This window comes from Siphateles boraxobius, unplaced genomic scaffold (assembly GCF_051911475.1).
Source record: "Siphateles boraxobius isolate OS27281-9 unplaced genomic scaffold, OSU_SipBor_1 65, whole genome shotgun sequence".
Taxonomy (NCBI): domain Eukaryota; kingdom Metazoa; phylum Chordata; class Actinopteri; order Cypriniformes; family Leuciscidae; genus Siphateles; species Siphateles boraxobius.
Genome location: NW_027509192.1, coordinates 20,210,486 through 20,494,283, shown reverse-complemented (window position 1 = coordinate 20,494,283; position 283,798 = coordinate 20,210,486). Strand labels below are relative to the sequence as shown.

Genomic DNA, 283,798 nt, shown 5'->3' with positions numbered 1-283,798 from the left:
GTACCAGTCAGGCGTGAGTCTGGGTGTGAACACAAGGAGAAAGATGATAACGACAGATGCCTCCAAAATAGGTTGGGGGGCCCTTTACGAGGGCAGGCCTGTCTCCGGCTTTTGGTCAAACCCGGAGAAGCGCCTACACATAAACTGTCTGGAAATGAAAGCGGTCGCTTTGGCTCTCAGAGCCCTGCTCCCACAGCTGAGAAACGAACACGTCTTGGTCCGAACGGACAACATGACGGTAGTATCGTACATAAATCGCCAGGGTGGACTCAGGTCGAGCTCCATGCATTCAATGGCCAGGAGACTCATTTTATGGTCCCAGCACAACTTGCGCTCGCTGAGAGCAGCGCATGTGCCAGGTGCCCTGAACCAGGGGGCGGACATGCTATCCAGAGACAAAATTCTCCCAGGAGAATGGGCTCTCAACCCGCTGACGATTCACTGGTTATGGAAAACCTTTGGCAAAGCGGAGATCGACCTCTTCGCCTCCAAGGAGAACGCGCATTGCCCTCTTTTCTTCACGAAAAGCATGGATGCGCTCGCCCAGAGCTGGCCGAGCCGTCCCTTATATGCCTTTCCCCCGATCGCGATGCTACCGCAGGTCATCAGTCGGGTCAGAGAGGAGAAAAACGCAGTGCTGCTGATAGCCCCACTCTGGAAGAACCAAACATGGTTTCCAGATCTGATGCAAATGCAATCTGCACCACGGCCGATTCCACTGAGGCCAGACCTCCTCAGTCAGGCCAACGGGATGATATTTCATCCCCGCCCCGATCTGTGGGCCCTTCATGCATGGCCCCTCAACGGGTTCCCAGGATCCTCACGAGCGGAGCACTAAAAACCATCGCTGAGGCGCGGGCGCCCTCCACGAGACGCTTATATGCCCAGAAATGGAAAGTGTTCAGTGTCTGGTGTAATGCCAAGGGCCTGAACCCTGAAACATGCGAGATTACGAACGTACTCGCTTTTCTACAAGGGCTTCTGGAGGCGGGCCGCGCCCCCTCCACGCTCAAAGTATATGTGGCGGCCATCACAGCATCACACGACCCTGTAATGGAACGTCCATTGGGAAGAAACGACCTAATTATTCGTTTCCTAAGAGGGCGCTAGGAGGATGAACCCTTCACGCCCCCCCTCAGTGCCGATCTGGGACCTAGCTACTGTGCTAGACGCTCTTAAAGGGCCTCCGTTCGAACCACTCCGAACCGTGCACCTTAAACAGCTCTCGCTCAAGACTGCGCTCTTGCTGGCACTCGCCTCGGTCAAGAGAGTGGGCGACCTGCACGCGCTTTCGACAAGCGCTGCCTGCCTAGAATTCGGACCTAACGACTGCAGGGTCGTCCTTAGACCGAAACATGGGTATATTCCTAAAGTGCTCACCACTCCCTTCAGAGCACAGGTTATCTCCCTAACTGCGCTATCGTCCCCAGCAGACGAACACGACGCTAATCTACTCTGCCCCGTTAGGGCTCTCAGAGTGTATTTGGAGCGTTCTGCCCTATTCAGACAGACAGAACAACTGTTTGTATGCTTTGGCGGCCGTACGAAAGGTTCCGCCGTTTCAAAGCAGAGAATCTCTCACTGGATAGTTGAAGCTATAGCGCTGGCTTATGAAGCTAAGGGACTTCAATGCCCCTGGGGAGTCAAAGCACACTCCACCAGGAGTGTGGCTTCTTCCTGGGCATGGTCGAGCGGGATACCGATCGAGGATATTTGTGCGGCGGCAGGCTGGGCCTCACCGTCCACATTTATCAGGTTCTACAACCTACAGGTCCCGACACTGCATTCCAATGTACTATCAGCATGATGCTAGTTGAACTACGAGTTCGTATCTAGATTATGTATGTGCTTGTGTCACACTGAGCGCCTTCTAGCCGCTCTGTATTCTTTCCCACATATAAAGCTCGCCTCTGCCGGCTAGTTGGATGATAACTTTGCTTTTTTAGCTCAGGCACCTGCCTCTGGCTATCATAAGGCGAAGTTCAGCACGCACGGCGTTTTGCATGGTGTTCCCATAGCGTAAGCTACTTACGCAATAGGAGAGACCTCTCGAAAGGGAACGACTCGGTTACTAACGTAACCTCGGTTCCCTGAGAGGAGGGAACGAGTATTGCGTAAGCTGCCGTGCTTGTGCTTGGTTAGTTCGCTTCAGTCGTTTTAACCTAAAGAACTCTCATGACGGGGCGCCCAATATATAGCTCTTGGCCACGCCCATCTTGGCGGGCTCTGACGCGCGCGGGCGCGAAGCGCGCTCATTGGTCGCGCAATCAGAGTCGCCCCGTCATTGGTTCGAGCAAGTTGCCGCAGCACAGCCAATGACCGAGCTGCCTTCGTTCATTGCTGTCAGCTGTGCAGCTGCAATGCGTTTTACATAAAGACTTCAATATTCTCGAGAAAAGGAGTTTTCCCATAGCGTAAGCTACTTACGCAATACTCGTTCCCTCCTCTCAGGGAACCGAGGTTACGTTAGTAACCGAGTCGTTTCCCACGTGAACCGTCAGGGCGGCGTCAGATCCAGGAACCTCTGCGATCTGACACAGCGCCTCCTCACGTGGCCTCAGCATCACCTGCGCTCGCTGAGAGCTGCACATGTGCCAGGCCACCTGAACGACAGCCCAGACAATATATCCAGGGACAACGTTCCCCCAGGGGAATGGTGCCTGCACCCCCAAACAGTCCCGAAATGATGGCGCCTATTCGGCATAGCGGAAGTTGACCTATTTGCGTCAAAAGACAACGGTCACTGCCCAATGTTCTTTTCGAAGAACGAGGACGCGCTGGCCCAAGTCTGGCCCAGCCGCCCTCTGTATGCCTTCCCTCCGATCTCTCTGCTACCGCAGGTAATCAAGAGAATCAGGGAAACGCGCCACTCGGTGCTGCTCATAGCCCCGCGCTGGGAGAATCAGATTTGGTTCCCGCAGCTGACGCGGCTGTCACTAACAGCCCCGTGGCCGATTCCGGTGAGAACGGATCTCCTCTCGCAAGCTCGCGGCTCGATCTGGCATCCCCATCCAGAGCGCTGGTCTCTGCACGCATGGGTAATCAACGGGTACCCGCTGCCCTGCCAGAAGGAGTGATGAACACGATCACGCAGTCTAGAGCTCCCTCTACTAGAAAGCTTTACAGCTTTCTAAATGCGTAAAGCGTGTCTAAATGGTCTGTGTTCTCCAAATGGTGCACCGACAAAAACCTGGACCCACGGACGTGTGGGGTCTCGCGGCTGCTCAGTTTCCTACAAGAGCTGTTGGATAAGGGGAGGTCCCCATCCACACTCAAAGTCTATGTGGCGGCCGTTGCAGCGTTCGCTGAGTTGACGGAGCAGCTTTTCGTTTCGTTTGGTGGGCGCACCAAGGGTTTGGCCACCTCGAAACAAAGCCTATCCAGATGGATTGTGGACGCTATAGCAGCCGCTTACGCGTCGACAGGTCTGCAATGCCCCCTGGGCGTCAGGGCTCATTCCACCAGAGGCATGGCCTCTTCGTGGGCATGGCCCAGCGAAATTTCTATTCACAACATATGTGTGGCGCGGGCTGGGCCTCCCAGTCCACCTTTGTCAGGTTTTATAACCTAGAAGTTCCCGCTCTGTAGGCAAAACTTCTGTCAGTTTAAGTGAGATGTACGTTCTGTCCAGATATGTTCGTCCGCAGGCTAATCTCACGTATACTAGCTCTTCTGGTTGAGCTGCACTATGGGGTATGTGCTATATGCTTATGCAGACCGGCGACGCCGCTCTGTATTCCCTATGAGTGCTTATGTACAAGTGCTGGCCCGCGTTGCTGGCCACCTTATTTCCCACATATTTGGGTTCCCCGGAAAGCCCTGGGACTCATTGTGGATGCTTGGCTCGCAAGGCGTTGACAAAGGGTTCCCGTAGAACCGTAGAACCTCGCGTAAGAGAACGTATCGGTTACCTAACGTAACCTCGGTTCTCTCTAGAAGAGGGAACCAGCCAGTATTGCGTAACCTGCCGTGCTCGCGCCACGAGCGTCTTTCACTTCAGTCGATGAAAACCAGAAAATACAGCCTATGAGCCCTGCTTATATACGCTAAGCCACGCACTACTGCAGTTCCCGCAGGGCAGCCTATCAGCACGCTAGGCAGCCTGCTCTAGGGGTGCTTCTCAATATCCCTCCTCGTCTCCTCGCTCCTTTGTCCTCCATCCTATGACCCGGAAACCAATCAAGCACAGCCATCTTGAAGGACATCTCAATTCTCTAATTGCAGCGCGAGGAGTCGAGGAACGAGGAGTGAGGAGGCTTTCAGAGGAGTCATGAGCAAGGATACACAGGTGTATCCTATGCGGAACTGTTCCATTGACTAAACGTGACGCACGTATACATTCTCCTCCCCCTTCACATCGGTCACAATTTTTTTAAATTATAGTTTACCTATGCAGTTTATATAAACCACACATCTCACATATTTCAACAGGGTATCTTGCTTTATTATTATTCATTATGAATTTCTTAAATAAACAAACTTCAACAACATAAGGGCAGATGCTTTGAGCGCTACTGATGACGCTGTGAAGTGACGCTCGAATGATCAAGTATTCCAATTTATAAAAAAAGCTTTCATTCGATTCCTCCATCCTCATTTTCTTTCCTTGCGTCCTTCCCTCACAACCTACAGGGGGAGGAGCTGAGGCTCTAGGAAAGTAAGCGAGGAAAGGAAACGAGGATGCACAAATAAGAAATGTAACCAAACACAAATTAAACTATAAAGCTTTCTTAAAATTGTCATTTTCGAAGAATAACAAAAAACATCTTTGGATGAAACACGATCAAATTCCAGTTTAGAAAATCCACCAATTTACAACATGTTTTTTCTGCACTTACCAGATTTAGTTTTGAAGGTTGTATTTGTAACAGATTCTAAAACATCTGAAGCACTTTTTTTTAAATGTAAGGTAGGGCAGGTATGCATTTTTATTTATTTATACTAGTTATATGTATTGACATTTATTTATGTTTAGACCACTTCTATTATTGTTTGTATCAGGATGTTTCAACCTCTATAACAAAAAGTGTTTATCAAAAAATTTTCCTTGCCCTACCTTTGACAAAATGTGTGGCTCTGGGGTCATATAATGGTACATGGACTTTTACAAGTTGATTGTAGCCTACTGAAATGTGTGTTGGCAGTGTCTGTACACAACCATCAAATAATTTAAAAAATCCATCCAGTGTTTTTTTTTTTAATCTCCTTATATGTTTTCGCCTGTCTCAAATCGAGTCGTCTTGGCCGTGTGACGTCACCCGATCTGACCCCCCCTCCCACTAATGTTGACATCAGCGTTTCCAACCACACAGATCCTCGAGATCCTCCCTGAGCGAGTCCGCCATTGTTGATACGCTGGAGCAGAATGGCGTCTAAGCGATTGTGGTGTTCTGTTCTTGGGTGTAATAAGGAACACAGCAGTCATTTTAATGTTCCTAAATTCGAACCGCTGAAGACACAGTGGCTGAATTTTGTTTTCGAAGGGAATATTCCCAACGATCAACATCAATGGTTTCATGTTTGCGCGAATCATTTCTCACCAGACTGCTTTATAAACGAGGGTCAGTATAAAGCTGGTTTTGCTAAGAAGCTGCTCCTGAAAAAAAAATCTGTACCAACTATTCGTGTTCCTGCTGCATCTCCAGAAGAAGTGAGTGTAAAGTTGTATTAACCTTTATATTAATCTTTGCAAATCGATTGCACGCTTCACGATGAATGCGGCTAATGTTTACACTCAGGGTACATTACGTCATGTTTACTATGTACGACGTTCTCAATATAATTCATAATCCCACGTTTATAATGAACAACGCGTTATGGTTATTGTGTTATTAAAAACTGTGTTCGCAGGTGTTAAAGTTTACGTGGTAACACTACACTAAGCTTACTTTTGTAGATGGTTTCTAACGGTGTCTGTTACTGATTAAGAAGTAAAGTTAATGTAAAAAAAAAAAGTTATAACTGCATGAAGATGACTAGTAACACAATACCTGCAAAATACTGTTTACATCCTGCAAATGCATATGATTCAAGACTATAAATACTCTAATTGATGTTTTTCAATATTACTCCGGAATAAAATGTTATCTGATCACTTATTTGCTTTTGTATAGGCAAGCACATCTGAAGAATTGGACATAGTGCAACATGTGGACAGCCAAAAGAAAATGTGCACAGTTGGCACCCAGTACTCAATGAAAACTTTACGTCCGCACTACAAAAGCACAGGTCTGCTTATATAGTGTGAAGTTTTGTGGTATTATCAGTAATATTTATTGCTATTTTTTGTTTTGTTTACATTTTATATTACTCCACGGTATTAAAATGTCAACTATTATGTAACAGGCACACAGACAACTATGTTATACCCAGATATTGGTGTTGGCCAGTCAATAGCACTGTTATCATCAACACTAAAAAAGAGGCCAAATAAGAGATCTCGCTTGGAGCTAGATGAGGAAGAGGAGTACCCTTCTGGAGCCAGCTCAAGTATGAATGTGGAAGAGCCTATGGATTCCACATATGATCCAGCTGACTCTGTCACAACTTTGAGTGAGCCAACAGATGTGATGTAAGTGACAAGACTATTTTTTTGTTAAATATTGCAATCAGTTCGATTGTATTCTTTATTTTTTGATATGTTTAAGTAACTCTTTATTATTCTAATAGATTTGAGTCTTCAAAGCCACTTCACAAGACAGCGACTTACATTGTTTATGAAAACTGCCTCCTGCAGCTCTTTGAGCAGTGCCCTGTGTGTCAACATATTACCAATGTACAGAGAAAAGTATTTGGGACATTCCTCTCTGTGCAACAACGCTGCCCACACTGTGACTTCTTCAGAAAATGGAATAGTCAGCCAATTATACAAAGCACTCCGGCAGGGAACCTCCAGCTTTCTGTTGCAGTGTATGCCAATGGTGCCTCTTTCTTCAAAGTTAAAAAGGTAGGTTGGTGAGGATTTTACTGTCTAGCCTATAATTTACTATTGGAAGTAATATCACTAAGATCAATCCTGAACAAAAATCAATGAACATACTGTCCCTGAAGTCATGCTAAATGAAGGAATCCTCTTTTCTGACCTTAGATATTCCAGGCAATGAAACTGAAAATGATCCACTACACCACCTTTCTAATTCATGCCCGGAGGTACATACAGCCTGCAATTGTACATAGCTGGAAGACCGCACAGGATGGCATGTTGCAGCAGCTCAGACAGCAGCAGAACATTGTCCTGGGTGGAGACATGAGGGCAGATTCACCAGGTACTAAATGCTGAACAACTGTCTCAGTTTACATATTACTGTGAAAGCAAAACATACAGAGTAATAATAATAAATACCGAATGTAATACAAAGTAAACATTAATTTTCTACGTAAAGGTCATTCAGCCAAGTTTGGAAGTTACTCACTGATGGACCTAAGGACCTGCACTATTATTGATTTGCAACTAGTTCAGGTGAGTCTAACATTGCATTGCATCTTGCATAAGTCTGTAATGTAACAGAGTTAATATACAGAAAAAAAGGCACAGGGATTTTGTACTGTGTAGCTATTTGCTAGCATAACAGGCATTGTTGACTATTGTCATGTATGCCCTTTATTTTGTAAACAGAGTAATGAAGTTGGAGGGAGCAACAACATGGAGAAAGAGGGTCTGAGGAGGAGCCTTGATCTCTTGAGGGCACATGGTGTGTCTTTAGACAGCATTGTTACAGACCGGCACCCTCAAATACAAAAACACCTGCGGGAGGCCAACGTCACACAGTATTATGATGTATATCACATTGAAAAAGGTATTAGCTGCTGTCTGAGTATGTGTTGTTTATGTGCCTAATGACTGTCATAGTCTCACAGACTGGTTATTTTTTAACAGATCAGTAAAATTTTATTACAAAACCATACCTTTGACCAGAACTTCCTTTTTATTATATTGTGTTCAATAAACACATTGTATCTTTCTGCATGGCTGAATTAAAGTTTGTTTGTTTATATTATTAGGAGTATCAAAGAAACTGCTGAAGATTGCTCAGAACAAAGACAGAGAAAAACTGCAGAAGTGGTATCGCAGTATAAAAAACCACATATATTGGACAGCGGCTTCTTCTTCATCGGGGACAGAGCGAGTGGCAAAGTGGACATCAATTCTTAATCATATCCAAGACATGCACACACATGATGATCCCGTTTTCCCACAGTGTTTGCATCCGCAAAGAAATACAACGGACAAGAGCAAGTGGCTGAGAGCAGGTGTGTTTACCCTATTAGCAGTGTCAATATAAATCGTGTGTCTATGTGCATACGACAGACGTATTTTTTTTTCTCTTAAATTAATTTTTTTTATTTACTTGTTTTTAAATATAAAGTTTAATAAAGTCCACTTTCCCACCAGGATCAACTGCCTTTTCTCGATTAGAGAAGATCCTCAGAAACAAGAGAATTCTGAAGGATGTTGAAAAACTGAGCCCTCACCATCAGACCTCATCACTGGAGGCGTTCCACAGCGTAATTCTGTGCTTTGCGCCAAAGAATGTTGTCTTTTCTTTCCTGGGAATGTTATGCAGGTAACTCAATATAATTGGGAAAGGAGTGTATACACATTTTCAAACACGCAAGTGTGTCCTAAGTAATGTTTAACCATTATTTATTCTCTATAGACTCTACCTGGCAGCCCTACATTTTAATGAGAATGCTGGGCGTCCCCAAGCCAAGACAGCAGCTGGAGAGACACTATTTAAGGTGGTTTTCCCAAAATACAAGAAAGGACAATGCTCTGCAAAGCCAGTGAAAGTAGAACCAACATTCCGTAAGTGTAACAACTTTTATTTAAATGCAAAATAGTCGTTGTATGTACAGACATAATATCAGAAGCTGAAGATAAATTTTTTACACATTTTTTAATTTTTTTTAAACAAGACACCTTATAGACAATTTTATATACAAATCCATGTAGCCACAACACTAAGTGAGCAACACAACTTCAGAGTAAAATGAAAATAAAAACTTTTTTTTTTTTTACTTGTACAGAGTACGTGGACAACCTGTTGGAACTTATCTTTGAGAACATTGTTGTGGACCCAACCCCTTATATGGATGATATCCTGAAGATCTCCATACCTGAGGATCTCACGTCCCAGTTTGACAAACCAGACAAACAGGAAGTGATAGACAGCTACGTGTCTAGGTTTAATCAAGGGCAGGTCTGAACCCTACATATTGTCCATGAGCATTAGGGAACACCACGCAGGAGGGCAGCACAACCCTCATCCTCCAGCCCAGAATGCCCCAACACCAGCTGACAAAACCTCTGTATGCTAAAAACCTGTAACGGCTGAGAAAATTAAACCATTTTTTGCTGTGAAAAATAATGTTATATAATGCCATAATTTCCTTTATTTATTGCTGTTTGTTTTTTGACAATTATTTTTGCTGTTACTGCATTTTTTTTTTTTTTTTTTTTAACTTATTACATACCTCTGTGGAATTCAGTAAAACAGTATTTCTGTCAATAAATGTTAGTACAAACAGTTTTGTGTCTTCATTATTTGGTATTTCATGCTGAATGGTATGTTATATGGTTATTAAAAATTGCCCTACAGTTGATCAGTTACCCATAGTGAACTTTATGCTTTGCACTGCAGTCGCTTATGTTATGATAGAAAATTATGACTGAAATGAATCAAAACACAACTTACCCTTCCATTACCCCTAAACCTAAATGCCCATAGTCTGCTCGGTAGATGTTTAATGCATTCTGAAGCGATAACAGATTTAAACAAGCAGGTTCCAGGCCTGGATGATCAACCACACATTGAGGTGCTGTACATTGCTGCTGTAATCTTCTTAAAACCTACAAATTATGAATATGGTAACTGCCCTTAGATTTTTACAAGATGATTGCATTACAATTACATATTAGCAATCCAATTTAGGAAAAGTACTGTATCTGTGTTATCTACCTGCAGCATATTCTCAGCCTCTGAAGGCATTTGCCCACAAAATCCACAAAGACACGTGGAACAAGAATATCAATCTAGTTACAACACTATAGATGTACTTGAACTAATTTCTAGGTGTCCTTTAAAGGGTTAGTTCACCCAAAAATGAAAATGATGTCATTAATGACTCACCCTCATGTCGCTCCAAGCCCGTAAGACCTCCGTTCATCTTCAGAACACAGTTTAAGATATTTTAGATTTAGTCCGAGAGCTTTCTGTCCCTCCATTGAAAATGTATGAACGGTATACTGTCCTTGTCCAGAAAGGAAATAAAGACATCATCAAAGTAGTCCATGTGACATCAGTGGGTTAGTTAGAATGTTTTGAAGCATCGGAAATACATTTTGGTCCAAAAATAACCAAAACTACGACTTTATTCAGCATTGTGTTGTCCATGTGTGTTGTGTCAAAACCGTCAAAACGCCCCACAGAACAGAAGAGCTGGGTGAGTAAAGCTCATTATCATTTAAAGACATGTATTTAAATGGCGTGCTGAAAACAGAGGTGTGTTTGACCAGGTAAAATGAGTTTTACAATACTAAATGAGAATTTTTAATTAAGGTATATTACAAACTTTTAATTTAGGCCCTAAAGAATCATATTAACTTGTATAAAAATGGCATTATGTGACCCCATTAAAAGAGACTCCAGGTCGCTGACTCGTGGCTTCAAGTGCTATTCAGGTGAGTGAAAGGAGGGTGAAGGAATGAGATGAAATGGAAAGTACTAATCACCTTTTAGTTGTTGAAACCATGAAAAGATTATATATATATATATACACACACACACATAGATACATAAATACACATATATATAACGTTATATATAAATAATTCACGCATCTGAGAGAAAGAGGTGGAGATTTAACATCATATGCAGCTTTTCACTATTTAAACAGCATCAAACAAGAGCTCTTTCTAAGGATAGAGTGGGTGGCTCTTAAAAGAGCCTTTGTGGTAGCTGAAATCTTTAGATGCCGCTTTACTTGGAGCTGGTGTATTTGGTGACGGCCTTTGTGCCCTCGGACACGGCGTGTTTGGCCAGCTCTCCGGGCAGCAGCAGACGCACGGCGGTCTGGATCTCTCTAGAAGTGATGGTGGAGCGCTTGTTGTAGTGCGCGAGGCGAGACGACTCACCGGCGATGCGCTCGAAGATGTCGTTGACGAAGGAGTTCATGATGCCCATCGCCTTGGAGGAGATACCGGTGTCAGGATGAACCTGCTTCAGCACTTTGTAGACATAGATGGCGTAACTCTCCTTCCTAGACTTTCTGCGCTTTTTTCCTCCCTTACTGACGGTCTTGGTGACGGCCTTCTTGGATCCCTTTTTGGGCGCGGACTTTGCTGGTTCAGGCATGACGATGCGTGATCAAAAATCTGACGAAACAATGTAAGAGCCAGTGCGACACAGAGGCATTTATTCGCTCCTTATGCTAATTTTCAAAGAGATTCGAGAATCTGCTGATTGCCTGTTTCATAGGCCGAACCCATAAACTCGTATTTCATTGGACAACTCGGAGAATCACGAGAGGAACAAATGCCAATCACGAGCGGTTAAATGATAGCCCCTCCTACCACCAAATGTTTGAGTGACACCCAACAGGACACGGTTTCCTTTGTTCATTTCCCGCTATTTATTTTATTTTTAATAACATTTTGAACCAAAAATAAATATTATGCATGATCGTGTAATCTAAAAAAAACTCCTTTTTGAATGTAAGTAATAATAGCAACGATAAGATCCCTTTTAAAATAGCTTTTTATACCAGGCCTTGTGGCTCACATTAATGGGGTCGCAGCAGCACGAATTACTTAACCAGCAACATATTTCTGCTTCAAATACTGTGCGTAGTTTTTATTAAATGTATAGATTTCTTTTCATTTAAGTAATGCCATCTTTTTTCTTTTCCCCATTCTTGTTTGTATCACTGTCTAACTTTTGTTTTGTGTTATGATGTTTTTGTGTTATGTTGTTTCACTCTGTAAACTGAATGTTTAAAAAAGCATTTATTTAAAAAAAAATACTGTGCGTAGTTAACAGTGAATGGTGGTTTCAGACATTATTTTATTAAAGTACATTTGTCAGTGCCGCACTTGTACTGACTCTAATTCTGCCTGACAGAAAGAAAAGCTCGTACTGAAGGCAGAAAGGTTTGATCAATCAGATGAAAGGGGCTTGTCAGCGTGTGCAAAATAAAATATTTTAATAAAATGTCTTGTTTGGGCAGACTGTTTGAAGTTGAAAAGAAGCTTTACCTGTAAATATGAATATATTTCTAGCTCTGTTGAAACTATCCACAACTTTGGAATCTGAGTCCGCAGTTTACATTATCAATCAATTGCGCTTGATAGTTTTGTTAATTTCAATAGTTGTCTTTTTATATATAATTTGCCATTGTGTAATTCTCACCCAATACAACTGATATCACAGCATTCAAGTAAAAAAAGTTATACAAACATTAAAATAGTTAAAAATAAGCAAATATTAATTATTTGTATGTAAAAAAGTGGTTAAGTACTTTAAATTAGAATTAAATTTAATTCTGATAGTATGGTCACTGATGATTTAGAGAACGGTGACCCAGAGTTTTAGTGTAATGCATTAACTCAACTTTCTACTCATATTGAGTTAAACTAGAAATTATCTCGTTCAGTGCAGTTTTGGTGGCTCTTAAAAGAGCCGTTGTGGGTTGACGCAGACGCGGGTTTAAGCGCGCTCTCCGCGGATGCGGCGGGCCAGCTGAATATCTTTGGGCATGATGGTGACCCTTTTGGCGTGGATGGCGCAGAGGTTGGTGTCCTCGAACAAACCAACCAAATAAGCCTCGCTGGACTCCTGCAGGGCCATGACAGCGGAGCTCTGGAAGCGCAGATCCGTTTTGAAGTCCTGAGCGATTTCTCTCACCAGCCGCTGGAAGGGCAGTTTGCGGATCAGCAGCTCGGTGGACTTCTGATAGCGGCGGATCTCCCGCAGAGCCACGGTCCCGGGCCGGTAGCGGTGAGGCTTCTTGACGCCGCCGGTGGCCGGAGCGCTCTTACGGGCAGCTTTAGTAGCGAGCTGCTTCCTCGGGGCTTTACCACCGGTGGATTTACGAGCGGTTTGTTTGGTTCTTGCCATTGCTGCGGGATTCTTTTCTCTGTCGTGCTTGTGCTGGAAATGCTCCTATGTGTTATTATACACCCGCTTTTAAAGCATTGTACCACCACGAGGTCATAGTGTCGCGATGATGCAGACCTTGTGATTGGCTAATACGTGACGGCTGCGCATGAGTACCAGCCAATGACTGCGCGTTTCCTCTTTTTCAAACAAGTGGAAGGTTTCCCGCTCGAGCTGCTTTGTTCTGTTGAATACTTTATGAAACACTGTATATGACACCTCCCTGGTCTTTATACGCACAATGTTGTATTTGTTCTGAAATGCTCTCCTTAATTCTCAGTGGTTGTGCAGATCTCGGATTAGAATAAAATCACATTACAGTTTGTATAAAAGCACTGCAGCGAGACACACTTGCTAGGTCTATCCCGTAAAATAGGGGATCATTCCGTAGACCAGCCCTACTACTAAAGGGCAAACTATCCAGAGGTAACTGATCAATTTCTGTTACCATGAAGACGAGAAGTATATTGCTTTTTACTTTGGATAATTTAGTAAAATATTGAATACATTATCAGAGCTTGGTAGACCAACTATATTTTAATATTAAGGAAGATGGGTTGAGTGACATGCACATAGGGCAGGGGTGTCGAATTCAATCCTCAGTAAGGATTGTGAATAAAATCAGGGGGAGGATATATTTTAGAGGATTGTTCATTTATGATTAGGGGATCATCATGTGCTTATAACAAACACGCACACATACGACTGTAACATTACCTGTAATCGTCGATGACGCAGAAAAAACATATTTTTTAGATTTTATGGGTAATTTCCTCCCTTAACCAAAAGTCTTTATTATGGAGCTTTTAAATATTAACAAGGGAAAACACTCTCTATCAGATCAAGTGGGTGGCTCTTAAAAGAGCCTTTTGGTAAAAATAAAACTTGAGTCCATTTATTTAGATTTGGAGGGTTTCTCGGTCTTCTTGGGCAGCAGCACGGCCTGGATGTTGGGCAGCACGCCGCCCTGAGCGATGGTCACTCGGCCCAAAAGTTTGTTGAGCTCCTCGTCGTTGCGCACCGCCAGCTGCAGGTGACGGGGGATGATGCGGGTCTTCTTGTTGTCCCGAGCGGCGTTTCCAGCCAACTCCAGGATCTCAGCGGTCAGATACTCGAACACAGCCGCCAGATAAACAGGAGCTCCGGCACCGACGCGCTCGCCATAGTTTCCTTTGCGGAGAAGCCTGTGAACACGGCCGACGGGGAACTGAAGTCCTGCCCTGGAGGAGCGAGTCTTAGCCTTCGCTCTGGCTTTACCACCGGTTTTACCTCTTCCACTCATTTTTTTATTTTTAAATCAGCTACAACAAACTTCACCGTCGGAAGGAAGTAATAGAATGACATACAGGCGTTTCCACATACTGGCTTTAAACGAGAGTGACAGTCGCCGATTGGTTTAGAGTCTGTACAGATGTAAACCAATCACCGACCTTCTCTCCCCCTTCAAGCGGGAATATTGTGCACTGTTTGCTAAAGTATGTGTGAGTGTGACTGATAAGAAGACAGAAGAGTTTGAACAAGTTGAACATGGTATAGGGAAATCATTATATGCGGATGATGGGGCCCTCTGGATTAGGGGTAGAACTCTAGACCAGTGGTTCTCAAAGTGGGGGCTCCGTGAACGATAGCCAGGGGGTCCGCGAAATAATTTATAACAGCCTACCGTTTTTCCATGACTATAAGTCATGTTTTCTTTATCATCTGAAAACTTGCTATTTATTCCAAAGTGACTTATCGGCCTAATGCATTTAATGTCAAATAATAAAAAAGTATGCTTTTAAAGGTTTCTATAGATAGATAATCTATCTATATTTCTTATGCCTGTGCGTCAAGTATTCGCTGTGTTTTGGTCGTTTTTTGGGCACGCGCGCCATAAGGAGACAGAGACGGCAGAACCGGCATCCTGTTGTTTTTTTTATTTTTAAAAGGCATGACATTTTGTAGTCATTTTTAATGTACACACAAATAAAAAATTGACCTTTTGCCGTTTTGAATGATGTACTCTTATCTGTATGACCATAAATAAGAGTATTCCTTTGTTTCCACTGCATAGGAAACAATCCAAGTGTTCGCGCCGGCGTCTCGCGTGCGCGAACAATAGGCTATGTCAATTCTAGCACTGCTAATTTTACATCAAAACCTATTCATTATCAAAATAAAATACTCACCGAACTTATAAAAAGTTCTGCTTAATTTAATTTGTCTGTTGTGCACTATGAAGGCAGTGACGGTCAATCATTATACCGTCGACTTGCTGTTGTTCCAATCTCATTTCTCCACATGTGAAGATGCTGATACGTGCAGGTCTGGACCTCTGTAATTTTTTTAATGTGTAGCCTAATATATAATGAAAGTTTTGAAATAATTGCCTAATATAAACTCTAATTTGGCGCTGCAAGGATATTAAACTTCGCGATGATAAACTGACCTTCTCATCTGAGCGGTTTCAGCAGACTACCAGCGCTCGTCAATGTCAAAATGCGCATTTCCGCATGACGCTTCAGTTATTCGGTCATAAAGTGTGAGATAAGATGTAGGCTAAACAAGATCTAGACACGTGTGAAATTAATGTGGGAAAAAATAAATACTCTGAACCCCAAGTGAATTTACACAAACTGAGAAAGTCAAAAAGCATTACTTTGTTCCCCGCTCTCCCAGCTACAGGTCAAGAGAAGCATACTGTGCCCAGGATGAAATTAACATTATTTTGTTTTAGCTAATTACAGTGGATATAAGCTCAATTTAACAACACAAGCACCTATTAAACATAATTTGCCATTATTACTGTATAGGCCTACTATGTGTGTACCTCGAATGTGTTCAAATATTGGAATTTAACATATTTGCAAAATAATCCTTGAAACATTTCTCATTTAAGGCCATTCCTGTTTGGAATATGTGATTGTGTTTTGATATGATGTGAACAATAATCTTATACATTCTGCATTTCCATTTTGTATGTGGATCATTCATTGTAAAATTTAAACAATTTTTTGTTTAAAAATTGGGGGGGGGGGGGGGGGGGGATCTGGACCCCCTAGCAAGATGACTTTTGGCACCTCAGTACACTATTTAGAAAACCCTGCATACGACCCTGGGTGAAGACTATTTGTGTCAAAACATTTCATTAAGCGCTCCCACATTAACTTTGGGCTCAGTCACTGTTATAAATATTAGGGGGTCCTTGGAAATATTTTTCCCCCGTAAGGGGTCCCTGGCTCCAAAATGTTTGAGAACCCCTGCTCTAGACTAATGCAAAAGAAAATGTAGGCAGCAGTTAAGACAGTAGAACAATGGTCAGATAATTGGGGTTTCAGGTTATCTACAATCAAATCTCAGATAATCTTGTTTCTCTAAGCGACATAAACAAATTTCATTGAAATGGTGTGGTAAAGAACTTGAGCAAGTTAGAGTGATTTGATGAAAAGCTTACATGGAGACAACACAGATAAAATGAAAACAAAATGCAAGAAAATTCAAAATATATTGCGTTGCTTGTCAGGACGAGATTGGGGAGCAACTAGGTCTTCATTGCGATATATATACTGGGCTCTTATGAGATCAACTTTTGATTATGGTTGTATTGCTTATATGGCGGCAGCTGAAACTAATCTTAAAAAACTTAAAAAAGTAACTAAGTAACTAATCTTAGTTACTAATCTTAAAAAACTTTAAAAAAATATAGAACAAGCACAAGCCCTAAGAATATGTTGTGGGGCTTTTAAAACATCTCCAGTTGCGGCAATTCAGGTTGAAATGGGAGAGATGCCGTTGAGTATTAGATGCTATATTGGGTAAACCTGCAAGGACATAATGAATCCCATCCTGCAAAGTCTATGAATGTAAATCTAATTTTAGGAGTTTTGGATGGGTTGTGAATGAAAAAGCAAGGAAAATATGTTTGAATAGAATACAATATTGTCCTACTGTCCCATATTCAAATATCCCTCCTTGGATGTTTATAATGCCAATGATTGATTTACAAATACATGAGGAAATAAAAGATTATTCAAAACAAATACCTGTCTGGCTTGTTATACAAAGATATTTAGAAAGTAATTTTCTTAATGAAATAATGATATTCACAGATGGTTCAAAGAACCCTAAAAATGGACATACAGTTACTGCAGTGTACATCCCACAAAAAGGGAAATGCATTAAAAAAGAACAACAGATAATCTTTCAGTTTATACAGTAGAACTGTTAGCCATTATATTGGGATTACAGTGGGTAGAGGAATATAATCAAAAAAATGTTTTAGTTGCATCTGATGGTTTGTCTGCACTTACAAGCATAAAGTCAGGGAAATCATGCAGGCCGGATATGCTAATTGAAATATATCAAATAATATACAGATTACATAATAAATAGAATACATAATAAAGGTTTGAGTGTATGATTTTTTTGGGTTCCTGCACATGTTGGTGTGAAAGGAAATGAAGAAATGGATATGTTGGCTAAACAATCCCTTAAATCACCAACAGTAGATTTGCAGATTGCATTAAGTAAAACTGAGGCTAAAGCAATCATAAAAGATCAAACTCAAAAAATATGGCAGGAATTTTGGGATATTAATGATACAGGAAGACATTTGTATGGTATTCAAGGCTCTGTTGGCATAAAAAGGGAGATGATTAAAAATCAAAGTGAAGAAAGGGTTATTACTCGTCTCAGAATAGGACATACAGTGCTCAACAAGACACTTCATCTATTATATAAATGGAATATGTATATATTGCAATCAATCAGAATCTGTCCAACATGTGATGATGGATTGTTTTGTATATGAAAAGGAAAGGAAGGAATTTAAAGAAGTACTTTAAAAATTAAAACTAAACTACACTTTAAAAAACATCCTTGGAACAGCATTGAGGGAAATACATATACAGTTAATGACATTTTTGAAAGAAACAGGTCTGATGGAGCAAGTATAAAGGTTATCCCTCTGGGGTCCTTCGGCCCAAATGGACCCGAAGGTCCTGAGTGTGATTTTGAAATGAAGGACCCCAGAGGGTTAAATAAGTACAAAAATGGATATTGTACACTGTTCTTACCAAAAGTAATGCACCTTACACACACACACACACACACACACACACACACACACACACACACACACACACACACACACACACACACACACACACACACACGGTATATTCTGTGCACATTGACCATCTGATACAGTATTATGTTCCTATTGCAATATTGGAGTTTTATCACTCTCTATATTGTTGGATGTGGGGTTGTTTGTATTGTATTATCACAATTCCCCAGCATAGTGTTGTCAAGTCACCATAATGCTTTTAACAATAAAGATTGTTTCAAAGCAGCTTTACAGTGATAATAGGAAATTAAAGTAACAGAGATTGTTTTGGCTTTACACATGTGAGCTTGAAGCACACGATCATCCGGAGACTCCAAGTCTCTCTGTGACTCTCAGGTCTGGCCAGATGATCTGACTGTTTTTCATTAATCACAATGATAAATATATACACCTGATCACACAAGTGTTAATGTTTTAACTTGTTAAACACGTTTCCATAAGCTGATGTACATATCACATAAATAAAATGTAAATCGTCACATTTGTTTCCCCTTATTCGTCATTCATATTTCAGTTTTCGTCTTGGATAAAAGTGTCTGCTAAATTAATAAATGTTAATAATAAAGCACGTCACACATTGTTGTCTTGATTTAACCACTATAAAATGCTTTTTCATAAAATATGATTCTATTCGTAATTTCGTATTCATCACACTGTATGTTTGATTTGCACAGATGTTGGGGTTTTGGTCAGAGTATACTAGCTACTCTTAAAGGCGACAAAGGAATTCTTGGAGAAATTTGATTAAATATCAAGTATTACCCCTTTTTCAATATACAAACTAAATAAGACCCTTGGGCATCAACTTTACTTTGGAAGCATTAAAGGGATTTTTACAGAAAATTTACGGTTATTTTTAATTTGCAAAAAGTAACAGCTGTAAAGTCAACTGATTCAATCATGCAGTCAATTAATGTGTGTGTTTATGTGCTTATAACAACAAGCCACGTAAAAAACCACAAAAAAAAAACAATGTGTGTAGCTCATCCCAGTCACCTGTAGTGTAAATAATACACTTTTAGTTCTGGGTGCATATAATAAAACAGTATGTGATTGCAAAATAAACTAATGTCAAAAGAATAATGTTTTATTGTTTATACTTTGCAAATGTCAGTGGAAGTAAGGATATTTAGAGATGTATCATAAAGGAAGGAGATGATTGTCTGTACTAAAATTTATATTGTTTACATAATATATGAAATCGTAGTTTCATTGTTTTTCTGTGTCAATGTTATTTGTCTCTATTTATTCATCCACTCACTCTTTCGAGATTTAATATATTCGATAAACGCTGATAGCTGCTGTACACTTTGAATTTCTGCTGGAACGACGCGCATCAAATGACGTTGCAGCTCCGCCTTCATGTGTTTCAACAAGGTCCTGTAAGCGATTTTAAACTATCTTCTAGCACGTTTAACAAGCATTCAGTTTTCCAGCTGCTTAAGAGCTTCTTGGTTGTAATAATGTCTGGAAGAGGCAAAGGCGGCAAAGGACTCGGGAAAGGAGGCGCTAAGCGTCATCGTAAAGTTTTGCGCGATAACATCCAGGGAATCACCAAACCCGCCATTCGTCGTTTGGCTCGCCGCGGCGGCGTCAAGCGCATCTCCGGTTTGATCTACGAGGAGACCCGCGGAGTGTTGAAGGTGTTTCTGGAGAACGTGATCCGCGATGCCGTCACCTACACCGAGCACGCCAAGAGAAAGACCGTCACCGCCATGGATGTTGTGTACGCGCTGAAGAGACAGGGACGCACCCTGTACGGCTTCGGGGGATAAACCACTGAAATCAAGAGAAAATACTCAAACCCAACGGCTCTTTTAAGAGCCACCCACATCTTGAAAAAGGAGCATTTTTAAGTCGTTTATTCTGTCCACTATTAATAGCCACAATCCGGCAGGGCTTCTTCCCAGTATGGAGGTCAAAAGTATTGGATTGCGGTTATTAAGTTATTGCGGAGCATGTTTTTCCAGACTATTCCTCTGAATTAGCTTTATACAATATAGTCATGAGTTTCTGAGAACCTAAACGAGTAACGTTAGGGTGTCACACGTTTAGTGATTCTTTTGCGATTGTCAAAAACGACTGAATCCAAGGTGCACTTTTTCATTTCACTAAAAGCTAGTGATGGCGAGATGAAGCTTCATAAAGCATTGAAGCGTTCCATCCACTCATGTGCAGAAGCTTTATGGTGCTTCATTTGCTCTATTGTGCCATCAAGTGGACAATAAATGTAAAACGTGCAGTGTGATTATAATGACATCGCATGGTTCCATCGCAAAAAAAATAAGCTTGAATAGATCGCTAACAAACTCGCAAAGTCCCAGGTCCACAAAATGTGAGGGGGAATCCATTGCATTTTGCTGGCCCTTAAATTTCAAATAGACCACCGAACCACTTCCTGAAGCAGTCACGTGGTACAGGCGTATGGAACGCGATCGGGGCCAATAGTCTTTAAACGAAACGCGTGAAATTTGACCGCGTCAACGAGATATATCCAGCTGCAGACCCGCAGCACCACCAGTTTCAGAACCCTTGTGCCAGAACCCCAGCGCCAGAACCGGAAGTGAGGGAGGGGCGGAATTATTTACAATGACACAAGCATGGTTATTTTTGCAAGTATTTAAAAATATTAAAAAATTGTTGCACCTTTTAAATAATATTTAGGGTATGTTTTTATTACACAGTGAGTCACTGCTCGTTGTATGAACTATAACTGGTATGTGACAAATAAAGAGCAAGACAGTGCTCGTGTTGTTTGAAGACGTGAGAGTGCGCGCGCGCGGCCGGGGCTCTCTCTCTCTGCTCGTTAAGCGCCCTGTCATGCGCAGCAGTCATTCTATTCCGCCAAAAAGCGGACGATCTGACGGGTTTTAGAAGATTTAATACAACCTGAAACTAAAAAACAGACCCGACCTCTATTTGAGACCGGACTTATATTTACCCAGACCTGCAGCCACACCAGGCGTGTAAAGAGACAATCGTCTATTTGGGACTCGGCTATTATTTGAAGTACGGTACATTTTTATGGTTTCTTTTAAAACAATGCCGGATTTTCTCTCTCTTTTTAGATTTTTGACATTATTTTACATAAAGAAAAATGCATGCTGCACATGTTCTTGTGAAATAAAGTATATTTTATATAAAATGACCACAAGTTTCAAGCATTATTTTCACGATCAGGAAGTAACTCTCATAATACAATAAAACGGATAACTATATAGAATTATATTACACAAAATCAATGTTTTAAATGCTTATTGTACTATACCTTAATGTATCATTATAATAGGTATAAAGTATGACATTTCGTGTGTAATAATGACGTTTCGTGTCTAAGCAAATTACGCTCCAAAACGTTAGGTGGCGTTACTCGGTTTAGAACGTAAGCTCCGCCCCTCACTTCCGGTCCTGGCGCTGGTGTTAGAATGTAAGCTCCGCCCCTTACTTCCGGTTCTGGCGCTGGGGTTCTGAAACTGGTGGTGCTGCGGGTCTGCAGCTGGATACTATTGGCGTCAACACGCACTGTTTGTTCGCGTTAACGCGTCAAAAAGCACAGTAGCCAATGAAATTGCTGTATTTGAGACTATATTTGCATATGTGACCCGATGGTACGTGTGTCTCTGATTGGTATATACGTATACAAACATCAGAAGTCATGTTTATTCATGAAGGATGTCGTAATGGTACCCGTATGCAAACATCATACGTTATAATTGTGCATGAGGGATAATGCATTGGTACGTTGTGTGATGTCAGCCTTATGTCATGATTTTTCATGCCCTTTTAAGTTGTTCTATATTCTTTCTTTTTAACATGAATTTGAATGTTAAGTGTAACAAAATGCTTTCTCTGTATTCAGGTTTGACTGTAATAATAATGCAAAAACGTGTACACTTCAAATCAAAATTTATTTATTTTTTATAAACTTCGACAAAAAGTAGGCCTATTATTTGAGAATAAAAAAAAAAATACATTCAAATCCAGAGCTTAAAAGTAAGTAATTTTGTCCAAAAACTAATTAACAAGCCTTGCCAGAGAGCTATACTGGCATCTAGTGGTAACACCGTGAAATTACAGGTTTTATTTTATTTTCTCTCAACAGATGGCGCCTATCTGATTTATGGCGCCTATCTGATTTAAACAATTTAATTTAAAAGGCCTAGTTTCTATATTAATCTGAAATACTGCACTAATTAAAAAACATTTTTTTTAAATTAGAAAACAAATTTTTTGGTATTATTTTTAATGGGAAAAATGTACCATAATTATTGCATAAATATTAATTATTTTTTTTTAAGTTGGCTGCCAAAAATATCAATATTGGGAGTTGTCACTACAGAAAATATGTATTTATTAGTTTGTTCAATATTAAAATAGTATAACATAAACCTATTTTAGTTAATACTTTGATGTATACGTTACAATTCAACCTTTACAGTGGACCTGCCTATGTTCTCAACCGCTAGAATCTGATTTTTCATAGTCAGCTCTGGATGTTTTAATTGAGGTTATACAATATAAACACATGTTCAGTTTCCATAGAAGACAAGTTGATTTTGGTGTAAGGTCTTGAATGAAATAAAGAACATCATTTTTATTTGCATTTACAGAGATACTGTATCTACTTGATCAAAGATATCTTCCTGAGATTCAGACATATCTTAACCTCTATAGAGTAGGAATAAACATGTTTATATTTATCTGAGACCACAATTGTTACATTTGTAAAATCAATTTGTCTGATATAAATGGTCAGTAGCCTAGGCTATGGACTTTTTTAATTCATAGTATATTTGATTTGTAGCCTATATGCATACAAAAGCAGATAGGGCTGCAGTTTTCGCTGCATTTGAATGTGTTAAAGCGTATTTCCATGAAATATGAGACATTGTCTGTTCCTAAAACTTCCGTTTTAATGGGAGATAGAGAAAAATTATGTGGAATATCTCGTGCTTTTCCGAATTAGCCGTCAATGCCCGGTTTGTTAGCCTAATAGCCTCTGCTATATTTAACTTTTAATAATACACAGCACATAACTTTCTAAATCAGCCAATAATCAAATGTGGACTAGTTAGAGGATACAATAGAAGCATAAGAAGTTAAACTAAGGTAAGAAAAACACAAACGTGTTACAACGTGTTTTCACACGTAAACAACATGTTGGGAAGACCATCGGTTACTCGCACTTCCGACCGGTCGCCATGGTAACGCGTTAACAATACGTAAGCACATGTAGGAACGTGTTAAAGATGATTTTATGAAAATTATCAATCATTTCGTTTTGCCTCATTGTTTATATGTGGTAGACATGAAAATAAACGAACCTTAATTACAAAGTAAAGTATTCAGCTGATTAGCACTGCTATATTATATCTAAATGTAATATTAGAACTCTTATACAAATGTTTTAAATAAACCTTTCACTTTAACATTTATGATGTCTATTTGTGAAAGATCATGATAATTTAGTAGGCTAATTTTATTAAGACTGAGATTATGCTTGATTAGATTAACTTTTTATTAAAACTTGTATGCATGTTTTTAATCTATATTACAGTTTTCCTGAATTGCTGAAACACTTCTTGGAACCATCATTCACTTTTTCAAAACCTTAAACACAAAAACAAATTTTCAAACTACATTCAGAGAACATCTGACTCTTCTTTCAAAATAAAAAAAAAAAATTACTCAAAACCATTGTATCTGTGCTCAAAATCAAACAGTGCTTTCGGATCATGCACACAAGAGTCAATAAAAAAAAATATATATTTGCATTATTATTACAGTCAAACCTGAATACAGAGAAAGCGTTTTGTTACACGTAACATTCAAATTCAATAAATAAATAAATAAACAGCAAATCTTTTATCACAGCTTAATCCATCTGGATCTGATCTCATTTTAACCTCTTATTTCAGTCTCCTGACTCAATGATGCTGTGTGGTAATAGCCCTACCAGTTCATTAGCGTATAATTGTGAATTTTTTTAATATTTGTTGGAAAAGTAAATTCATTATTTTAATTATGCTATATAAAACTTCTAGTAACAACATTTCATATTACAGTAAAGTGTAGTAGCTTTTACATTTCTGGAATATCCTATTATTGGAGCAGGAGGTGCTACTACAATCCACAGGTGACCCCCAAAACTCCAACACAGAAACTCTTATTCTCAACACAACATTGTTTACAAACAAACAAACAAACAAACAAACAAACAAACAAACACAAACAATAAAGATGCATAAATAGGTCTTAAGTTCATAACATTTATTATCTATTATTAAATATTTTAAACTGTAGATTCACAGGCCACAACAGTTTCAAATATAAATGTATACATGTATAAAATATATATATATATATATATATATATATATATATATATATATATATATATATATATATATATATATATATATATATATTATATACATTTCCAAAGATATAAATCTAATATTTATATTTATGAAAACCTTCTGGATCTGTTTTTTGTACATTGTACATTGATTGAGCAATAAAATTAACAATAAAAACTAGTTAAAATGATTATATTGGTCAAATTAAGACGTTTGAATGTCTGTATATAGGCTAGCCTACAGTATTTCTGCTCTTTGAAAGTAAAACACATAGCCTTACATGCACAGGAAAAATGTTTTAGTGTTGTTTTAGGGGTACAATATTTATATGTATTGCCTTTCATGTCCATTTATAGTCTTTACACATCAGCTTGGATACTTGCATGGTTAAAAAAATGCTAATTTCAAGACGTTGACGTCACGTCAGGTCGTCACGTGGGTCACCCGCTCGGTAAGACGCTCAAAAGTACAAGACGTTCGGATCGACATTCGGTCGGTCGATCGTATGGCGCTCGAAATGTTCCATTCGGCGACGAGACTGACAAGCACGACAGATAACACACGTGTATACGTGCGTGTGAGTCTCCATTTGTTTTATATGGAGACGTACACGCAAATATCACGTCACGTAGACACGTCAATAACGTGTAGCTGTTGATCTATGCAGACGTCACGGCGGCGTCACGTTAGAAGTTAACGTGTCGATTACGCCATATACTCAAATGACACAAAGCGAGCGCCATACATCGGTCGTTCGGATGTTTGATTTTGTCACGGAGTAAGCGCCATACCATACAGGCGGCTCGCGAGGCTTCAAACGTCACCACATACGTCACTGACACAAGCCTCGATACGCGCTTCACAGAATCCCGGATTACTCGACACACGCTTCGAAGCCTCGATACGGGAGGACACATCACTACTAAAAGCGACTTTCTTAACTTTCCGCTAAAATATTTACTCAAATGCTACTCAAACCAGCAACATCTGTCATCTAAATCAGATTGTAGGCTTCTTTACTTTTTGGTGATTATGTAAAATTAAACCAGAATTAATGATTCAAACTGCTGTGTCAGAGGATAGGTAACGTTATATGTTATAAAGTGTTTACGTTTCTTCTCATCATGCAAGCACGTACATGTTATCACGAGAAAACCATTGAAAGATTTTTTTTTTTTACAGACGCCTGTAGGCTAGCTACTTTGCCGAATAATGCTGTATTAACCATTTGTGTTAAATAATGGTCTGTAAATCTACGGAGAGGTTTGGAAAATTGAGTCCGGAAAAGTGGAATTTTGAAATGGAAAGTAGGAATCCTGCTCCGCGATCCATTTTACCCTAAAGTTAACTGGTTCTAAACACACCGCGAGACATAAAGGGGTTCTTGCAAAAAATCCGGGACTCAAACTGAATCCCGAGGGACTTTATTTGTGTAGTGTAGTGAGACTGATGTCTGATACACGAATTTGTATTTAATATTTATTGTCACCTCATGAGCAGGAATCAGACAAAGAGGCGCTTGCGTGGTGGAGTTATAAGAAACTCCCTCTGAAATGAGCTTTCAATAAATAACCAGTTCACCACTCTAAAATATTGTCGTTGTTGTTGTTTTTTATTGACTTGTTATAAGTAGGCTACATAAACGCATGAATTCAGAGACTTCTTCTATTCAATCAGTTGACTGTAAAACTGTAACTTTTTGCACACAAAAATAACCGTTTCTGTAAATTTCCCTCACTCATAAAATTTCTTTTTATGACTCCAAACTGAGGTTGATGTCGAAGGGTCTTGTTTAGATCGCATTGGGTAATGCTAGATATTTAATAAAATTTCTCCAGGAATTCTGTTGCTGCTTTTAAAATGAGGCAAGTTGGTGAAACTTTGTGGGTAAAAACAAATCCACATCTTTAACAAAACGTGAATGGGAGAGATAATGCTCCTGACTTGTGGGAAGGGTCTTCTTCCTCTTCTTCATGTTTTAATGGCAATTAACTCCTTATGAGCATTATCACCGCCTACTGTATGACAAATTAACATGGTTGATGAGTCCGAAATTTAACCCGTGATTAAAGGGTTAGTTCACCCAAAAATGAAAATTCGGTCAGTATTTACACTCCCTCATGTTGTTCCTTCCCCGTAAGACCTCCGTTCCTCTTCGGAACACGAATTAAGATATTTTTGATTAAATCTGAGAGCTGGATCACTCCTCTATAAGCTTCTTAAGGGACTGAAACTTGCCAGCTCTGAAAAGTTATTAAAGACATGTTAAAATGACGAAAACACTTATTGTGCGCAAAAACAAACAAAAATAACGACTTTATTTCAACTATTCATTTCTGAACTATCCTTCTCTGTGGGCCTCTAGTCAGTTAACGTATAGCTATCCCTTTAATGCTCAAAGTATTCCATCCCACACATATTATATTCTAGACCTTAGACCCATGTCATAAAGGAATTTAATTATTGCTCTGTATAGCTGTCTGTCCTTTCCTAAAATATACTCTTTCTTAATTCTATACTCCCCTTTCTTAAAGTGAATAAATAATGTATCACAATATATTATATTTATAAAAAGCACATGACATACACTTTCAAATACATCACACACATCGCATAATCCATTTTCATGTAAACTGCCAGTGTTTATTTCAATCGTGTGTGTCTAGACAGCAATACTTCTTATTTTCTATTTTCTCTCTATAGCGATGTATCCTCCCTACTGTGTAATACTATAACACCATCCCTGTGTCATTGTCCCATCTAGTTTGCCACTTATTCATGAAATTTTTCTTTAAAATCGATGTTGCCTCTTTTTTCCTATAGGTAGCCTACTTTAACATCCACCTCTCTCGTCTAGTGCTTCTTCTTTCTTAATTTTTTTAAAAATTTTTATTGCTTAAGTTTATCAGCAACTTCATTACCAGATACCCAAAATGTGCTGGTGGTACTGTTGTGGCCAATCTGAAGGTCTCTGGCTCTGGTCTGCAGTTCTCAAAATCTTCTAAAAATAAGTCTTCAAAAGCTTTCAGAGTCGAAGTTCCAGGTCACAGAAGAAGTAACTTTATTGAGAAATTCAACAAAGTGAGATGTTTAGCTGATTCATCTGATTTTAGTGGACAACAGGGTCTTTTACCTTTTTCTTATCATTAGGTAGTCAATTAGTGAGTTGCTTCGTTATCTTTTTCTTGTTGCTCCTCCCTGGCAGTCCGCCACGATTAGAAACACCTGCACCAATATTCGATTTTTATTGGTGGCGCCGTATGAGGTATACAGTTTTTTTTTAATTCACATATTTATTTTTGGTACTCTTCCGGACCCACATGGTTACAAACTTCCGAATATATGGGTTTTTAGGTACTTTTCCATCTCTACATGGCCTATGGCCTAGTTTCTATCAGCATTACAGCATTCAGACTTGCACATGAGACAGGAGATTCTCCAACAGTATACACCACTATTCCAGCCTCTTTCTATCAGTGTAATGATAAATATACTTCCAATAATAAATCTGCTTTGTCAGATATCTATCTATCTATAAATTACAGGAACGTCTGTCTGTGTGTGTTTGTCTGTCTGTCTGTCTGTCTGTCTGTCTGTCTGTCTGTCTGTCTGTCTGTCTGTCTGTCTGTCTGTCTGTCTGTTAATCGCATATCTCTCGAACCGTTTGTCAGATGGATCTCAAGCTTGACGGGTGTCTTGCTACGGGCGCAAGTACAGTGCCGTGTTTGACGTTGTTTGGATTAGAAATGCAAAAGATATCGTCAAATATATCAGTAAAAGAAGCACACAATGAAGTTGTGGTTTAAAAATAAACATTCTGACATTGGAGAGGGTTGTGGTTTAAAAATTGTGGTTTAAAAATAAACCTCTGTCAGCTAAACATTAGATGATGTTTAGAAGGGTTGTGGTTTAAAAAGGATTGGGGTTCTGAATCTTATATTTTATTCACGGCCATCATTTGTAGTAGCCTATTCACAACCTTGCTCAAGCGTAGCGTTTTCTCAGAGTTCACTTTGTAGCTGCTCCCTGAATCGTCACGCTTATTCATTTGTGGGTGTTAACTGAATCTGTAAGTCAGCTACGCTGTTTACTTCTGAATATTATATTTTATTCTGGTGCGCTTAACGTTATCGTTTTCTCAGAATTTAGGCTCCTGTGTAATAGTATTCGGCAACTCAAACATACCAAACCAACAATTACTAAAAACAGATTTTGCACAGGCATATCTGTTATTCGCATATCTCTCGAACCGTTAGTCCAATGGATTTCAAACTTGACAGGTGTCTTGCTACGGGCACGAGTAAGTGCAGTGCAGAGTTTGACGTTGTTTGGATTAGAAATGCAAAAGATACAGTTAAATATACCGGTAACATTGGCTTTTGCGGCTCTATGGCCACTCTGGCTCACACTGCACACTGAGTGGCCACTCCCCAAAATAAACATTCCGACATTAGAGGGTTGGGGTTTAAAAATATCTGAATATAATATTTTATTCACGGCCATCATTTGTTGTACGCCTATTCGCAAACTGTTTGCTCAAGCGTAGCGTTTTCTCAGAGTTCACTGTGTAGCTGCTCCAGCCAAGGTCTGAATCGTCACGCTTATTCATTTGTGGATGTTAACTGAATCTTTAAGCCAGCTACACTGTTTAATTCTGAATATTATATTTTATTCTGGTGCGCTTAACGTTATCGTTTTCTCAGAGTTTAGGCACCTGTGTAATAGTAGCCTAGGCTATTCAGCAAGTTGCGGCAGGCGCGGCTGGCCAATAGAGGGCGCTAGGGCGCCGCCCTATGAGCCACATACATAAATGAATACATGTAAATACATAAATAAATAATATATACAAATTGTCAATATTTGTGTGTTTGAGATATTAAATGGACCCAGTATATGTGAAAAAATATGATAGAAATTCAAAATGTCTGTTTTTTCTACATGTCCCCTCCAGCTCTGTGCACGTGATCAGCTCTGGGGCGCTGGAGAAATGCCCCAGAAAGGCGGGTCTCTGGAGCAGTTTAGCCAATATGCTCTATGCACGATCACTTCCGCGTTTTGTCTCTGCCTGCCCAGTTACATCCGGTGCTGCGTCAGAAGACGGTTTTGCATTAGGGGGAGATGATGGCAAATTACACTCGCTGTTTACAAAAACGTCCTGCGGTTAACGTGAATGATGTTAACAACACTGTGAGGCAGTTAGCTGTCACACATAAGAGTAAGAAAGAGAAGGGCTTTAAATTATATATTTCGACCAACATCGACAACTTTGAGGGTGAGTATTCTCTCATATCGTGCGAAATCCGACTAGCGAATCAGTTTCTAAAATCATTGTCTCCGTTTCTGAGAAAATGAATTTTATTAAAGTTTTGCCGCTATACACTTTGCGCTACGCGATAGTAAAGACGCTGGCTGAGATCAGCAGCGTTCGTGCATAGAGCGTATTGCTGATTTACGCCGCCTTCACACTGGCAGTTGAAATCAGCTCCGATCATAGACAGTAAAACAAATGGACACAGCGACCCCGTTGATTTCAACGGAGAGAGTTGAAGCCCAACATGGGCACTCACTTCCTGATAACCAAGCGTTCTGCGCAGGCTCAAACTGAGCTTGATGACGTAGATGTCACGTGAGCAACCTAACTGACAGTTGTAAATCTTCTAGTAGCTGTGCCAAGACTGCGGCTGCTGATGAGGCCGGAACCAGCACATCCAGTGCAAGTAGCCTTTGACTAGTTAATTTTAATTAACACTATTTTATATGTCCTCTATATTGACATGGCCTTTTTGAAGGATGTTGGTTTACTAATAGTCTTTTTGTGCACTTGAGCTTAACTGAGAGTTTGTAGACGTTAAAGGCTGTTGTGTCGACTTTGATTTATTGCAATATTGAGGTGTTCAGCTTTATTTTGATTTTAGAAATTAAACATGATTATTTCATCTTACAAATAATTTTTTTCTTTCACCTGCATGTCTTAAGTCACCTAGATGTCTGTCAGCTGTCGAGGACAACGTGCATCTTTTTTTTAGCCAAATTTTGTATGAGTAAAATACTAAAATAATGCATTATACTGATGGAGACTGTGGACTTAACTCTTAACTTTTCGCGCGAGGGAAAATATGCTAGCAACAAGTAAATTGAAGTAAAAGGGAAGATGAAAAGCCAACAAAAAGATATCACACTGAATTAACAAAATACCACCTATAACACAATACTTTGTCTTGAAAGATGATCAGAAGTTTCCAAGGTCAAAGTATCACAGCTCTCCAGAAATAAGGGCTTTGACTAGCAGGCGCAAGCAAGCTAAACTCGAACGGTCAATGACGCATCAGAGTAAAGAGTAAACTCACATTGATGTGTGTGTGTGTGTGCGTGTGTGTGTTTTGGAAATCAAATCGTTTAGTATTGAAAAAACATAATATAATGTTTATTAATATATTACAATACTATTAATAATTATAATAATTAATTTAATATAACATATTACGCTATATAATTACATTATGACATGATAAAAGAATTGGCTCAAATCGTCTTTAAAATAGCCTACTTAAGGATTGTAATCATTTGAGTAGCCTATCTGCAGTTCTAGTAATTTTAGTTAGTTAGTTTAGTTTATTTTGAACATGTTTATGTATATATCCATTAGATTTAAATATTTGGCTAGTACACACACAAACACATAATACAATCAAAAATAACAGATAAATAAATGCATGTAGGCTACAGCACAATCATCCAAAATTATTAAAAATGATTCAAATATAGGCACATATGTAAATAATTTTTTCCTTTCTTTTTTGTTTCCTTCTACATCAAACAGAATAATAGCCCATCCAAAAAATACTTCTTAGTATGAGCCCAGGAACCATACTATAAAATACTGTCCCCTCGAGTCATTTTCGTATACATTCAATATTACATGACCATATAATACTCTAATATATAAAGAATTGTGAGCTAGTTGTTAAATCATGTAGTTTTGGCTAATAAATCATGGTCACAAACACTTGAACAAAGCCGTTTTTCTTTATTTCACGTTATGTAGGCATTTTGTACATATGGCTTCCGAACGGGATCACATTCATCTTCAAGCGTAGATCTGTAAATAAATAAAGAAACAACGTTAACCGTGATAGACATTGAGATGTTTTTTTCCTTCTTCCATTTCCTGTATAATTTCCTGATAATTAATTTCCCTATCCCCCGTAGGTGTAGTAGTAGATAAATAATTTAAAGTTCGTGGATACATGTTACTTCATATGTATTCACTTGCCACATATATCGAATTATTTCCAATTCCTCAAAAACGTTGTTTAAATATTTTGTCGCGTTGCTTTTATGGACTCTGTCTATCTATGCCATGGGCTGACTTTAGACAGTAAAAGACTGCCTGCGAGACTGTGCGAGCTTCTCCTCCTGTCTATACGGTAATGTCTCTATTGTGCGACATAAAGTCGCGTGGTTATGACGCGATTTTTAGCCTATTTTTACAAGAATGGCTTCTACGGGGCCAACACGATAAGATACAAAGTAATGGAGCCTTTTATACATTGTCGTATTCCTTTAGAAATAAATAATGGACAAATGGAGTCTTTGGATGCCTCAGATGTAAAGTTATTCGCTGTCAAAGTGCCGCAAAATGATTGGGAGTCAATGGGATGCTAACAGCAGGTGATAGCCAGCTACAATAAGCCTTTTTCACACTTCCAGGTTTTGTGTTTCCGGTGCTGACCAACGCCGGGTAAACTTACTTCCGGTGACAACAACAATGGCCGAGTCCAAGAATAAGTGTTGCTGTAGCGTCCCTCAGTGCAGCAACTCTAAGCAAAAACAACCTTATTTAAGTTTTCACGGGTATACTTTGAACGAAGATCAAAAAAAGAAATCGCTCATCGCTATTAGACGGGACGAAGGGTCTACGTTTGTCATTCGGATGTCTGCAGTCAGCATTTTACCGCTGTCGACTACATTCCAGGAAGTTCGCGGCTGAAGGTTGGTGCCATTCCCAGTCGTTTCCATTGGAACAATTTCTATGTACTCATAGCCTGAAAAGGCTGTCAGCTTTTGAGAGATCTGCCGTTCGACTTGGCGCGGATGTACGTGTTCTGCAGCAGCAGGTGGTCTCAGAAGATGCACCCAACAAAAACAAAACAAAAAATGCATAATTAGTTGCTAACTGTATTATTTACATTTTTATAGGTACATTAGATGAGGCTCTGCAGTACATTGAAGAGCTGGAGGCTAGGCTGCAGAAAATGTCACTAGAGAAACAAACAATAATGAGGAGATTCTGTGTTTCTGATCACACAATCAAGTACTATACAAAGTTTCCCTCACAGGAAGTTTTCCAGGTGTTCTGGGAGTCTGTTTGTCCATCTGCCAGCAATCTTGTGTACTGGACTAAGGCACAGAGGATGGGACAGGAAGCATCCCCAAGGCCTGCACGGAAGATCCAGCTCATAGATGAACTGTTCATGTATTCCTGTCGGGTAGCTGCTGGACTGAGGGAACAAGTCATCGCTGACATTTTCGGGGTAAGCGTGGCCACGGTGAGTAGGGCCATTATCACCTGGGCTAACTACCTGTTCTTTGTGTTGGGTTCAGTACCCATTTGGATGTCCAGGCAACAAATATGCTCCTCCATGCCAAAGAAGTACAGTTTGTTCTGTCCAAACCTGCGAGTCATTCTTGATTGCACAGAAATCCGCTGTGAGAGCCCCACATCTCTGACACTCCACTCAGAGATTTTCTCCAGCTACAAGAGCACTACAACATTTAAAGGTCTGGTTGGAGTAGCTCCATGTGGTGCGATGACTTTCATCTCACAGCTTTACACAGGTTCAATCTCCGACAAAGAGATCACAAAGAAGTCCGGCATTTTGGACCTGCTTGAACCTGGAGATGAGGTCATGGCAGACAAGGGGTTCACAATCGAGGATATGCTCTCCAGTGTTGGTGCTAGATTGATCATTCCACCTTTCAAACGTGCTAAGCAGTTCAGCAAACAGGACTGTGAAAAAACACAAGCCATTGCACGCCTCAGAATTCTGGTGGAAAGGGTAATCCGAAGGATCAAGGAAAGCCACATTTGGGATTCTGTTGTGCCACTTACCTTGTCAGGAAGCATCAATCAGATCTGGCATAATTTCTGTTTTATGGTTAATTACCAGGGACCAATGTTTCTTGAGCAGTGAATGTATATATTAGATATTTAGACTGACAGTGTGATTGATTTTTACAATAGTAGTGATAGACTTTCAATATTTAACATCAAATATCTTGTTTTTACTTTTTTACTGTCACGATTCCTGTCTTATGTTTTCCTTGTCTTGTGTTGACTTTTGTTATTTCCTGTCCTGTACCATGTTTTGTAGTCCTTTGTAGTTTTTCTTGTTTATTAGTCTCTCCAGGTGTTTCTAATTAGCCCCGCCCCCTTGTTATCTTGTTTGCCTGTGTATTTAAACCCCTGTGCTTCAGTTGTGTTTTGTCGGTCGTTGTTTAATGTTGCTTGTAGTCTGAGTACCTTTTTTCCTAGTTCTGAGTTTACCCTGGATTACCTGTTTGTTGGATTATTAAAGTGCTTGCATTTGAATTCACTCTCTGCTTTGTCCTTGCTGCGACGTAACAGAACGACCGACCAAAAATGAATCCAGCAGCCAGTCTCTTTCGCCTCAGCCAAGGTGACCGCCCTATTGGGAAATATGTGGAGGAGTTTTGTGGACTTTGTGATGGGGTGGACGTTGATGATAATGTCTTGAAAGACATGTTCCGTTATGGCCTTACGGACCTCCTAGAGTACCTTATGCCGGACAACACCCCTCAATGGACGTTAGAGCAGTACATTGATATTGCCCTTCGGATAAGCTCTGCGCTTCACGCCAGCCAGGTCCGGCCAGAGACCGTCCGGCCAGAGACCGTCCAGCCAGAGACCTTCCAGCCAGAGCTTCACGTCAGCCGCGTCCAGCCAGAGCTTCACGTCAGCCGCGTCCAGCCAGAGCTTCACGTCAGCCGCGTCCAGCCAGAGCTTCACGTCAGCCGCGTCCAGCCAGAGCTTCACGTCAGCCGCGTCCAGCCAGAGCTTCACGTCAGCCGCGTCCAGCCAGAGCTTCACGTCAGCCGCGTCCAGCCAGAGCTTCACGTCAGCCGCGTCCAGCCAGAGCTTCACGTCAGCCGCGTCCAGCCAGAGCTTCACGTCAGCCGCGTCCAGCCAGAGCTTCACGTCAGCCGCGTCCAGCCAGAGCTTCACGTCAGCCACGTCAAGCCAGAGCCGAGGCCCTCTTCGCCGCTGGTCCGGCCCAGCTCAAGGCCCTCTTCGCCGCTGGTCCTTCCCAGCGCTCAGTCCTCTTCGCCGCTGGTCCTGCCCAGCTCAAGCCCCTCTTCGCCTCTGGTCCTGCCCAGCTCAAGCCCCTCTTCGCCACTGGTCCTGCCCAGCTCAAGCCCCTCTTCGCCGCTGGTCCTGCCCAGCGCTCAGTCCTCTTCGCCGCTGGTCCTGCCCAGCTCAAGGCCCTCTTCGCCGCTGGTCCTGCCCAGCTCAAGGCCCTCTTCGCCGCTGGTCCTGCCCAGCTCAAGACCCTCTTTGCCGCTGGCCCTGCCCAGCGCTCAGTCCTCTTCGCCGCTGGTCCTGCCCAGCTCAATGTCCTCTTCGCCGCTGGTCCTGCCCAGCTCAATGTCCTCTTCGCCGCTGGTCCTGCCCAGCTCAATGTCCTATTCGCCGCTGGTCCTGCCCAGCTCAATGTCCTCTTCGCCGCTGGTCCTGCCCAGCTCAAGACCCTATTCGCCGCTGGCCCTGCCCAGCTCAAGACCCTCTTCGCCGCTGGCCCTGCCCAGCGCTCAGTCTTCTTCGCCGCTGGTCCTGCCCAGCTCAAAGCCCTCTTCGCCGCTGGTCCTGCCCAGCGCTCAGTCCTCTTCGCCGCTGGTCCTGCCCAGCTCAAGGCCCTCTTCGCCCCTGGTCCTGCCCAGCTCAAAGCCCTCTTCGCCGCTGGTCCTGCCCAGCTCAAGACCCTCTTTGCCGCTGGCCCTGTCCAGCGCTCAGTCCTCTTCGCCGCTGGTCCTGCCCAGCTCAATGTCCTCTTCGCCGCTGGTCCTGCCCAGCTCAATGTCCTCTTCGCCGCTGGTCCTGCCCAGCTCAATGTCCTCTTCGCCGCTGGTCCTGCCCAGCGCTCAGCCCTCTTCGCCGCTGGCCCTGCCCAGCTCAAGACCATCTTCGCCGCTGGCCCTGCCCAGCGCTCAGTCTTCTTCGCCGCTGGTCCTGCCCAGCTCAAAGCCCTCTTCGCCGCTGGTCCTGCCCAGCGCTCAGTCTTCTTCGCCGCTGGTCCCGCCCAGCCCTGAGCTTTCTTCTACCGATCCAGAGACTGTTCAAGTCACGTCTGCCGATCCAGAGACTGTTCAAGTCACGTCTGCCGATCCAGAGACTGTTCAAGTCACGTCTGCCGATCCAGAGACTGTTCAAGTCACGTCTGCCGATCCAGAGACTGTTCAAGTCACGTCTGCCGATCCAGGGACTGTTCAAGTCACGTCTGCCGATCCAGGGACTGTTCAAGTCACGTCTGCCGATCCAGAGACTGTTCAAGTCACGTCTGCCGATCCAGAGACTTGTTCAAGTCACGCCTGCCGATCCAGAGACTGTCCTTGTGGCTGTTTCTGTTCTGGTGTCTGTTCCAGAACCGGAGCCAGTGTCTGTTCCCGAGCCCGTGTGTGTGTGGTCTGTTCCCGAGCCCGTGTGTGTGTGGTCTGTTCCCGAGCCCGAGTGTGTGTTGTCTGTTCCCGAGCCCGTGTGTGTGTGGTCTGTTCCCGAGCCCGTGTGTGTGTGGTCTGTTCCCGAGCCCGTGTGTGTGTGGTCTGTTCCCGAGCCCGAGTGTGTGTTGTCTGTTCCCGAGCCAGTGTGTGTGTTGTCTGTTCCCGAGCCAGTGTGTGTGTTGTCTGTTCCTGAGCCGGTGTCTGCTCCTGAGCCGGTGTCTGCTCCTGAGCCGGTGTCTGCTCCTGAGCCGGTGTCTGCTCCTGAGCCGGTGTCTGCTCCTGAGCCGGTGTCTGCTCCTGAGCCGGTGTCTGCTCCTGAGCCGGTGTCTGCTCCTGAGCCGGTGTCTGCTCCTGAGCCGGTGTCTGCTCCTGAGCCGGTGTCTGCTCCTGAGCCGGTGTCTGCTCCTGAGCCGGTGTCTGCTCCTGAGCCGGTGTCTGCTCCTGAGCCTGAGCCGGTGTCTGCTCCTGAGCCTGAGGCGGTGTCTGCTCCTGAGCCTGAGGCGGTGTCTGCTCCTGAGCCTGAGGCGGTGTCTGCTCCTGAGCCTGAGGCGGTGTCTGCTCCTGAGCCTGAGGCGGTGTCTGCTCCTGAGCCTGAGGCGGTGTCTGCTCCTGAGCCTGAGGCGGTGTCTGCTCCTGAGCCTGAGGCGGTGTCTGCTCCTGAGCCTGAGGCGGTGTCTGCTCCTGAGCCTGAGGCGGTGTCTGCTCCTGAGCCTGAGGCGGTGTCTGCTCCTGAGCCTGAGGCGGTGTCTGCTCCTGAGCCTGAGGCGGTGTCTGCTCCTGAGCCTGAGGCGGTGTCTGCTCCTGAGCCTGAGGCGGTGTCTGCTCCTGAGCCTGAGGCGGTGTCTGCTCCTGAGCCTGAGGCGGTGTCTGCTCCTGAGCCTGAGGCGGTGTCTGCTCCTGAGCCTGAGGCGGTGTCTGCTCCTGAGCCTGAGGCGGTGTCTGCTCCTGAGCCTGAGGCGGTGTCTGCTCCTGAGCCTGAGGCGGTGTCTGCTCCTGAGCCTGAGGCGGTGTCTGCTCCTGAGCCTGAGGCGGTGTCTGCTCCTGAGCCTGAGGCGGTGTCTGCTCCTGAGCCTGAGGCGGTGTCTGCTCCTGAGCCTGAGGCGGTGTCTGCTCCTGAGCCTGAGGCGGTGTCTGCTCCTGAGCCTGAGGCGGTGTCTGCTCCTGAGCCTGAGGCGGTGTCTGCTCCTGAGCCTGAGGCGGTGTCTGCTCCTGAGCCTGAGGCGGTGTCTGCTCCTGAGCCTGAGGCGGTGTCTGCTCCTGAGCCTGAGGCGGTGTCTGCTCCTGAGCCTGAGGCGGTGTCTGCTCCTGAGCCTGAGGCGGTGTCTGCTCCTGAGCCTGAGGCGGTGTCTGCTCCTGAGCCTGAGGCGGTGTCTGCTCCTGAGCCTGAGGCGGTGTCTGCTCCTGAGCCTGAGGCGGTGTCTGCTCCTGAGCCTGAGGCGGTGTCTGCTCCTGAGCCTGAGGCGGTGTCTGCTCCTGAGCCTGAGGCGGTGTCTGCTCCTGAGCCTGAGGCGGTGTCTGCTCCTGAGCCTGAGGCGGTGTCTGCTCCTGAGCCTGAGGCGGTGTCTGCTCCTGAGCCTGAGGCGGTGTCTGCTCCTGAGCCTGAGGCGGTGTCTGCTCCTGAGCCTGAGGCGGTGTCTGCTCCTAAGAAATTTTTTTTGAGGGGTAGTAGGTCCTCGCCGAAGGGTCTGCTCCGCCCTGGCCGCCCGATGGGTCGTCTGCTCCGCCCTGGCCGCCCGATGGGTCGTCTGCTCCGCCCTGGCCGCCCGATGGGTCGTCTGCTCCGCCCTGGCCGCCCGATGGGTCGTCTGCTCCGCCCTGGCCGCCCGATGGGTCGTCTGCTCCGCCCTGGCCGCCCGATGGGTCGTCTGCTCCGCCCTGGCCGCCCGATGGGTCGTCTGCTCCGCCCTGGCCGCCCGATGGGTCGTCTGCTCCGCCCTGGCCGCCCGATGGGTCGTCTGCTCCGCCCTGGCCGCCCGATGGGTCGTCTGCTCCGCCCTGGCCGCCTGCACATGCTCCACCCTGGCCTTCCGTCCTGCCGCAGTCTCCAGGTCCTCTTCCGCTCCATGGGCCTGGCCCTCCATCCCGCCCCCGGGTCCGCCTCTGCTCCACCTCCCTCCTGGACTGTTCATGAGGAGCGTCTGGAATCCGCTCCTTAAGTGGGGGGCTATGTGACGATTCCTGTCTTATGTTTTCCTTGTCTTGTGTTGACTTTTGTTATTTCCTGTCCTGTGCCATGTTTTGTAGTCCTTTGTAGTTTTTCTTGTTTATTAGTCTCTCCAGGTGTTTCTAATTAGCCCCGCCCCCTTGTTATCTTGTTTGCCTGTGTATATAAACCCTGTGCTTCAGTTGTGTTTTGTCGGTCGTTGTTTAATGTTGCTTGTAGTCTGAGTTCTGAGTACCTTTTTCCTAGTTCTGAGTTTACCCTGGATTACCTGTTTGTTGGATTATTAAAGTGCTTGCATTTGGATTCACTCTCTGCTTTGTCCTTGCTGCGACGTAACATTTACTTTGGATTGTAACATTTGATCAAATGTATTTTCATCATTTATACTGTTTCCTGAAAGTAATTTGACAGACACATTGAAATAGTTGACAACAAAATGCCTTTTTATGAATTCTTATTAAAAAACAAATGTCAACTCAATTCTGCTGTTCATTTTTATTTCACACAATATAAACACATAAACAATTATTAAATGTGTATGCATACATATAATCATGTATATTACACAAGATCAAATTCAAAATATAAACATGCATTCACCATTATGTAGCCTACATAAATGTGGATATACTGTATGTACAAGCATAAGAATGAATCCAAAAGGTCATGTACTATATGAACAGAAACGGTCCATTTATACCACTGAAAGATACACAGCCATGTAAACATTATAATAGTACATGTCTAGCTTGTCTTTCATTGATGCTATGAAGCCATCATCTCGCCAGATCCTTTGTATTGTGAAATCTGATTTTGTGTCAGTCACAAAGTCACACCACTGTAGACCAGTCACTCCAAGTTGACCTTGAACCTGCCAGTAGTACTTGTGGGTCTCTTTGAGTTTGGCTTGTCCTCTTTGTAGTTTCATAAATGGAACCTGGGCAATGTTATCAGCAGATGTGCTTTTACCTCCACTAGTCCAAATTGGAAAGTTTCAGATGGATCATGCACTCGTCTATCTGGACTGGCTCCTAGATGCGGTGCTTCTGGGTTGATAATAAAACCACATGGTAGGACACTAACACTGGCTGTCTCAGAATATTTTCTCAAAATATCTGGCTCAAGTTCGAGGCCACGTTTCATAGCACTTGTCTGCCTCGTGCCCGCTAATGACTTACCAGCTGAATCCCCAACTACATGACAAACCTCCCGGAACCTGCTAGCAGTAACCCTTGATTGCCGCATTTGTCCCCAAGCAGTACATTTTGACTGTAGTCTTGTGGCCTCTTCAATCTGACAAGCGGAACAATGGGTAACCTTTATAGACTCCAAATGAAGTGATTGATGGTGTGTGGGCATATATTTAAAATTACAGCCAAACTGATAGCCAAGCACAGGTAGTGGGGGGAAATTAACAACAGGAACATCTGCAGCTATAGGGGGCCATTGGTATGAAAGTGGACTTCCACGAGGTACAGGACCAAACTGTGAGGGGACCAACTCTACTTTTGACATGCCCTCTAGTATGTGTGCCAGCAAAGGCCGGGGATGGATCTGATTCAGTTTAGTACCAGAAGCCAAGACATCAGGATCTGGAAGGGGACCTAAAGAAATGAATACAAACTATTGTATTAATGTTGCAAGTGCTAGCGCCAGATAGTTGTTAACTTACCTTGATAATTGTGAATAAATTCCTCAACGAAGAATTTATAGCCCTTGCTCAGCCTCGCTTCTTTAACTGTTGAGTGCAGTCCAACAACTCTGTCAACATCCTCAAATCTGAGTCGTGGAAGTGTCGATAGAGAAGTTGTGAAATAATGCTCCATGTTCACTCTATATGAAAACACCGTAGGTTCAGCTGTGGCGGAAATCCGTTTACCCGACATGACGTAGTTTCCGGTTGCGTGTGAAAAAGGCGAATGGCGGCCCCCGAAGGCAGCTTCAACTTCCGGCTGATGGATTACCCCCTTGGCTCCGAAACGACCGGAAGTCATTCATTTCCTATGGAGATTCGCAGACCGCATGCGAATGGGTCCGAAAGGGTCCGACCGAGTGCGGTGCGAAGAAAATCGTGTCCGTTGGTCATCCGGATGCGTTCAATCAATCAATTCCAGCGGAAGTTAGCGTTGCTATGATGCTGATAAACAAACCTGAATTTAGCCGACCTGACATGTCATAGTTCTGAGCAACTCTCCTCACGCAGAAGCCTTCCTATTAAACACTAAAAATGCCTGGCTAGCTGGATGTGGTCATGCTAATGCCTTGTTTTGGTGATTACTTTTTAAAACAACAGTGACAGATCCACAATGGACAGTTACCGGAGTGAGGGAAGCAGCACCTGTCTGAGAAAGTAAACAGTTTGATCCAATGCAAATGGAAGTGTTTGTGCAATTAGTTTGTTTTTGTGTAAGAATGCCTCAGCCTTGTAACATGGCATTAAATAATTACTGACTTTTATCACAAAGCGCTGGTATCATGCAGTTTGTGTTCAAATGTGTTTGGGTGGTTATTAATAATAATAATTATTATTATTATTATTATTTGTATTTATATAGTGTCTTTCCAACACCCAAGGTCGCTTTACAAAGATATGTTGTGGTTCTCTTGGTGGTTCTCAGTGGTTCTCAAACTGTTGTACGTAACGTTACATACGTGAGGTGACACTAGGGGGTACGGGAACAAAATGCTGAATTTTGCCTTTCATTTAAGTCGACCTCACCTAAATAAGATTTAAACTGAGCAGTTTTTCTATCCGGTAAAATTCTGTAAATACATGAAATCCTCGTGCAGATTGCTGCCTTGACAAATCCCACTATACTGCCGTTCTAGACAATGTAGGTTACCTTTGTAAAATAAGAGATGTAGCACTTACTAGCATGCAGAACAAATATAGACACATGCTGTGCATGGAGATCGATATAAGATTCAAACTCTCTTCGATACAGAGTACAGACCCTGTGTGAGTTCCTGTGTATAATGTTGATCACATTATATGATGGTCCACACGATTGCAAATTTGACATTGATTTTATACAACAGTTCAACAAAAGAAATAATATTAAGTGATGTTCATTTAGGCTACAACACAGTTGTCAGTATTTTTTACAACAAAATAATAGCTCCAACGAAAGCCGCAGCAGAACTGCAGCACACAGATGTGTTTGTGAACAAATCTGCGGCTTTGAACGAATCATTAGAGTCAATGATTAATTATTAATTCATAAATACATCCACTTGCTTCGTTACTGAATGAATGACTCGATGACTCACCACCTATTGGCAGTTTTAATTTAACATTTAAAAGCATCACTTTGTTTTTACCATCATTGCGCATTTCTCTATTGATTTTTTTATTTATTTAAATCGATTTAAGGGGGCAAATATTGTCCCTTATTGAAAAAGGTGTGACTGAAGAGTGGGGGTACGAAGTAAGATGTTAAAAGCCTCATGGGGTACAACTCTAAAAAGATTGAGAACCACTGGGACTGGGTTAAGGAATAGAACAATCAACATCAAAGCACAATACACATACCAAGGGCATGAAAGTAGGCCTAATATACAGAATACATACAATGTAGTAGACGCGTCTGTGCTGCAGCCTTTTCTAACCAATGAAACACCTTCAAACCATATACAGCCAATTAGAGGAAGACATTCCAGCCACTTGAAATTACCATGAGCTTCAAATAAATATCCAGTGCAGTATCAGTTCCACTGGGAAAGCTATATAATCATGAATTGGAAAGAGTGAAGTGCTTAAAGTTTTCGGGGATATGGTTTGATGAGGGAATAACATGGGATGTACATATCCAGAAAGTAATTGAAAAATGTATGTCATCCGCGGCTATAACCGCCAACCGCGCATCTCTAGTGTTTGATGGGAAGTGATTGGGGAGCTGACAAAACAGTACTGAAGGCAATTTATTATGGATTAATTAGATCTGGGGCCGGTTGCATAAACATATCCATTACGTTAAGACAGTGTCTTAAGTTCTAGTATGACCCACTAGCAGTTAGTCAGGGGCAGTCAGTCTTACTTTTCGGTATTAAATTAGGCCAATCTACGTTTTTATGTACCTGATTTAAAAAAGCTATATGAACAGTCTAAAAGAAACAAGTTTGATGAACTTGTAAGACTAGTCTGAGAGGTTTATGCAACCGGCCACAGTATTAGATTATGGATGTGTGGTGTATGGATCGGCATCAAGCATATCTCTTAAAAAATTAAATACCATTCAGTTTCAGGCTTTGAGGTTATGTACAGGGACATTTAAAACAACTCCAACGGCAGCACTGCAGGTGGAAATGGGAGAAATGCCACTCGAGTTTAGACGAATATAGCTATCTCTGAATTATTGGGTTAATATAAAAAGCCATAATAATGAAGATCACCCAGCACAAATCACTTTAAAATCTTGTTGGGAAAAGGAGAAGAGGGAGACAAAAAGCTTTGGGTGGACAGTTATACAAAAAGCAAAAGAGTTAAAATTAACGGAATTAAAAATCAGTTCAACAGTACCATTACCAATAGTACCATCTTGGATATTACCAGAAGTAAAAGTAGATCTAGTATTATTAGGAAAGAAGAACAAAGACATGGAGTTAATTTTTGACTTGTGTACTGTACAGGAATAGATTGATAATTATTATAGTTATATTCAGATTTACACAGATGCATCAAAGGTTTAGATAATAGGGTAGGAGTAGCTTTTTTTGTTCCAGAGTTTCATATTTCAACAGCGAAGAGGATAATGTATCAGTATACACAGGAGAAATGTTAGCAATTCTGTTTGCAGTACAGTGGATAGAGTAAGACCATTGAGAACCTTTTGTTCAGATTCTGCATCATCATTAGTCAGTTTACAGAGCAGTCATTCAGATAGTACAGCCGATATATTGATAGAAATTCATCAAGCATTATATAGAATTAAAATGATGGGTATTACAGTTATATTTGTGTGGGTAACAGCACATATTGGAATTAAAGGAAACGAAAAGGCAGATAAGGTTGCAAAGGAGGCCACAAAAAGAGAAGACATCGATGTAGAAGTTAACATCAGATGGAAATGAAGAGCATTATTAAACAGAGTTTGAAGAAAAGGTGGCAAAAGCAATGGGAAGAAGAGAGAATAGGACAATGGTTTTACAAAATTCAGAGGAAAGTGGGGGAAATTAGATGTAGAGGAAAGAAAAGGAGAGATGAGACAATTATATCTAGACTTAGATTTGGACATACAGGACTAAACAGCACTTTATTTAAAATAGGTAAACATAACACCGGCAGATGTGAATACTGTGAACAACAAGAGACAATAGAACACGTCATGATACACTGTAAAAAATATGAGGGGAAAAGGAGGGAAATGATCCAAAATTTGAAAAAGGAAAGAGTACGGTTTGATTAAGTAGAAATTCTTAGGAAAAATTCTAAAGAAAAGTGTTATGGAATTGTTTTTCATTATTTTAGAATAATTAATATGATTGAGAGGATTTAGTTTTTTTTTCTTTGTAATAAAAGTCATTCAGTTCCACACTCCATACCAGTTGGTGACAGTAATGCACCATTTCATTGTGTGCCAACCGCCAAAAAACTCTAATAGAAGAAGAAGAAGATGATGATCCACTGGGAGCCGACTAACATTCCCGAAACATTGAAATCTGCCCTTAAAGAAGGTGCTCACCAAGACGGCAGACGAAAGAGGGAAGAAACATCTAAAATCCAGAAATAAAGAGAGTTTCCAAAATACAAAGTTGAAGGTTTTTTTTACTGTTCTCGTTTAGCGCCGGTCTGGCCACACCCACCGGCATGCGCGTTATTTACATGGTAATGGCCTGAATGTGGGAAACGCCCCCGATCAACAGGATAAAAGTGGCGGCAACCTTTGGTTGGCTTTGTTTACTTTTCCTCACGATGGCGCGTCACGCACACGAGGAAGCTCTTCGGATGATCATAGACAGTGAGGAAGAACTCACATGTTCCTCAGAGTCAGAAGATGAAGACGTTGATGACGAAGGCCTGCATTTTGAGGATCAGTTTGATCCATCGCAGGACACATTTTCTGAAGAGTAAGCCTTTTATGTTTATGTTAGTAATTAGAGTCGCATATAGCTGTTTCAGACTAATATGGCCAGACGGAAATCTACAAGATTGTAATATTCTGAGTGAAATGTGGACTTTTAGTACATCTAAATGTCTTACAAAACAAGCGTATACATGTTATACTCTAATGTGGAGAGAAAGAGAGAGAGAGAGAGAGATATTGGGTGCGAGAGAGACATTTAGCAACGGAGATTAACTGTGTTCTCCAACATCTGCTGAGGTGTAAATGTTTTGAATGTGAATAACAGAAGCGTGTCGATGCCCCATCAACAGCCAAAAAGGCGCGACCTTATATCCATTACTTATAAATGGACCCTTTTCACAGACTGATGACTAGTTTTAATGGTGATCACATTAACACTTTGCAGGATTTACGATGCTGATCACCATTAAGACTAGTCATCACAGTCTGTGTGATGAATAATTATATATATTTTTATTATTTTAATGCATGTTCATTTTGTAACTATATTTGATAATATCTTACCTTTGCATCAAATTACAAAGGAACTAGGGCGTTTCTAATACTGCGGCTGTGTGTGACCATGAAATTAACTTCGTTCTCTCTCATTGACTGCCTTTATCAAGTTCTCTCTCTATATATATTTTTTTACTATTTTGGAAAGTTGGAAAACACTATTGTGACACTTTTCTTTTGCTATTTGTTGCTGTTGCTAATATGCACTTAAGCATGCACTGGTTTGCCAGATTGGACAACATAAGCTAACAAATGTTTACTTATATTTGTGCTTGTACCTTTCCTTTTCTTAGGAATGTGGTTCCTTCTCGTGGACCTCGCACAGGACACAAACATCGTTCAGTTTTCAACGCTGTTGAAAATCTTAATGAGTAAGTGCACGTTTTCCCCGTCATTTTAAAAGTGACAAATTAATTTTGATTGCATACTGTGAAATAATACATACAAAGTAGCCTATATGTGCATGGATAAATGTGTAAATGGCTTTTTAATTAGACTGGGCAAAATATCAGTATAAGTAATTGATGATGGTGTTGTGATCCTGTTGTTAATATGCTCACTTTTTTTTCTCCCCCCACAGATGTGAGAATGACAGTGACCAGATTCCTGTTTTAAAGAGAGCCAAGTCTCTGGCATGGAGAGAAGAGACTGATGTCGATGTGGCTCCAAAGTCTCTGAGATTCCTGCCGGCTCGGGAACCTGGGCCGCAGTCGAGTCTTGCTGACTCTCACTCTCCTATGAGTCTTTTCAAACTGTTTTTCTCAGAGAGTGCCGTGTCAAATCTGTGCCACAACACAAACGCTCAGGCTGCCAGGGCGCTCGTAAAGGGTCGCAAATATAGTTGGACAGATGTCAGTGTTGGCGAGCTGTACCGCTACATTGGACTTGTTTTCTACATGGCCACGGTGAAGATGAGCTCCATCGCTGACTACTGGCGGCAGGACAGTCTTTTCTCTGTGCCTTTTCCCGCCACAGTCATGTCTAGGGACAGATACCGCACCATTTCATGGAATTTGCACATAAGTCACCCAGAGGCAGACAAGGAAAATGACAAAAAGAGAGGAACAGCTGAACATGACCAGCTCTTCAGGGTCAGACCCCTCATGGACACCATCCGCCTTGCGTGCAAAACCTTTTATCATCCCAGAAGAAATTTAGCTGTGAAGGAAAGACTGGTGGCATGCAGAGCAAATGCAGGAATGAGACGATTCATGAAAGCCGAGCCAGCAAAGCTGGGCTTCAAGTTTTTTGTCTTGGCGGACTCGTCGAATGGATATACTGTGGACCTCTCTGTGTACACGGGCCAGAACATCTTTCCCACAGGCCGTGGGATTTCTTATGATGCTGTGATGTCTCTTCTGGACAAGAAAGTTTTGGGCTCTGGCTACCATGTGTACATGGACGATTTCTTCACAAATCCAAAGCTCTTAACAGACTTGCTTGCTATGAAGTTTGGTGCTTGTGGGACTTACAGAGACTATAGGAAGGACTTCCCACGGAGCGCATCTAATTCACTGACCAAAAAGTCCAGCAGGGGATCCATCAGGTGGATTCGGGATGGGCCTCTTGTGTGTGTGAAGTGGATGGACAAACAAGAGGTGTCTGTTTGTTCCACCATCCATGGTGCCTATACAGGAGACCGTGTGCAACGACAAGTGAAAGCACAAGATACACGGAAGACAAAGTCTTTTCCATGTCCTGCGCCTGTGACCGCGTACAACCAGCACATGACCGGTGTTGACCCGTCCAACCAGCTGTTGCAGTACTACACTGCACAGCACAACACAATGAAGTGGTACAGAAAAGTCTTTCTACACTTCTTGGATGTTGCTGCCACCAATGCTTTCATATTGCACAAGGAGCTACAGGGCAACATGACGCACAAGGCGTTTATGGAAGAGCTTGTTGCAGAGCTCTGTGGTGTGTCCGAGAAGGCAGATGCAGAACAGTGTAATAATGACCATGTGCCGGTTCCAGGAGCTGAGCTGACCACCGATGTTAGAAATATTGCCACTGCTGGTCGCCGCATATGTGTGCACTGCAAAGCAGTGCGTGGCAAGAAGCAACAAACACCATGGAAATGCCAGGCATGTGATGTTCATTTGTGTCTTCAGTTAAACAGGAACTGTTTCCAGGAATGGCACAATGATTTGTGAGCGTGTTCAAACCTGGGTGCACAAAAATGTGCCTTCAATTACACACCCTTACTTTTTATATTAATTTGAGTAAATTGTACACTATTTTTGTAAATAAACTACATTAAAAATGTGTGGAGACTTTTTTTTATTATTATTTCATATTAATAGACCCTTTAGGGATCGGATCAAAATTTCCCCAGGTGCTGAATGCAGTACTTATGACCATTGGCACGGCCTTTCACACTGCTTTCATGAAACCACAAAATCAAAGTAGCATTATTATTGTAACACAATCTGGGCTGAATGCAGTGCAGTGAGCCATTTCCTTATGGTGTAAATATCTGAAATAAGCACAAATGTTAGGGCATGTCCAACATCTTCAGGACTCGAAGAACACCTTTAGATTCTATGGGGTTTCAAATATTAAATACGTGATGGGATATTTTAGACCTCCGTGAAATTTTGAGAAAAGAAATTTTCTTAAAAACTGTCGTTGCTTTTACCAGCATAATCCATTGAACATCTTCCCAATGTTTTTCTATGGCGTATTTACTGTCGATGTTACTGTAACCTGAGCACTGTGGCCTCATTGGAAATTTCCCTGCCAGTTTAAGCATCCTGTTCAAATGCTGTCAGTCACCCCAGTGTACATGAGTGTGAAAAGACAGAAAAAGGGTGGATTTAGAAATCGATCAATATTACAGGGAATGGGGTAATTTCTCAGGTAAACAGTAACAGAGTTGTACAAACTGGAAAACTGAGGAAGTACTTCATCCCCTTTATTAAGATTTCTTAAGTTGAACCACTTTTTTTCAGTACTGCACTGGTTTGTCTGCTTTGTAACCAGAGACCTTCCCATTGGATGATCTTAAATGTGGTAGCTTTTGCATCCATAAGGAGTTAATGTAATAGAGCCTGATTGCTGGAAGCTTTTAGTAGACCTGATTCAGAGCAGCAGCATCTTTGATTTTTAATGGGAATGAAATTGAGGCTGTGAGGGATAGACATTCATCTTTTCAGTGGGTTGTACTGTTTTAGAATAAAACATTTTTTTTATTGTTCTGCTGATGAAACACTGCAAAAAATGCCTGTCCAAGAAATTTAAGTAGACCAAAAAACTCTAAACATGAGCTGTGGAAAAGGGTGATAGGAGCTTTAGAGCTTTTACAGCTGATACGTCTATCCCTCACAGCCTCGCTTTCATATCTGTCCTGGTGCTGCTCTGAATAAGGTATAGGCTGGCTACACAAGAGAATTGGACTGAGAAGCACATATACTATAAATTACTCTAGAAATCCTGAATTCCATACATCCATTCTCCAAACTGCAGCCAGTGTCTCAGGCAAGAAGAGAGAAATACCCTGGACAGATGGCCAGTCCATCACAAACACACAGGCATACACATATTCACACTTAAGGACAATTGAATGTCTCCAATTTCGAAATTAACCATGAGGAAAACAGTCATATATACACTATACAATGAAGTCTAAGGACAACACATTTGCCACAATGAAAAAACAAAAACGGGTGAACAGAATAAATCAACAATACATTTCAGCTTTAGAATCATGAATATTTTTATTCTGGTGTTATTATTGTCGTGTGCATTGGGTTTCCAACAACAAGTCCAAGAATATTCATTTACAGCCACAATGTAATACCAATTTTAGCATTTTAATCAACTACATTTTTTTAAACCTTTTATCATGTCTTGGAGTATCACAATTGTATTGTGTGTTCTGTATCGTGATTTGTATCGAATCGTGACATGAAGGTAATCATTACACCCCTAGTAAACAGCATAAAAAAATATAGAGAAACATAAAACTAATTTAAAAATGTTGATTTTATATATTTAAAAACAATATAGAAGTTTATTTCAAAGTTTATTTCAAAATATGCATACCGTATACACAAATATTCAAGTGTTTTGAAAGTGTAAGGAAACCAACTTGATTGCATGATACACAGTGGTTCATGGGAGTGGCCGAGGTTAAAGAGCTCTTTTGGTGCATTTTGCTTTTGGCGACTTTGATTGATGGAATTTTCTGTACCTCATCATGGGTACTGTAGTTCTCTTACGAGAGGTTCTCTCGTACTGCGTAATATCTTACGCTAGGGTAAAACCTCTTTTCCACGAGATATTGAAGCCAAAAATTATCCTTAATTTTGAATTAATGTAAAACGCGTTGCAGCAGCAATGCAGACATAGGTGAGACGGCTTGCTTGCCTATTGGCTGCCCTGCGGCAACTGCAGCAACCTATCGAGAGAGGCCCCATGTAACTTCAGATCCAATGGGTGCGCTTCGTGCCCACTGCGTCACGTCCCGCCGAAACGGGCATGGTCTGGGCCTATAAATATAGCTCGATGGCTGATACAATCTGATTTTCATCTCTTCAACGAAGCTCAAGCATCGTTGGATCCAGAGTCAGAAGCCGAGCCGTCGAGAAAAAGCCTTCAGCGGGACGAGCCATTTGCATCTGAAGCCGCTGGCCTCGCCGCCTTCAGTCGCCGTACCGGCTCTGCTTTCCGGCGCCTATATCCTTTTCAAAACTCTGCTGAGTGTGTGTTCGCCGCTGCAACTCACACTCTCACAAAAAGAGCTAGTGTCTTTCTAAAGATGCCTTCCTGTGGCTCGTCCCGAGCCCCACTCAGCGACGGGGACCGCCATGTAATCTGTGTTTCCTGCCTGGGTGAAGACCATGCAGCTCTCGCGCTTGCCGATGGCGGCTGCCATCATTGCGAGCTTCTGCCCATGGCGACTCTGAGGACTCGCCTGGCATCTTTCGCCGAGCCTGCACTTCAACCAGCTGTAGTGCCGCGCCGCAAGAAGCGCTGCACACGGCGAGCTCCCGAGGCTTCTCCAGCCCGCGAAAGCTCGCCGGTTCGCCCGCCAGCTTCGCCATTTGCCGCCGGGTCCGCCATCGGGGTCGACGAGGCAGCTGTATCTGCTGAGGAGACCAGCTGCTCTATCCTGGCGTCGGACAGCGAGGACTGGGCGAGCTCTGTGGATCTCCCCTCCGCTGCCCGCGCGTCGCCGGGAAAGCGGGCCAGCATCGAGACTGAACTCATGCGTCTGCTCTCACAGGCCGTGGCGAGCTTCGGCCTCGAGTGGGAGGCGCCTGCGCAGCCTGCGCACAACAGACTGGACGGATGTTTCCTGAAAAACTTCACGAAGAAGTCGCAAAGTCCTGGAGCGCCCCGCTCTCCGCCAGAGTGCGCACCTCTGTCTCCCCAGCATTCTCCAAAGTGGACGGTGCTAAAGACAGAGGATACCTCTCTCTTCCCCCTTTGGAAGCAGCTGTAGGAGCCCACCTTTGCCCGCCCTCAGCTGGATGCCGAGCAAAGACAGCGCTGCCTTCTAAAGCTTGCCGCGCCACCTCCGCTATGCACGGTCGCGCTTACGCTGCCGCCAGGTAAGCTGTATCGCCACTACACTCCATGGCCATCTTGCAAATCTTCCAAGTCGAACTCCTCCGTAAAATAGACGTGGAAGGGGCGGAAGCTATCAGCGTGCCGGATCTGAGAAGCGCTACGGACCTCGCCCTCCGCGCCGCGAAATCCGCTCCACAGGCCATGGGGTGGACGATGGCCTCTCTCACCGTTGCTGAGAGACACTTGTGGCTGACGTTATCGGAGATGCCGGACTCGGAGCCCTCTGTGTTCCTCGACGCTCCCGTCTCCCCGACAGGTCTATTCGGATCTGCGGACAAAGATATCGCGGACAGATTCGCTGAGGTCCAGAAAATGTCACAGAAGCACTTCCTCCCGAAGCGCTCTAGCTCCGCAGCAGGCCGCCCAAAACAGCCGTCTGCTCGAAGCTCACAGCCACAGCCGCTTCACAGCGCCGCCGGGACCAGAGACCACGCTCTCGCTCTTCTAGCCACCGCCCCCCTCTGCGCGGACTCCAGCCAAGGATTGAAGTCAAGCCAGAGGCCTCAAAGCCTTCCTAGCACTGCTAGGAAAGCGGCGGTGTATAAGTCCCGCTGCGGCCGGACTCCCGCCGAAACTTCTCGCTCGTCCAGTTCCAGAAGATGTGACTGTTCCAGTGTATTTTGCAGCCAACAAGCTGGTAACACGACCCGCTTGCCTGCACACAAACGCCGTTTTTACGGCGACCCAGATACATCTCAGAAAGAGTGTAATTTCTGGTATTCCGGCCACAGCCGATGGTGTTATAAGTGTAATAAAAATGCCCGCGAATCAGTGTTTATTACTACACACAAGCACAGCCCGCAACAGTACAGGACTCGCACAAATAAAAACGACTCACGTTGATTGTGCATTAAACGTAGTGAATGTGCCCACAAACACTACAGTATACATGTCAGGTTTCTGTAAAAACGAAACCAACACACATTCAGTCAGCTCAGGCAGACGGTGTTTTGAGTGCAGTAAATGTGCCCGCTGTCACGCGCCCACATTCACTCACAGACATGTTAAAACCCACGGGTTTCACCCCGATCATTAAACTTAGAGAAATCGAGGCTCCCCGCCTCCCCGCTGCAAGCACAGTGTTCACTTTACAACACGCCGGGGCTGTGCGGCCGCCACTCAGTCGCGACCAGAGCCCAGATCTCATTTTACCCCTTGCCATTCACGCGAATGCGTGGGCAAAACTTTCCGGGGTATCAAAATGGGTGCTGCACACTATAGAGAGAGGCTACTCGCAGCAGTTCGCTCGACACCCCCGCTGTTACACGGCGCGGGTCGAGACTACTGTAAAAAGCGAAGTAGCACATCTACTTCGAGTCGAGATAGCGAAACTATTGAGCAAAGGGGCCATAGAGCCTTTATCTCAAGCTCAGAGCGAAGGGGGTCTATACAGCAGATATTTTCTGGTACCGAAAAAAGACGGGGGTCTCAGACCCATTCTAGATCTGAGACAGCTGAACAAAGTGCTTGTGAAACGCCAGTTCAAAATGCTCACGACCAGGAAAATCCTTGCGCAGATTTGCCAAGGAGACTGGTTTCTGTCAATAGATCTGAAAGACGCGTATTTCCAAATACAAATAGCGTCACGTCACAGGCGATTCTTGAGATTCGCTTTCGAGGGCTAGGCATTTCAATACACAGTCCTGCCGTTCGGCCTGGCCCTGGCACCCCGTACATTTACGAAGTGCATGGATGCGGCTCTCGCACCCCTGAAACTTCGGGGCATGCGAGTATTGAACTACTTGGACGATTGGCTGATTCTAGCTCGATCATGAGACCATGAAGTGTGTTGAAGCCATTTAAATGGAAATAATAATATTTTGAGTTTTTTGTAAAACCTGAGAAAACCTGTGTTAAAAATGGAATGTAGAAATTTGAATGTAAACATTTGACCAGTGATCTAGTATAATGTAATGTGATTGGTTGTTAGATTTAATATGAAAAGAAATAGAATCCTGCGAAGCCTGAGTTTTTGTTTTATTTTATGTTTTGAAATTCATAAATAAACAGTCAAACGAAGAACTTTGGATTCAAGACTTTTATTCGCTGACGTTTTGTGTTGAGTACAAAAGAACTTTGAAGTCCTAAGCTAGTGAGTCTGGTTGCTGCACTCACATAAAAGGCAAAAGACTGCTCGACATAGTCAAAATATCGAGTAAATTCAGAAGATTGCTCGACGAAGCCGAAATACGAGCCTCGTGAGACGATCGCAAAAGAAGGCAGACACTCGCATGAGGACGGCAAGCGAATCGACTGGGCTGAGCTGAGGTAATTTGTTAGCGGCAAATACAATAGACCAATACGGCCGAACAAAACTACGTCGCAGCTCAAGAATACAGAAAGAAAACCAGAGGTAGCCTAACCTAGAGTGTGAGTCGTCGGCTGTATGAAGTTTTCCCTGAAACAGGTCTGATATTTTCTTCTTGGCTCTATTAGCCTCCTGACGATGCTAATACTAACCATTGTCAAAAGTGACAGTAAGTGTTCACTTTATATTTCGTTCTGAAAGTCATAGAGCTTTATTTAAAGAAATCCTACACTACAGTGACTCTTTTTTACGAGTGTTTGTGAAGAGTAGAGGCTGTGGACAATACCAGAAATTGTGACAGTTTTGTGTGAAGATTTTAAAGTGACATGACATGGCAGATGAAAGCGCAGCTGCGTGTTTTGACCAAAAGAGGGCGCCAAAGCCCACAGAAAAGGCTGTAGAGGAGAAAATACAAAGGCTGAAAGGAGAACGCAAGGGAAAGTTGGCACAAATAACCAAACAGAAGAATGATTTAGCCAAATTGAAGGAAAATGAACACAATGTTAATTTCATTAAAGATGAAGAATTGCTAAAGTTTGAAAGATGCTTAAGACAGTATGGACGGATTAATGAAGAGTTGTGTGAGTTAATAGATGAAGATGATAAGAAAGCGGTTCAAGATGCTTATGAGAACAAATGGACGGAATTTAAGATGTTTATAGAAGACACAAACAAATGGATTGCAGATGTCTTAAAAGATGAGGAAGATGATATTAGGCCACAAGATAGTGTATCCAAAGCTAACTCCATGGTAAGCCACACTTCCAGTACTAATTCTGCAATGCTGAGAATTAAAGCTGAGGCGTGAAGCGCTGTTGGCAAGAGCTGCAGCAATGAAAAAGAGAGAAGCAATAGAACAAGAAGAAATTCGCTTGAGAATTAGAAAAGAGCAATTGGAGCTTGAAACTGAGCTTGCTGCTTCAGATGCCAAATTAAAGGTGTATGAAGAATTTGAAGATGCTCGTGAATATAATTATGATTTATTAGAGCCACCTTCAGGACCCAGATTTGAACCCCTGATACGAAGACAAGAAAAGTATAATGTAGACTATTATGTGCGTCGTGGAGCTGGTAAGCCATCCCTTTCATTCAGTCCAAAGCCAGCCACGCAAGCTGGTGCGTCAGATAGAAGAAAGTCATCGTTAAGGTTTGATGCTGTCAGCAGCACGCCACATCTTAATTATCATGATCACACTGATTCTTCTACAGATAGCCTGCACGAAGTACTACAGCGTCAAAACGAAGTCACAGAGATGCTCATTAAACAACAGAGTTTGTCTCAACTGCCTCAAAGAGACATATCCCCATTTACAGGAGATCCTCTGACTTACAGATCTTTCATAAGGGCATTCGAGCATGCTACCGACAGTAAAACAGACAGTCATCAAGACCGGCTGTACTACCTCGAACAGTTCACGAGTGGAGAGCCACTTGATCTTATTCGGAGCTGTGAGCACATGAGACCCGACAGAGCTTACAAAGAAGCCAGAGAACTGCTTGATCGTCACTATGGAGATGAGATGACCATCGCTACAGCTTATTTCAAGAAGGCTATGGAATGGCCTCAGATAAGGCCAGAGGACAGAAAAGGATTGAACGCTTTTGCTTTGTTCTTGGTTGGATGTGGTAACACAGTAAATGATGTAGACTACATGGATGAAATGAACAATCCTACCAACATGAAGTCCATTTTATCCAAACTTCCATTCAGACTGAAAGAAAGATGGAGAAGTTATGCTTATGACATTCAAGAAAGAACAAGAAAAAGAGGTTGCCAATGACCCACTGTTTGGAGATATCCTGGACTCCACTTCAAGTAATCAGATCAATTCAAAAAAGCAAACAAGCATTAGAAAAAGTGAGTCTAAAAGAAGTAGCTTTGCTGTAAATGTGTCTGCTACTGAAAATAATGTCAGTAAACGCCAACCTGAGAAGAAACCCTTTGCAGTCAAGTCAGCAAGTGTCTTTCAAAGTCCATGTCTTTACTGCCAGAAGAACCATGCACTGAATGCGTGCAACAAGATTCGAGAACAGCCTCTGAAAGAAAGGATTCAGTTCTTGAAAACGAATGGCCTTTGTTTTGGGTGTCTGACAGCAGGTCATATGTCCAAGGACTGTAAAAAAAGGGCCTCTTGTCCAGATTGTTCACTCAAGCACCCAGCTATCTTGCACATTGTTAGGGAGGATGCTACATTAAAGAACAACAGTGCAGAAGACAGCTCACAAAGCACAAGTGAAGTCACAAGTGCTCTCGTGTCTGCAGGGTGCAAAAAAGGTGGCCATACTGGGGCCGGGAACAGTGAGTGCATTCTTCCCATCGTACCTGTACAGGTAAAACATAAGAAAGACACAAAGATAATCAAGACCTATGCTTTTCTGGATCAAGGAAGTACAGCGACTTTCTGCACTGAAGACTTGGCGAAGAAGTTGAATATGCGAGGCAGAAAGACAGAGTTCCTGCTTCGCACTACAGCGCAAGAACAGAAAGTTAGTAGCTATGAACTTACAGATCTGGAGGTGTGTGGCTTAGAGGAGCAAGATTACATTCAGCTGCCCAATGTGTATACTCAGCCAGATATACCTGCAAAAAGGGCCAACATCCCACAGAAGAAAGATTTGGAAAAGTGGTCTTACCTGAGTCGAGTCCATCTCCCAAAACTAGAGGCAGAAGTTGGTCTGCTCATCGGTGTCAACGCGTACACAGCCATGGAGCCATGGGAGATCATTAATAGCCAGAACGACGGATCATACGCTGTGAAGACTGCTCTTGGTTGGGTTGTCAATGGGCCAATCAGCAGATGCCAAGAGAAGGAATCAGACGATGGCAAAAGACACAGTTTCCTTGAAAACCTTATTTCTGTGATAAGCGTTGAAGACATGCTGATGGAGTATTACAATGCAGATTTTCCAGAAAGAAGATGTGACGACAGACGAGAACAGTCTCAACATGACAAGCAGTTCATGAATACGGTGACAACATCGGCCCAGCTTGTGGATGATCACTTCTGCATCAAGTTGCCTTTGAAGGATGACAAGGTGAAGATGCCATGCAACCGTGGTATTGCTGAACAGAGGCTTAACTCTCTGAAGAGGAAGTTCAGTAGGAATATTGACTTCTTTCAAGAGTACAGGGCTTTTATGGACAACATACTGGAAAAAGGCTACGCAATAAAGATTCCAGAAGAACAATTGATTTGCAGTGATGGGAGAGTATGGTCATTCCACACCATGGGGTGTACCATCCAAAAAGAGGAAACTCCGAGTCGTCTTTGACTGTGCAGCAACATACCAAGGTGTGTCGCTAAATGACCAGTTGTTGCAAGGGCCTGATCTAACTAACACCCTCATCGGAGTGTTGCTGAGATTCAGACAGGAGCCTGTTGCCATGATGGCAGATATCGATTCCATGTTTTACCAGGTGTGGATTCCAGACACGGACGCAGATATGTTACGCTTTCTCTTGTGGTCAGGCGGTAATCTGGATGTGGAACCAGAAGAGTACAGAATGTGTGTGCATCTGTTCGGTGCTACATCATCCCCTAGTTGTGCGTCATATGCATTGAGAAGAACAGCGGAGGATGCAGCATCAAAGAGTACACCAGAAGCCACACAGACAGTCCTCAAGAACTTCTATGTGGATGACTGCTTGAAGTCGGTAGCCACAGAAGACAAAGCCGTTGCTCTTGTCAGGGAGCTGATGACGCTGTGCGGCAGTGGTGGTTTCCATTTGACCAAGTGGGTCAGCAACAGCCGAGCCCTGCTGGGCTCCATTCCTGACCACGAACGAGCGGCTGAAGTCAAAGATCTCGATTTGGAGCATAATGAGTTACCAGTGGAACGGGCATTAGGCATGCAGTGGTGCACAAGCTCTGACAGCTTCAGATTCAAAATACATCTGCCAGACAAGCCATGCACAAGACGGGGCATTTTATCTGTGGTCAGTTCGGTGTATGACCCAATGGGTTTTTTGGCACCACTCCTACTACCTGTCAAGCTCATTTTAAGAGATCTCTGCCAAGAGAAGAAAGGTTGGGACGAAGAGATCCACGAAAAGTCAGGCCAGACATGGATGAAGTGGCTGACAGACTTAGACAAGCTTTCAGAACTCAGTCTGAACAGATGTTTCAAACCCCCTGCATTTGGGCCTACAAATGTTGCTCAAATCCACAATTTCTCAGACGCTAGTCAAGATGGATATGGCGTTGTGTCGTATCTCTTGCTGACAAATGATCGGGGTGAGGAACATGTATCATTCTTGATGGGAAAGTCCAGAGTCGCTCCACTCAAACAGGTCACGATCCCGAGAATGGAGTTGACAGCAGCGACTGTTGCAGTCAAGATCGATCGGATGTTGAAAGAAGAACTTGAAGTTCCCCTAATTGAGTCGGTCTTCTGGACAGATAGTACAACAGTACTAAAGTAAATTGAAAACGATGCCCTTCGTTTCAAGACATTTGTGGCAAACCGTGTCTCTTTCATTAGAGAAGCGACTACATCTTCTCAGTGGAAGTATGTCAACACCTCACCAAACCCAGCTGATCAGGCTTCAAGAGGTTTGAAGATCCAGAGCTTCATGGAAAGTAAAAGCTGGTTTCAGGGGCCTAGTTTCCTGCAAAAAGAAGTTGAATGGCCGGAACAACCTGAACAGTGTACTTACTTGACTGAAGACGATGTTGAGGTGAAGACATCCGCTGTAGTGTCATGCACAAACTCAAACGAGTGCACAGATCCATTGAACCAGCTCGTTGAGTATTATTCCAGTTGGTATAAGCTGAAAAAGGCGACAGCCTGGATTTTGCACTTGAGGAGGATGTTGCGGCACCTGAGCGAGAAGAGAAAAGAGTTTGAGCAGAACATACAGGAGAATGAGAATGATCCAGATAAATGCAGATCTATAGTTGAACAGCAAATGGTGATGTGCAAGAAGAACCTGGAAAAAAGAATACTTACCGTGGAAGATCTATCCAGAGCTGAAATGGAACAGGTTAAATACAGTCAGAGACAAGCTTACACAGAGGAGATACAAGCCTTGCAGCCGGGAAGCTCCTGTGTGAAAAAGAACAGTTCTATCTTCAAACTGGATCCATACTTGCAAGATCATGTGTTGAGAGTAGGAGGACGTTTGAACAGATCGGCGATGCCTGAGGAGGCCAAGCATCCTGCCATCCTGCATAAACAGCACAGAATAGCTCACCTCATTCTCCACAACATCCATCAAGAGTGTGGACATGGAGGTAGGAACCACGTCTTAGCCATATTGCGACAACGGTATTGGATACCAAGAGCCAATGCAGCAGCAAGAAAAGTGATTTCAGAGTGCAACCTCTGCAGAAGACTGCATGCAAAGGCAGGAGAGCAGAAAATGTCAGATCTGCCTCAAGACCGTCTGCTCCCTGATAAACCACCCTTCACCAACACGGGTGTGGATTATTTTGGACCTTTCGAGGTCAGAAGAGGACGTGCAAAGGTTAAGCGTTGTGGTGTGCTCTTCACATGTTTAACTGTCAGGGCAGTGCATATAGAAGTAGCCCATTCTCTTGACACCGACTCATGTATTAATGCCATACGGCGTTTTCAAGCCAGAAGAGGCCAAGTGTCAACCATTCGTTCCGACAACGGCACAAACTTTGTCGGCGCTGAACGAGAGCTGCGTGAGGCATTGGCAGAGCTGGATCAGTCTCGTATCAATGAAGTCATGATGAGAAAGGGTGTGCAATGGATTTTCAACCCGCCTGCTGCATCCCACCATGGTGGTATCTGGGAGCGTCAAATCCGCACAGTGAGAAAAGTGCTGAGTTCTGTTGTGAAACAACAGCTCTCAGAAGATGAAGGACTACACACACTCCTAAGCGAAGTTGAAAGCGTCATCAATGGGAGACCCTTAACCACGAACACAGATCACCCCAATGACCTTGAGCCGCTGACACCGAATCATCTGCTCGCATTGAAAACACAGCCTAGTTTTCCACCTGGTGTGTTCGCTAAGGATGATGTCTACGCCCGCCGGCGCTGGAGACAAATACAATATATGGCGAATCTGTTCTGGCGAAGGTGGACTCACGAATACCTACCGCTTCTGCAAGAACGGCAAAAATGGCTCGGCCTAAAGAGAAGTTTCAAGGCTGGAGATGTCGTCCTCGTCGCAGATTCGTTCCTGCCAAGAAACTCCTGGGTGTTAGGCAGAATCATGAGGGTGATGCCCGACTCCAAAGGCGTTGTCCGAAGTGCTGAAGTTCGAACGAAGACCAGCATCATTCAAAGACCCATAACTAAACTTTGTTTATTGCAGGGAGAAGACTGAAGATAGAAGAGAAAGACTTGAATAACCTAAAAATACTTACCAGAGTAGATTGAATGTTGAATAGAAATTACCAGTTTGATTAGTCTGTGAAAAGTATTTAGTTGTTAATGCTTTCCAGTTAATGTTTACTTTAAATACTTAAAAGAAGATTTTTGCCAAAAGGAATTGAGAAAGTGTTACATTTAGGAGTATAAATGGCTTCAGTTTAAGTTTAAGTTGATAATTGATATGTAAAGGGCTAGTCAATTAGGGACCGGGATATGTTGAAGCCATTTAAATGGAAATAATAATATTATGAGTTTTTTTGTAAAACCTGAGAAAACCTGTGTTAAAAATGGAATGTAGAAATTTGAATGTAAACAGTTGACCAGTGATCTAGTATAATGTAATGTGATTGGTTGTTAGATTTAATATGAAAAGAAATAGAATCCTGCGAAGCAGCCAGAAGCCACTGGACTTTGGAGCAACACAGTCTTTTGACCTACACGGAACTACAGTTAATATGTAAGGAAAGTTAAGATCCTGAGTTTTTGTTTTATTTTATGTTTTGAAATTCATAATTAAACAGTCAAACGAAGAACTTTGGATTCAAGACTTTTATTCGCTGACGTTTTGTGTTGAGTACAAAAGAACTTTGAAGTCCTAAGCTAGTGAGTCTGGTTGCTGCACTCACAAAGTGATTGTCATTATTTGTTGTGGAGACAGTAACACAACTTCTTAATTTGTATAAGGAACAACATGTTAGTGGCTTATGGGCAAGACAAATCTATAGAAGTGTTGATATTGAACTAATATGTCTCAATCATAGTTTTAACTCCTGCAGGTAGTTAGACATGGCATAGGATAATAACCAAGACATGGTGGTGGCTAAAGATGAAGACAGCTTTTGTAGATTCAAGAGAAAGCCTGGATCACAAAGGTGAATTGTCAAATGTTATTGTAAGTGTAGCCCAGCTAGGGTTATTTATTATCTCCTAAGTGCATAATTCCTAATGTGTAAATATGTTTATGACATTCATGGGTTAAATTGGCATACATGCTATGTGGTTATATATTTCTATTGCATTTCACTTGTTCTAATGTTCTAGAGATTACGGAAAAAGTTTATGTGAGGGGTACTCATCAAAAACTTTTTGTTTGACCAACATGTATTTTTTTATTTGTGATTGATCATTGGTTTACTTGATCCCGCCCATGTGCAGGGATTGATAATTCTGATTTGTATAGGGAGGAAGAGGAAGGGATGAAGGAGGCAGATCGGAAAGTGAGGTAGCACTTTTATTTTCTGGTGATTGAGAGAAAGAAATATCAAAATAACAGCTGACTAAGTGGTTAAAGACGATATCTAGTGAATGTATAAAGTGTTAAAGAACGTTTCTTTAAATCGTTTCTTTTGTTATACTCTGACAAGGTGTATAAACAGACTTATAGGTTACTGCTGCTAGGCGCGCTGTAATCCCCTGTTCTTTTACGGCGAGTAAAAGACTTTCACGTGCGGCAGGACCTTATGTGTTGATCGTTCCGAGGAAGACGACTACAGTATGGAGGAACCAGATAGCGTTCTAAATCCCCTCGCGGTTTAGAATTCCTCTGGCAACGCAGGACGCATAATCAATCAGCGGACAGCTGTTGAGACGGCAGACGCATACGGAGTGTCTACCCAGATAGCCACTGGACGCTGTAACGGAACAGGGCCGCAACCGCAAAACGATAGAGCCGGGTCTGGCCCGCATCCGCCTCACGGACTCGTTCCTGAGTCCAAACGCACATATCGGGCCGAAGCCGTTTCTGGTCTGTTTTTAGGGGTTGTTGCGGATATGTGCCAGCGCCGATCCAGCACTGCCTGATCATCCCGTAACAGATGCGTAACGGGTGCGTGAAGCGATTCCGCCTACCGGAGCTGTGCCGGATGTGTTACGATTCTGCTTAAATCACCACTGGATTTTCCTTTTGCCTTATTTTCGGCATTTTTGGCAGTTAGGGTATAGTAACCTATGCTACCTAGGCATAGGCCTACATTTTTCACAGTCTGTGGAATGTCCATAAAAACATTTCCACTACAAGGCCTTGGCTATAAATAAAAAGCTTGACTTGACTTGATAAAGGCTAGTTGGAGCAATGCGTAGGCCTGTTGGCTATAGCTGAAATAAATCGTTTTAATAATTAAAACGCATAGTAAGCTTTTAAATCACTGCTTCACTATTGTACACCGGCGAAAGTATTCTGTACTGAGAAGAAACCTTACCTTTCTACTTACCGTCTGAGTCTGGAAGTATGCAGCATCGCTGGTGAAGTAAGCTTTTAAACCACTGTTTCACTATTGTGCCTCGACGAAAGTATCCTGTACTGAGAAGAATCCTTACCTTCCTACTTACCGTCTGAGTCCTGAAGGGAGCCGTATTATGGATGAAGTTGCCGTCAGGGCGAAACTGTGACAAGTAATCAGTATCTATCCGCAGCTGAAGAAGACCTGGAAGACACGGAGGTCTATTACGTCAATGCTCATTGATATATTGTGTTCAATAAAGATTGTTATTGCTTTGAAATTACCTCTGGTCTCGTCATCTATCTGTTGCGTGCCCGTGGTGTCGGCTCCTCACGGTGGTGTGCAAGTCAGGGGCGGCTGGTCATCCGGGCCCGCACCGGTGACAGTGGCAAGACCTAAAACCGCCAAGCTTAAAAAGGCAGCGCCCAAAAATAAGTAAAGGTCACTGTTTGTTACTCAACGGCTCTTTTAAGAGCCACCCACTTACTCTGAAGAAGAGCAAAACCTTGTTTATATTACTGATTTCTGTTAATTTCGAAAGCAGATAATAGATATGTGACTTGTAACCTCTTCGAATCATTCATTCTACTAAACAAACAATTCAAAACGCCGTTTAAAAAAACAAAACCTTAAGTAAACCATTATTTATATACAGTATAAGAGATGTATTGTAAAATTGCCAAAAAAAACAAGAGGGTTCAGACAGTGATCAGAAATGGCATGTTGTACAACACGGTACAGACAGAATGCTGTGGAATTGTGATAATACAATACAAACAACCCCACATCTAACAATATGGACAGTGATAAGATGCACAGAATATACAGTGTGTGTGTGTGTGTGTGTGTGTGTGTGTGTGTGTGAGTGAAAGGTGCAGCGCTTTTGGTAGGAACAGCCTACAATATCCATTCTTGTAATTATTTACATTTTATATAACAAGCATTTCAATGGTTTCATCTCTTATGTCTTATTAGTCACACTCACAAATACTTGTGCAAACAGTGCACAATAATTTCCGCTAGAAGGGGGAGAGAAGTTCATTGATTGGTTTAAATCTGTACAGACTCTGAACCAATCGGCGACTGTCACTCTCCTTTAAAGGCAGTATGTGGAAACGCACGTACTTCATTCCATTATTCCCTTTCGACGGTGAAGTTTGTTGTAGCTGATTTAAAAAAAAAAAATGAGTGGAAGAGGTAAAACCGGTGGTAAAGCCAGAGCGAAGGCTAAGACTCGCTCCTCTAGGGCAGGACTTCAGTTCCCCGTCGGTCGTGTTCACAGGCTTCTCCGCAAAGGAAACTACGGCGAGCGCGTCGGTGCCGGAGCTCCTGTTTATCTGGCGGCTGTGCTCGAGTATCTGACCGCTGAGATCCTGGAGTTGGCTGGAAACGCCGCTCGGGACAACAAGAAAACCCGTATCATTCCTCGTCACCTGCAGCTGGCGGTACGTAACGACGAGGAGCTCAACAAACTTTTGGGCCGAGTGACCATCGCTCAGGGCGGCGTGCTGCCCAACATCCAGGCCGTACTGCTGCCCAAGAAGACCGAGAAACCCTCGAAATCTAAATAAATGGATTCAATAGTTTTATTTTTACCAAAAGGCTCTTTTAAGAGCCACTCATTTGTTCTGACAGAGAGTGTTTTTCCTCTATTCATATTAAAAACCCCATAAAGGCGTTTGGTCAAGTTAGAAAATTACCCATCAAACCAGTAAAATACATGATGGCTCCAGGCAACGTTCATAGACTGTAAAGTCAACGTTACAGTCGTATGTGTGCGTGTTCGTTATAAGCACATGATGATATCCTAATGTGTGTTTGACACCCAACACAACTCCCTTAATATCAAAATAGTTGGTCTACCAAGCTCTGATAATGTATTGAATATTTTAATAAATTATCCAAAGTAAAAAGCAATATGCTTCACGGTAATAGAGATTGATCAGTTACCTCTGGGTCTTTTGCCCTTTAGTAGCAGGGCGGGTCTACGGAATGATTCCCTATTTGACACTATGACCTAGTGGCGGTATAATGGTTTAAAAGCGGGTGTATAACAGCAGCATTTCCAACACAAGCAGGACCGAGAAAAGAAGCCCGCAGCAATGGCAAGAACCAAACAAATCGCTCCTAAATCCACCGGTGGTAAAGCCCCGAGGAAGCAGCTCGCTACTAAAGCTGCCCGTAAGAGCGCCCCGGCCACCGGCGGCGTCAAGAAGCCTCACCGCTACCGGCCCGGGACCGTGGCTCTGCGGGAGATCCGCCGCTATCAGAAGTCCACCGAGCTGATGATCCGCAAACTGCCCTTCCAGCGGCTCGTGAGAGAAATCGCTCAGGATTTCAAGACGGACCTGCGCTTCCAGAGCTCCGCTGTCATGGCCCTGCAGGAGTCCAGCGAGGCTTATTTGGTCGGTCTGTTCGAGGACACCAATCTGTGCGCCATCCACGCCAAGAGGGTCACCATCATGCCCAAAGATATTCAGCTTGCCCGCCGCACCCACGTCTGCGTTAATCCAGAACGGCTCTTTTAAGAGCCGCTGGAAGGGCAGTTTGAACGAAATCATTTCCAGCTTCTCAACATGAGTAGAAAGTTGCGACCATGCGTTACAGTAACACTTTTTGAGTCACCGTTCTCTAAATCATCAGTTACCATTACTATACCCTAATTGTAACCCTACTTAAACATAAGGAGATATGAATTATTTGTATGTAAGAAAAGTCGTAATGAACTTGAATGTTTGTGTGCGTATATATATATAATTACATACATATATTTATGTGATATCAGTTGTATTGGGTGTGAATTACACAATGGCCTTTAGGGCAAATTATAAAAAAAAACTCATTGAAATTAACAACTATCATGCGCAATTGATTGACACTCAGATTCCAATGATGTTGTGGATAGTTTCAACGGGGCTAGAAATGTATCTTCATATTTACAGGTAAAGCTTCTTTTCATCTTCAAACAAAATTACAGCGGTTGTTTTTTTCCAACTCTTTTCTTCCAGCTAACTACTACTTAATAGTGGCATGGTCTTTTTTTGAAACTTTTGTCCAAGTTGAATGTCAAAGAAGAGATTACTCTTATACAGGTGCAAGTTCAGCTAAAACTAGACATAACGTTACAGTACAAACCACCGAGGCCTGAAATCATTAATATTCTGCAAATATCCGCATTGTCTAATAAAAAAGTACCATACTGTCCTTCTAGACTAGCACATTTCATTACCATTCAGTATCTCTGTAAATTATATGATGATATTATAACATCCTCTTCATCAAATGAAATAAATCTTATAAAACATGAAAGAAGTCGGACAGGCCTCGTTAGAATAGCTTTGGGTTAAATACATTGTTTTGTGCCTATATGGGGAGGCAGCAGAGCTGGAGCCGGCAGATATACGCCCCTGGCAGTTTTACGCGCCTGGCAGTTTTACGCGCCTGTTGTTCCTGATGCGTCCAGTAGGGGGATATACTGCGAAATAACATAATTAAATCGACTCTTACACATTAATAACCCGTCCATAGACAATTTTTTGTTGTTTTTTGTTAATTTAAATATAAACGTTACAGTGTAGATCTGCACGGAGTTAAATGTCTGTAGCTATTCAGTTGGGCTCCACTCTCTTCACTCAGCCTACAGAAGACTAGGCTATGTGTTTTTTTTAAATGAAAATTTAAAAATACACAGTTGGATCAACTAGGCCTATGTTATGAGAAGTATATATGACCTACTGCAGTTATAGGCCTATTCACCGTAGGTTTTTATATGGAAAACTGAGTGAAATATGTTGTTGTGAATGTATAGTTACATTTAGATATTATCCCAATTTAGCCCATTAGACATACAGTACTGTGTAATCATATGGATCCTTGATTAGCTGTAGTACAATTCTCTATTGGTCATCATACAGCTACAAAACAGTATCCTACACAGCATTTTATGAAGACAAACACAATTTATCCCTTTTCTAAAATTCCATGACACCCCTATGGTTTGCCCCTCTTCTTTAACTATTTTTTAACACTTTCACTGTCTGTGTGTGTGTGTGTGTGTGTGTGTGTGTGTGTGTGTGTGTGTGTGTGTGTGTGTGTGTGTGTGTGTGTGTGTGTGTGTGTGTGTGTGTGTGTGTGTGTGTGTGTGTGTGTGGATTGCATCATTTTGCTCCTGATCTTCAAATACAACAGCACAAGTGAAAAAAGTGTCACGCCACTTTGATTTCTTTTGGCCACCAATGATGGACTGTGCAGAGAAAATTGAAAATGACATTAAAATCACGTCCATGTATTTCTATTTTGTCTAGTTTATTTTGTAAGTCGTAAAAAAAGATGGGTGTTTATAAGTTTAGAGAGAGATTTTCATTTTCTTATAGCTAAAGCAAACACACACCTTTATGAGATGCAAGTTAAAAAGAATTTGGTAAAGACAGAGTATGATAAAACCCACATTAAGTGCACATACCCTACATTTTAGTCCCGACCAGTAAGCTATTTTAAGAAATGATGTTGGAAATAATCAAAATATTTGAGTGAGTGTGCAGTTCAACTCTTTACTTGAGATTTACATACATGTATACATATATGCCTATTATAAATGTGTCTTTTGTGTGTTCACCATAAAAAAAACAAGTTCATATATTTCCAATATCTACTGTAATGTTGCCCCAGAAACCATGTGGAGTATGTTTTAATGTAAGGAGTAAACAGGGTCTTACCAGAAGAGGCGATCTCACGCAAGCTAAAAACAGGCAACAAAAGTAAATTAAAAAGAAAATGAATTTTAAAGTGAGTAGAGAAGACTAGGGGCAACTAAACCTACACGTGGTTAGCTAAGTTTAAGCCAGATAGAACATAAACTTGACCGTCAAGAACTTTTTGTCTCTCAATCTCAAAATAAATTATAGACCCATCCATTGATATAGAAATGAATTGATATCCGCTACCTAGCTACCAAGCTTATCGTTTATAAATAATAAATGTTGCATCATTGCTAAACAACAATAACTTTAGCAGATTATTTAACACACAAATGACAGAATGTATAATTTTTTTGTCAGATTTTCATTCTAACGATAAAAATCTTGATTATACGGTATTATTACTTTGTCTTCTGGGCAAGATTCATCTTCATAAAGACAGAACCATTCAATGATCCTGATTTAAGAATATTCTCCTCTGATATAAAGTCCCTTTTTTCTTCTTTTAAGAAAATGTCAAAACCTTTAAACTCAAAGGTTTCTAAAATAAATAATATCATTGAGTCTTTTGTAAAGAACCTTTAATTTTTTATATTGACAAATTGTAAAATTGTATTGATTTGTGTAGCCTCAATCTCTTTTGATGTCCCCCTTGTTATTTTTTCTCTCTTTCTCACTGTTAATGTCTTGAATCCTTTCATTTGCAATACAAAATAAATACATTTATTAATAAATAAAAGAAAGAAGATTAACATAACTCAATTCGTGTCGCTGTAAGCCTCCCCCTATTGGACGCATCAGGAACAACAGGGGCGTATATCTGCCGGCTCCAGGTCTGTAGAGTTGTGACGTTCGCGAACAAACCGATTCTTTTGAACGGCTCATAAACATGAACGATGGGAGCCGAGTCGAGGCTGGAGGGGAGACGTTCTTTCTGTCGTTCTTTTTTTCCTATGCGTGTTTCACACAGGTGCACGCAAATTAGCTCCTCAGTTATAGGGGAAGGGGCGCACCCAGCGCACTAACAGCATGATGATAGTAGTTGTGCACGCGCGCGCATCCTTTACTTGAGTACTCCAGTGGGGGAAAAAAACCTACGTGCCTCTGTCATTGGGTAGGAGCGGAGCCAATGACTTGTTCATGTTATTGTATCTACCTATGGAATATAGTCCACACATGACAAATGAGGTAATAATCAATATTTCAGAATAATTCAAACTCAGATATTGGTGTGTGATATCTGAGTTAATTATTTGACTACAAATCTCACCTCATCATTCCTCCCAGTGATTATTTCCAGAATAAACTGAGATACCCCCAAGCTGGCTTATTAAAACTGACTAAATATTTAAAAAGAGCCAAAAGAGCCGTTTTTTTGAACGGCTCTTTAAGGAACGGATCGCCAAGATCCGCATCCCCTCAAAGAGCCATAAATCCCATCACTACAGGTCTGCAGCCCCTTACTCTTTTGTGCTAGAACTATATTGAGGGGAGGGGCGTTTTACGCCTTGTGACGCAGGATTGGTTTCTATCAGGTCCTGTAAGTAAATATAAGATGCCTCCTTGCAACACTGAACTCATTGACTATTTGTTGTCATTATTTGATTGCGGCTTGTTCAACATGTCTGGAAGAGGCAAAGGCGGTAAAGGACTCGGGAAAGGAGGAGCTAAACGCCATCGTAAAGTTTTGCGCGATAACATCCAGGGAATCACCAAACCCGCCATTCGTCGTCTGGCTCGCCGCGGCGGCGTCAAGCGCATCTCCGGTCTGATCTACGAGGAGACCCGCGGAGTGTTGAAGGTGTTTCTAGAGAACGTAATCCGCGATGCCGTCACCTACACTGAGCACGCCAAGAGAAAGACCGTCACCGCCATGGATGTTGTGTACGCGCTGAAGAGACAGGGACGCACCCTGTACGGCTTCGGGGGATAAACCACTGAAATTAAGAAAAACTACTCAAATCCAACGGCTCTTTTAAGAGCCACACACACTGTCACTGAAAGAGTCTTGCCACATCAACGTTAATAATTCATGCTGTCTTGAAAATAAACAATACACTCCTGAATAAATGACGGAAGAATGATAATTCAGCAAGGCTATTTTTAACTATTTTTTACTGAATTTAAGGTTCTATAAAATATTTTAACGCAGTTAAGTTGCATTAAAATCACACAAAAATTGGGACTCTGTTTGTGCTTCTGAAACTTTCTTTTCAGAAGCACATTTCTTAGAGATGCACCACCTATTGGAATTTAAAGTGATTTACAGAAACAAGAAAAAGTGACAATGGTGCAAATAAAAGTGAAATGTCGGTGGTAAAAGGGCTTTGAGAGACTTTCTGGTATAAAAAGCTATTTTCTAAGGGATTTTATCGTTGCTATTATTACTTACCTTCAAAAGGGATGCATAATATTGTTTTTTTGTTGAACATTTTATTAAAACGAAAATAAACAGCGGGAAATGAAAAAAGGAAACCGTGTCCTGTTGGGTGTCACTCAAACATTTGGCGGTAGGAGGGGCTATCATTTAACCGCTCGTGATTGGCACTTGTTCCTCTCTTGATTCTTTGAGTTGTCCAATGAAATAGGAGTTTATGGGTTCGGCCTATGAAAAAATGCAATCAGCAGATTCTCGAATCTCTTTGAAAATTAGCATAAGGAGCGAATAAATGCCTCTGTGTCGCGCTGGCTCTTACATTGAATCGTCAGAATTTTGATCACGCATTGTCATGCCTGAACCAGCAAAGTCCGCGCCCAAAAAGGGATCCAAGAAGGCCGTCACCAAGACCGCCGGTAAGGGAGGAAAGAAGCGTAGAAAGTCTAGGAAGGAGAGCTACGCCATCTATGTTTACAAAGTGCTGAAGCAGGTTCATCCTGACACCGGTATCTCCTCCAAGGCGATGGGCATCATGAACTCCTTCGTCAACGACATCTTCGAGCGCATCGCCGGTGAGTCGTCTCGCCTCGCGCACTACAACAAGCGCTCCACCATCACCTCTAGAGAGATCCAGACCGCCGTGCGTCTGCTGCTGCCCGGAGAGCTGGCCAAACACGCCGTGTCCGAGGGCACAAAGGCCGTCACCAAATACACCAGCTCCAAGTAAACCGGCATCTAAAGATTTCAGCTACCACAAAGGCTCTTTTAAGAGCCACCCACTCGATCCATAGAAAGAGCTCCTGTGTGATGCTGTTTTACATGGTGAAAAATGGCATATTCTGATGCTAGATCTCCACCTCTTTCTCTCAGATACATGACTTAATATTGTTATTTTTGTAATTTGAAGGTCTTCATGGTTTCAACAGCTAAGAGATGATTAGTACTCTTTATTTCATCTCACTCCTTCACTATGCTAAGTGCAGAAAAAACGTGTTATATATTGGTGGGTTTTCTAAACGTAATTTGCACTGTGTTTCATCCAAAGATGGTTTTCGTTATTCATCGAAAATTACAAGTTTAAGAAAGCTTGATAGTTTTTCGTGTTAGGTTATTGAGGTAAGAGTTATTTAATGAAAGAATTTAAGAGTTAATGCATTCATTCTCCAGTGTTATATTTGAAAAAGACCATCAAGGTAAATTTATATGGCTTTCGAATGATGTGGATGAAAAAAAAAATGATTTCAGTGTTGGAAAAATTACTACGTTTAAATAAACGTATGTGAAATCTCAAATTTTCTTAATTTTTAAATTATGTACTGTTCTCCAATTAAAGCACTCTAAAACTTAACCCTTGTGCAACGTTCAAAACACTTTACCTAATTTGGTGTCCCGGTTTAAAAATGTCTGGCCTTTTAAAATTGCTTTTAAGTCTCATTTATCTCTAAATATTGGATTCAGTCTTTTTGTCAGCTCATTTTCTTTCATTTATCACAGGTCTTGTATTTCTTTTGTTGGATCTGACTGATCGCAGGCCCCATTAAATTGAATTCATGCACCTCCATTTTTGACTGAAAAAACATTATTTTAAAGTATAATTTAGGCAGAATCTATAAAGTTATAAAATATTCTATACAATTTATTAAAAATGACCGGCCTACATAAAAATGCTTCTCAAATTGCTATATTATCACCAAACATTTGTCAACTTGATTTCTTTCATTCAGCAAAGGTTTTTTTTATTTCTTTTTGGATCTAACTGCTTTTAGGCCTCTTTTTCTACAGATATTAATTTCATCCTATATATTCTGAAGTGCATCAAACATCCATCTAACATTATCACACACAGTAGGTTTTAGTCCACTGTGCTTATATTAACACAGACAGAGGTTAAGTAAGTCGCTTTGGATAAAAGTGTCTGCTAAATGTCAGTACAGTTAAAAAAGCATCATAACAGCTGATTCACATACAGTGACAATAAGTTATTCCTATTGTCCTTCAGTCATCATTGTCGGACAGGTCAGTTGGCATTAGTCTTTAAGAAACTGACAATGATAAATCCAAAGATTGAGTTTTATTATTAGACTTCATTTAAAAAAAAAACACCCTTTTGGCAAGTAAATTTCACTAAAAACTTGATGCCCAAGTTTTATTTGTACAAACTATTAAAATGAATCAAAAATCGACTTAACTAGGCCCAAATGCTCCTGCCTATACAACAATAAACCTTATATCACATGCTTTGTAGAAGCCTATAGTAAACTTGATTCCATTAATATTTAGATTTCTCATGATGTAGCAAGATATTACATAATGACCTCGATTTTATTAAAGAGTTTGTTCAAAGATGAGATGGAACACCTAGTGAAAGAAAATCAAGTGTCCAGCATACACGAGAACGGTTTAACCAAACTGAAAGATTTAATGCACGCAGGGCACTTGATGATACGTTTCTTTTATTATCTGCTCCTTCTAATCCACAAGAAAATCCATTCAAAATGTTTGTAAAGAAGTTCATATGTAGGAAAAACTTGGAATGATAATAATAATTGTAGAGGTGGAACCTCTGGATTGCTCGGATAGTCCTTAAGACTGGTGACTCCAGTAAGAGAGTAAGGGCTCGGAGAGTTACATTAAAAAAAACTATAATATAGTTATATATTATATATTTACACACATAAATAACGAGTGTATGTTTGTGTGGTCTGAAACAAAGGAATATAGTACAAATTAGACACAAAAGAATATTACATTGTTAAATTCTACAGATATTATACATTTTCATACTGAACATAAAAAGATATGGGGCAGTTCTCCTCTGGCCAACGAATGAACAGTGTATGATTATGATTCAGGCAGCATTATAGGTCAGAAGTCAGAATGGATCAGAACTTTCACAATATTTATCCAGTTCATCTGGTTTGGGGTTGGAGTCATCACGCCGGTGTGGAGACGAGTTTGTTGAGGTGTCCATGTGATGGTCCTTCATCAGATCTGGTTATGGCCTGGATCCGGCGGACTGCGGTAAACCTCTGGATAAACAGAGAGAATAATATTAGTGTAGACGCCATCCTTATATGATGTACCAAGTACATCAGTATTTATGGGAAGTGTTCCTGGTTCTGGCTGATCTAAAGTATGCAGCCTAACACTGAATCATAGAGGTAATGTGTTATGTGTATGCTAAGCCAAAGATATGTGTTTTTAGTCTAGATTTGAACTGACAGACTGTGTCTGCTTCCCGGACAATGTTAGGAAGATTGTTCCAAAGTTTTGGTGCTAAATAGGAAAAGGATCTAACGCCAGGAGTCGATTTATATATTATAGGTATTATCAACTGGCCAGAACTTTGAGATCGCAATAGACGTGAAGGACTATAATGCGTTAAGAGCTCTCTCAAGTACTGGGGAGCTAAACCATTTAGTGCTTTGTAAGTAATCAGCAATATTTTAAAATTTATACAATCTTTAATAGGGTGTCAATGCAGTGTTGACAGAACCGGGCTAATATGATCAAACTTCCTGGTTCTGGTAAGAACTCTAGCGGCTGCATTTTGGACCAGCTGTAGTTTATTTATTAAACATGCAGGGCAACCACCCAGTAGAGCATTACAATAATCTAGCCTGAACTAATTGTTCTGCATTTATAATTGAGAGCATATGACGTAATTTAGATATATTTTTAATATTAATATATTTTTAGTTTTACAGATACTAGACACATGACTTTCAAGTGAAAGATTGGTATCCAAGAGCACACCCAGGTTCCTAACCGACGACGAGGACTTGACAGAGCAGCCATCAAGTGTTAGACAGTATTCAATAATTAGAATCTCTCTTTTTACAGAATTAAGTAGTAGGAAATTACTAGTCATCCAGTTTTTTATATCAGCTATGCATTCCGGTAATTTTGTGGATTGGTAAGTTTCGTCAGGGCGTGAAGAAATATAGAGCTGAGTATCATCAGCATAACAGTGAAAACTAAGATCGAGTAACACTAATAGAGAGATACAACCACGATCGGATGATAAGAGCAAGTCATTTGTGATGAGAGCTGTCTCAGTACTATTATACGGTCTAAATCCTGATTTAAAATCCTGGCAGATACCTTTTTTTACTAAAAAAAGAACATAATTGTGAAGATACTGCCTTTTCTAGTATCTTTGACAGAAAATGTAGATTCGAGATTGGCCTGTAATTGACTAATTCTGTAGGATCAAGTTGCGTTTTTTTAACAAGCGGTTTAATCATATTCAGCTTAAAAGTTTTTGGTACGTATCCTAATGAGAAAGATGAATTAATAATATTAAGAAGAGGATCTAAGACCTCTGGATGTATCTCTTTCAGTAGTCTAGTCGGTATAGGGTCTAACATAAGATGATTTAACAAGTTTAGAAAATTCTTCCTCTCCTATAGCAATGAATGAATAGAAGTTTTCGTCAGAGAGACAACAATGCACTGTCTGATGCGATACTGTAGTAGACGGTTGCATAGTTATAATTTTCTCCATGATATTATCAATCTTGTAAGTCAAAAAGTTCATAAAGTTATTACTGCTGTGCTGCTTGGAAACGTCTGGGCTTGAAGCTTTATTTTTTGTTAGTTTAGCCACTGTTTCAAATAAATACCTAGGTTCTCTTACGAGAGGTTCTCTCGTATTGCGTAAGTTTAGCTTACGCTACGGGAAAGATTCATCTTCTTGAGATACTGAAGCCAAAAAATTATCCTTAATTTTGTATTCCTTGTCAACGCAGTGCAGCAGCTAGCAGACCTAGAGCAGGCCATCTCGCGTGCTCATTGGCTGCCCTGCGGGCAACTGCTGCAGCCTACCAGTGAGCCCGGCGTGACGTCACGCCAAATGAAGGGCGCTCGCGCCTTCATAGCGTCACAGCCCGCCAGAATGGGCGTGGCTTAGCGTATAACACTAGGGGCTGTAGGCTGACTTCCCTGATTTTCGTCTCTTCAGCGAGCTCTTCGCATCGCTGGATCTGAGAGAAGCCACCGCCGCCGTCGAACAGCGGACAGCCAGCTTAGGAGAGCGCTGAGGAAGCCGGCCGTCTTCGCCACCTTCAGCCATCCATGCGAGCTACGCTATCCGGCGACGTATCCTTTACCTTGCTAAAACCTATTCTAAAACCTATTCTAAAAGAGCAGCGAGTGTCTTTTTTAAGACGCCTCGCACTTCCGGCTGTGAAGCGCTTCCGCTGTCGACCCTGCGGGCTCGACTCGAAGCCTTCAACACCCCCCGCCTCTCCTCACCGACGCGCAGCCGCCGCTCACGAGCCTCACTGCCGTCGCATCTGAGAATGAGGCCGAGGGACACGTACGAGCACGCGGCTAGCTCTCTTTACGTTACAAGAGAGCTACCCCGCCCTCGTGTCCCCGTTCGCACGTCATGCAGAGCCCTCTCGAGCTCTCTGCATGACCCGGACGGGCATCATCTGTGTTACATGTAGGTCCCGTGCCCACTACTCGTGCGCGCGCCCTCGTACAAACACTGTTCCAGTTCTGCTCGACCACCGAGCACGCGGCTAGCTCTCTTTACGTTACAAGAGAGCTACCCCGCCCTCGAGTCCCTGTTCGCGCGTCATGCAGAGCCCTCTCGAGCTCTCTGCATGACCCGGACGGGCTTGCGCGCCGCCGTCGAAATGTCTCGCCATGTCAGTCCTCTTAGATAAGGCTACTGCAGTGGTGTATTTGGCAGCCAACGAGCCGGTAATGCAACCCGCTCGCCTGCACACATCCGCCGTCCTCGCGGCGACCCAGAAAAAACTCAAGTGAGTATAATGTCAGATTAAGAATGTAAGTTACGTGCCCGCTCACGAGCGCTCACGCTTAACTTACTAACAGACACATCGCCTCCGAAAAGACGTGCGTGTTTAAGTTTATTCCCTGTCAGTCCCCTTCAAACAGGCTACTGCAGTGGTTCAATCCTATACACTTCAATTCATTCGCCGTCCCCCGCGCTTTCAAGCCCGGACCGCGACGATAGTGAATGCGGAAGTAGCACACCTACTTCACGCAGAAATAGCAAAGCTGCTGTGCAAAGGGGCTATAGAAAAGGTACCGCCTTCTCTGAGCGAGTCAGGCTTTTACAGCCGATATTTTCTCGTACCCAAGAAGGACGGAGCCTTCAGACCTATCCTAGATCTGAGACATTTGAACTAAGTGCTTGCGAAAAGACCGTTCAAAATGCTTACGACCAGGAAAATCCTCGCGCACGTTCGCCCGAGGGACTGGTTTATTTCTCTAGATCTGAAGGATGCCTATTTTCAGATTCAGATAGTACCCCGTCACAGGCAATTTTTGAGATTCGCCTTCGATGGTCAGGTATATCATTACACCGTCCTGCCGTTCGGCCTGTCCCTGGCACCCTGTACATTTACAAAGTGCATGGACGCGGCGCTCGCCCCCCTGAGAAGTCAGGGGCTGCGAATTATGAACTATCTGGACGATTGGCTGATATTGGCACAGTCAGAGACAGAACTGCTATCTCACAGAACAGTGCTTCTCAGTCATCTGGAAAGCTTGGGTCTCACGGTCAACTGGACCAAGAGCTCATTACTGCCCAGCCAGTCAATTTCCTTTTTAGGAATAGCACTGGACTCGGTGACCATGACGGCTCGTTTATCGACACAGCGCGCGCGCCGTGTTCACCACCTAGCCGCATCTTTCCAGAAGGGCAGCTTTCTCCCTTTGAAAACATTTCAAAGGATGTTGGGCTGTATGGCATCAGCTGCAGCGGTGCTCCAGCTGGGCCTACTGCGCATGTGCCCGCTCCAACGCTGGTTGAATGCTCGCGTGTCCCGCCGGGTGTCTGGCGGCCAGAAAATCAGAGTGACTCAGGCCTGCATAGCAGCTCTGCAGCCCTGGTTAGTGGCCGACTGGTACCAGCAGGGAGTAATGATGGGAACCATCTCTTATCGTAAAGTCATCTCGACAGACGCGTCCAACTCGGGTTGGGGCGCACTGTTCGAGGGCAGACCGGCCTTTGGCCAGTGGTCAGACCAGGAGAAGGGTTTTCACATAAACTGTCTGGAAATGATAGCGGTCGAGAACGCGCTGAAGTGCTTCCTCCCGTTCATACAGGACCAGCATGTTCTTGTCCACTCGGACAACATGTCTGTGGTATCCTATGTAAACCGTCAGGGCGGTGTCAGATCCAGAAATCTCTGCAATCTGACGGAACGCCTCCTTATTTGGTCTCAGATGCACCTGCGCTCGCTGAGGGCGGCGCATGTGCCTGGCCATTTGAACGACGGCCCAGACAAACTGTCCAGGGACAATGTTCCCCCAGGGGAATGGTCCCTGCACCCCAAACGGTCCAGAAACTGTGGCGCCTATTCGGCAGAGCGGAAGTCGACCTATTTGTGTCAAAAGACAACGCTCAATGCCCGACGGAGGTCTGGACCCGCAGACATGCGGGGTGGCGCATCTGCTCACCTTCCTACAAGAGCTGTTGGATAAGGGAAGGTCCCCATCCACGCTCAATGTATACGTGGCGGCCGTGGCAGCGTTCGCAGAATCGACGCACGGCCAGTCATTGGGAAGACACGAGTTGGCCATCCGCTTCCTTAGAGGAGCTAGAAGGATGAATCCGCCGCGCCCCCCGTCGGTTCCCATGTGGGATCTTTCATTGGTCCTCGAGGCCCTGAAAGCTTTTCCATTTGAACCACTAGACACCGTGGGGTTGAAATATCTATCACTGAAAACCGTCTTTCTGATTGCACTGTCGTCAGTAAAACGTGTAGGGGACCTGCATGTGCTGTCTGTCAGCGCGTCGTGTCTTGAGTTCGGACCGAATGACTCTAAAGTCATCCTCAGACCTAGACATGGCTATGTCCCTAAAGTGATGGGCACTCCATTCAGAGCGCAAGTTATTTCGTTGTCAGCTCTCCCAGCATCTGACAGCGAAGGTGATGTGAATCTCCTCTGCCCTGTCAGAGCGCTGAGGTTTTACATTACGCGCTCCGCCTCGGAACAGCTTTTTTGTTTCGTTTGGTGGGCGCACCAAGGGTCTCGCCTCCTCGAAACAGAGCCTGTCCAGATGGATAGTAGACGCTATAGCGGCCGCTTACGCGTCAAAAGGCCTGCAATGCCCTCTGGGCATCAGGGCTCATTCCACGAGAGGCGTGGCCTCTTCGTGGGCATGGTCCAGTGGAATTTCTATCCATGACATATGTGTAGCGGCGGGCTGGAGCTCCCCGTCTACCTTTGTCAGGTTTTATAACCTAGAAGTTCCTGCCTTGCAGGCTAAACTGTTGTCAGTCTGAAGGAGAGGTGTATTCTGCCCAGATCTCCTGCTCAGATCACTCTCACATGACTCAGCTCTCCTGGTTGAGCTGCACTAAGTAGGGTATGTGCCATGTGCCTATACAGACCGGCGCGCTACTCTGTATTCCCTATGTGTGCTTATGTACAAGTGATGGCCCGCGTGGCTGGCCACCTTATTTTTTCCACTTATGGGGTTCCCCTGAAAGCTCGGGGTCTCATGTGGATGCTTGGCGCGCGCGGCGTTGACAAAGTGTTCCCGTAGCGTAAGCTAAACTTACGCAATCGAGAGAACCTCTCGTAAGAGAACGATACTCGGTTACTAACGTAACCTCGGTTCTCTCTAGAGAGGGAACGAGTATTGCGTAACCGGCCGTGCTCGCGCCACGAGCGACTTCGCTTCAGTCGACGAAAACCAGGGCAGTCAGCCTACAGCCCCTAGTGTTATACGCTAAGCCACGCCCATTCTGGCGGGCTGTGACGCTATGAAGGCGCGAGCACCCTTCATTGGGCGTGACGTCACGCCGGGCTCACTGGTAGGCTGCAGCGGTTCCCCGCAGGGCAGCCAATGAGCACGCGAGATGGCCTGCTCTAGGTCTGCTAGCTGCTGCACTGCGTTGACAAGGAATACAAAATTAAGGATAATTTTTTGGCTTCAGTATCTCAAGAAGATGAATCTTTCCCGTAGCGTAAGCTAAACTTACGCAATACTCGTTCCCTCTCTAGAGAGAACCGAGGTTACGTTAGTAACCGAGTATCGTTTTTTTTTTATTTTCTTCTATTAGGGTTGGAAAAATAAGCAGATCTAGCAGTTTAAAAACTCTCTGTACGCAATCGTGCTCTCTTTCCATGAAATGTGAAATTTCTTCCAGTTTTCTTCCAGTTGCGCTCCATTTTTCTGGCTGATCTCTTAAGGGCCCGGGTGTGCTCGTTGTACCATGGCGTTGGCCTATTTTCTTTAATCTTCTTTAAGCGCAATGGAGCAACTGTGTTTAAAGTGCTGGAAAAGAGTGAGTTAAAAATTTCTGTCACAATATCGAGTTCTTCTAAACTATCTGGGATGCTGAGATGATGAAACTGATCAGGATCAAGATTATTTATAAAGCAATCTTTAGTGGCAGAAGTGATAGGTCTAACATATTTGTAACAAGGAGTCGGCTTTGCATCCTTGGTTAAATGAAGTTTACACGAGACTAGACAATGATCTGAGATGTCATCGCTCTGCTGCAGAATTTCAATGGAATCGACATTATTCCATGTGATAATATTAGATCTAGAGTATATGATTACGACAATATAGGTCCTGACACGTGTTGTCTAGCTCCAATAGAGTTAAGAATGTTTTTAAATGCCAATCCCAATGCATCTTTTTCATTATCTACATGTATATTAAATTCAATAACAATTAGGACTTTATCTGCAGCCAGTACTAACTCTGATAGAAAGTCAGCTAATTATTTGATAAAGTCTGTATGGTGCCCTGTAAACAGTATAGCCAGCACAAATCTCAAATGTAATTTATCATTTACACTAGTTACATTAAGCACCAACACTTCAAAAGAATTATATTTGAAACTAGACATCTTAGTAATTCTGAAAATAGTACAATAAATTACAGCAACACCTCCCGTTTGCCTTTCATACGAGGATCATGTTTATAACCGTAATCTTGGGGGGTGGACTCATATAAAGTAATGTAATTGTTTGGTTTTAGCCAGGTTTCTGTCAAACACAGCACATCTAGGTTAGTCTGTAATCATATCATTAACAATTAGTGCTTTTGAAGGGATCGAATATTTAGCAAACCTAGCTTTATAATTTTTTCATTTGTATCTTTTTTTTTATTTGTTGAACATCAATTAAATTTGTACCCTTAGATGGGTTTGGACGTTTTTTGTATTTCCTAATTCGGGGAACAGACACCGTCTCTAGGCTATATGATGATATCTATACAAATGTACAATATTAATACAACATCATAATAATATCATGTGTGTGCACGAAAATGTGCCTTCAATTACACATACTCTTTTTTATTTGAATTTATTGAGTAATTTATTGACTATTTTGTAAATAAGCTACATAAAAAAATTCTCCACACATTTTTAATTTTCAATTAATAGACCCATTAGGGAAGGGATCAATATTCCCCACATGCTGAATAAAGTATTTGTGACCACTGGCACTGTCTTTCACACTAAGGAATTACAAACCTGCGCACATATATAAAAACGCACATAACTATAGAATCAATTCTTAATGCGCATGTGAACGCCATCAGCGTCTATCACAGGTTCAGGTTTAAAATCTGTTTAGAGAGAACGGTGTCGTCTTAGCGGCCCCTAATTTAATAACAAATGATCATTTAGACGGAAGTGAATCAATCAAAACTAAATTTAGCTGGAAAAACATTTTTCAAGAACCACTATAAAACCAAACCAATCTCTATTACCTTAAATTATGTTTATCTCTGTAAAGCTGCTTTGAAACAATCTACATTGTTAAAAGCGCTATATAAATGAGGATGACTTGACTTGACTTGACTGCTTTTATGAAACAAAAAAATCAAAGCAGCATTATTATTGCAATATAATCTGGGCTGAACACTATTGAAGCTTGTTCCCGCCACAGACTAAAAGAATAAGGTAATTGCGACTTTTTATCTCACAATTTGGACTTTTTATCTCACAATTGCGAGAAAAAAATTGTCAGAAATGTATGGAAGCCCATTCCCGCAACATGTCGAAATTTTGACATACCAAGCCAAAATTATGAGATTAAAAACTTGAAATTATGACTTGCTGCTCATTGATCTGACGCGACCTGATAAAGGATGAATTGTGAACGCATTAACACATTAGTGCAATCAAAGATCTGCCAGGAGAACATTGCAGTAGTCCAGTCTGGATAGAAAAAATTCTTGGACAAGGAGTGACATACATGCTCTGATAGGAAGGGCCTGATCCTCCTAATGTTGTATAATGCAAATCTGCAGGACCGTGCAGTTCTAGCAATGTGGTCTGTCATGCTCAATTGATCATCAATCAGTGTAGCATTGACAGGAAAAGCCATGTTTCTGAATCACAGATCCTAGTGATGTCATGTAGATGGAGAATAGAAGTGGTCCAAGCACTGAGCCCTGAGGCACCCCAGTATCTAGATGTTGGGTCTTAGACACCTCGCCCCTCCACAACACCCTGAAGGACCTACCTGAGAAGTAAGACTTGAACCATTGTATTGTGGTTCCCGAGATGCCCTTTGTCTTTAGGGTGGACAGGAGGATCTGGTGGTTAACTGTGTAAAAGGCAGCAGACAGATCCAGCAGGATGAGAACTGAGGATTTGGAAGCTGTTCTTGCCAGTCTCAGAGCTCCAATTACAGAGAGCAGGGCAGTCTCAGTTGAGTGTCCGCTTTTGAAACCAGACTGGTTGTTGTCCAGGAGGTTGTTCTGTGTTAGAAAGGAAGAGATCTGATTGAAAACAACTCGTTCAAGTATTTTCGCGATGAATGGAAGAAGAGATGCCGGTCTGTAATTTTCCAGATGTGCTAGTTTAGAGTGGGTTTCTTAAGCAGTGGGGTTACACGAACCTGCTTAAATGCTGTGGGAAAAGTAACAAGTAAAAGCGAAATAGGGACGGGCTCGCTCCCTATATAAGGCTATAAATATATAGACATTGTGTTTGCTAATGCGGAAATATGTCCTGAATAGAATAGCTGTGTAACACTCCTTACGAGCCTCAGGTGTGGCTAATTAACTGTAAGGCAAGCAGAGGTAGGGAGAGACAGACAGAGCACACAGCAAAAACAATCATATTTAACCAAGTAAAATATATAATCAAAAACACTTTACATAGTACGTCCTGGGGACGTAACAATGCTACTTTTTGCATCAAGTGTTGGCTCACATTTCTGGGGCAGAGGACTGAAGGGAACCCTCCACGCATACGTTTACGTTCTTTTTTTAAAATTTAAGTTTGTTACCCTCTCCCAACCCTAGACTGGGAGTAGATCGTAACAATATTCAATTTGCCCATGCCCACGAGGAAGCCATTACTCTGGTGGAGTGGGCTTGAACCCCTATAGGACATTCCATGCCTTAGAGCCATAAGCTAAAGCAATTGCATCAACAATCCAGTGTTACAATCTTTGTTTAAACACAGACAGGCCTATCGTGTGCCCTCCAAAACATACAAATAGCTGCTCTCAGAGCCAGAACTGTCTAGAGCACTTGATATACACGTGCAACGCACGTACAGGGCACAGCAAGAGCGTATTAAAAACTTCATTCCGGCCGAGTTTCGGCATGGAAAGTAGATTGTGCTTTAAATTGAATCAAAAGCACTTTAGGTAGGCTACATAACCTTTCCAAGGCTTCAAGGTGAATTGCCTGTCCCAAATTCAATGCATGAGTCATCAATTGACAGTGCCTGCAGGTTCCCAACTCGCTTAACAGAGGCCAGTGCAAGTAGGAGAGCTGTCTTGAGAGAGCGCACGCACAAGCTCGTTGATTGCAAGGGTTTGAACAGGGGTCCCGTGAGAGAGTCAAGCACAAGTGCCAAGTCCCAAGTGGGTAGGGTAAAAGAGCGAAAGGTAGGGTGAAAGGTTCAGCCTTCTTGCTCCCTTTAAGAATCGTACCACTATGTCAATTCTACCTACTCTGCAATTATAAACGTGCGCGTGGAATGCTGTTAAAGCGGCCACATACTTTTACCAATTTGACCTGCACCAATTTGTGAAAACTCTTCATTTATGTGTGTAGAGACTAGGGATGTTAATGATTAATCGATTGTCTCTACAGTGCGTTTTGCCAGATGGTTGTGTACTTCCTCTGTCACTCTTTTGTGAATTGTGACAGCGAGCCAGGCGGACTGCACCCGTGAGGCCTAACTCGCCGCTGGGGAGCAGGGAGTTTAATACCACAAGTGAGTGAGAGGGGCGAGGGAGTGAGAGGAGGAAAATAGCTCTGATATTGCAGTGAGTTATGTATTACTATTTTTTTACTTTATTGCACTGCATAGTGGGAAAGTCAAAATACAAACACAACAATTGTCCTTGCCGCCCACAATAGGCAGGGGGGCATGGTGAACACACACAGCGGAGCGAGCAGACTTCTTCAGTGGCTCGTCTTCAGAGCTGTGTACAGCTTCCCTGCTCTGAGAGACAGCGTCAGGAAGGTGGCTTTGTTTCTGGGCCTGCTGTCCCTGCCTCTGACTCTTCAAACCATGATGACGCTTCAGCCATGGCTGTCGTGGTCTCACCGTCGGTTCATGCTACCACCAAGTAGCAGCAGAATGGCCGCTGAGGAGGAGCAAGAATGTGAAGGAGAGATCACGCCGGCGCACTTTGGCAGGAAGTGCTAATGGCCGACTCTTTTTGCGTTTCGACAAAGCGCAAAACTCCATGAACTTTCCACCACCACTCTGAAGAGACCTGAGGGGTTCAAGGGTGTGTCCAGAAGGGCCGTCTTTTAACTTTAACTCAGTCAGGGTGAGCCACAGGTGACGATCTAACATCACAAGATTTCCCAAGTTGTGGCCAATCGCTAGAGCTGTCCCTTTCCTCGCTCTGAGGGCTAGACCTGTGGCACGCTGGAGCTCTTTGAAAACTTCTGGGTCCGGCCCGCCCTCATCCAGAGACCTGAGCAGCTTGACCTGATAGACCTGGAAGATTGCCATCACATGCAGTACTGAAGCTGCTTGCCCCACCGCTGAGAAAGCCTTGCCAGCGAAATTTGCGGTGACATACACATGAGAGAGGATCCCAGATTGTGCACTCGACTCTTTGGCGGTGCGTTCCACAACTTTGATATTTTGACATGCACCTCACCTCTTCGGGTGTCCTTTCGGCTGCGGTCCAATTGGAGGAACCACTCCTCCAGACGGCTTCTGGTTGGCAAGGCAGGAGGCGTCCACTCCAAACTGAAATCATCAACTGCCTTGGACAGTTCAACTCCCGCATCAAGATCGCCATCAAGAGCCTGGTGACTAAAAGCACCCTGGTGCAGGTCAAACGCCTCGGGCTCATTCAAGCTCAACAAGCAGAAAGTCGAGACCAAGAAGAAACCGGTAAAGAAAGTGACTCTTAAAGCCAAGAAGCCTGCGGCCAAGAAGCCCAAGAGTGCAGCGGCATAGATGCCCGCCGCCAAGAAATCACACAAGAAGGCAAAGAAACCCGCCGCCACAGCCGCTAAGGCGACGAAGAGTCCCAAGAAGGCAAAGAAGCCAGCAGCCGCTAAGAAAGCAGCAAAAAGTGCTAAAAAAGCCAAGGCAGCTAAACCAAAGGCAAAGCCTAAAGCCCAACCTAAAAAGGCAGCTCCCAAAAAAATAAAGTCCACTGTTTTTTCATCAACGGCTCTTTTAAGAGCCACTCACTAACTCTGAATAAAAAGCAAAACTCATGTATTGTAATGATTTCTGTTAATTTTTAAAGGAAACAGTCAAGATTTTACTTTTGACCACTTAAACTTGTGCAATCTAAACAAAAACTATAAAATACTTTTTGTCAAAAATGAGTGACCTAGTCTTGAATCACTCAAGTTGAGTGATCTATTTTATAAATATTAAAAACGGCCAAAAAGCTTATGAGGGTTTAGGCAGTGATCACAGTCCAAATACGACACACACACACAAACAGAAAATATACCCACAACATGCTGGAGAGTTATGACAATACAAACAACCCCATATCCGGCTATATGGGCGGTGATAAAACTCCAATATTACATTAGGAACATAATATATAACACAGTATCAGAAGTTCATTGTGCATAGAATATAATCTGTGAAATGTGTAGTACTTTTGGTAAGAACAGTGTATAATATCCATGAATATAGATATTTATATAGACTTTATAGTGTGCATACATACATGTTATAAAGTGTGCATGTCAAACCCTAGTAGCAAGATATTGAAGTTAATTATTTGAAAAGCTTGTTTAAATTGTTATTTCACCATTTTAATTAAAAAAATGTTTTACACATATTAACTGTGTGCACAGAAAAAATACATTGTTAAATTGATATTAATTCCCTTAACATCTGTTAAACATTTTTATGAATTTTCTATCACAAACATTACAATAGTTTCAGCTCTTCTATTTTAATGGTCACAAATACTTGATAGGCTACATACTTATTTAGTGCATAATAATCCCCACTAGGATAGGGGGGTTGGGCTTTGAAGGAAAGGCCAGTGATTGGTTTGAATCTTTATAGACTCTAAACCAATGGGCGACCTGCACTCTCCTTTAAATACAGTAAATGGTATCCATTCTTTTAACCTTGGCTTTGGCTTAGCAGTTGTAATTATTATATTTAAAGAGTTAACATGAGCGGAAGAGGTAAAACCGGTGGTAAAGCTAGAGCGAAGGCTAAGACTCGCTCGTCCAGGGCAGGACTTCAGTTTCCCGTCGGCCGTGTTCACAGGCTTCTCCGCAAAGGAAACTACGGCGAGCGCGTCGGTGCCGGAGCTCCTGTTTATCTGGCGGCTGTGCTCGAGTATCTGACCGCTGAGATCCTGGAGCTGGCTGGAAACGCCGCTCGGGACAACAAGAAGACCCGAATCATCCCCCGTCACCTGCAGCTGGCGGTGCGCAACGACGAGGAGCTCAACAAACTTTTGGGCCGAGTGACCATCGCTCAGGGCGGCGTGCTGCCCAACATCCAGGCCGTACTGCTGCCCAAGAAGACCGAGAAACCCTCCAAGTCTAAATAAACGGAGTCTGTTTCATTAAGACCAAAGGCTCTTTTAAGAGCCACCCATTTCATCTCATAGAGAGCACATTCATTGATTGTATATAATAATTATTTAAAAAATTGAAATATACGATTTCTCAGAATGGACAATTACGTTACAGATGTATTGGCAGGAACAATGAATGTTTATTAACGCAATTCTGAGCTGTATTTCTTTGCTAGATATCGTTCTTTAGGTTGTGTCCTGTTTGATTTGCTGTGTTTCTAGTAAAGTATTCTGTTGTAATTAGACCACCATTACGAATAATGTAAATATTTCGGATCAAATAAATACAAAAATCTAAGTATAAAGCATATGGGCACATGCGCAAAGTAGTAAAGGGAACAAAGCACATTGAGCGGGAAACCCTCCGCTTGTTTGAAAAGAGGCAACACGCAGTCATTGGCTAGCAGTCATAAGCACACGTCACACACTAACCAATCACGACACTATGAGCTCGTGGCGCTATATAGGAGTATTTCCAACACAAGCAGAACAGAGAAAAGAAGCCCGCAACAATGGCAAGAACCAAGCAGACCGCTCGTAAATCCACCGGTGGTAAAGCCCCGAGGAAGCAGCTCGCTACCAAAGCCGCCCGTAAGAGCGCTCCGGCCTCCGGCGGCGTCAAGAAGCCTCACCGGGACCGTGGCTCTGCGGGAGATCCGCCGCTATCAGAAGTCCACCGAGCTGCTGATCCGCAAACTGCCCTTCCAGCGGCTGGTGAGAGAAATCGCTCAGTACTTCAAGACGGACCTGCGCTTCCAGAGCTCCGCTGTCATGGCCCTGCAGGAGTCCAGCGAGGCTTATTTGGTCGGTTTGTTCGAGGACACCAACCTGTGCGCCATCCACGCCAAAAGGGTCACCATCATGCCCAAAGATATTCAGCTGGCCCGTCGCATCCGCGGAGAGCGCGCTTAAACCCGCGTCTGCTTCAACCCACAACGGCTCTTTTAAGAGCTACCTCAAATTGTATCTAAAGAGTCAGTTTCCAGTCTCTTAAACAGTTTAGTACCATTACGAACTGGTTTTATCGAACTTTTTTGATCCACTTCAAATGTTGACTATTGAATATATATTTTTCGAAGTAATACTAAAAATAGTATTTTTGTGACACTTGCACACACACAAAAAAAAATGCAGAAAATTTTTGGCTAGGGGATACAATATAGATTGTACCGTATAAACATCATGTCTATGGGAGGAGACTGCGCTTCTCAGCTAGGATTTTCATTTATATAGCGCTTTATACATACAGTTTGTATATAAAGCTGAGTGGTTACAGTTTTAACCGGAAAATAAGGCATTTTGGCTGTTCAGCTGAAGTCAGATTATGAAGATCATCACCACGGATTAGGTCTTTAAAGAAGCAAAGTGCTGAATGCAAGGCATTTGGGTGAACTATAATAGATTGTATGCATTTTAGTAAACTGTCAATGAATTTACAATTTTGACATTGTATAAAAAAAATTGTGCAAAATGTTGTCTGTCGTGTTATTGACTTATCGATATTTTTATTGAACAGACTTCACTGTTCAGTTTCACTTTTTTTCCCAGTGAAATATGTAAAATAGTAGACAAGTATTTGTTTAAATAATTTTGCTTAAAGAAGACTTACAAGTATAATTTCAGTATAAAAATGGTTAAGGCGATTTGATGAAAATGTTTACGTATTTATTATAACTAGTCAACTTAATTTTAATTTAATAACAGGTCATGGAACAGGTCATGGAAACTGATAAAAACAGGTCATGGCACTGTTTTATCAGTTTCCTTTAGGTTACTACGTATTCAGGCTACCGTTCCCCATCTGTTATTTCTTCAGATAAACATAAATTATGATTTTTAAGTAAACACTTGAAAAAGCGTTCAAAAAGTTCATGACTCCAGAAGATGGCAGTAGTGCGGCATCCAGGTTACGAGCTGCCCTTAAAACTCAAACAAGAAGAAGAAGAACAAGGCGCCAAATTTTGTATCGATCCTTCACGAATACAGAGAGAGAGAGAAAAATAAATATAGGAATGAATCATGAATCTTAAAGGCAAAGGTGAGGATTATTTACTCATACTATGAGTTAATGTGATACTTCGCATATGATACTAGAGCAAATAGTCGAAATGTTTTACCTTATTACATCGAATAAACAGAAGATATTTACTATTGGAGTCGAGTAACGTTACACGTCAATGTTTACTGACGAGCTTTGTTGTCGTTAATATTAGCACCATGATTACTATAGTTTTGTTATAAATGTGTTTTATCTTTTATGTTTCCTTTCAGCAACCGCGGAACCAAACATCAACAGGTAACTTTACATAAATATACACACAGTCAAAAGATAGTAAACACTGCTGACTGCGTGCTAACACTGAGCTCACGTTTAACAATGAAAGAGATTTCCGCTAATATTTTGACGTTATACCATAATCTATATACACCGAGCAGTGATGGGTAGTTACTGATTACATGTTAAAATGGATTACGCAATAAGCTATTTTTCTATGAGTAAATGGTTACATGTTATTCTTACAATAGCAGTTAATTATGCTAGTATGCATTGATTCTTCTTTGTTATATTTAAAATTGTCCTTTATATAAAAAAAAGAAGCCTATACTGTTTATATCCGTTCAGAAGGTCTTCCAGGTACACAGACAAGCCACTATGAGCCGATCACTGAAAACTGAGAACCACAGCATTTGATCATTTCAGTTTTAAGAAGTGTTTTCGCAACATTGCATATCTAAAGTTAATCAGCTCCTGATGAACACATTAATTATTATTTGTATGACCTTTCAGTGAGGTATTTAACCATGTTTATTAAAATGTTCGTCATTTCATATTTACATTCAATTCAGGGTCAACTTTTTTAGTTAGTTGAACCTCTTTGCCCTAATACATTTACTGGTTAATAGTTAAAATTTTCAATAATAATAATAATAAAGTCAATAATAATAATAAAATGAAAGTTCATGGTTCTCTGATGTCGTTAATGGTCACATGACATGGAGGTAAAAAAAAACGTATATATATATTAGTAAATGTTTTATTTTGAGTGTTTTCTTTTTAGATTGTTTAAATTTTTACTTAATAGCTTTTCATTAAATTCACGTACCCCATTCTGGGAAACCCTGATGTAATGTAATATTTAATGCACTTCCTGTTGTTGATAAAGAATGGAATATATTTTCTTTCTCTTTGTATTTTTTTATATCAATAATGTACAAGATTATCCCATCCAGATCAATGTGATAAACATGTTTGGTCAAAAGTAATCAAAAAAGAGTAAGAATAGATCACATAAATTGAGCAATCTAGATTACATAACTAACTACAATTTTTGTCATGTAATTTGGAATCAGCAACTAACTACAATTTGTTAGTAATCTACCCAGCACTTCCACCGAGTTTGTTCCTTTTTTGTGATTCTATCAGGTAACTGCGAACATACAGAATTTATCATGCTTGTTGGTTGACATTTGTCTGGTAGAAAAAAATTAGTTGTGCTTTTCTTCCCCTAATCTTCGCTGGTCATTAAATTGTCACTCCACTTTTGAGCACAGATCTCAACTTTAAAGGTTGTAGTTCATGAATTAGTTGGAATACAGACTGGTCTCTTTTTAAAGAAGACAGATTATTGAAGGAGTGAAAGCAGCTTAAAAAATAGTGTAAAATGATTATACAAATTTGTACTGTTGCATCCCTTTATACTGAATGTGGATTAAACAGATTTGTGTTTATCATTTCCTCCTCTAACATCCTCATGCAGTGATGGAGATGCCATCAAGGTGTTTGTGCGGGTACGACCACTGACTCAAGGCTCTGGGTTAACAACAGACGGCGATCACAGTCTGTGCCTGACCGTGAGCTCACCGCACACTGTCAGACTGCACTGCAAACCAGAGCCTCGGACCTTCACTTATGACCATGTGGCTGACATGAGCACAAGCCAGGTGAGACAGGGCTTCAGATGCGTCTTCTCTGGGTGAAGATCAGTCGAGGAACATCTCATCCACTGCTCTTTGTGTCTCTCAGGAGGAGGTTTTCTCCAGCGTGGCTAAAAACATCGTGGAGTCGTGCATGAACGGATACAACGGCACCATTTTTGCCTAGTGAGTTCCTGTGTGGCTTGTATAAAAATGTTAGAGCCTAGTCGATTCAGAATAGAATAGAATAAAATAAATCTTTATTGTCCACCGTTGTGGAAATTTTTCTTTGACCACACATACATGACAGATAAACATACAGACAACGTCTCAAACATAGTAAAGGAAATATAATAAAAAGATACAATGTAAAATATCATAATGAAAATAAATATGCTGTCACTTGGTTTGGTTAAGGATACTAATGGCATTTGGGATAAAATATATTTTTAAAGTACTTTTAGCCAGAGGCACCCTGACGTTGTGTTTGTTTTCCAGTGGACAGACGGGCTCAGGAAAGACCTTCACCATGCTGGGTAAGTGCTGAGATCTCGTGTCAGTTTGCCAGTGTTAGGTAATCCTTGTTAATGTTAGTTAATTAAAATCCAGCTGTTCATTGTTTGTTCATGTTAGTTCACACTGCATTAACTAATGTTTACAAATACAACCTTTGATTTTAATAATGTATTCATAAATGTTTAAAATAATTAAGATTAATAAATGCTGAAGTATTGTTCATTCTTAGTTTATGTTAAAAACCGAGGTATTTAACTAATGTTAAATAATGAACCTTATTGTAAAGTGTTACCAAATGTTTTAATAACATTGCAATAAATAACAAAAACATCAAAACAAGTGGCATTTGTTTAGAAAATAAGCTCAAGCTATTTTTGTAGTTTTTGTATCTTATTTTGGAGTTGTCAAATTCTAGTTCATATGAGTTTGATGCGATTAGAATATGAATTATTATGAGTGAACTTGAAGGGAACCGACTGCATACATGCACTACAAATCACAACAGCTGACAAATGTCTCAGAACAGTAAAGCTGTGAGAAAAGTTGTTTGATCAGATGACGTTTTATGTTATCTAATGCATTGTAAATTATATGTTTCAAGTGTGACTTTTCCAGAAGTTTCCATTCACGTTTTTGGGACAACTGTAAGCTGATGATTTGACAGAAAGGTGTTTGCATTTTGTGTCTGCAGGTCCCTCAGAGCTGGATAATTTTTCCGATGAGTTGCGTGGTGTGATTCCTCGTAGTTTTGAATATCTCTTCTTCCTCATCAACCGAGAGGTGGAACGGGTGAGACAAGTTTCAATAAACATAAAATAATTCTAGATTAATTTAATGTTGCCAATTAATTGCACATTCATTGAGGTATATTGCTGTTTAAATAAATGTGTGCATGGGACTCTCAAGAACCTCTTATTCAGAACCAGTTAAAAACTTGGAAATGGGTGAAATTTTTATGTTGTTTATTTAATTATTCTAGAATGTCTGTGTTCTCCCCCTGAATTGGGTGGTACATCACAGGAAAATAGGGCTCTCTGATGTGGGATTTGTTCTTTGTGAAGAAAATGCGTAATTAGAGCTACAATGAACTTTTGCTGTTGTCATGACAAGTGCATGTTCAATCAGTTTTTGTTGGAGAACAAAACAAAACATTTGATACATGTTACAATACATTGTTGATATACAACATTTCTTCTTCTCTTTCGCCCCTCAGTTTGTCATAATACAATTAATGTTTAATGTCTTATTAGTTGGGGTGTAACAATATATCGTGTCACAATATATCGCAATACAAAATGCAACATGTATCGGGTAAAGTTCACCCAAAATTAAAATTACTGTGTGAGAAAAAATTTGAGTTTTCGTGTCAGTACTACTCTAAACTACTATATATAATGTTGAATATAATGTATAATAATGCAATGGGGCAATATTTGTGGGTCCTGATAATGCCAAATGTCTGATGTTAACCATTAAAAAGTGCTACATTATTTTAAATATATCTAGTCAGTGAAAGAGTGCAAGCATATTCGTCTAAAATAATTCTGTATTTTCAGCTTCAGAATCATGTATATTGTTATTCTGGTGTCTCTATTATCCTGTTCTTTGGGTTTCCAGCATCAAGTCCAAACCTATTCATTTACACACACAATGTAACACCAAATGTAGCATTTTAATCAACAGTAAACATTTTTGTGAACCTTTTAGCATATGTCTTGGAGTATCGCAATAATATCGTATTGTGAGTTCAATATCGTGATATGTATCAAATCGTGACATGAGGGTATCGTTACACCACTAGTTATTAGTGTTCATTTGAACATGTTATTTTTGTATATTAAATACTATAAATACATAGTATTAAATACTATGTGTATATTAAATACACATTATTTTCCTTAATTATAAATTAAAAGCATCGAAGTTTTTACATTTGTTAAAGTAACACCAGGTAACTTTTGCTCTCGGGGTCCCCCTACAGTTGGGAAACAGTATTGTCCTCTACTACTGTCGTAAACTCTGTCATCGTGCATTTGTTGACAACCAATATAGCCCTGAACACTGTAGGAGGAGGTGCATGCAGGTGTTCTGCTTGCGTCGCGTGTGAAATGTCTTCATCCCAGGTACAGTGGCATATATTTCAGCATGTCATATGAAATGTCATGGGTTTTATTTTTTTTCTAACGACAAATGATCGCGATGATCACGTTTACAAGCCAGTGTCATAATAGTAGCCTAGTCTATTGGTTACCGTTTTACTGAATCTATATGATACTTCAATGCAATGTTTGAGTGGTAGATAATAACCATATATCGTCAATATTATAATATCAAGCTACCATAAATAAATCTGCAAATTTTACAAATCGATTTGCATTATAGCTTGAGGCAAGACAAATAATCATTACCTGATTCATGAAGATAAACGGAGGGCAAGATAGCTTCTGTAACATAGTCAGGCAGACAAAAAAACACCCCAGACTACGGGGTGTCATTGGTTGTTGCGTTAAATGTTACCCAGATACAATAGTGCTATTTTCTGATTGGCTAACAACACCAGAGGAGACGCGCCTGAATTCATGCCTGTTCCACAGTGAAAGCGGCGCGGCCAGAGTTTTGGGCGCTGCGGCATATTAAATATATTACAAATAGTTTTTCAGCGTGAGAAATACTATGTGTGGCGGGAGAGCGTGACAAAAGACTGAAATGAGTGACTGTCACGCTCAATGCGTGACACTTGACAGCCCTGCGATGTTAAGGAAGTGGGGGTGGTGGTGGAAGTGACATATATGCCGTAAAGCAGTCGAGTTTTGTAGTTCTCTTTGTTCGCCGGTTACTACCCGAAACCCGAAGTTTAAAAGTACGATTAAAAACGCTACAGACCCCGTCAGGCTATGGCAGACGTGTCATTCAACCTATTGTAAGTCGATGTACCATCACAAGAGACTTGGAAATATATTATGAAGGTTGAAAAGTTACCTGGTGTTACTTTAATCAGTGGGTACAGTAAATTATTTATTTGGTGTTGTGCTTAGTGGTGTTTATTAATTCTTTCTGTTTTCTGTGCAGTCTGGTGGGACGAAGAGCTTCCTCTGCAAGTGTTCGTTTATAGAGATCTACAATGAGCAGATTTATGACCTGTTGGACAGTGTGTCAACCAGCCTGTTCCTGCGAGAGGACATCAAGAGGGGCGTCTTTGTAGAAGGAGCTGTGGAGAAATACGCTGCATCTGCTGCAGAGGCCTATCAGGTCTCGCACATGTTGACCTTGAATAGTTGTCAAAAAAACACACTAGCAACAGACCTTAATAGCTTTCAAACCGCAAGACTCTTTTCAGGCTTGTTGTCAAACCAATTTTTTGAAATATCCTACAGTGTGACGGCTGGATTCCATCTAACAGAATTCTACTCATGTTGCTAATTCTATTTTTACTTAATTATGATGTATAACAATATTTGTAATGTATAATGAAAAAAAAAATTCTTTTTAAGAGCTGTATGTTCTTCAGGTTCCCATTCTTTTTAACCAATGACTTTTCCAGTCGTTCGATATTTACTGGATAAGACTTTTTACAAAATGTCTACCTGATAAAAATATTTTAGAACTTTTGCACAACTAGAAAAATTTACATTCTACACTACATGCAAATACCCGTGTCTATTTAAATTTGATTAGGCAATCTCACATTTTCAGGTTTTCCAAAACTGTGGGAAACCTGTTTGTATATTATCTTTATTTATACTATTTTGCCAGTTCTTTTGTGACCTTGTGATGTGTTTCTGAATGTTTGTGTTTGCAGGTGTTGTCGATGGGATGGCGGAACCGGCGAGTGGCATCCACCTCAATGAACCGCGAATCCTCTCGTTCACATGCAGTGTTCACCATGACGTTGGAATCAAAGGAAACTGGACATGAAGTGGTCAACATCAGGACCTCTCAGCTCAACCTGGTGGATCTTGCCGGCTCAGAGAGACAGAGGGACACGCATGCAGAGGGTTCACGGCTCAAGGTGCTTATGTTGAACATTTACCTCTCAAAATACTTTAAAGCAGTGGTTGTCAATCTGTTCTGTTTTCAAACTAAATAAGGGTTTAGTTTCAGGTTATCAGGAACACATTATTATTATAAATGTTACTACTCTGCAGTATTGTATTACAATAATATTAAACTTGAATCTGTTTCAAATTAGGGCTGGGCGGTATATCGAGTTTGTACAATATATCGATATTTTTTTCCCCACGATATGGAATGAGGAAATACCGTTTATATCGATACAGTAGTTTGATACGAGCACATCTGAAAAATAGCGGAGTACGCAGTGTGAGCTCCTGTAGTGAAAGTACATAGTACAATTTTTACTAAACATGACACAAGGTTATATTAAAGCGGCTTGCCCTGTCAGATGCTCTGACAGATACTGTTGCTGACTGACAGATAAATACTTGCGCTGTTTAATGCGTTTGAGGCGTGGTGCTTTCCTCAGTGCTTAACTTACATTTCACAAGTATATTCTCCATCTGTAAATGTTATAAAATCAAACAAATATGGAGAGGACGAGCCCTCTGCAAGTGAATCTCTGCTAAAATTCAAGCTTCTGTTAATGAACGCCAGCGCGCCAAACAGACGAGCACAATAGAATAGCGCAATAATTCTGACTAAAATATACATAGGCTATTGCTAAAATATTTGTTGTTGGAGACAATAAATGTGCCGTATGTGGAATTTTAAACCTACAAGTATATTTTTATGAAAGTGATGGGGTAATCAAATGCAGCCTAATATAATTAGTTTGTGGTTTTGTTTTTATTTTCATTTTTAGTTTAGCCTTTAGTCATTTTAAAAACAAAAGCATTATTTTTGTTTTTAGTTTGTAATGTTAGAATATAATGTGATTTTAACCACCTTTTTGCACATAATATATTGCATAGCCTACATTACATTCCCTATTTGTTTCCATATCCTTCAATATCAACATTGTTTGGATATCATTGAGCAGGATGTGAAATAACATCTTTTTTAAATAAATACAGATTTTCTTTATCTAAATAGAAAAACGTAGAAAGTACAGAGATATATATCGTATATCGCCATTTAACCAAAAAATACAGAGATCTGATTTTTTTGGCCATATTGCCCAGTCCTAATTCCAAATAAGTGAAAGTAAAAAGTGATACTCTATCAAAGCTAATGTGGACCAAAAATCCACTTTCATGTAATTTAGTTTTGTTTTTATGCCTCGATACACTGGCAGCAGCAATAGTCAAGTCAAGTCACCTTCATTTATATAGCGCTTTTAACAATATAGATTGTTTCAAAGCAACCTTACAGTGATAATAGGAAATTAAAGTAACAGAGATTGTTTGGCTTTACAGCAGCTCTAGAATAAAGTCATTGTCCAGATAAAGTTAGTTTTGATTGATTCACTTCCGTTGTAAAGATCATCACTTATTAACTTTGGGGCCGCTAACACGGCACCCTTCTAACAGAAAACCCTTAACGCGCTCCGCTCATTCACACAACAGTGCCTGGTGGCTCGAGAAAGCAAACCTTGAAATAGGTTCCAAGGTGCAAGTCTTGACAAATTATGGAGAAAAAAAAGGTTATCTCTGTGCATACTTCAAAAACACAAACCTGTGAAAATGCTGACGGCGTGCAGTGCACATGCGTATTACATGTTTAGTCTATAGGTATGCGCATTTGAATATGTATATATATATATATATATATATATATATGTATATGTGTGCAGAGGTGTAGTCTTTCTTTACAAATTGACCTTAACAAATTACTTGTCTGGCCTTAAACATTTATAATACAGAATTATTTATCGCTTCCGAGTAGCCATGTGAACCGGAATTATGTTGACAACGTTTTATCTGTACAGAGGTAAAGTGAAGGAGAAGGGGGCCTTCACGGGGGAGAGACTAATATTACTGTGGACGCCATCCTTCTTATGATGTAACGAGTACATCAGGATTTATGGAAAGTGTTCCCAGTTCCGGCTGATCTAATCTATGCAGCCTAACATTGAATTATAGAAGTTTATAATGTGTTATGTGTATGCTAGGTCAAAGAGATGTGTTTTTAGTCTAGATTTGAACTGACAGAGTATGTCTGCTTCCCGGACAATGATAGGAAGACCGTTCCACAGTTTAGGTGCTAAATAGGAAAAGGATCTACCGCCAGCAGTCGATTTTGATATTCTAGGTATTATCAACTGGATGAAATTTTGAGATCGCATTAGACGTGAAGGACTATAATGCGTTAAGAGCTCACTCAAGTACTGGGGAGCTAAACCATTTAGTGCTTTGTAAGTAATCAGCAATATTTTAAAATTTATACGATATTTAATAGGGAGCCAATGCAGTGTTGACAGAACCGGGCTAATATGGTCATACTTTCTGGTTCTGGTAAGAACTCTTGCTGCTGCGTTTTGGACCAGCTGTAGTTTGTTTATTAAGCGTGCAGGGCAACCACCCATAATAGCATTACAATAATCTAGCCTTGATGTCATGAACGCATGAACTAAGTGTTCCGCATTTGTCATTGAGAGCATATGTAATTTAGATATATTTTTAGGAAGGAAAAATGCTGTTTTACAGATACTAGACACGTGACTTTCAAATGAAAGATTGGTATCAAAGAGCACACCCAGGTTCCTAACCGACGACAAGGACTTGACAGAGCAGCCATCAAGTGTTAGACAGTATTCTAGGTTATTAAGTGAGGAAGATTTTTTTTGTCCAATAATTACAATCTCAAAATTAAGTAGTAGGAAATTACTAGTCATCCAGTTTTTTATATCAGCTATGCATTCCGTTAATTTTGTGAATTCGTTAGGGCGTGAAGAAATATAGAGCTAAGTATCATCAACATAAAAGTGTAAACTTATTCCATGCTTCCTAATAGGGCTACACGATTCGGGGAAAATGTCATTTTATTGAGGTCAAGATTGCGATATAATAAACAAATTGTTTCATGAGTCAACTTGCTTGGTTCTAAAGCAAAATGCACAGATTGGTGATAAAGCTGAAATGTGTATTTCTCTACTCAAACTAGCAACAACAACTAAATGATTGATAACGCCTATAATGATCAATTAGCCATCGATGTCTGGATAAAAATGACAATTATTTATAGCCATCAAACATTACAGCGACTCCGTCATTACTATCGAAAGCTATACATTTTTTTTTAAACATTAATTATAGCCATCCAACATTACAGTGATTCTGTCATTAAAATTGAAAGCTATACATTTTTTTTTAAACATGTATTAGGCTTCAAAATATAACAGCTTTTAATTTTAAGTGAACTTCAAACAATCCTCACATAAACCCATAATAAATGTCATATTTTCCTGTGCCCTTCCTGTCTAACTGGTAGGACATATACAGAAATTGAATAAAGTCTGCGGTGCATAAATTATGAATAATATATAGACAAATCCTTATTAAAGCTACAAAAGTTCTTTAGTCGAGTAATTATCTCTGTTCCCTTTTTTCTGTGATTAACTTTACTGACAGAAAGCTTTATTGGCTGCTGGCCCTTTAAGAGCAGCCGCTGCTGACAGAGACGGGGATCTCACACACGCCTCATTCTCTTACAACTCATTACGTCCATCATAAGACTGCTCTTATGTTATGAAGATACTCGACAAAACGACATTTTAGCATAATTGTGTGTTATTGTTTGTTCAGGCTCGAAAGAGAACTGTATTGTGGCGCGCGGTCTGTGCATGCGCATGATACTGGCGTGCGTCTTTCTGTGAGTCACAGTCAGGACATTCACAGGCAGCACGCTCTCTTTTGACTTGTCGGGCATGAATGGTTTAAAAGCATTTGCATGAATAAGAGCCAGATCATGTAACTAGCCAAAGAATGACAAAAAATAACAGATGCTGCGTTAATATTAAATATATTAAATATTATAAAGCATAACAGCTCTTATTTGTTTATATCATATGAAATCGCAGCATTTTGCATCATATAATTGCATAGGCTTGACATTGCGATTGCGATATGATTAATCGTATGCATTAAACCATGCTAATGCAATTCTACTAATGCTAACCTAATTTTCGAGTCAATTTAAAATAATGTTGTGGTCAATAGTATAAAATGCAGCACTAAGATCGAGTAACACTAAAAGAGAGATACAACCACGATCGGATCATAAGAGCAAATCATTTGTGACTCTAATGAGAGCTGTGTCAGTACTATGGTACGGTCTAAATCTTGACTGAAACTCCTTGAAGTTGCGTTTTTTTAACACGCGGTTTAATATAGCCAGCTTAAAAGTTTTTGGTTCATATCCTAATGACAAAGATAAATTAATGATATTAAGAAGAGGATCTATGACCTCTGGAAGCATCTCTTTCAATAGCTTAGTCAGTATAGGGTCTAACATGCATGTTGTCAATTTAAATGATTTAACGAGTTTAGAAAATTCTTCCTCTGCTATAGCAATGAATGAATCAAAATTGCACTGCCTGATGTGATACTGTAGTAGACGGTTGCATAGTTACAAGATTTGTAATATCAGGGAGAAAATTATAAGAAGTTCATAAAGTCATTACTGCTGTGCTGCTTGAAAACATCTGGGGTTGAAGTTTTATTTTTTCGTTAATTTAGCCACTGTTTCAAATAAATACCTATGGTTTTGTTTATTTTCTTCTAATAGGGTTGAAAAATAAGCAGATCTAGCAGCTTTTAAGGCCTCTCTGTACGCAATAGGAAAAGGAACCAAGTGTGAAAGCGCCCTTAGTGGCAGAAGTGATAGTTCTAACATTTTTGTTACACAGTCGACTTTGCAGCCTTGGCTAAATGAAGTTTACTCGAGACTAGATAATGACCTGAGATGTCATCGCTCTGCTATAGAATTTCAATGGCAACAACATTGATTCCATGTGATAATATTAGATCTAGAGTATGATTACGACAATGAATAGGTCCTGATACGTGTTGTCTAACTCCAGTAGAGTTAAGAATGTCTTTAAATGTAAATCCCAATGCATATTTTTTTGTTATCTACATGTATATTAAATCACCAACAATTAGGATTTTATCTGCAGCCAGTACTAACTCTGATAGAAAATCAGCAAATTCTTCGATAAAGTCTATATGGTGGCCTGTATACAGTAGCCAGCACAAATCTCAAATGTGATTTATCATTTACACTAGATATTGTTACATTAAGCACCAACACATGAAAATAAATATATTTAGAACAAGACTTCTCAGAAATTCTGAAGATATTACTATAAATTACAGCAACACCTCCCCCTTTGCCTTTCAGACGAGGTCCATGTTTATAACAGTAATCTTACGGGGTGGACTCATTTAAAGTAATGTAATCATTTGGTTTTTAGCCAGGTTTCTGTCAGACACAGCACATCTACGTTATAATCTGAAATCATATCATTAACAATAAGTGCTTTTGAAGTAAGGGATCGAATATTCAGCAACCCGAGCTTTATAACTTGTTCATCCGTATTATATCTGCTTTTTATTTGTTGAACATCAATACAATTTTTAACCCTTAAATGGGTTTGGGAGTTTTTTGTATTTCCTAATTCGGGGTACAGACACAGTCTCTATATGATGATATCTAGGTGAAAGAGTCTCTATGTGATGGGGTTTATCTGACCTCAGTGACGTAGAACAGCTAGCAGACGGTCGGTTTAGCCAGTTTGTCTGCTTCCTGACCTGAGCCCCAATTCATGTTTGAGCTCTAAGCTCATGTTTGCCATATTACTAGAGAGAAGAGCAGCACCATCCCAGGAGGGATGAATACAATCTCTCTTCAACAGGTCAGGTCTGCCCCAAAAACTTTTCCAATTGTCTATGAATTCTATATTATTTTACGGACACCACTTGGACAGCCAGCCATTGAGTGAGGACAGTCTACTAAGTATCTCATCACTCTGGCAAACAGGAAGGGGGCCAGAGCAAATTACAGTGCCTGACATCGTACTTGCGAATTCACACACCTCTTTAACGTTAATTTTGGTGATCTCCAACAGGCGAAGTCGTTAGTGCCGACGTGAATAATAATCTTAGAGAATTTACGATTAGCATTAGCCAGCACTTTTAAATTTGCTTTGATGTCAGGCGCTCTGGCTTTCGGCAAACATGTTACTATGGTGGTGGCTGTTGTCTCTATTTTCTTGTACAGTGTAATAGAATCGCCAATAACTAGGGCACATTCAAACACATGAGGTGTTAATGTTTTAATTCTACCTCGGTATGTCTTAGGGCAATCATGCAGTCCTAATGTAATTGACAAAATCAACTCATAACAATGTTATAATTTATTTGTATAGTGTTTCTGTTGCTTGCTTCATTATTAACATGGCTGTGGTTATACATTATTGTAGATAAGTGTGCAGCCCAATTTCTTTCGGTTTGCCAAGCAAAAGTAGCAATGTAGTCTAGTCATTCTCAATGTGGTAAAATTAAGTATGGATCGTAAAAGTGAGGCTCTTTAAAGATATATTTTAAATTGGTAGATGTTCTGCAATTTTACTGTTGATGTTGCCCACCAACTGAAAAGTTTTAAAACAACTGCTTTAAAGACATTTCTGTTACTCCACTGTTATTACTTTAAAAAATAAACTGTAACCTTTGATTTTTATGCTTTAGGAGGCAAGCAGCATAAACCGGTCACTGATGTGTCTCGGTCAGGTGATCATGGCCCTGATGGATGTGTCCAATGGGAAAAATCGCCATATTTGTTATAGAGACTCGAAACTGACCTTCCTGCTTAGGGTGAGGGTGCTTTGGGAACGTTACTCTGAATGAATGCAGATGAGTGAATCGTAGTTGACTGCTGTTCATATTGTCAGGACTCTCTGGGCGGAAATGCTAAGACGTACATCATCGCTAACGTTCATCCGGGTTCCAGGTGCTTTGGAGAGACGCTGTCCACTCTGCAATTCGCTCAGAGAGCCAAACTCATCAAAAATAAGGTTGAACAGCAGAATTATTCATCCGAACATTCAAGATCTTCTCAGTATTCTTGAAGAGATGTGAAGACTGATCTGTGTGTTTGTGTCTCTGTAGGCTATGGTAAATGAGGACACTCAGGGTAATGTCAGACAACTGCAAGCAGAAGTGAGAAAACTGAAGGAGCAGCTTGCAAATGCTCTTTCTCAAGGGCGCATTGTAGAGCTTACGCCAACAGACCAGCAAACAGGTATAGACACAATAACAGAGCTCACACAGACAATCCATCTGCCTAGACATAGTGTCAGAAACTACAACTACAGTGAGCTCATTCATTCATTATTATTTAAACGGGTGTTTGTGTTGCAGCAGACTCTGACCCTGAAGTTTCCTATAAGACACAGTTCATTCAGGCTATGAGCTTCTGGAAGAAAGGACAGGAGGAGAAGAAGGTGCTTTTTTATTGATTTCATTATTATTATAATTTAATTTTTCTATTGGGAATTTATAATCTGTGCCCAGGGCTTGAACTTCGGTGCGGGATTGCGGGTATTGCGCATCATTTTAATCACTCCCGCAGGTCTTGCGTTTATAATGCGGGAAATTCCCGCAAACATTCATTCAATTTAGCATGTAGGCCTATGAGTAAATTTAATCTAACAGATTATAAAATCAAATCAGTCATTTTAAAACATTCTGCGAGACGCAATTTCACGAACAGCGTGAGTGATTCTGCCAATGCCGCGTCTTCTCTGTCTCTCAAAATAGGTTACACAAGGCGAGCCAATCGCGCTGTAGCCGCAGGCGGCGATTCTAGACTCTCGCGTTTCAGGAGTCGGGACATTTGATGGAAATGTCACTTGCACAATCGGACCATTGCATCGTCACTATTGTTTATAATTTGTGCGTCTTTTTAAGTCTTACCTATTTAAACATTCAAGCGATTTTAAACCGCATAACAAACAGCTTGTGAGTAACAAAACTGAGTTATTTTTCGCGAATTATAGCGCTTTAACGGTCAAAAGCCCACAACATTGTCTAAATTCCGGTCTTGGGGAGTATCCTCTCAAACAATCGGTCTTAAAAAATAATACAAAAAGAAAATGCAAGTGACACTGTAATGAAAACAGTATGGGCCATTCACGTTACGTCTTTTGCGGGTTTATCCTTTACTGAAACGTCTTCCTCTTCATGGAGAACATGGCTCATGATTGCTTAGCAACAGCGAGCCCTTTTTAAAAGAGGAGAAAGTGGCGCGGACTGCGCTTTACACGCAACATGTGAACGTGGATCCGTGCACTAGCTCTTAAAGTGAGAGTAGCCTAAAATGTGTCTGTCATTATTGTAAATAAAACAACAAAAGATAGCATTAATTGTAAGGAATCAGGATTAATAGCCTATGTATTCAAATTATACAGGACTAAAAGACTATTCCGTGTTATTTTTTCCATTTCTAGCATTTCTGAATACTAGTTAGACCTAAACTTTTCTCTTTATTTCATGTATTTATTTGTGCTACTTTTTTCAATTTAATTCAAAGATTGAAATCAAGCTTTATTTTGTTGTGTAAACTAAAAAAAATGACCCCATTGTAAAAACACAAATACAATGAGTGAGCAAACATTTAGCTAAACGTTTTTTTTTTTAATTGTCTAAAAAAACTCACCCCTCAAGTTAAAAAATCCCCCCCATAAGAATGACCTAAAGGGGGATTTCCCCCCTATTTTCCAAAACGAAATTCAGGCCCTGTGTGCCCATGATTGGTACGCAGCAATAAAATGAGGAAATCAAACATTTAAATACATATTGTATATATTTTAATTACTTTTAACTTTTATATGCCCAAAAAATTAAATTCTGTAATTTACTCACCGCCATGTTTGACTTCAGCAGTAAACACTTTTTTTTTCTATTATGAGTTTGTGTGTTCTTCCCATTATGCTCAGTCTTAACCAAAGTTGCCTCTGCTGCTGTCTTTCTTACAGGCTCTTCAGCAGAAAGTGTCTCAGCTGGAAGCTGCCTGGGCTCAGAAGGAGAAATTCATCCAGTCAAACCGCATGATCATGAAGTTCAGAGATGATTACATTGCTCAGCTAAAGAAAGAACTTCAGACTGGCCAGAGATCAGATCCTGAGCAGCAGAACCAGGAGCTGCTGGAAGAGATCCGTCTGCTTCGAGATCAGGTAGACACACTTAAATTCAATAAGGTTTTTTGTTTTAATTTTTTTACTTTACTTTCAACAAAATGTTCCAGTCATTATTAAATAATGTTTCAGATAGACATACTCCTTTTTGTTTCTTTATTCTTTGTTCTTCACTGGGATAATTTGGAGGAAAAAGAGCCGACTTTTGGGTTCAAACGTCTTCGTACATGGTTCAGAATGCCTTCCAGGGCTCTACAGTGCGACCATTTTGCTCGCATATGCCCCTAAAAATCGATCCGTGCGAACCGGAAAAATGATTTACGAGCACAATGTGCGAGTAACTACCATAATCGAAAACGAGACGATAACTAAATAAAAACTAGTTTTGAATGACAAAAACTATGACGAAAATCTATTGACATTTTCGTCAACGAATAAAAACTAGACAAAAATGTTAGATAGTGACGATTTGTGAAGCGATCCAGTCAGAACTGATGTCCTGCCTTTGTAGATGCGCATATTTGTCCTGTAGTAGGGACGTTCTGATCTACCAGCGGCACACGGGTTCACATGCGCTGCATTTCTCATAAAATATTAAAAAATGTAAACGTCTGGGAGTATGAGTAGAGCAGTCATATAGATCTGAATAAGAGTGACGACGACGCATAGTTTTCTGTGCGCACACACCCGACTCGAAAGGTGCAGTCACACACACACACACACACACACACACACACACACACACACACACACACACACACACACAGCGCGCGAGGACGGGTGTTGTGAGGCCCCTGTCAGGGATTGGTTGGAACACTGTTTATTTTGGCTTTGAGTGGTGGTTGTACCCATTTGTTTTTGTGTGGAGATCTCAGAGCCTAGGCTGCCTACAGAGACGCGGTTTTTGGACGGCATGCTTATGGGGCGGGCAGCTAGCTGATCGTTAGGAAAGATTAGACATTTATGTTGGGGCCAGAAATCACTGATACAACCTTTAATATTGATCAAGCAACAAAATAAAAAAGAGAAAAGCATTCACTGCTCGTTAATAGCTTTAATAAGGATTCATTATATTTAATTCATACAAATAAATATGTCTGCTGCTTGAAATAATAAAGAATGATGTATGCAAGTAGTTATAAAGAATGCATATATCATTCATTGAAAGAAGACTGTTCTACTTTAGGAAAAGGGGTTTTATTTAATTTTAAGATATTTTTGTCACAGTAGTTAAGTCTGTATATGTATTGCATGTTCAAACTTTAAAATCATTCATATTAACAGGTTAATAGATGTTTTCTCTGGGAGTATATGGGTTTGGACATTTTAGAGAAATTCTAAATGAATGCATTACAATTGAACTAAACCCATTATATTTTAGTCATCTGAATTGTTTTATTTTTAGTCTAGTTTTAGTCGACTAATACTAGTAAATACTAATACACTCATTTAAACTAGTTTCTCCTCCATGTTGTGGAAAAAGCCTCTGCAGTCAAAGATGCAGATTCACAGGTGTGCCGATGTGCTCCTCCTCCTGAGACCAACACGTTCCCCTTGTTGTTTTTCTAAAGTGATTGTAAAGTGTGATAAACTCTGTTACTTGAACATTTTTCACTGCGCTCCAAAATGTCTTTTTGTGCCCCTAGATTTTTTCATTTAGGAGCACATGTGCTCCTTGGGAAAAACCTTAGCGTAGAACCCTGCCTTCTTTGAGTACACTGTAAGTCTGGATCGTTTGACTAGTGAAATCGCACTAGTCACTGTTCGGTTCGTTTAACCGTCCCTGGCCCGCTTGGAAGAGGTGAGCCAGAGTACGGATTGGTTGGACTAGATAGTACGCATGTAGTGTGATCATTATAACAGCAGACATATTCTATTACTACTTGGACAGTACACTTTTCAATTAATTTGATTAAATCTTGTATATTTTGGCTTATAACAGGTCTGGTTCTCACCTTATTGACGAACAGCAATTGCAGTTTGCGAGTAAAGCTGTAAAGCTGAAAATTCCTCAATCAATGTCAGTTGTCCGCAATAATCTTCTTATACGTGCAGCACAATAAAGTGAAAACCGCTGCACTGCTTAAATGATTAATCTATTAGCGAAATCGCTTTTCATGCTGTTTTCTCTTTTTAAATATTAACAATGCATATTAAGTCAGTAGACATACATGATTGTCTAGCAGCAGGCCTTAGTAAGAATTGTAAATTAATGGTTTCAACTACTGTGTTCCATCTGTAATTGGTTGAATGAACTGGTGTTTAATGCCTTTCAGTTTTGGTGTTGACCTGCTAATATATTCCTAGTAGTAGTTATACAGCTATGCAAACATTTTCTAAAAAATATTTTTCTTTTTGTCAGGTGGAACATCACCCACGGATGATGCGGTATGCGGCGGAGAACTGCGCCCTGCGTGAGGAGAATCGAGCCCTGCGCGCTCTGGATTCTGTCAGATCTGCCATTGAGACCAAGGTTCAGTCATTAACTGCCCTGGAGAAAAACTTTTTAGAGCTGCTGGAGGCTCAGAGACCAGAGGAAACCACAGGAGGTGAAGAACTCAAACCACAGTCATTATGCAGATATGTATAAAGTAGGGTTGTCAAAGTTAAACACGCATGATTTAATTAAACATTGAGAACTTTGTAGCTGAAGCTACTTCTCTCTGGCCCTGTTCACACCTGGTATTAAGATGCATTTTGGTCAATCGGATCACAAGTGGATGATGCTAAATAAAGGTGTAAACAGGGTCTAAAACGTTTTGAGCTTGCCTACATTAGACCACTTCCAGAGGTAGTTGAAAACGCGTTCGACCAGATTGCTTTAATAGTATAAACGATCATGTGGTCGAATGCATTCAAACGGTCACAAAAGACGCAGACTCTCCGCATACTGACCTAATGCATAAACATTATGAGAAGAGCTCTAGCCAGATGAGATTTAAACTGTCAGCTGAAGACCCAAGTTTGGTTTGTGCTTGGTACAGTTTTTGTCTTCAATGTTCTTTCACCATTTCTGATTTCTAACACACGCTTTGGAAGATGGATTTATGATGTACTCGGTCATTATATATTTTTTGTATATTTTTTAACAAACAAAGGTACCTTTCACTACAACAAGAGATTAATTGTAATTAAAAATTTCAATTAATAGTTTTACAGTTACTGTTTACTGTTACTGCCTTGATTATTAGCTCCTCCCATCTACTCCACCCCTGTCACCATGGAGACGCTGTCATCAGTTTCCATGGAGAGAATGAAGGTTCAGCTGCTGCAGAAACAGTCAGAGCTCACAGCAACAATACAAGCTTTTGAGGAATTTAAGGAGGTCAACAAGTATGTTCATGTCACATTCATGTGTCTCTTCCCAAATGCTTGTAGAGTCCTTTGTGGCTGTAAATTTGATCATTCTGACCAGCATGTCAACATTATACACTTCAGAAAACAGATAGCTGAGCTGGAATCTGAGAAACGCTATCTGGAGAAGTCCAACAAACACCTTGAGAATATCCTTGAGGCCACTAAAGCCTACAGCAAACAGGAAGTTTCTCAACTCAACAAGATTCATGCTGAGACCATTAAGGTAGGGAGACTTTAAGTTGGTCTGTTTTAAAATGATTTCAAATTGAAATGTCTTGTAATGACTGCTGCTGCTCCTCAGATCTTGACTACACCCACAAAAGGCTATAACTTGCGAAATCGACTGGTGCCATTGTCTAGCCCAGAGCATTTGAATGGACAGGCCAAGGATATGGACGTTGATGATATCCAGAGTGAACCGCCGCCCCCTGAGATGAATGAGCTAGCCTGTGAAGCGCTCACTGAAGAGCTTAAGCAAATACAGGTGCTCACAAAGAACCATATTTTTCTTTCTTTTTTAGTCAGTTTTAAGGGAAGTTTTGCAGTTTCAAAGCAGCATACTTGGGCTGCCCCGACTAGTCATTAATTTATGCCAGTAGTCAATTAATCACAAATATATTAATTTAAAGGGATAGTTCACCCAAAAATTTTAATTCTGTCATCATTTACTCACTCTCAAGTTGTTCCAGAGCTGTATGAATTAATTTCTTCTTCTTAACACAAAAGAAGCTTTTTGAAGAATATGGGTAACCAAACAGTTGATGGACCCCATTGACTTCCATCGTATGCTTTAGAGAGAAATGCTCATATGAATTACATAAGCAGAGAGGATTTCAATTTTTTTTAAAGTAGACATTTCTATATATTTCTCATATCTGTGAGGCAAGTAGCCTATATACACTAAGTTTTGGTTCATTTTTGTGACACTTTAGTTCAGGGAGACTGAAACAGCAGAAAGCACATCCTGTTTGTTTTCTTTATTTTACAAAAGCAAAACATCTTGTTGTTATTGTGAGTTTACACAAATACATTTAGTAAACCCTTTACATTTGATGTCTTACTCTTATCTGTATGACCAAAAATTATGGAGAATTTCAAGTTGTTTCCGCTGTTATCAGGAGAAAAGGCAAGTGGTCGCGCTGGCGCCTTCTCGTCATGCAGTAAAGCCTAATACTTCAGCTTCCTCCTTCCGCACAAACACTTGGATATGCACCTTAGCACACATTTATCTGGTTAACGTTAGAGTGAGCAGCCATGTAAAGTTGCTACTTGCATGTTTCAAATGATAAGTCATATTTGAAGGTCGATGAATGATATGCGAACGTTTGGATTCTTTCCCCCGACATACTGTAATCACCAAAAGGACCCGCCGTTAACAATCTGTCCCTCACGGACTTCGCCACCTCCTATGCAGTTTTTTTTTTCTGCGACTAACAGACTAATAACATTTTGGTCGACTAAGCCTCATGTCATCAACTAGCTTTTAGTCGATTATAAGGGGGCAGCTCTACAGCTTATTATCAAAGTACTGTACAAGAGCTTTTTTTTGGATTCTTACTGTATGGAAATCATCAGTGGATGTTCATAATATTGCATAATATGTTGATCATTTGATTTGATTACTGGAATTAATATTAAAGTTTACTGTAGATTGTGAGAATCTGTTTAAACTTTTTTATTGGTTTGGTTTCAGGAACATGCTCTTGGTGTTCAGGGCCAGTTAGACGAAGAGGAAGCCAAGAACAGGAAACTGCTTCTGCAAATCAGCAAGCTGGAAGAACAGGTCACCAAAGCCACTGAGAAGTCCAGTCGCGCAGAGGAGGTGTGTTTGTAATAGTGTTCAGTTTTTCTGGTGTTCTGTTTCCTGTGCAAACGGGTTTGATGATGCTCTCTAACCGTAGTTGTTCAGTGTGGAGCGACACTCCCTGCTGGAAAAAGAGGATCATCTGCAGGAGAAAATCAGTACCCTTGAACAGCAGCTGAAAGATGAGAAGAGAGAGATGGATGGTGAGTCTTGAGTGGTTCAGATACTTAACTCCTTGTCACATGGGTTCCCAAACTTTTTTAATGCTGGGACCCACCTTGAAGAAATAATGACTTGGAACTTGCAGCTCAGTAAGTGAGTAATATGTTGAATTAGTAGCCAATATGATGGATTCTGTGAGTTTGTCAACCTCTTGTAGACTCCTAAAATGAACCAAGTGTACAAAATTATGAATCAGTCTGTGATTGCTGTGATCTCTCTGCAGTGCTTCGGGTGGAGGTGCGAGATCTCCGTGTTGTCCTTCAGTCCTCTGATAAAGAGCTGGAGACCACTCGGACAGAACTGGAGCTGCAGAAAGCAGAACATGAGAGTGAGACAACACAACTGTCCAACAGCCTGATCAGCACACAGCTGCAGCTGGACACCGTCAAGTACAAACACACCGTCACATCAAATACACTGCCAGCCACAAGTTTGAACACACCTCCGCCTTATTTACTATTGTTCTAAAAAAAATGTATATATAATTGAAATCAAGGAATTCTTGTAAATGAATGCAGTAAATGAACCAAGTCAAAACTATCCAAAAGTAGCCTTAAAAAAAACTGAACTTATTAAATGGTCTATCGGTTAATAAACAAAACTGCATCAATAAACAAAGCTACTTCTCCAAAGCAGCCAGTGTTAGTTTAATACATTTTATTTTAAGCTGAAGCCTTCATATCAAAAGGTTTCAAACTTTTGACTGGTAGTATAAATTAAACTTAAAAGATACTCTATAGAAACTGTCTCTCTGAGAGTTTAATTAATCTTCTTCAGATTATAATTGTACTCAGTAACCTGTCCATCTCTGAGGTTTAGAATGATACCCAGTGTAACCTGTCTATCTTAAATTAGGTCACAGACCATACAAGAAAAGTAGCTTTACATTTTCATGAGTTACGTCTCATGTATTCTGTATGAGGGGAAAAAATAGTAAGCATATTATTATAAATGAAAAAGGTCAAAACAATTTGTTTTTATTTGGCATTCTATTAAAAATAGTTTTTGCCATAGTGCTCAGTGCCCTTCTCATAAGTGTTTAATTTGTAGTTGATTTGCACCTTATTTGGTGACAATTCAAGATTGCAGGCAAATTTACTAGACCAGTGGGGAAATAGGAGAACCGAGGAAGGCGGTCCTATCCGTGTCCTTGATCTCTGTTAGGTTTAGCCATAAGTGGTGCTCCAGCACCACTAAGCTGGCCATAGCCCTCCCGATGGCTTTCGTGGCGCTGCGGAGGTCTGGTCAGCTTCTGGGTCTGGTCCAGACTCGTCCATGGATCGGAGGAGCTTTGCCTGGAATACTTGGAGGACCGTCATTGAGTGGAGGGCGGAGCCTGCCTGCCTGTGAGGGCTGAAGTCGTCCTGCAGGGTTTGGATGGATGAGCCACCTTGGATTTCCATCCAATAGCAGTGGGTTGGCAAAGGTGCACAGCCACAGCTTCCTCAACGGGGGGCAGTTTCTTAAAACCCTTCTCTTCAGTGTCGTCAATGTTTGAGAGCATGTCAGAGTGAGAGACACGTAGGCAGGCAGTGTAGGGGGCGCACCACGATTTTGTCAGTTATTCATGAACTTCTGGGAAGAATGTTGCAGACTGCTGGCGAGGGGCTTGTTGGCGCCCGGGCAGGAACCATTCATCCAGGCGTCTGCGTGTGGGCTCCTCGGGAGGGGCCCTGTTGAGACCGAGCTAGCCGACGGCTTTAGACAGAACTGCTTTAGATAAGCTCGGCGTCCAGCTCTGGAGACAGCAAGGGGGCTGGGTCATCCACAGAGCCCCCCCCCCCCAGTCCTCTGCGTCCGATGACAGTGAGTCATCGTGAGGATCCGCCAAACGAGACGAGGCCGCTCGTATCACAAGAGGGTCGCTGGTCAGAACAGGAGAACAACACAGGTGATATCTCTCTCTGTGGAGAAAGTGAGGCACACGGGGTCTGAGCCAGCGTGAGCTCACTAACTTCCAAATGCTCAGCCCTCTTACTCCTCCATTTTTTCCTTCGAGGCTCAAGAGGAAAAGGAAACAGGAGTGCAAGGGGCGGAGTCGCTGTCTGACAAAAATGTGATCCAAGAGCGGAGAGATGAGAGTGGCATAAGTAACTTGTCTCAGTAAGAGCGGTGTCTGTGTGGGTTTTGCCCAGGCAGACGACACACTCACTGTGTTTGTCCTCGGGATGCAGAGGGGCTCTGCATGTGCCACAGCCGTGGTGCAACATTTACATCAACGTCGCTTGCTCTTTTAGAAATTTGCTTGTCTTAGGCGCTCGCTGGAGAGCACAGGGAAACAGCGCGACAGCTCACCGTGATGAATTCTGCTGGCTGAAGTGCGCGATGGTCTGGTGCAGTCTGCTGGCTTGCTCGCTGTTCCGCTGCTTGCTCTGCTTTCTCTCCGAAGAAAGTGAAGGCTTCGAGTAGAGTTGTTCTGTGAGTTCCATAGATCGGAGATGAGATGAATCTATGGCAGTGTTTCTCAACTCTGCTCCTGAAGGACCCCCAACACTGCATGTTTACTTTGTCTCCCTAAAAGAAAACGTGTAGTGTTGGGGGTCCTTCAGGAGCAGGGTTGAGAAACACTGATCTATGGTGAAATTAGCATCTTTTATAGGCAGATGCTCTGCCGATTCTGGTGGGCTCTGCGCTCAGCTCGGCGGGCTGTGGACCGATTGGTTCGCGCAGTTATGCCTCTCTGTGCTTTCGGTTGATCAATCTGATGATGATAGCTGGTTTGTTGCTGTCATTTCTCCGGGGCAGAGGGTGACATGCCTTGATGTTATCAGAGTCCATTTCAATCCCTTTGGATTGAAGAAAGGTAACCACCTTTTGCTCCACGAAGCTGACATCCTGCTCACGGGGCTCCCCCACGTTATCAGAAGTCACTGCTCGAGCATATGACTGAGGTTTAATGGGGAGCCAGGTGTACTGCTCCAACTCCGCTACTCTGCTCTCCAGGTACACCAGACGCTGATCCTTCTTAGCCTTCTGGATCCGGAGAGCCTTCACCTCCTCCACCAGGTCCAAGATGAATTTCTGCTGCAGTTTGACAGCAGAAATCTCCTTTGTCATAAACTCCAACGTCTTCTTAATGTCATCGCCTTCCATGACTGTCAGCGCCTTTTTTGTTAGCATAGCGCCTGTCGTAGCGTCAGCCGGAACTGAATGAATCCAATAGGAACTGCCATAGGTTTGTGCAGTTACCACTGACCAGCCAATAAGCATGCGAGTAGCATCTGCACTATTATGGCTGTGCAGTAGCACTAAAAGGAGTGAAAAAAGGAGTTTTCCCCATAGCGTATAGCTACGCAATATGACTGACCGTTCAAAAGGGAACATGCTGTGTAGATCAGAGGTTTGATTACTGGGGTGTTCAGATTGATGTTTTTTTTCCCCTAACATTTTGTAACCTGTCTGTCTCAGAAAACATTTATACCCAGTATAACTTGTCTGTCTTGGATTACAATGATGCTCAGTATAATCTGTTTGTCTGTCTCAGGTTGGAGTGGGAGCAGGTGTTGGAAAAACAGCGTGTTCTTCAGGACACATATGACAGACTGCAGGCTGAGTTTCAGTTTGAGCTGGATCAGCACACACAGCAGATGGAGCTCAAGAGCCGAGAGTGTTCAGAAATGCAAACCAAGATTAATGTCAGTATTCATTCACACACTCACAGTTTTAGTTTTCACTTAAGGGCTTTTCACACTGTGCCTAACCCTGGGATATTGCCGTAAACACAGCTTTTATGAAACCCTGTCCTAGAGCAGGGTTAACACCGCTTTTGCACTGTTAACTCCACAATGTGGTGCCAAACTGGTGCAGTATTATGCCTGGTTCAGATTACACAATTTTTTTGTCTGTTACGATAGTCACTGTGTCAGACTACGCGATTTTGACTCCTAAAATCTTGTCGTGTCGTGGACAAGAAACATGTCAGACTACACGTTGCTTCCTGACCAGTCATCGCGTGCCGTCTTTAATGACGCGCGTGATGTCATCGAGAAGGCGAAACTAGTAGCGAGTGACTTCCGGAAACGAACGTAAACAAGCAATGGATGAAGCGGTGAGGCTGTCCTGTGTTCAGAAAAACGTAAAAAAAAAAAAAAGAAAACCCGACAATGGACACGTTCTTGAATTGCTCGAAGAGGACAGTATGGGCTGTCAATCCTCCAAAGAGAACTTGAGGTAAAATATTGTTTTCTTATTTTTACTTTTAGCCAGTAGTACAAGTAATAATGTTGCTAGCTTGCCACAACGATTACAGATTACACACACACACGCACACACACACACACAGAGACTCGCTCACGCACGCACTCACTCACTCACACACACACACACACGCACACACTCACTCATACACATACATACATAATCACACGCGCACTCCCTCGATGACACATCATATAGGCAGGAGTACTGTTGCCACAGCTCCACGAACCTTTCCTCCCATGTCATTACTCCACCTAGTAGCACCATTGTCTCTTTCGTTTCGCCATTTTTGAAAGCTGTGTACGGAAAAGCTTCTGCGCTCCTATTTGTCAACCTCATACATGTGACGGAACCCGTCGTGGACGACCGTTAAAAAAATTAAACATGCTAGTCTTTTTGTCGTGATGTCGTGAAGCATCGCAGACGCGACGTAGGTTGTCGCCCACTATGACACACTATACGAGATGATACGATCGAATCTTGCGTCCCGACGCCCGTTGTCGTTTACGAATCCCCACGACACCCTACGTCAAACGGATTGTGCCAAAATCGGGCTAAAATCGTGTAATCTGAACCAGGCATTAGAATGTTAAGGCTAAGCCTAACAGACACCCAATTGCATTCCTCATATTCGCATACTTTAGACAGTCACACAGTCACTGGTTGTGGAATAAAAAGTAGTTTTAGCGTTTGAGGGGAAAAAATGTCAAATGGTGACGGAAAATACATCTACTGGAGTTAAGAAATTTATTCTTACTTTTTATAGTCTGAAAAAGTCCATTCAGGTAAAACTTGATAAATATATTAAATGAAGATGCGCAGCGCTAGAGCCTTTATGTACAGTGTACAGCAGCTATCACACCGTAGCCCACTGAAGCTAAGCAGGGTTGAGTCTGGTCAGTACCTGGATGAGAGACTCCTGGGAAAATTAGGTTGCTGCTGGTGAGGTCAGCAGGGGGCGCTCACTCTGGTCTGTGTGGGTCCTAATGGCTCAGTATAGTAACGGGGATACTATATTGAAACAAGCACTGTCCTTTGCATGAGACTTTAAACTGAGGTCCTGACTCTCTGTGGTCATTAAAAATCCCAGGATGTCCTTCAAAAAAAAGGTGTAGGGGTGTAACCCCGGCATCCTGGCCAAAAATGCCCATCAGCCTCCTGATCATCCCCATATATACTGATTGGCTTCATCACTTCATCCTCTCCACAAATTTTTTTTGTGGGTAGGGATGGAACAGTTCGCAAAATTCTCAGTTCTGTTTGAATCACGGCTCTGTGGTCATGGTTTTCGGTTAGATACGGTATACATTGTTTTTTTTGTTTTTTCCTTTTTAACCCTCTAGAAATACCATACATCAGCATAACATATATAGCCTTATAATGTACCATTTACAGTATTTAAAAAATAAGTTATTCTCAAGGTTATGGTATCAAAAAACTGAAAGAATGAAGCAGCTTGATTTTAGGAATAGACACATTGTGACAATCATAAATTAAATCTGTGGAATTCTGATACAGCAGGAGGGGGGGATGTTGTTAATATCTACAGGCTTTTCATTTATGTGTAAAAAAAAGTTTACAACTGTTGGCCTTAATCAAATTGTAGCTGAGAACAAAAACACTTATTGTCAAATTTAAAGAATAGACTTTCTTGTCACTGTTACACCGTGTCCTAACCAGACGCGATGCGACGCACGATAAAAGGTATATTTTCCATGTTAATCAGAGTTTTTGTACTAACCAGCTAGGACGTCGAAACGCGACAATTCTATTTTAGAAACGGTTCCTATTTCTCAGACGTTGCGGAGAACAGGAAGTATGCTAATCTCAGGTAGGCTATTGTTTATGTGCTTTATTTAATGTTATAAGCGTCTGTGTGAGTTTGCATATCATTTTGTGTGTCTTTTATAGCCGTACTGAAAGCAACAATTCTCCTCAGATCTTCTAAATAAATAAGTGAACTAGAACGTTCAAACTGTCAAATCATTGTTAACAGACAAGTGTATTCTATGACAACGATTGTTTCAGTAACTCAGTATGTATTTTTAATAGTGTTAAAATGGTGTAATATTCATAAATTTGATTATGTACTTATCCATTTAGTTGAGCTTGCCTAGAGAGCCCACTCACTCACGCTCTTCTGATTGGCTGTGATTTTTGATTGACTACATCGTGTCCCATATTTACATCGCGTCTGGTGTGGACAGTCAAATTATTTGTCGCTGCAATGCTATTGCATCGCATGTGTTTAGGACACTGTGTAACATTCGCCTCTTCCAAATGATAAAAAAAAAAAAAACCGTTACGCTATGCGACGAATGCGTGGCTGGACCCAATCAGTCGTACTCGGTTACTAACGTAACCTCGGTTCCCTGTGGGAAAACTCCTTTTCTCGAGAATATTGAAGCCATTATTTTAAAACGCAGTGCAGCTGCACAGCGAGCACAGAGCAGAGCATCTAGCTCACTCATTGGCTGTGCTGCAGCAACTGCACTAGGGGTGTGCCATATCATACCGTCCACGATAATACCGGTATACATTTTCACATGATAAAAAAGTGTCATATCGCGATATCAATGATATAGCGACGCGATGACGTATGGCGCTTTTACGTTCCCTAGCACGCACAACAACAACACCTGTGTGAGCGCGAGAGCGGCATGTCAGCCTCCGATGACGATTTAGCAATTTCACAAACAGCTTGAGTGTTCAGCGGGGCTGCCGACGCGCATCTTCTCTCGCGCGCGTTTAGGAGTCGGGACATGACTGAATGGTCTCTTGCACAATCGGGCCATCAGTGCATCGTAACTAAAGTTTATAATTTTCAAGTCTTCTTAATTCTTATCAGTTTAAACATTCAAGCGGTTTTAAACTGTCCAGTAAGCTACTCGCGCACTCTCTGAGAGAGTTGCACTGCGTGCATACATAGAGTAGCCTATAGCTCGCGAGAAACTAAAGTTATTTTTCACATATTATATCGCTTTAATGGGGGGAAAAACGCAAAATTGTGTAAAACTTCCGGTCTTGGTAAGTATTCTCATAAACACAGTCGGTTATGTATAAAACGCATGTGACAGTGTGACAGACAGTATAATGAAAACAGCAATGGATCCGTGCACTAGCTGTAAAAGTGACAGCAGCCATAGGCTATGCGTCTGTCATTAATGTTGTCGTCAAAACAACAAAAGATAGCTTTAATTGTAATGAATGAGAATTATTAGCCTATGTATTTAATTTCATCAGGAAACAGAACTAAAAGACTATGTGTTATTTTACATTTGATTACTTTGTTATGTTTCTGTAGTATTTCTGAATACTGGTGTTAGACCTACACACATTTAACATTTAATTCAAAGATTGAAATCAAGCTTCCTTGTGTTGTGTAAACTCTTAACAACAAAATTACCACATTGTAAAAACGCAATAAGTGAGCAAACATTTAGGCGAGATAAACATAATAAGAACATTTTCAACAACAACAAAAAAAATGTCTATATCGTCATAAATATCATTATCGCAAATATTCTTGAAATATCGTGATAGAATTTTGAGGCTATATCGCCCACCCCTAAACTGCACAAACTTATGGTGAGGCGGCTGAGACACTTACCGCCCAGGGTGCGTCAGAACCCGCCAGAATGGGCGTGGCTTATGCCTATATAAGAAGACAATTTCGCCATAGAATCAGGTTAAATCGACTGAAACAAGCGTAATAGCACAGCAGGTTACACAATACTCGTTCCCTACTTACAGGGAACCAAGGTTACGTTAGTAACCAAGTACATTCCCTTTTGAGAACGTTCACTTCGTATTGCATAGATATACGAAGTGGGAACTCATTTTAAAACGCTGTGCTATTAGCTGGCGACTGCGCCCTGAACCATTACCTGGGGCTAAGTGGCCCGAGGTCAACAGTAGAGTTTGAAAGTCACAATTCCCTCCAGGGCCGGACAAAGGTCGAGCCATTTATTAAGGTATAATGTTTCAGAGGCTCGGGGCCCAGGCCTTTAGATAGAAAGTACCCGTTCTTGCAGAGCACGGACCTCTAGGTTGTAGAATTTCACAAATTCTGCTGCCGCACAGATGTCTTCTATTGGTACACCACCGAAGCAAGCCGATGAGGAGGCCGTGCCTCTAGTGGAATGAGCTCTAAAACCTATTGGGTACGCATAAAGGGGGCGACTGGGCCAGTTGTGAGCCAGCACCTCCCTTTTCTTCGAAAAGAATATTGGGCAGTGAACATTGTCTTCTGAGGCGAAGAGGACGACCTCTGCCTTGCCGAAGGTGCTTCAGATCATGTGAACCGTCTGAGGGTGGAGGGACCATTTCCCTGGGTGGACATTGTTTCTGGATAACACATCCGCACCCTGGTTCAGAATGCGTGGTACGTTTCAGCGTACTCTGCTTTTCAGCCATCGCTGCAGGGGATGCATGTGCAGTAGGCCTAGTCGGAGTACTGACGATGTGGACGCCATAAGGCCCAAAACCCTCTGAAACGTCCTGAACGGCCTGTGAGAGCCCGCTTTGAACGACGCTATTAGCTGCTGAATAGTAAGAGCACGGTTTGGCGAGAGCCACGCTCTCATCTGTCTCAAGTCTATAACTGTTCCCAGGAAGGCTGTATGCTGGCTGGGAAACAGCGTGCTCTTCGCGAGATTGATCCTGAGACTCAGGTATTCTAGATGGCTGAGGAGCCAGGATCTGTGGGTTAGCAACTGTACATGTATGTACATGTTTGCATTTTTGAGAGAATATTGTTTATGCATGGTTATTGAAAAAACTAAAACTTAAAGTGTCTGAAATAAGGCCACAAAACACATACTAAATATGTGTCCACAAGGCTTTTGACTAATGGGTGTTGTTGCCTAGAGATTTTGCTTCAAAATGATCTGAAAATCATCCTGCCTAATCATTTACACAAAACAATACATTGATTTAAATTTTATAAGACACCTTTTGTTTGGAAAGGCAATATGCGTGGAGGCGTGTTCACACCTGAGAAGACAAAGGCCGGATAATGTGCCACATACATAATGAGCTGCATATTAATTAGACCTTTCACACAGGTGTGTCACAGGATCCCAAAGAATACAACAACAAAAGAAATTATCTATATATACATATTTTACAATTACAAATAGGTTACAATTACAACAACAATTACAATTTCTAACAATATTTCAAGTGTATTCTTTCTTTGTAAAAAGTATACATTTTATCATACTTATTAAAAAAGGTAAGGATTTATTAGTTTGAATATTGGAACAAACACTATAATAACATCTTAGTTGATAATTCAATATACCTACTTTATTTTTGACAAAACATCATATAGTATATTTAACATATGAGCAGAAATTGTTGAACAAAAGCTTACCTATTTAATGTGACAGTAGTCTTTTTTCAGTCAAAACTTTATAATCTATCCAAAACTAATCACAAAATCTTGTCTAAACATTCATAATTAGTCTATAACATATTGTGCATGATATATTAGCATATACATGTTAATTTGTAGTTTGTTGCTTATACAGACATTTTATTTCAACATATTTCAGTCTATTTTTACTCATCTTAGTAGGCTATAGCAATATAGTTTGGATGGGTTCATGTAAACATAACGTTTACTAATGTAGATGCGAGAGTGAATGAAGGGCACAGACATGCGCTGTATAACTGTAGTAAACAACGCGCGAGCGTCAGTGCTGTTCATTCATCATTTAGCCTACACACAGACACACAATTCATATTTAAACTGTTTTTTTGCGGTGTACAGACACTATTCAATATCGCTATTAGAACAAAGCACTTAAGAATAAATTACTTACTACATCAGCCGGATCCGTTGCTCCTTGAAATGAAACTATACCAACACTTCTGGTACATTTTCCAGGGTTATTAGATGGTATTATTCCACACAGGTAGCGAGACGAAGTAAAGTACAAGTTTTTCTTAAACATGATGTGTTTTATAAACCAGCTGGTGGGCGTTGGCATGTTTGAATGGCTTGCCTTAGATAATTTGCGTTTGAATTCCGCGCGCTCTCCGTGGGCGTGTCACATTAGCAGAATAATGAGCTGAGAGAACGATAATGAGATCGGCTGACACCTCTCTCTTTTTTTATAGATTACATAAAAAGAATATTTATTTTAGTTTTGAATTAGATATTTTAAAAGTACAAACTTAAATGATTATAAAGATATATTGCTCATGCTTGGGTGAATAGTATTCGCTGAGTTTTGTTTAAGTTTAGAGACGTGCTCCAGAAAAAAGGTTAACGGAGATGGAGAGACAGAAAGCACACCCTGTTTATTTTCTTTATTTTACAAAAGCACCATGTTTTATTTCGATTATAAGTGGACACATAAAAAAATAGACATTCAACAGTTTATTTTTTTTATATTTCTTAAGTCTGAATGACCAAAAATGACAGAGTATTTTAAGTCTATTTTCCTGCTATGAGAAAAAAATCGAGCAAAACGCGCCGGCGCGTTTCTCGACCCCAGAGGGTTAATGATGGGGGAACTGTCTCAACGGCTTCTTTCATTAGTAGGTTTGACACTTCGGTGCGAAGGACGTGAGCTACATTGCTTCCCACCGATGTCTCGACTACTGTGCGAAAGCGTAGGGGTCTGCCAGCGAACTGAAACGAATAGCCCCACTTTATTGTTACTCAGTCTGATACCCCGGGGATGGCCTGCCAGGCCTCGACCTGTGTGGATAGGGGTTGAATGAAATCTGGGGGTGGGCCGCCATGTGACGGAGACCCGCCCGCACGAACTTCTTAAAGTAGAAAAGTATTCTTTTCGAGTGTGTTTGGGTTTGCTATAGAGACCGCTTTTGTAATCAGTGGCGTGTGCTTTGTAACGGGCCTGGTGACTGATTTTTGAACATTTCCAGCCGGCCGAACTGTAAGGGGGGCTGTTAGGAAAACACTCAAAAAAACATAATTTTTCTGCAGTGGTTCGCGCCTTACAGCGGGCCCATTGACTGCAGTTATAGGGGGGGTTGATAGAAAAGTGCTCTTTTTGTGTTTTACCCAAAGGTTGTTTTTAAAACAGCATTTGTTTGTAGGGGTGTGTATTTTGTAACGGGCCCACTTACTACAGTTAGAACATCTCCAGTCACCTGAAGTGAAGAGGGGACTGAGAGAAGTGCACAAGCTTACTTCGAGGGAGGTACGGCCGCACCAGGACTTGGGATTGATGCAGCCAGGGATAGGGTGACGTCGCCATCTTCCTCAGATGCGCCAAACGATACGAGTCCTGCCGCTTGAGAGGAGAGAACGAGGCACGCGGGGACTGGGCCGGTGTGGGCTTGCTCGGTTCAGGCATCCTTTGGCCCCGTCGCTTCTTCCGTTGTGGCTCGAGGAGGGCAGGAAGCGCGGGAGCACAAGGGGCGGGGTCGCCGTCCAAAAGGAGTGCTAGCCACGAGCGCAGGATGGCGATGGGCAGGCTCTCACAGTGAGGGCAGCCGCCATTGTTGAGTGCAGTCTCTGCGTGGGCGAGTCCCAAACAAGGGGTGCACTAGCTGTGTCCGTCAGCTTCATGCAGAGGTGCTCATGTAGTTCATCCGGAACGAGGCATTTGCAACAACGGTGTAGAAATTTGCTCTTTTCTTTCAGCTTTTAGAGTGTTGCGACGGCAAACACACAGAAGTAGCAAAAAGGATATGAGGCTTTCGCCGGATAGCCGCAGGTTAACAGCGATTTAGGGGAAGGCGGTGCCAAGTTGGCGCCTGCACTGCATTTTATAATAGTGGCTTCAATTTTCTTGAGAAAAGTAGTTTTCCCACTGTATATAGCTACCCAATACGAAGTGAACATTCTCGAAAGGGAAACGCACGTGCCTCGAACCGTGACAAGTGAATTGAACGGTTTGGATTTTTTTCATGAACTGTTCCACCCCTAGCTGTGGGCTTTCTGGTGCAGTCTGGCTGCTCTCGCATCATCCAGGTGGTGCTGCACATTGGTTGTGGTTGAGGAGATTCCCCCCTTCCATATGTAAAGCAATTTGAGTACCCAGAAAAGCCTTATATAAATGTAACTAATCAATTAGCTAATTACAGTGTGAAATGTCTTATGAATAGCCAGTATTTAACCCAGAATAAATTATGACCAGTGTGAAGCAGTCTAACCCAGGATAATTCAGTGTAAACTATTACAAGTGTGTAAAGTCCTATACTGTTCACTTTTATTATACAGATTTACTAGTGGTTCAAACATGCTTGTTTGAATGATTTTTAGGTCAGATGTCTGTATTTCATTTTATTGTGTGATTGAATGTCTAGCTATTATCAAAGCATTGACCGTATAGTTTGGTTTTGTTTGTAGGAGTTGCTGCATACTGTTCAGGAGGAGAAAGATCAGAACAACAGTGTGAGATCCCAGCTGACCGCACACCAAGAGAGTGTGTCCAAGTGAGTGAAAGAGACATGAAAACATCTGTCAAAACCCCGCCTTATTATTTGATGTATCTGATTTTGGTATTAGATATTATAAGTAAGCGTGTAAATAATGATATAACTCTATATAGTTATAGTTTTGTTGTTGTTGTTTTCCTCCATTTTGTTTTGCGTGCGTAAGTGTATAAATACTTTTGGGATGTGTGTGTGTGGAGAGAGCCAGAGAGAAATTAATGCACTTATAATTTAAATTATGTGCACCTATAGAAATTTAATGTTGAGAGTTTTTCAGAGAGCTTGTGCAGTCTGTAGAAGAGAATTCTTCACTGAAGAAACGCATCACTGACCTGACAAACAAAAATCAACAACAGGTATGTGTGTCCGTTAACAATTTTAGTCTTTTGTAATTTGCATGATGATATTCTGATGCAGTAGTGCATGACCTCTACATGTCTGTTTGGTTCTGATGTGTCTGTGCAGTGTGATGAGATCAGTGCTCTACAGCAGAGTGTGTGTTCAGCCAACATGACTATCAACAGCCTCAAGCAGAAGATTGAACAGGACAAAGTGAGAATCCAATACACTGATCACAAAAAGCAGGAATCTTTCACTCACTGTAAAAATGTCTATTAAAAAAAAAAAGGTTAGTTTAACGCTTTGGGTATCAAGAACTAATAAACGCCATAACATCTATTTAATGCTATATTAAATGTTAATGGTTATAACATATAAATATAATGGTTATAATAAATGTGTATACAGTAACTATTCAAGTAACTATTACTATTGCTATTACTATCACAGTAACTGTGAATAGCATAACTATTCACCCCGTACAGTGTGAGCCTGGGTACATAAGTGAAGGGGGAGTTATAGCACCATATTCAAGGTGTAACACGTAACATAGGACAAGTGACAGACAAACAACAACAGAGAACACATCTTGAGCAAATTATTCTTATTCTTATTCTTATTATTCCTTCCCTTTTTTCTCCTCTTTTCTTCCCCCTCTTCCTTCCCTCCCCCTCTCCCCTCCCTCTTCCTCCTCTCCCTCCCCTTCTCCTCCCCTCTCCCTCCCCTCTCCGCCTCTCCCCCCTTCTGTTGATCTGAAATGTAGGCTATATTAGTTGATCATGGTTAAGGTGTTTGAGGGAAAGGGGGTTTGAAAACATGTTATGCATGAGTGTAGATGCATATATGTATGTATGAAGTGATAGCTGCAGTAACAGAAGGGGTGAGGTATGTGTCTGGTTATATACACGGCTTATAGTTATGTTTGTGCGATATTGAGAGATGTCAAGATGTCAAAAATGTAAGAAAAGGGGACCATATATCTTCATAGGCTGATATTTGCTTTATTCTGTACGCATTGTGTTTCTCAATTGAACTATATTCTGATATTAAATTTATCCAGTGATTGATGTGGCAGGATTTCTTTGATTTCCAGTTTTGGAGAACTACTTTCTTGGCGACGGCTAAAGAGATGAGCAACGGATTCCTATATTTTTGTGAGATATGGATTTCGGAAAGGTCGCCTATGAGACAAAGTATTGGGGATAATGGGATTCTGTGGCTCATAATGGTGGTGAGCGTCTCAGTAACTGTAATCCAAAAAGAATAGACTGGTTTGCAATGCCACATGGCGTGCAAATAGTCATCTGTACTACCTAAAGTACATTGTGAACAGATATGAGTGTTGTGTAGGCCCATTTTGAACATTTTACTTTGGGTAATATGAGTTCTGTGAATGACTTTATATTGTATAAGTTGCAGGTTTGTATTATTGGTCATAAGAAAAGTGTTCCTACAAATTTGTTCCCAGTACTCAGGGTTGGGAGAGATGGCCAGGTCGGTTTCCCATTTGGTTGTTGGGAGTGTTATTGTTGTGTTTTGGTTCGAAATCATAGTATATAGTTGGGAGGTTAATTTTTTTAAGTTATTAATTTTCAAAAGTTCTTCTATGAGCTGAGAAGGTTGTAATGTATTGTTTGTAAGTGTGGTTTTATTTTTAATTAGGAGTCTAAGTTGTTGATATTTAAGAAATTGTTCCCTCCCAACCCCATATTTCTGTATGAGTGTGTTAAATGACATAAAATAGTGGTTCTCAAATAAGTGGTGAAGCTGTGTGATTCCTTTTTGTGCCCATGTGGGGAAATAAAGAGGTTTATTCTGTATCAGAAATTCTGGGTTGTGCCAGAGTGGGGTTAGCTTATTTAATTCTTGTGATGATTTTGTGATTAGATTTGTTTTCCACCAGGCTGTCAGAGTCGAATAGATGTTTATGGGTTGGCAGATGTTGGATTTCTTGATTGATTGTGAGAGAAAGGGGAGATCTGCAACTGGGATATCTGTGCATTGACTCTGTTCCAGTTCCAGCCACGGGTGTTTATGCTTATCTAAATTGATCCATGTAACTAGGTATTGTAATTGATTTGCCAAGAAGTAGTAATGGAAGTTTGGTGCCTCAAGCCCCCCATGTGATTTTTTATTTTGTAATGTTGAGAGTGATATTCTGGGTTTTTTATTTTTCCAATAAAATTGTGTTGTTAATGAATTAAGAGTTTTGAACCATTTATCTGTAGGAGTGATGGGAATCATTGAAAAAAGATAGTTAATTTGGGGTAGGGTTTTCATTTTGACAGCCGCTATTCTTTCAATAAGTGTAAGTGGGTGTTTAGACCAGCGTTTGTATTCGTCTACATTTTTCTTTAGGAGTGGAGTGTAATTGAGGGTGAAAAGCTCTGACAGCCTGGGGGAAATCTGAATTCCTAGGTACTTGATGTTGCCTGTGTGAAGGTGGAATGATGTGTCCTGAGCTCCAGAATCCCATATATCATCTAAAAGTGGTAGTAAAATCGATTTATTCCAGTTAATAGTGTAATGTGAGACTAGGGAAAATCTGCTGATAATATTGAACGTTTCTTGAAGTGATACTCGTGGGTGCTGTAAATAAAGTAAGAGATCATCTGCGTATAAACTGATTTTGTGTTGTACATTGTCTACCTGTATTCCTTTGATTTTGATGTTTTGTCGTATTGCTGCTGCGAGTGGTTCGATGAAAATGGCAAACAGGGAAGGCGAAAGTGGGCATCCCTGTCTGGTGCCCTGATGCAATGTGAAACTCTGCGATGTAATTCCATTAGTGGTGATGGTGGCCCTGGGTGATGTATACAGTATTTTAATCCAGTGAATGAACGACTCTCCAAAACCAAACTTGTGAAGTGTATTAAATAAAAAAGACCAGTTTACCTTATCAAATGCTTTCTCTGCATCAAGTGAAATGATAATGGTTTTCTGTTGTTTTTCTTGTGATATATTGAATAAGTTAAATAATCTGCGGACATTATCTGTAGCATGTCTATTTTTTATGAAGCCTGTCTGATCTGGATGGATGAGTGTGGAGGTGACTGTTTCTATTCTGGTTGCTAGTGCTTTGGTAATAATTTTCAAGTCAGTATTCAATAGTGAAAGAGGTCGGTAGCTAGAAGGGTAGGTTGGATCTTTTTGGGGTTTTAGCAGTAATGTAATGGCTGCTGTATTCATGTGTGTTGGTATGGTAGATAACGTTTTAATTTCTATAGTTACTCTGTTGAATAATGGTGATAATATGTCCCAGAAGTGTCGGTAGAATTCAGCTGGAAATCCATCTGGCCCGGGAGATTTATTGCTAGGGATTTTATTGAGTGCTGTAGTAAGTTCATTAAGGCTAAGGGGTGCATCTAAACTATTGGTTTCTTCTACAGTTAATTTTGGCAATGTTATACTATTCAAGAAGGTGTCAATTTCTGATTGAGTAGGTTGGTGAGTGGGGGAATAGAGGTTTTTGTAAAAATTTCGAAATGTGTTATTTATATCCTGTGGGTTATGATTGATGGTTCCTGTAACATCTAAAATGGCTGGGATGATTGATTTCTCTTTCTTATGTTGAAGTAAATTTGCTAAATACTTACTGTTTGTTTTATTACTATATTGAAAAACCATTATATTTCAATTGTTGAATTTGAAATTGTGTTTTTTTCTGTATAATGGCATCAATTTGTGTTTTGAGTTCCTTTAATTCCTTCTGTTTTGGTTCACTGGGATGGCAAGATATTTCATGTGTTAGTAATTTAATTTTTTGTTCTAACGTATTCTCCAATTGTTGTTGCTGTTTTTTCATATATGAAGAGTATGATATAATTTTTCCTCTAATTACGGCCTTCCCAGTTTCCCATAGCAGTGTAGGTGCGGTGTCTGCAGAGTCGTTTGTCTCCAGAAAGAGTGCCCACTCTCGCCTTATGTGGGTTGTAAAGTTGGGGTCTTCTAATAGTGAGGTATTAAAGCGCCAAATAGTTGAAGTTTTAGCATATATTTGAGTATTTATAGACAGAGAGACAGGGGCGTGATCACTGATTACAATTGGGTGAATTGTGTTATCTGATATCTTGGTTATTAGTGAGTTGCTAATGATAAATAAATCAATTCTAGATGAGCATTGATGAACTGAAGAAAAATATGAATATTCTCTTAAAAGAGGGTTCCTCAATCTCCAACTGTCACCAAGGCCATAGTCCTCCATATATTGTTTTATTATGTCAGTGGAGTGCCAGTTTCTTAAGTTACCAGAGGTGCTTGAACGGTCAATTGTGGGATTGATGACTGTATTAAAGTCTCCTGCTATGATGAGGTTGTTTGAATTTGATAGTGTGGAGAAGAGATTGTGAAAGAAAGAAGGATCATCATTGTTAGGGCCATAAATATTTGCCAATGTAAATGTTATATGATTTATAGTTATATTAATGATGATGAATCTACCATCTGGGTCCATGATAGATTGGTTTAGTGAGAAATGGATATCCTTATTTATTAAAATAGAGACACCTCTTTGTTTGCTATTATATGTTGAAGAGTATATTTTGTCAAATTGTTTAAAATTAAGATGTTGTGATTCTATTTCTGTTAAGTGCGTTTCTTGAAGAAAGCAAACATAATGGTTATAACTTAATGTTAACATTCAACATGTTTAATGTCAATGCAAATGTGAAATGTGGTATATGTAGAAAATAACATTAATGGAACAAGACAAAACACACTTAAGGTTTCAATAAAATGCTCAAATTTAAACTCTGAAAACAGCTGAAAAAACTGATCTTAAAGTCAGCATCAAACTCAAGTTGCAATAGTCCAAGTGATCCAAGTGAAACAGGTTCTCAAACAGGAAAAAATGTAGGGTGGGATTTGTACTCCATTAACTATGATTTATATTCCGTTAAAAGTAAGAATGGTCAATTTTGATTTCAAGGTGACTTTAAAGTGTTCATGGTAAACCATAAACACAAGCAACTTATGATTGTTGTCATTAGGTTGAATACTGAAAATATCATGATTCGTGCAATTAGTTGTTCACTGTGTATGATCTTATAGGTTTCTGATATTGATGTTTATATTGAGGTTAATCTAAATATACATTTAACTGCAATTATCTTTTTTATATATATTTTAGATCTATTTTGAAAACAAGTCAAGATAACATTTGATCTATAATTCTTATTTTAACCTATGTTTTAATGAAAAACAAGACTAAGTTTGACTGAATAACAATAGGATTTAGTTTTTCCTCTGCTATGTAACGACTGGGGTTTCACCATGTGTGTGTTTGTGTGTAGAATGTGGTGCTGGAGTTTATGCAGGAGACCAGAGATCTTCGGAGTGAAGTGGCTGAGAGAGATCAGACTGAGTGTTTGCTGCGGGGAGAGATCGCTGACATCAGTGTTAGTTGCCCTATCCATACCATACATGCTCATAATGCTTTAGGTAGGTTGTATTGATATATTATGTGTTGTACCTGCAGGGGAAGTACAGCACAGTTTGTACTGAGAAAGAGCAGATGAAAGAGAACATCACACAAATGCAGAATGAACTACAGGAACTGCGAGAAGCTTCAGAGAGGCGTCTTGCTTCTGACCGTGTAGAGGTATGTTTGTAACTGGGTTTACGTTTTGATATTTTGTCACAAGCCGAAACTGAAGTATGTGTGCGTCACAGCTGGAGCTGCTGCAGGAAGATCTGTCCTATGCTACTGATGAGATGGAGAGACTCAGTAAAGTTGTGGAGGAACAAGCTGCTTTGTTGGAGAGGTCTAGGACTCTGAACACAGAGAAAGAGAACAATATAAACACCCTAGAGGAACAGGTACTGCCCCTTCTACCTCAATCCATGCTGCGGTTTTCAAATCAAATATGTAGGAGCACCTGTCATTCAGTGATTATGGATGGCTCTCTGCAATACTTGATTCTGATTGAAAAGTCGTGGAATTTTGCAGTAAAATATTTTTGAATAATGAACTCTAAACCAGTGGTTCTCAACTGGTGTGTTGCAAACAAAAAATGGGTCTCGGAATTGTTCTGATGTGTCTTAGACTGCAGGCAAACCCAATTATTAAAATGCCATATATTCAAGTATAGGTGGGAACAGTATTCATCAACTTTCAAAAGGGAGGAGAAAATGCTTCTCGAACTCAGATCAACACTATGGCATCCGTATTCCAAAACAGTGCTCAATTTTCTTTGCTGAAGCATGTATTTATTTAGCTTTGGAACATATTGAAAATACACAACAAAAGGATTCTATAATTTTTGCAGACTCTTAATCTTGCCTTCAAGCAATGGACACTTGAAAAAATTATGATCCTTTGGTGGACTGTATCTTAACCAAATTGGATTATCTACTAAATCAGTTCTTCAGTATTATCTTTTGGTGGGTTCCAGGCTATGTTGGACTTTCAGGAAATGAATCTCTTAAACAGGAAGTTAATGAATGTCAAATTCCTCCTTTAGATATTAGACCGATTATTAATCTGTACTTATTAAATAAGTGGCAAGAAGAGTGGAATATGTGCAAGAATAATAAGCTATATGAAACTCATCCGGAAATTACAAACAGAGTTTGTATCACTCTTACATCTAGACTTGATCAAGTGGTCTTCACCAGATGTCATATAGGTCATACAAGTTTGACCCATGCTTTTTTGCTTAAAGGTGAAGACCCAACTTTATGCGTGTTTTGTAAGAATCCCTTAAACTGTTAAACATATTTTGTCAGATTGTCCTGGACTTAATAAAAGTAGAATCCTTTTTTATGAAGTTACCTCACTTAAGGACTTATTTAGTAAGATTATGCCTGAAAAGGTTTTGGATTTCTTATCATATGCACACAAAAAAAATGTAAAGGAATCTTGTATAATAGGACTTGCTGTTTTTGTTTGTTTGGTTTTTATTGTATTTATATGATATTTGTATTTTTGCAATTGAATTTGTACCATGAAAATAGCCTTGGAATCTGACATCGCACTACCTTACTAACTTTAAATTTTTGAGGCAAAAGTTGTGGTTAATAGTTAGTTAATAGTGAGAATTGGACCATAATCTAAAGTGTGACCTTTAGTACAAGCTAGTTGAATCAGGTAAATGTCCACAATATCCATGACAACATAACAGAATGATTTATGGTGCACACACATTCACAGGTGAAACAGCTGAATGATCAGATTAACCTTCTGAGAGTGAGAGAGTCTGTCAATCAACCTCCAACTGCTGCCACACCCAAAGGAAAAATACAGGTGTGTGTGTGTGTGTGTGCGCTTGCTCTTGATTGTGATGAAAGAGTCAATTTAAAATGAAGCCTTTGTCAAACATTGTCTGTTTTTTCAGACACCCCAAACCCCTGGTGGCTTTAGCTCGAGTCTGTCTCAGGTGCTGGAGTGTCAAGAGAGAGAGCTGGAGAGTCGACGCTCTTCAATGATCACCATGGAGGTTCTGCTGAAGGAACTCAACGCAGAGCGCACAGCCAAGAACCAAGAGATCGACAGATTAAAGGTTATGCTCATGCACACGCACAGTTCCCACTTCAGTTACAGCCGAGATATGGGTTAATCTCACAGTTTATTATATAATTAAATATAATAAATATATTCATTTTTAATTATTTATTTATTGTTTTCAAGAAAGTTTTCAGGAGGTTCATTCTACATAAAAATGTTTGCCTGTGCATCTGTAGGCCCAGCTGAATGAAAAAGAGATTGTGCGAATGGAGATTCAAACACTGTTGGACCAGTTTTACAGCGTCCAGAATCAGCAACAGTCGGGCAGCTGTGCGCAAGAGTAAGAATTATTCGCTCATACACTCGTTCATACGTGTGTGTTTTGTCTATGAAATTATTTCTTTGCTTTGTCTTTATAGAGGTGTGAAGGAGACCATACCCATTTCTGTGCTTCGAGAACTGCAAGAAGAGAGGAAAGTGAAAGTATGTTCAGGCAAGATCTAAAAAAATCTCTATATGAATTAGATTACATCAACCCTCTGGAGTCTAGACTATTTCCAATAACCTGGGTCAATGATGTGACGCAACGCTATAATTTTGTTTAAAGATATAAAAAGGGCAAATTTTTAAGAAAAATTCAACTGTTCAGAGTCTGTTTTTATCACTTATATCGTGCTTTTATCACTGTTACCACTTTTCTGGTAATCTATGACTTGAGTAGCTACTGTACTATAGTTTTTGTTATTGGAATAACTAGGTTGTGCTTGCGTGTGTGATAGAGAGTGATGTTATTATCTGCGTCTGCCATGACTTTCAACAGTATTGAGTAATGGTGTTACTGAAACAGTTGAACTACTTTCACTTGGAATATTTTTATTGTTTTCAAAGCCCTCATGACATGGAGATCGGAGCAACATCAATCTAGCAACATGTAAATGTCTGACTGAAATTGTTATTGAAGAAGTAATTACTTTTTTGTTTTCTTTATAACTTTTGGTGTAGTCCAACTACTTTTATTCATGACTAACTTGGTAAAAAGGTACATTAGAAATGCTATATGCCCTTTTAAAGGACGCACTGGATTGAATTGTGTTAAGTTGAATCTTTTTTTTTTTCTCAGAGCTCCATGATGATGCAGTTGACTGATGCTCAGACAGCGTAAGTGAGCTGATATTTTTTCATTTTTTTCTTCTTCTTTTTTTTTTTTAAATAAATTTAAAGGGATAGTTCACCCAAAAATGAAAATTCTGTCAGTATTTACTCACCCTCATGTTGTTCCAACCCCGTAAGACTTTCATTCATCTTCGGAACACAAATTAAGATATTTTTGATTAAATCTGAGAGCTGGATCCCTCCTCCATAGGCTTCTTAAGGAATTGAAACTTGGTGGCCTCAAAGTTATTAAAGACATCGTTAAAATAGTCCAAGTGACTACAGTGGCTCAATCTTAAGTTAATACTTTTTGTTAGCAAAAATAACAAAAATAACGACTTTATTTAAACTATTCATTTCCTTCTCTGTGGCCCTCGAGTGAGTTCACGTAGTGTAAAAGCGTAGCACGTCTGTGTTGTACATCCAACGCATCACACACATGACTAGCGTCTGCCAATAGTTAGCCTACGTCTGATGTACAACACACGTAGAGCTACGCTTTTATACTACATGAACTGACTCGAGGCCCACAGAGAAGGAAATTAATAGTTGAAATAGTCTTTATTTTTCTTTTGTTTTTGTGCACAAAAAGTATTCTCGTTGCTTGATTTCAAAATTTGAAGGAGTTGCAAAAAAACCTGTTTTTCATTTGCTCCAATATGGCAGACAGTCACATTGTTGGCAAATGACAAATGAGATCTCGTCGGAATCGGCATAAGCCAAGTAATATAAGGACTTAAAGAAATCAAAATTTGAACAATGTTTTCAAAAGTTATAAGCGTTTTTGCAAAAAAAAAATTATTTCTCTTGAACGCTATGTCACGGTATATCGTATATCGTTGCGCAACAGAGCCTTAACGTCTGATAAATGTCTTATCTTGTAGAATGCGCGCTTAGCACCGCTGCATCTTATACACAGAGTACACGCGATCACGAATTTGAAAGTGAAAGTAAAACACGAGCTCCCTGATGTGCGCAAATTAGGCTGCACATACAATAGTCACCCAATACCCATCTCTGGACTAATTAATTGGCTACAGTCTCTGTTTGCACTTATATTGAGAGAATAGCTACTGTAACGTCTTGACAACAGACAAGGTAGGCTCCGTTTCTGAACTTTTGATCGGAACGCAAGAACAACTGTTAAGACAAACGCACCAGCCTCGTTTCTCTACCGGCCTTTTCCGAAATCACAGCATTAACCCTATAACTGCCGGTACAAAATAAAACAGCAATTTCACAACAATTATATAAAGAGTCTGTGCGCTAAAGTACTTTGATTATGGTTGCACTTCCACTTATTGTTTGCTAGACTAAGAGAAAACGTATTTATTTTTATGTCTATATTCAATTTGTGTAAGGAAATTCAGTTAGGAGGTCGCACACAGATCAGAAGTACTGAAAGCTCATAAATGTACAGTTAGGTCTGAAGAGACATGTGAAATCATACAGGAGAAAAGCCAGTCAGTAAAAAAACTTTTACAGTGCTTGCATATTGTTTTCTTTCAATGCATTTGATAATTCATACTCATTAAGTAGACCTAAAATGACATGCATTAGAAGATTATTAGTTAAATGTTAAAACATTTCAAAATGCACCAGCAGACAATTTTTCCAGTCATGAATTTAGTCTTCGAGGATTTCTGAAAAAAATCTTGTCTCGTTCTCGTGAACCCAATCTCGTGTCTCGTCTCTTCTTGTGAGATAAGTGTCTTGTCACACCCCTAATTAGTAGCTTAGCTTTCACTGTGAAAGATGATAGTCCAAAAGCTCCATAAGATTGGATTGGGAGCGTGGGTGCACAGCCATTTTCAGATCTCTCCAGAGATGTTCAATTGGGTTCAAGTCTGAGCTCTGGCTGGGCCACTTAAGGACATTCACGGAGTTTCCCGTAGTCACTCCTTTGTTATCTTGGCTATATCTATGGTCTTTGTCGTGTTGAAAAATGAACCGTCGCCCCAGTCTGAGGCCCAGAGTGCTCTGGAGCAGGTTTCCATCAAGGATGTCTCTGTACATTACTGCATTTATCTTTCCTTCGATCCTGACTAGTCTCCCAGTTCCTGCCCACAGCATGATGCTACCACCATCATGCTTTACTGTAGGGATGGGACTGGCCAGGTGATGAGCGTTCCCTGGTTTCCTCCAGACATGACGCTTGCCATTCAGGCCAAAGTGTTCAATCTTTGTTTAACCCTCTGGGGTCTGAGGGGTTTTCTGGGTCCTGGAGGTGTTCTGACATGCTCTGACATTTGTGTTTTTTTCAGTTATTTATAAACATGTTAATGGCAAAGGTGTAAATTCACTCTATATAGCACAAACGGGGCTACTGTAATATGTGAGCAACATGTATGTACATGTTTGTATTTTTGAGAGAATATTGTTTATGCATGGTTATTGAAAAAACTAAAACTTAAAGTGTCTGAAACAAGGCCACAAAACACATACTAAATATGTGTCCACAAGACTTTTGACTAATGGGCGTTGTTGCCTAGAGTTTTTTGCTTCAAAATGATCTGAAAATCATCCTGCCTAATCATTTACACAAAACAATACATTGATTTAAATTTTATAAGACACCTTTTGTTTGGAAAGGCAATATGCGTGGAGGCGTGTTCACACCTGAGAAGACAAAGGCCGGATAATGTGCCACATACATAATGAGCTGCATATTAATTAGACCTTTCACACAGGTGTGTCACTGGGTACCAAAGAATGCAAGGACAAAAGAAATTATCTATATATACATATTTTATAGTTAGAAATTGTAATCAATTACAAATAGGTTACAATTACAACAACAATTACAATTTTAACAATATTTCAAGTGTATTCTTTCTTTGTAAAAAGTATACATTTTATCATACGTATTAAAAAAGGTAAGGATTCATTAGTTTGAATATTGGAACAAACACTATAATAACATCTTAGTTGATAATTCAATATACCTACTTTATTTTTGACAAAACATACTATAGTATATTTTAACATGAGGAGAAATTGGTGAACAAAAGCGTACCTATTTAATGTGACAGTAGTCTTTTTTCAGTCAAAACTTTATAATCTATCCAAAACTAATCACAAAATCTTGTCTAAACATTCATAATTAGTCTATAACATATTGTGTATGATATATTAGCATATACATGTTAATTTGTAGTTTATTGCTTATACAGACATTTTATTTCAACATATTTCAGTCTATTTTTACTCATCTTAGTAGGCTATAGCAACATAGTTTGGATGTGTTCATGTAAACATAACGTTTACTAATGTAGGTGCGAGAGTGAATGAATGGCACAGACACGCGCTGTATAACTGTAGTAAACAAAGCGCGCGCGCCTGTGCCGTTCATTCATCATTTAGCCTACACACAGACACGCAATTCATATTTAAACAGTCTTTTTGCGGTTTATAGACACTATTCAATATCGCGATTAGAACAAAGCACTTAGGAATAAATGACTTACTACATAAGCTGGATCCTTTGCTCCTCGAAATGAAACTACCAGCACTTCTGGTACATTTTCCAGGGTTATTAGATATTATTTCTCACTGCGTAGGGATACGCTGTGTTCACAGCGGTAGTAAGAAACTTACTAAACATGATGTGTTTTATAATCCAGCTGGTGGGCGTTGGCATGTTTGCATGGTTTGACTTAGATCTTTTGCGTTTGAATACCGCGCGCTCTTCGTGGGCGTGGCACATTAACACGTAATGAGATATAATGAGCTGGAAAGAAAAAGACTGACATCTCTCTCTTTTCATACAGATTACATAAACTTGAGAATATTTGTTTTTTTATATAAATGAGTTCATTTAAAAGAAGAGAGTTCAAGCTTCATTATGGAAAAACACTCGTGCCTGTATGACAAGTATTCGCGAAATTACAGTTAATTTTCGGACGCGTTTCAGAATTGGCTTCACTGACAGAGAGAAGGCAAAACTAGCATCATGTTTATTTTTCTTCATTTGACTAAAAGCACAATACTTTGTTTATATTGTGAGTATACACAAAAAAATGGACACTTAACAGGATCGAATGATGTATAACACAAATATGTAAAATCAAAATCAACAGAGTATTTTGAGTCTCTTTTGCACTGATAAGAAAAAAAGCGGCCGACCTCAGAGGGTTAATCAGACCAGAGAAACTTTCTCTCATGGTCTGAAAGTCCTTCAGGTGCCTTTTGGCAAACTCCAGGCGGGCTGTCATGTGTCTTTTACTGAGGAGTGGCTTCCGTCAGACCACTCTACCATACAGGCCTTATTGGCGGAGTGCTGCAGAGATGTTTTTTCTTCTGAAAGAATCTTCACTCTCCAAAGAGAAACGCTGGAGCGTAAAATTCGCATCTATCACATCTAGTTGGAGGCTTGAACATTTTGAATCCATTCGTGCATCCAAAGCGAAATTGACGCGTGTAAAAAGCAAAAAATTGACGTGCGTCTGATGCGAAATCCGCTTCTTGTGGGAGGGGCAAGTGCTAGGCGGTTGTCTGTTTGCAAGATGGCTGATGTTGATTGAGCATTCATCGAGAGTCACCTCTCTGTATTTGCTCTGGAGAGCAGAACAGCGGTGTAGGGGTCATCGTCGCCATACTTGGGTCCACCAGACCCTCCTGTCACCATTTGCTCCAGGAGCTGCGCCTGGATGACGGCCGCTTTCAGCGGTATTTCCGCCTGTCCCACTCCCAGTTTGATGACCTGTTGTCCCGCATCGGAGCGAGGATCACCCTCGCCCGCACCCACCTAATCTGTCATTTATTTTTGTTTTGATGATAAATAGAGCCAGCCTACAAAAGTGATTTAACCTGTCCTGTGATTCTTATTTTATTTGATGGATGCAAAGAAAACAAAACAGTTCTTCAAAGGAAATTAAACTAATGTGTCACAAACTGCAAGAAGGGTGAGATTTGGCAGGACATAAAATAAATGCAAAAGGCTGTGAGCAGAGGGAGATAAAGAAAAGTTAGGAAGAAATGGAGCGACCTTAAGACACAAACAATTGAGGATTTTCCTTGCACAAAAAATTTTCTCTATGGAAGTGGTCTGAGACCTGAGCCTGGCCCATATTCTGATTCTTGAAATTGTCTACAGTGCTCTTCCTGCAGGACCTCCTCAATCTCTTCACCTCCCAGATCATCAACACGCATTTTCCACAGCATGGCCAAATTATGGAATGCAATGCAAGCTCCTGTCACCTTTGCTGCTCTCTCTGGCTCCATTACAATTCGTAATGAGGACATTTGGGGTGTATTCAAATCCTGTACTTTATCTGAAATATTAGCCTGTCTAAACTGATAAAATAAACAATCAAACAAATTAAAATCTGCTGTCACAAACCCCTTTGGAGACATGACCACCTCTTTTTTATTACACCGATACTTCTTTCCACTGTTACCCATGTTTTGGTATGTGCAGAATTTGGGAATTGGTATGAAAGTTGATGTTTTAAAACAGGCTTGTACTATGGCAGAGGATAAGGAGAGGTTAAAAATATGTGTGAGGACTCAGTCAGCTGATCGATACACCGTGTGGTCCAGCTGATTTTCGTGGGTTAATGATGCACAAGGTGCATCTCACCTCATGTGGTGTTAGTACCAGTTCTGGGCTTCCCTCAAGTGACAGGGCTGGCATCACTGTCCTTTTGTTTTCTCTGTCAAACCTGGCAAAGAAGATGTTCCTCTGCTAATGCCGGCTCACTGTTGACAGGGTCTAAAGTCTTGTAATTAGTGGTGGTCCTGAATCTGATCCCCTCCCATGGATTATTGGTATTGTTGAAGCATGTCTCAATATTTTGGGTATATTTACATTTGGCAGCTTTGATCCCCTCCCTGAGGTTCCTCCTAGTCTTACTGTATGTTGTTGCATCTTTAGAACAGTAGGCTGCATCCTGTGCTTTGAGCAGGCGTTGTACTTCGCTGTTCATCCATGGTTTTTGGTTTGGGAACACACGGATGATTTTACTGCTGGTAACACTGTCCACACAGAATTTTATGTACTCCATAACAGAGGAGGTATATCCATCTATATTAATCCCAGCTTTGTGTGATGATGCTGATAGTGTAACTGCATATTCTAGTCTGTTGCTTCTAAGCAGTCTTGGAGCTGAGAGTTGCTTTCTGTGGGCCACACTATCACTGTTTTTATTATTGGTGTCCTTGTCTGTGTTAGTGGTCTGTAGTCTGGAAACAGAAATATAGCCAGGTGGTCAGAGAGCCCCAGATGGAGGGAAGGACATGCCTTATTAGCCCCTCTGATGTTAGTATACACCTGGTCTAAGATATTGTTGCCCCTCGTGGGACATTTCAGGAAAACTTGGGGAGAAGATTGGCTTGGTTGAAATCTCCAGCAACAGCAAACACTCCATCTGGGTTGACAGAGACTCGCTTGTTAATTATATCATGCAGCTGTACTAGTGTCAACTTAGTGTTAGCTTGTGGTGGTATGTATAATGCCATGATATAAACAACAGAGAATTTCCATCGATAAGTAAAAAGGTCTGCATTTAACCAATAAATACTGCATGTTGGTACAGCAGTGATTGTTAATCAAGACAGAGTTCGTGCACCAAGAGTTTGTTTTAATATAGATACAAAGAGTGCTTCTCAATGCTTATTTGTGCATCCTCGTTTCCTTTCCTCGCATCTCAGCTCCACTCCCTGTAGGATGCGAGGGAAGGCTGCAAGGAAAGAAAATTAGGACTGAGGAATTGAATGAAAGCTTTTTTTATACATTGGAATACTTGATCTCTCGAGCGTCACTTCACATCGTCATCTGCAGCGCTCAAAGGATCTGCCCTTATGTTGTATTAGTTTGGTTATTTAAGAAATTCATAATAAATAATAATGAAGCAAGATATGATGTTGAAATATGTGAGATGATGGTTTATATAAACTGCAAAGGTAAAGAATAGACTAAAATTGTGACCGATGTGAAGGGGGAGGAGAATTTATATGTGCGTCACCTTTAGTCGATAAAACTCTTCCGCAAAGGATACACCCGTATATCCTCGCTTATGACTCCTCAGGAAGCCTCCTCGACTCCTCGTGGTGCAATTAGAGAATTGAGATGTCCTTCAAGATGGCTGAGCTCGATCGGTTTCAGGGTCATAGGATGGAGGAGCGAGGAGACAAGGAGGGATATTGAGAAGCACCCATTATCATCCTCCTGATTTCTTACTGAAGTGAGGATGCAATTTTATTTTATTTTTTGTTATTTAATTATAGTGTTAGAAACGTGCGCCTATAGGCGGGTCCACAACACACATACACTGCTTATTACACACACAGGGACACCAGCAGCACACAAACATGCCAAATATTAAAAATAAAAGGATTACAATGTAAAAGATTATTATTTGTGTACATAAAGATATGGTATAAAGTAGCTGTGCCTTTTCACGAGCTGTTGTGACTTCAGAATTACTCAGTCACCACCTTCAGTGACCACCCTGAACACTGCCCATCGTTCCTCCCTCATTTTGCTCAACCCCAGACAACATCACGTCCATGCCATTGCTGAGCAACAACAACAAAAAAACGCTGTACAATCGATGGATGTCAGGAAACTAAATCATTGCACAAGCTTCTGAACAACATTAATATAAGAGATGTTGGACATTTCATGATTGCTTTGTCAATCAGGTACAGTTCAATGCCCGTTTTTCAAAGAAGCTATTCATTAAAGATGCTACAGTCCCTACATTGTTCGGTCCGACATCAAATTCGCAACCCGTAAATAAACTTCTAACACATTTTATGTTACATTATGGAGCCAGCATAATCTGAAATTATAGTTTGTAAACGGATATGCAACACTTAACTTTAGTGTTGCTAAATTGATGCTGACATGTTGTTTTGTACAGTCTATGGTTGCCACAAGCTTTGATAGAATATCTGTTGGAAACAAGACAAAAAAAATGCATTGTTTGTTTTCCTAAGTTACAGAGACCGGCCGTATCTTGGTGTCTGTTGTTTTTATTGATTTAAAAACGGTGTCTTTTATTTTGCTAACAGAAACTAACGTTTAGTGTAACTTACTTGCATGGGTAACGTTATTTCAAAAATCTGAGTTTGTTTACAGACAGTTTAAATTAGCGTTAACGTTAAATTAGAGACCGACCGATATATCGGCGGGCCGATATTATCGGCCGATTTTAGGCATTTTCCTAACTATCGGTATCGGCATTTATAATGGCCGATAAATGAATATTTTAAAAAATGCAGGTACGGTGATTCATATAAGGGTGGCGCTGCCAATAAAGCACCTAAAAGCTGTCACAAGAACTGGCAAAAATAATGATTATGAATACAACAAATATAGCAAGGAGACATTTTAATTGTTTATTAATAAACAAGTGTTTTCAGTCAGTGTCAGCCAAAGATGAAGTTGACGATGCTGACTCGCGATCTAATGAGCGCGCGCCAGAGAGAAATGCACATTTCATACGATTACAGGAGTCTGTCTGTCTTTCGTTTTGAATTGTTCTGTTTAAAAGTAGACATTTCAAAATAGATATATTTCAATTCTCAGGTCTATACGCTGAGTTTCGGTTTATGAGACGAGCTCCAGTTCACCCAGGCGCCTCCGTGTCGAGATTATCTATCGTCTGCTAAATTTACTTCTTATAAATTAAATCCAGGCAAATGGCTGATGAAACATTGATTAAAATTAAGATACAATTCATACAAAACGAAATTCACTTTGAAACGAAAGGTTTTGTGCTTTCTGTTTGATGTCTATGTGAAAGTTTCAAAGCATTAGTGCCGCTTTCAGAGCGCTCACGTCCGTAGTGCTGAACTGTCGCGTCTGTAACATTGTTTTTTCCTCATAAATGCAAACACGAAAAATAAAATAAAATAAAATGAATATTTTATGTAGCCTGTGGAGACTGAGAGCCAACCCTTCTTCATCCGGTGGGTAGTAGCCTACTTGTGATTTGCGCAGTGTAATTCACAGAATTGATTTCTCTGCTACAAGCCTCTGTCACGTATTGTGTGAGCTTGTGACTATTGCAAGCGCGCAGCTGAGAAGTCCTGATTATATTGTCTGCTATATTTAGGCCTTCTTCTTATTTATTAAGGCAATTGGTTGATGAAACATTGATTAAAATGCGTGGCGCGAGCGATCTCCGACAGTAAACTGATTCTGCTTTGTCTCGGGTAAACAGCTGTTGCGACGCGAGCAGTAACGGCCGCGTCCGGTGTAGACACAGTGTTAAAGCTCATTCTGCCTGATAACGCTACGTTACAACATCAAGCAATATTCCAAAAATGTATATAATTATAACACTTTATATAGGGCCATTTTGCATTAAGAGTAGCCTAGTTTCACGTTTAGTACATTTTGCTTACTAATTATTTAAAATAGTATAAAAGTACTGTACATATGTAATTAAAAACGTTTTCATTATGATATTATTCATTTTACTTTAGTAAAAAGATCTGAGTTCTTCCTCCACTGGTAGAGATTAGAGGAATTAAGAGTAAAAATAGAAGATAATAAGGTTTTGTCAGTGACACTTTTTATATATTTATTGATACAAGTTATGACTAAATTAAAAGACAAAGTCGTCGTTAGTGAAGATTATGCAACAGTATTTAGAATAGAATATAATATAATATAACATGCAATGCAAACTAGTTTGGTTACAGCTCAGCTGTATAATTCTCATTCTATCATTCCCCCTGCTACCATTACATATCTGTGTCACACAAGTGTTTGATTACCACATTTGAGTGATCATTGCAAAACGTGTTTATAAAATATATTTTTTCTGTTTATAGCTACTGTGTAAAGTACCCATCAAAAGTTTGTACACATCAATAGGAAAGTGTCCAAACTTTTGACTGGTATACTGTACTATAATACACATAAATAATATTGCTACTGTATTATAATATACACATAAATAATATCGGCCGATATATCGGTATCGGGCTTTTTTTACTCCCTAATATCGGTATCGGCATCGGCCCCCAAAAATCCATATCGCTCGGGCTCTACGTTAAATCTGCCTGCAGCATTGATGTAATGGTAATGTGCATTAAAGGCAGGGTAGGTAGAATTCCCCAAAAATACTTTTTTCCAAATTTGTTTAAATTGTCTTTATATATCAATGCATAATTAAAATGTAAGTAATCTGGAATAGAAATTATAAAAATCGAGTGTCTGTAGTCCTCTCAGGACTGCAATAAACACAGCTCATTATTCCATTAACTCCCACCCCCTCCCTTCTCGGCTCCTTCCAAAACCACGCCCCCAAAACACATGAACGCCGTTCGCTCAGCTGGAAGAGTCGGATGTGTTTACCAGCGCCGAGCAGAGAGGAGCGCAGTGCATGTAGTGACATGTCAGAATCACAAGTAATAAAATAACTAACTTTATCAGTATGAATATAAACAATTAACATGGCTGTTAGTACTCACTATCAAGCTCGCATATCGATACTGGTAAAGTTTAAAATATTTTAAACACAACTGCATTGCAGACACAAGATAATATAACACACACACACACAACATATATTGTATAACACATACAGATACAACATAAAGACATAGGTAAACATATGTAGAGCATATAACAACAAACCAAACGTGAAAAAACGGAGCAGGTAGAGTTCATGGTGACCATAGGAACAAAGTTTAGGCAGAGGGTAAAGCTAGGTATAAAAATAGATCCCCTAAACTTTTTAACCTAAAGTTAGATTTGGCGAAATTAAACAAAACCGCTTTCAACTGCAGATAGGCCTATTGCTTATTTATCGTCTCAGCCCTGGCTCACCAACAGTAACGTTATACCAGTCCACACCAAAGTTACACTGTCATAGCTAAGCCAGTATAACGTTAGTTATGCTACGTAACGTTCGGTAGCTATATTAGGTAGCTACGTGTAGGGCTGGGACGGTTACCGCAATACCGCGGTCACGTGACTCCAACCGCGGGTCTGAGCTCGTCACGTCATCACCGCAAAAAAAAAAAAAAAAGTGCCTTGGCCTGCACATGTGTGCACGTTGTGTCTAATGACATGGATTCATTGATTCTAATGACATGGATTATGTCTAATGATATTGTGGCTTACATGGAATCAAGGTTTTCTAAACAAAACTTATCATTAAAAGATGGAGCAAATCCAACCTTTCGCGAGTTGAGGAGCGTAATGTTCCATGACGCATAATAACATTCCATTCGTATTAGAGATGCGCGGATGGGCTATTATTATTTCATCCGCAACCGGATCACAAAACTCATCATCTGTCCGCCATCCATCCGCATCAACGTTTTTTGATCAATTTTCGAAACCGCATGACTGTTTTAAGGTCTATGAGACCTCTGCTGTCGCGAGGCTAGAAAGCTCTTGGCTGTTCTAGAAAGGAGACTGATCCAATGCAGCAAAGATATTTAAAGGCTAAAGTCCCTAGTATATTGGCTATGTTGTATCCCCAGAATATCAGCACTGAACTCAGTCTCCGATCGGCGCCCAGGGATAAATATGAATAAGTAAATAGCCTATAACGCACATCGGCAAACCTGACCTTACCTGACTACGCTACTATAGACTAAAATGTTATCATTTCGTTTTGAATTTTGTTTAAAAGTAGACATTTAGGCCCAGCCTACGCCGAGTTTCGGTTCATTTATGAGACGAGCTCCAGTTCACGCGCAAGAGATCCCACCCGCGCTTTCACAGGGGGTGGTGATGGCACAGTGGATAAGACACATGCCTTTGGTGTGAGAGACCCGGGTTCGAATCCACTGTGAGACACCAATGTGTCCCAGAGCAAGACACTTAACCCCTAGTTGCTCCAGAGGCGTGCGACCTCTGAAATATAGCAATTGTAAGTCGCTTTGGATAAAAGCCTCAGCTAAATGAATAAATGTAAATGTCCACGTCCTCCTGATTATATGTCTGCTATTTGCTTCTTATTTCTTAATTCCAGGCAATTAGTTAATGAAACGGTGATTAAAATTAAGGTACAATTTATACAAAACGAAATTTAATTAAAAGAAAGTCTTTCTACAAAACAAAACTTAATAAAGTGGTCAAAATCGTGTCTGACCCATCTTATGATCCTATCTTAGTCATGCTGGTCACTCTTCATATAATCGACATAGATTAAATAAAAAATAACACTATATTATGTAAACATAAATATGGAGTATAATATTTGTAATTAAGACATGCTGCAATAGGTGTTCTTTCATTTCCAATGTGAACATCATAATGTATTCTCCTGAAAATGATGAATTCAATGCGAATGTATCTGAGAATATTCTTAAATAAGGAAATCTATTCAGTGATTGGTTCTTGCCAAATTACTGCTTGATGAAAATTTGACTATTTCAAATTGTGCTCGTTTTTTTTCGGATGTAGGTGACAATATTTAACAAAGTTTGTGTAGCAAAAACGACTTCTGGTGCGTGCGCGAAAGTCTGTGAGGGGGGGGTTTGGGGGCTGGCTATTTAAAGCGGTTTACCGCCATACCGCTGGAAAAATCTTGCTTTTCAGCCGCGGTTAGAAAAAATCCATACCGCCCCAGCCCTAGCTACGTGTGCTAGTGATACATGCTTCATGAAAAAATAAATGCCATCAAAATGAAAACAGCAAGATTACCTGTCCAGCAGAAATAAAGCCATCATGGAGTCACTTTTCAGCCCCTTGAGATCCCTCAGTTGTTGCCACCGCTGGAAAGCCACGCCGATATTGACTCTCATATGATTTCTTGATTTATCCAAAGACTTTTTGTTCATAGCCTTTTCAAATACTATCTTCCTTTTTTTAACTTGTTTGACTTCGCTGCCTCTATATGCAGGTACTGAGAATTTTGACTGTTCTTTCTCTGCCATAATTGTTATTACTAGCTTCCGTGCCTCTTCAAACGGGTGCGCGCATTTGGGCTGCTCCTGTAACAGCAGAGGTGGTAACCATGGGAGGGATACCACCCTATGGATACCATACATACGTACATACCATATACATACCATACCTACATACGCTAGGTGGTGGCGAGGGAGAGTGCCAGTCGCCCCAGCCAATCATTTATTTCGTCCCGAATGGAATAAAGAGTTGTTTATTACAGTCCTGAGAGGACTACAGACACTCGATTTTTATAATTTATTTTCCAGATTACTTACATTTTAATTATGCATTGATATATAAAGACAGTTTAAACAAATTTGGAAAAAAGTTTTTTGGGGAATTCTACCTACCCTGCCTTTAATACTCTTACAATAACGGCGAAAGTAAAAAAAAAAAAAAAGTTATTTACAATATTCTGAAACATCCGCGTTTGAGGAGGTGGTTGGTTGTCTCCTGTCTTCGCCGATTCCGGCCAGGCCAACCAAAAGTAACTAGGGTCATGTATGCTGTAGCCTGCTGTGGCTTGGTGATGCTCACAAGTAAGGTAAATAAAACACCTGTAGTGATGGACATTGCTGAGGGAAATGTTATCCGGTCTTATATGTATGGCGTGTGTCACTCAGAAAACAACAGGCCAATCAGAAGAGAGGCTCATGAATATTAATTAGACATACCAAAATCGACCTGTTCTTAGCAAAGCTCCTGAGAAAAGAGCTGTAAAAATATATTGAGTTGGTTTTTGGTACTTATACTGCAAATATATATTCTTAAGGACATCGAAACCTAAAAAAAAAAACTCCAGAAAAGTGTACAATATGGGCCCTTTAAAGGGAATGGGAAATTACACACTGATTGGTTTATTGCATGGTACGCACAAAACACACCCATTACTCATTAGGAGAATAGGGACAACCCTTTTAGACCATGCGTCTGGCGAGCCGACCATTTTTCCCGTCGTTAAACTTGCAAAATTGGATACGGACACGCCCATGCACTTGCGCCATGCGCTTTATACCGTACGCTTAGATCGTTTAAATAGGGCTGTGTTAGCTTCCAGGCTAGCCCCTTTGCTGGAGGCCATCTCTGATGGGATCTTGTAATCCGAAATAAATCTTGAAATAAATTTGCATATCGGCCTATTTATTCCTTTTATACAGTACATATATTATTTTATTCTGTTTTTCTCTGTTCACGATAGCACTGCAGCAGGTGCGTGATGTGACGATGTGTGAATCCTCTTGTTCTGTTATTTATGCTGCTATTTGTGCATGTAAAACTAAGACCCTGGAAAACCAATTTTGGTATTTTTTGTGGGTCACAGTCACATTCATTCTGAATTAACTTACTTCTAATTTAACACAATCTTGTCAGCTAACAGTTAATGATCTGTTAACGAGCGGGGGGAAAGAAATGAACATCCCCAGCTTTGACCAGTCCTTAACCCAGATCTACACTGAAAGTGTTTGAAGTGGCACTTTTTTTTTTTCAGTTGATGGCCTCTTTATGTCATGCTGCAAACCTTTTCCAACCTCTATTTTCACCATCCAAATGCAATGAAACCGTTTTTGTTCCCTTACATCAAATCTCTGAATTGATTGCCATTGAACTCCACAACATTAACAAACTACCCAACCCCCTGTTTGTGTGTGTTACAGACTCCAGCGTAATGAGGTTACTCTTGCCCAGTCTCAGACGTGTGTGCAGGAACTGACCACGGAACTTAGGAATCGTTGCCTGGAGCTACGGGATCTGCGGGAGAAAGACCATCAACAAGAAAAACTGCAGCAGGTCAGAAAGAAAGCAATAGCCGCTTTTCCACTGCCGGGCCAGTGCAAGCCAGGGCTAACAACGTGACGGGCGGAGCCAATAGCCTTGGACCTCAAGCACAGAGCCCAAAATCAAGTTGCATTTCCGCTGCAGGGCTACTGGACTGACAGTGAAAACGCAACTTGATTCAGCTCTGTTACTAGGGCTGAACGATTAATTGCATTTGCGATAATATCGCGATGTGATGAAACCGCAAAAGCTGCGATTGCACTCTGGTCACGTGAGAGTAAAGCATACAGGAAAGAACAGTTTGTTTAATTTATGTGATATTGTGTTATAGATTCTCTTTCCAATGATTCTAGATCGATTCAGAGAATTTCAGAATCGAGTATGAGCTTAGTTTTTACACAGGTGTGTCGTGTTAGCGGCCCCTAAGTTAATAAATAATGATCTTTGCAGCGGAAGTGAATCGATCAAAACTAACTTTAGCTGAACAATAACTTTATTCCAGAGCTGCTGTAAAGCCAAAACAATCTCTGTTACTTTAATTTCCTACTATCACTGTAAAGCTGCTTTGAAACAGTCCATATTGTTAAAAGCGCTATATAAATTACGGTCACTTGACTTGACACAGATGCGTGTGCTTTAGAAACAACCGTATTCTGCTTGCTTCTAATTCCTCTCTTTCTCACACAAGCACACTACTCTATTTAAATCTTAAGGGATTAAACAGACAGGACAAACCACATCTTATATTTCAAAATAGATCTGTGCATTAGTGTGAATGCAGCTTATCGTATCTAAACTGAGAAAGAAAAATCACTCGCAGCTCTTGAATGGAAAACGTTCAGACTCTTAAATACTGAAAGCACTGTTTGTTTATTGCTTGTAATATGTTCTTTTGTTCCTCTTTGTTATTTACTAGCTTTAATTTTTTTTGAAGCTATATTAGTTTATATAGCCTATTTAAAATTCTTAACATGTAATTATTTTAATAAAAAAAGTAAAGTGTAATTATTTATAAAACTACTTTAGGCTATGTAATTAAATAAAGATTTTTAAGTTTTATTAATAAGATTAATTAATTAGAAGAAAAAAAGTAGATCGGATCATGAGGTGCTAAAGATTCCCATCCCTACTATACAATGATTTATTGCTTGTCTTTGTAGAATAATACAGAAGATAAAGAGCTTAAAAATAATAAATAAATCACATATTAAATCGTAATATTGGTGAAAAATAATTGCAATTAGATTATTTTCCAAAATCGTTCAGCCCTAAGCGTTACCCTAAGACCCGCCCTTAACATGCCTCCATAGAACAACGTCACACAACCTCACCATTTCACCAGTTGACTGAACTAGATTGCAAAATGAGCATGACTGAAGTGAAAGTTTGGCTTTACTTAAAGACTTAAGATTCTAGCATCGATATTTGACAAATGTTTTACAATAAAAAATGTTACAGTGACAGTAATTTATTAATTTGTGTCCGTAGTGCACATCAGTCATGCTGAATCAAACTGGTATTTACCATTTCACATAAAAAGAGAACACATACCTATTCGGTTGTACCTGCTTCCATTCATTTACGATCATAGGAATGTGCAAAACAAATCTTAAGGCTTTTAAGTCCAAAGGCTTACAAATTTAGAAAAATATTGATAAAATATCATGTTTACATCACATTTCTGAGCATTTTTATTAATTTTCCACAAAATTATGCAATAATTGCTAGGAGATTTGAGTGATCTCTCCCGTCTCGTTATACTGTTATCCTTTCAGCCAGAGCAACAGAGGAAGCTCACGAGAAGAAAAGAGGAGTTATTAGTTATACGAGTTAACCGGAGTGCGTGACATATTTGCTGTAGTCCGCTATCAACAAAGGCACATGGAGGGAAGAGACAGATAAAACATGAAACCGAATAAATACATGATTATAATCCATATATGATTTGTCAATGTTTGTCTAGCAGTCTCTGGTATTTTTCATAAACATCTGTATTTATTATCGCAAAGATCAGCATAAGTAGCATTGCATATTAATATATTTCTGCCTCAGACTTGATCAGAATCCCATCGTATCACAAGGAAGTTATTTCAAACACTCTCTGGTGTCTGAAAGTGAGTTTTAAGCTGAAAATTCATTAAAATGCCTTAAATGTAGAGGTTAGCTGGTAGACTGATATAATAACATGGGAAATGAGCAGTGTTGTTGACAAAACAATGTTTGGAACAGTTGAGGGAATTCACCACCTTGGAATTATAAGGTTCTATCTGCATTCTGAGCGGTTTTGAGATATTGAGCTTCAAAGATTTTGCATTTCATACATGAATATGACAGAGACCCAAATGTATTGTAAATGTACAATATCAAAATCCTCTCACATTTGTAAAAGGGGATTTTTGGAGCATGTCAAATGCAGAACCTTCTAATTCTAAAAAATCACTTTCCGCTTGGAATTATAAGGTTCAATCTTGCAAAACATTAATTAAAGCAATCATTTTCAAGAAACTCAAACAGTTTGCTTATAATTTGTTTTAAAACATAAAATTAGTGTTTGACATGTATGAGAAATTTAAGTTTAATGCTTTCTATGAGATTTATTTCATATTTTAGGACGAACAACTATTTTCTGGTTCAAGTTAAGCATAGATAGATAGATAGATAGATAGATAGATAGAATGGAAGCTTAAGTTAGTCTATTTAAGTTTGCAAATAGAACCTTATAGTACCAAGTTAGAGTTCAACTTTGTAGATAGAACCTTTTTGTTTTCTAAATAAAAATGTACACAACTTTTTAAAAAATCACATAATATAAATAAGTTGACACAAAATAAGAATGTGAATAATTCAATTTTGACAAAAATGTCAGATAGAATCTTATAATTGTGGTAAAGGTGACGATTACTTTTTTTATTTTTTTTATTTTTTACTTTTAGATAATAGGAAAAGTGCAAATGAAAAACGTTCCTGATGACGCTGACTGATGCCCAATCAGGCCAATCTAGATTTGAAGCCGTTTTAAACCGTTCAAGCAATGTTTTCTGTGCGCCTCTCAGACAGCCTATTAGTTTAGCCCCGTTCACACCGCCAGCGACTTTGTCGCTGTATGTCGCTAGTCTCTGTACTGCGAGTCGCTTGTGGGTAGGGGTGTGACGGTTATTATATAACCTTGAGACGGACGGTTATAGTTGAACACCGTCATTAGAACTCTATAACCGCCAAAACCGTGTTATTCAAATATTTTTTACAAACATTTTTTATCATAGAGAATGTTTAAATACTAATATCAGCTTACGAGGGAAGTGTAGGCGGAGTTAGTGGTGCTTCGGAGGCTGCTGCAGGAGATGATTCGGGAGAGGTCTGTGCCCCTTTACCGATCAGAGCGCGCGCTGACACGGAGTAAAGCCTTGTTGGTTCCAGAACTGTTTGACTGTCTTTTGTGGACCACTAAAGCACAATATGTAGCACAAGAGTCAGAAAACTATTTTTAAGATTTGTTATGAAACTCTATATACAATAGTTTTGTTGTGAAGGGACCAAAATTCAAGAAATAATTAGTCTTCATCTGTAGCAGTTAAATCTCATTCGCAGACTTGTTATTGATATCAGCAATGATATGAAAGGATGTCTGCCATCAAAGCTGAGGCAAAGCTTCTTAACCTTGCAGTGTTTGAATATACACAAATGAGATTCCATAGCAGGGAAACTGGTGGCCAGGACACAAAATTCTTTCTTCCATGGAACACAAAAGAAGAAAAGTCAAATGGATTTGGAACAAAATGAGGATTAGCAAATGATGACAGAATGTTCCTTTTTGGGGATCTTTCCCTTTAAGTTCATTTAAATGTGTGTAAATGTAAATCCTTAATTGTAACCCTAGTGGTGTCTTTCAGGAAATTGAGGTTCTGAGAAAACAGGTGGACCATCTGACTGAGGAAAATGGGAAACTGTTGGGTCATCAGAACCCCAAGCAGAAGATTGAGTACCTGGTCAAATTGAAAAAGGAGATCACCAAACTTCAGGAGGTCAGTATGAACCCACAGTTTTTATGCATAAATCCAAAGACGTATAAGACAGAGAAGATTCACTCGTTTACATGGGAAAAATCATAACACTCAAAGTTGCATCTGTAGTCCTGTCTTAAAAAATTGACTTTTTCATAGAGGCATAGCATGATCAATATGGCCATCCAATTGAAGAGGCAATCCCTTTTTATCCAGAACATATTCAATTAATCTTCCAAGATGTCCTGATCTGGATACGGCCCGGGTCCGGCTGATGACAGTTAACCTTGGAATAAACAAAAAGAATGGCATATACGCTAATTTTAGTCTTTCTATGATGTAGCGAGTACATCGGTTGTTATAGGAAGTGATCCCGGTTCCGACTGACCTAATTTATGCAGCCTTAAAATCATTTAACTGATTTGAATAATAGGAATGTAAAGTGTTCTATATGTATGCCTGGTTGAAGAGATGTGTTTTTAATCTAGATTTAAACTTACAGACTGTGTCTGCTTCCCGGACAATGTTAGGAAAACTGCTCCAAAGTTTTGGTGCTAAATAGGAAAAGGATCTACCGCCAGCAGTCGATTTTGATATTCTAGGTATTATCATCTGACCGGAATTTTAAAATCGCAATAGACTTGAAGGACTATAATGCGTTAAGAGCTCGCTCAAGTACTGGGGAGCTAAACCATTTAGTGCTTTGTAAGTAATCAGCAATATTTTAAAATGTATACGATGTGTAATAGGGAGCCAATGCAGTGTTGACAGAACCGGGCTAATATGGTCATACTTCCTGGTTCTGGTAAGAACTCTAGCGGCTGCATTTTGGACCAGCTATAGTTTGTTTATTAAGCGTGCAGGGCAACCACCCAGTAGAGCATTACAATAATCTAGCCTTGATGTCATGAACGCATGAACTAATTGTTCTGCATTTGTCATTGAGAGCATATGACGTAATTTATGTATATATTTTTAAGATGGAAAAATGTGGTTTTACAAATATTAGACACGTGACTTTCAATTGAAAGATTGTTATCAAAGAGCACACCCAGGTTCCTCACTGACGACGAAGACTTGACAGAGCAGCCATCAAGTGTTAGACAGTATTCTAGGTTATTAAGTGAGGAAGTTTTTTGTCCAATAATTAGAATCTCTGTTTTTTCAGAATTTAGTAGTAGGAAATTACTAGTCATCCAGTTTCTTTATATCAGCTATGCATTCCGTTAATTTTGTGAATTGGTAAGTTTCGTCAGGGCGTGAAGAAATATATAGAGCCGAGTATCATCAGCATAACAGTGAAAACTAATGCCATGCTTCCTAATGATATCTCCTGTAATTGACTAATTCTGTTGGATCAAGTTGCGTTTTTTTAACAAGCGGTTTAATCATAGCCATCTTAAAAGTTTTTGGTACGTATCCTAATGACAAAGATGAATTAATGATATTAAGAAGAGGATCTATGACCTCTGGAAGCATCTCTTTCAGTAGTTTAGTTGGTGTAGGGTCTAACATACATGTTGTCGATTTAGATGATTTTACGAGTTTAGAAAATTCTTCCTCTCCTATAGCAATGAATGAATCAAATGTTTCCTCAGGGAGACTACAATGCACTGTCTGATGCGAAACTGTAGTAGACGGTTGCATAGTTATAATTTTATTATCAATCTTGTAAAGAAGTTCATAAAGTCATTACTGCTGTGCTGCTTGGAAACGTCTGGGGTTGAAGCTTTATTTTTCGTTAATTTAGCCACTGTTTCAAATAAATATCTAGAGTTTTGTTTATTTTTGTCTAATAGGGTTGAAAAATAAGCAAATCTAGCAGTTTAAAAACTCTCTGTACGCAATCGTACTCTCTTTCTATGAAATGCAAAAAAACTCTAGTTTTGTTTTCTTCCAGTTGCGTTCCATTTTTCTTGCTGCTCTCTTTAGGGCCTGGGTGTGCTCGTTGGACTTTTTTCTTTAATCTTCTTTAAGCGCAAAGGAGCAACTGGCTCTCTCTTTTCCAGCACTTTGGACACAATCAAAGATGAGGATATTGGGCCCTCAGAGCCAAAGCAGTGTTGTCTGAGAGTTATATATATATATATATACACACTATGTGCAGAATTATTATGCAAGTGAGTATTTTGACCATATCATAATTTTTATGCATTTTTCCAACTCCAATCTGTAAACTTGAATGCTTATTGGATTTAAGCATTTCAGGTGATGTGTTTTTGTGTAATGAAGAAGGGTGTGGCCTAAGGAGATCAACACCCTATATCAAGGTGTGCATAATTATTAGGTGGCAGCTTTTCCTCAGGCAAAATTGGCCAAAAGAGATTCTGACTCCGAAAAGTCAAAAATTTTGATATTTTGAATATTGAAAAGATTTTGGAGTGTGACCACTGAGCCATCAAACGTTTGTAGCAAATACTCAACTGAGTATTATCGCAAGAAACGTGTTGAGGAAAAAAAAAACGCAAATTAACTGCCAAAAATTTGAGAAGAATCAAACATGAAGCTACCAGGAACCCATTATCCTCCAGTGCTGTCATATTCCAGAGCTGTAACCTACCTGGAGTGCCCAGAAGTACAAGGTGTTCAGTGCTCGGAGACATGGCCATGGTAGGCTGAAATCCGATCACCACTGAACAAGAAACATATGTTGAAACAGAAATATTCCAGGAAATATCTAAAGACAGATTTTTCAAAGGTTTTATGGGTGAGATGAGTGACTCTTGACGGACCAGATGGATGGGCCCGTGGCTGGATCAGTAATGGGCACAGAGCTCCACTTCAACGACAACAAGGTGGAGGTGGGTGATGGTATGGGCTGGTATTATTAAAGATGAGCTAGTTGGACCTTTTCTGGTTGAAGATGGACTCAAAATGAACTCCCAAACCTACTGCCAGTTTTTAGAAGATACTTTCTTCAAGCAGTGGTACAGGAAAAAGTCTGCATCTTTCAAGAAGATCATGATTTTTATGCAGGCCAATGCTCCATCGCATGCATCGTAGTACTCCACTGCGTGGCTAGCCAGTAAAGGCCTTAAAGATGAAAGAATAATGAGATGGCCCCCTTTCTCACCTGATTCAAACCCTATTGAGAACTTGTGGGCCCTTCTTAAACGGGAGATTTACGGTGAAGGAAAACAGTAAACCTCTCTGAACAGTGTATGGGAGGCTGTGGTGGCTGCTGCATAAAAAGTTGATCATCTACAGATCAAGAAACTGACAGAATCCATGAATTCTGACTGTGAAGGCTAATGACTGTTATTGAAAAGAAGGGTGGCTATATTGGTCACTGATTTGATTTTGTTTTTTTGTTTTTTTAAATGTCAGAAATGTTTATTTGTAAATTGAGTTGTTTGTTTATTATTCTCACTTTAACAGATGAAAATAAACAAGTGAGATGGGAAAATTTTCATTTTGCTGCATAATAATTCTGCACACTAACAATTGCCCAATAACTGTGCACACATAGATATTCTCTTAAGAAAGCCAAAACCTCACTTTTACGTCCTTAAATATTCAGGATTGAGGTTTATTAACATTTGGATAGACTGAGAGCACTGTAGTTGTTCAATATTAAAAATGAATCCTCAAAAAAACAACTTGCCTCATGATGTGCACACAGTGTTGCCACGGACTAATCACTTATCAGCTTCTCCTCTGTTTTATATTTAAAGAATTAAGTTTGACCGTTTTGGTTACCATTCTTGTGTTCATTCCAGTTTCCAAACTCTCTGAATTCAGATAATTTATTTAGAGACTACATTGTACATATTCAAACATAATAATAAACTTAAACTTTATTAAACTTACACATACATTTTTTTGTCATTCTCTATATCATACTTATTCTGTTGTCTGACAGAAAATATGTAAATGAGAACAGCTTTATTAGACATTTGGCCATATTAAAATACAGTGTGAGCATGAACTGGGAGCAAGTACGACGTGATGACATCATGACTTTACTAATTGACGCATGGTGTCATCTAGTGACATTTAGCGACTTTTTTGGCAGACTTTAACTACTTTCCTTTGAAAATAGTTGGCAACACTGCGTGTATGGTCATGTGACTGATTAAAGATAGCCTTCTGTATGTTTTCAGGGTTTTCTTCTTGAAATCTGGACCATTTTTATATTTTGCTTAAAATAAGTTTCTACTAAAAACAAATAACGTACATAATAATCAAAATGCTCTCATTATGAGCAGAAAACAACAATAACTAGTAATTTCATAGTGTAATGGTCTTTCCTTAAAAAAAATTCTCAATTATAACATTGTTTATAATTAAATGCTCTTAACATGCTGATTAAAAGGCCTAATGCTAAATGTAGTCATAAACCTGGTTTGAATGGTCAAAGTCATAAATAAATTAGAGCTGGCCCTTATAGTCGACTAAATGTTAGTCGTCAAGAAGAGGCCTTGGTTGACTACATTTTAATTAGTCGGTTAGTCAGAGGAAAAAAAAAGTGTCACACAGTGACAAGATCGTTAAAGGAATAGTTCACCCAAAAATACAAATTCTCATCATTTACTTACCCACAAGTTGTTCCAAACCTGTGTGAGTTTCTTTCTTCTGATGAACACAAAAGAAGATATTTTAAAGAAAGTTGGTAACCAGACAGTTGACAGTAGCCATTGACTTCCAAAGTTGGGAAAAAAAAAACACTATGGAAGTCAAAGGCGACCGTCAACTGTCATGACCAGCGTGAGGGTGAGTAAATGATGACAGAATTCCTTCAACATGGCTGGCTCATGCGGTAATGTCGGGCAGAAAATTCGATTTGTGGAAATATTTTGACACATAGGTGATGTGCAACCTAAAACATGACTTTTATTTAAAACATGTAGACCTAAGTAGTAGCCTGACGTTAGCCACTTTACGTGTCGGCTCGCTCTAATGTTAACCTAGATAAATGTGTGCTATTATTAGCTGCATATCCAAGTGTACGTGCGGTGTGATAGCTAGATGAGAACCTCTTACTGCACAAACTGTTTAACTTTGTCTAAGGCCTCTTCTCTAAGGCTGGCTTCATTATATAATGTATCTGTTTTGTTTGTGTTCTGACCTCAGGAAAACTGAGTTTTTATTTGATGTTAAGGCAATAGTGTTTACATTGATGTTTCTCTTTTAACTGATTCAGTTTGCTGTGTATTTATTTATATATTTCATTTGTTTATAATCTGTGTCCTACATTAAAAAAAAAAAAATTTTAAAGATAAGGCAGTTAATTATATTATATGTTATTAATTTTGTTTACATTCTGATCTTAGAAAAGTTAATGCAATGTTTGCCGGTGTCACTGCAGCAAGCTTTATGTGCACACTTTATTATAGTTTAGCATTTCTCCCCTGACTAAACGTCTAATGGCTTTAATGAACAACTAATAGTTGACTAGGAAAATCTTTAGTCGGGGACCAAATATCTATACAGTGTATATATAATGAAATTTGAAATGTCCTGGAAAATTATCTCTGAAAGAGTGGAAACCCTGCTTTTACTACATTCCCTCATTTTTCCACCTGTCCCTAAAATCCCTAGTAAACTCCATTCTCGCTCCAGCTCATACATTCTATCTTGTAAAATATTCCTCTCTGAATTATGTTTTACACCTCATTATGATATGCTCAACATTTTCAGGGACATTACATTTATCTGATATGCATAAGGTATCCCTCTTATCTCTTGATGCTTTCCTATTATCAAGATGGGAAAGAATTTCTAAAGTAACGAGTTGCTGTTGCAGGATTGTATTAAATCTTTCTCTGTTTTCAGGAAAACGGCAAACTCAAGCAGTGTCTTCAAATGGAAGAAAGTCCTGCAACAGGCCTATAACATGCTCACCCATCACATGCTGGAAGTAAAAACTAAATGACATGGTGTGTCTGTGTCTGTGTCTGTGTGTGTGTGTGTGTCTGTGTGTGTGTCATTTATTTTTTTTCTTTTGATTTTTGCTTCTATTTTTACCTCTTTATGTTCTCCTTTTTTAATTTCCTTTCTGTTCTAAACGGTATCTACACAATTTATTAATTGTAATTATTTTTTTAAAATAAATCTATTAAAGCAACCCTTCAAAAGGCATTTTACATGTGTAACTGCTTGTTCATATTTGGGGGATAATTTTGTATCTAGAAGTGATTTCACAATATTACCTAATTTGTAATAATGGTATTTTTTTAAAGGTTTTTTTATTTATTTTAAGGGTTTGAATATTGAATTTACAACTAGCTACATATAAAAACAATAACTGTCTGAATGCAGACATTACATAAACTTCTAAGTAAAACAGACTTTTCCTATCGCTCCCCTTCTGTTTTTAAATGTCTGTAATATTATGCGTTTCAAATAGTTGTGTGAAATAGCATTCTCTATCTCTAAGTAATGAGAGAGTATGGCTTTAGTCACACTTTAGTCCATGGCTCACAACAGAAATGTAAACTGTTCAACACTAATCCAGACTTCATTGAAGTTTAAAATTAATGTCTTATTTAATTCTTTTGTAGTGTGGTTTCACTACAGTGGTTCATGCTGTTGGTAAGCTGAAATGATTTGTGTTATCCGACAAGAAATGTAGTTTTATACCATTTTATTATTACTACTATCTGCCACTTATTCCTGTCAATGTATGTTGGAGAACATTGATTGAAGTGAATATTAAAATATGTAGCACTAAAATGTTAACAAAAATAGTTTGCAAGAAAGGATTTATCATCATAACTTTTGAGATTAAACCAACACATGAGATTAAACCATTTACTGTAATCAGTGTGTATGTGAAACATTACTTTAGTTTGGTGGAATGGGCTGCCAAAATGAAAACAAGTCTTTGACAAGCTTTTCAATAATGCACAATCACAAACAAAAGATGCTTACTACTTTTTAGTTCAAAAGAATAGCTTTTCCCTTTCAGCATTTCACCTTTGTTTTAGCTTGAAAATTAATGTAGTATGAAGAACATAGATTTTTGGAAAAGAAACTGGGTTGGAACGAACATCTACACACTCTTTATGTGGTCATGTATGTGGAGGGCTCTTTAGGATAGTTGGAAGCGTCACACCTCACTTCACTTAGAGCTGGTGTATTTGTTGCCTCAGACACTGTGTTTGGCCAGTCCTCCGGGCAGCAGCAGATGCACAGCCGTCTGAATCTCTCTAGAAGTGAAATCTCTATAATGTGATGTATAAATTTTCAAAGAGGGAATGATAAACGTTACGCTGTCGATTGACATAAAGTTGTACTGAACCTGGAATATTCCCATAGATATGATTGAGGATGATTTGAAAATGTGTCATTGTCTAGAAGCAAATTAAACCACAATGTCGTAAATGATACAAAAATGCTTGGTTGACTGGTGTTTCTTAAACATTCAGTTATGCTTTGAATGTATAATTTTAAAAAGCGTTCATCATTCATATGCCAAACATTAAACAAGTTCAGGCAGTTAGACACCATTTGCAAATCTCATGCACTCTTTTTCCAAAACTAAACACATTCTCACTCAGTAAAAAACATTTCGCACTGTGATATCAATGTTGATATGAAAAATAGATGGAAACAATCTGAGGAGAGGAGGAAGAGTATGTGTAAGAGGTGGTGGATGAGGAAGAAGAGTAAAGGATGATGAAGATCAAGGTGTGGATTCTTATCAAAACTGAATCCGGCACACCAAATGTTGTTTTTTCTTTGCCTGGCAAGAGACGACATTGCCTGAGATGTGGACAGTCCTCAGGCCGGACCCGACATGAAGATGTGATGCTGAGGCAGAAATAATCTCACTGACTTTGTTTTTGCAGTTTTGCAACTGTGTACTGTAACATGCTTTTCATTTAGAAATTTCTTTGACCTTTTGGGCTACTGTATTTTTACAGTATGCAAGTGCTGAATATACAGACATTCAATACTATAAAATATTCAAGTCAAGTCACTTTTATTTATATAGCACTTTTTACAATACAGATTGTTTCAAATTAACTTTACAGAGATAACCGGAAAATAATGTTGTAATAATATTGTTAAATGTAAAATTAAATGTCTCAAACTAAGCAAGCCCAAAGGCGAAGAAAGGTGACAGTGGCAAGGAACCAAAACTCCATCAGTGACAGAATGGAGAAAAAAACCTTGGGAGAACCCAGGCTCAGTAGGGGGCCAGTTCTCCTCTGGCCAACGAACGAACAGTGTATGATTATGATTCAGGCAGCATTATAGGTCAGAAGTCAGATTAGATCAGAACTTTCACAATATTTATCCAGTTCCGTCTAGTTTGGGGTTGGAGTCATCACGCCGGTGTGGAGACGAGTTTGTTGACGTGTCCATGAGGCCTTCACGGTTGATGAGGCTGGCACTTCAGGGATGAGTTGTCGTCATATCCATGTGAGGGTCCTTCATCAGATCTGGATATGGCCTGGATCTGGCGGAATGCGGTAAACCCTCGGGATAAACAGAGAGACTAATATTAGCGTAGATAATAAATAAGAAGCATCCTTCTTATGATGTACCAAGTACATCAGGATTTATGAGAAGTGTTCCCAGTTCCGGCTGAGGCAAGGAGTCGATTTTGATATTCTAGGTATTATCAACAGACCAGAATTTTGAGATCGCAATAGACGTGAAGGACTATAATGCGTTAAGAGCTCGCTCAAGTACTGGGGAGCTAAACCATTTAGTGCTTTGTAAGTAATCAGCATTTTCTTAAAATGTATACAATATTTAATAGGGAGCCAATGCAGTGTTGACAGAACCGGGCTAATATGGTCATACTTCCTGGTTCTGGTAAGAACTCTAGCGGCTGCATTTTGGACCAAATGTAGTTTATTTTTTAACAAGCAGGGCAACCACCCATTACATTAGAGCATTACAATTGCTCTAATGTAATGGTCCCCGTTTAGAGCGTTACAATAATCTAGCCTTGATGTCATGAACGCATGAACTAATTGTTCTGCATTTTTAATTGAGAGCATATGACGTAATTTAGATATGTTTTTAAGATGAAAAAAATGCGGTTTTACAGATACTAGACACGTGACTTTCAAATGAAAGATTGGTATCAAAGAGCACACCCAGGTTCCTCACTGTCGATGAAGACTTGACAGAGCAGCCATCAAGTGTTAGACGGTATTCAATAATTAGAATCTCTGTTTTTACAAAATTAAGTAGTATGAAAATACTAGTCATCCAGTTTTTTATATAAGCTATGCATTCCGGTAATTTTGTGGATTTGTAAGTTTCGTCAGGGCGTGAAGAAATATAGAGCTGAGTTTCATCAGCATAACAGTGAAAACTAATGCCATGCTTTCTAATGATATCTCCTAAGGGTAGCATGTACAGAGTGAACAGCAACGGTCCTAGTACTGAGCCTTGTGGTACTCCATACTGAACTTTTGATCGATCTCTTCATTTACTGCTACAAACTGATAACGGTTTAAGCATGATAAGTATGATTTAAACCATGCTAGTGCAATTCCACTAATGCCAACATAATTTTCGAGTCTATTTAAAAGAATGTTGTTGTCAATAGTGTCAAATGCAGCACTAAGATCGAGTAACACTAATAGAGAGATACAACCACGATCAAATGATTTGAGCAAATCATTTGTGACTCTAATGAGAGCTGTCTCAATACTATGGTACGGTCTAAATCCTGATTGAAAATCCTTGCAGATACCATTTCTTTCTAAAAAGGAACATAGTTGTGAAGATACTGCCTTTTCTAGTATCTTTGAGAGAAAACGTAGATTCGAGATTGGCCTGTAATTGACTAATTCTGTAGGATCAAGTTGCGTTTTTTTTAAAAAGCGGTTTAACCATAGCCAGCTTAAAAGTTTTTGGTACGTATCCTAATGACAAAGATGAATTAATGATATTAAGAAGATGATCTATGACCTCTGGAAGAATCTCTTTCAGTAGTGTAGTCCGTATAAGGTCTAACATACGTGTTGTCGAATTAGATGATTTAACAATTTTAAAAATTCATCCTCTCCTATAGCATGAATGAATCGAATTTTTTGTCAGGGAGATTACAATGCACTGATACAATACTGAAGTAAACGGTTGCATAGTTATAATTTTCTCCCTGATATTATCAATCTTGTAAGTAAAGAAGTTCATAAAGTCATTACTGCTGTGCTGTTGTTGCACAGCATGTCGTGTTAGCGGCCCCTAAGTTAATAACTAATGATCGTTGCGAACGGAAGTAAATCAATCAAAACTAACTTTAGTTGTACAATAACTTTATTCTAGAGCTGCTGTAAAGCCAAAACAATTGGCAGTTGGAAGGAATTTTTTCTGCATCTTCAGACTTTTGTGAATGCCAGACCGCGTATGCCCAAAGAGCCTTTGGAAGTATTTCCAGCTGAGATTACAAGACTGGTATTGAAAGCATTTCCAAATTATGGTGAGTCCGCCATTGCTATGGAGAGATTTAGACGGTTCATAGCAGGTCTTGACCCTGTTTTCCGAGCAAAATGTCATGAGGATGGCGCTACTAGCCTAGAGGAAGCATTAGCTATTGCTTGTAAGTGGGAACGAGCACAGAAAGTTTTCAGGCTTGCACCCCTTTACCAGCTCAGTCAAAAGACCTGCCTGACACTATATTTATCAGCAACTTCATCTAGTGGTGAATCGCTTTCTGCTATGGTGTCCACAAAGACAGCGTCATCTGGGGACATTTCATCAGAAATCATGACTGCAGTAAAGCAACTAACTGCTGATGTTAAGACTCTCGGAATGGAAATCCTCCAGACAGAGAGGCTACTCACCTGAACGTGGTAGAGATAAACATCGTTACACTCCACTCTCATCCCCAAGGAGATACCCATCATCACCTGCATCATCTCCATATCATCAAGATGAGCCTTACTCCTCCATCCACCGTCTCGTGACAGACATTGAGGCTATAGAGATCGTCACATCAGTCCATCTCCATATTATTGAGAACATCACATAAGCCCGTCGCCACATTATCGAGAAGGCCACGTCAGCCCGTCTCCACATCACCGTGATTGTTATGTCAGCCCATCGCCACATCATCAAGATCGTCACGTCATCCCATCGCCTCATCATCGAGATCGTCACGCCAGCCTGCCTCCACATTATGGTGCTCAACATGCCAGCCCTACTTCTCATCGTCATAGCCAACATGTCGGCCCGACTCCACATCATCATGATTATTTCAGCCCGACATCTGATCATCACTTACATCACGCCTCTCATGGATTGTAATGTGACAGAATTGCCCTCCAACAAGTTTTCTGGTGAGAGATATGGCCTACGATCTTCTAGTGACCATCTACCTTTGTCTGGTGATCATCATGTCAGTTTCGACAATGTTGATCAGCAGGGAAATGTCTGGTAGCAGGTACTATGGGCCAAGTATCTGCTGAGTCTATGAGTGGGCCCAAACAAACTGAACTGGTAACTTCTGTCACTCCCACACCTTATGTTTTTGCTATCATTGAGAACATTGCTGTACAAGCATTTGTAGACACAGGCTCAGAAATACCTTATAATATATATAAAACACTGAGAATGTCGATACCCTGTCTCATGAAAAAGCCTATTCAGAAATCCTTTTTTTGCTGGCAAAATCAGTGACGGGTTACTATCTGACACTCTTGGTATGTTGCCTTTTACTATTAGGCTGGGTGAGGAAGTGTTCTCCCATAATGTCCAGGGGTGCTTCTCATTTCTTACTTGTGCATCCTCGTTTCCTTCCCTGGCTTCCTTTCCTAGCGCCTCAGCTCCTCCCCCTGTAGGTTGTGAGGGAAGGACGCAAGGAAAGAAAATGAGGATGGAGGAATCGAATGAAAGCTTTTTTTATACATTAGAATACTTGATCCCTGAAGCGTCACTTCACAGCGTCATCAGCAGCGCTCAAAGGATCTGCCCTTATGTTGTTGAAGTTTGTTTATTTAAGAAATTCATAATGAATAATAATAAAGCAAGATACCCTGTTGAAATATGTGAGATGTGTGGTTTATTTAAACTGCAAGGGTAAAGAATAAATTCAAATTATTGTGAACGATGTGAAGGGGGAGGAGAATGTATACGTGTGTCAAGTTTAGTCAATAAAACACTTCCGCATAGGATACACCTGTGTACCCTCGCTCATAACTCCTCTGAAAGCCTCCTCACTCCTCCCTCCTCGACTCCTCGCGGTGCAATTAGAGAATTGAGATCTCCTTCAAGATGGCTGTGCTTGATTGGTTTCCGGGTCATAGGATGGAGGACAGAGGAGCGAGGATACGAGGAGGGATATTGAGAAGCACCCCAGGTGGTTAGAAATGCTACACAGCCTTTTATCCTTTTTCTTAGCAAACAACACGCTGAAATTGACCTCAGGGAGAATCATTTATAATTGTGGAACTGGACTGTTCCTTTCTTGTGTTCACAGCATATAGTCCCTCTTAGGAGTAGTGCTGTGAATTTAGAGCCCATTTTGATCCCAGCCAGGTCACAGATGAACGTTTTGGCAAAAATTCAGCCCAATATTGGGGGAAAAGAGTTCACATGCAATTATGTTGGAATTTTAGACCCTGAAATTCAGACAGTACCAGGTCTTTTTGTAGCACGTACAGTAACCTCTGTAAGAGCAGGCGTGACTTGTGTTCAAGCTATAAATCCGACAAGTGAGGATTTTCATGTTCCCTTGGCACGAGACTAAGAGATTTCCATTCTTTGGTCTCTCAGCTAAGTGAAGAATACACAATGTTGGAACCCACAGTGGCTAAAATACAGACTCAAATTGAGCCCTGCCCAAAACCCAAGGTAGAACTTGATCAATCTGCATTGGACAGAGAACAACAGACTCAGCTAGAGACTATGATTTTCAAATATGCAGATATCTTCAGTGCAAATGATTATGACTATGGTTGTACAGATTTGGTCAAGCATACCATCCGTACTAGGGATGCGCAGCAGCCGATCAAGCAAAGGGCTTATAGAACATCGCCACACATGCGAGCTGAGATAGACAGGCAAGTTCAGCAGCTCCTTTCTCATGATGTCATCGAAGAAAGTTGTAGTCCCTGGGCTTCCCCCATCGTCTTAGTAAAAAAAAAAGATGGCAGTTACAGGTTCTGCATTGATTTCAGGAAGCTTAATGCAGTCACTGTAAAAGACTCGTACCCCTTACCCCGACCATCAGACGCTCTAGATAGCTTGTCTGGTGCATGTTGGTTTAGTACAATGGATTTGTCAAGTGGATACTGGCAAGTTGAGCTAGACTCTAATGACTGGGAGTCATTAGAATGCAATGGTATGGTCGAAAGACTGAATCGAACATTGAAAGACCAACTCGCAAAGTACATTTGTGAAAGTGGCGGTGAGTGGTTTAGGTATCTGCCACAAGTGGAACTTGCTTACAACTCCAGTGTTCATTCCAGCTCCGGTTCTCTCCTTTATTTCTTGCACATGGCAGAGAACCACGACTACCTTCATCGGCATCCTTTTGAACTGTAGTCCACTTCTTGTACACCAGATGCCCCTGCTGAATATGCCTGAGATGTGACCACACGTTTGTCCTATACTTTTCGAGATGCTACTGCACAGTCCACTATAGCTAAGCTTAATCAGAAACGGCAGTATGACAAAAATATTTTTTTTCAACCCACATAAGCCAGGTGACTTAGGGTTTTTGGATGACCCAGCTCAGAAGCAGAATAAGCTGGCTCCTACATGGAAAGGGCTGTATAAAATTCTGAGGAGAATGGACAAGGATGACAGCCCTGGTCTAACTTATGAGATTAAAGATCCAAGGAATACCCAGTCAAGACGGTGGGTGGTACCTCACAATCGCCTGAAGCCTTACAGGGGTCCCATAGGGAATTTGCCTGCCAGTTCCTCTCCGGTATCTGTGCATCATGTGGTGGATAGTGCTGTGGCCCCTCAATCTGTTCCACTCACTGCATTGTCAGGAGTTTTGCCTTTCCGACCCCCTGCCCCACCTTATGTGCCTAACCCACCTGAAAAGCAGATTGCACTTGGAGCAAGGACTGAATGTTCAGCTCAAACTGTTACATTGTCTCCGCCAGAATCTGTGCCACAGCCTAGTGTTTGCCCTACAGCCTCTCAGGCCCCGGGGAGGGTCATATTGCCATCAGTGGACCCACCTCAACTGACTCGCAGAGGCCGCATGGTGAAAAAACCTGAGAAATGTAAAGATTTTGTTTGTTGATGTGTTATGCACAAATTAGTTGTATGTGCACTGTACTTTTACTGTACTTTTACTGTACTATATAACAAACATAATTTGAGTTTTCATAGGGCATATAAGGAATGTGTATTCTAGGAGTGTTGGTAATATACATTTTAATGCAATGTTGGTGTTGTCATGTTAGGTTGTTGCGATGTTGTAGAGTTGTAGAATTCAGTATTATATTGAGATAGAAATTGATATTGAGATAGAACCTTTAAATTTTCTAGTTCATTATTTTATTTTATTTCACTATTTGTAAATTGATTATTTTATTTGGGGAAAATACTCTAATTAAGAAAATGTTTTTCATTCATTTTTATTTTTCTTATACAAAGTTTTATATAGATTTGTGTCTAGGTTATATTGTGGCTTGATTTCTGCTGGATTTTGCGTCTGTTCATGCTGTTATGCCAATGCTTCTGTTTAAAGTAGAAACGTGAATTATCACTATTGTAACCCGTGTTTCATTTATGTTAACCATGACGAAGAGACTGGAGTAATCGCTGATACGGCATCAAGAAATAGGGGTTACACTTGCAAATGTGAATGGAGATAAGTGGGTTAAATATGGGACTCCCCTGGTCTAGACTTAGACTGAACAGAGTGGCGCTCATTTATCAAAAGTGCGTACACCAAATTTCCAGCGTACACCTGGCGTACACCCAAAACCACGGTGACTTTGATATTTATCAATATGGACGTTGGCGTACGGCACGATCAAATCCTACGCCAGGTCAGGAGGTGGTGTACATGTACGCACGTTTTGAGTTAGTGCGGAAATGCGCAGAAAAACAATTCCTAACACCACAAATCGCACTGACAAACTAAAAGATATGAGGAGCTCTTTTCCATAACGCGATAAACGCCATTTTTAAAAATAAATTTCTATTTTATTTCTATTAATAAACTAGTGTTGTGTCTGCAAAGATGAAATTGATGATCACCATCTCCGTAGTGAACGCGTCTATAGAGACAGTAGCCTATTTCTTTACGTTTATAATTGTTTCGTTTAAAGACATTTCAAGCTTTCTTTATAGATATATTTCTCATGTCTGTGAGTAATATACTGAGTTTCGGTTAATTTGTGAAGAGATGCGCTCCAGTTCACGTGCAATGCAAGGGACCGCGCCCGCGCCTACATGTCATGACTCATGATTATATTATCTGCTATTTGCTTCTTATTTATTAAATCCAGGCAATTGGTTGATGAAAAAAATATATTAAAATTAAGATACAATTTATACAAAACGAAATTCACTTTAAAGAAAGGCTTTCTACAAAACAAAACTTAATTAAGTGGCCAAAATCATGTCGGAGCATGTCTCCCGATATATTGCGCATCCTATCTTAGCCTATGTTCACTTTTCATAATCAACATAGATGGGGAAAAAATAACATTATTATTTTTTAACAAATATGAAACTAAATGCACTTAGTTAATGGCTACAACTCGTAGCCTAATAGTAGGCCTGAATATTGTTATCATTACTTTTTTCAAGTTCGGCACGAATTACTATTAGCCTAAATGTGTTACTAAATGATTTGAATGTATTTTTAACATTGTTGTATTTAAGGAATGTATTTGTGTGTTATTTTTAAATTATTTGTTTTATGTGGTGGACAATATTGGAACGTGACATTGGAAATATTTATTTTATTTTTACAATTTAATTTATTTTACTATGTATTTTGTTTGGCTTTTATTTTTTCATGCAGTTGCACTTATTTAATTTATATTAATTTATAGTATGAGTCCCTGATTATATGTTGCATGTTCTCCTTGTTTTTGTTGTTGTTTTTTTAGACAAAAAATCTATATGGGGAGGCTGCAGACCTGGAGCCGGCAGATATACGCCCCTGACAGTTTTACGCCCCTGACAGTTTTACGCCCCTTTTGTTCCTGATGCGTCCAGTAGGGGAATATACTTCAAAATAACATAAATCGACTCTTACACATGAATAACCTGTACATAGACATTTTTTTGTTTGTTTTTTGTTCATTTAAATATAAACGTTACAGTTTAGATCTGCACGGATTAAAATGTCTTTAGCTATTCAGTTGGGCTTCACTCTCTTCACTCAGCCTACAGAAGACTATGTGTTTTTGTGAATTGAAAATTTAAAAATACACAGTTGGATCAACTAGGTTATGAAAAGTATATGACCTAATGCAGTTATAGGCCTATTCACCATAGGTTTTTATATGGAAGACTGAGTGCAATATGTTGTTGTGAATTTATAGTTACATTCAGATATTAACCAAATTTAGCCCATTAGACATACAGTACCGTGTAATTATATGGATCCTTGATTAGCTGTAGTACCATTCTCTATTGGTCGTTATGTTTTGTACAGCTACAAAACAGTATCCTACACAGCATTTTATGAAGACAAACACAATTTATACCTATTCTAAAATTCCAAGGGCCATTTAAAAGAAAGACACAATACTATTGTTCACAATTTTTTTTATTGACACCATTTATGAATTATGATGACTCCCCTATGGTTTACCCCTCTTCTTTAACTATTTTTTAAAAGGACATCCATGGTGATTTTATCGTTTGTTTGTGTGTGTGTGTGTGTGTGTGTGTGTCTGTCTGTGTGTCTGTGTGTCTGTGTGTGTGTGTGTGTGTGTGTGTGTGTGTGTGTGTGTGTGTGTGTGTGTGTGTGTGTGTGTGTGTGTGTGTGTGTGTGTGTGTGTGTGTGTGTGTGTGTGTGTGTGTGTGTGTGGATTGCATCAATTTGCTCCTGATCTTCAAAGTACAGCGGCACAAGCACTTATTGATGGAACAATAGTGAAAAAAGTGTCAAGCCACTTTGATTTCTTTTGGCCACCAATGATGGACTGTGCAGAGAATATTGAAAATGACATTAAAACCATGTCCATGTATGTCTCTGTAAGTTGTTTATTTTGTAAGTCATAAAAAAATAATGAGTGTTTATAAGTTTAGAGATAGATTTTCATTTTCTTATAGCTAAAGCAAACACACCTTTATGAGATGCAAGTTAAAAAGAATTTGGTAAAGATAGAGTATGATAAAACCCACATTAAGTGCACATACCCTACATTTTAGTCCAGACCAGTAAGCTATTTTAAAAAATGAGTTTGGAAATAATCAAAATATTTGAGTGAGTGTGCAGTTCAACTCTTTACTTGAGATTTACATACATGTATACATATATGCCTATTATAAATGTGTCTTTTGTGTGTTCACCATAAAAAAAACAAGTTCATATATTTCCAATATCTACTGTAATGTTGCCCCAGAAACCATGTGGAGTATGTTTTAATGTAAGGAGTAAACAGGGTCTTACCAGAAGAGGCGATCTCAGACAAGCTAAAGACAGGCAACAAAAGTAAATTAAAAAGAAAATGCATTTTAAAGTGAGTAGAGAAGACTAGGGGCAACTAAACCTACTCGTGGTATAGCTGAGTTTAAGCCAGATAGAACATAAACCTGACCGTCAAGAACTTTTTGTCTCTCGAAATAAATTATAGACCCATCCATTGATATAGAAATGAATTGATAGGCTACCTATACCAAGCTAATTGTTTATAAATAATAAATGTTGCATCATTGCTAAACAATAACTTTAGCAGATTATTTAACACACAAATGACAGAATCTATAATTTTTTTGTGAGATTTTCATTCTAACGATAAAAATCTTGATTATACGGTATTATTACTTTGTCTTCTGGGCAAGATTCATCCTTATAAAGACAGAACCATTCAATGATCCTGATTTAAGAATATTCTCCTCTGATATAAAGTCCCTTTTTACTTCTTTTAAGAAAATTTCAAAACCTTTAAACTCAAAGGTTTCTAAAATAAATAATATCATTGAGTCTGATGTAAAGCACCTTTAATTTTTTATATTGACAAAATGTAAAATTTCTCTTTCTCACTGTGAATGTCTTGTATCCTTTCATTTGCAATACAAAATAAATAAATGTATTAATTAAAAAACAAAAGAAGATTATTTACTAACATAACTCAATTTGTGTCGCTGTACAGCCTCCCCCTACTGGACGCATCAGGAACAACAGGGGCGTAAAACTGTCAGGGGCGTAAAACTGCCAGGGGCGTATATCTGCCGGCTCCAGGTCTGCAGCCTCCCCTTACTCCAAAAAATGGATGGATTTATAGCGTTTTGAAAAAAAAATACAATTAACTTTGAATTTATCATCAACAATACTGTTGTTTGATTTAATAATAATTTTTCATGATGGTGATGGTCTCGATCTCCAGAGAAGTGTCTCCTCTTTGCCGTCTTCCTTGTGTCCATGGCGTAAAATGAGGGCGTGGGGGAAGCGGATACTTGAATATATAATGGGGCGTGTTATTCTACTGACGATCGTTTTCAGCCGCGGCATTTATCAAGGGCAGGTATTGCGTACACCTGGATTTCAAAGGTACGCACAGCTTCATAAATCAGGCGGTGAGAGGAGTGTAAGCATAATCTTACGCCAACATATACGCCCGTTTCTACGCAAGAATGATAAATGAGGGCCATGTGTTTGAGTTCTTAAAGTTGCCAAGGAACACTATTGCAAAACTTGAGTGCCATATAGAATGTACTTTACCTATGTTTAAATGAGCACACTGGGCTCACAGGATGTCACTTTAAAAAGAATAATTATTTTTTTTAAAAAGATCATGTCAGGACCAAAGCAAAATTTCTCGTCGTGTATGTGTGTGTGTGTGTGTGTGTGTGTATTGAAAAACAACACACTTAGCTTTATTCTTTATTTAAGTTTTAAATAATGCATAATATTAAATCATTGGTTAAGATAATAAAAAGTACATTCTATAAAGCATATAAAAGCACTGGATACATCTATACACTGTTGAAATTGTCAGAAACCATTTTGCTGTAATTTTTCAAGACCAACAAAAGTGCCTTTAAGAACAATAAATCTCCCTCTGTAAAATACTCACATTTTGTCTTTTGGTGATTAAACAAAACAGGCTTTCGGAGACACACCTATTAAATTGAACTGTATTCCTTTTTTAATTCATTAAAACTCTTCACTCTTTTAACAATAAATGGTACATTGTGGCATCCAACACAGTATTAAATTGCATTCGTGTCAAATAGGTTAGCATTAAATAAAGGGCAGCGGCCTCTAAGATCAGCTTTTGTGATAAAATAAGATTTTTTTTCAGAGAAGTAGGAACTCAAGAGGTTTCACTTTAGGTGATTAGGGAGCGCTCACATGGAAGGGACTTCCTGGTACAGTTTCATCCCCCCATTTAACAATAACTACATAGTTTCCTTTCTCCTTCACTGTGTAGGTTACATTGTAAAGCTTGTTTCCCATATGTTTAACAGCCACATCTTCACATGGAGTTCTGGGACCATGGACACCAACCATTAGCATGTTTGTACCTGAAAAAATAAAATACCCTGTATAATTATGTATTTAGTTGGTGCTAAACCATTATTGACTTAATTTTGGTTTTATTTTACCTGCTTTACTGCAGTCAACGGAAAAATTGTTCTTCTGGCCCACAAAGGCTTTCGAGAGGCCAGCACCATGACATACAACCTTACTGGCATCTGAAGTTGACTGTGAGCTGGACAGAGAACTGTAAGCTCCGGACATCTTAGAGGTTTTGGTAACAGTTTCCACAATGACCGATGAAGTTTCATGCAAACTGTGGCCCCCAGACAGACGCATACCTACAACAAGAGATAGACAAGTTAAAACCCACTGTCACAACTCTCTGACTGTGCAAATATTACATAGCTGAAAAAACACACTGGATGTCCTATGACTTATTTAGGGTAAAACTGTTCATGGTTCAATACAATCTACGCTCAATGGCATAATTTCTGTCATATTTATGAATTAATTACCAACAACAACAACAACAACAAAAATCAGGGAACATTCCATCACATCAAAGTACAAATTTCAATAAATTTGTGTTCATCCTACCTGTAACCTTTGCTTTGAAGGGACTGCCAACAATATGCTGTGGGCCACCATATTTTATGCATATAAGATAGTTGCCTGGTGCCATAGGTGTATAAGACACTTTGTAACCTTCTGGGCACTCGGTGCAGTCCATTTTGACCTTTGAGGGACCATCAATAGTAACAGATAAGGCACCTGATCCAGCCTTGCATGTGTTGACGACAAACTCAGAGGGAACCCCTACAGAACAGTAAGAACATGCGATTAAAAATGGATCTACTGGTGATTTATAACTGAGCAAGACCATTTGCAGCAACATCATGCTAAATCCTTCATAATACTAATCATTACATATTCATTTTTGCACTTAAGCAGAATATTACAGTGGACCAATACCTGTGCGTCCACCCTCAAGTCCTGGACCAAAGGCAGACACCATTCCTGGATCTCCAACAGATTCTGTTTCTCCAACACGGACTCTGAATGGGCTACCTGGGATATGGCTTCCATTGAACTTCACATCAATTGAATGAACACCATTCTCACGTGGAATGAAGCGAATTGCATTCTTGTCTATGAAAAGGATTGAATTTATAATGTTGTAACAATTAAAGGTTGTAACATTAACATTTAACAAAGTAACATTTCAATAAGCATTTGCCATCTTTTACAATCTGTATTGTATAAAGCACTATATAAATAAAGATGACGGGTTATTTGTTGTCATGCTTTCAAATAAGTTATGTTCTTAAGACAAAAATAAACAAGTCTACAACTCACCGCTATCCAGTTCAGTGACATAACACTCCTCTACTACACCAGAGGGGGCATGTACTTTAGCATCTATGACACCACTCGCCCCATTCCTCTGAACCGCAAATGAGGCTTCCTGATTAACCTTCAAATCCTTCTCCTGCAAGTGAAAAGAATGAAAGTTTGATTTATGACTCCAAAAAGATAGACAATACAGATTGTTTCAAAGCAGCTTTACAGAGATAACAGGAAAATAATGTTGTAATAGTATTGTTAAATATAAAATTAAATGTCCCCAACTAGGCAAGCCAAAAGCCATTGGCGAAAAAGGCAACAGTGGCAAGGAACCAAAACTCCATCAGTGAGAGAATGGAGAAAAAAACATTGGGAGAAACCAGTCTCAGTCAGGGGACCAGTCCTCCCTAGGCCAACGAATGAACAGTGTATGATTATGATTTAGGCAGCATTATAGGTCATAAGTCAGATGGGATCAAGAATAGTATGGCCGTGGACAAACATAGAGTCAAATTACATTTCGAGCACAAAAATAGCTGAGCCATGACTCAAAGAGCAGAAAGAGTTGTTCTGGCAAGCGTTTTTTTCACTGTTGCTGTATAGTTACAACCATGTGTTCAGTGCATTTAAATAATATCCCTCACTGTTCCTTATTGTTTTGTAAGGTGTGACTAGAGCTTACCTGAAGGCTTGTAACAGTAAGTCGACGTGCATCATCAGACAGTGTGGCAACAGGGACAATGAAGGGGCTATCTGGGATATGTTCATTATTGAACTTGATGGAAACTTCATAGTCACCTGAGAGGAGAAATGGGGAATGAGAATGCAATGATTTCAACTGGTTGTGCTATCTGATTGTAACTCAAATCATAGCAATTTCTTTGTAAACCTTACCTGGCTCTTGTACAATGTAAATAACACCACATGATCCATCTTTTCTGTCTTCAAATGAGATTTCAGCCTTGCTTGGTCCCTCTATAGCAATAGACAGACCGCCTGCTCCAGCCTCTCTTGTCCAAATACTGAATTCAGCTATCAGAGGGTAATGAAAAGAAAGATGCAGTAAATGAAAGAAAAATAATGTATGTACATTTCTATCATTACAAAAATAAGAAGAAAACTATTTGTTTAAAACATACCAGGAACTCTTGCAACAGCTCTCTCTAGGCCTGTGCCTCCAGCCCGGACCTTGTGGGAACCTCCTTCTCCGAGAGGCCCGACTGTAAACTGGAAGGGGCTTCCAGGGACATGCTCACCCCTGTATTTGACATTGACAGTGTGAGAACCCATTTCAACGGGTACGAAGCGGACTCTGTAGGTACTGTTCCCGCTATCAACAATCTCTGCATCTGTTACATTTCCACCAGGGCTGGTCACCTGGGCTGTCATTCCCTGGATCCCTGTGTCACCTGGAAATGGGGGAACAAGTAAAGGAAACAATTAAACAAGACATATAGGCGGTGGTGTTTTTATGGTGGTGTGTGTGGGGGGGGGGGGGGGGTTGTGTAGTACAGGATAATAATGATTTACCCTCTTGCCGAACTGTACCAAAGCTTCCCAGTCGTTCTCTTCCCAGAAAGGACCCAAATACATCTCTGAAAGGGTCGCCGCCAAGCTCTGTGCTCTCCTTTACGTGTACTTCCCGCTTAGTCTCACCACCATGTGACTTGCTGATTTCGGTGCGTTCTGTACGTGTGTAAGTGTGGCTACTGCGTGTGAAGGTACGAGTTAAGCGCTCCTGTGCTGACATCATCTGAAACCAATTTCCTAAGTAAAAAATAAATCAGATTTCATACTGTAATTTCAACTGTACATTTCAACTGTCACAGTTAATTGTATTCTAACTCACACACTCTCCTTTATTTATGTGTGTTTTTACCTGGAATTTTAAGGTTTAGGTCACATGCGCTGCCCACTGAAGCAATAGAGGCAGCTTGCCTTTTCCTTGTTATACTCTCCTTCATCCTTCCTTCTCCTGTTATCTTCACTGTAAAAGGACTTCCTACAGAGTGGTGCAAGCAAACAAAATGTTACAAATCTCTGCCGTAACTGCCAGCTACATGAGCATATCACTGTAAAGAAACACTGAAAAAGTAACCTGGTATATGTTTGTCTGCAAACTTGATGTTGATGATGTAGTTGCCTGGTTCAGTGGGGCAATATGTCACTTTACATGTTCCATCTTCCACATCCTCACAATTGATATCCACTTTACTTGGGCCCTCGATGGACAATCCAAGACCTCCATATCCTTTGAATCAAGACAGCATGGAAGTAAATTAAATTAGTTGTACTACACCAGGTTTGAATTTGAAAACATGTAAGTTCAAAAGCTCATAACAGGAAAAAGAAACTGTAAAAACATACCAGCATTTCTGGTGTCCACAAAGAACTCTGCCACTTCAAAGGTATGAGCTTCAACCAAACCTTTACCAAAAGCCTTGACTCTGCTAGCCTCTCCAATTTCAGTTGGTCCTACCATAATCTTAAAAGGGCTGTTGTTCACATGTTTCCCACTCTTCCTCACGCTGACCTCATGCTCCCCCACTTCCTTTGGGGTGAAGGAGAGACCTGGTGAAGCGAGGGGAGCAGAGATTAATCAAAGCCAATCTAGTATATGCAGAAAGCATTTATGGCCTCTTGTGCTTACCAATGTGCTGGTTGGGCAACCTCTTCAGAAGGCATGGTTCGTCCTTTCCTGATGGAGCTTTGATGCTAGCTGTCAGATAGCTCAGGTCTGTTTCTGTGATCTTCAGTGAGACATCTGCCGCTGTGCCAACATTCATCTGAGACCTTCGAAGTGAATCATCACCTACACAAACAAACATATTAACGTAAGGATGGTAAGTCACCATGGGCAAGAGTTCAGTTATTTTTACCATGTCTAATTTTTAAAAACACAATTGACACATTTCTTATCATACCAGTAATTTTTGCAGTGAAGGGGCTGCCAGGAATATGGCTGTTGTCAAACTTGACAATGATGTTGTAATCACCAGGTGCAGTGGGCAAGTAGGACACAGTGCACGTACCATCTTTATTGTCCTTACAACTGATTTCAGCTTTAGATGGACCCTCTACAGCAAGGGACAAACCACCTGTGAAGGGCAAACAACATGGACTATTTGTCACACTTTTTATAAAAATATATTTATATATTTGCTTTGCTGCAAACACCTTTATGTACCTTGTCCAGCATTCTTGGTAACAACCGTAAAAGTGGTCAGTTTATTGATTATCCCATGACACAAACCAGGTCCATAAGCTGTCACCATCCCACTGTTCATTACATCTACATAGAACTGCAAAGGACTTCCTGTGAACATAATTGTACTCAAGCTGTGATACTGTAACCTACATGACACAGTGTATCATTTCAATTACATCGTAAATTACTTTAATTAAACAAGTCTCAGTACATGTTTGAAAACTTAAAGGTAGGGTAAGCTATTTTTTTCATAAACACTTTTTATTATACTGGTTGAAACTCTGTTCACATCCTGATAGCAATCAATAATAGAAGTGGTCTAAATCTTTTTTTTTTTTATCTCAGGACCAAAAAAATTTCGTCCAATCATTGCATTTATTTATTCAATTTATGCATGATGTTCATCCAATCATGCATAAATTGAATCAAAGTTTTACTGAAGATAGTTTACAGTTTCATCAGCAGAAGTCAGCTTCAAAACTCACAAAGAGTTTCTAGGCCGCCCCGGGGTATAATGGGGTTCATTATTATTACATTGCTATGTGCTTTGAGACATGAGGCATTTTAACAGCATATCTCATGACTCTTTGCAGACTCTAACCTGGCTGTGCGTGTTCATGTAAGGAGGTGTGACTTTGGAGACGCTCTGAAGGGAGGGTGGGATCTTATGCTTTCAAAGCTAGCTTGCTATGCTAGCCTCTCCAAAATTGCCTACCTTACCTTTAAGGCACATAAAAGTATACATTTCCTGTCAATATAACTATCCATCAAAGCAACATGATATTATTTTTTAAATGAAAAAGCAGAAAAGTGAAACTCTGCTAGCATTGTGTGTTTGCAATTGCAAATGAGTTTGATTGAGTTTGATTCCATCAGTTTGAGTAAATAAAAGTTAATTTTATTTTAAGTACATCTTGAGTGTCCAAATGCTTTTTGGGCCATTTCGCACATAATGTGAAAAGGGGGTCTAACCTGGGATGTGGTTGCCATCATACTTTATGTCCATTTCATGTAGGCCTCTCTCTGTAGGCTGAAATTGCACTGTGACTGTTCCATCCTTGTTGTCCCTGATGAAGGGACGAGCTGTCTTACCAGAGGGCATACGCACCTCCCCTGCAAATAAAACAGATGTGGGATACTTCTAACAACAGCACACAAAAGTAGTAAGATTTTTGCTAAAAATTAACATGATTAAAGATGTTACCACTGAGCTCTCCTTGCTGGACAGTGAATGGGATAACTAAGTTCAGGGGTTGAAACATGGGTTTTTTGTCGTCTCTCGGTGCAACGGGCTGATCTGTAGCCTGAGATAGCATGAGAAAGACAAGCAACAATGATTTCAAACAGTGCCCTGCTCACTGTCACTGCAGTACTGAATATTGTATCCATTCTGTTGTAATGTCCCTGGTATTGATATCAATAGATCTATAACTGGTTTATCAGGCCAGTGATACACAGTTCAACACACCTGTTCAGTAATATCACTCACCATGACTTGAAAAGGGCTTTTAGGAATATGTTGCCCTCCAAAGCGGATTGTGATGACATATTTTCCCGGCTCTGGTGCAGTATAATATATGTCGAAGGTGCCATCTGGATTTTCTGTAACATCCATATCCAGCTCAATGCCATTTGGGGTCAGAACTGTACATGTCACCTTCCCTTTTCCAGCAGCCTTGGCATCCACTGTGATGAATGTCTCTTCTGCCATCTTAATATTGGGCCCAAGACTTTCTGCTCAAATTACAACATTGTTAAAAACCGAAGAACTTAATTATGGAACCATATTACTTGGTGTAATGGTAAAATATTTATAATGATAGAATATCTCATTATAGAATATATCACCATTATACAATAATTCATAAAATTATTTGAAATTAGATTTCTGATTCCTTACCAACACCATGTCCTCCAATAGACACTGGAAATAAAAAGCAAGCAAAAAAAAAAAAAAACAATTAAAACAGAGTTACGATAAGAAAGCGGAAAACACCAAGCCTCAAAATGGAAAGCATACCTGTGAGCAGACACTTGCTGGCATCACCAGTTGGTAAAGCTTGGATATTGTAAGGTGAGAATGGAATGTTATCTCCACCATACTTAATGGTTATGGTGTAGCGGCCAGTCATATCTGGCACATAAGATACAGTGTAAGTTCCATCTCTGTTGTCTTGAATGCTGGCTTTTTTCGGCTTTCCCTCTGGATCCTAAATAGAACACAACGTTTAAATGCACTACTCTGGTAATACAGGTATATGCCTTATTTTGAGGTTCTCTATTTATACACATATAAATGTGCTCACTAGGATTTGAACTGTCAGAAGGCCTTTCCCTGCATCACGAGCATCAATGGTAAACTCCACTGGTAGACTGGCAGCAACTCCTTTAGTGTCCAGACCAGGTCCGCTAGCCCGCACCTTACTGGCATCGTGCGAGGGGGCTGAATTGACTTTGAATGGACTGTTTACAATCACAAAATAAAATAGATGCAAATTATGTCTTCAAGTCACATTAATGTCGTAAGGTAAAAATTAAATAGTCTAAAATGCATGGCTTTAAGATCTTACCTGCCAGGTACTTCTTGGTTGGCGTATTTGACAGACACTGTGTGCGGCCCCTCCTGTGCAGGGGTGTAGTTGACAGTATGTGTTCCATCTCGGTTGTTTTTAACAACAACAGGCTCAAGAGTTCCTGTAAGACAGAACATGTTCAAGATTTCATCAGTCAGAGGCAAGTATGGAACATATATACTGAATTCAGAACTGCATACTAGTATACTACTCGTACTTCGAATTCAGCAATTCTTCTACAGTGTAGAAGTACATTTAAACAAGTTATTTAGTGTTAGACTGGACCAGAGCATATTTGTTGTGGACTGGAGGGGTTCATGTTTTGTACCTTTTGGTCCATACAGCTGGACCTCTAGAGGAGCCAGTCCTGCTTTGCTACTGTCCACAGTAAAAGTGTGTGGAACATGTGCAGTTACTCTGTTAGCAAGTCCAGGACCTGAGCACTTCACCTTACTGACATCCACCACATCCTTAACCAGCACCCGAAATGGACTGCCTGAGAACAGTAACCCCAAATATGAAGTAGTTATAGAACTATACAATTTAAATAAAAAATATATATAGATAATACAGTAATATTGTATTGGTAGTTAACATCTTTATAGGTAATTAGATAGATAATATTTCACCTGGAATAGGCTGGCCTCCATATGTGATATTGACATCATAGTCTCCAGCAGTGAAAGGCATATATTCAACACTGCAACTACCATCTTTGTTGTCCTTACAGAACATTTTGGATTCTGATGCTCCTTCAATTGTCAAACCCAAACCACCTGTCCCAGCACCCCTTTAAAATGATAAGTATGGATGTAAAATTAGATGTTAATTTCCCACATCCAATCGAGCTTTAAAGCAACTATGACAGTTTATTTTAGGGCATCAGTGATGCTACAGTATATGCATACAGAGTCCATACCTTGTCTCCACTGTGAAGCAGTTGGGTTTGTTAACTAGCCCACCTTCCAGGCCTGGACCATAAGCTCGAACACGTGTTGGGTCACAACCTTCTACCACTGACACCTTAAAGGGGCTCTTAGGGACAGCAACATCATCATAAAAGACTTCGATCAGGTGCAAACCTACACAAAGCAAAGAATTACTTTCATTTAAAGAATGGGCTACATATAGCTGTCTTGCACATATTATCTCATATTATTTTATTTAGTTTATAATTGCATGTATGAAATAAGAAAGAGCCTTCAGAGTTTGACAGCATATAGCTTTTGTAGTGTTTCTAGAAAGTATTTGTAATAGGCTCTGTTTTAACTGTGAACTACAGCTGTCATTGGTATGAATATAAGATGTATTTCTGTACGGATGGGCAGAGGGCCCTAGTCAGGCACACAGCTATTTAATGATCTCTTTTTACAACACATTTCCTATTTATAAACTCCCTCTCCATCTGTCCTATGCTCTCATTCAGTACTGCTTCTCAGCTCTTAAAGCTTCTCAAAACCTGTCTTGTCTATATATATACCCCAGGGGCCCCCCTTTGCAGGAACCCCTAAACTTTACGGGAAAGTAGATCACAAGGGATGATATACCCAATCCATTGTATGATGTGTACATGCATGTATCTTTTTCTAAAAAGATTTGAAAAACTTAATATTCACTATTCATAAATAAAATATTTCAAACTCTATGAAAGCCTTTGAAAAAACCCTCACTTTCAACATATTTTTTCCTTAAACATATTTGTTCTGTGTTTGAGTGACATACCATCCTCAAATGCAGTATATTCCACTCTATATGTGCCGTCGCCCTTATCAGTGATATATGCATCTGTGTTAGCGCCTGATGGATTGATGATGCGAATCTTAACATGATTCCCTCCTTTGGTCTTAGTCTGGGCCCGGGCATCAACAATGAAGTGTGTTGTCACTTCCCTGATGACCCCTTAAGTAACAGAAAAACAGGAAAATAAGGTATAATTGATTTGTGGTTGGTAAGTAAATTACAGAAAGTTGTTGTTTAAATTTTTAAATATTACCTCTTGGCTCGACTCCTGGTCCATACACTTTTATCCCACTCGTGTCCACTGACGGCTCCACCTGAACATGTATAGGGCTCTTGGGCACCTGCTGACCTCCGTATTTAATTGTTATGGTGTGTGTCCCATGAAAGAGTGGGGTGTAGGTGACAGAGAATGTTCCATCACTGTTCTTTTTAATACAAACTTCAGCTTGAGCCCCTGAATCTGATACAATCTCAATGGTGAGTTCAGCCTCTCCGGCTCTACTGCAGTCCACTGTGAAACTGGCCACCTCACCAGCTTTAGCCCTCTCTAGTCCTGTTCCACTCACTATAACCTTGCCAGCATCCAGAGCTGGCTTGACAGCAGCTTTAAAAGGAGAGCCAGGGATATGAGCTTCCCCAAATAGGATATTGATGCTGTAGTCACCAGCCTCTGTGGGCAAGTAGAAAACAGAGCAGGTTCCATCACCGTTGTCTTGGCACTCAATCTTAGCCTCACAGGGGCCTTCCAATGTTAGACCCAGGCCACCAGCACCTGCCCCTTTTGTGTCTATAGTGAACGGTGCAGGCTGACCCACAATACCACCCTTAAGTCCTGGTCCATAGGCACGAACCTAGTGGGAAATCCAGTAACATTAAATTATAGAGCTCACACAATCATTTTACAAAGTCATGAGACCTTTTATTCCCTATAAGCTGTGCTCTTACTTTGGAAGGATCAGCAGGCATGAGTCCCTCCACAGAAAAGGGACTTCTTGGAACAGGGTTCCCATCATAGCTGATGTCCAACTTGTAATGACCCTCCTCGGGTGGGATGTATTTCACACAAGTGGCCTCTTTTGTCTTGTCTGTTTCCAACTTACAAGGTATTGGTCTACCAGAGGGTGAGGTTATGCTCACTTGTACCATACCCTGCCCACCTGCCCCTTTTGTGCTAACAATAAACTCTTGGTCCTTTCCAACTTCCACTTCTGCAACACATTCAGCAGTTTAGTAAGCATGAGAGCAGTATGCATTCACAGTTGATAATTCAGGTTGTCAAATTCTTTGGCATAAGTGGTTTAACTGTTGAGTTAAAGTGCTTACTTTCATTAAGGCCTTGAACTTTGACTTTGCCAAGATCGAGTGAAGGGGCAACTGTGATTTTGAAAGGGCTTTTGGGAATGGGATCTCCACCATGTGTGACCATGATAGCCATCTCACCCTAATTTGCAGGAGATTAGGCATTTATTGTTGGTGATACAAAACCTTTTCAATCTTAATCATATTCATGTTCAAAGCAAAAATGACATGGAATAGATGATAGGGAAACCTGACCTGATGAAGTGCAGTGTACTTCACAGTGTAGGAGTAATCATGATTATCAATGATCTCAAAATCTTTGACAGCGTTTCCTTTGAAAGCAGTTTTGAACTGCACCTCTGGTTTTGCCTTTCCTGCACCCTTTGTGAAGATGGTGAAATGGGTTGGAATATCCACTTGAATGCCTATAAAGCAGAGTTGTGTCAATTAAAATGAATTTCTCTGGGGCTTAAGGTCTTAATGTTCCGGCTTACACCCACCTGTCTTATTCAGTCCAGGACCTTCAGCTCTGACTTTACCAGCATCATGAGACGGGTCCACCTTCACTTTGAATGGGCTGCTGGGGATTTCCTGTTTTAAGCAGAGAATAGTTTGATATGTTCACTCAGCATTAGTGTGCAATTGGGTGCAGGCAAGAAGCAAGAAGTTTGTTCAGTGCTTTACCTGATCAGCAAAAAGCACCATGATTGTGTAACGGCCAGGGCCAGGGGGTGTGTACTTGACAGTGAAGGTGTCGTTGTCATTTTTAATGATGTCAAAATCTATATCTGCCTCTGCTGGACCCACCACACCTGGGGCACATTTGATGCCAATGCTAATATCACCTAAGATATAGTCAGAATGGTTAGCCGCATTAAAACTTTTTTACAGTGTCATATAATGAAAAAACAAACTCATTATGCAAACCTTGGCCAGCTTTACTGCAGTCGACAGTGAAGTAGGTGGGCTCAGCTGCCTTTAGGCCAGTTTTCTCAACTCCAGGCCCATAGACCTTCACTTTGTCAGGGTGACAGCCTTCACCAACAAGAACCTTTAAAAAAATATTTTTTTTTTAAGTTTTAAGCTATGGACTATAAAATCAGCAATGATGTGCAAAAAACAAAGCGAAGTCTCAAAGAAAACAATGACTCAACTAATGGTGCTATTACAAAACATTATATTACAAACCGAAATACTACACTGGGAATACTCACTCTGAAGGGACTCTTGGGTACGTTGACCTCCCCCCAGGTTAATATGATGGTGTGCTTCACCGGCTTGGTAGGAACATACATACAAACAAAAGTGCCATCTCCCTTATCCGTAATTTGAATGTCAATCACACAGCCCTCAGCATCCTAGAAGAAAGTTTGGAGAAATATAAGAATTCACGTTTGCATGTATGTGTTTTTGTCATCTGTTACCCTTTAACACTGATTCTACTGGCAGGACTAATGCTTAGCATAAGTCTACAATCATTGCCAAAGCAAATCATTGAGAATATTACACATATCAAACCTGAGCATAGATCTTCAGACTGCCTTTGCCAGCTTCTCGAGCATCTACAGTGAATTGTGTTGATTTGTTGACAATAATTCCGGTGGGCTCCAGGCCTGGCCCAAACGCTTTGACCTGCACATGAGATTCATCAGATCACTAACACTGACAACAAAATAAAATCAGAGATGAATTTTGATTATTGTTTCCATGTGTAAACCACCTTCTCAGGGAAGACATCATTATATGCTGGAAGGATATGGGCCATGAATGGGCTGTCTTTGATATCTTCATCATCACAGATGACATGAACTGCATAATCTCCGGGTTCAGTGGGCCAGTAACGCACATCACAGGAACCGTCATCTTTATCATCACACTCTATCTTAGCTTGAGAAGGGCCCTCAATTGAAAACCCTTAGAAAAGAGATGATATATAAAAATTAGCTGGACACATAAAATACATAAAGTATTTTAATTATTGTCTTCCATATGTAGGATTACCCACCTAGAGTTCCTACTTCTGTTCCAATGGCCTCAACAACAAAGTCAGCTGACTTTCCAACCATTCCAGTCTTCAAGCCAGGACCCCAAGCCCGCACCTTTTGTGGCCCAGCTTCCTTGCTGACTTCCACTTCAAATGGGCTAAAATAATCACATTTTAAACAGTGCTGAGATTGAACATAAAATATAATAGAGGAAACTTTGACACAGGGGGGAAAGTGATTTCACCAAGTAGAACATGTTTCTGGATCAACATCCTTGTTGATCCTGGAAAAACATTTCAATCAATCAATCAGATTTGAGGGATAGGTGTTAATGTCAAGTTTAGGCTTACAAAAAGGGGTAGGGCCTTCTACACCATTCTAATTCATCTGTCATTTCCCTCTGATTTTGGGGATAAGTTATGAGCAGGGTTGGGGTTAAGGGTAGGGATAGGGTTAGGACAATGTTTTTGGACAGGAATGTTGTTCCAGAATCAACAAAAGTTGTTGATCCAGGAATATGTCTTGCTTGGCAAAATCATGGCGACCTAGAGGAAGGTGTGTATATTTGCCTTACAGTGGTTAACTAAGATGTACAACTAGCCCTCACCTGCGTGGGATAGGTTGGCCTCCCCATGTGATGTTTACATTATATTTTCCAGGCTTAACAGGGCAATAATCACACTTGAACTCTCCATCACCAATGTCACGTATTTTCACCGGCACCTCTACTCCTCCTGAAAACATATGCATAGAATACTCAGTATTCTAAATGTAAATGTTTCTAAATGTAGAGACTAAGAATTACAGCAAGGATGTAAAATGGATTCATTATGTAATCAAAGTGTACACAATTAATAGTCAAAGTATCTAGCCAAGTAAGAAACTGTGAGTAAGAAAATGTAATACATCTGATTGTACTATGTAGTAACATTTAAAAAGTAAAAAAAAAATCTTGGAAAGGTAATTGTGTAAGAATACAAGTTTTTCAGAATACAAGTGTTCAGTTTTAACAGTAAAATAATCCCCACAATATATCCCAGAAAGAAAGTTTATAAATGACTCACCTGGCCCTTTCACAGAGACATTCAACTCTCCAGTTCCTGCTCCTTTGGTAAAAACTGTGAAATCCGCCACCTCCTTAACCCGAACACCCTTAGGCTGCAGTCCCCGGCCAGTTGCACGACAGGCATTGACATTGCTGGCTGATGGGGAAAAAGAAACAAAAGAAACATATTATAAAATGTCCCAAACTATTTTAAATGAACAGACTGAAGCAGTGTTAGTAAGAACAAGCGAGGTGCTGTGCTTCTGGTCAGTTGCTCTGATGACAAACAGGAAAACTGGACAAGTCATTTATTTACATTTACATTTATTCATTTAGCTGACGCTTTTATCCAAAGCGACTTACAATTGCTATATTTCCGAGGTCGCACGCCTCTGGAGCAACTAGGGGTTAAGTGTCTTGCTCAGGGACACATTGGTGTCTCACAGTGGATTCGAACCCGGGTCTCTCACACCAGAGGCATGTGTCTTATCCACTGCGTCATCAAATGGTAGCATTCTTACCATTTATGATAAGAAATAAAATATAGGGCATTCATAGAATACAATACAAAAACATACCTGTATTACAATGACATTTTGCTAGAATGGTTATTTTATAAACATCCAGACTGAAAGTATTACAAAATATTTTGCTTTTATAAAGATGTACAAAATCTTTTTAAAATCTAAAAAGGTTAATGCTTTTTTTTCTCAACATGACACTCATTCAAATATTATGTAAGTTCATGTGTTCCTCCAATATAAACACATAACTTTGGTATTGCTCTTTTCCTACCATGCCTCATAGTGTGTGTTTTGATGTATGGTAGGAATTAAGCTGCTGCGAACAAGCAAGAAGCTAAGCTTTAGCCCGCAGAGGTTTCGCACCTTTCTTTTTATGAGGAGGTCTCTGCTTCAGGGGAACAGCAGAAGGTTTAGGGTGTGCTACAAAATAAACAATTGTGTTTTTGGTGTGGGGGGAGATTTTTTGACTTTCTTTGTTGCCCAAAGTTCCAATATGGCTGACACATTGGAAGGCATTTGTTTAATTCAACAAGATATACAAGAAAAGAAAATGATCAGATGATTACCCTCGGAGATGTGCACTTTAAAGGGGCTGTTGGGTATGGGCTGCCCAGCAAAGGTCACATGGATGGTGTGCGGCCCCTCCTGAAGAGGTTTGTAGGTGCAACGGAAGATGTTATCACCCTTGTTTTCTAGAATAACTTCCACAGTGTTGTTTTTATTCTGAGGGTCAACAATGACCACACTAACATCTCCAGCCCCAGCACCTGAAATGAGTGAGACAGAACCGTGAGAGCAACTTGATATAGAAAAACATCTTCCAAAACACATTTTGTGCATTCTGCTCACCTGCAGTATAGATGTCAAAATAAGTAGGTTTATGGGCCACATTGCCAACTGCCTCAAGACCTGGTCCTCGAGCCTGAACTTTGCTGGGATCCCCCAGAGCCTTTGCCACATTCACCATGAAGGGGCTCTTATTAATGTCCTGACCAGCAAAGAGTACCTTCACCTGTGATATAATAGAATAAATAAACAACCATTCAACTGGAAAGAAACAAATTTATATCCTTAAATGGACACTGTACAACCAACTCTGTTCTTGTACTAACTAATGCATACCTTGTGGGGTCCCTCAACCTTGGGCACATAAGTGACAGAGAATGTCCTTTTCTTGTCATTGTTGGCGACAACTTTAGCCTTAATTTTAAGAACATTAAAATATAGATTTTAGTTTAAAAGGGTTTGTTTCACATTGATGCAACATTTGCAGAATGTTATAGAAATATATCTGTCACTTCTCACCTCCTCAGTGTGACCCTCTGGGTCCTCTACATATACAATCACTTCACCAAGTCCAGCCTCCAGTGTTTCTACAGTAAATACAGCTGGCTTCAAAACCATGTTCCCCTGAGGCTCAATACCTGTTTTTATAAAAAATAAAAATAAACTGTCATACATATTAATCTTTCAACAACAGCAATACTCAGAATGTACATATTGTATACTTGATTGTATGCAAAGTACGCAAATACAGCATAAATAGCCCTTATTTTAAAATTCCTTTTCCTAAATCTGTATACTGTATGTGGCTTTAAAAACTGGGCCATTATTAGCTTTTGTGCTGACAAAACCCTTTTCTTGACGTTTCAACTGCACTTGGAGTACAGAATAAGCCTTAGTTTGCTCACCTGGTCCATAGGCCTTGGCTTTTTTAGGGTACAGCTGCTTTGGCTTAAGAGGGGCTCCAGGCTTCAGTTTAGCTTTGGGAAATTGAGAGAGGTATGTCATCACTGAATGCTCATCCACATCTGGATCCACAATTTCCTCTGGAGCTATCACCTAGAGATCAAAAATGCATACATGTCAGATGAATTAAGAATGAAGTATACAGGGCCTCATTAACTAATAACTGCTTTCATGTTCCATATGTATGGGCTCAGAAAAAAAAGTGATTACACCAAATTTCCATTGGAGAAGTAACTAGTGAACTACTCAGAAAGCCTGTTTATGATGACATAAACATTGCAGAAAGAAGCCACACCCTTCCAGCATTGTTTTTCACCGTCACATTTGTTCAACCATCACAAGGTGGTGGCAATCTCTTCATATACTATATTTATCCACAGAGTGCCGAGGTTTGAGAGCGGCCTTCAACAAGCCAAGGGCAGGATTTACCAGGAGCCAGACCCCTCCCACATCCCCTCAACAGTGAGCAGGGAATTTTGCCTCAAGAATTTATGACACACATGCTACACCATCCATGGAATCTCACACTTATCCCATGAGGATAATAGAGCAGGCACCAGTATGTGTCAAAGTGCTGAAACCACTAACATTTTACACAAACCCATGCCTAGACACTACCTTCCTTATGACTTCCTTTTATACTTTTATTTAGAGTATACATTCACTGGCTAAACAAGTGGTGTTACTGTAATGTTGAGTGGATGTTCACCTGTGGCACGCCGAGCCAGTCATCAGCCTGCTGCATGGCCTCACGAGCATTTGCAACAGGCTGGTTGGGGTCCCATTTTTGCCAGTCAGGGCACAGACCTACAGAAAGAGTTAAAATGTGAATCATTAAAGTTCTTCATTAATGAGGTCTTAAGCCACAAACTATACTTAAAAAGTAAAGGAAACATTTTATTGAAACAATAATGACCTAACTTTATAAATCAGTTATGACATCAGGCCTCCCATAAACTTGGTCTGCTCTTTATAAATTGTTTATTAAAAATGTCAAAAGAAACATATAATGTATCCAAATTATAAAATGATAATGGTAATGCTGTGATTTGTCAAAAGCCAGCAACACCCTGTATGGTCATGACTGTCTCACAGGGACTGTTTCCTATCAGCTACACTGAAGTAAACACTTTACTTCACTACCCCTCTCCTCAGTATGGCTCCATGTGAGCAAAGAGTGGCGCAGGAAGTAGGTCATGATTTCATTTTTTTATAACTTTTTTATATATATTTTTTTTTATTATTATTATTATTACCATGTTATTATTTCTCTTCCTAATGACAATGCTGTAAAATGGTTTAAGCTCTCTAAAATGAAAGGGGAAAAAGGAGGATAGTCACACAAAACTATTCAGAATTTTATTAAGACTGTATATACCCTGGACCACAAAACCAGTCTTATGGGTCATTTTCTTTACGTTAATTGAGATCTATACAGCACGTGAAAGCTGAATAAATAAGCTTTCCATTGATCTATGGTTTGTTAGGATATGACAATATTTGGCCGAGATACAACCTTTTGAAAATCTGGAATCTGATGGGGCAAAAAAACTAAATATTGATAAAATCGCCTTTAAAGTTCTCCAAATGAAGTCCTTAGCAACGCATTACTAATGAAAGGAAATAAATGAAATTTACACCATTATGAGTTCCCCACCACTAAATGCAAGTGTGTGTGTGTGCGTGTGTGTGTGTGTGTGTGTGTGTGTGTGTGTGTGTGTGTGTGTGTGTGTGTGTGTGTGTGTGTGTGTGTGTGTGTGTGTGTGTGTGTGTGCGCGTGTGTGTGTGTGTGTGTGTGTGTGTGTGTGTGTGTGTGTGTGTGTGTGTGTGTGTGTGTGTGTGTGTGTGTGTGTGTGCGTGCGTGCGTGTCTGTTTGTGTGTATGAATATGCTATATGCCCGTATGTGTTTGTTTGTCTGTGTGTGTATGTGTGTGTGTGTGTGTGTGTGTGTGTGTGTGTGTGTGTGTGTGTGTGTGTGTGTGTGTGTGTGTGTGTGTGTGTGTGTGTGTGTGTGTGTGTCTGTTTTTGTGTATGAATATGCGTGTGTGTGTGTGTGTGTGTGTGTGTGTGTGTGTGTGTGTGTGTGTGTGTGTGTGTGTGTGTGTGTGCGTGCGTGCGTGTCTGTTTGTGTGTATGAATATGCTATATGCCCGTATGTGTTTGTTTGTCTGTGTGTGTATGTGTGTGTGTGTGTGTGTGTTTGTGTGTGTGTGTGTGTGTGTGTGTGTGTGTGTGTGTGTGTGTGTGTGTGTGTGTGTGTGTGTGTGTGTGTGTGTGTGTGTGTGTGTGTCTGTTTTTGTGTATGAATATGCGTGTGTGTGTGTGTGTGTGTGTGTGTGTGTGTGTGTGTGTGTGTGTGTGTGTGTGTGTGTGTGTGTGTGTGTATGTGGTTACAAAACTGTTCCATTCACATAGTTCCATTGTCCATTGTCCACATTGTCCATTCACATGTTCACATTGATTCGAATTTGTCGTCTTTCAGGTCATCCTCCTTTGCCAAGCCAGTCTCTGGACATTCTGTATCATCTTCCCAATCATTTGCGAAAAAATCATTTACTCTGTTCGTTAAATTATTGCTGTCATTAAAGTTGAAATTGAGCGAACGCGATATCTCAGAATCCATGGCTTGCACCGTAACCATTGCAGATTGTGTACACTGTGCAGGCGAAGAAGTCGCCAAACAATGAGGCGCTGTCTGTAGCAGACCGTTGCTAAGAAGAAAACAGTTTTTTTTTACACGAGAAGGGTTTGTTTTAACGCTCTCTATTGGCTTACTGCTCTAATGACGTTGTGGAGAGTTATGAACCCGAAAGGGGGAAATCTAAGCTTGACATATAGATACCAAACTTGAGTGGGTAATTCCCAAAAAGCGGACAGCAGCGAGTGAAGTTTGTAGCCGTGTTTTCTGACTTTTTTTTAAACTTTTTTTTGGCTATTGCTAAAAATATACCCGTGCGACTTACGACTGGTTTTGTGGTCCAGGGTCACATGTGACCCTGGATCACAAAACCAGTCTTAAGTCGCACGGGTATATTTGTGGGAAAAGCCAACAATACATTGTATGGGTCAAAATTATACATTTTTTCTTTTATGCCAAAAATCATTAGGATATTAAGTAAAGATCATGTTCCATGAAGATATTTTGAAAAATTTCCATCCGTTAATGTATAAAACATTTATTTGTGTGAGTGAATGCAGCACAATCGCGAACATAAATGGACAACTTTAAAGGCAATTTTCTCAATGTTTCGATTTTTCTGCACCCTCAGATTCCAGATTTTCAAATAGTTGTATCTCGGCCAAATATTGCCCTATCCTAACAAAGCATACATCAATGGAAAGCTTATTTATTCAGCTTTCATGTGATGTATAAATCTCAATTTAAAAAACATGACCCATAAGACTGGTTATGTCATACAAGGTCACAATTTCCTATTTAATTCATTTGTTACATAATTCATATACTTTACTCATTTTATATTGGCACTGAAACTCATTCAATTCTATTTATAACAATAAATTAACTTGTGTTCTTGTCCTTTTGTCTAAAAAAATCTAAAAAGAAGTTTTAAGTTCTAAGTTTTTAAACCAAATTGGTCAAAGCACTGAATATAGCGTCAGTACCCAAAATCTCTGGACAAATGTGATTGTTAACCAGGACTTCCTTACCCAAACACAAATGCCCAAAGTCAAATCAAGCAAACAGCTACACCTGATAATGTCAGAATGTGTTCTTACCAGGGGCACAGTTGTCCACGAGGGCGCCAAGGGCCTTGCCATCCCTCCAGTCTTTGTTAAAGTTGTTAATAGGCAGCTCTGGAACCTTGTTCTGTATCCAGCCCAGCAATCTTTGTTTGGGAGTGAGTTTCTTAACCTCTTCATCATCCTCATCATCCCACATGGGCATGGAGATGGAATAATGGAGAATGAGTGTCCATATGAGACCCAGAATCAGTTTCAGGTTCCCATCTACAATGGCTTTGCTGTCTACACAGGTCAAAGACAATCACAAGAAAACTGATTTTTGAAAAAGTAGTAACAACTGTTTGTATTAACAGTAGTTCCACATGAGTTTACTTTAGCATCTCAGAAATAACACTGACATCCAGATGTAGGCTGTTAAAGGGTTAGTCACCCAAAAATGCAAATTCTTTCATTAATTACTCAAACTAATGTCGTTCCAAACATGTAAGACTTTTGGGAACACAAAGGAAGATGTTTGAATGAAATCTGAGAGCTTTCTGTCCCTCAATTGACAGTCCATGCAACTACCACTTTGATGGTTCAAAAAGTTCATAAAGAGATTGGAGGGAAAAAAATCCATATGAATTAAGTGTTTTAGTCCGAATTTTCTGAAGAGACATGATCGCTTTATATGACGAATATTTAATTTAAGCTTTTATTCATAAACATTCAACTCAAATCAGAAATCTAGGCTCAAGCATGTTTGATTGATGTGCGAGAACCAATGAGGTTCATTCTTGTGTTACGCATCATGTTTGAGCTTCCTCAAGAACCAATGAGGTTCATTCTTGTGTTACGCATCATGTTTGAGCTTCCTCAAGAACCAATGAGGTTTGTTCTCACATGTCCAGGTAAGTACAGTGGAGCTTCTGTTTATGTTTTCACTGATCAATTTTTATATTTGAATAAAAGCCTAAATTAAATCTGGTCATCACATAAAGCGATCAAGTCTCTTCAAAATAAATTGGACTAAACCACTCAAATCATATGAATTAGTTTTACGATATCTTTATTAACTTTTTGAAGCGTCAAATTGGTAGTTGCGTAGCTGTCAATGGAGGGACAGAAATAAGTTTCATTAAAATATTTTCATTTGTGTTCCGAAGATGAACAAAAGTCTTAAGGGTTTGAAACAACATGAGGGTGAGTAAAAAAAAAAAACATACGTGAGTGAATTAACCCTTTACGTAGTCAAGTCTCCCCTAAACAACTTCACACAACTACACAAGTCTGTTCTTTATCTATCAAAGCAGCTCTAAACATTGACCAATAAACTGCAATCCAACAGTGATGTAACTGCAATATTTACTCTGTATTCATTAATACTCCAACAAGTTTATACAGCATTTCTAGACAGATCAATGAAACCTTTCACCTTATAAAAAATATAACAAACAAGCTCTGGCCCTTTAGAACTATTTTCCATTTCATTGACACATCGAAGCCCAATGTGTACATGTTGCTGAAATACTGAAATACAATTTTAGATGGAGGTAAAGAAGTGAGCATCTGAAAGCTGATAATGTTTAAGGCAGGCTTGTGTGTGTGAAAAAAAGTTTGCAGGCAACTTTACCAGAGTTACAAAAGCAGCAGTAATATCAACTACATTTGTGTGATAACTTCACTTCTATTAATAAGTAATTAACAAATAATTATTTATGAATAATGCACATGTATTAATAAGTAAATCAGAAGTATGCTACAAATATTGTAATGTTAAACATCAACCATGTGAAGTTGTTATATTAAGGATCCATTCCTAAAGGCTACTGGGACGATCTTTGCTGTAACGAAGTTTAAATAGAAATGTTAGTAAGGGCTAACAATTTAGATAATGAAACACATATTCACTATTAACTTTTTAGCTTGCATATTACTAGCATGTTGGCTGTTTAGTAGCCTATAAAGCACATATTAATGCCTTATTCTGCGTGGTCGTATTCTAGATCCCTTAACCATACCTAAACATAACCACTACCACAACCTTGCTTAGCTTACTATCATAAGCAATTAGGAGTTAATTGATGGAAAATCCTAGATAATAGTGACTATGGGTTCCCTAATCTAAAGTGTTATATGTTATAGTACAATGTTATAGAACTTAAATATAAAAACAGAAACTTATTTAACTTTAAGTGTTGGTGGTTTTTTCCCCTGTCTAACTAGGCTAGTTAAATCAGAACTTACCTATTGACACTAATTTGATTCGCTCTCTGTCCAGAAACTCCAGCGCCACCGACACGTTCTCCAGTTTCATTTGTCTGAAGTTTGGTCTGACGTTATGCTTTCTATACATTTTCTTCTGACTGAGGACCTCCAGAAGCCCGATGAGTTTGAGCCCATCGCCCAGGTCTTTCTGTAGGTCAGTGAGGCTCTTATTGACGCATTTGAGATGTTCATTGCACCATCTGGTGAAGGTGTTCTGCTGGATCTTCTTCCACGGCGCGTCCTCAGCCAGATCTTTCTCTGTTGCTGGCATCTCTTCCTCTTCCTCTTCCTCAAGGTCCGTGCCCTGGTAGTATTGAGGCGGCAGATCGTCAAAATGTGTGTAATTGCTCATGATGGACTCTTCCTTTTATAGGCCTACTTCTAATGCGAGAAATTCACAGCTCGTCACTTTTGCGGGATAGTGTAAGAGGCGCTCTCTCGGTTAAACAGATCAAAACTTGGATGAAGTAAAAAAAAAAAAAAACAGACAGACCTTCACAGATACTTGTGAAAAGTGATATTCTGTCAGGACGATGATAGATTATCCGATTTACGGTTTACAAGATAGCCATTCCCCGTTTTTAATTCTCAGTACCCTGTCAAATGTAGTCGCTTCTTCTTAATGGACACTTCGCGTTTGAAGAATATCACTTTTTGACAAATGAAAAAGTCCCTTTTGCTGCTCCACAGTTCGCACGAGTGAAACTCAGTTTGAAATGAAGAGAGGGTGGATGAAGGGGGTTTAAATGCACCCAGGACCGCTGGGATTACATCACACTGATGTCATGCCGTATAATGGAGTATGACGAACTAGTTTTCTAATTCTGTAGGATATCTATCATAGATCAGATTGGTGGAAATGAATGAGACAGTCTGTGATTGGCCAGTTGAGACACACTTATTTCTGGACCATCGGAGTAAGAGGGCGGGTAAATGTCCTCTCATTTGTAAACTGTGCGGTCACCAGCCCTGTATGACAAAGTCACAGCAAAAATAGAAAGTGCGCAACACTTTACATTATGCTTGTCACATAAGCTGTTACACGTTAGCTATAATAAATGATTAGTGAATGAAGAACGATATGTAGGCCTAATTACAAACAGCTTCTCAACTAGATACTGCGCTCAAAAATGTTCAAGCCCTTTTTCAAGATTTACACATTTCATTTTGTAAAAAAACATTAATGGGACAAGGGAATGAATAATTTAGTATTTAGCTATTTGATTCGTATTCATAAATTAAAAATGAAAATATATTATAGTTTAAGATTTATACAAAATGTTTTATTAAATTCTAGGTTTTTTTTTACAAATTCTTAATTGATAATATCAATAACATAAAAGGATTATTCAAGTCAATTTAATGGAATTTTATTATTAATTGGCTTAAACGTTTTTGAATATGCTTAACAAAATAAAATCGCGGTAGGCCTATTATATTATATTATATTATTTTATATTATATTATATTATATTATATTATATTATATTATATTATATTATATTATATTATATTATATTTGTCACAGTTTCACTCAGTTTGGACTTTGTTTTCCTGTTTGCACTATTTCCCCCGAGTTTGTTGTCATGGTGTCTGATTTGAATCTTCATCACTGTCAGCTTTGCGCCTGTAAGTTCCCTTGTTTCTGTTCATTGTTGTCGAGTCTTGTCAATTTTTGGTTGTGTTACGCTACTCTCTTACATTAGTTTACACCTACAAACCTTTTTACTGTGCATGTAAAATTTGCATGTTTTCTGAAATTTCAAGCAGAAGTTGTATTTCTATACAAATTATAAATTAAATACGCTTGTAACAAGATCAGTCAGAAATCTTGTTCATTCACTGTCAGTTGTCTTAAAAAAAAGTTATCAACCCAATACTTAAATGTTACGTGCTTTTTATAAGGACATTGGGATCCCTCTGCCCAAGCCTTTAAACTGTGACTGGTATCAGTTGTCACGTGACAGAAAATGCTTTCAAATTTTAATCCAGTCAGAGCATGGCATGTGCTCTCGCACTTTACTGTGGTTTGGTAATGTGACAGCAGTTGATATTGGTCTGTTTAGGGAGCAAATGAGTGCCAAGTTGTCAAAGTAAAACATCATGTTGCCTAAAACATCACATAGTCTCAAGCGAATCAATTATGTTTTATTAGGAAAAAAATGCAAACATGTAGCAGATTGTGTATGTCAAGATTTGTTACTTCATCTTGAAATGTTCTACGAAGGTCAATGTTCTTGTTCATTTATAGTCTCTGATTATATATGTCTTGAGTTGCAATAGTGTTGTGTTCACCAATGTGTATTTTTGGGCTGTCCCCTCTGTGTAGAGCAATGACCAGACAAAGTGACTCAGCATGGCAGATTTAGATAAACACTTCTGACTTACTGACAAATCAGTGACACCCCAAATGATTAAACCTGCATTTCACATGCTCATTAAAATGTGTTTTTAACCCAAAATTCCAGGTACAATAAAATATTATCTTGTAAGAGACAATAAAATGATAAGACTGTGGTTTCTTTTTCAGACAAAATTTGGTCAACACACTGACTGATTTTATTATTAATGTTGATACACAAAAGACTTGTTAGAACAAACAAACAATTATACTTTTAAAAGTTTTATTGAAGACACTGAGTGATCGTTGATAAGGCAGGCTGGACAAAGTAAGTGCACTAGAATTGAGTAACTTAATTGGCTTCAGGTAAACACATTTTCTGGCTTCAGGTGAACACATTTTCTTCTTTTTCAGCCATTCTTTTTTTGTTGATTGCTTGTTTGCTTTGGATCATTGTCATGTTGCATCACACAGCCTCTCTAAAGGTTGAAGTAATGGACTGCCGTCTTGGCATTTACCTGTAAAATGTGTTTATACACTTTTGAATTCATTGTTCTTTCAGTGATTGTGAAGCGTCCAGGCCCTGAGGTAAGCAGCTCTAAACCCTGATGCCCCTTCTGCTATGTGACAAAGTTGAGGGTTTGGTGTTGGTGTACAGTGTTCTTTTTTCTCAACTGTGCGCAAAACATTTTCGCAGATGATTTGTGGGACATCAGGTGGTCTTGGCCAAACATGTGAGATATGCTAGACAGCAACGGTTTCCATATGTGTTCTCCTTTCAGTGTTTTCTGATAGCGGAAAAATGAACAAAGAATTCTGCAGTTTGTAGGTTTTGCTGTTTGTAGTCTTTGCTGTTATCTTTGTGTTCTTTCTCGCCTATTTTAGGATTGCACATTGTGTTCTTTGAATGTTCAGTGACAAGGCACACTGGTCAAGGTAAGCAGGCATCCTCCAAAGATCACTCTATGTCTTCAATACAATTCTGAAAAGTAGGCCTACTGTTCGTGAGTTTTTAGTTTAGTCAGATTGTGTAAGTCTATAGTTACTTAGTTACTTAGATAAAGACCAGAACACATTTTATGAGCAACCTATGTAGATATTTTTAAAGGGTTCACAAACACAGATTCTTGCCAAGGTACTTTAAAGATGGATCATAAGTAGCTCTTCCTTGTTGGGGAAAAAACACTTCCCAACAATTGCTGGTCTCAGCTGGTTTCAGATGGTCTTCCAGCTTGACGAGATTGAACTCCACAATTTGTCTTCTTATGCCTTAGTCTGACCTAATGTTCCAGCAGAAATGTAAAAGTAGAGCCTGAGTCAACATACCTGCCAGCATGAATTCTTGTCTTGAATTTAATATGACAATTTATGACACTAAATTCCAAGCATATAAATAAATATCAGTGTAGTGAAGTTTGCAGTGTCATCCAGGAAGTCTCATATTTCTTTTGAATCTTAAACACATGATGAATGTGATACCTCACTTTCTAGCAATTCTAGTGTTATTTTTCAGAAGATCCTAAAAGAACATCTAAAAGAAAGTTACATTTAATATGTTTCAGTATCATACACATATATAGCACAATACACAAAAGAGGTGTTTAGAAAGTCTTCAAGAAGTTTAAGAAGTTGTTATAGAGTTAGATATCTCTATTTGTTGTTGGACAATCCTGCCTGTAAAACAATTAATGTAATCTTAGTGCTAATTATATCCAGTTTTTATTCTTGAATGTGAAGCAATGGTATTAACACTAATACTAACAGATATGTTGCACCACTTCATTTGAAAAAAAATTCAAGAGAAAATCCCTGCACTGTGTTACTGTAAGGGTTTGTTTCTGTTTTGGGTGGGTTTGTCATGTGTTTAAGTTCTGTGTCCTTTTAATCATTTAGTTGATTAGTTTGTCTGGTCATATTATATGCTTCTTTCTTTATATGTGCTTCTTTCAATTCATCGTCTGTCCTTGTCGATTTGTGATGGTTGTTCTGTTGCAGTTAATTTGTGTTCAAATTTTGTTCCAAGTATTTTGTTTTGAGTTTCTTTGTTATTAAACGTTAAACTGCTGCAGTTAGATTCTACAGTTATGATGCTGCTTTGAAAATATTTGTACTGTGAAAAGCGCTACACAAATAAATGTATTATTATTTGATTATTATTCTCATGCATGATCATATAAACAAATGTATAAATATATATGGTCTGTCTAAATACTCTGATTGCCTTGTGTATTAAAATTATGGTAACACTTTAGTATACGGTCCAATTCTCACTATTAAAGGGGACCTATTAGGCAAAATTCACTTTTGCATGGTGTTTGGACATAAATTAGTGATGGCAGTGTGTGTACACAACCACCCAGCAGTGATAAAAATCCACCCACTCCTTTTTCTTAAATCCCCATAAATCATAAGCAGTGTCTCCCAACAACCTGTTTTCCGAATGCGGCTCCAGTGACGTCACTAAAGCCACAGGCCCCGCCCCGAGTGTTGACAGGCACTGCCGTTCTAACATAGAAGCGCCCTGATCGAGTTCACAGCGAGTTGAGAGTTGTACACATCCACCATTGCTGCACCGACGAGAATGTTGTGTAGCTGGATGTATTAATCCTCATAGCTCTATTTATTTACTGGAGCGATAGACCTAACATTATTGATCATCGCAGTAATGAAAGTGAGAGTGGGCACTTTATTACAGTTCATAGGTAACGGTTACAGTTGAGTTTACCAGTTTATTAAGCACCCCCTGAAAAGGTGTGTAGCCTATTTGTTTACTGTTAGTTGTAAAGAGTGTTTTTTGTACTTCGCTGTGTAACGTTATGTTGATAATAAATAATGAAAGGGAGAGGGAGAGAGTTTATGGATAAGACTTTAATACGGACTTCTTATACAGTGTTTATTCAGCTCTTACAGTGATTTTCTGAAGTGAAATTGACGCTTCATCTTTTGTGTGATGTACAATAAACTGCATTGAACTCATCAGTATATTTTTACAACATTTTTACAACACAACGTGGATAAAAGCAAGATGGAAAAATAAGTTATAAAACCGTAATTAAACTAGACTGTACCTGTTCTATCTCCATACAGCATTATCTGGCTCTGTGGGGATCATTGTCCGACTCCGGGTCGAAATGAACACACTACTGAGAGTTTATGTTCTGATATCATTCCGTGAGATGAGATTGTCCTGACTGGCCCTGTCCCAAATGGCGCACTTCATGCGGACTTTCGGTCTCGTGGACTTAAATTGCGCGTGCTCGCCGAGTCTGAGTCCGTAGGCCGTCCCATTTAGCATTTTAACGCTCTGAAGTATGCTCAGCAGCGCCCCCTTTGTACCCTTGAAGCGGTCTTCCGCGAAGCCCGCATAGATGCAGGCAGACATCATATAGATAGACGCCCTATCGACCGCTACTGCCTATTGGCGCGGACGAGCCGTGGGGCCGCCATCTTAAACCGGTCACCCGCTCCGCTCAGTGTAATCTGTTTGGCAGGTGCAATGAGCTTTCAGCGCATTTAATTAATCATATCTCACTGAATACAAGCTTTTTTGCTGCAAAGGTCATACACGTAGCTACGATACAGGACACATTGAATATTCTTTCACAAAATACAACCAATAGTACGGTAATGTTAAATGTTTAATCTTACTTGTGAAAAGTAATCCCCGAGTGATGGTCCGCCGATTTGAGCAGGAATATGCTGCACCGCGCTCTGGCATCCACTGCTGCTGCTATGCAACGCAAATAGGAGTATGACCGGTTTAAGATGGCGGCCGCATTTCTTGCGCCAGAGCGCCAATAGGGCATCTAGTCTCTATATGATGTCTATGGATGCAGGCTCCACGCACTTTAACTACCCAGGAATCCCTGCAAAATGCCAATCAGAAAACGGATGGGAAGAGATTTCGCTCACGGACTGTTGACATGGCTTTATGATAGGCGTACATTTTAGTTGTTACTTACGGTTTACAAACATTATCGAGCAGTGGTTGATATCTCAAACATAATAATAGCGTGTTAAATAATACGATCGCATTATGATTCATTACATAAATAGAACCGAATGTCATGGCTTTACTGAGTAATATAAACATAGTATGAATATTGAAACCTATACATTTTCCTTAAACTCATTTACATTTTAATTTTGTGTTAAAATTGAACATTATGTATTATTATGTACAACTGTATTGATCCTTTACATAACCATGACATCTATTCTAATGCCCAGGTGGCATATACAATTATAGAACTGTAAAAGCAGGCTGTGTAGTTCACATGGACATAAGTCCTGTTCTCGAAATCCTGTTCTCGATGCTAAAGACTGTAATTTTTTTAATGATATTTGTGATATTTTTTAATAAAGGGACTGATGAGATGACCTTTAAGTTTATTCAGCTTCGACATCTGAGCTGAGACCTTCTTCCTGTTTCCGGCGTGACGATCGAGTCTGTCCCAAAAATACCTCTCAGTGAGCCCTCGCGGACTCGCGCTATAGGTCTGCACTACATGACGTCACCGAAGTGTGGACTCTGAGGAAGTCCACAAGTCCGGAGTGTGCCATTTGGGACAGGGCGAGCACGAGCTTGTGAGGCTCCGCCCTCTGGGCCAGCAGCAGCTGCTCTCATTTGCATTTAAAGGGATACACACTAAAACGGTGCGTTTTTCTGAGACACAAAAAATGACAATTTAAACATGCTGTAAAAAATTATCTGTTGGGTATTTTGAGCTAAAACTTCACATACACAATCTGGGGACATCAGAGACTTATTTTACATCTTGTGAAAATGGGCATAATAGGTCCCCTTTAACTATAGTTACTTATTAGCATGCATATTACTTGGATATTGGCTGTTTATTACTTATAAAGCACATATTGATAATCATATTCTACATCTCTTAATCCTACCCCAAACCTAAACTTACTAACTAACTTACTAACTATTAACAAGCAGTAATTAGGAGTTTGCTGAGGCAAAAGTTGTAGTTAATAGTTAGTTAATAGTGAGAATTGGACTAAAGTGTGACCAAAATTATATATACACACACACACACACACACACACACATACACACGCATACACACTGTTACCAACAGAAGGAGACAACACAGGTAATTCAACAAGTTGGTAAATTTATTTGCAGGTTTGGAGCGATGAAGCAAGCAAGCTTGGATTAATGGTCAATATGAGACAGTCTTTCCTGTTTTGCAGAGAGAGATGAGAGCATAAAGCTCTGGGTGAAGGAGACAGATGACGGATGGCAGAAGAAGGATGACTGAAAATGGGCAAGACTGGTCAATGGGTATCAGGTAGGATAGCCAGGTGAATTGAAGCGTAGTAGCAACAACGAGACCAGACTCACAGTTTGAAGAGTGGTTTAAGAAGGGTGAGTTAATGAACTGGTGCAGGTGCATTTCGTTAGAATTCGGGTGATTGGGATCGGATTAGTCTCGCATAGCCAAACCTTCAGACTGACGACAGGAGGTCTGGACTCTATTGCAGCATTTCTTGGCCAAGGATCGCTCAAGATGATGTTTGACTGACATGTAACGCAACTAATCACAGTTTGTTTTGTTCCGCATCATATTTAGGGGCGTGACAATACAATGTCGATGTCCCTACAATAACAGACTGGCATGCATCTAATAAATTTTTAATTCAAGAACCTTGTACAAATTTACTGCATCAATGGAGCCGTGAACTTCTCATACTTTTGAAAATACATTGTTTAGTTGATCCTGGTAAGTGCTCATTGTAACAGTTGTAAACACAACGGCTTTCTTCTGCCATGTGGTTTTGGCGTCAAGGCATTTGTTTCCAGGCAGACCGATAAAGAACAGAACACTCACGTCTCCCGGACATCCTGTAGATTTCAACCAATCAGATCGCGACTTCAAAACTCCTGAAGTGTTTCCAGAAAAGTTTGCCAAATGCATCACACGTTCAGCCAACGGTTCGTGGGCATGACGTCTGAGGCTGAGACTAGGATTGGATGGGTGGAGCTGGGTGATCAGGGTGCGCTCAGCCCCGACAAAACGTTCCAAAACATTTTTTAAATGGAAACGGTGGTGCGTTGATCACCCTGTTCTGATGACGCAAGAGTTGCAACTATGGCAGCTGAGAAGGCCATTCTTTGTGTTTTGAAGAATTTTCAGAGCCTGATGAAATCTGTATAAATACGTGTTTAATACTGCAAAATACGTTTGATGTTACAGTCACTGCCCTTGCCGTCCAGAATAAAAGAGAACATCCCAATCAAGTGAAGGCATTTGTGGAAACTGTGGTTCCTAATTATTGAGATCCAAAATTTGCCTCGAATTTCAGGATGAAAAGACAAACATTTCAGGTGACGGATAATTCACTTCTTACCTCCGAGACTGTGTTATGATCTATGTGACCTTATTATTTTAATTGTGAGTATTAAGCGTATCATTATTGCTGATCACTGTTGATATGCTATGTTTTTAATATAAAACTCTTACAACAAACATATCTTCTAATATCTTCAATTATTGCGTATACCGAGCTGCAGCGGACACATTTGTAAACTACTTTATTTGGACCTTTTATTTGGACCCATTGCCCTGTCTCTTTAATGAGGTTTAATGAGTGTGGTTTATTTACATGTTGCTGCTGATTGGGCTGACATTTTTGACACACCCACCAAACAAGATAAAACGTATCTCAAACCCCGTTGCACACCATGTCGTTCAACCCGGAAACCATAGCAAAACGTTGTGTGGTTTGAGCTTGAACGTGCCCCAGGTGTTGAGTGAGTGATGGCTGGTGGGGAGGATTCCTGTGACACACACACACACACACACACACACACACACATATATATATATATATATATATATATATATATATATATATTTGTTTTATGCTTTTCCTTAGAATTCATAAAATATGAACATTTACATTAAAAACATCCAAACACAGAGCAAAATACAAATGATTGAAATTACAAACCATTTTTATTGTGTGAAAATGATTTATATAATCTTTTACACAGATTACTATACTGTCCCTTGTTGAGGCATAATACCAGTTCATAATGCAAAAATATGATTACATTTAGGATACAAAATGAAAGTAGCCTTTACAGTTGATCTTTTTTTCTTGAAATTTGTGATGTTTCAGGGGGAAAAAATCAGATGTTATACAAACATTTTATATTATTTTTTATAAAAAATCACAGGAGAATTGGACATTGAGAGTGTAGAAATGAAATGTGTAATTATGAAGAGTGTGTTTAAAGAGTTTATTTGTTAAAAGTGTCCACAGCACAACACGTGCCCGTATTTGTAGAAACACACATAAATATTTTGGAAGGATGGAACGTTATTTGTTTGTCTTCATCAAATGTATGGATAAGGTGGAATTCAGTTAATTGTTCATTTAACACCACATTAATCACCATTAAACCTAAAGGTTCATCTACTGTTTATTACTATTCAAAGTCTACAAATATTCTATAAATTTTACATATTTAAATACAACTGTTTTGGTACCACTGTGACAACTGAATAATACTATTAATAATGATAATAATAATACAAATAATAATAATTCTATTTGTTGCTATGCTTTAATAATCTCAGCTGACTTTTGGCTGACCCAAGAATGTCTCGGCTACTATTGTAACCTTCGTTCCCTGAGAGAGGGAACGAGACGTACTGAGGGGTCGCGCTTGTGAGTCCCAAACACCTCTGATACTTTGCAAAAAGGCCAATGTGAATTGGTGAGTGAATTTTGCATGCCACTCCCCTGGAAATACGGATATAAAAGGGAGACAGCATGCATCCCTCATTCAGGTTTATGCTTAGGAGCCGAGACAGTGTCACATTTCATTGGGCAGTTTAGACTTGTGGCAAGAGGGACTCCACGTCTCGTTCCCTCCATCAGGGAATAAAGGATACAATAGTAACCGAGATGTTCCCAAGGGGTTAATCCATCAGCCGGAAACTAAAGCCTCGCGGGAGCCGCCATTGTAGCAGAACTTCACCTGCTGTTAGCATTCCATTGACTCCCATTCATTTTGGCATCACATTGACAGCGAATAGCTTTACATCTGAGGCGTCCATAGACTTCATTTGTCCATTATTTATTTCTAAAGAAACACGACAATGTATAAAAGGCTCCATTACTTTGTATCTTACGTTATGGCCCCGTAGAAGCCGTTTTTGTAAAAATAGGCTAAAGATTGCGTCATAACCACGCAAATTTCTGTCGCACAATAGAGACATTGCCGTATAGACTGGAGGAGAAGCTCGCAGTCAATCTTTTACTGTCTATGAGGCAATCAGGGGACATAGAGGCATAAAGTCAAGGGAGAAGCCCATAGATAGAGACGGGACAAAATATTTCAACAACGTTTTTGAGGAATTGGGTGATTCAGATTTGTCTTGGCACAGCTACTAGAAGATTTACAATTGTCAGACTGTCGTCAAGCTCAGTTTGAGCCTGCGCAGTCGCTCAGCCATCAGACAGGAAGTGCAATAATCGGGCTTCAGTCTTCTCCGTTGAAATCAATGGGGTCACTGTGTCCATTTATTTTACTGTCTATGGATGTTCCCTATCTGTCAGTCACTTGGACGTGGTGTAGATGACTGACACTATGGATCCCCTGGGGAAAAAACTACAACACCTGAACCAAGTTACAAGGTTTTGGCGGTGCGGATGCAGGTGACAAATGTACTTGCAACATTATAACCTACCCAACACCCCATGCAAGCTGTGTAGTCCTTCGTAACACGGGGACTCTCAGAGCTGTGTAGACCAGAATCAGCGCTGGGGAGCGTTCATTCTCCTAGATGGGAGAAAGAACACTGCAAAGACCACATCCTGCCCTAAGGGAGGATAATATCTGGAGAATACATCACAAAAGGAAGGAACTACTTCAAACGCAACAACTGGCAGCAGAGATGAAGCTTTGCCAAGGGGAAGATACAGGTTTACTGTTAGGAAAACCGTATCGTGGACAATACATCATATGGGATTACCATCAGGGAATCACTATATATGGAGCACCTAGCCTAAGTATACGGGCAGACCTGAAAGGACATGGATCATGAGTACTGGGCCTGGCATCGAATTGATGTGGCACTGCAGAGTCCTCGATTCCTCAACAGTGAGGTCACCTTGTGAGATGGGGGTATCAAGAAAGTGGATTCTGTTGACCTCCCTCATCTCAGCAAGGTTAAGCCAGAGATGGCCCTCCTGGACCACTATGTTGAACAACACCTGGCCCAGAGCCTGCGCAGAAACCTTCGTTGCTCGGAGAGCACAGTTCCTGCATCAGTCCCGGCTCAGAAATACCCTCCTGCAGCTCTTCTAGAGCTTTGGCCGGATGGATTTCCAGGATGGCCATGGCATGCAGGGTGGAGGTGGCTTGTCCAGCAGCACTGTAAACCTTCGCCATTAAAGACAAAGTATACTTACAGGCCCTGGGTGAGAGTCTGGGAGCATTCCACCAGCTAGCAGTATTTTGTGGGCATAAATGCACAGCAACCGCACACTCCACCTGTGGAACATCCGTATACACCACCCCGAACCCAGAAACCAATCATCCAGCCATGGCAGTCCAGAAAAGCATGGCTGCCAACTCTGCATCAGACTCAGACTGAGCTACTGCACCCTTGGGTGGAAGTCCAGCCGAGTCCTATCCATATTTGTTCCTCATCCAGAGACCAGAATGAGAAATCAGGTGTGTCATGTGACACACTGTCAAAGTTATCCAGGAGAAACAATGTGATGTGCAATGCTGCAGCCTTGTTCATCACAGAAGGACCTGGACAAGCAACTGAGGTGACTCTGCAAGACCACTGTAATGCGCCATCACACCAGCAATTCACTTCCTTTCCATAGGATAAATGGATGGGGCTTGTGCATATATGACTTGGCTCCCCAGCACAAACCTGCCTGAGTGATACACGCGGTCTCACTTTTATATCCGTATGTTTAGGGGAGTGGAATTCCATTTGCCAATTCTCATTGGCCTTTTCTCAAAGTATCAGAGGGGTTTGGGCCTCGCAGGTGCGAACTCCAGTGTCAGTCATTGACACCACATCAAAGTGTTCATGTTATATAAATTATATTCTATCTGTATATAACAAAGGGCTTAAACAATCAAGGTCATTGATAGGAAAAGTAAAAATATGTGAACTTTCTTGATAATAAGGCTTTGATAAAGAGTTTCCAAACAGGTCAGGTCAGATATGACAAAACTTGATAACCTGCAAAATAATGTCGTTCTGTTTCAGCATGATGAAAAGAGATTTCAGATGACTTAAGAAAAGATTTGTTAAGGTTTAATTGACTGGAACATTGTATTAATTGACCCTTTATAAATGGCCATCCGTAGAACCCTATTGAAAACTACAGAATTTGGTTCATGTGTCAATGATCCAAAGAATGTAAAGATGGTACATTTTCAGCAGGTGTTTGAGGAAACAACCCAACCTCAGTTTAATTTAGATCCTGTAGCCTGACATATCTTCACTAAAGTGGTTTCTGTAAGCTGTTGAACTATTTACTAAATATGAGGTTACATTTACCTTACATCAGTGACCTTGGGAGTTTATGAACTAAATGCATGCCACAGTTAAATGATGTACGTTGTTTGTTGACTAATGATGTTCAGTTCACAATTAAGGGGGTATTTTGTTGTAATATATTTTCTCATCAATGTACAAATCTAAATACAATCATTTATGGCACTATATAGTGTTGCCTCATGCGGTAACATGCATACAAATATAAAAAGAACAGATTGTAGCAGTTATTGCAAACCAATTGCATTGTGTAAAATTTCATAAAATAATACATAAGGTATAAAATAACTATTTTTATAAGTAAGTATTATTTTATACTTGTTTATATAATAGTATAACTAAGTATTTTTAAAAGTAATTATTTTATTTTAATTTTTCACAAACTTCAGGAGGACGTCCTTAACAGTGCTTGTTTTGGCCTGTTACAATTAATATATTTCTTGCACTTCATCTCGTATTAGGAAGAATTCATCAATGTAGTCTTATCAGGAAATTGAATATATTTAAGCCTACAACACAACACAATCAGAAGCCATGGTGAATAAATCAAAAACATCATTAAAACTTACTTGCTAAACTAATATAAAGCACATGTGAAATATTATAGGAAAAATTGTAATAGAGAATATAACAGAGGTAAGCGGTCACTGTTTTTGATTTCTAGCAAGAGCAGTCATGTGCGATTCAGAACAGGCTGAAAAAAAGTGATCTGTAGTGGGAACTTTTTGTCTTGGTTATTATTGCGAAAAGACAAAAGGACACATAAAAAACAGAGCTCCAGAAGTTATTGTAGAGGCTGTGATGAGTGCTGATCATATTGATGTTTGTGGTTGTCATCAGGGGAGAACATACGTAGGTAAGAAAAAAGTAATTTGCATGTTAATAATCTGGCACACAATAAATCACATTTCTCATTGATCAGACTATTATTTTAAAGTATTTCCTGATGTCAAAGCAAGATCATTTGTTATAATAAACAAAATAAATAAATATATAACAATATGACAATGTCTAATTTACTCAACTCATAAAAACATAAAGCAAGAAAAAGCAAGAAAGCATAAAGTTTGTTTTTACAAAACATAGCATAAAAAAACACCATTAAGACCAAAATATAAACAACAAAATCTCTATGTTTAATGTTACCTTTTGTTCTTTATAAGATATAGTTCAGACAGCCAGCAACAAATCAATGGTTTATATGAGCATCATTCCTAGAAAGGAAAAGAGAAACTGGGTGAGGATGACATGACTGATATCTTGGAAAGAAATAGCATGGAGACTGAGAACAAAAGTAGGGACTGAATGAAAAGTGCACTATTTTTAATACTGAATATGGACTAGATTGTAATATTATATCATACACATTTATTTATTTATTTGTTTATTAATTTGTTCATTTTTATAATAGATTTTATAATAGATTAGAATAAATGAGTGATCATTAGTCTCCAGCTAAGCTCAAACACACAGTATATAAATATTTATGAATGTTCACCTAGCTATATGTATCTCACTATGTAGAAAATATATCTGGGATTCAATATTTATGATATTGCACTATTTCTAGGTCAATATCAAATTTGTGGCACTGACCATGTGTACTCAAAAGGTTCCGTTCTTGCACTGAAAAACTCAAGATGTGGTCCCAGGTTATATTAACTGTCTTTAACTACTATGTACTTACATTAAAAACTGTAGTACTCTGCCCTGCATGCCATGGCCCTCCTGCAAGTATACCAGGCCAAGGCACTCAAAGAGCTCCATGACGGTAGTTCTGACCCTGTCAAGTTTTGGACTCTGTCAACCTGACATCCTGCCTCATGCAGGAACGGCCTCAATCGGTGCTGAACTGCCTAAACTCGCTCAAGGGCAGGACGGTGGCTCCACTGAAACTAATTCAGAGGCTCCTGGGGAATATGGCATCCGCAGCCGCAGTAACGCCGCTCAGATTGCTTTGTATGAGGCCACTTCAACACTGGCTTCACAGCCGAGTACCGAGATGTGCATGGCAAGGCGTCACGCACCGGGTTACAACCACCCTGGACTGTTGCCAAACCTTCAGCCCTTAGTCAGACCCTTCATTTCTTCGGGCAGGAGTTCCCCTAGAACAGGGGTAGGCAAGTTCGGTCCTAGAGAGCCGCTGTTCTGCAGAGTTTGGCTCCAACACTGAAAAAAACTCACCTGCCTATAGCCTTAGTAATCCTGAAGATATTGATCAGCTTGTTCAGGTGTGTTTGAATAGGTTTGGAACTAAATTCTGCAGGACAGCGGCTCTCTAGGACCGAATTGCCTACCCTTGCCCTATAACAAGTGTCCAGGCATGCTGTTGTCTCAACAGATACCTTCACCACTAGCTGCTGAGCCACGTACAACGGGCATGCAGCCTCAGGCGTTTGGACAGGACCCCGACTGCATTGGCACATCAACTGCCTTAAGCTGGTAGCAGTACGGCTTGCTCTGGGCCGCTTCAAATCACTGCTTCAAAGCAAGTACGTACAGCTCTGTACAGACATCACTGTGACCGGTATGTACATCAATCGCCATCTCTTTCTTTGCAGTCAGAAACATCTGAGGTCGCTTTCATGCCGTTCATATTCCAGTCGTGCAGCCAACGAGCTATTATGACAACCTATGCTTCCGGGAGAATGGAGACTCTATCCCCAGGCAGTCCAGCTAGGGACTGAATGAAAAGTGCACTATTTTTAATATTGAATATGGACTAGATTGTAATATTATATCATACAAATGTATTTATTTATTTGTTTATTAATTTTTTTTTTTTTTGCACCTGGAGACGCTTTGGCTCTTGCATCCAGACCTCTGTAACCTCCATGTGTGGTCTCTGGATAGGACTTGGATGATAGACACCATCACTTCAGCGAGAGCGTCCTCTATGAGGCACGCATTTGCCTCGAAGTCTCTGCCGGTATTGACTCCCCCATCACTAGGCCGGAGCTACTCCAGAGACCTTCTATATATAGTACTGCCCTGTTGGCCAGTCCATATACATGTAAATTCCCACATGATACAGTATGTGGTCTCCGTAGCATCCCTTTCCATAGGTGCGCTTTCCCAGTGTTATCCAATAGTCTCAACACAAACCTGAATGCGCGTTGCATCCACTCTTCCTTATATGAGGAAGAAGTAGCTTCGTTTGCAATTCAAATCTCACACACCAATGTGCATTGGCTCATTTAATTAAACTCGAAGATGATTGGATTCTGAAGTGAGATCCCAATTCGTCAGTTCAGTTCTGACTAACGTTTACGTTCCCTCCTTCAGGGAACAGGGGTTACAATAGTAACCCAGACGTTAATACTATATTAAGTGCATGTAACATATGCAACAAGGACATTTTAAAATACATTTTTACTGTATTTTTTTAAAAATAAAACATGTATGTACACAGTAAGTGCATTATATCAAATGATTAATTTAAATGTGAGTACATATAGTAGTTAAAGATACCTAATATAAAGTGGGACCCAAGATGCTCTTTGTTACGTTCTCAAATCATGCTGGACCATCAGGTTTTGTCCATGTCAGCACAAGTGCTACTGTCATTAAAGCAAAAAAGCGACATCCTAAATATGGAAGCCAAAGGGCAAAGGTGTCCTTGACCTTAATGTTTAATCATGTGGTGCGCAGAGTTTGATAACATGTGAAATGGATTTCAAAATAGCATAAGAAACACGTGAAGTCATCAACCTATTGGTGAGTGATGATTAGGAATAATGATTTTACTTAATTTACTGTCGTTTGGTGAGCACACAATCATGTCTAAATCAACATGCCCTGGAAGGTCTGTTTTCTTTGCACCTGTCATATCCCACTGCTAACGTTTAATTGAAATCATCACTGACCTTCCCTATATTTCTGTAAATTAGCATAATGAGATTCTCATTAATTTGGATAGCAGGCCCTCTTTTAATACAAAATCATTGAACAAATTTTATTAATAAAGATTAATTTAAAAAAATGTCACAATCCTAAATCACAATCCCTGTCACCTTCCGCACTAAATCTCCCAGAATCCTTCCTGGTCCACTACCTGGATGCATTCCACAATCATCACCAGCTGTCACTATTTACCTCATCCACTCGGCACCAGATATAAGGACACTCCATACATGCACACACATTGTCAGGTCTCATTGTTCAAAGCTGACACTCACCTGAGCGACACTCACCTGAGCCAAACTCACCCGAGAAACACTCACCTGAGAGACACTCACCTGTACAATTCAACCTTCAGTTGTCTGCCTTCAGCTTCAGCCATTCGTAGTGCTGGGCAGATTGAGGCTTTGTGAAACACTGAAACAAATGTGCCGTATTGTGTCGAGGCTTTGAAACAATCTAACACCTGTCTCCGCGTAGACACCTAGTGATCACTTGCACTTGTTTATTTTAAACAACCTTGACGAAAAGCCATTTAAAAATTAGTTGTTGTTTTTTATTCTTGTGTTGTTTAAACGTGTTTAGTTTTTAAAGGGGTGGTTTACTGCTTTTTTCTTTGCATGACTGTGTTAATGGGGTACAATATAAAATGTGTTCGTGTTTTTTTTTTTAAAGCCTTATTTTTCATAAATTTCATCTTTATTGTAAGCCGCTTTCTCCTCTGTCAATTGAACGACCGGTTGACTTCCTGATTCTATGAAACCACTCCCTCAGAAACAGGCAATGGGTTCAGATTGGTTAGTTGGGCCGACTGTGTTGCAATTGGCTAAACTGCGTGGCGGAAACTTCACCGCCCATTACCTTTACAGGCGAAAGCTGCATGTGCTCCGGTCAAATGTAAATAATGGTGTCAATACTGCGTATCAGCTTGAGCCAGAATCGGACCCAGAAAGCAGCAATGAAGAGAGTCAAGCAGAACCTCCCCAAACACGGCTCTTACAAAACGTTTCTGAATGGTACATTTTTGAATCATTATTATTATTATATTCTACTATTATTATATAAGAATTTCGATACGCTGTTATTTGAAAATGCTACTGCTTCTTGTTAGCTTTTGAGATACGGTTTTCTCCTGATTAAATGTTTAATATAACTGAATAAATGACTGAGTAATACCGTTTTTTAAAGTTATTGTTTTGTCGATATAATGAACAACCGTTTATCTATTCACAAAACTTAGTTTACTCTGTGTATCGTTTTCTTTAGGTGTACATGTGGCAACTGTGTTAAAATGCCAACAGAACGTGAAAACATCTGATAACAGCAGCTGAAGTTTGCTGTTGCGATTACATATAATTTTTTGAACTTTATACATACAAGATAGGAATTTTGGGTTTTCATGGGCTGTATGCCAAAATCATCAGTATTAAAAAAAACAAAAGACCTGAAATATTTCAGTTGGTGTGCAATGAATCTAAAATATATGAAAGTTAATTTTTATCATTACATTATGGAAAATAATGAACTTTATCACAATATGCTAATTTTTTGAGAAGGACGTGTAAATTGTAGCCATTGTTGACGAAATACAGCGTCCGTAGGAAGCCCGAACACAGAAGACCGGACAGCTGGGTGAAAATAACACACTTTCGACGGAATGGCTACTGCTCACCACTATAACTCTTCCTCTTCGACAAAGCAGCAGAAATTTGGCCACGCCCCCTTTTTTGAATATTCCGGAGGGAGGGTTGGTTATGGGTTAGTTACGTATAAAACCCGAGAGTATCTCGTTGTAGTCCCATTCGAGTCGTTTTTGTAGGCATTAAACTTCCTGATTTTTAAAAGACGATATCTCTGCTTACGTTGAACTTTCAGCGCAGAAACTTTGCACATACTTTTAATGCACCAACAGCAACATTACACACTATTTAAAATGAAAAAAGTGAAATCGCAATCAACCACCCCTTTAACATCTGTCTGACAACTACATGAGCTTGGTTTTTGTAACCTGTAGCTCCTCGTAGAGGTGAATAAGATTATTTTGGTCATGAAAAATTTATATTAATAAAAGAAATCAAGCTACAATGTCTCACATTTGTTACAGATGTATATTAAAAAATATTTATTGCTATGCTGTCGAAGGACTTAGCCTACTTCTTTTTTTTTTACATAGAATTCCTCCATCCTTTGAGAAAAAAAAATACTCTCACAGAGGACACTTGTTGCTGGCATGCAGAGATATTTTTTTAGCAAGGGCATTCAAATGAGGAAAAATATCTTTAAAAAATCTATATGTGTCTGTCTGCCTTTCTGTCTGCCTATCTATCTGTCTATCTATCTGCCTATATATTAATGTGTCACTATATATCCCCTATCTGTCACTGTCTGTAGCCTATCAGTCAATACAGCCTATGTAAATTTAAATCAAGCCTAAATATAACTAACCAAATCGCACTATAAATGTCAATATATCGCAAAACATCTGCTATCACAAAATCTATCTCTTCTCATGAAAACCCATGAGATGAAGATGCGTTAACTTCACTTCAAAACTTTGTGGGAGTAGGTTGAGACAGATGTGCAATTGTGTGGTCTGTTCCCGAACCCTGTCAATCAAACGCAGATTCGGCGGGTATGCCACCTGTCGAAACACTTGTGAAACGTTCCGAAGCTTCATTTAGCCGTAGTCACTTGACATGGGTGTTTTGAATCGCACTTCGGAGCAGTGTTTTGAAACATCTATGCTTCGGGATCTCGACAAAGTGTCTAAATGTCAGTTTTTCGCATCAGCCATCCTTACCATTCGGTCCACCATCTCCAACAATCTGCATCTGCAACAGTTATCCACTGCCATTCCTTCTACAACTACCCATTTCTCAGTTTATCACCTGCTTATTTCAATTGTCTGCTAAACCTAAACTTGTTATTTGGATATTACCTGTGTTGCATCCTTCTGTTTTATGACAGAAGACCAGACCCAACTATGGGGCTTTTCCTCACCCCTTGTGATCCAGTGAATCCGATCATCTCCATTTTCCCAGATCGGAAAATGGTCGTCCAGTTGAGCATTATGGTCGTCCAGTTGAGGATTACGTAAAGGAATTTCTTGAGCTTTCCAACTTGGTCCCATGGAATGATGGTACCATGAAGATCATATTTTGGAGAGGATTGAAGGATTCTCCAGCCGTCATGCCCGCCAAGCCTGAGTCTCCAGTATTCCCTTGAGCCCGGAAGGTGGTTTTGAATATCGCCGACCTGGGAGTGAAAGCGGCGAATCCTGCGGTTATTTCCATCTGGATAGCGCTGAAGACATCTTCCCCTATCAGGTCCCTACATTCAGAATCCGCTTCCAAATCCGTTCCAGTAATTGAAATCCCTGAGCCCGTTCCAGTGAGAGAAATCACTGAATCCATGCCAGTCTTTGAAATTCCTGAGCCAGTTCCAGTGAGAGAAATTCACCAGTCTGTTCCAGTGAGAGAAATTCACCAGTCTGTTCCAGTGAGTTAAAGGGGGTGGATTGGAATCCACTGCTGCTTCAATGTATATGTAATGATTGATTATAATTAAGGTATTAATCAATATTTTTCCTTCTAAATATCAAATGAGTTGAATGACTTCTCTGGAGATTTTACTTTATTTATATAAGTTACCAGTGTGATTACTGAAATGTTCTTTTCATGTATTCTTTAATGTCTGTATTTGATATCTGAATGCAGTGCTTGCTTATTTAACCCAGCTTCCAGAAATGAAATAGGGACTTGTTTTGTGTTTGAGAAAGGTCTTCAATGTGTTAAAACATATAGGGGTCATTGAAGCCAATAGTTTAAGGGGCCATTTCTTTGTTACAGCCTTTCTTTCCAGTTAGACTAAAGTTTAGCTATCCTTGAGAGAAAGAACGCATTATCTTGATGTTTTGAGAGGACTCTCCTGTTTATAGTGAGAGCCTGGCCAAATCCAACCTTGGAAAAGCTGTGTGTCGGTGTGTGTGTGTTAGTCTTCCTGGTTACAGGTTAAGGAACCACTGGCATTATTGGAGATTGACTGAGTTGTTGTTCTGGACATGCTGGCGCCCAGCAACCCAAATCTGCGACCTGGAAGGTCATGACGTGCCTAACTTCAGCTGCATAATCGATGGAGATATGCTTCAGTCTATCTGTATATGTGTGGAAAATTACTGTGTTTATCTATTTCATAGCCAATGAGAATCATTCATCCTGTAAGCAATGACGTAGCTTAGACCTTGGAAATCGTATAACTGCTGTAATCTTTGTTACTGTAAGGGGGGCGGCCTACGAACTCCTGTGCGAGTATTGAAGCTGACTTCTGCTGATGAAACTGCAAACTATCTTCAGTAAATATTTTCCTTAATTTTTTATAATTCTGACACTGGGTCTTCATTCTTCATATCTGGTTCTGGGTCTTTAACTGTATACCCCTTACAGAGTCATCTTCCCCAGTCTGTTCCACTGGGAGAAACTCCCCAGTCTGTTACCCTGGGAGAAACTCCCCAGTCTGTTCCAGTGAGAGAAATCCCAGAGTCCGCTTCAGTCCCATAGTTCAGTCCCAAGACTGCTCCAGCCCCGACATTCAGTGATAAGTCCATCCAGATGCAGAATCTGCTCCAACCCATGAGCCTGCTCCAGAGTCTGAGCCAAGTCCAAGGACTACTAAAGCCTCAACGCCTCATTTAACCACAACTCAAAGGTGGAAGCAGAGGAAGAAGAAACAGCCCAAAATTCAGTAATTCGTCCGCTCCAGCCTCAGAGTTCGGTATTGAGCCCGTTCCGGCCCACTATAACCCCTGAATCAGCATCAGAGCCCACTCATACCGGTAAGACACTTCTAAATTTACCTCCAGTCCTTGAGTCCGTATGAGAATTCTCCTCAGACAAAGAGTCCACTTCAGAGTACAGTCCGGTGAAGGCACCAGCCCCTGACCAGAGCCCCGTGCTCACAGTCATCCCTGAGCTCAGCCCAGTACCTGCTCTACCGCCAGAATCCAGCCAACATGGTCATCATGCCAGAACCCAGCCAGATACTTCCAAGCCCAGAGGATTCTGAGACCCCTCTACCAATGATTGTTCCCCTGTTATGATGTTGGCCATAATGTGTGTTTGGGCCACACACTGCTCTACTAATATCGAAGTGGATGTATTCATCCCAGTAATTCAAATTTGCCCAGATACGTCCAGGGAGGTCGTTCCCAAGTTTGCAGTTTGTCCAGATACGACTATGAAGGACGTTTCCCAGTCTTCTGTCTGTCTAGATCAGTATTAATTTTGGCAGCCATTTTAGATTTAGTCTAAGTCTTCAGACGAAAATGCTTATAAGTCTTAGTCACATTTTCGTCTTTCATAGTTTTTAGTCTAGTTTTGTCAACTTTTAGTCATTACTTTTAGTCAAACTGCAGTTACCGTTAGTAGCTATTTTATATGAAGTCTTTAGACAAAGAATTTCATTATTTTTCTCTCTAGGCCAATTCAATTAAGCTTATGAGAAATTTGAATCAATATGTTGCAAGGGAGGCATGGTCTAGTGAAGTCTGTGACGAGAGAAGATTGGGAGACATGTGCGGCGTAAGTGGGTCAAGTGCAAATGACAAACACCTATTTGATTTCAGTGATTGGTGTGGAGAGACAGTAAAAGACACGACATACAGCAGGAGAGGAAGAGAGACACGGAGAACCTGTAGGTACGCGTGCTGAGAACGACATGACTGAAACAGTATGGACTTTGATTGGTGATTGAGGAGAGAGAGAGCGAGAGTGAAACGGCCGGAGTATCAGCTGACTCAGCAACCATGTGACTGTTTGAACATATTGCGAGTGCGCGCCAGTGTTAATTTTGGCAGCCATTTTAGATTTAGTCTTAGTCTTCAGACGAAAATGCTTATTAGTCTTAGTCACATTTTCGTCTTTCATAGTTTTAGTCTAGTTTTGTCAACTTTTAGTCATTACTTTTAGTCAAACTGCAGTTACCGTTAGTAGCTATTTTATATAAAGTCTTTACACAAAAAATGTCATTATTTTTCTCTCTTGGCCAATTCAATTAAGCTTATGAGAAATTTGAATCAATATGTTGCAAGGGGGGCATGGTCTAGTGAAGTCTGTGACGAGAGAAGATTGGGAGACATTTGCGGCGTAAGTGGGTCAAGTGCAAATGACAAACACCTATTTGATTTCAGTGATTGGTGCGGAGAGACAGTAAAAGCCACGACATACAGCAGGAGAGGAAGAGAGACACGGAGAACCTGTAGGTACGCGTGCTGAGAACGACATGACTGAAACAGTATGGACTTTGATTGTTGATTGAGGAGAGAGAGAGCGAGAGTGAAACGGCCGGAGTGTCAGCTGAATCAGCAACCATGTGACTGTTTGAACATATTGCGAGTGCGCGCCTGTTGTTTTCCTTTTTGATTTAAATAAAACCCACGTGTTCTCCGTAAGCCGACCCTGTCCTCTTCCTTCCCTGCATACTAAATCCACTACACAAGGTAACAGGCTGTATTGACATTTTACTCTTTAGCAGTACCACTTGTGCAATGCTACATATCCCTTTTTCTTAGTTCAGTGGTTCTCCAATTTTTTAGAGTGCCATAGCTTCCACTTAGACTGCAGTCACACCTTTTCCATTAAGGGACAATATTTGCCCCCTTTAATTGATTTTTCTTTATTTACCTTTATAAAATAAATAATGCTTTAAATAAAATAATGTTCAATAAATATGCAATGATGGTAAAAATGAAGTGATACTTTTAAATATTAAATTAAAATCACCAGTAGGTGGCGGTAAGTCTTTATGAGTGTGTCATCGAGTCATTCATTCATTCAGTAACGAAGCAAGTGGCTGTTTATGAACGGGTCATTGAATCTCACGATTCGTTCGTGAATCCACGCTGTGTGCTGCAGTTTGCTGTGGCTTTCATTGCAAAATAGAGCAATGACAGCCTATGACAATACTGTTTTAAAGTAGTAGCCTACATCACTTGTTACCCTTTTGTTTGTTGAACTGTTGTATAAAATTATCTCACATTTGAAATTGTGTGGATATTCGGGAAACATTGCATTCTTGCTAGTATTAACATTAAAAACAATAACTCACACTGGGTATGATTTTGTATCGAAGAGAGTTTTAATCTTAAATATCAATGCAAAGTCTGTGTCTATTTGTTCTTCATGCTAGTAAGTGGTAAATCCAAGTTTTTAAAAAGTTATATTGTCGAGAATGGCACTAATGTAACGTTAGTGCGATTTGCGGATGCAGTCAGTTTTGACCACGAAAGATAAGGAAATTTTATTGGATGTCATGTAGCTATTTACGGCATTTTACCTGCTAGAAATACATGCTTTCATTTTAAGGTGGAGTAGAATTAAATGAACGGCAAAACTCAGCATTTTGTTCGTGTAGCCTACCTCCCCCGTCACCCCACGTAACTCAGTTTGAGAACCACTAGATATCAGACTGCATTTATTGATCGCAGATTTAGTCGCACAAACAGCTCGCTACAGAACACAGACCGACTGAATGACACTTTAACTTAAGTAGAAAATCTCAAATGAATATCGCTGAACTCCAGCTTACTTGTCTGTGTTCTCTTACGAGAGGTTCTCTCGTATTGCGTAAGTATAGCTTACGCTACTGGGAAAGATTCATCTTTTCGAGATATTGAAGTCAAAAAATTATCCTTAATTTTTGTATCCATTGTCAACGCAGTGCAGCAGCTAGCAGGCTGTCTAGCGTGTTCATAGGCTGCCCTGCGGGAACTGCAACAGCCTATAGCTGAACCCGACGTGTCGTCACGTCCAATGAAAGCGCTCGCGCCTTCACAGTGTCAGAGCCCGCCAATATGGGCGTGGCTTAGCTTATATAAGCAGGGTTCGTAGGCTGATTCATTTATTTTCATCTCTTCAGCGAAGCTCTTCGCATCGCTGGACCTTGAGAAGCCGCCGCCGTTGAACAAGCGACAAGCCAGCTGAGGACAGTGCCTGAAGAAGCCGGCCGTCTTCGCCACCTTCAGCCTTCCTTGCCAGCTACGCTATCCGGCGACGTATCCTTTTATTCTAAAGCTTCCAAGCACTAAAAGAGCATGAGCGTCTTTATAAAGAGGTCTCGCTCCACTTGTGGCTCGTGCCCTCTCTTCCAGAGGATGTGAGCACTGTGAAGAGCTTCCGATGTCGACCCAGCGGCCTCGACTAGAAGCTTGCAACCCCGAAGCTGTCACTCCGCCCTTTGCGGGACCGTGCAGAAAGAATTGCCGTTCCCTAAGACGGCCGGAGACCGCGGCCACTGCGACGCGCTCGCCCGAGTCCCTCCCTCGAGCCTCGCCTTCAACGCACCCCCCCCCCCCCCCCCCCTCACCGACGCGCAGCCGCCGGCCACGGCCCGCTGTGCCCCAGCGTCCGATGATGAGGCGTAAGCGCCCGCCGCGGGAGACAGTTGTTCCATCCTGGCTTCTGATAGTGAGGAATGGTCAGGTTTATCAATACACCGTCCTGCCGTTCGGTCTGTCCTTAGCACCCCGTACATTCACAAAGTGCATGGACGTGGCACTCGCCCCCTTGAGAAATCAGGGCATGCGAATTCTGAACTATCTGGACGATTGGCTGGTTCTAGCACAATCAGAGACAGAAATACAGTCTCACAGAGCTGTGCTCCTCAGTCACCTGGAAAGCCTGGGTCTCACGGTCAACTGGACCAAGAACTCATTAGTGCCCAGTCAGTCAATTTCCTTTTTAGGAATAGAACTGGACTCCGTGGCTATGACGGCCCGCTTGTCAACACAGTGTGTCTCTCCGAGCCTGGATGTCAGGCTGTGCCCCGATCAGAGTGACTCAGAGCTGCATCACAGCTCTGCAGCCCTGGTTAGCGGCCGACTGGTACCAGCGGGGAGTGAGTATGGGGACTGTCTCATACCGGAAGGTCATCTTGACAGACGCGTCCAACTCGGGTTGGGGCGCGCTCTTCGAAGGCAGACCAGCCTCTGGCCTATGGTCAGACCGGGAAAAACTCCTCCATATAAACTGTCTGGAAATGATAGCGGTCGAGAATGCGCTGAAGCATTTCCTCCCGTTTGTACAGGACCACCATGTTCTAGTCCGCTCGGACAACATGTTTGTAGTGTCCTATGTGAACCATCAGGGCGTTCTCAGATCCAGGAACCTCTGCAATCTGGCAGAACGCCTCCTCGTTTGATCTCAGCACCACCTGCGCTCGCTGAGAGCGGCGCATGTGCCAGGCCATCTGAACGACGGCCCAGACAGACTGTCCAGGGACAATGTTCCCCCTGGGGAATGGTCCCTGCACCCCCAAACAGTCCAGTTGCTATGGCGCCTTTTTGGCAAAGCGGAAGTAGACCTATTTGCGTCACAAGACAACGCTCACTGCCCAAAGTTCTTTTCAAAGAACCAGGACGCGCTGGCCCAAACCTGGCCCAGCCGCCCACTATATGCATTCCCTCCGGTCTCTCTGTTACCACAGGTAATCAAGAGAATCAGGGAAACGCGCCAATCAGTGCTCCTCATAGCCCCGCGTTGGGAGAACCAGACTTGGTTCCCGGAGCTGACGCAGCTGTCACAGACAGCCCCGTGGCCTATTCCGGTGAGAGCAGATCTCCTCTCGCAAGCTCGTGGCTCGATCTGGCATCCCCATCCAGAGCCCTGGTCTTTGCACGTATGGTTGACCAACGGTTACCCGTTGCCCTGCCACACGCGGTAATGAACACAATCCCGCAGTCTAGAGCTCCTTCTACCAGAAGGCTCTACGCGTCCAAATGGTCTGTGTTCTCTAAATGGTGCGCGGACAAAAACCTGGACCCACGGGAGTGTGGGGTTTCGCGGTTGCTCAGTTTCCTTCGGGAGCTGTTGGAAAAGGGGAGGTCCCCTTCCATGCTCAAAGTCTATGTGGCAGCCGTCGCAGCATTCTCAGAATCGACGCACGGCCAGTCAATAGGCAGGAACAAGCTCATCATCCGCTTCCTCAGAGGAACCAGAAGGATGAATCCTCCGCGCCCCCCTTCAGTTCCCATGTGGGATCTTTCTTTGGTCCTCGAGGCCCTGAAAGCATACCCCTTTGAACCTTTAGACTCTGCGGATCTAAAGTACTTATCACTTAAAACCGTTTTTCTGATCGCTCTGTCGTCAGTCAAACGTGTGGGGGACTTACACGCGCTGTCTGCTAGCGCCGCGTGTCTTGGGTTTGGCCCGAATGACTCAAAAGTCATCCTCAAACCTAGACATGGCTATGTTCCTAAAGTGATTGACACTCCGTTCAGAGCCCAGGTCATTTCGCTATCGGCTCTGCCAGCGTCCGATAGTGAGAGTGATGTTAATCTCCTCTGCCCGGTCAGGGCGCTGAGAGCTTACATTACACGCTCCGCCCCTTTCAGATGTTCTGAGCAGCTTTTTGTTTCGCTTGGTGGGCGCACCAAGGGTCTCGCCGCCTCGAAACAGAGTCTATCCAGATGGATAATAGACGCGTTTTCAGCTGCCTATATGGCAAATGGTCTGCAATGCCCCCTGGGCGTCAGGGCTCATTCCACCAGAGGCGTGGCCTTTTCGTGGGCATGGTCCAGTGGAATTTCCATTCATGACATATGTGTGCCGGCAGGCTGGGCTTCCCCTTCCACCTTTGTCAGATTCTATAATCTGAAGGTTCCTGGAGGAACCTCTCGTAAGAGAACGTACTCAGTTACCTAACGTAACATCGGTTCTCTCTAGAAGAGGGTACGAGTATTGCATAACCTGCCGTGCCTGCGCCATGAGCGTTTTTCGCTTCAGTCGATGAAAACCAGAGAGCACCAGAGAGTGACGTGACGTCACGTCGGGTTCAGCTATAGGCTGCTGCAGTTCCCGCACTCTAGACAGCCTGCTCTAGGTCTGCTAGCTGCTGCACTGTGTTGACAATGGATACAAAAATTAAGGATATTTTTTTGGCTTCAATATCTCGAATCTTTCCCGTAGCGTAAGCTATACTTACGTAATATGAGAGAACCTCTTCTAGAGAGAACCGAGGTCACGTTAGGTAACCTAGTACGTTTTCACACCATCCGCGCTTCTTCAGCAGTTAGAGCGTGTGCGCATGGTTGCCAGATACTACTGAAAAGACCAGGTAGAAAACGTGTGCTTTTAACATAAGAGCTCTGACTAGGGTTTAAATTACTGAAATCTGGCAACCGTAAGCATGAACGCTTGTAAAAACAGCCTGTAATGTGTTGTCTCCTCCTTTATTCGACAAAAACAGGTGGTTTTGGTCAAGTTTTAATTTTCATAAACACATTTCAGTCTCGTCTTTTTTCGTCAACGATATTGCATGTGTTGATATAGTCACAGTTATCGTTTAAAGGGGACATATCATGCTAAATCCACTTTTTTAGCCCGTAAATGCATTTTGTTGTATATTTGGAGTGTTTATAAGTACAGAAAAGTTGAAATTAGTCTCTTCAGGTGCTTCGTTGATATCTTTATATTCTTTTTGGGGGGGGGAGAGGGGGCAGGGTATGAAGTGTCTCATTTGCATTTAAATAGACCGCACCAAAACGAGTTGCTCTCAGACGCACATCAGAAAAGGGGTAGAAAAGGGGCCTGTGGAGCTATAATAATGAGGAATTCAGACCCAAGCATTGCAGTTCTGCTTTATATAGACCACAAATGTATGATTTAAAAAGGAACAATTTAAAAGCCTGATATGTCCCCTTTAATGACGTGGGTGTCTCTCATCGTCTTGTCTTATTCAGGGGAAAAAAAGGTCATCAACGAACATTTTTCGTATTAGTTTTCGTCAACGAAATTAACACTGGTCTAGATACACCACAGAGGTCATTCCCGAGTTCCCTGTTTTCCCAGATAAGACCAAGAGGGTCGTCCCCAAATTTTCTGCCTACCCTAATATGACTAGAAATGTTTTTCCAGAAGTTCCCTATTTGCCCTAATATCAAGGCCATGGAGGTCAATGCTTCATGGTCCCTGAGCTACCTGCACCGCCAGCGCCACCCTGGAGGCTACCCATCCTGCCGGCACCGCCCTGGTCACCTGCTCCCCACTGGCCATCCTGTCCAGCACCAGGACCCCCGCCCTCCCTGGATGGATTCTATTAGGCGTGAAATCACACCTTCTGGGAGTCACAAGCCCGGTCACAAGCCCGGTCACCTTCAGCAATCCATCTCCCAGAATCCTTCCTGGTCCACCACCTCCACCCATTCCACAATCATCACCAGCTGTCACTAATCACCTCATCAACATCAGTTGTCTCCCTTCAGCTTCAGTCATCCGGTCCACCATCACCAACAATCTGCATCTGCAACAGATAAGACTGTTATCCACTGCCATTCCTTCTACAACTACCCATTTCTCAGTTTCTCACCTGCTTACTTCAATTGTCTGCCAAACCTGCAAATAAACTTGTTATTTGTATTTTACCTGTGTTGCATCCTTCTGTGTTATGACAAAAATAGTGCAATAATGAAAAGCGTGTTTAAAGCGTGTTTTTGTTTAAAAGTATCCATATATGTAGAAACATTCATAAATGCTCTGGAAGGATGGAACGTTATTCAATTTGGCTGTCTTCATCAAATGTAGGGATACAGTGGAATTCAGTTTATTGTTAATTTAACATAACATTAATCCTCATTAAACCTGATGGTTCATCTATATTACTATTCAAAGTATAATAATATCCCAGATTATAATTACTTATGTGTATATTTATGAAGAATTATAAGTTGTTATAAAATGTGATATATACAGTATATATATATATATATATATATATATATATATATATATATATATATATATTCGCCTATTTTATATAATCAATTTACCTCTTTTACGTCAGCAGCCCTCTCCAGCTCTTCCCTGCAGCGCAGTAACTCTAGCTCCAGTTCCGCCCGCTCCTTCTGACTGGTCTCATACATTTCCCGCAGATTTTCTAGTTCATTCTTTACTCCATCACACTAAATGACACAATTAAGCAAAATGTAGAGAACATATTCTTAAGAAATCTTTAAAATATAAAAAAATAAAAAAGGACATCAGGGTGTGTACCTCTCGCTGCACGTGTGTGGCCTTCTCTTCTGTTTGTTTGAGTTGATCTCTCAATGAGAGGATCTCTGAAAAACCTCCTGTCCAGCTAGTGGGGGTGATAGGTTTTCCTTCAAACGATATATTCTTCTGGATACCTGCATCCACCAGCCTGCAGTTGGAGCCTATTTGATTAACACTCATATAAGAACCTCCGGTTTCCATCTCTGTTCCACACTGCATATAGTTTCCCTCTTCTGTCTCTTCCTGTTCTTCTTTAAGAGATATGTAGGAACTGCCTGAACTGTGACATAAAAGCCAAAACAAGAGGCATAAATACAGGAGTGACACATGCTAGTGAAACTTGTTCAAGTCGGCATGAAACGGAAATTGTGTTAGTCTTTTCTTCCCTATTGTGATGTACACTCGCCTAAAGGATTATTAGGAACACCTGTTCAATTTCTCATTAATGCAATTATCTAATCAACCAATCACATGGCAGTTGCTTCAATGCATTTAGGGGTGTGGTCCTGGTCAAGACAATCACCTGAACTCCAAACTGAATGTCAGAATGGGGAAAAAAGGTGATTTAAGCAATTTTGAGCGTGGCATGGTTGTTGGTGCCAGACGGGCCGGTCTGAGTATTTCACAATCTGCTCAGTTACTGGGATTTTCACGCACAACCATTTCTAGGGTTTACAAAGAATGGTGTGAAAAGGGAAAAACATCCAGTATGTGGCAGTCCTGTGGGCGAAAATGCCTTGTTGATGCTAGAGGTCAGAGGAGAATGGGCCGTCTGATTCAAGCTGACAGAAGAGCAACTTTAACTGAAATAACCACTCGTTACAACCGAGGTATGCAGCAAAGCATTTGTGAAGCCACAACATGCACAACCTTGAGGCGGATGGGCTACAACAGCAGAAGACCCCACCGGGTATCACTAATCTCCACTACAAATAGGAAAAAGAGGCTACAATTTGCAAGAGCTCACCAAAATTGGACAGTTGAAGACTGGAAAAATGTTGCCTGGTCTGATGAGTCTCGATTTCTGTTGAGACATTCAGATGGTAGAGTCAGAATTTGGCGTAAACAGAATGAGAATATGGATCCATCATGCCTTGTTACCACTGTGCAGGCTGGTGGTGGTGGTGTAATGGTGTGAGGGATGAGATCTTGGCACACTTTAGGCCCCTTACTGCCAATTGGGCATCGTTTAAATGCCACGGCCTACATGAGCATTGTTTCTGACCATTTCCATCCCTTTATGGCCACCATGTACCCATCCTCTGATGGCACTTCCAGCAGGATAATGCACCATGTCACAAAGCTCGAATCATTTCAAATTGGTTTCTTGAACATGACAATGATTTCACTGTACTAAAATGGCCCCCACAGTCATCAGATCTTAACCCAATAGAGCATCTTTGGGATGTGGTGGAACGGGAGCTTCGTGCCCTGGATGTGCATCCCACAAATCTCCATCAACTGCAAGATGCTATCCTATCAATATGGGCCAACATTTCTAGAGAAAGCTTTCAGCACCTTGTTGAATCAATGCCACGTAGAATTAAGGCAGTTCTGAAGGCAAAAGGGGGTCAAACACAGTATTAGTATGGTGTTCCTAATAATCCTTTAGGTGCGTGTATATCCAAGTGAACCGGCTTCTGGAATGAGAAAAAATTTAGGGCAGGACTTGAATTGCTGGATCATAGGAAGTTAGGTGAAGCTAACTAAATGGAGGCAAATCAGAATAAGTAGTGCTCACTGCAGAGCCTATTGACGTCCTGCTCTGGATGTAATGGGTGAAGCTTGACCTAGTTCAGCTCCATCTCTGTGGACCTAATGGAGGGAGTTATGTTTAGCGGTATGGTTAGGGTGTGGTTGGTCTGCCTAGCTCCAATGAAATCCAAATCCAAAGTTTTGGGATATCTAATCTATGTCTTTTAGACAGTAAGGCACGAAAAATGAGTAACGTAAATTAATTAAAATTACGCAAATTGAAATTGCGAATTGAAAATATGCCCAATGGAAACAAGTCAATTTTGCAAAAACTCCCATTTATTGCAAAAAAGTTTTTATACTCACATGAGGTGGTTTTTCAGGCAATTTGAAAAATAAATATTTCGCAAAACTGCCAAGGAAAGAGTTTGCCACAATCAATTTATAGAAATGCCACAATCAAGACCTTGAAGCAGATATGTGGGAGAAACACCTCATTTGTGCCGCTCTCAAGTATAAGGGTCTTTCCTTAACAATAATGCTTGGATAACACACATATGTCTCCTTCAATTAATAAAAATGGCCAGTGCAGTGGCTGGAAAATACATAAATCTATCCAACGTCCGTTACCATGATTTAGGATAAATCGCAGAAAGTTTTGGGTAAATCTGTAATGGAAACGCGCAGTGACAATGTGTGGTCAGTACTGCTGCTCCCTATACACAGTAGCCTACGTGTGATCGTGAATTCAAATGTTATGTTCCTAAAGTTTATTTTTTTACCAGATAGATATTAAACGTTCATCCTTTTCTGGAAAATTCAATCAAAAATGATGAGATTGTTAGATTTGATAGAAAAGTTTTGTCCAATAAAATGCTTACTGGAATGTGAATCTCCCTCCACCCTCAATTAATCCAAACTCTGAATGGATTTGCCAGGCTGTGCTGTAAACTAAAGCCTGTTTGCAATTTCTTTAAAAAATAACTCTGGTAAGTCTTGCTGCAGTTTCAGTTTCCAGTTTCAATAGGAATTATGTCAATGCCGGAAAGAGAATTTCAACAATAGTTTGTCAAAAAGTTGTGATAAATACTTTCATTCAACATTTGTACAGTTTTCACATATTCCAGATGTCATAAAATGCCAGAACTGGGGACAAATGTGTATCAAAAGGTGTAGTTTCTCACCTCCTCTTTTGTAGCATGTGCAATCTATGAGTCAGTCTTGTGTTTTCATCTTGCAGTGCATGACATTGTTCCCTCAGACTCTTACATTCATCCATCAATTGACCCACATCACCTGGTCAAGTAATGCAAGAATAGAAAGCTATGAGCTTTACATGGGTTTATGTTTATGGTACTAGTTTATGTTTGTAGAGAGACACTTTCTAAACAAAGCAACCAACAAGAAATATCATAGTCATTATAAAATGACGACGGATAAAATGTGATAGATGAGTCAAATGACTCATCCATGGTGGTTCATAATTGCTTCTTCTATTTAAGGGCAATAGCCAAATCGAAACCAATTTTGGGACCTGCCAAACATAAGTTCCTCTCTTGCAGCTAGGACAAACTGCTGCTACAAGGTTGTTAATGAATGCTGGGAAAACAGGTCATGTTACTCCCTTGTCATCCTATTTAGAATGACTACCAGTACAATTTAGAATACAGTATAAGATTCTGATATATGTTTAAACACTTTAGTTTCTTCGATCCCTCTTGGGTGTCTCAAATTGAATGGTGTTCGTGCTTTCTCTGTCGCTGGTCCAAGATTGTGTAATCTTCCAATGGGTGCCAGTGGGTGTTAAATTTTCCTTAACTCTTAATGTTTTTATGGATGGCTTAAAATCGTCTCGGTTACTAACGTAATCTTGGTTCCCTGAGAGTGGAGAACGAATATTGCGTAAGTTAGCTTACGCTATAGGAAAACTCCTTTTCTCGAGAATATTGAAGCCAGGATTGCACAGCAGACATATTGCTAAGCATCTAGCTTGCTCATTGGCTGTGCTGCGGCAACTGCACAAACCTATGGCGAGTCGGCTAGAATGTGCGAACCAATAAGGTCGCTTAATGCCAGAGCGTGTCAGAGCCCGCCAGAATGGGCGTGGCTAATAGCAATATAAGCCCCCATTTTCGCCATAGGATTCAGGTTAAATCGACTGAAGCGATCCCCTGATCGAAGCACAGTAGCACGGCGGGTAACGCAATACTCATTCCCCACTCTCAGGGAGCTGAGGTTACGTTAGTAACCGAGACGTTCCCTTTCGAGAGGTCTCTCGTATTGCGTAAGTTAGTTTACGCTATGGGAACTCCTTTCAAAATGGCGTGTGTGCTTAACAACTTCGCCGCATACTATAGCCTAGGGCCAACGCCCGAGGCTTATAGTAGAGAAAAGTTATGAGTCCTAAAATAGGCCAGATCAGCAATGAGCCTCATATAGGAAAAAAACAGGAATGGGCCTTATAAAGGGCCAGGCTCCTATATATGGTATATAGGACTGTAGTTCATGTTCACCCAGGACCAGACAGACGTCGGGCCTTATAGTTGTGGAAAATGTGCTTAAACACTTTATTCATTCGAAAAGAACCCTCACTTGTAAAGCGGGAACTTCCATGTTATAAAACCTCATAAATGTGGATGGTGATGCCCAGCCAGCCGCCACACAAATATCTTGAATTGGTATTCCACTCGACCATGCCCATGACGAGGCCATGTCTCTCGTGGAATGAGCTTTGATGCCAGCGATAAGCCAGCGAGATAGCATCAACTATCCAACGTGACAGTCTCTGCTTCATGACTGCGAAACCTTAGGTGCGGCCGCCAAAGCATACAAAGAGCTGTTCTGACTGCCTGAAGGGGGCAGAACGCTCCAAGTAAACTCTGAGAGCCCTCACAGGGCAGAGTAGATTTGCGTCTCTTTCGTCTTCTGACGAGGGAAGAGCTGACAGCGAAATGACCTGCGAACATACCCGTGCCTTGGTTTAAGGACGACTCTGGAGTCGTTGGGCCCGAATTCAAGGCAGGAAGCGCTCACTGAGAGTGCTTGCAAATCACCCACTCGCTTGACTGATGCCAGTGCTAGCAAGAGAGCAGTTTTGAATGAAAGAGGCTTCAGGTCAGCAAACTGAAGCGGCTCGAAAGGGGCCCCTTTCATGGGGGAGGAAATAGCGACTGTAAAAACCCGACTTGCTTAGTGATGAAGGGACTGGCTCTACAGCCCCTTTCACAAACAGTTGTGATACTTCGGTACGAAGGATGTGAGGCACGTCGATTCTCACCGATGTCTCGACCACAGCTAGAAAGTGCGGGGGTCTGGAAGCAAACTTTAGTGAGTAGCCTCATTTTATTATGTTCAACACCCATTCTGATATTTCGGGAATGGCTTCCCAGGCTTTGGCCCGCATAGCTAGGGGTTGAATGAAGTCTGGGGACAGGCCGCTTTGTGTTTCCTGGTGTCCACTAGAGGTCCTCCTTCTCCACAGTGTCATTCACTTTGGAACTTCATTTCCCAGCATTCTGTCTGTCACTCACCAGTTCATTGCACTCAGCTTTTTCCCATCACCTTGTTAGGTCTCGTTCTTGTTGTTTTGTTCTTGGATTGCTTATACGGTGTTTGACCCTTGCCTGGACTGGATTACGTACATACTGCTACTGGATCTACTGTTTCCCTGTGTGTGCGTTGTGACAGAACGACTCCGTCTTCAAGATCCAGCGGTACGTTTTTTAATATCTCTTCCCCAGCCACCGAGAGGGAGAGAAGGGATTTTTTTGAGGGGACCCGGTTGGTCAAGTTTCGCGGAACCCGTGGAGGTCGCAGTGGAGGAGGTGGTCGAGAGGAATTCCAACATCATTTTCCACTCAGGCCCCTCTTCGACCCTGGGCTGGTGAGATCCAGTCCAGAGTTTCATCCGGCGCTGTTTAAATCCAGCCCAGAGCGCGCACTTCACCAGCGGAAACGGCGGAGGAGGAGGAAGACCTCTAGCCCCTCCAAAGGCCCGGAGGCCGTGTCCCAGCAGCCCGCCGCTTTTCTGGAGGCTGATTCGGAGATGGTTCACGTCACGTCTGCCGATCCAGAGACTGTTCAAGTCACGTCTGCCGATCCAGAGACTGTTCAAGTCACGTCTGCCGATCCAGGGACTGTTCAAGTCACGTCTGCCGATCCAGAGACTGTTCAAGTCACATCTGCTGATCCAGAGACTGTTCCAGTCACGTCTGTCGATCCAGAGACAGTTCAGGCCACATCTGCCCAGTCGGAGACGGATCAGGAGATGCCCATTCTCGTGGCCACGAGGGCACTGACCGACTATTTAAAACGTCTAGCCCAGATCCTGGAGATGGCTTTAAGACCTTTCGTGTCAGTTGTGCCGGAGCCAGTGTCTGCTGTTCCTGAGCCTGAGCCAGTGTCTGCTGTTCCTGAGCCGGAGCCAGTGTCTGCTGTACCTGAGCTGGAGCAAGTGTCTGTTGTTCCTGAGCCATTGTTTGTTTCTGTGTTTGTGTCTGTCCTTGTGGCTGTTCCTGAGCCGGTGTCTGTTCCTGAACCAATGTTTGATTCTGTGTTTGTGTCTGTCCTTGTGGCTGTTCCTGAGCCGGTGTCTGTTCCTGAGCCAGTGTCTGTTCCTGAGCCGGTGTCTATCCCTGAGCCGTGGCCGCCTGAGGGGTCGTCTCCGCCCTGGCCGCCCGAGTGGTCGTCTTCGCCCTGGTCGTCACCGCCATGGCCGCCCGAAGGGTTGTGTGCCCACATTATAGTGGGCAAACAACCCACATTTATTACACCTCCAGCGCGAGCCGGAGGAAGAACAGATTTATTTTGGTCACCGCAAAAATGCTGTTTGTTTGCAGGTGTGCATGTTTCAAAACGGACTCGTTTGCTGCAATATTGACATTTCGAGCCGCCTGAACTAAAGAGGGGACTGGGAGATGTGTAAAAGGCTTTTTGGAGGTTGGTCCGGCCTCGGCGGGACTCAAACACTCTTTATGGCTAGGAAGGCTTCCGAGGCTCTGGGTCCAACACAATCTTGGCTCGGGGTCCCCGAGCCTGGGAACTGCTATCGCTTTATTGAGCGAGAGTGGTGGTGAACCTGAGCCGCTGGGCAGGGCTGGGAGACCTGCGGCGCTGGCTTTACTGGCTGAGGAAGCGACGCCTTCTTGTGGCGGCCCGAAGTAGAGCTGGATCGTTGGGGAGGAAGTGACGCATAGATTGCAACGCTTTCTGAGCCTCGGTGTAACGTTCCGCGAAACCTTTGACTGCTGGGCCGAACAGACTGGCCGGTAGTGGAGATAGGGGAGTCCAGAAAAGCTGCCCTATCTGCATCTATCATCCCTGTTAAATTTAACCAAAGATGCTGTTCAAGCACCGTCAAGTTTGCCATGCTCCTACCAATCGCCTGGGCAGTTAATTTGGTGGCTCGCAGAGCCAGGTCTGTGGCACTGCGCAGGTCTCTGAAAGCTTCCGGTTCAAGGTCCAGACTCGTCCATAGAGGAGAAGTTTGGCCTGAAACACCTGGAGGACAGCCATGGTGAAGCACCAAAGCAGCTTGGCCAGCGGAGGTGTAGGCTCGGCCAGCGAGAGCTGAAGTGGTGCGGCAAGGCTTAGATGGATGGGTCGCCTTAGCTTTCCAACCCATAGCTTATTCGAGGGGAGGAATTGCTACGTATCTTTTCTCCACAGCACCGTCGACGGTCGAGAGCGTTGAGGAGATGGAAGGCTTTAGACGAGCTGAATGTGGTGCTTTCCACGATTTCGCTAACTCATTGTGAACTTCTGGAAAGAAGGCCTGAGAGGCCTGTCAGTGCCCCTGCAGGAACCATTCGTCTAACCTGCTGCGCGTGGGCTCCTCAGACGAAGACCACTCGAGCCTGAGGTCTTCAAAGGCCTTAGTCAACACACGGTGAAGCTCTGCATCAAGGCTGGTTCTCACGTCGTATGTGCTGGTTTGTGTTGAGGGCGCAGGGGTCGACCACGGAGCCCGCCCACACCTCGCACTTGGATGCAGCGAGAGAAATGCTGTCATCCTTCTCTTCTTCCTTGTCTGATCCCCCAAAAGAGACGAGACCGGTCGCTTGCTAAGAGGGGCGCTGGTCCGCCTGTGTAAACAGGACCGGCAAGGTGGTTTCTCTGGGAGAGAGTGAGGCATGCAGGGACTGGGCTGGCGTGTGCTCGCTCGTATTCATCCGCTCTGGCATCCTCTGTGCGCGGCACTTTTTCTTGTGCGGCTCGATCAAAGGAAAAGAAGGAGCGGAAGATGCAAGGTCGTCGACGAATGTGGCCAGATGAGCCCCCAGGGTATATCATCACCGCGTGGTCACAGCCCAAACAGGAAGCGCAAAGGATGTGATGATCTTCGCCGAAGAGAGGGCCTCTGAACGAGGCTCAGGAGACCCGTGGCATTTGCAACAACGTCTGTGAAATTGCTCTTTTAGAAAAGTGAGTTGCAGCAGCGAACGTTTATAGCGTGCCGGATGACATAGCAGAACAGCGGGCTGAAGGAGGCGTCCAGCTGAAAACCAGGAAGCCGGCGTCCTCAGAGCTGCTTAGCAGGTGGCTTGTTCCGCTGAAGTCTTTTTGACGGCAGCAAAGAAGGCTTCTCAATCCGGAGGTCAGCGATATACGAGAGACCTCTCAAAAGGGAACTTATTTGTATTCGTTGGCATTTTAGTTCATTAGTATATGGATTTTTTTATGTTTTGTCTTGTTGTTCTTTTGCTTTTTATTGTAATGTACAGCACTTTGGAACTACTGTGTAGCCTGTAAGGTTCTATGTAAATAAATAAACAAATGAACAAATGATACTGAAATATGTTGCATTTACTAAAAAACATGGCAAGGAACCAATAATTCTATTAGTGACTGAAGTGAGTTGGTTGTTTTTATTATTATTATATTATTTATGACTGCACATTATAAAATAGGTAAGTTTACAATGCTTACCTGAAACCACCTTATTTATATCTGTTAACTCCATACCTGAAAATAACAATTTAATTATTTACAACACATCCCCCCAAAGCTTTTACTCACATTGTGACCAATACATAGTACTTTTCTTCACCCCTTTCGTGGCATTACATTGACTGGAACAATCATTCCATCCAGTGGGACGCATGTAGTCATCCAGGCTCTCAAAAGCTTCAGTGTCAGAGTATACTGCATCTTCACATAACAATGACAATTACCCACACCATCTGCTATTCTGCAGGAGCTCTTCCCCGCTGGACACTTAGTGCTGCAAACGTTTCTGAAATGCTTCAGGGTTCCACCCTTTATTAAAACTAGTGTGATTTATGGTCATCACTGCAGGATGCTAACCAGCTTTAGAAATTAAGTGAATTTATCATGCATTGATTTCAAAATGATGTCAACATGGACATTAGTGGATTTTTCAGACATTGTCTAAATAAAAACAAACATATTACATGAAGAAAAAAAACCTTTTCGTATCTAGCTTTTGGGGCAAGGTTTCTAAACTTATAACAGAATAGTATTCCACATTAATTGTAAATAATTATTCACCTGTCAGGTTTTCTAAGCTGACCAAGAGCTATTTTAATTATTGCTTGTACTAATAAAACACAATATTATTATTTAAAACTATTAAACTGGGGTATCTAGTTTTCCACCATGCAGGTATTAGCTTTTTAAGAAGAAAAAAAAAAGCTATTTGTATATTTCCCCTTTTTTTCTATTGAAACCTGAATAGCCTGTTTTAAATTGGATTTGGACTGTGTTGTGTTTGTATGTACTGTAGCTTATTTTCATTAACTTTTTTAATTTAACTAGTATTTTAATTTAATAATATTATTTTAACTATAATGATTGCATGTTATCTAGTGACAGATGTTATTTTAAAACATCTTAGAAATATTGTATTTAATTTTCAATATATGGCACAAGCTGATTGGCCTCTATTCCACTGCTTGCTCAACATAGTCTGGTTCAGTGTTCACTGTAAACTGGTTCCTCTGAAACTCTATAACTCACCCAGCTCCACTTGTCTAGATCTGCTATGGGATTTATGCATGTCTATTTATTCAGCAGCAGCATATCTTACATGCTCAAAGCAGCATGCCTGTGTATCTATTGGCAGTAGCAAGTCGATACTTGTCCATACCAACCCTATCCTAACCCATGCGTAGCAGATCTATTCCACCAAGATTAAAAAAACTTAGTTAGTTAGGTTAGTTTAGGTTAGTTTACTCAAAAATGAAAATTATCCCATCATTTACTCACTTTATTATTTCAGCCAAAGACAGTCAAGATCAAGCAACAAACTCAAGCTTCTTCCACATTTCTCTTTAAAAAGTCCCGTTTTGCAAGCTCCTTCAACTCCACCTATATTTTTCTAACAAAAAGGCATTTATTAACCCCCTGGAGTCATATGAATTACTTTTATGATGGATGGATGCGCTTTTTGGAGCTTCAAAAGCTCAGGCTCTATTCACTCATATTATAAAGCTTGAAAGAGCCAGGATACTTTTTTATATAACTCCGATAGTGTTTGGCTGAAAGAAGAAAGTCATACACCTAGGATGGCTTGAGGGTGAGTAAACTATGGGATCATTTTCCTTTTTGTGTGAACTAACTCTTTAAAACTCTTTTAACATGTTTAAGTCAGTTTTAAGCTAAACTGTTGTCATGAAAAGTTGTTTTTGTCAGTTCAAATGTAACTCCCCATTTTCATTTAAGTTTTAGTTGTAATTTCTCAGTCATTCGTTTAAAACATTATAATAAGGTTCTCACATTTGTTTATGTTAGTACTTGCTATCAGAGTAAAAATTTAAAAAATCTAAAATGTAGTAACCTGACAATCTGACTAAGAGCTCTTTTAGTCCTGTGTTTTGTTCTCACCCTCTTTCCTCTGCTTTTGACGGAACTGGCTCTTCATCTCTATTTCCGCTCGGAGAGTGATGATCTCCTGCTCATACTCCTGTCCCGTGTTCTCCAGTCGTGAGATTTCAGCCCGTAAACGGCAGAGCTCCTCCTGCAGACTGGCGATGTCGTTCTCCCTTTCGGCCGCAGCCTCCTCCGCCGCCTGCTGCAGCACCAGCACCTCCTCCTGTGCTGTTCGCAGTTCCTCCCGAGCTTCCAGAAGCTCGCTCTCCTTCTCCTCCTCTAGACTGTCCATCTCTTCCTGAACAGAATGAAGCTGGGCTACAGGGATTGGAAGATAATAAGAAACGTATGACTTTTATGAACCAAACTCAGTCAAAATGCGGCAGCATTTTTTTTCACCTCCTTCCTTAAAAATATTTTAAATAAAAACTGCATTTGCTTTGAAATTTTGTCAACTAATGCAATACAATTTATATTTGTTAAGTAAATATTTCTGTGTAGCAACTTCAAATCAACTTCCTATTATCTTGGGTTTGTGTTTTCAGAGAGTCTCTGTTACCTTGCAGACGCTGGATCTGTCTTGTGAAGGCCTCTGCCTGATGAGCACTAGCTAAACGTTCCTCCTCAAGAAGACCTGAACAGGGATAGAGAAATACATATTATATATAAAATGTCAGCAACTTCATACCTCATTCGTAAGGGTATTTGATACAACAGCACTCTTGCTTGTGTAATATAGTTTTTACACATAATTGTGTATGTATTTTCAAAATGAGTCTGATATCGATACTTTCATTTTTGGTACTAGCCTATTAATTGGCTTAATTTGTTAAGTAAATATATATTTCCTTCATATTTTATCTATCATTATTTAAAGCTGCTCCGGCAGGGCTAACTGCTAAGGATAGTGTAAGTGGTTCAAATGTTTGGATACCAGTGAAATGTCACAATTCTCGATTCCAATTTTGATACTACAGCAAAAAACTACTAGCCTAATTATTGTAAATTAAAACACAATTAAAGACAAGTAAGCAGTCAGTAATAAAATAAGAACAAATTATCAAACAAAGAAAGGCCACAAATGAAATAAACAGCTGTTTTTGCAGTTTTTCAAGTAGGTAGTTCCCTTTCAAATGGTCACGTTCGACATAACGTCAACGTACTGACAAATTGGGATCTTGCCTGAGAGCCCAATCACCTTTGAGTTTAAACTAAATGAGCCAATGGACATTGGCATGAGAGATTTGCATCTCGCGGTCCGGCCCACAGTGCGGGTATACTGAAGCAGATGCAATGCACATTCAGCTTTTCACTTTGGAACTAAAACGAAGAAGGCAAAGGTTTTGTCGGAGGAGACTAGGAAGAGAAAAAGGGAGATTGACAAAATAAAAGGCCGGACGAGGATCAATATTGGTCCAACGTTCGCTCGCTGGCGTGAGTAAAGGAGGAGGAGGCGTGCCCGACCGATGCTGACCTGGCCGTCATGCTGTTGGACTAGTAAATATATTGCTTGCATACTATCTCTATTTTTTCGAATTTGTTGTCTGCCTGGCCATGTTATGGAATCTATCTGGTCCTCCATTTATCTTCATGATAGTCATGTTTGTTTATTTATTCATCTGGTGAAAGTGTCTTGCCTCAGGCTATAATGCAAATCGATTTTTCAAATTTGCAGATTCATCTATGGTAGCTTGATATTATAATATTGACAATTTATGGCTATTACCTACCACACAAACATTGAATTGAATTAGCATATCCATTATGTAAAACAGTAGCCAATAGGGTACTATAATGACGCTGGCTTGTAAACGTGAGCTACGCGATCTTTTGGCGTTTGAAAAAAAAATAAAACCCATGAAATTATATTCATATGACATGCTGAAATATATGCCAATGTACCTGGGATGAAGACATTTCACACACAACGGTGGCAGTCTGCCCAAGACGTGAGAACTCGCGAGAACTCAAGACAATATCGGCTTGTCAACAAATGCACGTGTATCTCCTGGTGTAACCATGACAGATTTTATGACCGTTGTAGAAGACAATACTGTTTCCCAACTGTAGGGGGACCCCGAGAGCAAAAACTACATAGTGTTACTTTAACGAGCGAGTGTTCTTCGGGAAGAAGCCTCTCTTCAGGTGTTGGTATGAAGCCACAACAGCGGTGGTAGCAATCTCTGAGACCAATAAAAACAGCTGTTTTCACAGCTTTTGAGAGAGTTCAATGAGAGTGCTGTTTATTCAGCTTGAGAGAGGTTGCATCTTCAATGAGTTTGAGTGCACACGGTTGATTTCCTGCCCCCTTTGCTACCGCCTGAATCAGTCTGTTATGTCCAGCTGGTCCTCACTCTCACACCACCTCTCCAGAATGCTATTTAGACTGCTTTATTTTTTGTTGGTTTTTATACTGCCTGTCCAAGCTCCTCTCCAGTCCCCAGCCTCTCCTGCCACCCAGTCATTGCTACCTCCCATCAACCCCTCAGTTGTGAGTAAAAACCTCGGGCCTGCTGGGAGTCATCTCTTCCTGGATGTGGGAAACCCGTTGCTCCACCTTCTACGACTGCACGCAACATTCCTCCTCGACCCGTCACCCTGGCTCCTCCCTCCCTCGATGCTGGCAGTGACCGTCAGGCATCCGGCCTCGCCAGACTCCCTTGGTACATCAGCTCCACATGGTTTGGGTATACGCAGCGGACTTGGGGCCGTTTGTTAATCTCTGGCCCTCCACCCCTCCAGCTTCAGCCAGCTCCTCCCTCCCTCAGGCTCCGCCTCCGTCCTCAGTCACTCCAGTTCGACCTCAATCCTCCCGATCCCTGTCATCATCTTGGGGGGTCGTCGTTGCGGCTACATCGTGGTTGACCATCGGAGTCCCTTCGCTGCATCGGCTCCCCGGCCTGCTGCTAGCTCCGTTAAGGTATTGCTGTCCCTCCCAAACTGCATTGAAATGGTATGTTTAGCAGCCAGAATTAAAAAAAATTCAGGGGGAGAAACCCCCTGACCCCTCCTAACATGATCCATATCACCCGTCAGAAAACAATTGCAACGTCTCAGATTGTGGCCCCCCCCCCAGAATTTTGGCTTGCATGACGCCCCTGCCTATCTTACACCCGGCGCAATGCAGCGCCAAGAGCTAAGCAAGTGTTTTTTTGCTAGTTTCAGTCCGATGCAGTTATTATTTTCACGTCCTGCGCCACGTTGTTTAAATAGCAAATGCATTTGCGCCCATTTGTGCGCCCATGAAAACGAGGTGCGTTCAGGCACTTGGTTGGCGAGTTGCTATTTTGAGGCAACTGAAATAGACTGAGCCACTGACCAACTGAAACCTGGTCTAAAGTCAATGGCGCAATATTTTTTTTGTTATTTAAAGAGCGCGTTAGTAATGTGCACCTATAGGCGGGTCCATAATGCGCGTACACTCTGCTTATTAAACACACAGGGACGCAAATCAGCACACAAAAATGCCGAATATTAAAAATAAAAGGATTACAATGTAAGAGATTATTATAGTGTACATAAAGATATGGTGGAATGAATCCGGCGCACAAGCAGATCTGTTTGCGCTCTGGAGACGCATTAAGTCTTTCCACTATTAAATTCCGCCATGCAAATAGCAACCCGCCGTGGCGCGAGCGCAACTGGCATTAACAGGGAATGGGAGATGAGACTCTGATTGGTTTATTACACGTAAAGCCCAAAACAAACCCATTACTCATTAAGAGAATAGGGACAACACTTTTTGACCATGTGCACGCGCCGACCATTTATCCCGTCGTTAACTATAGCAAATGTGGATTTGGACACGCCCTAAGTGCACTTGCACTTTAGACCATGTGCTTAGATCGATAAAATAGGGCCCTAAGACTCTGAGAATGATATTGTTTCTGTTACTCTTGACACTTCATCTTCGTCCTTGTGCGTGTTTCTAAAGTCGTGACAACATAGTAGTTAAAGACACCTTATATAAAGTGGGACCAGAATACTTGCTACATATTGTCCAGAATAACACAAAGCAAAATTTTCTTAAAGAGATAGTAGTGAAATAAAAAATCTCCATTACATTCATATTTCGTCTGCAGCTAAAAAAACTGGGGCTCCAGCATCCCTATGACCCTACAGAGGACAAGCAGTTTTGAATGGATGGACATTTATGTGCAAGGAAAATATTTAAGAGAGAGTAAATTTTCACAGAAAAATTAAAAGACTTTATAGCAACCCAAAACTCAGCAGGGGAGGCTTTGTCCCTTTTAATGTAAATGGGATTTATATACATACAATAAACATGTTTTTACATAAACATGAAGTCAAGTCAAGTCAAGTCATCCTCATTTATATAGCGCTTTTAACAATGTAGATTGTTTCAAAGCAGCTTTACAGAGATAAACATATAATTTAAGGTAACAGAGATTGGTTTGGTTTTATAGTGGTTCTTGAAAAATGTTTTTTTCAGCTAAAGTTAGTTTTGATTGATTCACTTCCGTCTAAATTATCATTTGTTATTAAATTAGGGGCCGCTAAGACGATACCGTTCTCTCTTTAAACGTGAACCTGTGATAGACGCTGATGGCGTTCACATGCGCATTAAGAATTGATTCTATAGTTATGTGCGTTTGAATATATGTGCACAGGTTTGTAATTCCTTACAAACCATGCCTAAACAAACTACTTGTCTTGTCTATAAATTTGATGCAGAATTGTATTTTATCTTATCACTTTGGGTAGGTACGCGAACCGAAAAATTCCACAACGCTTTATCTGTAGAGTGGTATAGGGATCCTCCATAGGGAGAGGCTAGTTGGTACTTCAGCACTGCATTGTCATCGGGTCCAGGCGAAAGTCCTTCGTCAGATCTGGAAACGGCCTGGATCCAGCAGGCTGCGGGAAAACCTCGGGATAAACAAAGACACTAAAATTAGCGTAGATGCCATTCTTCTTATGATTTAACGAGTACATCAGGATTTAAGGGAAGTGTTCCCAGTTCCGGTTGACCTAATCTAAGCAGCCTAATATTGAATTATAGAAGTCTATAGAGTGTTATGTGAATGGTAGGTCAAAGAGATGTGTTTTTAGTCTAGCTTTGAACTGACAGACTGTGTCTGCTTCCCGGACAATGTTAGGAAGATTGTTCCAAAGTTTTGGTGCTAAATAGGAAAAGGATCTACCGCCAGCAGTCGATTTAGATATTCTAGGTATTATCAACTGGCCAGAACTTTGAGATCGCAATAGACGTAAAGGACTATAATGCGTTAAAGGTGGGGTATGTGATTTGCAAAACGGCCGGCAGATTTTGAAAATACACAACTCATAAGGTCCTACCTACTTCTCCACCAACGCTGGCTCTGACTCCACCCATTCGAAAAATATGGACGCGCAACCAAGCACGAGCGAAAACTCAGATGCCCATACATAAACACAATCGCTCACATCAGCTTCCTTCCCAAACAGGTTGTTTAGCTAGCTAGTTCTACATATGGCTGGGCTATAACATTAGAACAGCTACAATTCTCGTGTGCATATCGTCAGTAAAGACAGTTCCCTAATTAGTAGTAAATACTACAAGTTAATCGGCTTCTCACCTGTCAAGCAGAAAAAATGCCACAGCCGCATCTGTTGGTAGTCCTTCCTGGTCCTTCAGTTGCCACCAACGTCGAAAAGAATCGCCTAGAATGACCCTTGTTTTAGACCTTTCTCTTTCGGCCGTTTTGTTCGCAATTGCTCTATCGAAAATAGATTTCCTTTTCTGTGATGGTGCCTTGTCTGACATTCTCCAAACGGAAGCAACTATACCTACTCCTTCTCCTTCTTTCTCTCTCTCTCTCTCTCTCTCTCTCTCTCTCTGTACCGGGGCGACTTGCACTTCCTGTGACTGGGTCACGAGCTTTGAGTATGCGCAAGAACGGGACACGCGCGCGAGGGGGGTGGGGGGAGGGGGGCATGGTAAGACCGTTTGAGTGACGCATTCTCTATCCAATGATTCTAGACGGTCTTGAAAATGATTGGCTGGAGTTTTTCGAGTCCTGCCCGTTCCACAGATGATTAAATTGCTTAATTTTCATTTCAGTGCTTCTAATTTACAGCCAGCAAGTGGGTCAGGAATAGGATTTCAAGTGATTTTGAAAAAATGGTCAAAAAGAAAATCACATACCCCACCTTTAAGAGCTCGCTCAAGTACTGGGGAGCTAAACCTTTTAGTGCTTTGTAAGTAATCAGCAATATTTAAAAATTTATACGATGTTTAATAGGGAGCCAATGCAGTGTTGACAGAACCGGGCTAATGGTCGTACTTCCTGGTTCTGGTAACAACTCTAGCGGCTGCGTTTTGAACTAGCTGTAGTTTGTTTATTAAGCGTGCAGGGAACCACCCAGTAGAGCATTAAAATAATCTAGCCTTGATGTCATGAACGCATGAACTAGTTGTTCCGCATTTGTCAATGAGAGCATATGACGTAATTCAGATATATTTTTAAGATGGAGATGGAGAGTATCCCATCCCCCTGCCCTCTTTCCCCATACTTCAAGCATTAGGCCAGAGGGTCTCATTTCTGGGTCTTTATACTATATGATCTGTTTCGGGTATGAGAATGCAGTCACGAAATGTGCAACTCAAAATACATAAAACCTCTTTAGGACAACTTTGAGGGGTGAGACTGATCTATGCTATGTCTGCGATCATGAATGAGCAGGAACAGCAGAGCATGGTGACTGGAGATGATCCCGGAATAAAAGCATCTGCTGTCCTAGAGCTGGTCAGGACAACCCGTCTGGAATCTTCCCTCAGCATGCAGCTGTCATTTCACATGCCTGTCGTGTTACACACAAACAGCCCACAGACACAGACCCCCGCACACGGCGATCATTACCAGAGTCCCAGGAGTCTGTCTGCTATACAGCAGGTGACTCATTAAAGAGCTATAAAGGGCTATATATAGAAACTATTTTACTGGGCCTGTCATTGAGTCAAACAACTCATGGAGCTAAATACACATTTATCTATATATCAGACAAATAACTTTAAGAAATGTAAAGAAACATAATTTTTTAAGGAAACTGTGCATTAAGGTTACTGTAAGTATTAGTTATTTGCCCAATGCCAATTTCATTACAATTATTAGAGGGTCAACATTCTGAGTTTATGGTTTGTATAATTTGAATATGTTTAATGCAGATATTATAGGTCATATAATCCATTGTATACCAAATATGTAGTCTATTATAAAGAACTCATTGTTTAAAGTTACAAGTTTGACATTTAACCATTCATTGTATTATAAAAAAATATTTAATTCAAAACCGTACCAAAAAAAAAAAACGTTTCTTGAAACCAATGCACAAAAATGACTCATTCTCTATTTCTGCAACTTTATGGCATGTGACACAAATCATTTGGGTTTATTTCAAATGAGAAAGAAAGAGAGAGGGGGGGGGGGGGGGGGGGGGTTATAGTCACGTCCATAATGATCGTATGATTCACATAAAATTATACACACAAAAAAAGTGGTCCTCAAAGTAAATAATAAATTTAACTTTAAGGTCATTGTGTTTTTCAGGGAGTCTCACCTTGCAGCTCCAAAAAGCCCTCCTCGTGTTTCTGAGACGTGTCTCGAACTTCTTCCAGCTCAAGCAGGAGCTGCAGTACCTGAGCCCTCAATTCCTCCAGCTCCTGCTCCTCAGACACACAAGTCTTCTCATCCTTCACCTCCTTCTCCCGTTCTGCATCATTCAGGACGCTGCGCTCTTTTTCCGTGCTCATGACACTCTCCTGATGTCAGATCACTCGGTCACCTGAACAGTAGAAAAAGGAAAACGTTTACAATTGAACTAATGAATAATCAACACTTTTCCAAACAGGGAATTATTTCAAGGAATTATTTTGGTTTTGATTTGGTTCATGCATCATGGCTCATTTAATCAGATTTTAATCTTAAAATCACTTTATAGCCAGTAGTTACTTACACAAATGACATAATCATACAACACATTGCCTTAAAACAACCTAAATATTACAGATTTTGTGACATATTTTGTTTTTTTTAGATTACTTACATTTGAGTATGAAATTTGTGTTAACATAAATAATCTGATTAATAGCTCCCTCTTGTGACGAAGAGGGGCATGCAAAATACCATGCATTATCATCCTGTCTTTACATTGGTACTTCTACAATGTGCATCCTCTTTCACAATGGGTGAGGAGTCTGACGACTATGAGTCTTCTCCAGCTCCAGAACTCAAAAGGGCTTTTGGTGAGATGCCTGGAGAGACAAGGCACTATAATAAGCAACTTTACGTTTTAGCTAAAACCTCCGCAACTGTGTTTGGCACAATCAAATTGCTTGTTTCTTCTGATTCTTGGCTTTAACCTGAACAATAGTAAATATTTTTTATGATTATCTAAAAAAATTATCCATCATTCTAATTTGTTAATAAAAAAAATACTTTTTCAGAACTTGACCAAACTTTGTTTGTACACTTTAGACCTTAGATATATAGACCATGCTGACAAAAAAAAGTTATCAAAATAATTTTGTATCTATTAAGCCGTTTAGCAGATACAATTATTAGGGCCCAAGCCCCAAAGGAGCGGAAGCCCTGTTGTTTTTCTAAGGACTATTATTAGGGCCCAAGCCCTGAAAGGGTCTCTACTGTTTTGCTAAGGATTATTATCAGGTCCCAAACCCTGAAAGGTCAAAGGCCCTATTGTTTTCCTTAGGATACTTCTTATTTTATTCTAAGGGGTCTTTTGGAACCCTTAACATGTAACTCTTGAAAATTTGCACACTGGTCAGAATCCGTTGCCAGGCCTTATTTTTAACCGATTTGCTTCAAACTTCATTAGAATAATGTTAAAACATGGCAAATGTAGACCTGTGAAGGGATTATTTTAAATTAGGGATAAAGGACAAAAAAGGAAAGAGGAAGTGTCTTCTATCCTAGGTGTATATGACATTCTTCTTTCAGATGAATACAATCAGAGTTACATTAAAAAAAATTCCTGGCTCTTCCAAGCTTTATAATGGGAGGTTATTTAGAGTTTAACCCTTTCATTGCTGTGTGCTTTGGCCAGCAATAAAGGGATAGTTCATTCAAAAATTAAATTTACCCCATGATTTACTCACCCTCAGTTCATCCTAGGTGTATATGACATTCTTCTTTCAGACGAACACAATCGGAGTTATATTAAAAAAAGTCCATAATAGTGCATCCATCCATCATAAACGAACTTCACACACTGTAAAAAAAAACGTGGTCACTGCAGACACCCCAGGCTCCAAAAACGGCAACAAAAACAAAGTGGGCTAACCCGCACCACGAAACATAACAAACTGTTCCAGCCAATAACCGACAAGAAGGGTTCGGGGGGTTAGTGCGTGGACGAGGAGGAGGGAGGGTCGAGCTAGCCTCCGTTTTTTTTTGTCAGCGGGCATTCCAGAGTTCTCAGGATGCTTAGAACACATCAGTGTTATCTGGCAACGAATTCAATCAGCTAAAAAGGAGAGGAAGTAGCTCCATGTGACATTCCTGGATTTGGCTAATGCATATGGTTCAGTGCCACATGAGCTTCTTTGGGCAGCATTTGATTTTTTTTTAGAGTACCAATGTCAATAACAAATTTTGTGAAAGCGTATTTTGGAGATTTGCAATTTAGTTTCTCAACTTCAAAATTCAGCACCGCATGGCAATGCTTAGAGGTTGGAATAATGGCAGGATGCACCATTTCTCCACTGGCTTTTACCATGGCAATGGAAGTAATCATTAGGGCATCAAGATGGGTAGTAGGAGGAGAGCACTTGGCTTCTGGGATGCGACTACCACCAATAAGAGCATACATGGATGACATGACAACCATGACTACAACAGTAGTATGCACTAATCAGTTATTGGGGAAGTTAACAGATAATATTGAATGGGCACGAATGCAATTTAAGCCCTCTAAATCAAGGAGCATCTCGATAGTTAAAGGAAAGGTAGTAGATAAAACATTCTTCATTAATGGTGAGGCAATACCAACAGTTTCTGCGAAGCCAGTGAAGAGTCTTGGGAGATGGTACGATGGGGATCTAAAGGATACAGTTCGAGTGGGAGAAGTTATACAACAAGCAGTGGAAGGGTTGAAGAGCATAAACAGCTGCGCTCTACCAGGCAAACTAAAACTCTGGTGCTTTCAGTTTGGTCTACTGCCAAGGTTGCTGTGGCCACTGACCGTGTACGAGGTTTCTTTGATAACAGTGGATAAGCTGGAAGCGTTAATAAGTTCACACATCAGGAAATGGTTGGGAGTTCCACGCTGCCTCAGCAGAGTGGGACTTTATAGTAAAGGAGTATTGCAGCTGCCAGTCTCTGCTTTAACCGTGGAGTTTAAGTGTGCCAAGGTCAGACTGGAAATGACTTTAGCAGAGTCACGCGACAAATGTGTAAGGGAGGCAGCCCCTGTGGTAAAAAATGGTAGAAAGTGGTCAGCAAAGAAAGCTGTAGTAGAGGCAAAGGCTGACCTTCAAATTGGGGATATCGTGGGACAGGTACAGCATAGAAAAAGGGGTTTTGGGCTCAGTTTAGCTCCTTCCTAAATGGCACAAGGCAGGCCCAGCTCAAAGGAGGAAGCTGGTAGTTAACGAGGTGCGAAAGCAGGAGGAGAGGATGAGATGTAAAAAGGCCATTTCCCAGGCCAAGCAGGGAGAGTGGATGAGATGGGAGAGTGTGGAACAACGCAAAATGGGCTGGCAAGACCACTGGTCAATGGAAGAGAGTAGGATCAGTTTTCTTATTAGGTCAACATATGATGTTCTCCCATCAGCGCAGAACCTAAACCTCTGGGTAGGAGAGGATCCCTCTTGTCCTTTGTGTTCATCACCTGCCACATTAATGCACATTTTGACAGGATGTAAGGTTGCTCTTAGCCAAGGTCGGTTTACTTGGCGCCATGACCAAGTATTGCGATGTTTGGCTTTAGCATTGGAAGGCAGGCGTAGTATGACCAATAAGTTGCCGCCTGTTCTAGCAAAACATTACACGCAGAAGGCAATATTCCCCCGCCCAGGTGAGCAACCACCAAGAAAATGTGCTAACACCAATTCTCGCCCAGGACAACTGGAAGCTGCTAGGGACTGGAAGATGCTGGCTGATCTTGATCAACGGCTTATTTTTCCACCTGAGATTGCCACCACTAACCTACGACCAGATATTGTTTTGTGGTCTGGATCAGCACGCATTGTTCAACTGATAGTTAACAGTGCCATGGGAGGATGCGGTAGATGAGGCATATGAAACGAAAAGAAACTGCGGTATGCTCATCTGGCCACTGAAGCAGAACAGCGAGGATGGAGAGTCCAGGTTTATCCAGTGGAAGTGGGTTGTCGATGTTTTGTGGCACACTCTACAACCCGGTTCCTCAGAGACATCGGATTCAGTGGCTAAGAGTTGCGTCACACAGTAAAGAACTTATCTGAAGCAGCAGAAAGGAGCAGCAACTGGCTGTGGTTGAGACGGAAAGATTCTAGCTGGCTGTGTACAGGCCGCCATGTTACGGTTTCATAGAATTCTTGAAAACTTGAAGAGTCTGTTGGTTTATTTGTATAGGTTGTATAGTATTTACAGTCATTACGTTCCTGTGTATATTGCGTGAATGACGGGTGGTTGGGCAGATATTGTGTTTTGCGGTAGGTGGTATGCCATACGGAACCGTTGCCACTGAAACTGCATATTAACGCACCAGTGGGGCTCGACAGCCTTAGTCAAACAGGTTGGCGCGTATGGTTGGGTTGCGTATAGATTGTGAGATTGTGGTTAGGTCTCAGCAGCAGGAGGGATGTAGAGGTCAGTAAGCTGGGCTGAGTTGAGTGGGGGACGGAGGGGGGTGACTCTGGGACTTCAGAGTCACTGTCGAGCCCTCTTGAGGTGTCGTGGGCTAGTCGACGAAACACTGAGGACGGAAGGTGCCCACTTGAAGACCCTAGAGATGTCCCCTACTCAGCTCAATCCAGACGGTTGTCATGGGGGGATCACACTGTGGTTGCAGCCGTTGTGTGTGCTGACGCGTGTTAACACTAGACAGAAGGAGATTTACGTCACCATATAGAAAGAAATGTAAATGGATGGAGAAGCATAGGTTACTGTAAAGCTATGTCTTAGTTGGTGCTAATCTTGGCGAAAACTGAGTACAAATCAGCATGAAGTTTTAACATCTACTCTCGTGTAATGGAGATCTTATGCACTTTTATGGACTTCAAAACAGATACAGCAATTCAGTGCCATTATAAAGCTTGGAAGAGCCAGGACATTATAACTCTGATTGTATTCGTCTAAAAAGAAGAAAGTCATTTACACCTAGTATGACTTGAGGGTGAGTAAATTATGGGCTAATTTTTATTCTTGGGTGAACTATCCCTTTAAAGGATAATAAATGTCTTAGGTCTTTTCTAAGTTTGAATGGGAAAGTGAAGACAAGAACCAGTTTATTTGTAGTACACTAACAGCATAGTTTTATATTATTACCGGTAGTTTAATAATAAGGTTAAATAAAAATGTTAAAAAAAAACATTAGATAAATATGACATTATATTAATCTAAATTTCAGCTGATCCTAGTCTACCTATACGACACCTATCAAAGCATCTCTATATATAAGGTCCATTCAGTATTAGCAGCAGCTTTATCGTGTTGCTCGGGAGCTAGTTAAATTGTGAGCTGGCGAAATCGTATAGGTATTGTGCAATCGGGATTTTAGTGAGAAGGATTCGTTACCCACATGGATTTCACCTCATATTCAAGTTTGAGAACTTGATATATGAATTTGCCGCATTGGTTTGGTTTGATTAGCTGCTTGATCATTTGAAAGTGACCTGAGAAACACAGAGATGAGGGCAGTGGAATGGGGAAAAAGTACAAGGTCTCGAAACCAGTCTTTTAAAGTTGAACTTGAGTATTTGGAGCACTGTGTCATGCGCAAGACACTGCAAATGTTGCAAGATGCAAGCGCAACGGACTTACACGTCCGTCTAGCGCATGTTTACATTGAAAAAATAATGGAAATGTAGCGCAGTGATTGGAAAAAGTGTCTTCGTGAACAGCCCCTAAACATAGCTTCTCGCATCGCTGTATTATTGACATGGACTCTTTGCCCACAATCTCACTGAAGTTATACTGACTGCCTCAAGAACAAACTTTAGATCTGCACTCACCGCAGGAAAGAGAGGGAGATCAAGAATCCACGTCAAAGCTGGCTATATCCCTCCTGTAATCTCTCAACGTCTTCACAAAGCTATGTTTTCCTTTTTATGCTCATTGCTTAAAAGCTATCAGGCTATTGGCAACATGTTTGCTCAAGGCTTTCTGGGTATCAACAACAATAGGCTTAAAGGGGTCATATAATGCAATTTTTGTACAAGTTAATATGAATCTTTAGGGTTTGTTATGGTTTGTGGAGAGATGAACCCAATCGCAGACAGTATGCAATTAACACGGTTTTATTCAGACAAAAGAGGGAAAACAAAACCCAAAATGGGGCAAAACAAGGCTGGTGGGCAAAAACAAAAACTAACAACACTAGACTAAGACTTGACAGATAACTAGACAAATAACTAAAAACAGCAACAAGATCTGGATTTTACAAGACAGAGTTCTTCACAAGGTACTCACGGGAAGGTCTACACACAGGTATTGTATCACAGGATACACACACAGAGAATCACAATGAACCAGCCCAGGACAGCAAAAACAAGGGGCATATAAGGGAGACACTAATTACAGAGACAGGTGAAACTGACCTGACAATAAAGACAAGACGAGGCTAACAAGGGGGCGGGGTTACATAACGAGACAACACAAGCACATGGCCAAAACAAAAGGCCATGTGCTTGTACAAAAAACATGGGTCTATCATGATCCAGCCTCAAGACTAGGGAAAATCAAGGACAAGAAGGCTGGATCATGGCAGGGTCTAAATGAAAACTTTGTAATATACTTTTATTAAAAATTCTCATTAGTATTATAAGAAAACACTAATTTTACATGGACAAAAACAGCTCTGTTTTCAGCACGCCATTTCAGTGCATATGCCTTTAAATGATAATGAGCTTTGCTCACTCCGCCCCTCTGTTCTGTGGGGCATTTTGGTTTTGACACAACCACACGTGGAGTGTTGCCTTGACAACAGTTGAGGGTATATTTTGGAGAAAGGCAGCGGGAGTCTCTAAGGACACATCTGTGCAACCGTATCAATTTGAACCGGAGTCGGACCCGGAAAAAGATGACGGCCCCGAAGAAGTTCGACAATTAAGGCTCGAACAGGACATTTCTGAATGGGTGGTTAACGTAATGTCACGTGATGTACACCTGCGTACACAGTTTTTAATAAAACATTAACCATAACGCGTTGTTCATTCTAAACGTGGGATTATGAATTATATTGAGAACGTCGTAACGTTACATAGAAAACATGGCATAATATACCCTGAGTCTAAACATTAGCCGCATTTATCGTGAAGCGTGCAAGCGATTTGCAAAGATTAATATTTAAAGGTTAATAAAACGTTACACTCAATTCTTCTGGAGGTGCAGCAGGAACACAAATAGTTGGTAACGATTCTGTTTTCAGGAGCAGCTTCTTAGCAAAACCAGATTTACACTGACACTCCTTTATAAAGCAGTCTGGTGAGAAATGATTAGCATAAACATAAAAGCATTTACGTAGATCGTTGGGAATATTCCCTTCAAAAATAAAACTCAGCCACTGCGTCTTCAGCGGTTCGAATTTAGGAACATTAAAATGATTTATTATTTATTAGTGTTTATTATTACACCCAAGAACAGAACACCACAATCGCTTGGACGCCATTCTGCTCCAGTGTTTCAAACAATGGCGGACTACGATGACAGCTCGCGCAGGGCGGGTCTGTGTTGAAACGCTGCTGTCAATTATCAATCGTGGGAGGGGCGTCCGATTTAGTGACGTCACAAAATCGAATGGCTCAATTTGAGGCAGGGGAAAACATATAAGGAGATTAAAACAAAACCACTGGATGGATTTTTATCATTATATGATGGTTGTGTACAGACACTGCCAACACACATTTCAGTACAATCAACTTGTAAAAGTGCATGTACTATTATATGACCCCTTTAAGGACCATCTAATTGTTTTCAGTAACATGCTTGTTGCAAGGCTTGCAATTATATGTACTTCCATTGTCATTGGCAATATGCTTGTCACTGCCAACCTGCTGTGCTTAAACTCATCAAGTTAAGTCGGGTCATTTGTTTGTATAGTGTGTTGTGCAGTGTAGATTGTTTCAGCGAAGCTTGCAGTGATGTCAGGAAATAACGATTCAATGATGCAAACAGATTCAACTCTGCTGTAAGCAGCTCTGCTATCTGGGTATCGGCAACACGCTTGTAATTAATGCTGTTATTGGAAACATGCTTGTCACTTTAGGCTTATCTGGTGTCATTGCCAACATGCTGTTCTACTCTTATCTGGGTATGCTTACCATTGTTATCGGTACTTGTTGTTCAAGGCAATTAAGAAACATTCTTGTTACTTAGGCTTTCTAGTATTATTACAACATTCTGTACTAAGCTCAGCTCAAGTTTGCTCTTTAAGCTTATAATGTATCAGCAAATTGCTAAGATTCATCTGGTTGTATTGGGAAAACGCTTGCTGCTCGGGGTTATCAGTTTATCATTGTTGCTTTAGCTTCTTAGGATAAAGCAAGTACATGTTACTAACTCTATAACATTGATCTAGTGATTGTAGGATAAATGTATGCAAATTCTTACATAGTTGTGCCCTTAAAGATATCTAGGTATCAGCATTACACTTGTTGCATCAAGCCATGGTTGTCATTGGTGACATGTTTTATGCTTAAGTCTGCATGAACCAGAAGTTGCCACAGACCATACTTCAGTATTTGGGTATATTTACAGGTGAAGATATTTGAAGAGGAAATCTCCATCTCACATCTTTAGCTCACAGATCCAAACCATAAGCAAGCAGCACTTGATCGATGTTGATCACTTAATCTTCACTTTCTTTCTTTCCAGACAGCGGGTATAGGAATATATATAATTGTTGTACTCAGAAGAACACTTCTGTGTGTGCCCGCTTGACTTAGATGTTTGCTTGCTTAATCACATGCTTGTGTTATGTGCACTGGTTGTTAAGCTGAACAGTCTAGATAAGACAGCACATTCTCATAACCTGGTAGCAGGTCAGAAGAACCTGCGCAGGCCAATAATTATTCGATTTATTTACTTTTTTTGTTTTAAATACTATGATTTTCAGCATTTTGTTAAGTTATACTATTTTATAATTGTAATGGGTGCTTGCAAATCAAGTTGAAACAGGATCTAATCACAGCAGTCTTCCAAACACATGGCTTAAATACACAGGGCAAACAAAGGAGCTAATGTGATAATTAACTAGACACACCTGAACCAAGGAAACAAACAGGCAGGGAACAGAGGAGAACGTCTTGGTTAATAATGTATGTTACGTCAGAATGAGCTGACCAATTGGGATCTCAAAGCAGCCAGTTTTTGCAGCTATATTTTACTTTTGTTATTGGAATTTAATGTCTCAAAAAAAATCTCAGAAAAAAAATATATTATTAGAAAAAAATACACAGTAAGAAGAAGCTTTCGAATCCAACATCCTGTGAGGTATGGCCAATGCCATTCAGATTCCAACTCTAAAATGAAAAGGGAGTGCGTTTTTGAATTTGTATAAACTTTTATTCTGTTAAGCGTGAATTAATTGAACAAATTAAAGAAAGTAATTGAAAACATTAAAACTTTCAATTATTAAGCAGTACTTTCTGCTCATGTAATTTAGCATGCTGAGATGTAATGGGTGTAATAAGGAACACATTCAGTCAAACATATTTTTCTGACGTCAGACTGGGAATATTCTCATCCATGAAGGGATTAATCTGGTATGGGATGCCTCATTAAAGTTTGATAGAGTCAAGTTGTGACTGGGAAATGAAGTGATACATCAAAGGAAGCATAGTGTTAGCTACAGTATGAAGAGTGACTCATCCATGAGACAGTATAACCCTTTTTCTTTTCTTTGTTCTAGCTTATGATTTTCTAGTTTTGACCAGGAAACTCTTCACAGTATTTTAAATCTATACATAAAATCAGGTTTCATTTATTACAGCAATATTCAATTACATATTTTTCTGCTTGAAGTACAATGATAAAAATGCTGTTTTCTCTGCCTTTGTGAAATTGCCTTGAATTTCTGAAACATATTTATATGTAACAGCATCAGAATAGATCTACCTTTTCATGCATCTCCTGATCTTGTTATCACTTTGGCAAACAGACGTGTGTATGTGTACATGTTATGGTTTGGGGACAAAACTGACAACCAACAGGAGCTAAATCCGACAATGTCTCCTCATTTGGAAAATTGCTTCAAAAAATAAAGAAAATGCTTTTTTTATTCTAAAAATAAAATAAAAATGTGTGCGTCTAATGTTTGTTCATGTCTTGTATTTGTGTAGCAGTGTAGGCGTCTATGAATAATTTATGCCACCCCCTCCGTCATTCTTTGAAGCAGCTCCTCATGTTCACAGTAACCCACAGCAGCACATCAAAAAACCCTTTGAGCACCAAAGCTGAGAACGAGAACAAGATAAAAGCAGACAAAACCAATTTAGATTGATAAAATCAAAAACGAAGAAGTGATTCACATCTTTTGTTCCCTTATGTCACAAAAAAACACTCTTTTTGGTAATAAAAAACATGATTGTATCATTAGTGTTTGCAGAACGCAGTAAAACATCTATACTGTCAATTTACAAACATCATAAGCAGAGACAATTTAAACCATCATGTCATGCTGGCATTCAAGTGTACAACACAATCCAATTACAGCTAAAAGACACATTTCTAAAGCAAAAAATACTACAAATCTTTGCTGGCTTAAAGATAAAGTCAAAAGAGAGGCTAAAGAAGAAAACTCAAACACTTACTCTAAGTGGAACACTTACTCTTAAGTCTTCCTTAATGGAAGAAGCTGTAGTGCAAGTTCCCTGAGATGGGAGTAACTTTTTCACTCCAGCCCTCCTGTTTTCCCACAGAACAATCTAAAGTGGCCTTCACCATCATGCTTCTAATCAGGCAAGCAATGGCTTGGGGAATGGCCATGTGGGACAATGAGCTCCGCAAGTTTTCGACCGCTCCGCTCTGGGGACAGAGGTAGCGCAGACTTTATCATTGCTGCAACAGGGAGGTCGGTCTGTTTCTGACTACTCTATCGAGTTTCGCACGCTCGCTGCGTAATGCGGATGGAATGCCAAGGTGCAGTGGGATAATTTCCTTCACGGGCTGGCAGAGTACATCAAGGACGAGATTTATTCTCTCAAATTATCTCCCAGCCTTGACGGATTTGTCGACCTTGCCATCCAAGTTGACAACCGAATAGCGCTCCTTTCCCAGCATCAGAGGGGTGTGTCCTCTCACAAGCTCTTCTTCAGCTTGGCCTCTGGAGTGGGGGGTTGTGATGAGGGGGGCGTGGTTTTGCGGAGTCTGCAGCGAGAGAGTGAGGGAGGAGCCGAGCGGTAAGTAAGTGGGTCAAGTGCAAAATGACGAACACCTGTCTCTGATTGCAGTAATTGGCGTGGGGAGACCGCATATAAGCTGGCTGGTGCAAGAGAGCGGGAGAGAGAAGGACTGGGGGACTCGTACGAACACTCACGACCTGTTGGCTGACAAAAGGACTGAGTTGCACATCGGAAAGAATTTTTATGAATGGACTGAGTTTACACATCGGAAAGAGTTTGATAAAAGTGAACTGAGAGCTGAGTCCAGTGGGAAAGAGTGTCTTTGTATTGTGCTGTCGTTTTACTACGGTGAACGCGCATGTGGCGCACCTTTTCTTTGTTTTGTTTTTGTTATTAATAAATTGTACGAGTCCCCGTTACGCCGACCCTTGTCTTCTTTCATCCCACAAAAAGAACCTTCGTTACAGGGGTGAAGCGCCTTCTCAGCGTCTTGTCTTGTCTGAGGAGGAGCCCATGCAGATTAGGAGAGTTGACTGTTACTGAGCAGCGCCAACAATCTGTACCTGTGGGGAAGCGAGGCATGTGGCGGCTTCGTGTCCGTTGAAGAGGCATGAGCTTCACTAATACTCTGCGGCCCTCTGGTGGTCGTTCCGTCCTCCAGACCTTATTGCAATTTAATGGGGCTGCTCATCAGGTGTAAGCTTTCATCTATTCTGGAGCGGAGGGGGATTTTATGAACACCGAGCTGGCTGCATGCTTAGGTGTTCTGCCTGTTCCACTGGCTGAGCCCATTTCAGCCAGGACTTTTTGCAGCACCAATCTCACTAGGATTAGCTATTTACATTTTCGGGCAACCATGCTGAGAAGATTAGTTTTCTCCTCATTCATTCTCCCTCCGCTTCAGTGGTTTTGGGAAACACCTGGCTGGTCAAGCATAACCCTCACATTGACTCGGCTCTTAACTCTGTGCTGGCATGGAGCCAAATTTATTTATCTCAATGTTTGGGTCCTGCGTTTTCTCCTGTAATGTCCGGAGGTGTTTCTGAAGAAGCCGGTGAGCCTGGTGAGTGTACCAGAGGTTTACCATGACTTGAGAGCGGTTTTCAGTAAGTCCCGAACTTCATCTCTTCCTCTGCATCACCCGTACGACTGTGCGGTAGAGCCTTAGCCTGGCACTTCTCCACCTAGGGGGTCCCTTTACTTTCTTTCTGGGCCTGAGAGGGAGGCCATGAAAAAGTGTATAGATTATCAAGGCTTGAATGGGTCGAATGGGAGACCGCCTTTAACACTTCCATGGGGCACTTTGAACATTTGGTCATGCCTTTTGGGTTTTCAAACTCCCTGGTTGTCTTCCAGGACAATGACGTGCTCAGAGACATGGTCAACCGGTTTGTATTTGTTTACCACAACGACATCCCGATTTTCTCCCAGAACGAGCACGACAATGTCAAGCACATCAAATGAGTGAGAATCGTTTATTCGTCAAGGTAGAGAAGTGCGACTTTCACGCACGGTCGTTTCCTATCCTGGGATTTATTCTTTCACCCAAGGGTATCCGTATGGATCCCGCCAATGTAAAAGCGGTTGCTGATTGGCCCACCCCAGATAGTTGTAGAGCTGTCCAGTGATTTCTGAGGTTTGCCCATTTTTACAAGCGGTTCATTCGGAATTCTAGCCAGGTCGCCCTTCCTCTAACTGATCTCACCTCCACTTGAAAACACTTCTGTTGGTCACCGCAGGCCCAGGCTGCTTTTACAAACTTTAAGAATCATTGCGCCTTTTTTCTCATCATTGAACCCCGTAGGAATAGGATTACTATATCGGGAATAGGGAGTTACTGGCTGTTAAGTTGGTGCTGGAGGAGTGGCGCCACTGGTTAGAGGGCGTGGAAGTTTGTCACCCCTGTCATAAAAATCATAAATCATGACAGATCATAAAAATGACATCCACATAAAAAGTACATACTTACCGATTAATGGCTAAATTCTCAACAAGCTCACTGGGCACAGTTTTTCGGTCGGTTCAGTTTCAACATCAATGATAAGCCCAATACACTGGGCTCTGTGCAATGTCACGGATTCTAGGGGGGGCCCTGAGAGCCTGTTGTTTGTGCCTGATTCGGTCTGAATTAGCGTCCTACAGTGGGGCCACTCATCCGTACTAGCTCGCCATCCAGTAACGACTTGCAGATTAATCAAGCAGCAGTTTTGGTGGCCGTCCATGGCTTGGCACTCTCATCAGCTCGTATCGGCCTGTCCGGTTTGTGCTGTGAGCAAGGGCGCCAATCGACCCCAGGCAGGGCTACTCCAGCCACTGCCAGTCCCTTCGAGGCCCTGGTCACAAATAGCTGTAGATTTCAACACAGGCCTACCCCTGTCTAGCGTCAACATGTTAGTCCTCACTGTGGTGAACAGGTTCTGGAAGGAGGCCCATTTTATTCCCCTCCCTAAATTGCCTTAAGCAAGGGAGACTGCGACTCTTTTCTTGGATCACATTTTGCATATTCATGGCCTCCCTGTGAACGTAGGCCCTCAATTTGTATCTAAGTTTTGGGTAGATTGGGGGACTGTGAGTCTTTCTTCCGGGTATCACCCAGAGACTAATGGTCAGGCCAAGCTAACCAATATCTGGAGAGGGTATTGATTAACCATGGTTGAGTACGCGCATAAATCCATCCTGGTCTTGTCTCCGGGTTTGTCTCCCTTCCACTGCTGTTTCGGCTACCAGCCACCATTATTCCCCTCCCAAGAATCCAACGGATGTTCCGTCAGCGCACTCTTTTTTTCAGAGATGCCTCCGTACGTGGCGTACGCAAGAGAAGCCCTCACTCGGACTGTGACATAAACAAGGCGTCCGCAGATCATTACCGTTTTAAGCCCCCACTTTATGTGTGCTTTCAGAAGGTCTGGTTATCTTCCGAGGACATTCCTCTTAAACTTCCTTCACATAAACTGGGTCCCAAATTTATTAGACCGTTTTCCATTACCAAGGTGCTCAGTCCAGTATCACCCTGACCCAAATTAAGCCCCCAGTTTAAGAATATCCAACCGGTTTTGTCTCTAAGATCAAGCCCGTCATTCGCTCCCCCTTCAGCCCCAGACCTCTGCCCGGTTCTTTCTTCGGCTACCCTGTTGTCTGTGTTGTCCTGTCATTTTCTGTTGTCCTGTCACCTGTCCTGTCATTTTCAGCTCGTGACCTGGGCAATCAGCGCTGATTTTCCAGAGTGGATGTGTGCAGATCACAAGCTGATTGCCCTCACCTGTCGCTTGTTCCCTTTTCCCTTATATTCTCTGCTGTGTCTGCCCCTTGCTGTCAGTAGATTTTTGTGTGCCTCGGCTCATGTGTTGTTGGATCTATACTGTGGGGACGGATCTGGAGCTCTCACACATCCCTTTTGTCTGTGTGTGTCACTACACTTTGTATGTTGTTCATTCCCAAAAGTTTCTAATAAACTTTGCATGAACTCTCTGCTTTTGAGTCCTCCATTCACGCAGCCTGAAAATGTTTTCTTTCGCAACAGTTTTACGTTCACTTAAGATATAACTGACTGTGTTTACTAGGATACTCATTGGGAGGGGCCTTTTTTGACAATTTTTTTTTGTAAATTTGTCTGTTCAAGTGCAAGAAGACATGAAAGAGAACTCAATTCAGTATTCCCGCGCTGTCTGAAGCCTGGTTTATATTCGCCTCCACATGAGCGTGAAAATTATGTCATTGCAGTGTGGGTGGTCGTACACATTGAGTGTGCGAGAACCCATTTTGTGTGGCAGTTGTGCACAACATTTTTTGTAACTTTTGCAACACTTGCACGACTTCTAGGCGACTCTGAACGAGCAGGTACAACTGTACTGGCATATTACCAACGTGCAGTTTGCACTTGTCTAAATTAATTGCTAACATTTACAAAATGAACCTACAATGACAGAAACAAGCTTGTTTAAAAAAGGTCCATGTTTAATAAAAATGTTCATGAAATCAAATGAAATTCCATTGCTCTCATGCCGGGTCAGGAAGCCCTCTCTGCGGCTCTCTTCTTGAGCATGATATTGGCCACATCTAGTTTGGAGGAGCTTGATGTAGAGTGATTTGAGACAGATGATATCAATGAGACTGCCTCCTCCACTAGCCTTGCAGATGAATAGTTAATGGAGGTTATGACCCAACACGGCCAGGCTTTGTTTAATTTTGTTGGCTTTGAAAAGGAAGTTGCTCACGGCAGACAAGATGAGCGCTTTCAGCTGCGCAGAGCCACAGATTTCAAAGATTAAAGATTCAACAGTGATTTGAGTCAAAATGAGATTATGTAATCCACTGTTTCACACGCCGTCACGCCCACGCCTTGTCTCCAGCTTAAATAAAGGTAGTCTCAATAAGATGATGTAACTCCTTTCTCTTTGGCTGCCCTCCCTCCAGAATAGCTGGACGTGAGGATGCACTCTTTGATGGACAGTGATCTACTCTGGGCATAATAGGCAATAAGCATTGCCATTTGCTTTCACTGCCCACTTAACTAACAAGTAATATTTTGGCTCCAGGACAGTCCATTTAAAGGTCAATACATCTTTCTATTGTAACTGCATTCCTGCAGGGGACAACTTATGGCTATAATAATCACAGGATGCTCCTTACCTTGTATTGTCTGTAAAAAGAACAGCCCCAAGTCCAATTTCTGATGTGTCCGTCCGAAAGATGAAGGGTCTGTTGAAATTTTAAGGCATGTAGAACCGCCTCTACTTTTGCCTCTTTCAGAACCCGTCAACACCACTCTCTCGTCCTGTCACTTCTTTGTCAGGTCCTTTAGAGGGCAAGCTATTGAGAAGAAGTTAAGAATGAAACAAACAGTAGTATCTGGCCAACCTTGTCCAAGAAGTTACCACTTATTCTTGGTAAGGCTGCAACATCCCCTATAAAACTGCCCCAGTACTGCCAATGGCCCTAAGTAAAACTGAGCACTGTCTTTTTATTTTACTGAAGCAACTATAGGGCGCTTTTTCTTTTTATCGAATCAACAGTTAACAGTTCTGGATTCTGGTTCTAAGTTCACCCAAATGTTCTGGTTCATTTGGTTCCATCAAAGAAGTCATGACATAAGGCAGTGGTTCCCAACCTGGAGCATCCCCAACAATGCACATTTTCTCTTATCTGACACATCCATCTGAGGTCTTGGAGACTTTACTAACGAGCTGATGAGTTGAATAGGGTGTTATTTAGTATTTAGTATGTTATTATGTAGGGAGACATCTAAACTGTGCAGTGCTGGGAGTACTCCAGGACCAGGATTGGGAACCACTGACATAAGGAATTACTGAAGGAAGCCCAGTTCCAGAATCACTTCACTAAGGGTGCTTCTGAAATTAGTGATGGTGCATCTGAATGCCACTCCTGAAACTTTGCAGTATATAAGTGCCTGTTGGTCCTCTCAGTCACAATAAAGACAAAACTTTTATTAAAAATCAAAATTAATTATATATAGAATGCACATAAACTTAACATAAACTAAAAAGCGGTCCCTCACATCAGTTCATTTTTATATTCAACAATATTATTGATCTAACTGCATTGACACCATTGTATGAGAACTGAACTGAGCTGGACGATGACATCACTGTTTTCTCCATAGCTGCTGTATAGATAAATGAACTACATTGATAACTAATGATTTTTACAACATAATTGAATTGCCTTCGGATTCTGAGTTCTGAACTGCCAGGGTGTTCAGGAGATCAACAGACGTGTCTATGATTGGCTACATTGCTCAATGCTGCAAAAACACATAGATATAGAAACATTTGACACTCTCCAGAGTACAAACACAAATACGCACTGGTGTATTGCTAAATCTGTGTGGCCAATATGCTAATATTACATTTTAAATGGATGGTGTTCTTGCTTTTGTTTGAATGTACTTATCACCCTGTATCACCCTTCATAGAACCCCGGCCTGTATTGAAGCAGCCTTTTGTAAGGTCAGGTTTAAAATGAAAGTCAAAATCAGTTCCAAAATCTTTTGAACTTGCCTGATTTTTTAACCTTACTTGGCCTGCAACTTAGTCTCTGGTATATTATAGAGCTGCTCTATCATCATATCATGCTGTATGACATTGATTCTTGAATACCTACTGGTCCTAGCAATTCCCTTATGAAAAATAAGTTTATTCAAGTGTTCTATTAGTATACTTCTTTTAAACTAAAAATAAGAAAGCATACTTTCAGTCTACATTTTATATACTTCTCAGAAATATATTTAAAATTACACTTAAGTGGACCTGACTTATACTGAGAGAAAAGTCCAAAGTATATTTGCCCCTGTACTTTGTAGCCTACTCAATTATACTTTTAAGTATATCTCGATCAAAAGATTAAGTTTTCAAAATATACTTGGCTTGTAGTTGTGTTAATACTTTCGATTGGCCTATTAAATATTTTTTATTTAGTTTTAGAACATAGTTTTTCATATACAGTCTTATGAAACTTACATTGAAAATGTAATCTGTGTTTTGATCATCGTTCTGAATCTGATCAAGGTGTAATTTTTGACAAAAATGTGATTTTCTCTACTTTTTTTGTTTCAAATGTTGCCTTTCTTTATGAAACTTACAGACATTCAAGTGTTGAGAAAAAAAGGATGCATGAAGCTAGTAATTATTAAATATTAAGCTTAAAAATTATTTAAAGTACAGTTAAAGGTATTTTTCAAGTATAAAAATCTACATTTAAACATAGTATACTGCAAGTGCAAAAATAATATATAAATAGTAAACTATCAGTATAATGTTATGTTCACTTAAAGAAAACTTACAAGTATATTTACAGTATATAATACTAATAGTTACTGAGAGTACACTTCAGTGTGTATTTTCATAAACTAAAACATGTACTACTTGTATTAAAATAGTAAACTAGTAGTACACTTATAAGTTCACTTGTAGTACAGATGCATTACAAATGAGAAGCCTGCAGTGTGCTTAAAGTTTACTACTGTTACACTTATAGTACACTTAAACGTATACTTTTATATACTAAAACTGGGCCAATTTTGTCCCAAGCAGTATTGAAATAGTACACTTACAAGTTTACTATAAGTACACATTGATATTAGTATACTTACTATATAAAGTATACTTAAAAATATACTTGAACATTACTTAGAAGTATACTTCAAGTTCATTTTATGAAGTCTACTTTTTTCGTAAGGGAAGGTAAGAAGTACACACACAGATAGTTCTATCTATCTATCTATCTATCTATCTATCTATCTATCTATCTATCTATCTATCTATCTATCTATCTATCTATCTATCTATTTTCTTACCTAGGTGTTTGATCAGTTTTAATTCTCTGTTTCGTTTAATTTAATTGTTTGTGCAATTTATTACTTTGCCTGCTTTTTTTTAAGTTGTGTTGTTCAACCTGGAGAACCTAGATCAGACATGAGGTCTAGGGATGGAAATATTTTTAACAGTTAAAATCTTTTTAAATTCTTTTAAACAGAATTCAACAGTTCTGTGTTTGGTTCTGATTTCTCTTAATGTTTCTGGTTCTTAAATGTTCCATTAAGAAGTCAGGATGAAAGGAATAAAACATTTATTTTGACATATAGGACGTCGTTGTACTTTTGTAAATTCCTCCTTACTGCAAAAAAGAAAAAGAAAATCTTCTTCCTACACATTGTGACATCACACTATGAAAGACATTTCATTTGAACAGCCCTCCACAACTGCACTTACTTTGCCATATTACTTCCGTAGCTCACCTAGCAGCAGTGAGAAGTGAGGTGCCCAGGAGAGAGCAGCAGGTTAGTCAAGCGTTAGTATTCAGTTCACATCAGGCACTTTAAGACACCTAAAGTTTACTGCAACTTTTGTATTAGATTGCAACATGATTATTAGAGGCAATATGGCCAAACATTAAGCTGTTTGTGGATGTGGAAATCCTGACATCTACTGACATCCTATCGTCACTGAATGAGAGTGTCACGTCACTTATGGTCCTGTCTTTCATGCCTTGTCACAACCGGTCCCGCTCCATCCCCTGCCACAGTCTCTTGGTCCTATTCTTTCGCAGCCTTGCAATATGGTCTTTTTTTGCATTGGCCTAAAAGGCCTTGATCCAGGTCTGCCACTGCACAAAGGCCACTGCTCCCCGATTTAGGACTGGGTCCTCCACAACTCCAAGACCGAAGACCAGGTCCAGCATTGCTTCAAGGCCCAGACCCAGATCCACCACTGCTCAAATGCTCATGTCTCAATGCCCACTGTGGGTCCCTGCAGCACCAACTCTTAAAGGCACCTGCCCTGAGTAGATGAAAAATCCAGAATTGCTGATCACCAGCATAAAGTATGTTTTGGATGCTGGGACCAACATGGGTTGCTGGTTTCTGGTTCCCAGCATGGGGATTGGAAGTGCTGGTAAACCAGATACAGCAGCTTAGTTTCGCTTAAGAACAGCATGACAATAGCATGACAAAAACTGCTAGATGGAAAATCCAAGATGGTCATAAATTCTAAAAATGCTCATAAAAAATGTATGTACTCGTTTGAGTCTGATGCATTTTTTATCCAATAAGAAAACATAGAACTGTCTTATAAGACTTAGTTAAGATGAAGTTAAATTTGCAACTTTTAGATGGAAACAGCTAATGCAAGATCTAACCAGCCTGGAAAAATAAGAAATTCATGCTGGTTTATTCAGGATCTTCAGCAGGGTTGCCTGAACATAAAAAAAATTTCACCAAGGCTCCAACACCTATAACAATAATACTATAGGGCACAATAACACTCCAACAATACTATAGGGCGCTGTTGTCATCTGCATGGTGATGCTCTCTCTCTCTCTCTCTCTCTCTCTGTACACGAGTTCAGGAAGAGCTCATCAGTGCTGAAGGCATCTTTGCTCTTTTGCATTATTGTGGTTTGGTGTTAATGTGTGTGGGCTAAGGGCATCACTGCATTAGTGTGGTGGATGGGTGTTGGTGGGCGAGAGTGTGTGTGGGTGCTGAGAATTGGCTGGTACAACAATGTGCTGTGTGGGCGAAAGAGAGAACTCTTTGAAAAATGGAGTGAAGGGGTGAAATGAGGCAGTGAATATGGAGGAGGATCAAAGAAAACAAATTAATTAATGGAAAAGAGAATATATGCAATATCTGTTTCATAGACCACTAATGAAACTAAAGGGTTAGTTTGTGATACCCTCTGCATTTTCACCAGAGATTCAGCTCGATTACAAATCAACACATGAATGATAAACAACGAATTTGTTATCAGTTTAATAGTAAAGATTAAATTCAACACTTTTTAATTTTCACCTTTCGTCATGCAGTACTCTTAATACTGCATATTATATGAGAGCTTTAAAAGTGTGAATTGACAGAATTTATCTTTACCTGTCCACTTATAATAAAGTGTTCTTTTGGTTGCTCTTCTTCACTTAATGGATCAGTTCGGTTTTGAATATTGGTGTCCAAACCTTGCTAGAATTCAGTATAAGCAGATTAATTTTGTGTATTTTCATCACACCATCAAAATGACACACCACTTCGATTAACTTCCTGTTCATCTAAGCTCTAGATCCAGCAAATTCATTCAGCTGGATCTCAATAATTTACAGAAATGAGAATTGTTACTAGGAACAAATACATATTTGTTTGTGATATATAAAACTTTATCTGTATTTTCACCTTATCTTCCAATACAACTAATGAAACATCTTTGAAAAAAAGGATAGATTTACATTTAGCAAAATTGTTTACTTTTTATTAGTTTTATATAATTGTTAATGAAAAATCTTTGACATTGGGTAAAAAAACAGAACAACAAACTACTGACAGAACAACAAAAACAGAATTCAGACTAAAAAAACACAGTGCAATTAAATCATCCACACACCAAAACATTCAGCAGAAGCTGCAGTATAACCTTCTACACAATCTACACAGAGGAACAGATTCGTTACCTGCTGATATGATGATTCCATTTCCACGATAACCGCAGAAAAACAGCACACGGAGTGAAGAGAGAAACATTGACACACTCTTTTGCCTTCGCTCCCTTGCTCCCTCCCTCTCACTCTCTCTTTCTCTCTCACCAACAAATTATGTAAGGGATCACGTACACTCCGCCAGTCATAACCACCAAATAAATCGACAGGGCAATAAGGACGCCTACGCCAAGCGGAGCCAATTATTACACAGCTACTCATTAAATAAATTAATAAATGGACATTAAATATTGATATAAATTAAATGATTTACTATGTGAGAAGATAAAGATCACAGAGTGTTACAAGAGACATGAAACCGGTAGAGAAAGAAATCTGTTGCCTGGGTGAACAGTCAATTATGGCCTGGTTTCACAGACAGGGCTTAGATTAAGCAAGGATTGGGCCTTAGTTCAATTAGGACATTTAAGTAGCTTTTATAAACGTTCCTTAGAAGGAAAAAAAAACATTACTAATGTGCATCTTTAGACAAAACAATGGCACTGACATATTTTAAGATATCTCAGTGCAAGTTGCTTTCAGTTAAAACATGCATTTTAGTCTGGGACTAGATTTAAGCCTCATCTGTATATATTTTAGTGTTTCCACAGAATGCCTAAACAGGGCAAATTCCCAAAAAGCCCTGATGGGAGTGCAAGTTCTGCACTTGTTCTACTGACGACACGCACATTACAGAACACAGAAGCATCCGGATCATTTCCATAATGACCAACAAAATCTACTTAGAGCAGCGCAATGTACGCAAATACTCTCCTCCAATAAATTCTGCGTCTGTTCCCACTCCTCTTCAGCGCAAATGTTTCACTGCGTGTCTTTAGTAAATCCTGAAAGTATTTTTTTAACGGCAAAAGAGGGTTTGCGCTGGCGCAAGCTGTTAGTAAATCTGGGCCTAAAGCCCCTGTGGATCAGCATGCTGATGAGGGCTTGTAAACAAACCATCCACTGCTTTATGTGATGTGTGTGTGTGGGTGGGTAGAACTGGACTGGGGACACACATAAACACAACACACAAACACATTCACACATACATTCTCATGTCTTGTGAGAATATAAAATGCTTCAGGAAACTGATCTTCTGTTCCAGTGTGGGAGTGCATTTGGAAGATACTATAAAAATATCATGGGGCATTGTGAACTGCTTTAAAAAAAACAATTTACGAAATCATAATTTACGAAACCTTATGTCACTTCACGTCACAAATCCAAAAGTTCCAAATCCCATTGAACTGTTAACCTGCGATCAGAGCAGTCAGTTGAATTCAAGAACCTTTTTTTTTTATCTCTTCAGTGAATCAGCTGACCAAGTTTACAAAAACGGTCTGAACAATTTTCACAAATCATACAGATGCGGTTCTCAGGTTCAACTGCAATGACTTGATACGCTTGTAGTGGTTAATAGCTCACAATTGTATGCACTATATGTTTTAGCAAAGATTCAGATTGTAGTCTGTGTGGATTGCAATGAATGTGCTATACCACTAAAGATTTTTTTTATCTAAATATTTTTAGATGTCATAAACAGACATAAGCTATTAACCTTATAATATTATACAATTAACTCGTATTTTATTTCCTTTTTAAAGTGAAACAGTAATTCCTATCATCAGACTTTCCACTGGCAGTGCATTGTTGCTAAGCAACTAAATGAAAAGTGTACAATAGAAATAGGACAGTTTGAGATTATAACACAGACAGGAAAGAGCACATACCACGGGTGATGAATATGACCGTTAAAACCAAAGAAAAACTATTTACTCACTGTATTTACCCAGCACACTGCTCAGTTTTTCTATAATTTTAAAATAAAACCCTTTATATGCCATATGAGTGTCAGGATTCAGGCTCGGAGACAGAGGTAAGTGATAAACATAAATGTATCTTTATTTAACTCAAAGGTAAGTATGCAGGGTTTCGGGAGTTCAACGGTGATCTCGAAGAGGATATATGTGGCAGGAATGCATCCAGGTGAGTGAATCCTCTTCTCAAGGAATAACGTGGCGGGTAACACAGATCAATAACTTGAGTTTTTCTCTCTTTTCAGATCGTTCGTGGATAGGCGTGATTCAGGAAGGATTCCAGGTGAGTAGATCCTTTGAAGTGCACTTGACAATGAGCTCACCAGTTCAGTGATACTTTCCCTTTCTCTTGCAGCTCATCCAGTGGGAAACGGGACTCGTGGCGGATTCCAGGAAACGGAGAACATGAGTCATGGAGCGGATCCTGGGAACATCAGAACAAGGACAACAAGGTTAGTTTCTTTCAGGTAAGTATACTTTACGTCCGTTGCTGAAGGATGGCTCAGAGTGAGACAAGTGGTGACTGGTACGGATCGTTCCTGTTGGAGGTTTGACAATGACTGGGAGTGAATCGGGTGCTTTTGTGCTGGCTGGGAAGTGAGTGCTGAGTGGAAACAGGTGCAGGTGATCAGATTGGCTCCTGACAGTACCCCCCCCCTCCAGAGTCCGCGCCAGCGGACCTTGGACCTCGACGTCGTGGGGGTCTGCCTCTGGGTCGTGGTGCAGGTTTCTCGGGATGCTGAGCCCACCAATACTTCTCCTGAAGTGTGGCTAAGGTCTTGGTTATACCTGGGTGTCCAGTGGCCACTGAAGAATGAGCTGAGGAAATCAAGGCGTTGCGAAATTCTTCAGGGACATGAATCTTCCCGGGAGGACATCCGGGAACTCTGGGTTGCTGATGAGCCAATTCTTGAAGCTGTTCGTTTATTTCCCACTGGATAGGATTTACGAATAACCTCTCGGGTAGAATGGTCTCAGGTTGATCAACAGGGCTCTCAGGGGCATGGATACGGGAAAGAGCGTCTGCACGGGTATTCTTGGATCCTGGACGATAGGCAATCTTGAAATGAAAGCGTGTAAAGAATAACGCCCATCGGGCCTGACGTGGATTTAACCGCTTGGCATCTCTCAGGTATTGGAGATTCTTATGATCGGTTAGGACTAGAAATGGGTGTTTGGCTCCCTCTAGCCAATGTCGCCATTCTTCCAAGGCAAGTTTTACTGCGAGAAGTTCTCAATTTCCAATATCGTAGTTTGCCTCTGCTGGAGAAAACTTTTTGGAGAAGAATGCACAAGGGAGTGGCTTTGAGGAGAACTCGGAACATTGGGACAGGATTCCTCCAACCCCGGTGGTGGAGGCATCGACTTCCACCATGAATGGTTTTTCAGGGTCTGGATGGTGAAGCAAAGGGGCACTGGTGAAGGCAGATTTCAGAGCGTGAAAAGCTTTCTCAGCCTCGGGGTTCCACTGCAGGATCTTAGGTTTTCCTTTTAGCAAGGAGGTCAATGGAGAAGTGAGAAGACTGTACTGGTTGATAAATCTCCTATAAAAGTTGGCGAACCCGAGAAATCTCTGAAGCTCCTTCACGGACTTGGGAGTTGGCCAGGACAGGACGGTCTCGGTCTTTTGTTGGTCCATCTCCACTCCTCGATCGCTGAGTATGTATCCCAGGAAGTCGATGGTGCTTTGATGAAAGGTACACTTCTCAGCTTTCAGGAACAGAGTGAATTTTCTGAGACGTTGTAGGACTAGAGACACATGTCTCTGGTGTTCGATTGGATTCTTGGAATAGATCAAGATGTCATCGATATAGACCAGAACAAACTTCCCTAGAAAGTCTCTGAGGATCTCATCCATGAAACTTTGGAAAACGGAAGGAGCGTTGACCAAACCATATGGCATGACAAGATATTCGTAGTGGCCAGCAGGGGTTATGAAAGCAGTCTTCCACTCATCTCCTCCTTTGATACGGATTAGATTGTACGCACTCCGTAAATCAAGCTTGGTGAACATCTTTGCCTCTCTGAGTTGTTCGAGAGCAGCAGGTATGAGAGGCAAAGGGTAGCTAAACTTCACAGTGACTTGATTCAAGGCTCTGTAATCAATGCATGGTCTTAAACCACCGTCTTTCTTGGCCACGAAGAAGAAACTTGCGGCGGCAGGAGATGTGGAAGGTCGGATGTAACCCTGATCTAAAGCTTCGTGGATATATTTCTTCATGGATTCTTGCTCTGGAATGGACAAGGAGTAAATCCGACCCTTGGGGAGACGTGCATCAGGGATCAGGTCTATAGCACAATCCCATGGTCGATGAGGGGGTAACTTGGAAGCAGTGACAGGATTGAAGACGTCAGAGAACTTAGAATAACAGGCTGGGATATTAGTTGACAAGTTTTCCGTGGGACTCTCTATGGACGTGGAGTTAACTTTGAGCACTTGGGTCCTTGGGTTACTGGATGAACGGGATACTGGATCGTTGATCTCTGGACATTGACATCCCCATTGCAGGATTTTCCCAGACGTCCAATCAATGGTGGGTTGGTGATGGACGAGCCATGGCCGACCAAGGATGAGATCTGTTTGGCTGTTTAGCAACACAAATGGTTCAAACCACTCTTGGTGCGTCTCTCCCACACACAATTGAATAGGACCAATCTGGGTAGTAACGTTCGTCTTGTTAATTAACTCACCCGTTACAGCGTAGATGGCGTAAGACTTGGGAGTGTTGATCTCTCGCAGACTGAGCCTCTTACAGAGTTCTCCAGAAATGAAGTTTCCCGCGGACCCTGAGTCGATGATAGCTGTTACAGAGATGTGTTTTTCTTGAATCTTTAATATCACAGGAATCGTGAGTGGTGCTGAGACAATGGGTTGATTAAAGACTGAGCTTACCATCATTTTCCCCGGTCGAATTGGGCAGTTAAGTCTGAAGTGACCCTTGGTACCACAGTACATACATAACTTCATCTCTCTTCGACGAACACGTTCAGCCTGAGAAATTTTTGAAGTGTCGACTTGCATCTCTTCAACTTGATTTTCTGGATTGAGATTCTTGGGATTCTGAAAAGACACAGGATGGTGATGAGACTGATCAGCGTAACAACTCAAAGATCGTTGATGGACTCGCTTGGCTTGCTGAATGAATTTCTCAATTCCTAAGCTGTCATCATAGATCGCCAGTTGGAGGCGCAAAGCTGGGTTTAAACCTCGACGGAAAACAGAAATCAGAGCTCTCTCATTCCATCCACTATTTGATGCAAGTGTGCGAAATTCCACAGAATACTCAGTCAATGACTTCTTTCCTTGACGTAATTGTAGGAGCTGTTCTCCAAATGAGGAATCATCCGCGGGTCGTCCGAAAACTTCCTTAAAATGTTTGACAAACTCTTGAACTGACGCAACCACTGTGGATTCCTGCATCCATAACGCCTCTGCCCACCTCAGAGCTGCTCCAGAGAGTTGCTGAATGATAAATGCCACTTTCGATCTCTCATTGGGATAGAGCTGAACTTGCTGTTCCAGAGCTAGCGAACACTGGAGTAAAAATCCGTTGCAGTCCTCCGACCGGCCAGAGAAGGGCGCTGGGCGCGACGGGGGAGTTGCAAAGCAGGTAATCGAAGAAGCGGCGCTCGCGAAAGTTCTCACTGGAGTAAACATGGGTTCTGTCGGAGGATCGGTGGTAGGTGTGGAGCTGGTAGCAACAGCGGGCTGTCCGGAATCCATCTCTCACCTCTTTCTGTTGTTAGGTCAAGCCTTCTGTCAGGATTCAGGCTCGGAGACAGAGGTAAGTGATAAACATAAATGTATCTTTATTTAACTCAAAGGTAAGTATGCAGGGTTTCGGGAGTTCAACGGTGATCTCGAAGAGGATATATGTGGCAGGAATGCATCCAGGTGAGTGAATCCTCTTCTCAAGGAATAACGTGGCGGGTAACACAGATCAATAACTTGAGTTTTTCTCTCTTTTCAGATCGTTCGTGGATAGGCGTGATTCAGGAAGGATTCCAGGTGAGTAGATCCTTTGAAGTGCACTTGACAATGAGCTCACCAGTTCAGTGATACTTTCCCTTTCTCTTGCAGCTCATCCAGTGGGAAACGGGACTCGTGGCGGATTCCAGGAAACGGAGAACATGAGTCATGGAGCGGATCCTGGGAACATCAGAACAAGGACAACAAGGTTAGTTTCTTTCAGGTAAGTATACTTTACGTCCGTTGCTGAAGGATGGCTCAGAGTGAGACAAGTGGTGACTGGTAAGGGTCGTTCCTGTTGGAGGCTTGACAATGACTGGGAGTGAATCGGGTGCTTTTGTGCTGGCTGGGAAGTGAGTGCTGAGTGGAAACAGGTGCAGGTGATCAGATTGGCTCCTGACAATGAGAAGGTTGTAGAAAGATTTCCAGTAAATGATGTCACCAATTTACAACAACAAAAAATCTCTACAAGCAAACAACCACATTCATAAAGACCACCTCTCTTCTCTATAACCAATGTGTCATCTTTCTGTTAGTTGTCATGCCAACAAATAATGAAATGCTAAAAGCTCTGACCAACATAGTTTGCCCTACATTTTATATAATAGCACTATGACAGTTTATCAGTACTGAAGATTCCTGAGTAGCATAATGGTACTTGGAATGAATAAATAATTAGCAGTCCGCATAAATTGAGAGTCTTTGGCAATGAGACGGTTTTATGACTGTCAGTGGATCAGCTATGGATCCAGGCAGCTTTGCTGTTGTTAAACCGTCCCTGAGAGAGGTAAATGTGACGTGCTGCTGGTTAATGCGGTCTGTAGCTTAGTGCGTAAGCTACAGGTGATGATTACTCAAACTCTGTCCACTTTTAGGAGTCCTTGAATATCCATCCTTCTCATTGAAGACCTTTCAACATACCATGAATTTTTCTATAATACAATTTTTTTACATTACAGCTCAGGGACAGGTATCCCGATAACTATGTATCTTAGCTCTTAAGAGCACTCCCAACGTGCAAGGTTTCGAAGGCTCGCAGCGATTCCACGCGCGTTTCCCAAAAATGCACTTTACATTAAGCATGCATATAAATAAAGGTGCTATATGTACCTTTTTCACTCTACTAAAGCATAAAAATACCATAATATGTTGGAAACATGCTAAGTTCACATATTTGTTTCTCTGAAAAACACTTCTATAGCCAGTTATTTTACTTTAAAATGTGCGTTTCCAGGCTGGAATGTTATTGTTTTGGTCTGTGATACCGCACGTTGCCAATTTGCAAATTTTCATTGTCCATTGCGCTTGTTCCTGTTGTGTGTGTGTTGTTGCGTTAGACAATTGGAAAAGTTTTTGGGGCAAACTTGACCTGTTGAAAAGAGATGGTATTCATCCCTCCTGGGATGGTGCTGCTCTTCTCTCTAGTAGTTTGGCTCATAGTCTAAGAGATAAAACATGACAATCTGGGGCACAGGTCAGGAAGCAGATAAACTGGCTAAACCGAACATCTGCTAGCGGCCTTGCGTCACCAAGGTCAGATAAATCCCATCATATAGAGCCTCTTTGACCTATATATCATGATATAGAGACTGTGTCTGTTCCCCGAATTTGGAAATCCAAAAAACGTCCAAACCCATCTAAGGTTAAAAATTTAATTGATGTTCAACAAATAAAAAAATAGATATAATACAGATGAGCAAACGATAAAGCTTGGGTTGCTGAATAGTTAATGATATGATTTCAGATTATAACCTAGATGTGCCGTGTTTGACAGAAACCTGGCTAAAACCAAACGATTACATTACTTTAAATGAGTCCACCCCCCAAAAGGCAAAGGGGGAGGTGTTGCTGTAATTTATAGTAATATCTTCAAAACCACTAAGAAATCTAGTTTTAAATATACTTCTTTTGAAGTGTTGGTGCTTAAAGCTGCAGTAGGGAGTTTTGAGAAAATGTTGACTTAGCCTGAAAATTTGAACAAGCACAACTTACAGGTCCAACCCCCTTTCTCTCTGCTGCGCTACAGCCCTCCCTCCACAGCACCTCCCCCACAGCGGAGCCTGCCGTGAACGCGCAGGCTAGTAAACAGGGCCATCAATGATGGCGGATTATAAACAGATATGGAACATTCACTAAAAGGGACGAAACATCAACAATATGCTTTACATTGACTACATTGGCCTGCTCATACTTTGACTACAAGCTTGGTCCTCAAATCATTATGTATTTTGCAATACATGTAACTTTATAACGTTGCACTCTTTCTATAAGTTATAAATAGCTAGTAAGATAACGTTAAAGGATTAGTTAACTTTTAAAACATTTTTGCTGATAATTTACGCACCCCCATGTCATCCAAGATGTCCATGTCTTTCTTTCTTCAGTCGAAAAGAAATTAAGGTTTTTGATGAAAACATTCCAGGCTTTTTCTCCATATAATGGACTTCAATAGGACACAAACGTTTCAAGGACCAAATGACAGTTTCAGTGCAGCTTCAAATGGCTTTAAACGATACCAGACGATGAATAAGGGTCTTATCTAGCGAAACGATCGGTCATTTCAAAAATAAATAAAAAACTTTTAGTTTTATAAGCACAAATGCTCGCCTTGCTCTGTTCTGTGATGCACGTTCGTGATCCTGTTCGAACTCATCAAAATGAACAAATCTTTTTTCGAGTAATTTCGTTCGTTGAATGAACGAAATGACTCCAAAAAAGACTCGTTCAAAATGAACGAATCTTTTTTCGAGTCATTTCGTTCGTTGAAAGAACAAAATGACTCGAAAAAAGATTTGTTAATTTGGATGAACGAGTTCGAACAGGAGAGTCACGAACGACGGTATGCACTCGCGGTGTGCAAGAGAGGGGTGATCAGCGCGTACACGAGCGTGATTGACACTGCTAAGACATTCCTCCTGGCTCTGATTGGTTGTTTCTGCCCGGGAGCGGTGTATTTCTGCAAATGGCAATAGGACCACAGGGAGGAGCCAGAGGAGCTTTATTTTTTCACAGATTATCTGTCTCATATTCTACTGTCAGGACATAATGACAGTTTTAACAAATATTTGTTTACAAAAGTTACCTACTAGAGCTTTAATGTAAAAATATATAATAAAAACGATAAATCACGTTTGAGTATTCTGCTGGCTACTGTATACAGGCCACCAGGTCACCATAAAGATTTTATCAAAGAATTTGCTGACTTTCTATCAGAATTACTATTGGCTGCAGATAAATTACTAATTGTTGGTGATTTTAATATACTTGTAGATAATGAAAAAGATGCATTGGGATTGGCATTTAAAGACATTGTAAACTCACTTGGAGTTAGACAACACATGTCAGGACCTACTCATTGTCGTAATCATACTCTAGATCTAATATTGTCACATGGAATCAATGTTGATGCCGTTGAAATTCTGCAGCAGAGCGACGACATCTCAGATCATTATCTAGTCTCGTGTAAACTTAATTTAGCCAAGGCTGCAAAGCCGACTCCGTGTTACAAGTATGTTAGACCTATCACTTCTGACACTAAAGATTGCTCTATCAATAATCTTCCTAATCAGTTTCATCATCTCAGCATCCCGGATAGCTTAGAAGAACTTGATATTGCAACAGAAACTTTTAACACTCTCTTTTCCAGCACTTTAGACACAGTTGCTCCGTTGCGCTTAAAGAAGATTAAAGAAAATAGTACAACACTGTGGTACAACGAGCACACTCAGGCCCAAACGAATATGACAGAACGGATCAATCGCAACCTAAAGAAAATGATTGCTTTAGACGTGGGAGATCAGCATTGCCAATCGGATCGATGGTTGCCCGAATTTTGGTTTGCAATCAATACTACTTTCCAAGAGAGCACAGGATTCACGCCAGCTGAAGTAGCTCTAGGACGGAAATTAAAAGGACCGTTAGAGTTGTATGCTCAAGAATTTTTTTAAATATATATATATATATATATATATATATATATATTATTTATTTATTTTTTCCTTCAAGGCTTCCACCTTGAAAACTATTTCAAGGTTTGCTTTCTCGAGCCACCGGGCACTGTTGTTGTGTGAATGAGCGGAGCAAGCTAAGGGGTTTCTGTTAGAACGGTGTCGTTCTAAGTATTTAATACGTTAATAAGTTAATAAGTATTGATCTTTGCAACGGAAGTGAATAGATCAAACTAATTTTAGCTGGACACGTTATTACTGGACAATAACTTTATTCTAGAGCTGCTGTAAAGTCAAAACAGTCTCTGTTAGAGGTCTGCAGCGGGAGAGAGACAGGAGATGAGTGGTTCGTAAGTATATCAAGTCCATAATGACAAACACCTGTGTCTTGTTGCTGTAATTGGAGTGGAAAGACCAGATAAATCCACTGGGAACTGGAAAGCTGAGAGAGAGCGACAGGACTGAGAGCTCGTGAGTGTTCGTTCTGCTGGGAAAGTGCGACTGCTACGTTGTCTCTGCAGAGAAAGTTTATGGAAGTGCAAAAAGCACACCTTTTGTTTGTTTATATTTATGAGTGAATAAAAGCACAAGTCTTAGTCAGCAGACCCTGTCTTCCTTCCGTATCTTGAACCTTATCACAGTGTACTGTGATTGTCAAAACATTTTGAAACTAAACAGAATTTCATTAAGTTGAGTAACAACGTGTTACTGTAACACTCACTCAGTTTTGTTAATCTTTAGTTTCACTTTCATGGACTTTCAGTTAGTTTTTATTAGTCGCATGTTTCTTTGTCTTTGTTTCCCGCCACTCATCTGTTCCCATGGACACTAATCTTCCACCACAGCTGCACATCATTTAGTTTGTTACCTCTGTGTATTTAGTTCTGCTGTATTCAGTCTTCAGTTGTTGAAGTTTGTGCGTTGTGTATGTCTATCCTTGTTTCACACACGCACTGTTAAACCTTCTGTCTGTTCCTGTGTTTATTGTTTTATTAATCACTACGTATTGGATCCTGTCTACCTTTGTCTTCATTCTCTTAGTTCTGTGACCGACGATTGGATTGGAAGATGGATTATGCAGGCAAGTTTTCTGTGATTGCCCAGAAGGGTATAGATTTTTAGTTTTTTACCGAAAACTTCTGTTGTCTTGCCATCGCCAGCCCCCTTGACGACGAGACCCTGAAGTCTTTGTTCTGGATTGGGGCTAACTACCACCCTCCCATAGACCTCCTAGACACCTCTGGACTAAACTAGAGGGATGCCATCATCAGGTGTCTGGAAAGTGTCTACCCCCGGTCCAGAACACAGGCGGACCCAGCCTTTATCACCACCTACGACCACGGAGGAATCGTGTGAGCCCCCCCGCAGATGGAGAACTAGCTGTTTGAACTCTGATGTAACTATTTCCTCTGAACCTTCATTGCTGTTTCTAAACCGCACTGAGAATTGCATTGACTAAACTGTATATTATTACCTTTGACCCTGTCAAGTCTCCATCTGCCCCAGTCACCACCCTTCTCAGCCAGTCCTCCAGCCCCGCCTCTGCTGGAGGTTGTTAGCCCTTAACCATCTCCTGCAATGCCAAGCACTCATGTTGAGCCTGAGGTCCTGCAACCACCATCAGCTCCTGAGCAGATAGATCCAGTTGCTTCGCCTCTGGACTCAGATCGTCTCGCTCCATCTTGCCCCGTCGACTTGTCGTAAAGCCTTACGGGTTTCCTCGTCCCCCATGGTCAGTTGTCACACCACCTCCGCCATGGACTTGCGGATCTTTGTCTATGCTCCATTCCTCCACCCCTACGGCTGCAGCGGGCTCCTCTTTCCATTCGGATATGCCTCAGTTCTCCATCACACCGGCATCGGCTCAGTCCTTGGGCAGTCTGGCTTTACCTCAGACGCTGGTCGACGCGGCATCGCCCAGGTATCCTGTGCCAGTGACGTCTGCGCCCAGCGATCCATCGCCTCAGCCTCCGTCGGTCGTCACCCAGTTGAAGTCAGCCTCCACGCCACCTTGGCTCCTCCCTCCCTCATCTCCACCGTGGGCTGTCGGCTCTTGGTCTGTGCCATCAGACGTACACCATCATCGCCGCTGGGGTCTCATCGTCGTCCATCGCCGCCATTCTTCTGCTATCACCATCCTTCCACGCTCTCCTCCTAAGACACCCCCTTCTCGCCTGGCCGCGAGGTCGGGCCTTCCGGGTGGGGGTGTTATGTCTCTTACACAATCAGTTTTGTTCATCTTTAGTTTCAATTTCATGGACTTTCAGTTTGTTTACATCAGTCACGTTTCTTTGCCTTTGTTTCCTTTGCCTTTGTTTTCTTTGTGGTCGATGTTTGCGTGTTGTATGTGTCTACCTCTCTTACACACACACACAGACACACACACACTGTTAAAAATATCAGGTACAGTAGCTACATCTTAATTTTTCTCAAGGAAAAAATCTCTTACTAATGTTGTAAACATACAGGGAGCCCTGTCCGCTGTAATTATTAAATGTTAACAGCTCAAATATAATGCAGTTTTTAGAATAATAAGATTATATTTTTAGTGATATGAATAAAAATATAATATGTAATATAGTGCATATATTTAACAAAATACTCCCTCCCTATAGTTTTCTTGCTAACTAACTCGCTATGGTCATTAGCCAAAATGGCTTTCCTGAAGAAGGTTAATGTTAAGTTACATGACATATTGTTCTCCAGCTGTTTTATTGACCTCTTTCCGCAGTTTAAACACTTTTTGATCGATTACATGAGACAAGATAGATTTCGGCAAGTTGTTCTTTTTTTTTATTTACCATTAATTACTAGTAAAGAGGAAGAGATGATCAGTTCACGTGCCGCTTAAACTGAGGAGCTACAGCAATCTCTCACGTCACATTTAAAAGTGTCAAACGTGTATTTTGTTGTTTGAATTTCATAATAAAACTGAGTTTGAAAGCTGATCCTTTGTTTCATATCAAAACTAACCTGCTCCGTCGTGTCTGTTGGTGTCAGTGTCCTTTTTTAACAGTGTCAATTGCATGTCACACTGAATATGTGTGAGTTGGCAGCCCTGTCTTCACCAACACGTTGTGCAGAATTGGCCCCAGATAATTGGCCCCAGGGCCTTTGCAAGTCATAATCCATCCATACAGCCGTGGCGCAGAGTAATGGAGGTGTGTCGTGCTGTCGTACTAACATTTTAACATGAGCACAGTTGATGTGGCTCATTGACTAGGCAGACTCAACAGTGAGAAACAGCACAGCGAGCCAGGCCTGTGATCGTTCAGATATCCTCTGGAGGGCAGCAAAGAACTCTGAGTATTAAGGATTAGTTCACTTTAAAATGAAAATTAGTCTATGTTTTACTCACCCTCAAGCCATCCTAGGTGTATATGTCTTTCTTCTTTTCTATTGCTTGAGAACATTATTTCTGCCCCTCTTGCAATCTCAAAAAATATATGGTCCATACAACAAAGGTTTTTCCTCACAAACAAAGTAAAAGAAATATATTTTTTTATTAATTCATAATATTTACAAAAATGTCCTTGAAAAAAATGTATGCACGTTTCGCCGGAAGCTAGTTATTTTAAAGTCTGAAATATTAATATTTTTCTTACTCAAACGTTTTTCTCCAGAAGGCCTTTATTAACACCCCAGAGCCGTGTGAAGTTCGTTTATGATGGATGGATGCACGTTTTTGAGCTTCAATCTGTTGGTTGCAATCCACTGCCATTATATCCTGGGGAAGAGCCAGGATATGTTTTAATATAGCTCCGATTGTGTTCGTCTGAAAGAAGAAAGTCATAGCTATACACAAAGGCTTGAGGGTGATAGCCTAAATCATGGGCTATAATTTTCATTTGAAAGTGAACTACTCCTTTAAAGATTAAAAAATTGCAATTATAGGAAGACTTGTACGCCCACTCAACCAAAACTCACCTTTGAGCAAGGAAATAAAGGGGAGAGTAAATCCCTGTTGTGCAGGCGGGGCATGTTGTCACACTGCTTTAATGAGCCCCTATTAGAAATATGCTATTCTATTCTATACTTTAATTAATTCTATTGAGAAAACATGAGAAAAAGGTGGATAAAGTTTATAATTTGTTTATTTTTAATTATTAAAAAATGCCATTATCTTATATGAAAAAGTTAATAATTGTATTTTATTGAAAAAAAATTAGTTTGTCTTGTATATTCGTTTGATTAGATACGATAACATTTTAATCTGTCATATTATGCATGTTACAATGAGCACCACCTATGGGGCATGTTGTAACATTTCACTTCCATTCTTTCGGGGTATATCAAGAAAAAAGTATATACTGTATTAATAAAACAAAACCACATAATTGTACTAGACATGTGGGAAATTAATGTCGGGAAAAAGAAATACTCTGAACCCCAAGTGAATTTACACAAACTGAGAAAGTCATAAAGCGTTACTTTATGCCCCGCTCTCCTCTAGCTACAGGTCAAGAGAAGCATACTGTGCCCAGGATGACATTAATATTATTACAATGGATTCCTATTTAACAAAGATATACTTCGATTTTAAGCTAATTACGGTGGATATACGCTCAATTTAACAACACAAGCACCTATTAAACATATTGCCATTATTATTGTATAAATATAGGCTAGGGTTTATTTGTGTACCTCAAATGTGTTCAAATATTGGAATACTGGATCTTTGCAAAATAATCCTTGAAACATTTCTTATTTAAGGCCATTCCTGTTTGGAATGTGATTGTGTTTTGATGTAATGTGAACAATAATCATATACATTCTGCATTTCTATTTTCTATGTGGATCAGTTTAAAATTTAAACTGTCATCTGCTTGACAAAAAATGTATGCCACTGCCCACTGACATGCTTTTAAAGCTATAGTTATCCCATTTTTAGGCCTTAGAAAAACCTTAAAATGCACATGTGCAGATCAAAAAAAATCTAAAATTCCTCGGGGGGCATGCCCCCAAACCCCCTAGCACTTTTGGGACCTCAGTAGGCTATTTAGAAAACCCTGCATACGACCGTGGGTGGAGACCATTTGTGTAAAATATATTTCATTAACATTAACTTTGGGCTCAGTCACTGTTATAAATATGAGGGGGGTCCTTGGAAATGTTTTTCCCCTATAAGGGGTCCCTGGCTCCAAAATGTTTGAGAACCCCTGCTTTAGACAACGTTACTATTGATTCTACAGTTTTTACGGACCATAAATCCATTCACATTTTTATTACCATTAATGAAGTAGAAGTGAATACTGGATTTTAAACAATTCTTTATTATTAAATGACGATTTTAGGTGTAAAGTCTTAAGAATAATTAGAAAATACTAATTACTAATACTAGTAATTAAACAGGTTAATTACTAACCAATAGGCTGCATTGGGATCTTACGAAATGTGAGGAGTTTAGCCAATAAAATGAGTAAAACGATTGGCATAAAAATAAACAAGTCAGAAATGCAAGCTATCTTCCAAGAGTTTGGTGTTGTGAAGTAATTACTTATTTAAAATAAGTAGCCTACTAAAAGAGAATGTGATTTAGGACGCAGCCCATGTGATTCCAGTGGTCAATGTGCACATGTTTTGATGTGCAAGCCATAACATTTATTATTAAAGATATAATTTTAATACTAGGCCTATATTATTTTGTTGTTATTTATGAGCTTGTTTATGTTGTAATGTGTTAATGAACAGATAAATTGCTGTCCTGTTCAGAATTATGCAAATTATTAATCATGATGATTGTGTAAAATCGAAACAACTATGGTTATAGGCTACCTTGCACTTTGAGACCTATTTCAAAGTTTGTGTTCTCAGGCCACCAAAACACCATTGACGTGTATGCTAAATTAACGGCCATTAAAGGTTTTATGTTTTCAGTTGAAAGAAAACGGTGTCAAAAGTTAATAACTAATGATTTTTACAACGGAAATGATGGATCAAAAACTTACTTAAACTGGACAATGACTTTCTTCTAGAGCTGCTGTAGGCTACAGCCAAAACAATCTTTGTTGCATTCATTTCCTATTATTACTGTAAGCTGCTTTGTAACAATCTTTACTGTAAAAAGCACAAGGCCCATATGAAGGTTAGGCTACCTGCTTATCGATTAAGCAGATATATAGCCTAGCTACGTTAAACAGAAAAATTGCCTGGTGAGTTTTTTTGGGGTTACCTTTTTTTACTTGACTAGCAGTAGTGTAGGAGGAGTAGGCTATAAACTACCGAATTATTTTTCTCAATGATTGACATGGGCCTATATTCTTTCCGTGAAACAGGCGCAAGCATTAATCGCATCGCAATTCAGTCCGTTAGTTTTTGTTGCATTCAATATGAAATGCCCGAGTGTTTAAATTATATGTTCAATATTTCTAATTTAAAAATTTAGCCTAATAGGGGAGACCGGGGGCAATTGTAACATATTTTTCATTTTCCTTAATAACATACAGACTACTTGAGATAGACTAGTCATCTTTTGATACAAGATACATATATGTGCACTAATTAATAATAGAATTTATATATTTTCACTTATAAGAACAAGACTAAACTATTTAATTAAATGCAAGAAGTCAGAGTGTTACAATTGCCTCCGCCAAGGGGGAAATTGTAACAGTGTGTGGGGGCAATTGTAACACTGAGAAATAACGACTCAGTTACTAACGAAACCTCGGTTCCCTGAGAGGAGGGAACGAGTATTGCGTAAGTAGCTTACGCTATGGGAAAACTCCTTTTCTCGAGAATATTGAAGTCTTTATGTAAAACGCATTGCAGCTGCACAGCAGACAGCAATGAGCGAAGGAGCTCGGTCATTGGCTGTGCTGCGGCAACTTGCTTGAACCAATGACGGGGCGACTCTGGATGCGCGACCAATGAGTGGGCCTCGCGCCCGCGCGCGTCAGAGCCCGCCAAGATGGGCGTGGCCAAGAGCTATATATTGGGCGCCCCGTCATGAGAGTTCTTTAGGTTAAAACGACTGAAGCGAACTAACCAAGCACAAGCACGGCAGCTTACGCAATACTCGTTCCCTCCTCTCAGGGAACCGAGGTTACGTTAGTAACCGAGTCGTTCCCTTTCGAGAGGTCTCTCCTATTGCGTAAGTAGCTTACGCTATGGGAACACCATGCAAAACGCCGTGCGTGCTGAACTTCGCCTTATGATAGCCAGAGGCAGGTGCCTGAGCTGAAAAGCAAAGTTATCATCCAACTAGCCGGCAGAGGCGAGCTTTATATGTGGGAAAAAGTAAAGAGCGGCCAGAAGGTGCTCAGTGTGACACAAGCACATACATAATCTAGATACGAACTCATAGTTCTACTAGCATCATGCTGATAGTACATTGGAATGCAATGTCGGGACCTGTAGGTTGTAAAACCTGATAAATGTGGACGGTGAGGCCCAGCCTGATGCCGCACAAATATCCTCGATCGGTATCCCGCTCGACGATGCCCAGGAAGAAGCCACACTCCTGGTGGAGTGTGCTTTGACTCCCCAGGGGCATTGAAGTTCCTTGGCTTCATAAGCCAGCGCTATGGCCTCAACTATCCAGTGAGAGATTCTCTGCTTTAAAACGGCGGAACCTTTCGTACGGCCGCCAAAGCATACAAACAGTTGTTCTGTCTATCTGAATAGGGCAGAACGCTCCAAATACACTCTGAAAGCCCTAATGGGGCAGAGTAGATTAGCGTCGTGTTCGTCTGCTGGTGACGATAGCGCAGTTAGGAAGATAACCTGTGCTCTGAAGGGAGAGGTGAGCACTTTAGGAATATACCAATGTTTTGGCCTAAGGACGACCCTGGAGTTGTTAGGTCCGAATTCCAAGTTGAAGTCCAAATTGTCGAAAGCGCGTGCAGGTCGCCCACTCTCTTGACCGAGGCGAGTGCCAGCAAGAGCGCAGTTTTGAGCGAGAGCTGCTTAAGGTGCACGATTCGGAGTGGTTCGAACGGGGGCCCTTTAAGAGCGTCTAGGACAGTAGCTAGGTCCCAGATCGGCACTGAGGGGGGGCGTGAAGGGTTCATCCTCCTAGCGCCCCTTAGGAAACGAATAATTAGGTCGTTTCTTCCCAATGGACGTTCCATCACAGGGTCGTGTGATGCTGTGATGGCTGCCACATATACTTTGAGCATGGAGGGGGTGCGGCCCGCCTCCAGAAGCCCTTGTAGAAAAGCGAGTACGTTCGTAATCTCGCATGTTTCAGGGTTCAGGCCCTCGGCGTTACACCAGTCACTGAACACTTTCCATTTCTGGGCGTATAAGCGTCTCGCCCACTCAGCGATGGTTTTTAGCGCTCCACTCATGAGGTTCCTGGGAACCCGTTGAGGGGCTGTGCATGAAGGGCCCACAGATCGGGGCGGGGTGAAATATCATCCCGCTGGCCTGACTGAGGAGGTCTGGCATCAGTGGAATCGGCCGTGGTGCAGATTGCATTTGCATCAATTCTGGAAACCATGTTTGGTTCTTCCAGAGTGGGGCTATCAGGAGCACTGCGTTTTTCTCCTCTCTGACCCGACTGGTGACCTGTGGCAGCATCGCGATCGGGGGAAAAGCATATAAGGGGCGGCTCGGCCAGCTCTGGGCGAGCGCGTCCATGCTTTTCGTGAAGAAAAGAGAGCAGTGTGCATTCTCAATGGAGGCGAGGAGGTCGACCTCCGATTCGCCAAAGATTTTCCATAACCACTGAATCGTCAGCGGGTTGAGAGCCCATTCTCCTGGGAGAATCTTGTCTCTGGATAGCATGTCTGCCCCTTGGTTCAGCGCGCCTGGCACATGCGCTGCTCTCAGCGAGCGCAAGTTGTGTTGGGACCATAAGATGAGTCTCCTGGCCATTGAATGCATGGAGCTCGACCTGAGTCCACCCTGGCGACTTATGTACGACACTACCGCCATGTTGTCCGTTCGGACCAGGACGTGCTCGTTTTTTAGATGTGGAAACAGGGCTCTGACAGCCAAAGCGACCGCTTTCATCTCTAGGCAGTTTATGTGTAGGCGCCTCTCCGGGTTTGACCAAAAGCCGGAGACAGGCCTGCCCTCGTAAAGGGCTCCCCAACCTATTTTGGAGGCATCTGTTGTGATCATCTTTCTCCTTGTGTTCACACCCAGACTCACGCCTGACTGGTACCAGTCGGCGGCTTTCCAGTGCGTCAGGGCTTTTATACAGCTGTGGTTCGCTCTGATTAAAAGGTGGCCCGAACACCACGTGTGAGCGTGGACGCGGCTCTTGAACCAGCGTTGGAGAGGACGCATATATGCAACAACCCTAGCTGGAGTATGGCCGATGCTGAGGCCATGAGACCTAGCATCTTCTGAAACCGCTTGACGGGGGCGCGCGCGCCCGCCCTGAATGATGTTGCAAGGCGCCGGATGGTGAGCGCGTGCTCTGATGAGAGACGAGCTGTCATCTGCATCGAGTCTAGAACTATTCCCAGGAAAAAAATCTTCTGGCTGGGAGATAGTATACTTTTTGCAAAATTGATCCTTAGACCCAGGCATTCTAGATGGCTGATAATCCAAGATCTGTGTGTTATTAACTGACTCTCTGATTGTGCTCGGACCAGCCAATTGTCGAGATGATTCAGTATTCGCACTCCCCTTCGTCTCAAAGGGGAAAGTGCTGCATCCATACATTTCGTGAATGTACAGGGAGCCAGGGACAGGCCGAACGGAAGTACTGTGTACTGGTAAGACTGTCCCTCGAAAGCGAATCTCAGAAAAGGCCTGTGATGAGGCGCTATTGGAATGTGAAAGTAAGCATCTTTCAGATCCACTGAGAGAAACCAATCTCCTGGACGTACTTGCGCGAGGATATGTTTGGTTGTTAACATTCTGAACGAGCGAATCATTAGTCCTTTGTTCAAGTGTCTGAGATCTAGGATGGGGCGGAGACCGCCATCCTTTTTCGGGACGAGAAAATAGCGGCTGTAAAAACCTGTCCCGCTCATAGAGGGGGGAACAGTTTCCACAGCGCCCATTTCTATTCATTTGCGCACCTCGGTGCGTAGAACATGCGAACACTCCTTTCTCACTTTCGTCTCGACAACAGTCGTAAAACGCGGTGGTCTGCGAGCGAACTGGAGCGAGTATCCGTGCTTTATTATATTCAACACCCATTTCGGCATATCTGGAATGTTTTCCCATGCCGCTGCGTGTACAGATATGGGCTGAATACAGGCTAGGGGCGGGCTGCTGTGACGTAGGTACCCGTCCAGCGAATCGCCTGAGCTCACAGCTCTCAGAGGCGAGGGCGCACGCTGAGCAGCTGAGTGAATGGGCGCGTGTGTGATTACAACAGCGCGCGCTATGTCTTTAAAACTCACAGCCTGAGCTGGGGCTGTGTTTGACACCGTAGGGACAGTGTTTATAAGTGGGGGTGCATAGACAGTGGTAGGCACACGCGTCACTTTTATAATGTTTCCCGCTTTTACTGGGGATGAATTCATAACTGTGTGAACAGTTCTTGTGTGTAGTGATGCGTACATGACCGTAGGCACGTGATCTACATTCATGGGGCGTGCAGCCTGTTTTCTGTGTGTCGCCGTAAAAACGGCGTTTGTTTGCAGGTGAGCGAGCTCTGTGACTGGCCCATTGACTGCTGTATGGACATTTCCAGCCGCCTGTCAGGGGACTGGGTAATGTTTGAGATTTTGCAGAGAGAGTGGTCCGGCTTTTGCGAGACACGCACTCTCTCTTCTCATTCCTGTGGCTAAGAAGGCTTTCGAGGCTCAGGGTTCAGCACAATCTTGGGCCGAGGACCCCGTCGCTCAGGAGGCGGCTTGCGGTTGTGGGAGCGTGAGCGGCGTCGAGCGTCAGTCTGAGGCGCGGGCTGAGAGGCGGTTGGGGCTGCCCTAGCCCGCAGCGGCTGTGGCGGCCTCTGTCTGCTCTGCGATGAGCTGGAGCGTTTAGGCAGGAAATGGCGCATAGCTTGTGAAGCGTTCTGGGCCTCAGTGAAGCGTTCGGCGAAACCTTTAACCGCCGGTCCAAACAGCCCGCTGGCGGAGATAGGCGCGTCGAGAAACGGGGCCTTATCCGCGTCCTTCATCTCCGTCAGAGTCAGCCACAAATGGCGCTCGAGAACAGTCAAATTAGCCATGGCGCGGCCAATAGACTGGGCGGTGGCCTTCGTGGCTCGCAGGGCTATGTCAGTCGCGCTGCGTAGGTCCTTGAAGGCTTCGGGTTCGGGGCCAGACTCGTCCAGGGAGCGGAGAAGCTTGGCTTGGAACACTTGAAGTACCGCCATTGAGTGAAGCGCTGTCGCAGCTTGGCCTGCGGCGGCGTAGGCGCGACCAGCGAGAGCCGAAGTAGTGCGGCAGGGCTTCGAGGGGTGGGAAGCCTTGGCTTTTCATCCGGTGTTGGAGGGCTGGCAGAGATGATTGGCCACGGCCTCCTCGAGGGGCGGCGTTCCCTCGTAGCCTCTTTCATTCGCGCATTCCACAGAGGAGAGCGACGAAAAAAAATAAGGCTTCAGACGTGCAGAGTGGGGGGCTTTCCATGACTTGGTGAGTTCGTCATGAACTTCCGGCCAAGAAAGGAGAAGGCCTTTGCCGAGGGGCCTGCTGGCGCCCCTGCAGAAACCACTCGTCCAGTCGGCTTCGGGTTGGTTCTTCGGGAGAAGACCAATCGAGCCTGAGGTCCTCCACGGCCTTCGAGAGGATGCGGACAATCTCTGTATCCATGGTGGAGCCCCCACTCGTGTTAGTTAGCGTCGACGGGGCGGGGTCGAAAGCGGAGCCCGGCCAGTCGTCCGATGCGGCGTCGATAGACAAGGTGTCATCTAATCCCCCGTCGTCCTCGGACGCGCCGAAAGTCACAAGGCCCACCGCTCTGCTAGAGGGGTGTGGGTCCGGCTGAGTGAACTGAACCGGCGGTGGGGAAGACAAGAGCGGCGGTGAAGCACGCGGAGACTGGCTCGGCGTGACGTCACTGAGCTCAGGTTCAGGAAGCCTCTGTGAGCGGCGCTTTTTCTTAACACGCGGCTCAAACAGAGGGGTGGTGGCGATGGGCTCGCTCGCGGCGAAAGCGGCAAAACGAGCCCGCAGTGCGGGGAGACCCAGGTCGTCACTTTCCGGGCATCCGCCCTTGGTCAAAGCAGCTTCTGCGTGGTCCCGGCCCAGGCAGCGAGCGCAGATGATGTGACGATCCCCGTCTGGTAGAGGGTCTCTGCACGACGCGCAATAAGGCATTTGAAACAACGCCTCGGAAAATTGCTCTTTTACAAATGTCGCGGGGCGAACAGATGTAAAATACTTGCGTGCAGCGCGCCGGATGGCTCAGTAGGATGGCGTTCGAACGCGGCTGAAGATGCCGAAATCCTCGTAGCAATCCCGCTGGTATGCTTTTCCACGGCAGCGAAGGCTTTCAATAATCCGGAGGATCCAGCAAAGAAGGTGTTCGCTGAAGGAGATTAAATCTAAAGAACTCTCATGACGGGTCTCCCAATATATAGCTCTTGGCCACGCCCATCTTGGCGGGCTCTGACGCGCTCATTGGTCGCGCATTCAGAGTCGCCCCGTCATTGGTTCGAGCAAGTTGCCACAGCACAGCCAATGACCGAGCTCCTTCGCTCATTGCTGTCTGCTGTGCAGCTGCAATGCGTTTTACATAAAGACTTCAATATTGAAGTCTTTATGTAAAAGACTTCATTGGTCGCGCAATATAGTCGCCCCGTCATTGGTTCGAGCAAGTTGCCGCAGCACAGCCAATGACCGAGCTCCTTCGCTCATTGCTGTCTGCTGTGCAGCTGCAATGCGTTTTACATAAAGACTTCAATATTCTCGAGAAAAGGAGTTTTCCCATAGCGTAAGCTACTTACGCAATAGGAGAGACCTCTCGAAAGGGAACTCCTATTAACCCACTTTATCTCAAATAAAAGCCTACCTCAAAGTAATCACTTTGTTGCTGTTGTATTTAATAATGTTACTTAAGAGTTTTTTTGTATATGGTTCAAATATTTTTAGATGTCAGGCATCACACGCATTATATAAAAAAATTTATGTTAATTGATGATTTGTTAATACTGGAACAAACATTTATTTTAATACACCCTTTTAAAATGAAGTTTTACAATAGAATTTAGTGAAATATGTTCATTTTTTAACAGAAAAGTATGTCAACACACACAAACAAGCTTATTACAATGGGCCTTGTGGCTCGGGGGCAATTGTAACACAGTGTTACAATTGCCCCCGATACTGCAGCCATGACAAAATCTTATATGCTAGATAGCCCTAACTTACCTGTATTAGCATAGGTTGTCCATGTTCGTTTTTAATCAATAAACTAGGGATAAAATGTATATGGGCCAGTGACAAATAAGGTTTTCAACTGATTAAAAATTCAAATAGGTTAAAACTGCACATCAAAGTAGTTATTATCTTTATGGGGATGTTTTTTACTTATTACTAAAATCTCAATTTTAAACAATGTATTTTAAGCGGTTTAAGTGAGAAATATGTGACGACACCAGTCAAAATGTCATACGGGATAACGTTAATGCATTTTCTAAATATTATAATATTAAAACTTTTCAAATCAAAAATACTTAATGAATATGTAAAGTGATGCAGTAAAACAATATTTAAAGCTCAGAAAAAAAAATCTGCACAACTATTTTTTTCTCATTATATTGTTATTTCTTTAAACGTGACCCTACTTGTTCAAGTTCTTTACACACATTTTAACACTGCAATGTGATTTAAAATGCAAAATGTCTGAAAAAGTTTTACAGGACTTGATATCATGTTATTATTGTTTCCTCAACTCCATGAAGTGAAATTATGCATTTCAATGGGAAAAAACAGCGTTATCCCGCCTGACTTAAATTGTTACCCGGTATGACACCATATGAGTTAACACATGAATTGTCATTTTTACAACACTTACACATAATAATGTTCATAAATAATTAATGTTATGCAATGTTTTTCCAAGGAAATTAATTAGGCTCCACTTTAAAGACATAGAGATGTGGTTTTCAGTGTGTAAACTGTTACACACAAACTCAGTGTGGTTTCTTCCCAGATTTGGCAAGTAAATACATTTAAACCATTTTTTTTCATGTTTATGAATATCAAAACAGCACAACTTTTCAACATTAGGTTTAATTTATTACTGAAAAGTACCTTGAACCATTTTACTGATCATAGTCAATCTACATCAATATTCATAAATAATGTAAAGGGTTAAAGTAGGCGACCTTCACTCATTTCACTGAACAAATTTACAAAAGCATCTAATTGAACAACATATTTATAAAGAAAAAGCTTATTAATGGGTTAAACACTGAATCACTAAATTACATTAAATGAACACAATGTTATTTTAGACAATGTCTATAGTAAATGTAATGTAACTGTAATTGAATATTATTATGAATTATATAATTTGCTAATATTCAACTAAACAATGTTAATGATATGTTAATATCACCATTTGAATGGAAATTATGCAAATTAAAGCTGAAAACTGTATAAGAATATATTGTCAAACACGTCATCCAAGATAACGGATGACATTATGGGCTAACAACTGTTATCCTATATGACAAAATTGTTATCCGGTATGACAAAATTTTTATCCGGTATGACAAAATTGTTATCCGGTATGACAAAATTGTTATCCGGTATGACAAAACTCAGATTAAATCTTAATCAGGCAGTATTTTTGGCTACCTATAGAAATCTGCAACCTTTACCTTCAACTTCCAAATATATAAAGTCATGCTAAATAAACATATTGACATAAAATCCACATTATATATGTTATTTTAGCGTTATCCCATATGACACAGGATTTTACTACATAGTGTGCTAGTGAGGAAAAAGGGTAAGTTAAACACATTTTATGAAAGACATAAAAGACTTTCACCATTGTTTGGGGGTCCTTCAGGGTCTTCCTGATTGTGTAACATGCTGTCTCACATCGTGTCAAAATAAAATTTACAATAAAATTGCTCCAATTTGCTTGTTATCCCGTATGACATTGGCTGGCAGCCAGTTTTGGGACAGAATGCACCAAAGCATAACAATCTACTGGATGTCATATTCGTTGTAATATTTAAATATATTGTTGTCAAGACTCATACAATAATGCCTGTGGCAGAGATGTTAGGGTTTATTAATTTTTTTACAGTTTGTTTGGCTTTTTTGTATGTCACTCTAAGGTCCGGACAGTTATCCGGTATGACATTATAAGACTATAATGTCTAATAATTCTTACACTTTGTAATACCCTCACTATATGTTCATATCATTTGATAAACAGAGATTAATAGATTCAATAAATGTGCTTTTTATTAAACATTTCCTTATTTTGACTTCATAAAGGGGTTTGGACATCAAAATTGCACGTCACGTCATTGGGCCATATAAGTTTAAATTCACAGACATCTAAACTTTAGACAGCAGAAGAAAAATACTGTACATCCAAAAAATAACTTTCATACCTCAAAATCAGTTTGTCGTTAACAACGTCTGCTAAAGTTGAAAATTTCTCGCTTCTTTTCCACAGATAGAGAGAGAATCCTACTGGGCATGTACAGATTTAGTGTCATCACTCTTGCTTGTTTCTAATTGGAGGAATTGAGTGTGTTATAATCGTATAAATACATGGGCTGGCATAGCAGGCTAGTGTTCTGGCATGAAAAAAAAAATAAAAATAGCGTGAAAAACACAATATAATCCTACACAATGCAGCGCGGGCTAAAGAAAACATTGTCGGACCATACCAGAAAACTGTCGTCCGTTCAAATGTATGCTAATGTTTTAAGCACCACACTCCTCGCTCTCTATCATCTATCTGCATGCAGTCGTAATTCATGTCAAGATTGCAATGCTGGAGTGTGTGCGTGTGTATGTGTGTTTGTGCGCCCGCGAGAGAGAGAGGCGCGGGCGCGATCGAACTGTGTGTGTGTGTGTGTGTGTGAGAGAGAGAGAGAGAGAGAGAGAGAGAGAGAGAGAGAGAGAGAGAGAGAGAGAGAGAGGCGCGGGCGCGATCGAACAGTGGAAACATAAAACATACTCCCTCATTTTGTTCATAGAGGTTATCATTCGAACTGCAAAGTGTTTACTTATATTTGTGTAACTTACACTCGCAATAAAACACAACATTGTGCTTTTGTAACACTCTAAACTCTTGTCAAGCTGTAACATAGAACTGTCACCCAACCAAACACACACGCAGGTTTTTAACCTCAACATCCAACCCCATTTCAAAACAGTCTGTGGGTTACATCTTTTGGACATTAATCATATCGCATTGGTTTTCATTTCTTGTCTTCAGAGCAGTTACATATTCTACATTAATTTTAAAAAAAATCAAATGTGCTTTTAATGGTAGTATAATTTTATACGAAAATCAATTATTTACCATTCAGATAAGAATAAAGTTAGGGTTCATTAAAATTAAGGAAAACAAATATATTGATCCGTTCTTAAAGGATAATTCCGGTATTTAGCACTTTGAGTCTATTTTCTAGTTTGTTTTGGAAAAACTAAGTTAGAATGGTGGGTAGAAGTTTGACGATAGGTCCTGTCTCGACTTTTTGAATCT

The 283,798-nt window shown here is 40.9% G+C and overlaps 13 protein-coding genes, 1 long non-coding RNA gene and 1 pseudogene across 19 annotated transcripts; 10 read left to right on the top strand and 5 right to left on the bottom strand.

The window, feature by feature from the left end:
* Positions 1–5,306: 5,306 nt before the first annotated feature.
* On the top strand, positions 5,307–9,527 carry LOC143721177 (uncharacterized). Its single transcript, XM_077211424.1, has 11 exons — positions 5,307–5,650; positions 6,114–6,228; positions 6,346–6,571; positions 6,670–6,946; positions 7,088–7,265; positions 7,383–7,459; positions 7,616–7,796; positions 8,002–8,250; positions 8,393–8,564; positions 8,658–8,806; positions 9,028–9,527. Exons 1-11 carry the CDS (start codon positions 5,366–5,368, stop codon positions 9,204–9,206), a joined length of 2,088 nt encoding a protein of 695 aa, XP_077067539.1. The 5' UTR covers positions 5,307–5,365; the 3' UTR covers positions 9,207–9,527.
* A 1,403-nt stretch (positions 9,528–10,930) lies between these two features.
* On the bottom strand, positions 10,931–11,988 carry LOC143721187 (histone H2B-like). Its single transcript, XM_077211431.1, has one exon. The coding sequence runs from the start codon at positions 11,352–11,354 to the stop codon at positions 10,980–10,982; it is 375 nt and encodes a 124-aa protein (XP_077067546.1). The 5' UTR covers positions 11,355–11,988; the 3' UTR covers positions 10,931–10,979.
* A 534-nt stretch (positions 11,989–12,522) lies between these two features.
* LOC143720477 (histone H3-like) lies at positions 12,523–13,138 on the bottom strand. The gene has a single exon (XM_077209944.1). The coding sequence runs from the start codon at positions 13,113–13,115 to the stop codon at positions 12,705–12,707; it is 411 nt and encodes a 136-aa protein (XP_077066059.1). The 5' UTR covers positions 13,116–13,138; the 3' UTR covers positions 12,523–12,704.
* Positions 13,139–14,048: 910 nt separating this feature from the next.
* Positions 14,049–14,484, bottom strand: LOC143721185 (histone H2A-like). The gene has a single exon (XM_077211428.1). It carries the CDS (start codon positions 14,434–14,436, stop codon positions 14,050–14,052), a length of 387 nt encoding a protein of 128 aa, XP_077067543.1. The 5' UTR covers positions 14,437–14,484; the 3' UTR covers position 14,049.
* A 5,240-nt stretch (positions 14,485–19,724) lies between these two features.
* Positions 19,725–20,036, top strand: LOC143721288 (histone H4). The gene has a single exon (XM_077211576.1). It carries the CDS (start codon positions 19,725–19,727, stop codon positions 20,034–20,036), a length of 312 nt encoding a protein of 103 aa, XP_077067691.1.
* Positions 20,037–62,705: 42,669 nt separating this feature from the next.
* On the top strand, positions 62,706–63,150 carry LOC143721175 (histone H2A-like). The gene has a single exon (XM_077211421.1). It carries the CDS (start codon positions 62,735–62,737, stop codon positions 63,119–63,121), a length of 387 nt encoding a protein of 128 aa, XP_077067536.1. The 5' UTR covers positions 62,706–62,734; the 3' UTR covers positions 63,122–63,150.
* A 490-nt stretch (positions 63,151–63,640) lies between these two features.
* Positions 63,641–64,078, top strand: LOC143721287 (histone H3-like). The gene has a single exon (XM_077211574.1). The coding sequence runs from the start codon at positions 63,653–63,655 to the stop codon at positions 64,076–64,078; it is 426 nt and encodes a 141-aa protein (XP_077067689.1). The 5' UTR covers positions 63,641–63,652.
* A 3,790-nt stretch (positions 64,079–67,868) lies between these two features.
* Positions 67,869–68,180, top strand: LOC143721286 (histone H4). The gene has a single exon (XM_077211573.1). It carries the CDS (start codon positions 67,869–67,871, stop codon positions 68,178–68,180), a length of 312 nt encoding a protein of 103 aa, XP_077067688.1.
* A 779-nt stretch (positions 68,181–68,959) lies between these two features.
* Positions 68,960–69,400, top strand: LOC143720476 (histone H2B). The gene has a single exon (XM_077209943.1). The coding sequence runs from the start codon at positions 68,977–68,979 to the stop codon at positions 69,349–69,351; it is 375 nt and encodes a 124-aa protein (XP_077066058.1). The 5' UTR covers positions 68,960–68,976; the 3' UTR covers positions 69,352–69,400.
* A 12,248-nt stretch (positions 69,401–81,648) lies between these two features.
* LOC143721174 (uncharacterized) lies at positions 81,649–83,288 on the top strand. Its single transcript, XR_013196685.1, has 2 exons — positions 81,649–81,865; positions 81,960–83,288. It is a non-coding gene; the product is annotated as an uncharacterized LOC143721174 (long non-coding RNA).
* A 920-nt stretch (positions 83,289–84,208) lies between these two features.
* Positions 84,209–84,641, top strand: LOC143721176 (histone H2A-like). Its single transcript, XM_077211423.1, has one exon. The coding sequence runs from the start codon at positions 84,218–84,220 to the stop codon at positions 84,602–84,604; it is 387 nt and encodes a 128-aa protein (XP_077067538.1). The 5' UTR covers positions 84,209–84,217; the 3' UTR covers positions 84,605–84,641.
* A 477-nt stretch (positions 84,642–85,118) lies between these two features.
* Positions 85,119–85,699, top strand: LOC143720475 (histone H3-like; annotated as a pseudogene).
* An 844-nt stretch (positions 85,700–86,543) lies between these two features.
* kif15 (kinesin family member 15) lies at positions 86,544–153,805 on the top strand. Of its 3 annotated transcripts, none has more exons than XM_077211311.1 (35): positions 86,546–86,669; positions 86,903–86,927; positions 88,390–88,573; positions 88,656–88,732; positions 89,045–89,082; positions 89,754–89,851; positions 92,132–92,311; positions 92,862–93,071; positions 99,706–99,831; positions 99,909–100,031; positions 100,126–100,258; positions 100,381–100,460; positions 101,994–102,191; positions 104,515–104,701; positions 105,344–105,485; positions 105,591–105,732; positions 105,811–105,993; positions 107,203–107,331; positions 107,411–107,516; positions 107,759–107,924; positions 111,020–111,170; positions 120,065–120,150; positions 120,428–120,506; positions 120,616–120,702; positions 125,781–125,885; positions 125,966–126,088; positions 126,160–126,306; positions 127,640–127,732; positions 127,824–127,988; positions 128,170–128,273; positions 128,353–128,416; positions 129,054–129,091; positions 143,603–143,735; positions 147,614–147,745; positions 153,500–153,805. In XM_077211311.1, exons 1-35 carry the CDS (start codon positions 86,651–86,653, stop codon positions 153,557–153,559), a joined length of 4,113 nt encoding a protein of 1,370 aa, XP_077067426.1. In that variant the 5' UTR covers positions 86,546–86,650; the 3' UTR covers positions 153,560–153,805. The 3 variants fall into 3 exon arrangements, with proteins under 3 accessions (XP_077067427.1, XP_077067426.1, XP_077067425.1); XM_077211310.1 differs by having other exon boundaries at positions 86,547–86,669; positions 100,378–100,460; XM_077211312.1 differs by lacking the exons at positions 143,603–143,735; positions 147,614–147,745; positions 153,500–153,805 and adding an exon at positions 134,195–134,405 and having other exon boundaries at positions 86,544–86,669; positions 100,378–100,460.
* A 12,849-nt stretch (positions 153,806–166,654) lies between these two features.
* flnca (filamin C, gamma a (actin binding protein 280)) lies at positions 166,655–189,481 on the bottom strand. 2 transcript variants are annotated; one of them, XM_077211299.1, is made up of 48 exons: positions 188,667–189,481; positions 186,474–186,722; positions 183,444–183,541; positions 182,677–182,827; positions 182,291–182,409; positions 182,108–182,185; positions 181,835–181,997; positions 181,552–181,752; positions 181,349–181,405; positions 180,481–180,618; positions 180,024–180,150; positions 179,437–179,573; positions 179,152–179,345; positions 178,950–179,063; positions 178,646–178,789; positions 178,359–178,482; positions 178,116–178,276; positions 177,932–178,022; positions 177,687–177,856; positions 177,456–177,573; positions 177,078–177,340; positions 176,386–176,983; positions 176,115–176,291; positions 175,312–175,474; positions 175,022–175,182; positions 174,721–174,888; positions 174,390–174,513; positions 174,126–174,282; positions 173,840–174,029; positions 173,720–173,743; positions 173,309–173,553; positions 173,024–173,123; positions 172,792–172,932; positions 171,799–171,927; positions 171,536–171,709; positions 171,262–171,423; positions 170,979–171,182; positions 170,710–170,862; positions 170,491–170,613; positions 170,142–170,378; positions 169,751–170,020; positions 169,506–169,643; positions 169,294–169,409; positions 168,624–168,756; positions 168,240–168,416; positions 167,865–168,083; positions 167,393–167,605; positions 166,655–167,311 (listed from the first exon to the last, which is right to left on the bottom strand). In XM_077211299.1, the coding sequence occupies exons 1-48, from the start codon at positions 189,037–189,039 to the stop codon at positions 167,124–167,126; spliced, it is 8,154 nt and encodes a 2,717-aa protein (XP_077067414.1). In that variant the 5' UTR covers positions 189,040–189,481; the 3' UTR covers positions 166,655–167,123. The 2 variants fall into 2 exon arrangements, with proteins under 2 accessions (XP_077067414.1, XP_077067415.1); XM_077211300.1 differs by lacking the exon at positions 181,349–181,405 and having other exon boundaries at positions 188,667–189,408.
* A 12,448-nt stretch (positions 189,482–201,929) lies between these two features.
* Positions 201,930–257,560, bottom strand: ccdc136a (coiled-coil domain containing 136a). 3 transcript variants are annotated; one of them, XM_077209939.1, is made up of 11 exons: positions 257,505–257,560; positions 236,609–236,833; positions 229,608–229,682; positions 229,064–229,366; positions 227,147–227,182; positions 221,404–221,515; positions 218,525–218,804; positions 218,302–218,433; positions 217,710–217,775; positions 202,731–202,798; positions 201,930–202,392 (listed from the first exon to the last, which is right to left on the bottom strand). In XM_077209939.1, the coding sequence occupies exons 2-9, from the start codon at positions 236,799–236,801 to the stop codon at positions 217,740–217,742; spliced, it is 1,167 nt and encodes a 388-aa protein (XP_077066054.1). In that variant the 5' UTR covers positions 236,802–236,833; positions 257,505–257,560; the 3' UTR covers positions 201,930–202,392; positions 202,731–202,798; positions 217,710–217,739. The 3 variants fall into 3 exon arrangements, with proteins under 3 accessions (XP_077066054.1, XP_077066055.1, XP_077066056.1); XM_077209940.1 differs by lacking the exon at positions 257,505–257,560 and adding an exon at positions 252,183–252,234; XM_077209941.1 differs by lacking the exon at positions 227,147–227,182 and having other exon boundaries at positions 257,505–257,551.
* Between the last annotated feature and the right edge of the window lie 26,238 nt (positions 257,561–283,798).

Bases quoted from the DNA above. Each gene is read 5' to 3' on its own strand.
- LOC143721177 (XM_077211424.1), top strand. From the start codon at position 5,366: ATGGCGTCTAAGCGATTGTGGTGTTCTGTTCTTGGGTGTAATAAGGAA. The intron at 6,947-7,087 runs GTAGGTTGGTGA...TTCTGACCTTAG, and splicing joins CTTTCTTCAAAGTTAAAAAG to ATATTCCAGGCAATGAAACT. The intron at 8,565-8,657 runs GTAACTCAATAT...TATTCTCTATAG, and splicing joins TTCCTGGGAATGTTATGCAG to ACTCTACCTGGCAGCCCTAC.
- LOC143721176 (XM_077211423.1), top strand. From the start codon at position 84,218: ATGAGCGGAAGAGGTAAAACCGGTGGTAAAGCTAGAGCGAAGGCTAAG.
- LOC143721288 (XM_077211576.1), top strand. From the start codon at position 19,725: ATGTCTGGAAGAGGCAAAGGCGGCAAAGGACTCGGGAAAGGAGGCGCT.
- LOC143721187 (XM_077211431.1), bottom strand. From the start codon at position 11,354: ATGCCTGAACCAGCAAAGTCCGCGCCCAAAAAGGGATCCAAGAAGGCC.
- LOC143720477 (XM_077209944.1), bottom strand. From the start codon at position 13,115: ATGGCAAGAACCAAACAAACCGCTCGTAAATCCACCGGTGGTAAAGCC.
- LOC143721287 (XM_077211574.1), top strand. From the start codon at position 63,653: ATGGCAAGAACCAAACAAATCGCTCCTAAATCCACCGGTGGTAAAGCC.
- LOC143720476 (XM_077209943.1), top strand. From the start codon at position 68,977: ATGCCTGAACCAGCAAAGTCCGCGCCCAAAAAGGGATCCAAGAAGGCC.
- LOC143721185 (XM_077211428.1), bottom strand. From the start codon at position 14,436: ATGAGTGGAAGAGGTAAAACCGGTGGTAAAGCCAGAGCGAAGGCTAAG.
- LOC143721286 (XM_077211573.1), top strand. From the start codon at position 67,869: ATGTCTGGAAGAGGCAAAGGCGGTAAAGGACTCGGGAAAGGAGGAGCT.
- ccdc136a (XM_077209939.1), bottom strand. From the start codon at position 236,801: ATGAGCACGGAAAAAGAGCGCAGCGTCCTGAATGATGCAGAACGGGAG. The intron at 218,434-218,524 runs GTACACACCCTG...TGTGTCATTTAG, and splicing joins CCACACACGTGCAGCGAGAG to TGTGATGGAGTAAAGAATGA. The intron at 217,776-218,301 runs GTAAATTGATTA...TATCTGTTGCAG, and splicing joins GGGCTGCTGACGTAAAAGAG to ATGCAGATTGTTGGTGATGG.
- LOC143721175 (XM_077211421.1), top strand. From the start codon at position 62,735: ATGAGTGGAAGAGGTAAAACCGGTGGTAAAGCCAGAGCGAAGGCTAAG.
- flnca (XM_077211299.1), bottom strand. From the start codon at position 189,039: ATGAGCAATTACACACATTTTGACGATCTGCCGCCTCAATACTACCAG. The intron at 179,346-179,436 runs GTGGGTAATCCT...CTCTTTTCTAAG, and splicing joins AACAGAAGTAGGAACTCTAG to GGTTTTCAATTGAGGGCCCT. The intron at 174,514-174,720 runs GTACAAAACATG...TCTGTCTTACAG, and splicing joins CCAGCTGTATGGACCAAAAG to GAACTCTTGAGCCTGTTGTT.
- kif15 (XM_077211310.1), top strand. The intron at 105,994-107,202 runs GTGCTCACAAAG...GTTTGGTTTCAG, and splicing joins AAGAGCTTAAGCAAATACAG to GAACATGCTCTTGGTGTTCA. The intron at 125,886-125,965 runs GTTAGTTGCCCT...TTGTACCTGCAG, and splicing joins GAGAGATCGCTGACATCAGT to GGGAAGTACAGCACAGTTTG.